Consider the following 288358-nt stretch of genomic DNA (forward strand, 5'->3'; position numbering starts at 1 on the left):
AGGAACAGAGGATTCCTGACAGATCCAAAACAGCACACAGGAAGCCTCCTGTTAAATGCTTCCTGACACATCTGTACCATTTTTCTAGATTTCACATATATGCATTAATACGTTTTTCTCTTTCTGACTTACTTCACTCTGTATGACAGTCTCTAAGTCCATCCACATCTCTGCTTCACCTCTTTCATTCCAAATGGTACAGCTTCATTCCTAGAAGCATTCTTGAAATCTCTGAAATTTCAAAAGGGATACATCTGCAACTTGCAACACTGTGATTGGGCAACTCAACATTTCATCATGAAGAATGAAAATTCCCAGGGCAATGCCTAATGATGTGTGACAAGGAAGGGCCAGCACCTCTGTGTGTCACTGCCATGGGGAAGGGGAAGCCAAGTGAACTTAGGATTCTCACTGAATCTCAGCTGAGTCCTTAGGCTATCAGACTACATTGCCTTTGAGAAAATAAGCCCTGCGAGTAGGTTGTACAACTGTCAGGTAGAATTCTCCAATTGGAAATGTTCTGAGAAAGACTAGGTAAAATTGCCAAGCAATAGAAATTTGTAGAAATTAAATTTTCCTTTGAATTCCAAATTTTATTTGAGACTATAATGTTTAATATAAAATGCCAGTTACAGGGGCTTCCCTGGTGGCTCAGACAGTAAACAGTCTGCCTGCAGTGCAGGATACCCAGGTTCAACCCCTGGGTTGGGAAGATCCCTGGAGAAGGAAACAGCAACCCACTTCAGTATTCTTACCTGTAAAATCCCATGGATGGAGGAGCCTGGCAGTCCATGGGGTCGAAAAGGGTCGGACATGGCTGAGTGACTTTCACTTTCAGAAACAAAATAGTTTGTATGGGAAAGAGAAAAAAAGGGAAAGAAGCAAGGATGGAGGGAGAGCTTGAGGGGAAGAAGAGAGGAAAAGAGAAGGAGGAAGGGAGGGAGAGTGAAAAAGAAAATTGATTTTGAGATAGATAAAATTAATTCTCTCTATTGAGACTGTCAATTTCTTTTCTATTTGCTTATATTTTGAATATCTTATAACCAAAACAGTTCTATTTTATGAAAATTTTTATTTAGAAATGTCCACAGTGCCAGACATTTCATTACCTATTTTGCCAGATAACCAAGACTTCCATCTGTTTTACTTGTTCAAAACAATAGTTCTTGATTTCTTTAGTTTTTTTCATGAAAAAGTGAATCAAAAATAAATCTGAATTTTACTCTTTTACACTATTTATTGTTTTAATATCTCCAAATGCTTCAGCCTTACATATCAGATATAAATCTATGTTTCACCTGTTCTTCAGTTATTAAAAGAATAAAGGAATTCTTTCTTTTTAGGAAAGTTCAGCTCATGATGGCTTCCAAAAGTCAGGTAAAAGATGAAACACCAGCGTAATAGTCATGCTAGTCTTCTGTTGCTTACCTCACTCTTTCAGTTCTCAACTAAAATGTTAATACTGGAAAAAATCATCATGACTTAAGAATAAAGGTAGTGTAAAATAAAGAGAACCAGATATATTGTTCTTGGGAAATTTGGCTTCTGCTCTTGGATCTCCCAGCTCTATCATCCAATCCTGCCTGTTGTCTCTATTTCCCCAAAAGTACAATAGAAATGAGAGCTACACTTTCTACTGCTCAGCAATCTAATAAAAGGATGGTGGATAAGTAAGCATAAGTCCTATACATTTTTAGCAAGCTATATTATTACCACATTTTTTTTAACCTCCAATGATCAGTTTGTGCCAGGCCCTATGCTAGGGACATTATATACAAAATGTGTGTGTGTGTGTGTGTTTGAGTCTCTCAGTAGTATCTGCTTCTTTGTGACCCCCATGGACTGTATCCAGCCAGGCTCCTCTGTCCATGGGATTTCCCAAGCAAGAATACTGTGGGTGGGTTGCAGAAACAGACCATCCTAAAATCTCAGTTCCTTAAAATAGCTTTTTTCATCTTCAGACAGTTCTCCAGAGTAGCTAATAATCCAAGTGGTGACTAAGGAATCCCAGTTGCTTCAGTCCGGTGGCTCAGCCACCTCAACTCACTGCCTCGCCCTTAGACAATGAAGGGAGAGAGAGTGTGTGTGATAGAAAAGCCATGCACATGTTCACTGCCTGACATCAGAAGAGACACACAGGACTTTTTGTTTCACTCAACTGCAAGAAGGCTGGAAAGGTAGTATTCAGTGGTCTTTGGAAGAGAAGAGAAATTCATATTCAAAAACACTGGTAATGTCTAATCTATTCTAATTTGCACATATGAAGTAGCTACTGATTGTCAACATTTTGTGTGGCAAAAAATTGTGTATAGGGATAAAATAAAATCAAAACCTGAAATGTTTATTGGAGTTTACTGATGCTACTTAACCCAGCAATCTAGCACAGAAGTCAGTTACTCAATTCCCATTTTTACTCAATTTCCAAAGTCACTTGGGCAAGCCATATCTACTCAAGGGCCTTGGTTCATTAAACTATAAACAAGACCCTGAAGTAGTCACCACTGATGTGTCCCTTCCAGATCTCCATTTCATAATATTTGCCTTGATTGCACTGTGGACTACAGAAGTCCTACAGAAGAAATGGTCCAAGGAGTTTTGGTTGGACCTCTACTGCCATCTCGCAGTCAGTTCTGCAGGCACTGCAAGTGCAGTTTGAACTGTAAGATCCTGCTGATTCCTATTTCAAGACTGAGGATGCTGAGGTCCCACCTGCGTGAGTTTCTCGCTGTGCTACCGTAAGTGATTGAATGTCAGAGAAAAAGTTAGTACATGACTCCTAACACTGAAAATGGCACACTAAATTTTGTCATTTTTCCCACTGTTTTATTATCCTTACCTGTTGAGAGAAAAGTGATTAAGCAGTGAGTGTTAGTTTTACTTGCAGAGTGAGAATAAACAGTGCATGCGGGTGGAACAACTCCTGCTCTATGATTAGCTAATGAAGCAGAGGGGGGAGTGAATGAGAAGAAATAATAGCAGCAGTCCAAGCCAGGGTGTATTTTGGCCACCTGATGTGAAGAACTAACTCATTGGAAAAGATCCTAATGCTGGGGAAGATCGAAGGCAGGAGGAGAAGGGGTGACAGAGGATGAGATGGTTGGATGGCATCCAATTCAATGGACATGAGTTTGAGCAACCTCTGGGAGTTGGTGATGGACAGGGAAGCCTGGCATGCTGCAGTCCATGGGGAGGCAAAGAGTCAGACACAACTGAGTTGACTGAACTGAACTGAAGCCAGGGTGTAGGGGAACTAGCACATTTCCATTGGGATAGAAACCAGACTGACTTACTGTAAGGAGTTTCATAAAATACACGTGGTTTTCATTTTTTATTTTTTATTGTCCCCCAATCCTTGAATTCAAGAGAATCATTACGCCATTGGTCCAAACCTTACACCATGAAACACAAATATACATAGTTAGAACATGGCCGTTCAGCATATAGTCTCCATCTGATTCTTAGTATTAGTGTTACAAATGGTATTCACTGCAGTACTTAAATATATATAATGTCTGGAGAAGGAAATGGCAACCCACTCCAGTATCCTTGCCTAGAGAATTCCATGGACAGAGGAGCCTAGCAGGCTATCGCCCGTGGGGTTGAAAAGAGTCCTGTATGACTGAGTAACTAATACACACATATATGTGTAGTAGTTTGCTTCTTTAACTCCTCACTCTTATCTTGCCCCACCCCTCTCTCCCTGCAATGGAAGCCACTAGTTTGTTCTCTATATCTGCGAGTCTGCTTCTCTTTTGATACATTCACTGCTTTGGTTCATTTTTCATATTCCGTGGATGAGTGATAGCATACTGTATTTGCCTTTCTCTGTCTGGCATTTCACTAAGCACCATAGCCTCCAAGTCCATCCACTGCAGCATTTATTAATAGTGCATTTAGTCCCATTGTTCTGTGCATATGCTTTTCTAAGCAAATTAAATAGAATCGATTCCTCTTGTCTACATGCCTGCATTTCAGACCACACAACATTAATGTGGTCAAAGTAGAATTAGCCAACCTGGGTAATATTAGAGCAAAAGCAAACCTATTCTAAATAAGTATTACATTATGTTCTGAGTTCAGCAGTTGTGGTTTTTGTGGAGTGAGTGGCACAGTAGAATAAAAGAGATTCAATATCACACACAAGTTAGTTGTTGTGATGGGCTACAAGGAGGAAGGAAAATGAAAGAGATCTTTGAAAGCTGTAAGGGAAGGTGTTTGGCAGATCAAGCAGGGGAAACACTCTAGACACAGGAGGTAAGGGCAAAAAAGGAGTCCAATTAGAAGAAAATTGAGGTGTCTCCAGAATGAAGGAGAGCAGAAACTGAAGGAAGGATGAAAAACTGAATTGAATGGTAAGAACGTTAGTATGGGAGGAGAGAGAAGAATGGATGAGGGTGCCAAGAATAACTAGAATGAATGAAAGAAGTTGAGTTTTATTGCTTTGCTCACACCACCTATTCGTATGGTGCTGTTTCCTTGAGTGCATAATTGGAACTACTGATTCTCCAATTTCTTATCTTCTTCAAACTTCTTGACAGTTATGAGCACAGTACACACACTATGACTAGTGTTTTTCTTGTTTGAACTTTTGATTCAGCTCAAAAATTTGCCAAGAAGTCCTCAACTTTAGAGGAATTCACAATAGTCTGGGAGAGACAGCTTACCTGCTTAACCTGTTCATTTGAGGATCATTTATTGAGCTACTGTATTTGATTAACTGCCCGAGTCTATTTGAATCTTTGTCATTTAGTCACAAATTCAAGAATATGATTGGCTTTGTTTTTTACGTTCAAAGAGACCTGGGTTTTTGACAAGATCTTAAGATCTGAACAAACATTAAAATTACAAAAGTTAATGACGTGTATAACCAGTCCAATTCAGAAATTACGGTCAAGGATGTGGGATACTATTCATGAAAATTTCTACTTAAAAAAGTATATATTAATGAAGAGAAACTTAGCCTCAACTTCCCTTTGCTTCTCCAGGACATACAATTAGAGATACAATCCTGTGAATCTCATTCCCACTCATCTGTCTTCCACCCAATATCTAAACCACTTTAACCTTTCAAGACTGAAGTTCTCTCCTCTGCAACCTTTTACCACTGGAATAAGAACTACACACAAGGCTCTACGAACACCTGTGGTTAGTCATTCCTCGCTTCAGAAACATACAAAGTCCTTCCTAAAATAAAATACAAACTTTTCTTACAGCGTCCTAAATCCCCCACAATTTGTCTTCAGAGTATTTTCCAACAGCATCATCCCCCTCTTCTATTCACATTCCACATTGCTTATAATCTTCCTGTGGCTTAGTTTCTACATCTTTTTCCTGGATAATAATGGTGCCTCCCTTACAGCAATACTGAAGGAGTAAATAAGTGTCCAGCACATAATTAGCCTTATCTGCAATAAAGCTCTAAATATTTTTATTTGTAATACTAATGTGGGGGCTTCCCAGGTGGCACAGTGGTAAAGAATCTGCATGCCAGTGCAGGAAACACAGGAGATGGGAGTTCGATCCCTGGGCCGCGAAGATCCCTTGGGGGAGAAAATGGCAACCCATTCAGTATTCTTGCTGGGAAATGCTATGGACAGAAGAGCCTGGAGGGTTACAGTCCCTAGTGTCACAAAGAGTGGGACATGACTGAACGACTGAGGATGCACAAACAGTGCGATGTAAGCCCAACTTTGAATATTTGAATGTAAGAGTATATATTTCCCAATTCTCAATTATATGTTCTGCTAATATAATGAGTTTTATTTGCTGAGATGTCCCCCATGATCAGGCCCTGGGTTAGGCACTGTCACACTGTTATTTCATTTAATCTTTGGAAGAAAAGTTATGACCAACCTAGATAGCATATTCAAAAGCAGAGACATTACTTTGCCAACTGAGGTCCATCTAGTCAAGGCTATGGTTTTTCCAGTAGTCATGTATGGATGTGAGAGTTGGACTGTGAAGAAGGCTGAGTGCTGAAGAATTGATGCTTTTGAACTGTGGTGTTGGAGAAGAGTCTTGAGAGTCCCTTGGACTGCAAGGAGATCCAACCAGTCCATTCTGAAGGAGATCAACCCTGGGATTTCTTTGGAAGGAATGATGCTAAAGCTGAAACTCCAGTACTTTGGCCACCTCATGTGAAGAGTTGACTCACTGGAAAAGGCTTTGATGCTGGGAGGGATTGGGGGCAGGAGGAGAAGGGGACGACAGAGAATGAGACGGCTGGATGGCATCACTGACTCAATGGACGCGAGTCTGAGTGAACTCCGGGAGTTGGTGATGGACAGGGAGGCCTGGCGTGCTGTGATTCATGGGGTTGCAAAGAGTCAGACACGACTGAGCGACTGAACTGAACTGAACTGAATTTATATGATCATACATAAGAGCCTTGAGAGAAAACTTAATTTTCATACCCCAGAGAGTTCTTTTGGTGGTGAGAATAACTTGCTCCATTGCTTGATCTTGTAACAAATCAAGTCCCAGGTGTAAGTGGACTCTGTAACATGACAGGACCATTTCAGTATAGAGCATGAGAGCTGGTTTCATCAAGCTGCTGCTGCGGCTGCTAAGTCACTTCAGCTGTGTTCAACTCTGTGCGACCCCATAGACAGCAGCCCACCAGGCTCCCCCGTCCCTGGGATTCTCCAGGCAAGAACAGTGGAGTGGTTGCCATTTCCTTCTCCAGTGCATGAAAGTGAAAAGTAAACGTGAAGTCGCTCAGTCGTGTCTGCATTGATCACTGAGGAAGGCTTTCCTATCTTTCCTTGTTATTCTTTGGACCTCTGAATTCAAATGGGTATATCTTTTCTTTTCTCCTTTGCCTTTTGCATCTTTTCTCTTCTCAGCTATAAGTGATCTCAGCTGCTACATAACCATGCAAAGTCATTGTTTGCAGGTTTGAGGTAAGAGGGTGTGAAAACGTGGGGCAAGAGGGTCTGACTGATGCCATCTTGGCTATGTGCTATTTCCCATACTCATTTAAGATCTTTCTATATCTGAACCTCTTTATCTACATTTTTAAACTTAAAAAATCCTAATTTTTATACTTAACTCTTTTATGTTCAGGCTTTTGTTTTGTTTGTTTTGTGCATGTCACCCCAGATGAGATGCTATCCATTTTTCCCCTAAAGGTAAAAATATTTCTTACAATTTTTTGATTTTTTCCTTTTTCACATTAAAGTACTATATAGACCAAGAGTCTGCTTTAGGAAAAACTCTTTCAATTGGTCTCTGAGTCTATTTTATATCATTTGTAGATAGGTTAGGTAAAAGTTTAATTAAATAATTGATATTTTATAATAAATGGGGAATTAAACATGGAACAACAGTCCAGAGAACTTTTGAAAATTATGGTAAAATAACATGACACATATTTTATCATTTTCACCATTTTGAAGTATACAGTTCAGTGGCATTAAGTAGATTCACATTGTTGAACAATCATTACCACCATCCATCTCCAGAACTTTTCTCATCTTCCAAAACTGAAAATAAGGGGCGTCCCTGGTAGCTCAGTGGTAAAGAATCCATCTGTCAATGCACCAGACATGGGTTCTATCCATGGGTCAAGAAGATCTCACATGAAGTGGAGCAACTAAGCTCATGGGCTATAACTGTTAGCCTGTGCTCTAGAGCCAGGGAGCCACAATTATTGAGCCCATGTGCCAGAACTACTTAAGCCTGTGCACCCTAGAGCCCATTCTCTGCAACAAATGTGGCCGTTGCAATGAGAAGCCCATGTGCCACAACTGGAGAGTAGCCCCCTCTTGCTGCAACTAGAGAAAAGCCTGAGCAGCAACAAAGACCCAGCACAGCCAAAATAAAAAAAAAAAATTTTTTAACCTGAAAATAAGAGAGAAGCCTTTTTTTTTTTTTTTGCTTTTCCTTTAATATTTTATCATAGTGCCACATTATTCTTCAAATATGCTCACTGGCATGTATGACTGCCAACCACTATCATTTGCCTTTCTAGAAGCCATTTCTTGAGCTCCTCAATTGGTGGGCAGGTTGATACAAATAATTCCTAGCCCAGATCCCAGTGATAACATGTATTCTTGAGAAACAACTCTCCTGACTGGGGCAAGATTAGGCAATACCAGGACTTTTGTTGTTTCAGCTTGGTGCATGCATGCCTGCTAAGTCACTTCAGTTGTGTTCAACTCTGTGACCCCATGGACTGTAGCCCACCAGGCTTCTCTGTCCATGGGATTCTCCAGGCAAGAATATTGGAGTGGGTTGCCATGCCCTCCTCCAGGAGATCTTCCTGATCCACGGATCGAACCCATGTCTCTTACATCTCCCACCACCTAGGAGGCCAGTGCAATTCATGAAAAATAACTGCTTCCAGGATGTACTGATATGGTTCTTCCTGACTCTGGCTATAAAAAGTGCATGATTTATGTACATATGCATTGTACCTCCCAGAATGCAATGTACTCGTCATTTTAATATTCTCTTTGCTATTTGCTTTCTTTGATGGATTTGGAAAGAGAAACAATTGTGCATTTAGCTCTCAAGCCACATCCAAAAGCAACGCCCAAATAGTATACGATAAGCTGTTCTGAGTGGTTCTGAGTGGTTTCAGTTCAGTTCAGTCGCTTAGTCATGTCCGACTCTTTGTGACCCCATGAATCGCAGCATGCCAGGCCTCCCTGTCCATCACCAAATCCCGGAGTTCACTCAAACTCACGTCCATCGAGTCAGTGATGCCATCCAGCCATCTCATCCTCTGGCATCCCCTTTTCCTCCTCCCCTCAATCCCTCCCAGCATCAGAGTCTTTTCCAATGAGTCAACTCTTCGCATGAGGTGGCCAAAGTACTGGAGTTTCAGCTTTAGCATCATTCCTTCCAAAGAACACGGATGCATATTTAAGGAGTATCAACTTTCCATTATTGCTTTATATACTCACGCCCATTCTAAAATAATTTCAGACTTGAGATTTCCCAATAAAAGCTTGAGGTTCAAACCTACATTAAGAGCAAACTTGCAGGCATACATTCTGGCATACGTTCTAAGGAGAGGTCCCTGGGCATTGCCTCTGATGCCTGTCCTCAGTGTACCATGACAACTGAATGGCCCAGGTTCAGTACTAGCCCTTGTTTTAAGCATTCAGCTTGGATTAGTTTATCTCTATAGATTCTTTCTCTCAGTTTTTTGCTTTACTTTCTGGCTAGCTCATTCATGTATTTTAAAATATTTTGTTTAATGTTTTGAACTATGTTCAGTGAGAGAATATCTAGACCTCCACTGCCAGAAACCAGTTTATTAATATATATGTTCCATATATGGGCATCCTCAATTTCTCAACTGGTATAGAATCTGCCTACAATTCAGGAGACACAGGAAACACAGTTCAATCCCTGGATTGGGAAGATCCCTTAGAGGAAGAAATGGCAACCCACTCCAGTATTCTTGCCAGAAAAAAATCTCCATGGACAGAGGGTCTGGGAGGCTACAGTCCAAAGGTTTGCAAAGAGTTGGACATGACTGAGTGAATAAGTACGCATGTTCCTTATATACAAATATTTAATGTGTGTTCGGTTTGCATCAAGAACTCTGCTAGAAACTCGGATGCCAGGAAGGAAGGGTAGGCAAGCTACGTGCTCTAATGGAAATTATATTCTATTGGAGTTAAAAATCACAAATAAGAAATACAGATATTAAAGTGTTTAATTTTCACTTATATGAAACAAAATCCCTGGCACAGATAATAGTAGGTTGGAAGGTTCATTAAACTGTAGATCATGGTGTCTGGAAGTCAGAGAACCTTCTGAAGTAGGATGGTGGGCAGGATTTAGGGTGAGGCAGCATTCTGGGCTAGGGATGAGACACTGAGTAACTTAATTAGAAACTAGTGGGAGGCAGGCACGGAGCTCACGTCAACAGTTTGTCTGGGGCGAGTGGGGTCAGATCATGAGACTTTTGAATGTTAACCCTCAAATTTTATTTTGCTGTCACTGGGAAGTAAAGGAAGTGGGTTCTATCCACGTCAGCTGAAGGTGCAAAGAGAGCAATAAATGGACCTCTCTGGAGCAAGAGGGAATTTTTCAGCCTAATGACCTTCTGACTTAAAGTGCAGCATCAGCTTTCCCCTGGGTCTCCTGGTTGCCTGCCCACCCTGTTGATTCTGGATTTTCCAGCCTCCACAACCACATGAGCTAATCCTTAAAATAAATCTCTTCCTATGTATATTATATACACATCCTATTGGTTCTATTTCTCTGGAGAGGCTTGCCTAATACAACAAATATCAAAGCATTCATTTTAGTTAGAAAAAAATCTTTCCTTACCTGGACAGTTTGTTTAGGGAAAAGTATACACGGGTTTTCTGATAATCAAAAGCTCAACTCTATGATAAAACAGTCATCTCTAAGATTTAGTGGGTGTTAAAAATCCTCAAGGATATTCTATGTCATTTCAAACATCTCCTTTCATTTCATGAAAGTCTTCCTTACACAATTCTGTTAAAAGCTGGGTCGAGCAACATTTACAGTGCATCAACTTGTTACCGCTAAATATTCCTACTTGTACTGCCAAGCAATATTATATTTTAATATCAATTGCATTTTCAGGAAGAAAAGAGCTTGAACTCAATGAAACAGATTGCATTCTTGAAACTTCCAAACTTCCATCAAACTCCTCTCAGCTATTTTATTTTTCTTCAGCATACATTCTCACTTTTCTGCTTTCATTGGCACCATTTGTATATTAGTCAATGTATGTTGAGGTGATGATAATTAAATTTCACTTGAAGTTAAGAGACGGAGTGATTAAATTTGAACTTAAATCTTTCTGAAATAGGTAGCTCTCTTGTATTTCACAGAGGGAAAATTCTACTTGAATATTGGGAAGAATATAATTATCTTGTTCAAGATGCTAGGTCTTTCAAGAAACAATATGGTATTATCTTGGGTAGAAAGAGGATAATCAGAAATTCAAAGGAGGTTTTCTGTAGTTATTTTACATTTTCATGAAGAAATTGTACTTCCCTCTTACCCAGACATTTGCCACAAAAGATAAGAGAAATGCCAAGGAAGGCTCTGCTTGCTTCCCCAAGTGTAAAAGAAAAAAAGGAGAACATGTGATGTCTCTGTGTGGCAGGTGGAAAGATAAGGAAGCAATCTATGCAGCAAAAGCTGCCCCAGCGATGGCCACGATTCACTTTCTTCGGAAGCTGCAAGCAACAGCAAAGGCTGACAGCAGAGTTCCCCAGTGGCACTGGGCCCTCTGGGGCTCTAGTCACGTGCAATTGGGTCAGGCTGCAGGGAGAGGAAGATCTACCCAGAACTGGGCCTGGTAGATAAGGATACCTGGATTGTACAATTCAGCTTTGCCTATCAGAAATCTAGTTCACCTCCTAAATAGAAGGGCTAGTCAGTTTCCTATTGCACTGGGACTTTAATTCAGCAATTTCCCTTATCCTACATCCCGCACTGATTGAGGAATCTGAATGCAAAAGTCAAAGTTGCATTACAAGCTCAGGCTGTACTTCAGTACTGGATTGACAATCATCCCTATTCTCGGTGTGAACTGGGAGCAAGCACTAATTAAAATTATAAGCTAGAAAGAACATGCATTGAAAAAAAGAAGCCATCCCTAACCAATAATTCCAGGGATAAATCACACTTGATTTGCTAACTTACAGAAGTGTCCAGGAACTATGATCTACAAATGTCTTGAATATGATTCTAATCAACCTGCCGAACAACAATCAAGGAGGCATATAATTAGAACAGGTTCACCCAACCAGCAGCACATAAATTGTCTCACCTTGAAACAGTGCATCCTGTCTCAAAAGTAAGAACTCCCAAATAGAGGCAGTATTCTCCTTTGAAACACACCCAGACAGACTCCTAGCAATTTGGGGCTTCAGCCCTATCCTGGTAAAGATTCACTGGGCCTCCTGCTCTTTCTGTCCTCCTCTCCTTTCTTTCTGACCCCTGTCACATCTGCTACCTGAACTTGGAAAGGATTCTGAACTGAGATGCCCTTTGTGATGATGCAAATCCCAGTTGGTGCTTTGCAATCAGTAATGACAAAGAGCAGGCAGGAAATTCCTAGAAACTATGAGTCAGTCACATTCTTTCACAAGCTATTGACACATCCAACAGTTCTTGGTTGCACATCACTTTAGGCATAGAAATGGCTGTTCTTGTTGTCCTGGGAGAGCAAGGACAAGAAAAAACAAAGTTTTGAACACTTACTACTTGTCTTGTCAGACTTCTGTGGTAGAAGCCTGCTGGCTGCAATGGACCACTCAGAAGCGTGGCCAAGAGGAGCTACCCCTTGCCCAAGTTCGGGGCGGTGGCCGAAAGGAGCTACCCCACGACCAAGGTCAGGGGCAGAGGCTGGGAGGAGCTACCCCACAACCGAGGTCAGGGGCGGCGGCCAAGAGGAGCACCCCATGTCCAAGGAGTGGTGGCTGCGTGGGCACAGCCGGGCCAGAGGAGATACTCCACGTCCAAGGTCAGGAAGGTCGGCCTAAGGAGATACCCCTTGTCCAACACAAGGAGCAGCGGCTGCGCTTTGCTGGAGCAGCCGTGAACAGATACCAAACGTCCAAGGTAAGAGAAACCCAAGTAAGATGGTAGGTGTTGCGAGAGGCAGCAGATGGCAGATGCACAAACCATAATCACAGAAAACTAGCCAATCTAATCACACGGACCACAGCCTTGTCTAACTCAGTGAAACTAAGCCATACCGTGTGGGGCCACCCAAGATGGGTGGGTCATGGTGGAGAGGTCTGACAGAATATGGTCCACTGGAGAAGGGAATGGCAAACCACTTTAGTATTCTTGCCTTGAGAACCCCATGAACAGTATGAAAAGGCAAAATGATAGGATACTGAAAGAGGAACTCCCCAGGTCGGTAGGTGCCCAATATGCTACTGGAGATCAGTGGAGAAATAACTCCAGAAAGAATGAAGGGATGGAGCCAAAGCAAAAACAATACCCAGTTGTGAATATGACTGGTGATAGAAGCAAGGTCCGTTGCTGTAAAGACCAATATTGCATAGGAACCTGGAATGCCAGGTCCATGAATCAAGGCAAATTGGAAGTGGTCAAACAGGAGATGGCAAGAGTGAACGTCAACATTCTAGGAATCAGCGAACTAAAATGGACTGGAAAGGGTGAATTTAACTCAGATGACCATTATATCTACTGCTGCGGGCAGGAATCCCTTAGAAGAAATGGAGTAGCCATCATGGTCAACAAAAGAATCCGAAATGCAGTACTTGGATGCAGTCTCAAAAACGACAGAATGATCTCTTCATTTCCAAGGCAAACCATTCAATATCACTGTAATCTAAACCTATGCAGCAACCAGTAACGCTGAAGAAGCTGAAGTTGAACGGTTCTATGAAGACCTACAAGACCTTTTAGAACTAACACCCCCAAAAGATGTCTTTTTCATTATAGGGGACTGGAATGTGAAAGTAGGAAGTCAAGAAACACCTGGAGTAACAGGCAAATTTGGCCTTGGAGTATGGAATGAAGCAGGGCAAAGGCTAATAGAATTTTGCCAAGAGAACGCACTGGTCATAGGAAACACCCTCTTCCAACAACACGAGAGAAGACTCTACACATGGACATCACCAGATGGTCAACACTGAAATCAGATTGATTATATTCTTTGCAGCCAAAGATGGAGAAGCTCTATACAGTCAGCAAAAACAAGACCGGGAGTCGACTGTGGCTCAGATTATGAACTCCTTATTGCCAAATTCAGACTGAAATTGAAGAAAATGGGGAAAACCAATAGACCATCCTGGTATGACCTAAATCAAATCTGTTATGCTTATACAGTGGAAATGAGAAGTAGATTTAAGGGACTAGATCTGATAGAGTGCCTGATGAACTAGGGATGGAGGTTGGTAACACTGTACAGGAGACAGGAATCAAGATCATCCCCTTGGAAAAGAAATGCAAAAAAGCAAAATGGCTGTCTGGGGAGGCCTTACAAATAGCTGTGAAAAGAAGAGAAACCAAAAGCAAAGAAGAAAAGGAAAGATACAAGCATCTGAATGCAGAGTTACAAAGATGAGCAAGGAGAGGTAAGAAAGCCTTCCTCAGTGATCAATGTAAAGTAATAGAGGAAAAACAACAGAATGGGAAAGACTGGAGATCTCTTCAAGAAAATTAGAGATACCAAGGGAACATTTCATGCAAAGATAGGCTCGATAAAGGACAGTAATGGTGTGGACCTAACAGAAGCACAAGATAATTAAGAAGAGGTGGCAAACACAGAAGAGCCATACAAAAAGGATCTTCTCTACCAAGATAATCAGGATGGCGTGATCACTCACCTAGAGCCAGACATCCTGGAATGTGAAGTCAAGAGGGCCTTAGAAAGCATTACTACAAACAAAGCTGGTGGAGGTGATGGAATTCCAGTTGAGCTATTTCAAATCCTGAAAGATGATGCTGTGAAAGTTCTACACTCAATATGTGAGCAAATTTGGAAAACTCAGCAGTGGCCATAGGACTGGAAAAGGTCAGTTTTGATTCCAATCCCAAAAAGGCAATGCCAAAGAATTCTCAAACTACCACACAATTGCACTCATCTCACATGCTAGTAAAAGTAATGTTCAAAATTCTCCAAGCCAGGCTTCAGCAATACACGAACCGTGAACTTCCAGATGTTCAAGCTGGTTTTCGAAAAGGCAGAGGAACCAGAGATCAAATTGCCAACATCCTCTGGATCATCGAAAAAGCAAGAGAGTTCCAGAAAAACATCCATTTCTGCTTTATTGACTATGCCAAAGCCTTTAACTGTGTGGGTCACAATAAACTGTGGAAAATTCTGAAAGAGATAGGAATACCAGATCACCTGACTTGCCTCTTGAGAAACCTATATGCAGGTCAGGAAGCAACAGTTAGAACTTGACATGGAACAACAGACCGGTTTCAAATAGGAAAAGGAGTACGTCAAGCCTGTATATTGTCCCCTTGCTTATTTAACTTATGTGCAGAGTACATCATGAGAAACGCTGGGCTGGTAGAAGCACAAGCTGGAATCAAGATTGCCAGAAGAAATATCAATCACCTCAGATATGCAGATGATACCACCCTTATGGGAGAACGTGAAGAGGAACTAAAAAGCCTCTTGATGAAAGTGAAAGAGGAGAGTGAAAAAGTTGGCTTAAAGCTCAACATTCAGAAAACGAAGATCATGGCATCTGGTCCCATCACTTCATGGGAAATAGATGGGAAAACAGTGGAAACAGTGTCAGACTTTATTTTTGGGGGCTCCATAATCACTGCAGATGGTGACAGCAGCCATGAAATTAAAAGATGCTTCCTCCTTGGAAGAATAGTTATGACCAACCTAGATAGCATATTCAAAAGCAGAGACATTACTTTGCCAACAAAGGTCCATCTAGTCAAGTCTATGGTTTTTCCAGTGGTAATGTATGGATGTAAGAGTTGGACCGTGAAGAAATCTGAGTGCCAAAGAATTGATGCTTTTGAACTGTGGTGTTGGAGAAGACTCTTGAGAGTCCCTTGGACTGCAAGGAGATCCACCCAGTCCAACCTAAAGGAGATCAGTCCTGGGTGTTCTTTGGAAGGACTGATGCTAAAACTGAAACTCCAATACTTTGACCACCTCATGCGAAGAGTTGACTCATTGGAAAAGACTCTGAGGCTGGGAGGGATTGGAGTTAGGAGGAGAAGGGGACGACAGAGGATGAGATGGCTGGATGGCATCACCAACTAGATGAATATGAGTTTGAGTGAACTCCGGTAGTTGATGATGGACAGGGAAGCCGGGGGTGCTCCAATTCTTGGGGTCACAAAGAGTCAGACATGACTGAGCGACTGAACTGAACTCACTACATTTATTCTTCAGAAGAGACCAGTGCAGTTGATTAGGAAACAGCAACACAGAAAAACAACACCTAGAAAAATGTGAACGTGGTATTTCAACCCACGTCTCTATAGTTCCCAGCCTGGAATTGGCCAGGATCTCAGTTCCCTTCATTTTCCTCGTTTTTGAACTTAAACACTCCAAGCTCATCCCTCATTCAGAACCCTTTGACTTCTGCTCCTTATGTGTGAGATCATCTCTCAAACATCACATCAAGATCTTCAACCAAATACCTTCTTCTCACCAGCCAGATCTTCATATTGGGAGGGCCTTCACAGGCAGGCTTTCCCAGCACCCTCCCTCTCCCTGCCTTCTTGCTGTAGAGTTCTCTGTCATTCATCCTTCAGATCACTGTGTTATATGCACAAGCCCCGGAGCCAAACTGTCTGGATTTGAACCCTGATTCCTCTGTTTACTAACTTGGGGTACAGGCAGGGTACTTGGGCTCTCCATGCTTCAGCATTGTTGTTGTTTAGTTGCTAAGTCATGTCTGACCTTTTTGTGACCCCATGGACTATAGCCTACCAGGCTTCTTTGTCCATGGGATTTCCCAGACAAGAATACTGGAATGGGTTGCCATGCCCTTCTGCAGGGGATTTTCCCGACCCAGAGATGGAACTCACGTCTCCTGTACTGACAGGAGGATTCTTTACTACAGAGCCACTGGGAAGCCCATGCTTCAGTATCCTCATCTGTAAAATTAGGGTCATGAGAACACCTATGGTACCTATCTCTTGAATGTGTTTTGAAATTGCATGAAGTAATACAGACAAAATGCCTAGAACAGGGACTGCTATACAGACACTCAGCATTCTATATTTGTTTATCTTCTTCATAGTACTTTTTGGTGGCTGATGTTATCTTCTGCTCTAAAAGTTTATTAGGATGGAGTCTGCTCTGTTCCTTACTATGCCCTCAACAACTAGAAAAGCATCTGAAAATGATAAATTATTGTGTAATGCACTCAATCAATTATTGTCGCCTAGAGTTTGGATGTTTCAAATTCCGTATTTTATTGCCCTTTGGGCTTTAGAATAAGATGATACTGGATCCAATTCTTAGTTCTGGCTCTCTGTAGCTCTGTGACTTAAAACTCATTACTTAACTTTCCAAGTTTAATCATTTGTGAAAGACAGATAAAAATAACTACTCTTAAGCTGGACGAATAATTTATGATATAGTCATCAAGGGAACATTATGCAGCAATGAAAAGGAATGGACTACAGCTGCATGAATGTACTTCACAAGCATTGTGTTGAACAAAGGAAACCACATAAAATATTATATATTGCAATATTCCACTTTATAACATTTAAAAACTGTCAAGGTTAATCGATGGTGTGAGAAGTCAGGTAGCATTACTCTTGGGGGTTTAATGCCTGGAAGAGGAAACAAGGCAGCTTTTGCTCTTCCATACTGTTTTCTGTTCTGGGTATTAATTACATTGGTGTGCTCATTTTGTCAAAATTTGGAAAGAGCTACCATTGTAATTTGTATATTTTAAGTAAAGATGATGATGGTAACAATGGACTACTTCCTTGTATGATTGTGAAAATTAAGTGAAATACTGTATAATAAATAAGGCATGAATAATATAAATAAAGCACATGAGAACTCACTGTACACTAGTACTAATTCCCTTTCTTTCTTTCAACATGGGCATAAAATAGCAGACATCAGGTTCAGCACCCACAGGGTATTCCAGGCCCCTCTCAATCTGGCCTTAATCTATCATCCCAGACTTTTGGTATACAACGTTATACTTTTCCAGCCTCATTGAACTTCTCACTCAAATCATCTTCTGCCTTTTCAAACCTGTTTGCCTTTCACACAATTTTCCATCCATCTGGAACACTTTCTACTATGTTCTCTTAGCAAACTCTACTTATCCTTCTAAACACACCTCCAGTACTAGCTCTTCAACAAAGATTTTTTCAAAGTACACAATAGTTATATTTTTATCTTATTGTGTTGTAATTATCCTTTTAAATATCTCTTTAATTTTCAAGCATGTTACTTCATTATACTAGGCCTCACTTTACTCACTTATAAAATGTAGACAAAAAAAAATGTAGACAATAATAGTTTTTATGCCATGGAATTATTATAAAAATTATAATTGAAATAATATTCATGAAGGGTTTAAATTCAGAACTTTGCAAACAGTAGGTACAGATCAATATATACTAGTTATCAACATCATTAATTTAAGGGCAGGGACATCCTTCACTTCTGTGTTCTACCACTTTTATGCATGAACATGTAGTAAATACTTAATCAGTATTTATTAAGGAAAAGCAAGAGACTTGTCTATTACTTTGTAAGAAAGAATGACAAGGCAAAAGAGAAAGTGGAAAAGTAGAAAAACCGAATGATAAACTTCTTTGCATAAGATAAATATTTCTTAATTAAGTAAAATATAATAATATTCCAAGAGACCCATTCCCTTGGCTCTCATCAACCTGGATCCCTGCAGCCCGAGTGCTCCTTAGTCATTCATCCCCTAGAGCAGGAAGCCTGGTGGCTGTACCTGCATTGTTCATGAAAGTGTTAACTGATATAGCCTGTCCACATGGCTTGAGGCAGATAATGACAATCCAGTTGAAGTCCTGATGACTGATTACTTTTATAAAACTCAAAGTCATGAGATGTTTATGCTACTCAGAGTATCTTCTGAAAGAAAAAAAAAAAAAAGCTACTGAGTGCCTATCACACGCCAGGAGCTGTGCTAAGGCACTTTACATATATTACTTCTAATCCGCACAGCAACCCTTGGCAAGGTAGGCTGATTTCAATTTTACGGAGGAGGAAACAGTGTGAGAGAGGTTAAGTAACTTGCCCAAGAGAGAGCAAAGGCTTAAACCTATGTCTATGTGAATCCAAAGTTTCCATAACCGTTAATACCTCTACTTCATTAAATTATATGAATATCTTACCATATAAAATGAACACTAAAATTGGGATAAATATATAAGAATAACAAGTAAGACTGAAATACTGGAGACTTTTTCAATGCTACTATCTTTGCGGTTATAACTCTTGCTAACTATTAAAAAAGAAAAAAGGAAAGAAAGAAAAATTAAAAAGAAATAGGGATTTTCAAAATTTTTAAAGAATGTGAAGTGTAAGAGGAAAACTAGAAGGAAACTGAAAAGTAAAATTGAGGAGAAATTTGAAGGTAAACAACCTTATATTCCAATAAAGAGTAATGGTTAAGACTAAAAAATAATATAAAACATATGGGATATTTTTAAAAAGCCAGATTTTTAAAAGAACCAGAAGCCAATGTGATGAAAGAGGAAATCCAGACTAGAATACATTCTAGTAAGAAAAAAGGCTAAAAACAAAAAACTTGAAGAGGAGAGAAGGAAATAAAGGGGGACAGGAAGGAGCCAGGGACAGCATTAAGGCCCAGCCAGGCTGTGCAGACAGACAGTCCTCAGCTGCAGCGGCTAGGGCAAGGGGTAGGAACCCACCGCACAAGGTCTCCTGTCCCCCGTGCTGCCTCCCTTCTCACCATCCCCCAGAGCCAGCTAGGTAATGAGCAGTTCCTGAGAAAGTGGGAACACACATCTTTGCGTGGAGAGCCCGACTGTTGGAGAGCCCCAGGGAACTTGGGTGAGCCAGGCGCTCCCCAGAGGCAGAATCCAGAGGAGCCTGGCTTGGGCACCCAGTGAAGGTCCAGTTCTCACCCACAGCTGTGCAGTCGGTTAAGGTGACGTACGTAGGGGCTCAGCTTCCTCACTTGTAAAAACACTTACCCTCCATAGCTGTGAGAACAAATGCAACAAATCATAAAGCTCAGTATAATGCCTGTGGTCAAAGGACAGGCAACAACTTAACTCACAGAGAATCCCTAATCTGCTTGTCCTGAGCTCGACACACTTAATTCCAAGGCTCTGCAGAACATTTTTTTGGAAAAAAAAAAAAAAAAAAAAATATATATATATATATATATATATATACTATTTTAGTCCAAACACTTCACTGTTCACAGGAAAGGTTTCTGGCCAAATGTTAAAGATAAAGTTAGACTATGAACTTGAAATGTCCTGTTTGAAATGCACACATATGCACCCCCTCTCTCTCAAACACACACACTATTTAACACAACTATTAATTTTTAAAAGAACTGAAGAGAAATCAAATATTGTGATTTTTCACAAGCCTTTTCCATTATAGTTATGGCTCAGTTGTGAAATAAAAAAGCACGTACATGAATAAATTGTTTCTCATTTTTTGTGGTTATTGATCAGATTGACTGGGTAAACCAGTGTTATTTTATTGATCAGGTAAGGATTAAAAATGTAACATCCTGACTCAAAATCTTGTGATTTTTTTTTTTTTCCTACTACAACTGCTTCATGACTGTCTTTTTAGTTCCACAGGGAGCGAATCAGTAACTAATAAACTACATCTGACTACCACCCAGCTAACAGCCCCACTTCTAAAATCTGAGGTAAATAATTATATTTTAGCAGGGCTATCTTCCTCTGAAACTCTTTGACCTATTTAAATTGACTTTTTTTTTTTTTTTTTACTGCATTTCTTTTATAACTCTATGGATTCAAAACAAACAAACTTCTCTAACTACCAGCAGAGAAATAGTCCACGAGGTACAAGAAATATGCTTGGGACCTTGAGTGAAACCAGAGGTGGTACATGTTGGTTAAACGCTCAAATTCTAGAGCCAAACAGATGCTTGTGCAGGTCGGCCATCACCAGCCGAGAGGCCTTGAGCAAATTACTTTTCTTCTTTTGCAAAAGTGGATAATAAGCACCCTTCTCAGAGGATTGTTAAGAGGATTAAGTGCAATAAAGTATTTAGTTTTTAAAGTAAGTAGTTCAGAGTATGGCATGTATGAAGCATTTATTAAATGGTAGGTGCTAGTACTTTTAATCTTGTTGCAATATTATGGGAGTATTATGGGAGTATGCAGTATTAAATGGGACAAAATCATTTAGTCTGAGATATCTTTAAAAATTAGGCAGCAATTTTGTTTTGTAGCTTCTTTATTATAGTGTTAAAAGGCTTTACTATGTACTACTGCTATGTTTTGGTTAAAAGCCATCTGTTTATTAAGATTGATATTTCAGGAGAGAAACATAAATGAGTCTTTCATCTAATCAATATCTCTGATACCTATCATTGTTCCTAGATGTTCTATATAGTAGCTGTCAGTTTTCTAAGAAAAGAACAAAAGATTAGTCATTTTTTGCCTAATACTATCAAACAAAAAAGCCATGTTGCTGTGACTGCCAAAACGCTTTTTAAAAGCTTAGTTCCGACATACAATTTAAAAATGCTTATGAAAAATATATTCAGTAAACCACTCAAAAATTGATCATTCATCACTAGTCTCTTATTCTCACCCAACATTGGTTTACTTAAGATTAACTATGCCTTTTAAACATTTCTAAGAGCTTTAATAAACACGTAGTAGAAAAACGTGTGAAAGACTCATGGGGCAATTTTTTTTTCCATAGTAAAGGGTTTGGTTAGCTCTGTTATATTGAGTTACCTGTTTTGTTGTTTCTTATTTCATAGAGTGATTTATAATGTTAGTACCAGCATACCTAACAGCATTTCACAATGCATGAATTCAGAAAAAAATATACAAGTTAAAACAATAGGCTTTAAAAGTCAAAAGACGTCTGAAGGCTTCTTTCTGAGAAACTTCACACTCAGTGAACAGTAACGCCACCAGGAGAGAGATGGAGACTCAAAGAAAAAAAGCCTTATTAAGAGATGAGGGGTGGTCAATTGCCAACATTTGAAAAACACAGTGTATTTAATTAGTCTAATTACATGGTGCACTTACAGCTTCTTATTAATGCCCTCTGATAGAGATATGTGGTCTTAAAAGCTCAGTGACCACAGTGCCTTGGAATGAACTTGGATAATGTCCAGGAATTTCCATTAGTCCCCATACATTTTGGAACAAAGTACTAGTAAAGTGCACAAAATACATGGTGGTTAAAAAATGTGGTATCTTTAAACATTCAAGTTTTTCTGTTTGGTGCATTTAGCTAACATAATGTGTCTACAATCGTTTGGAGAAAGACTCAGAGTGACACGACAGAAAATTTGCACCTTACACCTTTCAAATGATAATTAGGATTGTCATAAGTTAACCTCCAAACCCACTAGTATTCACTCATCATTGAGCACTAATGCTCCAGGCTGCCAACACATGCTACTGAAGGACTATTCACAAGCAACGTGGTACTCACTAGCAGGAAGCATATGACTTTCACCCAAAAGCATACTAATTGTATTACCCAGTGAAGCCATGTTCATCTATATTCAACTTTCCACACTGTTTGAGATTTAACACAACAATTTCATGGAAAGAGAAATATGTGGAACGCAGAACCATGTGAAATCTTGGTACTAAGTTTTATTTTTAAAACACTGCAGGGATTATTGCCTTTAAAGAAAATTTCAGTATCAATAAAATATGAAGAGCTGTTTCATTTCAGAAATTCAACTTGTATGCATTCTTTTAAGTTTTTCTACTTAGAAGGGTATAACTGCAGTAAAAATTTTACTAAGTTGAAGTTTTTTTACAAAACACTGTATCCCACGAGAACATCTTACAGGTCAGCCTTAAGTGTGAGGTTCAAAATTGAATTGATGGAAAATTACATTTTTTCATTTATCATTTAAATACATACATAAATCAGGCATCCTGAATACACCCATATAACAAGTGCACACAAATTTTTCTCTTAATATTGGGCAGTGAACTTGTGTCTGATGCTTCTTCCAAGGGGAAAGCATAGTGACGGTGACTTTCTGTCAAATAATTACTGCTGTTGTTTTTTTGGTTAATATATATAATTATGCTCAAATGAATGTGGATGAGTTGAGCTGCTGACATATTTAACTAATTTATGGACTTTAAGGAATTGTCTTCCACATAAATAATTTTGAAAGCCTACAAGATGAATATATACAGATGTAAAAGCAATAATTTTTTTCTATTGGTGAAGAGAACAAACACAAGCCTATAGTTTAAAATAAGTGATCAATCTGGACTAACATTTATCAAGCCAAATCTAAAATAAATAAAAACCATTCCTTATTATTAACAGGCCAGTTGAGTAACTGTCCCTGAGTTAAGGTATAATAATGTGACTTTATAAAAATTCACGGTTTTTACTACCACAAAGAGAAACAATTAAGAATGTGTAAATTGTATATCCAGGTGAAGTCTGGACAGACCCAAAGAAACTACTGGGTTGATAACACATCAGTAAATAGATTAATAATTTTAAACCTAAGAAATTAATCTGTACTAGAGGGAATCCTGGATAGAATCTAAGGCAACATTTATATATTTTTAAAAGAAAATTCATTTTAAAGAGATTCTTTCAGCAGCAAAAATGAATGATAGCTTCCAAATTGTATTCTCTAATATGAAGACTTGTAAATTATCTATGCTGAAGAGAACATTAACCATTTAGGTACCAAGTACTTCTGCACTAGTTCACATCATACAAGTTTTAGAACAGCCTCAAGAGAAATACTATGAATTGAATGATCAGTGCTGCCTTTTTTGGCAACTCATCACTGAACTAACCTAACCATAGCTGGCCTGTATACTAGGAAGTACAGATCATATTAACTGTAAAATTTCATGCTTGCACAGGATAATATATAACAAAGCAGAAAATTAAAATGCTTGATTATATAATGTCCTCTTCTAGCAGATAAGGTTTATAAATTCCTGCAGAATTTTACCCAATGAACTATGAATACCCTTCTCAGAGAACTGTTAAATCTGTTTAAATATTAATATAATTTTTATGATCAATTTCCAACTTGTTAGGAATTAACCATATGTGAATACACTCCTCCATTGTGACCCTACGAAATATTGATAATATTTTATTACATAGTATCTACCTTACTACATTCACATTTAAATAAGTATACTTTAAAATGTTTTTCTTATTACTCTTTTTAAATAGGCATGACTAAGCGTGTCCACATGAAATAAAGTGATTTCTAACTTGGTGGAAGCACTTGAGAGAACCAATAAGCTTTAGAAGAATTTGGTATAAATGCTGATGATGTAGACAGGAAAAATCTATTTGATGAGATTCAATTATATGATTTTTGAACCCTTCCATGATAAAAAACATCATCATCCATAGCTGCCTATAGCAATGCTTATCATCTTCAAACTCTAAAAGTACATTTTAGAATTTTCTTCTCAATACTGCTGAAAAGTTTTTTTTTTTTAAAGATTTGGAGAATTTCCAGTGCATCTTTTTTCATTTTTACTTGTTTTGGCTCTGTTGCATTGCAGCAAACATAAGTACTTTCAGTACTTCCCTATTGAAACTTATCTGCCAGATTTTGTGCATTGGTAATTGGCAATTAGAATACAAATATATTCTTTTCAGCATATAGAGCCATGAGGCAGCTGAAGTGTATTCTTTTGCATATTCGTGGGTTATACTGTGAAAGGACCTAGTATACCCAAGGTGAGCTGGGTGGCAAAGTATTCATATATTAAAGCCAATTATATGTCATACATAAAAGGGCACATTAGCTACTTGAAAAAATTCACATTTATTTACTGTCAAACCGTGTTAAACTTTACACTGGATATTAGTGATGGGCTCATTATTAACAGGTTTACACAAAGGGATGAAAAGAAAGGCAGAATTTTGCTGAAACAATTTACATTTCATTAGAACTTTATCATAAAATAAATTAATTACTAAATATAGGCAGAAGGAATATGGAAGAGTAATATTTATGTTTTATTTCATTTTTTAAAAAAGAATAGGCACCTTTTGTTCACTAGAAAGTTTGTGAGAAGTGCCCAGTGCCCTCGCTGGCCCCTGTTCAAGAACAAACAGAGGGGTGACACACAACCTTTTCTAGATTTCATCACATTTGTGCAAGGCATGGCATAACTGGCTTCAAAGAGTTTTTTCCCCCATAAAACACGCTCTTTTGGCAATAAGAAATTTAAATGTAAGAATAAGGACTAACATGTCAAAGCAGAATACTGTATACAGTGGAAAATAAGTGAAAATGGGTAGAACTTACCATGACAAAGTGTAAGAAAAAACATTTTATAACATATGTGCAACCAAGAGCTTTTCACAATATTTTCTTCAAACTCTTTAAAATTATTTTTAATGACAATTCTATTTCAGTTGGACACAAATGTATTTATTTTACCCTAGCAATAGAACAAAATATAATTTCTTTAGCCATTTTTGAAGAGTTCATTGTACAGTTGAGGAAACATATGAAATAAGGCCTGTGGCTTGATTGCTAGTGGTTAAACATGTTTTCAATCTTTGCCTTAATGTAAAAGGTTTGCAGTCAACTGCAAACTGCTGCAGAATATCTCTCCTGCTTTTCCAAGTCTTGTCAGGAACAGTAAGGTACAGTAAATTTGTCCCACAGGATTTTAAAGCCTACGTCTTGTATATAATACAATGTAGGCCTACAAAAATGGTGCAGCCATATTTACAAATTTAGTTCACAAACTGCTGCAGTAAAATGGCTGGAAAGTTCTGTTTTGCTTGTTTCACAATTTCTCTAAACAGCAGCAGAATCTTAAAATACCTGGTTGGCATCTCTTTTCTTTGTAACAAATAATTCATTTTAGTATACTCTGTGTATATACAAAGTTTTTTTATGTTTTATAAAAATTCACAGAACTGCAAGGTTCAGTCATCTTTTTTTTTTTTTTTACACTGGAGAACCACAGGTCAACAGGGCCATCGCTTCAAGCGGAGTTTGAGGGAGCTGCATAGGGCCAATGGAGTCTGTCGGTATTCACTCCTTGCATGTGGCCTCTGGAATTCCTTAGTGGCACTGTTAGAGACTTGTCACCAGCTGCATTTGTCCTTCTCTGACGTCTCCTTCTGGAATACACCCTTCTTTGTTAATGGGGATTATGTAACCATCACTATTGCCCCTGCTGATCTGGTAGCACATCTGAAGCTGGTGGCCAGCTCCAAGGTTTGGCATGCTCTTATAGTAGATGTCCTCGTTCTCACTCCTCCGGGATGGAGACAGGTCTTCTTCCATGTCGGGGCTGCTCTCCTGATAGGGAGAGTCCCTAAGGTTGGGCATGCTTGTGTACAGAGAGTCTCTGTTGGGGGACTGGAGATGGTCCTCGGCCTCGGCCGTCAGCTGGGATACGTAGCTGTCAGTCCCCTCGGGCTTCGCTTTCTTCTGGGGTTGGTACAGAAGGGAGTGAGTCCTCTGAGGGATGAGTGGGGCCTCGAGTTCTTTGTGATGGAGCTCCAGTCCAGGATTGTCGCCATGCATTAGAGATGAAGCATCTGCCACAATAGCATCGTCTTCGCTGCTGCTCCCTCCAATCACAGGCTTGACTGGTAGTGTGAGCTCGAGGTTGTGAGCCTTGCTGCTGCCCCGTAGGTTGTTGTGCACTAATTCTGAAATGATCATCTTCTCAAAAGCGGTATCATTCAGACTTAGTCCACAGTCCACAACCTGCACGCTGTCGTTATAGTCCCCCTTGCGCAGTGAGTAGCTGTTGTTAAAATTACCATTTAGCGGTAGAGTATCCATGGCACTTGTGTCCCTGGCATTGTTCAGTGAATGTCCTGAAACAGAAAAGGGAGGGGTCCCATTACTGTCTCTGTTCCTGATGAGAGGATCGTTACTTCTTTAGAACAAAACTTTTTAATGTCGTTCAGGACAAAGTTGTATTCGAAAGCTAACACTTGGAAAGTGTCAGGCTTTCCCGCGTTCCCAACTGTAAACAGTTGCAACCCCTTAGATAACAGGAACAAGTGTGAAAAAATAATACTGTTTTCTGGGGAGGGAAGAGGGCATACAGAATGTTGATTTAACAATTTTGAGGAGACAGTATTTATCAATTGAATTTTGGTCAAATCTCTGACACTCTTACAAAGACGACTTCACTCCATGCCCTTGCATAGTTAATGCAAAGCAATTCATTAGTGACATTTACATTTTAAAGTACGAGACTATGGTTTATAAAAATAAAATTAACAGAATTTGTCCTAAACAACACTAAATTAAAAGGGAATAAGTCACATACAAAAACTGAAGGCAAATGTACAACATAAACCCACAAAACTGGCAAGCAACTCTTTAAACAACATTCTAACATTTCCTTTTTCTGAAGATGAAGTAAAAAAAAAATAATGAAAAAATGGACAGACACAAAGATTTCATGTTAAACAAAGATAGCCATCTCTCACACTGACTGGACCAGGGGCCCACAAGCACCATCCAACAACACGATAGACAGCAGGTGGAATGACTCACTTTGGACAACTCACATCATGTCTGTCTGCTCAGGCTATCTGGCCTAAGAGTAGCTGATATACAAAAAAAAGTAAAATGATTTATTGTAACATGATGAAGAATTTCTAAGCTTCTCAGCAACTTATTCAGAGCAAGGGTTCAACAAATTAGATTACCAGCAATAGCAGCCTTTTGCTTTTTCATTGAATATCTCTTATGAATTTGAGCTTTTGTTTTGATACTAATACTCTAATAGCAATGGCCCCAGGCTTCTAATGGTCAAAGTTTGCCTGCAGCCCTGCAGTCTGCATCAGTCACAGTGACAGCTTCTAATGAACCAGCAGAATCTACTATACGAGACTGGCCCACAGACACCATGGGCATGGAGGTTAAACGCAGAAATGTTAGGAGATTTCTTAAATATGGGTCACAGAAATTAAACCAAGAATAAGTATTAACTGTGGAATGGGAAAAGGGTGTCAGCCTTGGCTAATATATTTTTATCTCTAAAGGAATGAAAGATTGGATACATCTGTTGAAGATATGAAAAGAGGTTTAGGAGGAAAAAATGATAACATGCTCTCTTTGTATTTTTCTAGACACATAAACATGTAAACTAAGACATCACAGTACTTCTCAGGCAGATGAAAAAAAAGTTTAAGAGAAAATTAAATGGTCTGTACCATGGAAAGTTAGGTTATTCATTCTCAAAATCCTAGAGAAAAAAAATCACTTGTCTACAGATAGGTCTGAAAAAAAAAAAAAGAATGAAATGATGTTATTGAAATGAAACTGACCACTGTGAGGCTGCTGCATTGTATGCAAGGCTTGGAGGAGTTTAGGAAAAAAAATAATTCTTGGAAAAAATAGGAAATTTCCCTTTTTAGTGCTCACTCCACTTATAAAGCTGCAGATTATCCTAGAAAACTCATTGTCACAACCAATAAATAACTCATAATTGCTCAATTATCATTAGTAGAAAATAAGAAAATAGGAGGGATCATATTGTTGACTTATGCTATTTTAAAAATTCTGATCCAACTTCTACATTTGAAAAATTGACAGTTTGGTTTGTATTATGCTCCGTGGCACATATAACAAAATGAAGTAATGACAGTTCTTTTCAAGGCTTCCTTCAGCCTGGTTGACATGATTCACTAGCTTTATAAATTCATATATGTGTCACAAATTTTAGAAGATCTATTACTAGGAAACATCTGATGTTTTAAATTACAAGTGACACAAGGATCGGTTACTAGCATTTGTTTCCTCCATAGAGGTATGATCTTGTCATTTTTCTTTCTTTGTATTGTTGTTTAATAAATATAAGAATATATACTGGATAATCCAAAAAGTGTTTTCTATGATATACTGCAGATCTAAGCACATCTTTGGCTGGTTTTGAAGAGGCAACTTTTTCTGCCCAAGTTCAGGTAATTCACTGGAAGACTTTCCACAGCCTGTAGCAAGATTACTGTGGGAATGCAGAAATGATAAGTCAATTATTCAGCATTCGGGTTGACAGTACCTCAGGCTTTAAGAAGCAAATTATTTCAGCATTGCATGTACTTAAGTATGAACAGCATTTGCTACAGACCTCTATTACTGACAAAAGGCAGTACATGTAAATGTACTGTTTGAATTTGGAAACATGTGAGTTGCAAATTGTGAACCACTTGCCCGCTGAGTCTACTTCATGACTGCTACTTATGTTTTAATTGTGCCGGTTAAAAATCATGCTGAAAAAATTTACATTTGATAGGCAAAGTTAAGTTTTACTCCCATACTTGTCTCTCTGTAGGTTGCTAGAGGAAAGCATAAGGAAAGTAAGAAAAACAAGAGAATGAAAAGAGAAGCTGCAGTTACGTTAAAAAAGAATTTCAAGGAAAAGATGGAAACGAAGTTCTGTGTTTAATTTAGCGACAAATATCAATTACAAATAAAGATTTTATGCTAATAGTAATTATGTAATAACTTTCACCAAAATCTTGCAAATTCTGTTAATATTAAATATATTTTTAAAATAAATAAGCTATTAGAAAACATAATAAAATACAGGATGGGTTAGTGACAATCTCTCCTCCTCCCCCCAAAATAACTACAGATAGAAACTAACTAATATTAACTTTATTCTCAAAGTTTTTTAAGAAAAAAAGACAAACTACCATAAAGCTGCACTATACTATAGTTTGGTTAGATTCATAATGCTGGATGCAGTTTTCTATACCTAGGCATCCAAATTATCTTTATTAGCTAAGTCATGCCAGAAACAAACTCTCTCAGCAAGCTTTAGAGTCAACTGAATAGTATATATTACATAGATAGGATACCTCTAAATGATATAAATCTTGAAGATGGGCTCTCGGACCATGTGATGTCAGTCCTGTAATAATATATTAAGATTTATGCCACCTGTGTCAAAAACATGGATAATTATTTGTAAATACTATCACGACTGAATTTTTACTATAATATAGTGCAGTTTTAGAAGCCTGGCATGGGCAATACCATAATTCTTTTTAACTGAGAAATTAAGGATATAATAATAAATATATGGCAACTTGAGTATTCTAGGAAAAGGGTAAAGATAAGAGCTCTGTTTAGCAGCAAAGAAAGGTAGTTGTATTCGTAAGTATAAGCACACCTGGTGAGTTAAACACAGGAGCTGAAGGGGCATTACATACAACTGTTTCAGCGAGCAATGTGTTATAGGGGTTGTTAGTGCCGTGGGGTCGAAGAAGAGGGTTTGTTAGTAGGTAATTGCCAGTCATTCCTAAAGCAAAGAAACAGAAAAAAATACATCAGTTCTCTTGTTTTAGTGTTACAGTTGCAGTAAAGTACTTTTTGTATTCATCAAGGGTAGTGGATAAGTTGGCAAAGGAAAATCTGCTGAAATTCTCTGACTGTATTTGAACTACTAATTTGAAGGAGAAAGGGGAGAGGAAAGTTAAATTTCAGTAATTCACAGGTGCTTTGTAAGTCCCTCAAGTAAACACCTGCTGAGGATGACATTTACTAATTTATACAAAATCACTGTTAAACAAAAATGGCAATTAAATGCACAGAGATCAACATTATGTTTCGAGATGTTACTGCTTAATATTAAAAACCTAACCACTGAAGCCCAGAAAAGGGAATCTCAGACTTTCAGGATTTACAGGTGTGGGATTATCCCTCATGAAAACATCTGTGTTAATACCAACTTTGACACAAGCAGGAGGAAAAACAACTTTCACAAACACGTAAAAAGTATGACGCATTGCACCAAGCTTCTCTTAGTAAAGGCAAGAGCACACATGCTGAGGGGAAAAAAAGAGACTGCGTATAATGAATTATTAGACCGTTCACCGATTCTATGTAACAAGACTTTTCCTTCTATGATCTTATTTGCCAGGTTTCAAAAATGAATCATTGAATAATTCATTTCCTTTTTGATAGTCATCTTAACAGAATTAGGTAAAACATCAGAGCAATGGAATAAACACACATTTCACTCATTCTAATTGACAAATTACAAACCTTTTAATACCTATCAAACATATGTTTTGCATAGCTAATGTAATTTAGCTAAAAATATTTTAAAATTCAAGTTGGTTTTGATGCCATACATATGCTTTTTTCATTTTAAAACAATCTCATCAGAACAATACCAACAATGAAAAACGTCTTTAATATTTCATTGTGAAAAAATATATTACATTATAACAGTACATCAAAACTGTAATTACTTGATAAATTACCTCTCTAAGAAAATATAAAATATGATTTTTTCATAATATATTGAAATTTACTAAGCTTGTACTCAGGAATATGTGTCTGTAGATGCACTTGTGTCCTTATCTTGCCAAGTTATTTTATTTGCCACATTAATTTAAGTTAGAATTATACTGATTATGTGATAAGGGTATAATTGTAGACACATTAAAAATAACAATTCAAATGTAAAAATTACTTCATAAGTTCTCATGTATTTTAATTATTTATGAAGAATTACTATGTTTTTAACATTTGCTTTTTGAAAGAAACATAAAAAGAGAAGAATTTTACAAATAAGATTTTTTACTACAAAACTGGCACTGTTTAATGTGAGCAGTAGTTACTCTAATTATATTTTTTAAGAAGAAAATTTTCATAAATGTACATTTAGAAAGGAATAATTTGTATCCCTAGGAACATATTTTAATCTGTGGCAAAGTATGTTCTCAGAAATTACATTTTCCAGCCTTACTCTATTAATGTGGAGTTTGAAACTCTACTTTTTGCATTACATTATTGAATAAAAAGAATTTATATGTACTTTAATAAAGGATAAAAGACGACTCAACAGGTTTAAGAAAGAGCTTATGATATAAATTTGTTTGAGAGAAAAAGTCAGTGTTTCCTCTAGAATTATTGTAAATTGGCAAAAGGCACAAAATTTATATAGTAAACTCAAATTTTCCTAGTAACTGACCTTGATTAAGTGTTGAAGTGCTATTGATGTCACCTGAGATAAAAGAAGATTCAGATTGTTTTCTCACAGTGTCATTCCACATCCTTCTTATACGACTCTATTAACATAAAATAGCAAGACACGTTATGTTAGCTTTCCCAAGCTTACCTTACATTAAAGAAACACAAAGATTTACCTTAAACAATCTGTGCAGGATTATCTTTTGACTTAAAAAAAAAAATGTGTATTGACTCTGTTCTTAAACCAAGGAAGTCTATACTGCTGTGTTTCTTCTTTATTAAGGAGTATTTAATCTTCTAATTTTAAAGAAATTTTCAATTATCGTCTTTGTTTAAAGTGGAGATGATGGTTGACTAACAAATGTTTATTGAATGCTCCCTGAGTCCTGTATTACGTGAGCTTAGGATATCAAATTATCGTGACGTACTTCTTAAAGAAGTATACCTCTCGAAAAAGGATGTTTATTCCTGAAGAAACACCTTGCAGAAATACTTAAGAAGATATTAAAACCAAAAAACTAAGAGGGCAAGTATCTGCTACCTAGATATTATACTGAGAAGACAATTAGTGCATCCGAACAGAACATGTCTCAGAAGGCATTCTATAAAGAAGGTTAATTAAAGATGCTGTCAAAGTCTTTGTTACCTGTGTGCCAGAGGAATAGCGAGCACTGGTTCTGGTGGTGGATGCCTTCACTGAACTGTGGGGACTCTCAGTCGGGAGGCCACCGCAGCAATATGAATGTCTGAAGCACTTGCCATATTCTTTTCGTACCTGCATGGAATTACCGCGAGACCAAGGGATTAATATAAACATACCTGCTCCTCTTGCTCTCTAATTAAATGAGCAGAGGAGATGAAAAGTTCCACTAACCCTTTTCCGTGGAGATTACAAAATCAAATTCAATTGAATTGGTAATCGGAAAAACACCTCTGTCCACTAGACAGCCCAGGAGGATTTTAAAGTGTGATATAATATGTAGAAATATGCTTTCTACCCTGTTATTATATTGCAAATGTTATTAATTAATACAATGGTAATATTTTAAAAGCCTTATTCTAGCAATAGCCTTAGTCAACCCAATTTTCTATCTCATGCCAAGAAAATAGGATAAAAATTTAGTATTTTCCTTGCTTAATTACATTTAACCACTTGTAATTCAGTCATTTAAGTTTCATACGCTTTATGTCCTCTTAGGTAGGTCAATACATAAACTTCTTTAACTGGATTGCACAGTGTTGTGGGTAACTTCTTTATAATGAAAGACTACATTGGCACAAGAATAAAGGGGAAATAATGTCCTTTGATACATATGCCATTAATTAGGATGGAATGTTTTCTTCATTTTCTGATATGTCTAGCTCTAACACTTAGTGTAGAGAGTCTAAGATGCTCATTCACTTCATTAGCACATAAGGGAACTATTTATGCAATTTCCATTCACATTAATGAGTTACCCACGTAATTTCCCTTTTCCCTTGAAGCTTGGATATATGAATAGATAGAAAAGTTCTTAGGCCTAAATGAAAGATTACACTTTAAAAAGTGGAGTCCAAGCAATGCTAAATAATAGGGCCCCAATTAGGTGGTCAAGAATTGGGAGGAGTGGGGGATATTTCTGGATTCTGTGCAGCTATATTTTGGCATACAAATATGCTTCATGTAGCTAAGAGCCAGACTTTGAAATTATAAGAAGGAAGGATGAAAGGCTGCACATGAAATTATTTTTTTCTAGTAGGTTTCAAAAAACACTCAAAGCCCCCTGACAACCTTCCACACCCCCTCCCTGCAGATCATAGTTCTATGAGCACTATCACTGCAAAGACCAAAACTCTTGACACTTATTACTTGGGAAATTAGAGAATTAAAGTCACTAATGACCTTTTAAATCTAAGTGCACTTGCATTTTCATTATCTTAGCTTTATTTAATTATAGCTATTAGAACAAATAACAATGTGGTTGAACTTTCAAAGTATTTCCTTTGTCTAAATATACACTCAAGCAGTTAGAACCATGATTTTAACTAAATCATCTCATATTATGTTCTAACAACTCATCATGGCAATATCCAATACAACGTATCCAAGACTAAGTAGAACTTGTTCAAATGAAGTGTAAACAATAACTTAAAGAGATAATTGTTAATTAACAAGCACAGCAAAATCTCTGCAAAATTAATATGCAAACCCTATGAGGAAATAATGACAATATCATTCTTTTTCTGCTAAGTTTATGCTTTATCAAAAACATCTGACAGAAGTTATGAATATGTGATCATCTGCATGTATATAACCTGCTCATCTAGGTAGAAAATATATAAAAGCCAAAGTAATTACAAGGTCATACCTGTATAATGTTTAGCAAGTTAAAGTTCAGTGTTATTAAATAAGACATGATACATCAAAAAATTTTTGCACATTTAATGGCTATTAACTGCTCTGAAATGCTATATAACCAAGACAATGGCAATCACAATGGTATTTTATCCAAATAATACCCTCTGGTGCTGGTTTTGCCTAATGCCTATATTGCTATGAATGTATATTATCTGTCAGTATTGCACATTCCACTGTCATTATCTCAAAATTATAGCTTATTCAGAACTGATGGAAGTAACAACACTATCATCTTGTCAGGACTGAAAACTTAATAGTTTTCACTTTCACAATTCTATTTCTCTGTTCAATTTAGTGACCAACTAATAATAACAGAATAAAAAGACTACATTAGATATGCAGATGGGGAAAGGATGATACCTAGTGAAAGGCATGGAAATTTTAAACTTAAATGGCAGCTAGTTTATTCTTTTAGATTTACATTACAATAGATTAAAATTTTTCACCTGCAACTTTAATTTTTGAATCACTTTTGAGGATTCCACTTAATTAAATCAGGACAAAATAATAAGATGTGAAATATGAAATTATTGGGTTTTAAATTCTTTTAAAATTACTCAAAAGGCAACATTAATATTCATATTTATATATCTTATGCTTTTAAAATTTACACCATTTAACCTTATAATCAATTTTTGTTTTGAACTACTGCATTCTTTATATTGAGAAAGAACAAGATTGTTTAATTTTTTCTTTATCTTGTATACCCTCTGCACAAAGCATTTTTCTATACTTCAAAGAAAAAATCTTACAAGTGTCTAGTTTATAATATTGCCCAATTGAGATTCAAGAGATGACTGGTGTTGACATATTTTATACGTGAAGCCTGAACCTCCTGACTTGCATTACAATTAATTTATGAGTAAAATATGATGCTATTAATAATATGCCAGTGGTAACTTAAAATCTCTATTAAATGTATTATTTTCAAATCAAAGAACAAGCAAGCAGAACCTCCAAGTATTTTCACTTACTTTCTTTTGGAGAGCACAGTGAAAGATGAAAATGAACACTCCCTGGAAAGCATTAAAGATGGTGAAGAGATATGCCATCACAATAGTCTCCTCATTAATAAAAAGCAACCCGAATGACCAGGTTAGGCCAAGAAGACATAGAAGAGCAAACGCGCCAAGCACCCAAGACCTGAAAAAATAAAGTGAATTTTATTAACCGATTCAATGAGAGAACAACACATATCACACTTAAATATTAGCATATCATTAGTAGCAGTTGACTTTCTCTATGTTCATATTCAAATTCAACAGCATTTTGGCTTTAACCTTTCATTGATTAAAGAAAGAACAATAGCATTTAGTACTGCAGTCTCCAGTGAAAACAGCAACAGCAGGTATGACCTTTTCTTATTCAGAATAAATAAGTATGAAAACTATATTAAAATACAAGGTATAAATTAACCCCCATGACTTTACTGTCTTGTATGTGCATTGTGATAAAAGAAATTAAGGAGTCCTTAATTGGTTTGCCCCTATATTTTTATTCCTGTGGTGCACTCATGACCCTGAATAATGTGATACACACAGGAAGGTCAAATGGCAGATAATCACTTAACACCTGAACTTCGGATTCTAGGAAACTAATCTTAGGTGAACCTAAGGTTTCATAACTAAAGCATGAAGAAGCCTAGCTGAAATGGGACAAAAACATGAGAACAACTTCAAAATAAAATAATTTTGGAGAGATTTCATCATGAATAGCTTAAGGAGAAAAGAACTGTAGAAAACTAGGACGGAATGAGAGGATTTAAAGTCAGTGCATTCCATGTCTAACTAATGATCTTACTTGATAAATGGCTTATTATCTTCATAGCTAGAAAGCATTATAAGCAGAAAAGAGAAACAAAATTATTAGACAGAATTAAAATAGAAAGTAATAAGAAAGCATTTATATATTTTATAAAATTAGTCAAAATTAAGAAAGTCAAAATGCAGAGGCAAGCAATTAAAAAATAAAGGCATATTATAGTTTAAAATACTCTAGCAAATAAGATATTCCAAAATAATTATAAAAATTAAGGGCAATTCATGATATTGACGGATTTGTAAAATATAAATCATGCCATAAATTTGTTAATGTAGGATTCTACCTTACCCAGGTAAGTCCGTATTATAGTAGCCATCACAAACACGGTAATTACTGGTGTAGATGAGAAGACAGAAAGAGGAAAAGGAAGAAAAGAGAGAGATGCTAAAGATTAGCTCTCTCTCTGACCATGCAACATGCAATGAAGCTGGCACTAACCTATCTAAAACATCTAATAAAAAAAATTACCTTTACTATAAGATCTGCCATTTTTAACATTTAAAATATTTTCTACATCCCACTGTAACCAACTTGAACAATATCACCTCAGATTTTAAATTAACTCATATTTTAAAATATAGCTGAAAATGCTATCAATTTTTTTAACAGCTATTGACTTTTTCTCATTAGATAGCACTTTTCCCACTGATATTTCCGTTTTTTCAACCCTGAATTAAAGTAAACATTTATTTAATTATCATGAAAGCAACAGATAATCTCCAAGTTAACAATAGTAATGGAGAAAATTCTCTTAGGAAAACAGGATTAGAAGTAGAAACTGCTCAGAACCCTTAAATCAAAAAGTCATTTAACAAAACAAACAATATAATCATATCAGTCATGCAAACAGGAACATCATTTTGAACTGCATTTTAAATTTAAATGAGATTGCTAGTTTATGGAATTTCCATAAAGGTACTGAAACAGTTTTTTGGCTCTAGATCATGACAGAAATTATTATCTAATTTCTGACCAATGCCTGTGACATGGTAACAGTGAGGTTCAACCTTGATCAGTAAAATTTCATTCTGAATAATTTCTACAGTTCAAAGGTGGTATTTATGAATTTGCTGTGGGGAATATCTTTCACTCAGTTTGTCAAGCACTAAAATTAAAATACAAAATACTTACTTAATGTTTTCCAACCTGCTAGAATCTGGTTTTAATGTGTTCGAGTGCTTCACCATTTTGCATAATGTGATCACCAGAAAGATAATGTTTAGCTGTTACAACAAGGAAAGAAAGAATTAGATAACTATGAGAAAAAGTTAAATACATCATTACAATATACTTAATGGGTTAATGCAGTTAAATATCAATAACATGAATACATGGTAGAAACTGACTCAATTTTAGTTTACTTATCATTACTTATGCAATGATCAAGTTGAGCCTACATGAAAAATTCTCTGGCCATGTATGACTGATTTTTTAATAGATCATTTGACATGAAATTGCAACCTCATTAAATAAGTATCATGTGGTGATGAGTAAATAAATTAGAAAGCCTAGTGTCTTTAGCTAGAGGTACCCCAGGGCCTACAAACCATCTAATGAAAATATGAGTGAGTTCTTTAGAAGGCACATTTATATTATGCAGTTTATAATGGAAATATCTCTGAATTTGGGACCCTAAATCTTAGCTGAGAGTCTAGTTCTTGATTTTGACTGATTAAATGAGGAAAATAACATTTGAACAATCCTTTTGTAAGGTAATGGTTAAGGATCAAATGAGATAACATATGGAATATGGTCCCTGGTTATATAAACTAAGATAGACTTTTAAAAAATATAAATGTATTTGCTATTTTAGTGTTAAGGGACATCATTTCTTTTTTCTTGATGTCTCTACTCTGAATGGAAGTAGGTAAATTCTAAAGAAAGGCTGTTTTCGAGTCCCTCTAAACACTCAGTTCTGCAACGAATACTAACTAGGGAAGATGGAACCTGACGTGGAAGAACAGTCTGGGGAATCAACTTGAATGAACTTCAGAAGAAGGGGTGTGTTTTGACTGAGAAGAGTTAGGGATGTGTAATTTGCATTTGCTTCTATAGAAGCCTGGCAGAATCTACATGGAGTGAAGGCAGTTCCATTTTTATGCTCCAAAAATAAAACTATGCTAAATTGCTATTGGATTTTTTTTTGACCTTTTATTTACTTCAGAATACTACTTTAAAAAAGACAAAATGAAGTTATTTTGTGAGCATTGTGATTAAGTACAAGCACAAATGGTGTATTTAGAAATATGTAAAGACAAAAGCAATTCCTTAGTGGTAAATAATCCACATAACTTTGTTACAGCAACAATTTTTACTGAGTGACAAAACCATCTGATAAAATGATAAGACTATTTTACTCATACATCACTACTTCCGATTTTATAATTAGGAAAAATTATGTAAGGCGATAAAGAAAATTTCCAAGTCCTTCCTAATGAATTTAGGAACAGAGCAAAAGCTTTAATCTAAGCTGCATATCAGTCATTTTGTCTACTGTGCCTTGTTATTTCTCTTAGATGTAGAATTTCCTCTTAAGGACTAAAATGAGGTTAATGGGAATAATTTGCAAGTGCTGGCAGACTGCATTCCATTGTTTGATGTTAATTACTTGAAGACAAAAGAAGCTCTTTGTTTAAAAAAGCACTTAAAAATTAATTTCTTAAAATATTGGTCTAGAGAAAAAGTAAATAATTTTGTAAAGAAAAAAAAAAATTCCAGCTTTGTATTCTGGAGGTTATAAAGTCCAGTTAGTCATATATAAATAAAAGCTTACATTTTCAGGGATATTACAGTATCATGTATTTCATTCAACTAATATTTATTGACCTTACTGCTCTACACAAGAACGTGCTTATTGTATTGTGGGTAAGACACAATTTTTTGCCTTTGAGAAATTAGGGAGATCATTCTGATAGTACAATAAATATTTAATTTAGTTTTTAAAGAATCATGGTACAGTTTACCTCTATAATTTTTGTAAAGGCAAAATCAGCAATGTTTTTATTTTTTATTTTATGTAACAGTAAGCCTTAACCAGGGCAATTTAGGAATGATTAAAAACAAGTACTCTACATATCCTAAAAACAAACAAACCAAAACCCATTTAAGAAACAGATTACAGCTCCTAGGTAAGAATGGCTGCCTTAACAGCTTCAAAGTTAAAATCATTTAAACGTTTTGACCCTTCTTTTTGAAGGTCCTGATGAAACCATTTATTTATTACAAACTTCCAGACTTAGGGTTGCCCCTCCACTCTAACACTTTTTCTTAAATAATTTTCCAAAGCACAAAGGGCAACAGTTTGGAGCTAATTATTTTCTAAGCATATTAATTATCCCCTCAGAAATAAAATAGTAGTACATTTAAGGAAAGAAAAGATATTATCTGCTGTCATGTCAAAACTATTAATACAAGGAAAGAAAAGAATGTGAATGTGAAAAAATATGGATGTATCAAGTATTATGCCATAAAAAGAAAATGAGTAGAAAATGTGAAATTGTGGGGGTGAATCCATCCAAACATATTTTTCAATGAAAACAAAACAAGCAAAAAAATCAGTTACTTAAGAACTAGCTCATTTTCTAATAAAATTGAAATAAAAATGAAGTGTACCTACGTAAAAATAGAGCTTAAGTATGATACAAAGAAATTTTTTTCTTGTTAAGATAGAACTAAACAATTTGGAACTGCCACAGAAAACATATTTCATTTAATCCTTAATAAACATCTCTCTTTCTTTTCCCCTTACCCTGCTGAGGGTTTCTTAATGTATATGCTGCAAACATGCACAAGACATAAAGTTCAGACAATATAGAAAATTACACGGAAAAAGAAACAGCACCAAAAACCCATAATCCTATTCCAGAAGTGCGTGCGTGATAAGTTGTTTTAGTTGTGTCCACCTCTGTGAGACCCTATGGACTGTAGCCCACCAGGCTCCTCAGTCTATGGGATTCTCCAAACAAGAATATTGGAGTGGATTGCCATGCCCTCCTCCAGGGGATCTTCCTGACCCAAAGATTGAACCTGCATCTCTTAGGTCTCCTGCACTGGCAGCTGGGTTCTTTACCACTAGTGCCACCTGGGAGACCCATTGAATTAATTATTTTACAAATTTGTGATGTTGAATACATCACCTAAGACTACTTAGCTGCTATTAATATAGTGTCAGTGCTGAGATTCAATATACTATCTTCTAGCTCCATGGCCCAATCTTGTCAATAAAATAAACCAGTTTATTCTGGTTGAGAAAATTAGGAATCTCTAGCAAAACAAAGATAAACTATACAAAGAATTTTGTAAATTTTTTTAAAAGGTTCCACTTCTCTATAGAGTAATCTAATTTATAAATCAATAAGAGATGATAAATGAAGTACATAAAATCCTGTATGAATGACATAAGAAGGTGTGCTCTTCAAATGATTCCCACTTGATGGACTTGCCTTAATAACCAATTCTCCATTCCCTTTGCAAAACACAACAATCCATAATCAGCAAATGGCTAAAATGCCCACACACTATTCCTACTAGCCAAACTGTACATTGAATAGTTAGTTTTGTTTTCTTAAACCTGATTGTGCTAGTTATATGCACACACACATAAATATTACATAAACCAATAAAATCCTAGTGGGGAAAATAGCTGTTGTTTCTAACTTATTTAAAATTGCTTCCAAAAGGTGTTTTTAAAGTGAGTCTATTTAAAAAAGAAAATCTAAAATCCTAGAAAAATAATCATAAAATCACAGTAGAATTCTTGTATCAGATTCTTTCACAAGTGCCTATGAATTCTCCAATTTACAGAAACTGAAAATAAACATTTAGCCAAGGCACTAGCAGTCAGATTGCTAAGAAATTTAGTTAAATCTGACACTAATTTAGTCTTTGAATTATGATGATACACAATTAATGAGACAATGGTATCTTTAATAGGATATAATATCATTATTTTAAGACAAATTATGGAAAAAGACATGCAAGACTTACTGTAAATCATAAAAGTAAAAATGCTAAGTGTGAAATATTTTTCTTCAACACCACATTAAAAATCACTAATATATATTATTTCTGAAAAAATGTCTCCTGTCTAAGAATTGAACATTTTAATACATTATCACTAAAATATATGAGTGAAATGTTTTCTGAAATTAAACAAAATATTTACTGAAATATAACCAAATTTTTTAAATTTTGGTTTAAAGTTCTCGTATTTTCTCCAGTGTCTATAACTGCAAATGTTAATTTTTAGTGTCATTGATAAAAATTGTTCCTATGATCTTTCTCAAGAGGCAATGCATTCAAATAAGTCATAATTTTGTATAATAAGACATTTCAATAGATTTTTTTCCTTTTCTACTCTTGTTCTTTTAAAATATAACTATGCGAATCAAAACAAGAAACAGAGCGGCAAAAAGAAACATCTTTGACAAAATCTATTGTTCAAAATAGTCACTTGAAGACTGATAACCTTAGTTTCAAATGACATAGTGAGTGTTTTCGTCTTAGCATTTTCCCTATGACATAAATGCTCTTTCCAGCCATATACCTTTGTGCCTTTTATTTTTCTGTCTAGAGTAAGTGATTTCTTTCTCCTCGCTTTTTTCTTTCTGATTTATTTTCCTGCCTTTCGTATGCATTTAACAAATAAAAGAAATCACAACATCAATGAGGATTTCTCCACTGGAAGGCAGGCAAAAAGGATGAGAAGAATTGTCTTCACCATCCAACCACTATTCTTAACCCTTGAAGTCCAATGAAACCATTTTTTGACCTCATGTTCTTTTTCTTTCCAACATAAATGCTACTAAGTTTAAACATAGTATTTTGGGATAAGTTGAAAGGTGTTATGCATCAGTGAGAAACGAAAAAGATGGAGTTACAGCTATGTACATAAAGATTTGTCTACAGCTGGTATATGCTGGTATATATGTCACTAATCATTCATGTAGAAGCCTCTAGTAAGTACAGAGTAAAAGAGTTGTGTTACATGTTTTATGTTAATTCACTAGCCTAAATGTCCATAATGAAGATTAAGTTTGGAGATGAAGCAACTCATCCAGGCATTAATCAGATTTTAATTCTGCTCCCTTTATGTGTGTGTACACAGGTAAATAGATAGGTATCTCTTAATAGAATTCTATGTGAAAGAGTGAAAGCAAATTGAAAAGAATTTCAGCTAAAAAGTGTTAAATCACTAAACAGGGCATTTTCTCTTCTAATACCAAATAATACTCTCCTCCCTATCCCCCCAAAATATTTCATAAATTACTGCTGAAACACTCTGCCAGTGTAATTTGCTGATAAGATGCATCACTACTTGATACGGCCTAGCTAATTCTCACTCACATTGATGATTATGAAAATACAAAGAAGTTTAAAAAAAGAAAAAGGTACCATAGATTACAGAAGTGCACGGTTTGTTTTATAGCCATCCACCTGCTCAACTGAATCATATCCGTCTGAGCTTAGCAGCTTAAAATTCATTCCACAGCTTGCAGTGCTGACATGGATATGATAAGACAGAAGAAGAGAAACACCACTCTGAAGTAACCTAACTGAACTGCACATGTTCTGACCCTTTTTGTCCTCCCTAGAGCTTTTGCTACCTAGCAAATGCAACTCTAAAACTGCACTTGTATCTCCAGATCTTTGCTGTTAGCCAAGCAGAAACCTATTTCTCCCTGGGACTAGCAGCCAGAGAGGTGTTCTCAGAGGAAGACTTCTAAATGAGTGTGTGAGCTGAACTCTTACTGAACTGAATTAATTATTAATGATGCAGATGGAGCTGTCCAAATGATAAGAACAGCTCCTGACGTGTCATGATCCAAGCTTTCATTAAACTATTTCAGGCATACTAATGGTTTCCCACTGCTCATTACTTACAAGCACTTTTCTCATAGATATAATAACTCTAGTGCCTGTAGGCAAGACATCCTATAGAAAGACAGAAGTAAGGAATTTTATCTCCTATAACATGTTTTTTTTCCCCTTCATTGAAAATGATTAAAAATGTACACTTATTTAATACTACTAAAGTTACATGATTTCAATTCAGAAAGCTGGAAATACAAAACCTTGCTTTCTAGGAATATCAATAGGTAATTTTTGTTACTCCTTAAAAGGGTAGTATACAATATAATTTATTTTGTGTAATTTGCTAAACTGTGTCTGAACTGATTTTCTAATGACCTGTATCACCATAAGGACATATATATATAAATACATTAATACTAAACAAACATGTGCTGAGAAATCATATATCTCACTTCAGGTTACATTTGAGATAATGTTTTACACTTCAATACAATCCTTTGTCTTTCTATGTTGGGACGATTAGAGGGCAAAGCAATTGAAGGAAAATTACTCCAAGGATCTGTACTGTGATTGCAACCTGCTGTTTTGTTTTGTTTTTTAAGTTGAGAACACTGTTCCCCAAAGCCCTTCACATCTCAATATAAATGATTTGGTAGAAGATAATAAGGACAAGGCTATAAAATAATAGTAGGCTCTCACTATACATGGGCAACATAATAAAACATCCTTTACTTCTTTTCTTGCTGGAAGCTGAGGATAAATGAACATTAACTCCTTTTGCCAAGTGAAAGGTTTTTTTTTTAACGTTCTAAAGTCAGTATTTATCTTCTGATATTAAAAAAAAAGAAAAATAAAGAAAAAACTGAAGTAAGACAGACATATAGATCAAATATCCCTACAATGGTCTTTACAATTTTCAAAGTATCAATGTTTGGCCGATAGTTCAAGGGAAAAAGAAGGCTGTGTCTTTGAGAACCATGCCTTTTCAACTCAGCTGTTTGTCATTTAAATCAAGATAGGCTCAAGGCTGTGTTAAGTAAACCAAGAACAAACACTGGGGCAATCATCTCGACTTAATAACTCTGATGAGAAATCAACTTTCCAAGGAACACTTAGGAGTGTTTTACTGGTGCGCTTCCTATAGGCATTCATCTTAAATTTTCATTTTACTTTTATAATTAACTATGTAAAATAATTCATTTTAATGACAAAAGTATATACACTTGAGATAGTTTTAAGTGTCCTTGAACTACTAAAATTTTTTCTTAATTTTATTAAAATACTAGTAACTATAATTATAATACTGCTAACCATAGGAAATATCTTAATAAGCTTACTATGTCACTTTAATAGAAAAAACAATCTTAATAGAAATAAAAAGACATAGGTGATATATAAAGTTGATTATGCTTCATTTTCAATCTTACAATAGTCAGAAACCATCATTTGTAACAGCATGATGTTAAAACTGAGTGAACAGCTTTTAAATGCTGAAATCCAAATATTTTAGCTTTTATAAAAATTTCAACTGCATTTCAAATATTTGATTAGTGATAATTTAAGAAACCTTAATGTCTTTTACTTAAGTTGTATTAAGTTTATTTTAAAACAAAATTTCTTAGAAACCAATATGTGCATTTGGTATTTTAAGTTTCAGAAAAATGATTTTATTTCTAATGAATTTAAAATTTATTTAATATTATTTTATTACTCTAAGCTTAAAAAAAAAGTTTCATCCCTTAAAAAGAATCTGGGTGTGGAATTTTTTTTTAAGTGCTAAATTACTATGTAGAAATTATGATAATAAACATTAACCTAATTTTCTTTTACTTCTATAAAACACTTAGTTAATTCATAAATGCTATACAGGCTTGGTGCAGAGCTAATACTATAGATTCTAAAGACGTAACTACCTAAACTAAACCTCTTAGTAAAAACTCCACTAGTCAAAAACAGAATATGCTGCACATATTATCCCTTTCTAATTCTCAAACTACTTTCAAGTCATACAATCTTAACATGGCTTTTATATATATACTTACATATATACATATATTAGATTATGACATCACATTTCTGCAAACTAAATTACAAATGAGGATAAAAGTACTTCTTAAAAGAAAGAGGGTTTTCAGAAATAGTACTAATTAGCACATATATAAACTCTTAATAACTATATCATAGGTAAAATACACTACATTATTTTATTTTGTAAGCTAGACATGTTGATAAAATCTTTGCATGTATAGACAAATAAACAGTAAAACAAATTATCCCTACTTCCACTGTACAGCTAAAAATGCAAGAATAAAAAGGAAAGCAAAGCAGAGTCTGCTTACCAGAATAATGAAGGTAACAGGTCCAATGAAACTCCATATAAAATAGTTATCAACATGAAGCCAGCAACTATTATGAAAAGAAAAGAACATTAAGTGGATCCTCAAATCACAAGTAAGATAGAATTTTAAATATCTAACAAGCAAAACTATCTTTACAGTTGCCTTTGAAAATTAATTTATCATGGACGAGAACAATTTTAATAATTGAGTTGGCTCTTACTTAAAGAGTAGTAATCATTTACCTCAAAATACTGTTCTTCATTTCAGGTTTTAAATTTGATAAAGACATACATAATTGTGTTGGGAAAACAATAACTCCCACCCCAATCCTGAAATGTTAAAACCTCTAATTTTATTAAGAAAAACTTGAAACTCAGCATTCCAAATTCTCTCATTGTTCTAAAGTTCTTATCTTCAAAATTTGCCTTCCGGATCTACATCTGAGCTAAAATGTTTCACCCTATGGCACACAAAGGATAAAAAAAATAATAATAAGTGTTCAGATGTAATGTTTGTTGTAAAACAGTATATCACAAATATAACACCTCAATTGGGAATGGATGAATACTAGGGGAAAAAAATCTAAGCACAGAATTCATACATCATTAGAGTAAATGATGCATAAACTTATTAAGACAGATTTTACTTAGTAGTTCATTCTTCATATAACATTGAATCCCCAACGAATTTCTTTTGTCTTTCATCATCTGTGTAGTCAAAAAGCTTTTTTTAGTCCAAAGAATCTTTATATAACTAATTTTATCAAAGGAAAAAATAAACAGAATTGGAAGGCAAATTCATGCCTCTAGCAAACAAAATCCTTAGAAACATGGCTATGTCTACCTTCTGTCACTTTCCATAAATATCTGTATTTTTTTTTATAAATGAATGACAGTCACTTATTTTAATCCTTTCAAACTGCCTGATAAAATATTATCAAAGTAGAACATATGGGATGGAATGTGGTACTGTCACAATTCAAAACGAGAGTTAGCTAGAGGGTCGGCTGCACAAAGAGAGCTAATGAAGCATTAGCTTAAAAACTGAGTAGTTAAACCTGTCAGATGCTTTAAGTTCACAAGAATTTTTTGCTTAATATCTTTCTAAGGCTAAAAAGTTATTTACTTTTTCAATTTGTTTCAGGTCAATCTTTTGTGTTAAAAAGAAAGTCCATAATTTAGAATCTGCCTCACCAGAGTACAAATCCTCTGAACCTAGAAAATTACAAAAGACTTGATTGTAATTTGTGCACGGCATGTCCATTCTCTTACCAATAAAGCTTTCAGATGCTATTTTAGTCTGTCAGGGACCCTCACTGACAGCTAACAGGCTTTAAAAAAATTATTCACTTGAAAAACACTCAGGTCACTTGCAATTACTTACGCTTTTTCTGTTCCATAGCTCTTATAGTCAATAGCAGCTGAAACTCCAACCACTGTGGCAGGAAACAAGTAACCAGCAACATAGTAGTATTTCTTTCTTGAATATTCACTTTCAAAGACTTCAACTAACATTAGATAGAGCTGTACACCTTCTAGACACATCCAAGCAAAAGCAGCCAAAAAGAAAAAGTGTAATAGTCCTGCAAATATTGGGCATGCAATCTATAAAGGAAAGAAGCAAAAACCCAAAAGGGAACATGTGAATATAAACAGCCCACTCTAAAACTATACAGTTTTCACTGACAGTGTCTTTAAGATACATTATTATTTAAATGACTGCTTTTTAAAAACCTTTTAATAAGTGAAAATACTGCTAAATATGACTCAATGCTTATGAAGTGTAATGCTAGGTGTGCTAAAAATATCATCACTATTAGACATTTATATTTTTAGTAAAACTAAACGCAAATAAGAAAACATTAATTTCTCTTCTAGAATTACATATTTTAAAATCTGAATATTCTATTTGTAGATAATTTGTTTTAAAAATCTTTAGAAAAACTGTTTCCAAAACTATAAGTTCTATTTTTTTCTATTACAGAATTTTAAAAATTTTGCTTTAATGGTAAATATACTAGCTCTAATTAGTTAACATCATTTTCCTGTCATATGTGGAGCATTCTCAAATTCATTCTATAGTATAAAGCATTAACTAAGTTATCTTTCTTACATTGGGACCTCATGATAAAGAATAAATTGCTCAGATTATGGTCAGAATGACAAAACAAAATGAAAATTTAATATTATCTTTACATTTTAGTGTCCCCAGCATTCTTCTACTCAAATTACGTTTTATTAAAACCCAGAAAAATGCAACTGTACCTTAATATAAAAAATGAATTAACCCACAATATTTCTTAATGATTGGGTTGTCTTTTATTACAAATTATCCTTTAGTATTACCATGCCAACTATATTAAGTTATAAGGTCAAATATTAATAGCAGGATATGTGGATAACTTGTTATAATAATAATTTTCAGAGATCCAAGGTCAACAAATGGAAGGGGTACTTACCATGTATTTTGTCTTATCAATGCCTATTAGGAAAATAAATTCAGCAATAAAAAGGTTGATACAAAGGTTCTTGTGAATGGTATTACGGTCACTCTGTAGACCACGGAAAAAGCAGAAAGTGAAGATGCAGATAGCCAGACAAACAAGAGAAATGACAATTCCCACCCAGGTGATGACTGTAAGGAGTAATTCGTGAACTCCATCTTTGTACTGAAAATAAAAAAAATAAATATGAGGGACTTTAGTATTCCTATGTTACATTAAATAAATATAAGATAAGTTACACATGTGACAGTTCATCTTTTAAATCTAAACTCTGAATATTCATGTGTGTTCAAATGGGGCTCAATGCTAAAACAAATTTTTTTTCCATCATGTAATAGTTCAATATTATCTTATTGATTTTTATATTCAAAGAATGATCTATAAAAGTAGAAGATTCTACTTAGAAAATGACTGAAATTATTACTTACATAAACACAGAAAACATTTTATAATAAAGACTACTTATTTAAAAATAATTGGCATTTTACTGAATTTCCAGACTAACAACTCAAATTTTAAGTTTTAATTTTCTCCTTGAGATTTTATATACTAAGAGTTAAGTACATAGTAGATTGGAGAGTTTTCATGCTGTAGTTCTTAAAATATTTTTATCTTCTGGCTATTGTTCTCTTAATCAGAAGAAGAAATCAATTCTAAAATATCGCAGAAATCTTTCTGATCTTTTGAAATCTGCAGTCTTATAGAGTGTGCAAAGTGCTTGGCAACTTATAGAAAAGTTTTGAAATGAGATTCAAACATTTAAGATGTGGAGGGCATGTTACTATTTAGAACCCTGTCTCTTTTATATAATCTATTGTTGCTGTTAGCTTTTTAAATCCCTGACGTCTCTGCTTAACACCTGACCACAGGAGAAAAACTTAGAACAAGTCTACTCAGTACATGATTTTGAGAAGTAACAATACAGTGTCGAAACTGCCTAAAATATATGGACGGTGTAGAAACAATTAGAAATCCACATTACTTTGTTTGCTTTTTAGTTACGATAAGCACCCAAAGAAGGGACAATTACACAAGCTGTTTTGAATCTCTGAGGTTTTTCTCTGCTACTAATTAGAAGTGCAAATACTTACTGCAATTTCCCTGTGGGCCATGAGAATTGCAAAATTGGTTAGGTGGCTGCATGCACACGTCGTACGAGTTTTATTAGTGTCAACCAGCTTGCAGCCCTGGGTAGACCAATATCCCATCATAGTTCTCTCTGAGTAGTTCCAGAAGGAGCAGTTTGCATTGAAATAATTGTCAGGCTGGGAAATAAAATGACAAGATAAAATTAGGATTTTATACTCTAAGATAGCAATAGCAATTGTTTAATATGTGTAAAAGGTAATTTAGATTAAACTTTGCATGTTTCGGACTATAAAGTTTTTCATCAGCAAAATTGTAGACTATGTTATACAAGGCAGATACCTAACCTAAAAGGGGCTTTATAGTCCGAAACACTCTAAAGTATACTCTAAATTACCAAAGACCCATTTTACACAATTACAATTTCCATCTTCTGATTTTATATACTGATGGTAATCAGAATCATTTTTTCTTTTCTGACAAAAATTGCTCTGATAAATTCTATAAGGACCAAGTGTTAAATCCATCCTGTTTTGGGCCCATTTTTGTTCTAAGGGACACAATAGAGATGACTCAAATCCTATAGTTAGTATGTCAAGGCGCTAAAGAGAGTGAGGCAAACTACAGAAAATATGAGAAGAAAATAGCCACACAAATGTATTGTTCTTTGCCAGTTCTGGAGATTTACATGTCTATCTATGCCACTTATTCACTCTACTATAACTACAGCCAAATTCTGCAGACAATCTTCCAACACAGTGCAATTATTTAACTACTAACTTGCATTCTAAGGTATAGCAGAGGAATCACATCTCTTCAATTCTATATTGTTAAAAACACAGTGCTTGATAATGATTGTTAATATGATCAGTAAAACAAACCAAAAAGATCTGCCACATGAAAAAGGCAGAGTCCTAGAACTCTGTTATCATGCTGGTAAGGTAAGGGTTAATTTTCATTCTAAAACAAATTACAGGCATTTACATTTTCCTGTTGATTACTGAATTAGCTTTCATTAAGAATACACTTAAATTCTAATAATCACTGAACCAGGCTCATTTAATTTTATGTTCGCAGACTTAAATAAACTTGTGTCTCTGACCTGTCCAACATTTGAAATTCAAATAGAAAGTCTTTTCTTTCCTCTCTGCCACTTCTCCATTCCCCTTGTCTCAATCCACAGCATGTCAGTTTTGCTTCCCTTCCTCACTGGTTTTATAACCTTCCACTACTTCATTAGCATACATAACTTACATCAATGTGTGGTAGGGTAAAAAGCACAGGATCTGTCAAGTATACTCGGCTGGATTCTTTATTGATTGAAACTGAAATGACGTGAGAATTCACTGCAATGGTGCTATTTCGACCAATAAAGTCAGCACCCAGTTTTATGGTTGCGTTTTCGGTACTAAGGAACTGTCCCAGACTCCGGTAAATGATGAACACCAACTTTGCAAGACCTAGGAAGGTAAAAACAGTCATATGTCTTTAAAGAAAATATGCTTATGAATAAGATAAGACACAGTAATAACAAAATGAAATCCTTATGAAATCTTTATTCAGATTAAGTTTACTGGGAAAGAGTAGATGTTATTTTAAATCTGCTTTTAAATGTTAAGCCGTATTTGTTATATTAAGAGTCAAATACTCAGCACTTTAGAATTAACAGGTTTAACTGAACAAAAAAACCTATCAATTTTTAAAAACCTTTGCTCCATCTTACCATTCCTGCTGTTCTGTTTAACAGTATTTGCAGAGAGTTGGATTGAGCTGCCTGCTCCTTTGATGCCAAGAGGAAATTTAAAGTCTTGGACCTGTCCTTCTGTACTGAGTACCGCAACTTCCAGAACTGGATGAGTTAAAAGATAAAGGAGGGGAACAAAAGGGCATTCTTTATATTCACCGACAAAAAGGCAAACTGCACAGAAACCATTATTCTCCTAGTTTACTATTCTAAAAACTTTAGTGTTCAATTATAACAAAATTATAAACAAATAACTAAATTATTCTAAGAGGTCTTAAACTTTACTACTTTAAAAATTTTGGTGTAATCGTTTTAAAATTTTCTTTAGAGTTTTACATATACTTTGTTAACTAATTCTAGTCTTTTGGCCTATGAATACGAAGTGTCTAATTTATAGCACACAACTATCAAAATTTCTATTACAGCAATGAAATTAAAAGACGCTTATTCCTTGGAAGGAAAGTTAGCTAGACAGCATATTAAAAAGCAGAGACATTACTTTATCAACAAAGGTCCGTCTAGTCAAGGCTATGGTTTTTCCAGTGGTCATGTATGGATGTGAGAGTTGGACTATAAAGAAAGCTGAGCGCCAAAGAATTGATGCTTTTGAACTGTGGTGTTGGAGAAGACTCTTGAGAGTCCCTTCGTTTGCAAGGAGATCCACTCAGTCCATCCTAAAGGAGATCTGTCCTGCCTGTTCACTGGAAGGACTGATGTTGAGGCTGAAACTCCAATACTTTGGGCACCTGATGCAAAGAACAGACTCATTGGAAAAGAATCTGATGCTGGGAAGGACTGAGGCCAGGAGGAGAAGGGGGACGACAAAGGATGAGATGGTTGGATGGCATCATCAACTTGATGGACATGAGTCTGAGTGAACTCTGGGAGGTGGTGATGGACAGGGAGGCCTTGTGTGCTGCGGTTCATGGGGTCGCAAAGAGTCAGACACAACTGTGCAACTAAACTGAACTAAACTGAACTGATCAAAGTTTCACTGAAATCATGTTAAACAAAAATATTTCAAAATCATTTTTTGACTCTATGTTAAAGTAATTTTCAATGGCCATTACTTGGTAATGGGGTAAAACACAATATGAAGTATAAAATTTGAATACTTCTACTGCATGTAAATATCTATTTCTATGTATTGCTACATAATATATTTCAATACATAAAGATTACATAGGTCAATTTTGCAGTAATTTTCGATAATTTTGCAGTAATTTTCAATAATTTCTAAAAGTAGTTGCCCAGCATAGCATTATTTATGAGAAAATGTCTACATCTGGCATTATGTTCACACTTCCCATTAATTCTCATTAGTACTGATCAATTTTTACATACTCAAGTTGGGCAATCTGGTCTGCCACTTGTTTGGGTAAATATTTTACTGGGACACAGCCTCGATTATCTATTAACATATTGTCTAAGGCAGTTAAGTATTTGCAGCTTAGGCCACATGGCCTGCAAAGCTTAAAATGTGTACTACTTGGATTTTTATAGAAAACATTTGCAAACCATTGCAGTATGATCCAAAGTTCAAAAATTCTAATGAGGTAGGAACATTAGGAAACAGGAAATGAAGTCAAGTCAATAAAGAAACATTAAGAACATTTATATGATCAGCAAGACTCTGTTTAAAAAATACTACTCAATTCTGTTTAAAAAATAATATAGTAATATTCTCAACAAAAATGTTGTCTACCATAATTCCAATAAAGATTATAATACTTTATATCAGCATACATTTATTTAAAAAGAATGAAAAAATATTGTTGCTACTAAACTATTTCATATTAATAATTAGAATGTGCCATTTACTGATGAAATGAGAGGAACTGGATGGAAAAATTTTCATTTCAGATATTTGAATTTTTAAAAGTAACACATAATTCAATAAATACAGTCCACATACTTTTATCTAAATTTTACCCTCTCTGATGGCATATATCCTTCAATAGCTACTTCTGTATTTAGATAACACGTATACATATGCTTGTATGTGTATACACATGCACATACACACAGAGTCCACGTGTGTATGAATGTGAGTAATGAGTTCACTCTTTGCCTTTCAGGAAAACGAACTCATACCATTAGAGGGTAACTCTTGGATGCTATTTTTAAAATCTTTCTCAACTTTCTTTTGTAAAATACTTACAGATTCAACTATAAATATGAAATCATAACATTACAGAGATTTTTATAAGCTATGAGGCCACATGTCAAGCACCTGAAATATAAGTTTATAATGACAGACCTATAACTTAGAATTCTACCTGCTGCAGAAGCTAGTTGAGATACTTTGCTTAGAAAGATTAAGCAGGTGGGTATGTAGACAATCACTTCCATGTGCGTGGGTAATAATTTGAAGGAGACAAAATGAATGATAAAAAAATACATCGAAAATATACCTCCCTCTTCTTCACACTGAAGGGGGTTCTCAATTATTAATTATTCTTAAAACAAGACAAGACAGAGTAGAAGGAAATCTTTTAAGCTTTCATGAAGTATCCCAAATATATATGAACAAAGAGTTAATTTCATTTAACATATAATAATGCTTAAAATAATGTCGACAGTAAAAATAATTTGTTTGAATTTTCAAAAACAGGATCATTATTATAGATCTTAGTAGAGATGAAATAATCAACTTTATACTACAAATAAAGATAGACAAAGGGAAAATTTCCTAGAAACAAAACTGACTAAAACAAAAATTCAACCGTTTATGATCACTTAAGAAAATGAACTCATGGCTAAATATATACTGAATCTTTGACAGATTGATCCAGTAAGTGTTAAAAAAAATGTTTTTCAACTCATTTCATAAGATATATATATAATCTTGATGCATAAAACAGTAAAAAATTACAGAATATTTTCACTTATTTAAAGTATGTAAAATATTTAATTATATATACATGTTGCTGCTGCTGCCGCTAAGTCGCTTCAGTCATGTCCAACTCTGTGCAACCCCATAGACGGCAGCCCACCTGGTTCCCCCGTCCCTGGGATTCTCCAGGCAAGAACACTGGAGTGGGTTGCCATTTCCTTCTCCAATGCATGAAAGTGAAAAGTGAAAGTGAAGTCGCTTAGTCGTGCCCAACTCTTAGCGACCCCATGGACTACAGCCTACCAGGCTCCCTCATCCATGGGATTTTCCTGGCAAGAGTACTGGAGTGGGTTGCCATTGCCTTTTCCGATATATACAGGTTAAGTATATCCTAAAAAAATTGAGTTTAACTGAAAAGGCATACATAAATTAATGTATTACTGCTAAGTCACTTCAGTCACATTAGAAAACACATTAATGTCTTTAGCCAAATTAAGAAACAAGAAAAATATTAAGAGAAAGAATTCAACAAATTTCAACATTCATGTAGTATAAAAAATCTTTATAAACAAGAAGGATAAAACAAAAATTCCTTGCCCAGATAAAGGCTTTTTTATCAGTTAAGGGTTACTATCCAAACCTATAGAAAAAAATGATAAAAAACTAGAAGCATATTTTTAAAAGTCAGGTTGATCCCTATCACTAAGTTTTATTTAGCACTGTATAAAAGACCTAGCTAAGACAGTAATTCAAGAATAACAGAAACATACAAAGACTAGTAGGAAAAAGCAATTTGTTAATCATTTACAGAAAATATAGTCAACTACATAGTAATGTGAGGAAGACTATACCATCAGAAGGAACATAATTTAGCAAGCTGCAATCAGCAAAATCAACTGTATACTAATAAACAATCAGAACATATAACTTTTTAAAATACTATTTACAACAGAAATAGTGTACATTTCCTAGAAATAAGCCTAGATGTCCCAAGACATTTTTGGGAGAAATATATAACTTTCCTAGGAAACTTAGCAACAGATGGAGAATTCTATCCTTCTCCAATCTGAGAGAACTCAACAGATAAATCTGTGACACTTCTTTCAAAGTCTATCTACAAACTCACTATAATTCTAATAAAAACTCCAACAAAAATTTTTTTTTGTATGTGGAACTTGACAGGCTGATTTTAAAATGCACATGGAAGAAACATGCCAAAAAGCAGCTAAGAGGAATTCGATTCCTCAAGGAGCAGGGTTGAAAGAACTCACCAGATATTAATATTACTAAAAAAAAAAAAAGCAACAATGTAAAACAGACACTCCCAACATGCACAGAAACTTGATATATGACAGAGATATCTTGACAAACCATTGGGTAAAGGAATGGGTTATGTTTTGGAAGTGCTAAAACAACTGATTATCCATATGGAAAAAAACTAAAATTAGTTCCCTCACTAATATCATAAATAAAATAAACCAGGTTGGATTAAAAACATAAATGCAAAAAGGCAAAGCTTTTTCATTTCTAAATAAAGTATAAAATCTTTATCACTACAAAGCAGAGAAAAATTTCTTGGTCAAGGGACCAAAAGAAAAAACACACTGTATTTTTGAGTAAGATTTCAAAAGTATCAATCTTAAAAGAAGAGACTCATAATTTGATTTTATTATTCTGTAAAACAAAATATTAATATACAAAGTAAAAAAGAGAAGACACAGAATAAACACTTGCAAACTATGTAATCTTCAAAGAATTAGTTTCCAGAATGTTCCAGAATGTATTAGCTACAGAGAAAGAGATAAACAGGAAAAAATGTGGATAACATATTCACAAGAGAGAAAATTAAAATACTCAATAAATGCATTAAGTAATCAGGGAACTGCAAATTAAAATATGTGATCAATTCAGGTCTATTAGAATGACAAAATTTACATCAATAATAGAACTTTGGCAAAGAGAGTGATAGGGAACTGTGATGATATTACTGGTAAGAGTGTAAAATTGGTAAAGCAATAGAAAGCAATTTGGCAGTATTTAGTAAAGTTAGACATGGGCATGCTCTATCACTCCAAAACTATTTCCAGGTTTGTGTGTGTGCCTGTGTGTGTGTGTGTGTGTGCATATGTGTCTAGAAAGGTATAGAGGATGAGTAAGAGACATAAAAAAACCTTCCCCTCAGTTTTTCTATCATCAATAAAGCATAAGCTACTAAAATATCTATCACAGGCATAGTTAAATAACTGTGCATTCTTAGGACAAATGAATGAACAAGAGATGCACATATCAATGGGCATAAATATGAAAAATGTACAGTTATATTTATGGTGTGAAATCATTCATGTTAAAATATGAAAGTGAAGTGAAAGTCACTCAGTTGTGTCTGACTCTGCGACCCCTTGGCATTCTCCAGGCCAGAATACTGGAGTGGGTAGCCTTTCCCTTCTCCAGGGGATCTTCCCAACTCAGGAATTAAACCAAGGTCTACTGCATTACAGGTGGATTCTTTACCAACGGAGCTATCAGGGAAGCCCTAAAATATGAAAGGTAGTTGCTAAACACACATACCTGTAGAGCAAAAGTAAATAAATAAAAACTTACTAATGCTTACAAGTAACGTAAGAATGGTGGCTACCCCCTTCTTAATCTGATCCGGAAGGAGGGGCCCAGAGGATTTCTAGATTATATATACCTATTTCTTTCCCCCAAACTTGAAGTAAATGTGGTGAAATGCTATGATGTAGCTCAGTGGATGACTGGTACACAGATGTTTATGATTTTCTCTATACTCTTGTATACTTCAAACAATGCTTTGTTCAACATATTTCCTAAAAGTGAATATACTTGATCTGCAGGAGAACCACCTGGAGCCTCACTCATAGCCAGTGCTGTTGATGGGATTTTAATATAGTTATTTCTCCTTATGTTTGTCAAATTCATTTCTGTGTAGTGGCTGCAGTGAGTGGAAAGGGGAAGAAAAATAAGAGAGTGTATAGGAAAACCTAGGACCTCTGGCAGCCGACCAGCATTGTACCATGTTCCACTAGCTTGAGTCCCAGGGTAAAAACAACCAGAGTAGATGGTACAGAGCAGAGCAAAGTCGAGACTCAGGTGACATGGAGTTAAGGAGTCATAAACTTTATTGTTTAGAGCTGCTGTGACTCTGGGGTTTTTGCTACCACAACATAACTAAGCTTAAATTGATATATACAATCAAGTTGGCTGCTAAGCACATTGGGAAAATAAACTATAGGGAATTCTATAATGCTGGAGTAGGCTGATAATAACTAAACCACCTAATCAATCTTAAGATCATAAAGAAAGACAATCAAATATGTGTTTCTTTTCATAAGATGCAAAAGAAAATTATTGGGGGGGGGGGCCAGGTAGAGTGGAATTTAAACTGGAGGTTATTAGACAAGCCAAAGAACCTAGAAGGTAGAAGGAAAATTTTTTCTCTCCTGTACGAGCAATGCATCAGTCAGATCTAGATGAATTTGTTTGTGTACTGGTTAAACAAACTGCTGCTGCTGCTGCTGCTGCTGCTGCTGCTGCTAAGTCACTTCAGTCATGTCTGATTCTGTGCGCTCCCATAGACAACAGCCTACCAGGCTCCCCTGTCCCTGGGATTCTCCAGGCAAGAACACTGGAGTGGGTGGCCATTTCCTTCTCCAATGCATGAAAGTGAAAAGTGAAAGGGAATTCACTTAGTCGTTTCCGACTCTTAGCGACCCCATGGACTGCAGCCTACCAGGCTCTGCCGCCCATGGGATTTTCCAGGCGAGAGTACTAGAGTGGGGTGCCATTGCCTTCTCAGTAAACAAACTAGGTACTAACAAATTTCCAAAAATTAAATAATTGAAATCTCCTCTTTATCATGTGAACTGATTTTTTTTTAATTTTTTAAAGTATGGCAATGGCTTGTGTTCTTTTTTCTTAAAGTCTAAGGTGAAGGTGAAGTCGCTCAGTTGTGTCCTACTCTTTGCAACCCCGTGGACTGTAACCTACTAAGCTTCTCCGTCCATGGGATTCTCCAGGCAAGAATACTGGAGTGGACTGCCATTTCCTTCTCCAGGGGATCTTCCTGACCCAGGGATCAAACCTGGGTCTCCTGCATTGCAGGCAGACGCTTTAACCTCTGAGCCACCAGGGAAGCCCTTAAAGTCTAAGATACATATTAAATACTTTATAGTAATAATGTAATGTTAGGGTTTGCTTTAATAATACAATGGTGAGAGGAATAAGTGAAACCATATTAGCTAGATGTTGTTGAAGCTGGGTAATGAGGACTTTTTATCAAAATTAAAAACTTTTCCTTCTCTCAGGATATCATTAAGAAAATAGAACGGAGAGTCACATACTAAGGGAACTCACTCAGAATATACATAGATTTGACAAAAGATTCATATCAGAAATATAAAAACAATCCTAACAGTAAAGCATCTGCCTACAATGCAGGAGAACTGGGTTCGATCCCTGGGTTGGGAAGATCCCCTGGGGAAAGAAATGGCAACCCACTCCAGTACTCTTGCCTGGAAAATCTCATGGATGGAGGATCCTGGTAGGCTATAGTCCGTGGGTTGCACACAACTGAGCAACTTCACTTTCTTTCATTTTCACTTTCTATAATCCAATAATAAGACAAATAACTAAAATGGGCAAAATATATAAGCAGATACTTTACAAAAAGATATATGAATAGCCAAAAAGCACATGAAAAGTTGGAACAGTTTTCAGCAAAATATAACTTAACAACCATACAAATGAAAAGTAAAACCAAAATGAGATTCCATTACAAACCACTAAAATGAAAAAGACATTTGAAAACACAATTGTAAATGCTGGTGAGAATGTGAAGCAACTAAAACTCTAATTTTTGTTAGGAATATAAAAGGGTACAACCATTTGGGAAAATAAGAACTTGACTAGTAATAGTCAAAAATTGAGAACAACCAACCAAGTGAGTAGATACAAAAATATGGTTGTGTCCTTAAAATGGAAATTCAGCAATAAGAATGATTTAATTACTGATGCTGGCACCAAAAGAGATGAATCTCAATAACATTATACTGTGTAAAAGAAGCAAGATCAAAAAGAGCACATAGTTTATGATTCCATCAACTGAAGGACTAGAAAAAGCAAAATTATAGTGACATAAAACAGATCAGTGGTTGCTTGGGGCTGGGAATATGAAAAAAAAAAAACTGTCAAAGATTATAAAAGACCCTTTTGAGGTAGGGTCTTGACCAAGCAGTTGGTTAAACGGGTGTACATTTGTCAACACTCATCAAAAAGTACACTTTAAAACAGTTGCTTTTATTGTATATAAAGTATACCTCAAAGCTGATTTTAAAAAGCTATACTCAGATATAATTATAACATATAATTTTACCATTATATGAGGTCCTGATTAAGGGTATCAAGTGAAAATAGGGATTCAAGGAGAAACCACTAAGGAGGAAAATCAAATTGTCTTAATAAACAAAGATACTGTAGCCATATTCTAACTTTAGATAAGAACATAGAATGAAGACATAAAAGGATAATGGGGTATTTTAGTCCTCATATCTGAAAAGAGAACAACTCCTAGGAAAAAGTTGAATCTTGAGTGTCATTAAATTATGGATGATATTTTTCACAAAATTGTGAAATAAAAGATTGGAATATGTAAAATGATCTTCATAGCATTAATTCTTGGGTAATCAATACATGAATACATTAAGATCAGGACCTTATTTTTTTGTACTGAGGTATAGCTGATTAACAACGTTGTGATGGTTTTGGGTGAGCAGAGAAGGGACTCAGTCATACACATCCATGCATCTATTTCACCTAACTCAAATCCCTTATAACTATACAGTGGAAGTGAGAAACAGATTTAAGGAACTAGATCTGATAGACAGTACCTGAGGAACTATGGATGGAGGTTCATGACACTGTACAGGAGACAGGAATCAAGACCATCCCTAAGAAAAAGAAATGCAAAAAAAGCAAAATGGCTGTTTGAAGACACCTTACAAATAGCTGTGAAAAGAAGACAAGTGAAAAGCAAAGGAGAAAAGGAAAGATATACCCATTTGAATGGGGAGTTCCAAAGAATAGCAAGGAGAGATAAGAAAGCCTTCCTCAGCAATCAATGCAAAGAAATAGAGGAAAACAATAGAATGGGAAGGATTAGAGAACTCGTCAAGAAAATCAGATACCAAGGGAACATTTCATGCAAAGATGGGCGCAATAAAGGACAGAAATGGTAGGGACCTAACAGAAGCAGAAGAGGTGGCAAGAATACAAAGAATAACTGTACAGAAATGATCTTTACAACCCAAATAATCACAATGGTGTGATCACTCACACTCACCTAAAGCCAGAGATCCTGGAATGTGAAATCAAGTGGGCCTTAGGAAGCATCACTACCAACAAAGCTAGTAGGGGGTGATGGAATTCCAGTTGAGCTGTTTCAAATCCTAAAAGATGATGAGCTAAAAGTGCTGCATTCAATATGCCAGCAAATTTGGAAAACTCAGTAGTGACCACAGGCATGGAAAAGGTCAGTTTTCTTTCCAATCCCAAAGAAAGGCAATGCCAAAGAATGCTCAAACTACCACACAATTGCACTCACCTCACATGCTAGTAAAGTAATGCTCAAAATTCTCCAAGCCAGGCTTCAGCAATACGTGAACCGAGAACTTCCACATGTTCAAGTTGGTTTTAGAAAAGACAGAGGAACCAGAGATCAAATTGCCAACACCCGGTGGATCATCGAAAAATCAAGAGAGTTCCAGAAAAACATCCATTTCTGCTTTATTGACTATACCAAAGCTTTTGACTGTGTGGATCACAATAAACTGTGGAAAATTCTGAAAGAGATGGGAATACCAGACCACCTGACTTGCCTCTTGAGAAACCTGTATGCAGGTCAGGAAGCAACAGTTAGAACTGGACATGGAACAACAGACTGTTTCCAAATAGGAAAAGGAGTACGTCAAGGCTGTATATTGTCACCCTGCTTATTTAACTTATGTGCAGAGTACACCATGAGAAATGCTGGGCTGGTAGAAGCACAAGCTGGAATCAAGATTGCCAGGAGAAATATTAATCACCTCAGATATGCAGATAACACCACCCTTATGGGAGAAAGTGAAGAGGAACTAAAAAGCCTCTTGATGAGAGTGAAAGAGGAGAGTGAAAAAGTTGGCTTAAAGCTCAACATTCAGAAAACGAAGATCATGGCATCTGGTCCCATCACATCATGGGAAATAGATGTGGAAACAGTGTCAGACTTTATTTTGGGGGGCTCCAAAATCACTGCAGATGGTGACAGCAGCCATGAAATTAAAAGACGCTTACTCCTTGGAAGGAAAGTTATGACCAACCTAGATAGCATATTCAAAAGCAGAGACATTACTTTTCCAACAAAGGTCTGTCTAGTCAAAGCTATGGTTTTTCCAGTGGTCATGTATGGATGTGAGAGTTGGACTGTGAAGAAAGCTGAGTGCATAAGAATTGATGCTTTTGAACTGTGGTGTTGGAGAAGACTCTTGAGAGTCCTTTGGACTGCAAGGAGATTCAACCAGTCCATTCTGAAGGAGATCAACCCTGGGATTTCTTTGGAGGGAATGATGCTGAACCTAAAACTCCAGTACTTTGGCCACCTCATGGGAAGAGTTGACTCACTGGAAAAGATTCTGATGCTGGGAGGGATTGGGGGCAGGAGGAGAAGGGGACAACAGAGGATGAGATGGCTGGATGGCATCACTGACTTGATGGACATGAGTCTGAGTGGACTCCGGGAGTTGGTGATGGACAGGGAGGCCTGGCGTGCTGCAGTTCATGGGGTCACAAAGAGTCAGACACGACTGCAACTGAACTGAACTGATTTTACCTCAAAATTCCCTCCTACAGCATTATTTTTCAGAAGTCAGTAAAACATGTACTATATATACTATGAGAAATCTACACATAATGTTCTTTAATTAAAAAATAATTAAAAACCAGTGTAAAGGATAATCATGTAGAATTCCAAAAAATACAACTATTAGGAAAAAAAAAAATTCCTGACCATTCTCAAACTAAGATAAAAATGTCTCCGACATATAACAATATGTATGTTCTACATATTTGAAGTTGATGGGACCAGACAGACAATGTCAACCTGGCCTATTAAAATTTCTTGCACTCTTAGAAGGAGCTTAAGTGGGAAATTTTAGGGTTTTTTTTTTTTTTTTTTTGGAGTGGGGGGCATTGCTTTTAAAATAGTCTTCAAATTAAAAAACAAATGGAGGTCTCAACACAACACTTCACATACTTTTTATGATTTATCTTCTGAGATTATCAAGTCTACACTCCTTTAACCTTATAGGCACATCCCTGAAAACATCTGGGAAGAACTGTTTAATGTGTATCTTAGGAAATTTATTAGACTACCAAATAAATTAAACTCAGAAATAACAACAGCTCTAGACAGAAAAGAGAGTCTTTATTTTCTATTTCTACTAGCAATGGTGGATTATCACTTTCCTGTGACTGCTTTCCCAAAGCAGGCCATATTATTTTGACTTAAAATGAAGTTATTTATCACTTCAAACCTCATAAAGTAAATAAAAATATGATTTTAATAATACCCTCTTTCTAAAAACTCAGTTATTTAAAATTTTGTATCTAAATCCAGGTATCATAATTAGATTTATCTCTATTTTTCCCATACAATTTGCTTTTCTGCATTTTTAAATATAAAGTCCCACGTTTCAGTAGGCACAAAAAGGCAATAAGATATGGCATCCTAGACAGCAGAACTTCATTCAATATCTGCTGCTCCGATACATTCTTTCAATGACAGAGTAGTCTGTGTTCCCTTTTGGTTTGTTTTCACATTTATGCTTTGGAAATTTCTTTCCTTTACTAAGGGATACTATAAACTTCATCTGAGCCCAACCCCACTGAATAACAATTCTAAATCAGTCAAGCCTATACTGACTGACAAGTCAATTCTATACTGATTATAGTATAATCCTTATATATTTAGTATATATACATTATAGATTATAGTATAATCAATATAGAATTATACTAATTCATTAGTATAATTTCACTAAACTTATGGTACTTTTTTCAAATATCATCAAAAGTGAATTCTTGCCTCTCACTGCCAGCATTTAAATTCTAAACAATCCTCCAAAACTATCTGCAGCTATTTTGCAATCTATAAAGCATGAATATTCTGCTGTATGGGGGATGTACATCACTGACCACATTTTCACCTGAAAGCAGTTGTGTTTAATATCAACATTTGGCTCACATATCTGTGTGCCTAAAATATTTGACTGGGAGAACACATTCCAGAAAGTAATTTAAATTCATTAGGAACATATCATATAAATGGAAAAGCATTTGCCCTAGTTCCATAGCAAGCATTATCACTACTTAAGCAATCCATATTCTGGCATTTAAGTACTCTAAACCCTTCTTTCCTTTAATGATTTTTTTTTAGTTGGGAAAATGTACATCAAACCAACTTTCATAAGACATAGATTTTGGCTTTTGCATTAATTTTATGAGTGTGATCAGTTATATTTCTTATTAAGGGACAAACATAATTTGACAGAAGAAAAGCTTAGCACTTGGAAATAACTCAAAAGATTCACAATGGAATCATAATTCTCTTAAACATCTATCTTCTAAATAAAAATTAAACTTGACAATAGATTCACTCACCAATATTTTCTGTGGGCATTGACACCCTGGTTGGCTCTACAAGATTGTCAGCCAGGACAAACGCTCCTTCTTCCAATGTATCCAGCAACATCGTTGCAGTATGTGCTTGTTCAGAAGAATTCATGTGTTTCCATGATTCTAAAGCTTCAGGTCTCAGAAGATTGTCCACTGTATCAACAATTGCCTGCATCCATTAGAAGACCATCTTTAGTACTGACTGCTTCTAATACGAAGGCGATTTTCAATCACTGACTACTGAAATTGTAGTATTTATCTATCTTGTAAAATTTATCATATTACACGTACTTTATTATATCAAGATAAAAATATGATGATTTACTCTTATGGAAGAATACCTGGACAACACATTATCTGGCCAACTTGATGTCTGACCCTTTCAAAATAGAACTAACTGAAGATTAGTAGACTAGTATTTAATTATAAAGACTGAGTATAAAGAGACAGCTCATTTCTGTTTATCTAATCATATCTCCATCATTGAAAAGAAAGAAAACCAGTGTCAGCTCTTAAATGCATGGTCACTCCTACATACAATCTCAAGGCTTAAATGTTCTAAATAGAAAACACTGGTATCTCTAGAGTAGCCTAATATATTTGCTTGAAAATTAAATCATGTTGGTTTTGGGAACCTGAACTAAAACAGTATCCAAAATTGTGCCTTATAACATTGCCTACTATTATCATTGGGAAAAAAACCAGGATGACTTCAGTTTATAAATTATTTGTGAACATTTCCACTCTTCTATTCCCTGGCTAGCTAAAAACACTAGAGAGTATACCATCATTATCTGATTTTAAGGGGATCAGGAAAACAGTCAAAATATAATAATTTAATTAAAACAGACTGACTAATAATTTAATAAAAACAGAAAGGCAAAATAAAATCTTTATAAATATACATGTTATAAATATTCATATATATAGGTTTAGTGTATTACCGTGCAAAACAATATAAAATAAAAATGTAACCCGGTCAGTTATGCAATTGAAAGTTGGCTTTTGCACTGCTACTTACTGTAGTTGTACACTGACTATGGCTTAATAACTGAAATCACTAAGTTATTCTCCCATGTACCTAGTCATAGTGCATCATTAAGCCCAAATATAAATTGCTCTGATCTACTGGCAATCATTGAGAAAAAAGAACATACATTGTACAAACACAACAAAAATGGCCTGTTTGAGGTATTGTATTGAAATGAGCTGGTGGAAAAGTTGTTTGAGTCTACTGTCAGAGTGAGATTAATTAGCTTAATCCATCTTAATATCCTTGTTTTGTCTGCCATGTGAGTCACCAAGACCTTCCTGGCAGGTAGAAGATACTTGCAAGCTGGGGCAAAGGCTTTTCTCTCTACTGGGAGATACAATAGTCAAAATGCTCACATTGATATTGGTGCATCCATTAACTGGAGTGGAACAGAAAGTGGTCTGCTGAGGCCAGATTCAATAGTTACCAAGAAATACAGAATGGAGCCTCTAATATAAGCTACAAATGAATCCTTTGTCACAGAGCAGGTATTTGTTTCATTTGCATAGTGTAAGTCAGCTTCTAATTTGTAATTTAAGGTGTTTTCTTAGTCTTATCTGAACAGAGAAGCTCATTTGAGACATACTTAACGACACTGGTCAGAAATTAAGGTCATGATGAAATTTACTACCTATACACATAACTCGCTGATGGCATGCTTTCATTAATTTGAATCTCTCCTTATTTATTATCATTTGTATTTTTCTAGTGGAATCAAAATGATCATTACACTAATCATATTCCTGAAGTAGTCTCCCTGCCAAAGAAAAAAAGCTGTACTACTCCCACTGAGATATACATCCTGGGCGACATACCAATTATTACATTTCACACATTAACTAATACCTTAAAGGTGAGTTGAAAATTTCAGTATGACAAATTCTATAAATTTCAGCATGTAATTCTTTGACCCCATTCAACAGTCTAATAAGGGACTTTCAAAATATTAATACCTAAAAAAAGACTTTCCCACTGCTTTTTCTTTTAAAGTTCTCAGATCCAACAATGTCTATTACTAGCTAGTGAAATGTTATTATTTCTCCAGATCTTGCCAACCAAAATTGGTGAAGTCATAGCTTCTGACTAATCTCTATGTTACAAAATTTACAAAGTTCTTTTGTTTTGTTTTCATATGTATATAAACGAGTTCTTCAAAGTTTGATTGACTAGGAATATGGTCCCCAGATGAGTAAAGTTAGAAAGTAACTATACCCAGCAAAATGAACTTCTAAACTTCACAGAATAAAACAAAATGTAATGTAGTCTTATTATTTTGATCTATCACACAGTTAGCTTGGCATAATTCTATGGTCAGCCTCACCACATTTCCTATTTTACTTGCATATACCAGTGAGGAAAATTGGCTTCAGTAGAAAAAGATTCTGAGGCAAACAGTGACTTTCTGTTTCTATTATCCTTCACAAAAACATATATATCTACAGTACAGTCACATTACTTATATTTCATTCCTAGTAACCCCTCCCAATATCAACCTGATTCTAGTAATGACATCTAAAATTTTCAAAACAAAGCCTATTTTATTTAAGAGTACACCACAGAGATAAGAAAGCAGTGACTTTTTCATGCACATACGTTATGACTATACAGTCTTTGATATGATAAACTGCCAAGAATATATCATAGCTGTTTTACTGAAGTTGTTTTTAATCCACAAAGATGACAACAGGGGATAACAAGACTTTATGATTACTTTCCAATTCAGAGGATATTTCATTTAAATTCCTGTATGTTTGGATGAATGCAAAAACAGCAAAAAATATAAAAATAAGCTATTTGCTTATTCTGAGAGTAATATACCTGGGAAAAGAAACATTTGTACAGCTGATATGGGGCACATTATATAATTATCAAAGACTGAAACACATTGGTTCATGCAGCAAGATGATAAAGCGTAGCAGGAAGCTGAAGAAGGGAGAAAGCAGGGTGACAGCACAGGAGAGATACCTTAAGGTAAGCCCTGCATGTCTTCTCTCGTTTTTGGAGCTTTTTAGTAAAAGAAAAGAAAATCAGAGGTTAGATTTGTATCTGTTGCATATGGGGGAAATAAGAAGAAATCCTACAAAAATTAAATTGGCGGTCCTGAGCTCAGTGTTTATTATGTACTGTCGTCCTCTGGACTTCTGTGAGTGTATACTGACTGCCAAGACTGTGTATTCACAGCTTTTAGCTTTATTTTACTAAATATAATAATGCAAAGTATCTTGATAAAACTAGAGACAAAATATGTGATAAAAAGCAAGAAAAAACCTATAAAGTCATTTTAGCCACAGATTTCAGATTCATATGAATTTCATATAAACACTTTATAGTATGGTTAAAATAACTATCAAATTTTTGTCAAGGTGAGAAAAATTAGTAGCACTAACACACTATACTTCTACCAAAAATAACTTGTCCTTCTCCCCAAACCTAATATTGAAAACAACTTTTTAGTATCTAACACTCCTATAACAATTTTGTTATAATCACATGAGTTGCCTGTATTAGTATATGAGTTGTTTAACATAATCTCTCCAATTGCAGATAATGCCTTCCAAAGTAAGAGCACTGACAACAACCAAGCAGATGAAGTTTACCACCGACTAATTTTCCCTCAGGTAATTAGCATCATCTGGGGGGCAGCGAGGGGAGTGCATGTTCCTTCTTTCGCAACTACAATTATTTCTTGAGATATGAACCAAATTAGAAGTTTTGTTTCTATTCATATGTCATGGGGACCAAAAGTTAGGCAGTCAACTGCTGAAGAATCCAGAGCAGATATACAAAACATCTAACTGAAAATAAAAAGTTTCTACCTACCTTGTTATAACTCCGTCCAGCTGAATCCTTTTCACTAGGTTTCAGTTCCTGCAGCTGTGCATCAAGAATGTCCACCAACTGCTCCATCAATCTCACTGAAGAACTCACATCACCAGCAAACACTGGCCCTTTGGTATGTTTAGCCAGTTCATTGGCAAGGCTAGCAGCATTTTCTCCGCTTCTAATCTGAAATGAGAGTTTATATTATCTCAGTAAAGATTTCTTGTTGTTTGTGGCTTCTTGTTCTTTTCCCAAGGATCTTTGTTGTGGTGAGAAAAATATACACAAACATGTCAAAATCTGCAACTAACTGAGACCAATAACTTTCTCTTTATTTCAGATGATTAAAGGTTCTTAGATCCTCAAAGAGAAATTCTTAGGCAGGCATTTAATGGAAACAAAAGAGAAAAAAAGTCCTTTTAAAATTTTTTGAGACAACTCTCTCATTTCACTGCAATCATTTTAAACTGCTGCTTAAAAATCTTATTAATTTATTCCAATGATCCAGAAATTTAAGTCAGAATGTAATCAGTATAACACTGAGGGTATTGCTTGCCTTTCAGAAAGGTGGTAAAACTAAAATGTCACTACATTACACTGTATTAAAGTTACTAATGCCTTTAAAGTCATTTTTACTTATTCTGTCATAATCATCTGTGATATGAACATCTGCTTGCATTCTGTGGATTCAGTTGCAAACTTAATGATATTTGATTTATTAGGCCAGTGCACTATTTGTCTTACGAACATCAAAAGAAACAGAACAAACTAAATATGAATGAAATTAAGCAAGTATGTATTCATTAAAAAGCTTCACATAGAAAACAGCATGCCCTGAAACATATGTAACCTTGAATAAATAGTTTACAGACAAAACTATGCATAATTTTTTACTTTCATACTGAACAAAGAACAACGAAGCTGGTCTTAACATACAAAGCTAAATTATTTATGTTAGAAGTTAAAGCCCTTAATCACCAATGTGTATCATATTAAAAGGTTCCAACCAACCTTCTGAGCCAGCTGATTTACCCAGTGTGAGGTACAGTTGCTAAGATCAGGGCCCTTAGGGTTCCATGTTCCAGTGGAAAGCACGCAGAGATACGAGGCAGTTCCTACAACAGATGTAGAAAACAACAGTGAAATTGAAACCATTTTTCCTGCATGCATTCGGGAAATCCACTATGATGATCCTACTCCATGTGTTAAATTTTGAATAAACGCTAATGGAAGTAGTTGACAATAACTGACAAAAAGCAGAATATAAACAGTAAATATAAAGTCTGCACAGAAATATCAGACATTTACAGCAAACAAACAAAAAGCCCTTTTTCTTGGGACTCATCCAAAATGATACTTTGTAATGAGAAACACAGCTGTTAGGCAGTCTCACTAGAGAATCCATGGGCCTAAATCTCAGGCTTGACCTAGGACTTGAAGAAGGAGTGGGAATTCAAAGCCTGATCCTAAAAGAGTTTTAGGATCAAAATCAAACTTTTAGTTTCAAAATCTTTAAGTTGTCTACAGGTGCTCTATTACCAAAGTAACAAAATAACAATTAAGTTAGCTATTGTAAATATCTCTTTCCTCAAATAAAATCATTTCAGTGTAATTCAGAACCTACCTAAAGTTTTAATAGTATATGTAGTATCAATATTTGACAGGAAATACCTCTCGTTCCCTTGGGACACGGTCGTTCAACCATCATTCCCCTTTGTGTCTGAGGCCACCTTATCCCCCTCGCGTCTAATGCTTCGCAGAATCTCTCTGGCAGGGGAAAAATATTTGTTACAGGAGGAATTTTGGTTGTAGAAACTGCTGGAGGTGCTTTTGTCCCTTTGCTTCCTTCCTGCGATCCAGCTACAGTTGTGCTCATGGGGCCTTTCTGTGAAGTAGTGCTTGTGGTTGATACTGTGGTTTTGAACATCTCAGCTGAAGAAGTTACTGTCACAGCTGTGGTAGGCACTATGGAAAAGAGATGAGTATGTTAATCTCAAACACACATCACATTCATATGTGAACGTCTGCACAGGCGCGTACACACACACACATACACGTACACACACAAAAAAACACAATCATCCCAAACCAACAAAATGGGGATCACTGAGAATATCCACAGGTTAGGAAGAAGAATGAATCTCTTCATTTATTTCAAGTTATTCATATGGTTGGCTAAGTGACTGGCAGTTTGGGTTTTACCCTAGATTTTGCTGACTGTGTTTTAGGCTTACTTCTCAATGAAATATTTGATAATACAGTTTATGTACAATTTCAATATATATTATCTAACAGGAAATGAAGGATAGTTTAATATAAAGTTTCAATGTACATATCAAGTATGGTGTCATATCAGATACATAATTTAGAAAAAGCCATTTCTTATATAAGTTCATACTCTGAAACAATAAAATTCAAAGTATCAACAAAAGTCTGACCATTACATAATAATTAGGACAATATAAAATTTTAAGTCACCCACTCTACATCTTACAGGGAAACAAATACTGTGACATCTTTCCACCCAGCAGCCATTCTTGCTTGAAAGATTTTTGAGCATGGCTGATTAGATCCAAACAGAAGATAAGCTTGGCATGCTTGTTCTGTTTTAGTAAGGAAACATCTGAGGCTTTGACATCTTTCTTTTTGAAAAGATAGGTATAAAAAGAAACTAGTTCTGATCAGAGGTTATATATAATCTCATCAAGATAACAAGTTGGACCAAATTTTGCCTAATTCAAAACCAACTCTACATATTAACAGAGAGTTTAAAAGGACCTACAGTTAACTCACTTAAAAGCAGAAATTTAAAAAGAAAAAAAAAATTTAAGGTTATTCTGGACTTCCAACATTATTTTTAAACTGTTAAATCCATTAGGTTAAAGTAATAATGGAGTTTAATGTTTTCATTCATTAATGACCACTTAGTTTAAAAAACAAAAAAATTCTGTCAGTAAAACTTTAATGGCATCATTTAAAATCTATTAGGTGATCACAGTAAAGTTTTATCAACATTTAGATTACTGAATCTTAAGACTTTATAATTTTCAGGCTTTAAATTTAAATAAAGCAGAACAAATTAAAAATAACTATTTTTAATGATAATCTTTTTTTTAATTTATTTTTTATTTTACTTTACAATTCTGTATTGGTTTATAAAACATTAAGTTATTTTATGGTTTTGCTACACATAAGGACCAGAATAGAACATTAAAACTTCTTGGAAAACAAGTTCATATTATCACTGACATAATTAGTATTTTAAGCTCTGGTCCCTAGATAGTTTGCATAATTCTGACTCTATGACAGAGTATGCTAAGTTTATCAGAAAAAGCAGTGTACACTATTTCTAGTTCTTTAGTAGTGATAAACTCCTTGTTACCAGTAAGTGCAAGATACACTTTTGACAGTCTGTTTTCATCCTATCACTAGAAAAACTTCTTAACCAACTGGTTTATTTCCAGGGCATTGGTTACTAATCATATGAGAGAATCCTGTGTACATTAGTCAAGCATCATGCCTAGCCAGCTGTTGCAGAAACCTATTCAAACCTGTTTATCTTTTTTTGGTAAAGCACTTGCCTGACATCTTGTTAAACCTCATAATTTTCTCTTGATTACAATGCAGACAAGCTTTCAGTGCGTTCTCAATTAACATTTGTCAAAAGCATCACAATCTTTTGAAGAAGTGTTAAATGAATGTTGTTGAATCAAATCGTAAAAGGGCTGGGAAATCAGAGCAAAGAGAAAAGGGCAGAGCAGAATGGCTTAGTGCTACCCCATCTGATGTATCCCTTGACACTGTACTAATTAGTACATATTTAATGACTGAAATATGTATTAACAATACACAATTAGTGATCTGTTAGTAAGCATCAGTAAAGATTCAAATAAATGAGTGAAGGTAGGCAATAAAATGACCTCTATTAAATGCACAAAACTTCCTGAAATATTCTGTAGCCCATTTCCATGTGTCACTGATGATACATATTCATATATTTTATCTTTTGTTCATTAAAAGAAGTTAAACTTCTTTAAGCAACACATTCTTCACTTGTGAATCAATGAAATATCGGGGTATCATGAAAATAAACATGAACATCAATGTTAAGTGGCAAAATTTAACCCTTTAGGAGGACAACTACAAAATTGTTCAAGGACAAGATTTAGGAACTTCAAGAAAAAGCAATTTTCTAATACTGAAGCTAGAGATGAGGAAGTATTTATAAAAATTAATGTTTCTTTCCTTAGATGAAGACAGGTCACAACAGGGCACCCCATGATGATAAAAGCTTACATTTACTCAGCATTTATGTACCAGATGCTGTGCTAATCATCACTCATGGATCATCAGATGATCTTATTTAATCCTTACCACAACCCCATGAAGTAGGCACTATGATTATCTTTCTTTTACAGAACAGAAAACTAAGCCTTGGAGGAGGTTAAGCAGTTTGTTCAAGGTCACTTGTCCATAATGCTCTTAAATGTTATGATCTTACTTTTCTAGACAAAAGATTTTCATAGACTCTGAGAAAGTATGACACCCCACAAACAATATGTCCTTATTTTGGAGCATTTAACTGACACTATGCTCTGTGTAAATCTCTAAAAGAAGGAAAAATGTGGGAATATAAGGTACTAAAACAGTAATAATAAAAAGTTTCACAATGAAATGTTTGTGGCAAACGGCTCAAAACTCAAGAACTTCCTATAAATGGTAACAGGAAACATGACAAGTCACAATAGAATTATATTGTAAATCTAAACCCTACTGTTCACAGCCTTCCCAGTTATCAGATGCCATACCAACACACAGATTAAATGACTTAGCATTCTACCTACCGTATATCATTTAAGTACAGAGACCTAGAAACACTGACATTAATGCTAATAAACATATATATTAATAAGTACCCATGAAAACCTCAACAAACACAATCAGCCTGGTTCAACTTACTATGCCAGTATTTATTACAAACTTGCTAATTATTATCAGCTTTTTCCTATGTGAAAACATTTTAAGGATAATATGTATTTATGATAAATGAGAGGGTAGTTATTTCCCTCTTTCAAGTCCCCAAATTCATCCATTATTCACTGAATGAACACAAGCTAGAGTGAGAATATAGTCTAGTAAGGCAAAAACTGCAGCAGATTTATTAAATTTACCCTTATTCAATATCTAAAAACACCAATCATCTTTTAATTACCATTCATTATCAGCGGGAAGATGTCTTAAGAAATATTCTGTATTAAACACTTCTTAAATAATAAATCTAACTGGCTCTCTTAAAAAAATGTCCCTCATGTTGTTTGCCATGCTTCATTATTACTCTAAGTCAGATATTCAGAAACCATCAGAACTCAAGACAATATTTTTCAATAATGTTTGGGATATCAAATCTGCAGACAGATTAAGTAAATATAAGTCAATTCAGATTAAGACATAGAAAACAGTTAAAGTATGACCAAAATGGCTATTTTTTCCCTAAGCCAACATTACAGGGGAAGAAAGCAAAAGAGAAAAAACAGATCTAGTTTAGGATAATGGAGCAAATTAACTAAGCAGAGAACACAGAAAGCTAAACATTTAAAGAAAATAGGAAGATGTATTTGAAAGCATTATGAAGGCAAAGTAATAACATACTTGTGCTGTTAGGAATGGAAGGCATGAATTTATATAGGGAAAAATACTACAGCTAATACAGTGTGAAACAGTCCATAATTAAAATTATCAGTTTTACAACACAATATGTATCTTGGCTACATACATGATAGCAAAGCCAGTACATAGACTTGCTAGCAGTGCTTATTGGTTTGACCTAAATGTATGGGCCAGAATAGTTCTGCAAGGCCCCATTTACACGCAGTTAGATATCAGCACACATCTTGGACGAGTGAGGCAGGAGTCTCTCTAAAAGCATTTGAAGATGAGTTATAAAGAGCAAGCAAATAAGAGAATATGCTTCAAACATCAGCAAGAAAAATTTAGGTCAGATAAAACTTTTTACCACTAAGGGTTTAATAAGAAGTCAGCCCAGACTTTCACCTTCTGAGAATACATGAGAATGGCTATTTTGGATAACACAACACTGCTGTAGGAATAAAGCTACCACATATGGCAAAGTTTCTCATTTTCAAAGCTAGTAACTGCTTTTTCCAAAAAGCACCCAAATTATCAAAGATTCTTTCATCTGAAATGGGTCAAATTATTTATTAGAACATATGCCACATGTAGAAAGTGACATTATTACTCATCTTGTATTCCAAGAATTGCTCTGTTACAAGGAGGTGGGCAATGATTCCTTGTTGAGCTCAATCAACCTGTACTCAACTTTAGGAGTTATTTAACTATAATTGGCATTAAAAAAATTTTTTTTTACTTTTTTTTCCTAATGGAGGGGAAGAGATTTACTGCTACCCAAGAAACATTTAACAACTGTGAGAGCAATACAGGTTACAAAAAAAGATTAATACATATTCTCCAGGCAAGAATCCTGGAGTGGGTTGCCATTTCCTTCTCCAGGGGATCTTCCAGACCCAGGGATTGAACCTAGGATTCCAACATTGCAGGGAAACTCTTTACTGATTTGGCCACCAGGGAAGACCCTTTTACAATGTCAAGTTCTGTCAATTACTGAACTTTGCCTTTTACAAAACTATAGGATAAGAGAGAACCATCATACTAACTTTTAGGAAAACAACTGAGATGTAGGAACTATCCCAAATTGCTGGCCTCAAGAGAAAAAAATATGTCTGAATTTAAAGATAATGAATACTAAGATAATATCAATAAAGATTTTCATGACCTAATGGAAGATTTCATTGTTGAAAGTTTATCAATGGTACACTACTACAATTTTAAGCCAACAAATTCTAGATATACATGAATTAAAGAAAAAGAGGGCTTGCACCGATGGCTCAGACGATAAAGAATCTGCTTGCCGTGTGGGAGACCTGGGTGTGATCCCTGGGTTGAGAAGATTCCTTGGAAGGGGGCATGTCAACCCACTCCAGTATTCTTGCCTAGAGAGTCGCCATAGACAGAGGAGCCTGGTGGGCTATACAGTCTATGGGGTCACAAAGAGTCGAACATGAGTGAGTGACTAAGCACAGCATAGCACAGCACTAAGGCATGTCATTATTGCCCTTATAGTGTATGAAGAAAAATCACACATTTCATATTCTATACCTCAAATTAGAATTCAACTCCTAAGGCTCATGCTTTTGCAGTCCTAACCCATGACAATATTTAGGACTTAGTGACTTACTAAGTCACTTACTTATTAACTGACTTAATGAGTTACATTATTCCTTAAAATATGTATAAGTATATGTAGCTGTGTTTAAGCATGTGGTTGTATACTGCTTTAACAGAGGAAAAAGATATTAATTCCTGTTCCACCTTGTTGAAGAGATTGATTTAGTTACTCCAAAGAACATTCTGGCTCCTACAATTCAGAAGTAACTCAATAATGTGAAAATTTCAATTAACTCAGAAAACTGAAAAAATAATTCAGATCTTTTAAACACAAATATTATTGTTCAAGTAGAAAAGACTTATAATTAGGCAAACTTCATAATAATATATTAAGAGATCATTCTTTTATCATGAATATGAGGTAATCTTATTTTAATGAAAATTCGAAACTTAATTTACCCTCAAAACTTGTTTACTGCAGAACTGAAATAACTTGACAAACTAAAATATATTTCCAAAGATTTATAAAATAATGATCCTTTGTAAAGATACTTAAAGAGAACACAAATTTTAAAAATGCTAGCAGAACTATCTTCATAAGCAATACTTGGGATCATCTAGTGCTTCGTCTGTGGGTAACAGTTAAAAGTCCAGAAATGTTGACCTAATACCATCACAAATTTATTGGGAAATAAAAACGTGTAATTTTACATGATGATCTAGAGACAGCAGACACCAAAACTTTAGAACGCTTATGCCTGGCACTGTACATCAAGCCTAGCAATTCTCCTGGGACTTCCTAAGACACATTTCCTTTAACCACTGGCGCCAAGAAGTTAAGAGGTCTGCACACAGATTATAATCAATTCAGAAGTCAGGTAGGAAAAAACACACAAAGCTAACAGGTTTGTAGTTGGCAATACCTTTTTAGCAATGGAAATCTAAACTGACAAAGGATGCGACAATTTTTTGAAACCAACATTTAAATGAAATTCAGAAAAAGAAAATGGACCAAAATAAGGCTAAAATGTAAATACTATATGACAATTTGAAATGCCACAATATTATCACTTGCCCTTTATGAAAAGAGGAAAAAAATAAAGAGGGATAAATTAAGTCAAAAATAAACTGCTTAAAAAAGATATAAGCATTAGCAAGTAAAATTCTTACCTTGGGCAGGATCAGGTGGACCAAACTCCAGAGAATATCGTAAAATGAAGTTATTGTTCCACACATAGAGTTGGTTATCTCTTGGATTGTAATCCACTGCAGCAATATACTGGTACTGGTTGGGGAAGGGAACATCTACATATTCTCCTCGGTTTAATCGGGTATTGTAAATATAATCAATTGCATTCTTGCCTGTTTCACTCTCATTGTCTTGATAAACTGACCTGACCACATAAAGGACTCCACAGATCATAAAAGCATTTGAGGCAGCTCGTTTGTCATACACAGTCTCCCACGTTGCTTCAAATCGAAGAGTGTATGGATTCAGTTGGCTAATGACTATCATTCCATTGTTCTGCTCAGTGGCATAAATGACCCATAAGCCATTTTCATCAACTGCTAGGTCAATATCAGTTTTTCCTCCCCATCTATATGGTGAAGTATCATGATAGTTAGCATAGTTAATTATGGCCTCTCCACTCTTAATTCTAGTCCTCAAGTCAAATTTCACAATATTCCTTGTTCTTTCTTTGTTAAAGAAGACAGCACCATCATATACCACAAATCCAGTACCATCTACTCGATTTGGAAGTTTATAGGTTGTTGTTTGGCGACTGTTTTGGAAATCTTCTAAAGATGCATATTCTATTAAAGTATCAGTACGATAGGGAGTCCAGGGCATGAAATAAATTTTATCTGCAGCCTGAAGAGGGTCCTTGCACCAAGCACCTGCCTTTTGTTCAGCTTCATATATACATGGTGAGTCCACAATTGCTTTCAAGGTCCCAGGGCACACAAAAACTAACATTCACAGAGAAAAAACAAGAATTAAGCAAAGTTAAAAGATTATACAAGCAAGCATAAATTTCAATGATTATAGACCAAAAAAGAAAAATTCACCTTATTAATATTTAATTTTACCAAAATGTATACTTCAGACAAATACTACCTTTCTTTCCTCAAGTTGCCATAATCAATGCACAAGTTTATTTTCACAAATACAAACCAAAGTAAAGATCATTCATAATCAAGCTAACAATTTATGCTTTTGCTATGTGTTTTATCTTACAGTTCTTTTATGCTTTAAAACTGTGCTTTGTGCATAAAAGTGAACAAAGTACTTTTAGACCAAACTTTGTACCCTCCCTCCCTTAGCCCACTTATAACCCCCAAAAGCAAAACACCAAAATAAAGCAAATAAAACAAAAACTCCAGTGTGAAGGCTTATTTAGAACTTCTATGGAAGTTAGACTGAAAACAAAAGTACTTCAGTTGAAGGAACATAAATATTCAGAAAATGCAATTAGAAGCAGAGAAAAGTAAATACAAGGAAAGCAGTGATGAAACGACCAGGAGACCCTGTAACCATGGCATGCTATGGAGAGGGTTCTGGAAGCCAGGCAAGATGACACTTTAATAATAAAATATCCAAGGGGGTCAGAAAAAGAGGTAAAGGGTAAAAAGAAACAGAGAAAGGACAGCTCCCCCTCGCCGACTTCAGAAATTTTACCCCATCACCAGATTTAGTAGTCATATAATTTCAATGTAAACAGTCGACTTCTTTATGAGGTGCATTTATGAGATCCTGCTGATTGTATTTTAATGTCAGGAATGTTGTGGGGGAAGGGAAGGGAGGAGGTAACATCCATAAGGCACATAACAAGGAGCTGGGGTTCAAACTGTATACGTTATTTACCTTTTTGCTCCACTTCTATTTTAAGCATCGGAAGAAAAAAAAAAGTGCAAGGGAAAAAGAAAAAAGATTAAAATAAATTGACTATTAGTCTAAGACTGCATTTGTAATAGATGCTAAATATAGGAAGAATAAGAGCTGCACTACTTTGGATAAAGAGAAACACACAACAGGAAAACCTAGCAGGAGAAAGATACTAAAGTTACATAAAAGAACATGGATCAATCATTTTAGTAGATTAAGGAGGCAATACAAATATGTTGGCATGTTGTTTCACTTAGTGTACCTGAATAAATAATGAAACTCTTCACTAATGTGTGGTATACAGACTTGCCTTTCCAAAGTCACTCAGCATTCTTACTAAGTTTTATTTTAAATAGGTATGCTACAGACAACTGCATGCATAGGTGTGTTATTTCCATTTATCTTATCACGTGAACTCATTATTAAGCTGACTAAAATTAGGTAAACATAACAACAAGGATATATGTTTATAAAATGGCAATTTAATTTTGAAGCTCAGGTCAAATGTAATGAATACTGTTATTTTTACATTTTTCAAAGTTACATATGTAAGAAGAAATATATAATTATGCAGCTCAGTATGTTTCAATTTTTTCTATTAAATTTTCTGCTTCTAGAAAAAAACCATCGTAACTATAAAAAATTAGCCTCCTTTTCAGGAATATGTAAGCCTCCCCCTTTATCCCAATAGTTATATTGAAGGGTGGGGAAAGATAATATACTTTTCCTCCCCACTATAATTAGTAACTTTACTTATTTACACATATATTTACTTTATATTATAAAATTCTCATTAAATTCTCTACATCACATTTCCCAAACGTGTAATACAAAATCTATTTTTAAAAAAAGTAAGCAAAATACATACAAGGAAAAAGCAAGCACAGTAGGCAAGGAGAAAAAGGGAGAAAGAATTATGGTTAGCTTATTATGACATTGTCTACCATCATCAATTTACACAAAAGCAAGCCAGCATGCAGCAATCATACTGAGCATTCAAAGCAAATACCTTGATTTCCACAGACCCTATGAAAGGTAAATGCTTTCATAAAACAAACCTGATTAGTAGAGTTACAGGAGAAAAAAAATCCTCCCTTCAAGATATTTAAAGAAATAGATTATGCAGTTAGGAAGTATGCTATAGAATATCCTTGCTGGTAAACAATATTTAAATAATTATGAACTATAAAATATTAGTTTAGACTGCATGTAGGCTTTGAAGTATGTTGCCTGAATTTCATAAAGTGATCAGATTAATGTATGTGATTCCCCCCTTGCCTTATTAAAATGCATTAGGGTGTGCCAATACTATAACTCCAAATGGGTACTCAAAGATACTGTAGTTGCACATTTCATTAAGATCCCTTAGCTTGATTAATTTTTCTTAAATTGCAATAATTCATCAAGATTAAATACTGACCTCCTGAAATACTTAGGGAAAAATGAGTTTTGTCACAGGAAACCTTCCACATTAAGAGACCCTGCCCCAATCCAACTTGGTCTATTTAACCAATTTCAGGAAACATACTTGCTTTATTAATGAGTAAATCTGACTACATCCAGTAAAAACGAAATTCAGTGTTACTGACGTGGAACAATTCTTTTCTTTATTAACCACTAGTCCTAAAATTACTGCTCAGTGAAGAGCAATATTATACCTGCTTAGAATCAATAATGGAAGGGGCGTGGTGGGAAAATAAGGATAAAAGAAATCATTAGTGGTGAGTCTGCTCAGACTAACTCTCTATACAGCTATATTCTTTCCTTTTAGGAAAGGATGATTTTACTCAAATAAATCAATTAAATGCAAAGAATGGAAATAATAAATTAAAAAATATGCATTTAAAACAGAAATTAAAACAAGTTCAATAAAGGATGTAGAAAGTATATTTTGTTTTCTATTAATTGAAAATGGCTGAGTTAGTTTTATTACTTGATACACTAAATCGACAGTACAGTTACTATGCAAAATATTAAATAGGTAAGACTTCATTTATGATTTAACTGGTACCATTTATATAAAAAATAAAATGGATATATATTAGATATAAAACCTACAATTTTAATGAAAACTGAGAAGTAACATCCAAATGTAAAAAATAAATTAAAACTTTTGATGATTGATAAAGTGCAAAAAATATGGATATTTAAAACAACAGGCCTCACATTATGATTTTTATGATAACCTAAAGGATATATAGCTCTGTCAAATTAATCAAAATTTCATCAACCCATAAAAATACAATAAAATTAATGAAATTAGTATTTTTATCACAAATATATACTGTAACTTGTCTTAAGAGGCTGTATGAATTAATTCATAACAATACATTTACTATGCTATAGAACAAACATAAACACATGACTCACTAACATCAGTGGAGGACATAGTTTTGAAGACAAGAAGTTGACCCAAACAAAACCTACATACTCTGTATCCGAAGTGACACACTATTTTATTCTGAATAATCTTATGTTTATTCATTAATAATGACACATCAATAGTAAAGGTTTTTTACTCATCAAATAAAACAAAGCTAAATTTATGGTATAATTTTTAAAACTTACTGATAATTTGAAATAAGAGGGTTCAAAAATCAAAACCAAATCATGCCTATGGGACATGGAAATTCTGATTTGATTATTCTCCTTTATCCATAGGATCCTTATGACTTGTTTTAAACACATATTCATTCAATTACTAATCAAATAAAATGCATGTGTCTGTCTATAAACAAACAAAGTAAAACAAACTACAGCATGTATAATGGACTCTGTTGCATAAATTTATTATAAAATTTTCAGAGATCATGGAAATTTTCTGAATTTTTGTTTTTAAACTAAGAGAAAATAGTTTGGGATGGATATGTTCCTGAGGCATTTGCTCAGGACAGACAGTGGCATAAAGCCAGATGATAACAGACACATAAAAAATGCTATTTGTTGGTGACAGTTTTTATCAACTAAGCAAAGGGTAAAAGGAGTATGCAAACATTACAACATACTAAAACACTATGAAAACAAGGGAAAAGTGAAAGCTAGGAGATTAAAATAAAAGCAAGTATGAGAGATGACTACAACAAACAGAAGCATGAGGAAATAAAGGAGAGGAAAATGGGGAAAAGAGATTGAGGAGATAACACAGACCCAAAATAAGATCAAAACTATCTAAAAAGATCATTGGCAGTGAAAGTCCTGGAATTTATAGTGTGTCACCACTGTACGGTATATAGGAAGTAGAATTACTTCTATTTTTTAGCAAGGAGTAGTTTCTCCAAAGCCATAGACTTATTTCTGCTTCATGCAAATATCTAGAAAGGTAACAGCAAATTGATTACTGTCTTTTTTTTTTTTTTTTTTTTTTTAAGGACAAACACTAAAAAGAACAAATACTTCTCTTGAGAATAGCTATTTGCAAGTTTGGTGCACAATGTACAACACTTCTGGAGAACTGAAAAAGTAAAATTTTGAAAGTTAGATGTTCCAGAAGATATCCACACTTTCCTTTCTTAAAAAGCACAGGAAATAACTTAAAAGTCTGAAAATAATATTTTCTTAACACTGTTCTTGATCTATAGACTAGGTTACAGGAACTGGCTCCAGAGAGACAATTCTTGGCAGTTCTGACTGATTCCACTGTGTGGGAATGGATGCTGTACTCCTTTTCTAACTTGAGGACAAAGACCACGCTAAATTCACACGAAAGTGACTTTACAGAACAAAATTTTGGTTAGCTCCAAAGAATACAATGTTCCTCTAGTGGCACAGGAGAATGATTATGTGAGCCACCAACACTACACACAAGAGAAATGATATAAAGATCAGTGCACTCAGTAGGCTTCCAATCCTACAAATGGTATAGAAAATACTGAAAACATAAAAAGCATCCATTTCACGGTAACACAGGAACACAGAGCAGGAATGAAAAGAAAAGATAATCTGTGTTTGGCCTTTAACTGATTCTCCACACAAAGGCAATTTATCAAAACTGCGGGCAGAGAAGAGAGACAGCGCCTTCACAGGATGTGTAAGAAGGTATCACTACCATATTGCACATACTATAGTTATCTAAAATTGGCCCTTTGTTTTCAGAAATATTGATAGTTTAAGCATAGAAATCTAGTTTTTAAGGTTTTGGAAAAAGCAATTTAACTATTAGAGTCCATCGTTTTTTTAAGAAGGGAAGTCCTCCTAGAGTAAATCAATCAAATTTCTGCTAAAGAATTCTTAACTCAAATGCCTATGATTAAGGTGACATGACACACATATATATATTTTAATTTAAAAAGTAAAGGTGATAAGAACAATACAAACAAAATATATTTAATCTTTTTAATCATCTAAAGTGCTTTTTCCTACTGAAAATGCAGAATACAATTTCTAAGTATGAATTCTGAGGTTAGGAGGAAAACTACACAAAATTACACTATTAGCTGAAGCCTACTTATGAAGTTTCCAATTAAATTTTAAATATCCTGCTAAAGGATATTACTAAAAATGGATGTTGAGAAATTAAAAATATGTGTTACATACTTGTTACATCTATTTTTTTTTTCTTCTTGGTTAAGATTTTATCACCGAATCTGGTAAAGGACTGCTCCCTTAAGAACAAGGGACAAAAAGGAAAGCACTTGCTTCAGTTAACTGCAGTGGTAGCTTTTACCAGGCCTTAAAGTTACAACAGCAGGTAGCCATTCAAGTAGCTTACTATTAAAACTGAAGTCAGTTCCTTCTTTAGAAAACTGTGAGCCAAACCAATTTGTCAGCAACTGGTATTGGGCAAAAGTACAGATTTCTATCAGCCCTATTGAATAGCTAATTCAAGTTTGTTTTCTGGAAAAACACTAGCCTTAAAAGCCAAACACTTAAGAACACAGACAGACACTTGGCCAGCTTCACACTATGGCTTCCTTCCACACTTCATGAAGCTAATTGGAGGCCCAAGTCTGTTAGTGCTCTGCATGCATAATAGTTTTGTAGGCCATAAACATATGCTTCTTTCACATGGGTCCTCTTTCAGCGTCAATGAGAAATGCTGTAGAAAGTGAAAAATATAAACTTCATACTTACTGTAAGGGACACATTCATATTGGACCTCAAGATATTTGTATGTTCCGGGACATGGATCAGGAAATACATCTGACCCAGTAACTACTATACACTGTGTTCGATTGTTGCACCTGGAAAACAAAACAAATCAAACTTGTGTAACAATAATGTATTTGTTTACTCTTAATAAAAAATATAATAGAGAGCTGATCCATATTGTCTTTAGGCAACTAGTACCATAACTTTTAAAAATTCAACTGATAATAGCTTACTGTAAAGAGTTACAAAAAGTCCTATTTTATTTATGCTGTCATACCTCTGTATCATGAGTCACAATGAATTTTAACTAGAAATAAAAAGAAAATCACTGATAGTTTTGTTATTTTACTATACATTTTAATTGAAGTTTCTGACATGTTCAACATGTACTGGAAATAAAACTTACTTGGTTTCCTACTATATTTAAGAATTAAAATTGCACTTAAAAACGATATTGAACTAGAAGAATGGAACTGAACAAAACATGGAGTCATAAATTGAACAATGTGGAAATAAATTTTGAAAACATATTAAAACAAAGGAAGAGCCAGGTTTTTAAGTTTATTCTCTAAATCAGGTTTCTGTGTTGTGTTCTATTACAGATACTTATATACTCTTGAATATCAGATACCAAGCCAATAGATTATACCTTCCATGCTTTTGGCCTACCTATATGATAGAATGCATTGAAGGCATTTAGCATAGTGCCTGGTACATACTGAGTGTGGCTCAGACGGTAAAGAGTCTGCCTGCAATGCGGGAGACCCGGGTTCGAATCCTCAGTGGGGAAGTCCCGTGGAGAAGGAAATGGCAATCCACTCCAGCACTCTTGCCTGGAAAATCCCATGGACAGAGGAGCCTGATAGGCTATAGTTCATGGGGTCTCAAAGAGTCGGACATGACTGAGAGACTTCACTTTCACTTTCAAGCATTGTGTTACACTCACTATTTTCACAGATCAGTATACTTATATTTTCAACATATGACTATACAGTCACTTTTTCTATATTAGTACTCACTGAAATACAACATTAAAAAGAAGGTCACTAACATGAGGCCTGGAATGCTCTATTTATTCCTATTGGCAGTATTTTTTTATTTTGTGTTGTCAATGATTCATTGTCATTGAGACTATTAGAATTAAGTTAGAATTCTAGGCAAGATGATTATTTATTTAAGTTCTATGAATTTGTCCCAATGATCTTGTTATAAGCTATATAAAGGTAAGAACTATTTCTTTTAAATTTAATTTAAATTTAATTTCTTTTAAATTTGACTTGATTACAACCCAATGAAATGTTTGCAGGGTTCTTACCTTCTTGCCAGATTTTCTGTCAGTATATAAATTAGGAAGACAAAGCAAGCAGAACAATAGCATTTTAACAAAATTTACTTAATAAGTTGAGTGTGAGACATTCCATAGTGCATTACTAGACTATAGAATTGGAGAAGGCAATGGCACCCCACTCCAGTACTCTTGCCTGGCAAATCCCATGGATGGAGGAGCCTGGTGGGCTATAGTCCATGGGGTCGCTAAGAGTCAGACACAACTGAGCAACTTCCCTTTCACTTTTCACTTTCATGCACTGGAGAAGGAAATGGCAACCCACTCCAGTGTTCTTGCCTGGAGAATCCCAGGGACGGGGGAGCCTGGTGGGCTGCCGTCTATGGGGTCACACAGAGTCAGACACGACTGAAGTGACTTAGCAGCAGCAGACTATAGAATGGCAAATGAAGAATGAAAGCCTGGATTTTAGCACAACTAATTCAAGTAAAGGGAAGGAGTACTGTGTCATAGAGGAGTAGGTATCTAAGTCATGAACCTTAGAGCTACTTCAGCTCAAACCAGGTTGATTTTCCCTGCAAAGCAGCAAGACCTGAAAACTTCTATAGGATCAATTATGCAAATTGTATAGGTCAAGGTATAATAAAATGAACTTCAAGTGGATGCTTTAACTACTAAGTAAATTATAACTAAAATCGCTTATACAAATATTAAACTAATGCACAAATCCCTTTATTCAGTACTTCTCTTAAATGGCTCAATCATTTAAAGAAACTTGCCAGTGCTTCTCCATTTAGTGTAACTGAATTATTTTAACATGACTCATGGAAAATTTTGATATCCTAAAATTTTAAATCACAAATGGATTTTAAGATTTCTCAAAAGATCAATGTCTATTATTTCAACTGGTTCATTTTCTTCTTAATTTCATAAGTGTTCATCACTTCTTTTAAAGTTTCTTGATCTCAGGAATTCTCAACCACTAACCTAGTCCCCATCAAAAATAAAAATCTTTAATTTCCTTGCTTGTACTTATTCATACCAACAAAGATCCTCCCTTTATCTCACCCTCAAACTTCTCAAAAACAAAGAAATCTAAACTCCTGTGGGTTAGATACCCCTTTTATATACCCCATCTATATACATGTTATAGCCACTCAACAAAGCTCTGCCATGTTTTAATATTTATAAAAATGGTCTTAATATTTATTCAAAATATATTCATGATAGAAATCTGATAAAATAACAATCAATGTCACAATATGTTTGCAGGAAGTATATAAGAGATAAGTAGTCTTGCTTCCATTAATTTGTTTAAAAGATGATAAATACCATAAAATGAAAAATAATTGCTCATATTTACTTTTTCTGAATAACACTGCATTAGTCATTTGACCACAAAGTTCAAATTAATGTCACAAGCAATTATAATAATTTATATCAATCACATAATTTTTATTTTGCTTAATAATCACATTGCACAAGAGAGCAAAAAGTACTAATTTTAGGGCTAAGTGTTTAAGTAAAATTGAAAAGGTTAAGAAACTTAATGGAGTTTCTACAAATACAGTTATATAGATTTCTAGAATTCACAGCCTCCTAAGATGTCAAAAAGGTTTGTTTTACATATCAGAAGTGCACGAAAATAATCTTGAGGAAAAAAAAAAAAGGAATATGGGTACTAAAATAGTAAAGGGTCAGCAAGAAGAGGAACTCAAAGGTGCAAGAATATCAGATTTGCATATTAGTATCTTGATTGATGAGAAAGAAAACCTAAAATCTTAAGAGGACCAAATGATGGAAATAAAAATACAGACTATGTACATTCTTTTATGAATGAAGCAAGTAGTCTTAAGTTTCCAAATACAAAAAGTATAAGGGAACAAGGGAAAAAGAAATACCCTATGTGAGCTGTTAGTACTAAGAAAAATCCAAAAATCCCTTCACCATTATGCTATTAGTAAGGCTGTAAAATTACAAACTGCTATTATTTAAGAAGACAGGGGAAAAGAAAGCAATTAGTTAGCCACAGAGGCAAAGTAAATTCCCACCAACTGCTCAGCTTCAAGTTTTCATTCTAATGAAAATAAAAAGTCACAACTAAGCCCAGAAAGGAAAGGCATTCAGCTGTTTGCATTCTCAGCCCTAAGAACATTTCCAGGCTTGAGTTTCTCTCTCTTCCTCCAGAGGAAAAGATTTATCATAAAGGTACAGCTATATGAACAATGAAAGTATCAGTATATTTAGTAATACCATGGGGACTCATTCTGTTAAAAATTTATACTTTTCTTAAATGTGAAACATAAAAATTCAGTATGAATAAGAACAAGACAGAAGAAGATAAACTGGGTTTTTTAATAGACGGACTTTAATTATGACTCGAAGGAAATGGAAATACTGTTCTCATTAAGAAACACTTCAGCTTATAAATAATCGAACTTATTTTATTAGATGTTTGTAAGGATACACAATGAGTTAGGAGAGTTAAAGTACTGGTTCTCAAAATGTGGTTGTTAGACAAGGAGCATCAACTGGGATCTTGTTAGAAATTCATTCTCAGGTCCCACTAAAGACTAACAGGCTCAGAAACTCTTGAGGCTAGTACCCAGCAATCTGCTTTAACTAGCTCCACTGATGATTCTGATTTATGGAGACCACTGGGTTAGAGGCAGGTTTAGGTATCTTAGCAAAGACTAGATTATATATGGAAACACATGCTTTTGCTCTATAAATCTTAATAAAATACAAGTGACACAGAAAAGCCTTTAGTGATGAATATGATTTATGCAGCAAGTACATGGTACAGTTTACAATGTTAACATATCTTCTGTTGCTAATTTTGATCATAAGAATCAAGGATACCTTGATTCCTAACCTGAGAGGTCTCAGTAAGTACAAATTCGAGGTACATGTATATATCACATGCTGAGCCCATTTTCAACAACAGAGGGAAAATGTAATTTTTTCCTAGCTAATGAAAATATATAACACTAAATACACCTAGAAATAAAATTTTTGGTAATCTGTAAAAATATGCTATGTTTCCTAGACACAAGATGTCATTAAAAGTAACAAATCAAATCAAAACCCAATGAAACCACTGCAAATTTTTCTATATTTAACCTCTGACTTATCTATTCAAACACATTTTCATAAAGTAGCTCAACTATGGGAAAACATACTATTTACGGTTTTTAGAAAGAACTCAAGGGACATAAAGGCAGTCCTTACAAAAATTTGCCTTTAAGCAACTTCTTGGATATAATATATGATTTAATATCCTCAATCTCAAATTCTAAGCATATAATCATGTTTAATGTTCTAATGGCATTCCAAAAACTTCCCAAAGTTGGCATGTATAGGTAAAAGGCTACACACATCATTGGTTTAAAAGCACCATTTAAAAAATCACCTATGTATTATTTCTATACATTATTTTAGGTTACAACTTTCTATCATATTAAATATTTCTTCCTCTAATTTTCAAACCTAAAATATATAAATAATGTAACACTCATCCTTAGAATTCCATATGTAAGTAAAATAAATCTAATAATAAATACTTGGTAACAAGACCAAGTTGAGATAGCAGAATATAACTATTTCTGATACTAATATTCATAAAATTTACATTTTAATCATAAAACCCACCACACAGAAAATCCAAAATCCTGCTTTAAAGGCCATAGAGCTGCTTTAAATGGAGCAAAAACATCTGAATTTTAAACATTATTTAGAAAATCATTCCTGTCTTCCTACTCTATTGGGAAAAATTATATTCGAAAAATAAAGCTAAATGTATATCTCAAAAGCTGAAGAAAATAAAACAAAAACTTTTAGAGCTTAATGGTCTATTAGAATTTACTTTCCATGTACAATGGAGTACCAGTATACCTGCTTATTAGCAAAACTTAAGTGTATGATATTTAAAGTCACTGATATTGTCTAGGTTTGTGCACAGTATGTAAGAGAAAAATACTTTCAGAAATATCTAGAGTATCTTTTAACCATCACAATTAGCAGATGATACGAAGTTCTAAGTATTAAAAGTCTTTTATTTTTTAGAGGTAGTCAATGTTCTTAGGTTTCAAAATTAAATTCTAAGATAGCTATAGTATTTTTTGAAATTAAGATAAATGTTGCCAAGAAAAATGTATAATTGATAAAAATGTCTTTTATAAATATGTATTATCATTAATTTACATACTAGTATATGGAAATTACTTAGAAATTACCAGCACAGATTAACAGTGGTATTTTGAAGAAACATTACCTTTTTATTTTGCAGACAGTAATGCTTCATCTCTAATGAAACATCAATAATACAAACAAACTATTAATATGCTGCTTTCCTTAATCTTTTAAAACTGTAAATGAAAGAAGGAACAGTACACACATTATGTATTATAACCTGAGAATAAAGTATATAAAAATCATCAGCATACCATATCATTTGACTCTGTTCAGAAGCAAAATTATTTGCTAATTGGGGAGATTAGTGCTTAAAAACAGAAGCTTTAGAATAAAATAGAATTGAGGTTTTAGTTTCAGCCCTGCTGCTTACTTAACTGTGAGTCCATAAGCAATGTACTAAGCCTTTCAACCTTAGATTTCTATCTGTAAACCATAATACCTCCTTTAGAAGTTTGTCATTAAGGTTAAATAGGATAATGTAAGCAAACCCTCTGCAGAATCCCTCAACAAATATGAATTACCAATAATAACAAAAATATCAATAATAAGACTAAGTACTCCTTTATATAAACTGGACATAGATTTGCAAACCTTAAAGGTATAGAACATCTTTTGTTCTTCCAGAGCATTCCCTGTATTTCCCATATGACTTCCTGTGTATGGCTTTAAAAACAGGCTGAAGTAGTCAGCAAATTTGTTTCCTTTCCAACTCTAATTGTGAACTGTACAATGCCCAACAAATTGCTTTTACTCTTCTTTTGATTATCTTCTGATCATTATTACACTTTGCCAAGTGCAAAGTATGGAGATGAGATTCCATGTGTAACCTATTGTGAGAGGTGTTTTAATCAATAGTCTTGTTCTGCTGATTAAGCAGGGGCTTCTGTTTTGGCAAGATAACATTAGTCTCTCCAGTCATGCTCCAAAAACCATTGGGAATCTTCCCCAGATCATTAGATATGCTACAATAAAGCTTTGGTACACTCTCTCTTCTTCCTTAAATTACTTCTTCACTGCCCCATCACTCCCGTTTCGATGGCACTGCATTATTACTGCATCTCCCCTGAAACTTGCTCTAGAGCTATGTCTCCAAGCCATACGATGCCATTTTCCAATGAAGCTTCTGCTTGAAAATATAAATTAAGAAAATTTCATTATCTCCTGCCAGGGGCTATTATTCACCACAGTTCTAAGGAAGATTAAAAAATGCAAAATCTACCAACTTGAACAAATACTCCAGCATTCAATAGAAAAGCTCAGTGTATCATGACAGAAACTAAAAATTAGTGTTTGCTGAAATTTGGAGTCACCCTCTAGAATTAGACCAATTCTTTAGTGAGAATGTATGTGTAGTGTAGATTGCTCCAATAATTTCAGTCTCTTAGTAGCATCTGTTATTTTTTAAATTCAATTATAAAATACAAGTAATAACAAGTCTATTTCTTTCTTGAGATACCTTCTGGAGATGAAATAAATGCTTTCAAGGTACAAGGGTAACATGTGATGATATTTCTTTTCAAAGAGCCAAATGTAAACACCACATTCACAGGGGTACTTTGGAAGAGTTCAAACCACATCCAAATGGGGAATTCTGCACTTTTCTAACTGGACAGAATGCCTACAGGTGATACTATAAACCCATTCCCTAATTAACAGACTAGAAATGATATTCATTCTTGAGTCTCAATTACCAAAAAAATTATCATATGTCAATAAGTAAATTTTATTATCTTCAAGCACACAAATTTTTAAAATTTACAAACGTTACTAGAGAGGACAGAAAAGTAAAATGAAAATAAAGAAAAAAGGCCACTGTCAAGCTATACATTTTTACTGGAGGTGATTATATGCCTGGCACATAATAACAATTCAGTAGTTGCTTTTGAATGAATAATGATGAATGGTTAATCAGACTACTGCTGCTTGTAAATAAAGCTATTAGAAAATAAATATCAAACATCTAATTCTGCTTCAATCAGCTGTACTTGCTTCTCAGAGAATTCTGTCAATTTGGATAGAGTTTTGTATCACAAAAGCCAATAATACAACACTAAGGAGACAGATCTAATTTAAAGGGTGGAGGAAAAAGTACCTTTTATCTTCCAAATAACTTTTGCAAGCATTAACAATTCCAAATGATCAAGGAATGCAGTACTCTAGGCACTAGGACCCTGTCTTTCTGAGTCCATGTTTACAGTATATTTTTTACACACATAGCAGATAACCTTAAAACATGAATAGTTAAGTTCCCAAATAAGTTTTCTCAAACAATGCAATCAAATAAAGTGAGGGGATAAAAAGGTTATGATCCAAAATATAAGATTACAATGATGCTCACAGATAAAAGAGGGAAACTGAGTTGAATGTTAAATCAAGCCTTTTTTTTTTAACTGTATAATGAAATGCTCTTTTATCACCTAAACTTCCATTCTGAGCAGCTAAGCAAAGTGGGTCCTGCTTTCTTTAAATATTTATTAATGATGATTTGTGAGCCTAACTAATTGCTATATAAACATAACATTAGGAAGCTAAATGATGTGTAATTAATATGATAAAAAAGAAGTCTTCTAAAGTAATGTTCCCATTTGTCACATAACTATGTTCTCATAATTTATTTAATAATTTGTATATTATAGAAGATTTCTATCCATATAGTATTTAATTCTTTAGGCATGTTAGGATGTTACACTCAAAGAATTATATATTGTGCTTTCTAAAGTGTTCTAAAATCTTTGAAATGAAACTGAATTATTGAAATGAAGTTGCTACCCTAATCTCTAGGAAAATATATTTGAATACTGATACTTGCATGGATACATAATTTGGAAAAATAATATAATTTTATTCTATTCCTTTTCCCATATACTGGTATTTTCAAAAACTTGAAATATAGTCCTAATTTTTTAAAAATTGTGACTATGATTCAACCTTTGCCACTGTATTTGAAAAAAAGTATAGAAAAAGTCAATTTATTATTTAAATAACTATATGCAAAACTACAAATTATTTTTCTGGCCTATCAATTTTAAATATAAACCTATTTGAAAAAGTTTATCATATGTAACAAATATGTAATAATAGAAAATGAAAACAGTATCAGGTAACCTACAGAAAATCAACAAAAGCTTGGTATAAAATCCTGTGTAGGCTTATATCCAGAAGGTTGTCATTCTAGTTTTTACTGTGTTGAAAACAGGGATAACATGAAACTGATACCTTCCATAATCATTCTGTATTAGGAATTAAAACCACAAAGTATGCATTCTTTAATATTTATAGTTAAATTTGCATCTCAGAAACTCAAAAACAACCCCTCAAAAATTCCACATTAATTACTAAAATAAGGTTTTTGAAATGGCAATGCTGATTTTCTAAAAACAACTCTCTATGTTTTAGGAACCTTTGAAATTCCTTGCAGTTTTTACTGGACCTTGGGGTCAGTTTAATGCAAATTAGCTGGATTCAGAGCCTTATTAATCCAGTACAAAATCTCTTGTTTGTAGAAATGCACATTCAACAAAAATGCACTTGCTTTTAATAGCAAAATAAGAAATATTTATTTACAAAGCATGCCACTGAGACTGGTTCATTCACAGGGTCACCAGGTCTAACTACTTAATGAAAAGAACAAGATAATTTAAGTGAGGATAAAAACTATAAATATTTGAAGTACTTTAAAAATACTGCTTCTGAGTCCAAATTTTCAAGACCTCTGCTTTTAATAATTTAAAAAATTATTATGACCTGTATCAATTAAGAGCAATTATTTATAAAAATGTTAACCTACTATAGTTTGTACTTGCAGAAACTATCACATTTTTTTAACAAGGGAAATGGGAAATCACTATGGGATGACCTAGTTAGATTAAATTAGCAAGAAACTTGTTACCAGACCATAGAAAAGACACAGCATAATAAGACATGACCTTGTAGAGCCTTGGAGCCAATCTATGATGTTTTCCTTTCTATAACCCTTGCTAATTATCTGCAAAGTTACAGATCCTTTTGTCATGGGTTATTTTTCCTCAAATTGTGAGGGGATTTTTGGTTTCTAAATATTTAATTAGTCTTGTTATGATATGAGAATTGTACATTTCAAGCATTTTGATTTTCATACTCTATTCCTTCTAATTATCCTCAGATTTAGATTGGTCATCCAAAATCTTTGCCTTTTGTAATTATTTACTTCTTAAAGATCATTCCGTGAAGAAATATTTTCACCCTTACGGCTCTTCTTTTCCACAAATGGCTTTTCTGGTCTGTTAATTGCCCGCTCAGAGGATTAGAGTTTGAAATAATGCAAAAGAACATGCAACTAAAAGGAGTTTTAGAGGGCAAAAATGAGTAAACCAGATTTTTGTTGTTGCTATTTTAAATTCACCTTAAGGATAACACCCTTGGTTTAGATGTGATTTTGACAAACAGGAAAATTATGCCATAAATATTTTTTCTGCCTCCTAAGATGTTTCATGAGATGTCATTTATTCAATATTATAACTCTGCATATAAAAGAAATTCATCCATAGTCTAATTGACAGCTAATAAATTTCTTCTTTTACAGACCTCACTTTGATTACAGCACAGCAGCTAATGTTCACAGAACTTCCTATGTAATCAAATGAAAGCACAGAAGCAAATTCATAAGACTTTTGGTGGTGTGGCTTTTAAAAATGTACTATCTATGCAAAAGTTAGGTCAAAAAATACATCTTTTTGTTAAAGTATTTAAAATTGACTCAGGAATTTTTTTTCATTTTTTATTAAAATGACTACATTCTGTATGTATACATCTTGTGATATATATATCACAAGATGCAAGAAAGCACTGCTGTTCTTTACCCAAAATGAATTCTTTCAGTAAGAAATCTTTCACAACTTTTAGTACATTCTTTCCTCATCAAATTTGTTTTTCAGTTAAATGCACTTTTTATTACTTTTATTTTACACTAATTTATTTTCCTCATGCAACTTATAAAGTTTATAAACAAGTATATAGAAATGTTTTGTGTAAAAGGGGGATGAAAAAGCAAAAGTGAGCAGTATCTTAATAATATGAACTGAACTGATACATTAATGCTAGAGGACAGGGAAATACATAGTGTTAATGGTCAACAAAGGGATAACTCTCGGAAAACAAAATGCTATGCAATTATTCTGCAAGTCATGAATCTTTTTTATTAATTATGTGGTCTAACTTCGTGCCTCATAAAAACCATAATCTTGTTATCTTTATGTTATTCTAATTCAAAAAGATGCATCTGAACTGAATTCTCACAGAAAACACTGTTTATACACTTTTTGAGCTATTTTTCCCTTATGGAAGAACCATTTGAAGAATCTTTTCTCTGAGGGTAGAGCATTTTTTGAACTAAGGACAACAGACTAACATTCTGAGCAACTCCTATATTCCAACTCACAGTGATGCCCTTAATGCAAGCCATAGAAGAAACACACATTTGCAAGAAGCATCTGCTAAGGAAGAGGAAGAGAAGGCTAGCACACAAACTATTCTGGCCAAACAGTATTCAATTCTTCCCCATTTACGCGAACGTGAAGTGATCTTTCTCTCCTTTCCCTATGGCAGTAACTGTCTATATAATTAATTTGGCAATTAATCATATTCTGTTTTGTGGCTCTATTCTATATTTTGCATAAAATTGTTATTTAACTCACCAGTATTTTCCATGTTTAAAATTAAGCTGTAAACTCCTTATGTTTTTGTTTATATTCTTTTTCAAACACCCCCAAAGAGTGTTAGGCACTTCATTGTATCAGTTCTCATACCATGAATGCCTTCAGCTGTTTCTAGGACCCTAGTCTTATCTCCTCAGTTAGATGTTGTTAGGCTTCTTTTAAATTCCTTGGAATGCCTAGTCCTATTTAGGGCAAAAAGTGCTCACTCAATAACTACTTCCTAAATTGGAATTCTCATTCCTCTATGTTTTACTGAGGGTTTTTTAATTGAAGGAACAACTAAAAATCTCCTGTTGGTACATACTAATATCATTTACCTTAATAAAAACTGCAGAAATTTTGGAGAGATGTTTACCTAAGTATTCTGTAAGACAAGAGATGAAAAACAATAAAAATAAAAGCCTGGAACCACAGACTCATGGGATACTCAGCAGTAGAGCAGGTGCAGAAGGCCAAAAACAATCCTTAATACCCATAATCTGAATATAAATAATCAATTCATCAGAGAATTATAAAGAGGTGGATACTCTGTGGTTCATACACTCTCAAAATTAATGGAGTCTCACCTAACTGATAAATATATGGCAAATTTCACTGGCTTACTTCTGATAAATCAGAACTAATCTTTAATCATGACAAAATATTCATAATCTAATCCTTTTATCAAATTGACTATCACTGCAGGAGTCTCCTGTGTTTGCACAATTAAAAACCCCATGTTAGCTGTATATAATAAGGCATTACATTTGATGCAAATCCTTTTCTATTGAAAGAAGTGCCAAGCTGACAGCAGGAAGTAGCTGATAAGAAAGCAACAAGGCATTGCTGATGGCATTCTCGATAACTGAACACCTACCCATAAGCATTCAGTGTATTACCAAAAGTGCTCATTTTTCTAAAAAAAGCACAGATCAAGGCAAGTGCCCTCTGCTACATCTCAGTCACAAAGGCAAAAAATTATCTAAAATCAGATATATAAATGATAGATACCTAAACTGATAGAAAGGAAGAAAGGATTGAAGGAAGAAAAAGAAATTTTATATCCATTGGTGATTCCAGTACTAGAAACAGTGATACAATTCATTATCTGCTGCTATACCCTAGTTACAGAATTACCTACAATTTTGAAAGCACAGTTATATTATACCACATCCAAACAATATCTAAGCAGCAGAAAATAAACATATGGATATGAAATTATGTTTTACCATTCTCTGTAAGTGAAACTTCGTTGTTCTCAGAGTCAGTATCAAGGGCTTAAAATCCTAGTGCTATTTTCTATATTACAGTTTAAAACATAATATTTTATTTAACTATTTCTTAATTTTGAGAAATATATAAAGAACCCAATCTTTGAAAAATCCTTTCCTCTGTAGTCTAAGTGCAAGAAGAGAATTCAGAATACCTCAAAGGAAGGAGAACATTAATAAGATGCGGTGTGGTCTCGAAAATTTAAAAAAGTGAGGACAGAAGTTGCATAACTCCTTTAATAGACCTACTCAGTCCTCCGTCAACATTTTCCTGCCTCACTACATTGCACGTCACTTTCCTTTCTCTATCAGTTTTTAGAAATCTACTGTGCTATCTGAGAGATCTGGTATCAGAGTTATTTCTGTATGTATCTCATCTTCTTTACAGATGATAATATCCTGGAAGGGGGAGCATCTGCTTTAAGCATCTTTGAACCACATGGGTAGTACTGTGCTTTATTCTAAAATGTATTGACTTCATAAACGCCAGTGTGTACACTTAAAAATATATATTCTTACCAATTGTTCCCAAATATCTTAAGAGTGTTTGACACATTAGTTTGCCCACCACACAACTCAGTAATTATTTGGAAACATAAATCAATGAATGAAAGATAATTTTCAGAAGCGAAGCATAGTTCTATAACCATGTAAAACTCTGATTTACGTGGTTTGCCTAAGTTTCTAACAGTTGAAGGCAGAAGGCTTCCATTCCATGTAACATTCCTAGCCTAAATTAGCTTCATATCAGTAACTAAGCTCAGTTCATCGTGAAAGCTCAGTTCATCATGACCTATAAAATGTTAGACTCAAGAGTTTTAAATACCACTAACACCATGTAGAGGCTTTGGGAGTACAGGGCTGTGTGCTGTGAAACAGCAACACAGCTCTTCTGAAAGCTAACATGCCTTCTTAGGCCACAGATATAAATAGGGTAAGCATATTCAATAATGAATGACTAGGAAAACATCTTTATCACTGCAGATTAAAGATATAATGTCTACCTAATTATATTGTACACATTAAAATCTACTGCTATTTTAAGATTTTAATGTCTTACAAAAAATACAGCTAAATACAAGATTATCTGTTAATCTGTATCTGAAGTTGCACATTTTATAGCCAGAGTTTTAGAATTATTTTTATTTACAAAAAGTAGCCTAATACTTAAAATAGTATGCTCACACATAACATTACATATTTTGTTAGAAATAGTAGTTTATTAAATATACTTGATGTCATTATTATGAAAAAGAAACACTGAAAGATCTTGCTACTGCTCTTATCTCTGACCCTTTAGCTCTTCCATTTTAGCACCTTCATTAATGTCAAGATGCCATTAGAATGTCTGCCCACTTTTACATCTCTACATCCTGGACAAGAAAAAAATCTTCTGGGTTCAATCAGTAATGCTTTCCTTTTGTATTCAACTAAAAGGCAGAATAGCATCACACAGGTCAGAATATTACCTTTATTAAAGAAAAAGGATAAGATGACAGAAGATAAACTTTAGAATGTAAAATGCCATGTTTTAGACCTGAATTGGGCATTTTTAAAATGTGCTTTAAACTATTTTAGTTTTTAATTGTCAGACTTCTTTAATATCTGTAACCAATACCACTGATAGGACTTGTTTTTATAATTAATATTACTACCTTTCTTAGGTTGGGTAACACGGGAAGCAGAATTTGAGCCACAGTCTCTGAGATCTTATAATGCCCTTAGAACTATCAGTGAATCCTTAAGTGAAGTAGGATTAGGTAGTCTGAGAAGTATAATTTGGCTGCAAATAAAGGCCTAGCAAATTCCGCGGGGTGGGAGCTCTGAGGTTGGCAGAGCTCTTCAGAAACGTGTTAAAAGGCAGCAAAAATCAGGAGGCCAATTGGCACTCTGGCATTCAGTGGGCTTCCTCCAGGGAGAAGGATTTATGATCCTTTTAGCCCATGGCAGTTCCTGGGCAGGGACTCACTTTGAGCCCCTCCGCAGGCAACTCCCTTGGCAGCTGAGGGGGAAAATGGCCTGGTCTGAAGTGGGAATCTGGAGGGCATACCATAATATCCACTGCGATCCTATAATTGTAGAGTTTAATGAACTGTTTGCAAAACGGTTCTTTTACTACCACTTCTCATTTTCATGGTTTTTATTGTATTTTATCTTCTTGTACACACTGATATGTCAATCCTGTTTACTAAGCGATATTCAATGGGTTTCCTATGGAGCCATGAACCTTAACAGGCAGTTTTTAATTGTCCCACATAGGAAACCACATTACTATTAATTCCACAGCTACAGCATAAAATAAAACCATTGCTTCTCAAAGTCTAGAGCAATTAGACCTCTCGGCTATTTGGCTAACTCTGCTTCATGATACCCAATGCAGTTAATTATATTTTTTGATGTTAATAGTCTCTGTCAGTCTCAAGCATAACTTCTCTTTGATGAATATTTAAATTATATTTGAATAAAAATAATCTTCGTTACATTTCATATTCAGTAATCATCACAGCTTAATAAAGGTCTACTTGTCAAGGGTTGAAAGAAACAGAAATGCACATATAAAGGGTCTAAACCAACGCATCAGATAATATATTTGCAACGACCATAATCTATATCTCGACCCAACATACCTGACTATATACAGTTTTAAAAGGTATAGACTCACCCACAGAATAACTTGCAGCTAGACTTTAAAAGTTACTTATAAACTGTCTTTCAGATTATATACACAGAATTCCATTAATTAACAATGATAACATCTTAGGACTGTTTCGTAAGATAATTTAATGTGTGGAATAAAATGAGAAAATTTTTAAATGTGATAGAAAATTTAGAATTCATTCTCTTCCATCCTCTTGCTGTATTGTTTTGAAAAATTCTGAGAGTAAAACTAAAAACAAACCTTTGATTTATAAAAAGATTTTTGATGATGTTCTAGAAATCCACTAAAATCATTATTAATCACTTAATGATTACTAGGAAATCATGATAATTTAAAAATAGTGTTTTCTGTTACATAAAGGTTTTAATAGGAGTCAGAAGTGGGGGTGAAGGAAATTTCCAAAGCTGCGAGACTGGGACAGCGGAAGGAAAATATAAAAACAAAGCCCATTAGTATACTTTCTTGAGTACTTGTTTAAACCTTATATAGCTTAAAACTCCCTTAGTTTATAATAGAAATGCTTCAAACCAAGTATTTAACAAAAAATGTAAAAATGTTAATGTTTTCCTATCTCAGCCCTTTTATTGAGTGAATAAATATTTTGTTATCTAGTTAATTAAATTAATAAACTGATTTGTTAAAATTTTAACTTTTCAATTTCTTCTTTCAAATCCTAAATCTTTGGAATATAAAGGAGACTAAATAAAATACAATTAAAAAGAAACAAATATCCTGAAATGCACACATTAACTTAAGACTGTACAGTGGAAAAGTGTGCCAATTTCTAGTAACACATTATAAATAAAATAGTAGGAGTGGACTCTTATTTATATATCAGGTCTACAACTTATAAAATAGGGTTACCACTTTAAGAAAAAAATTACAAGTAGAAAATACAGTACCAAAGTGAATAATTATTTAGGAAAAAAAGGGAAAGCACAACAAACATCAATAATTTTTAAAACCCTACAAGTATCACAGTAACAAACCACAGAAAACTAAAATAACATTTTAATAATGTAATTGCTTTCCATTCATTTACAATACTTTCCTTAATATTTTTTTCATCAAATATCTCAAGAATGTCTCTTCACAATTTGATAGTATTACTTTCTATAATTTTGCTTTTCCACCTAAACTGCTGATCAAAATTTATTTTTCATTATTAATGGTTTGGATACATTAAATAAACACATAAATGTGCTAATATTCATTGAAATGCTATACTCTGTGCTCCACAAACACAGGTATTCTGATAGATTTTGTTTTATATGATACTCATTAAAAAAGAAAAGTATGGTGCATTTATAATTGTACGTATTACCTTTGATCTGTTCTCTATGTTCTGTATATAACCCACCAAGAATATACAGGAAAGAACTTCAGTTTTGATTAGTTATCAATAAGAACCAAATCTCTCGCTTGCCGTTTTACACATTAAATGACTAAAAGAATTTTACAGTCTAACTTTTGATTCCATACATTTTAAACATTATTCCTCTGCTGCTGCTAAGTCGCTTCAGTCGTGTCCGACTCTGTGCGACCCCATAGACGGCAGCCCACCAGGCTCCCCCGTCCCTGGGTTCTCCAGGCAAGAACACACCTGACATATATTACAGGTCCCATAGGACACATTCAAATTGTAATATGATATCTGACCTTCTACCTTTGGCAAAGAAGAACCAAAGAGCCTCTTGATGAAAGTGAAAGAGGAGAGTGAAAAACTTGACTTAAAACTCAACACTCAGAAAACTAAGATCACGGCATCCGGTTCTATCACTTCATGATAAACCGATAGGCAAACAATGGAAACAGTGACAGACTTTATCTTTTTGGGCTCCAATCACTCCAGATGGTGGCTGCAGCCATGAAATTAAGATGCTTGCTCCCTGGAAGAAAAGACATTACTTTACCGACAAAGGTCCATCTAGCCAAAGCTATGGTTTTTCCAGTAGTCATGTATGGATGTGAGAGCTGGACTACATACACAGATGAGAGCCAAAGAACTTCTGAACTGTGGTGTTGGAGAAGATACTTGAGAGTCCTTTGGACTGCAATGAGATCCAGCCAGTCAATCCTGAAGAAAATCAGTCCTGAATATTCTTTGCAAGGACTGATGCTGAAGGTGAAACTTCAATACTTTGGCCACCTGATGCAAAGAACTGGCTCACTGGGAAAGACTCTGATGCTGGGAAAGATTGAAGGCAGAAGGAGAAGGGGATGACAGTGACAGAGGATGAGATGGTTGGGTGGCATCACCAACGTGATGGACATGAGTTTGAGTAGGCTCTGGGTGTTGGTGATGGACAGGGAAGCCTGGTGTGCTGCAGTCCATGGGGTCACAAAGAGTCAGACATGACTGAGTAACTGAACTGAACTGATCCAACCTTTCACATTTATGTCACAATCAGTGGACAGTATAATGAGTAGCAGGAGTATCTGTAGAGGCCAGTTCTTCACCAGCACAGCTAGCAAAAACTAAACTGTACACAAGGGTTGGGAAGATACCTAGAGATGGAAATTGCAACCAACTCCAGTATTCTTGCCTATAAAATCCCATGGACAGAGGAGCCTGGCAGGCTACAGTCCATGGTGTCATAAAGAGTTAGACATGACTGAGCAACTGAGCATGAGCACGAGTGTCCAGAAAACAACATAAAAATAACCCCATTAAACTCAAACTGAATTTATCACCAACGGAACCTACACTTAACAGGATCCCCCTAAGCAACCATAAATGAGAGGAATTACAACAGAGGAGTCAGAGAATGAAATCAAAACCATAAAAGATTGTGTTTAAATACCATACTTCAGCAAAATTTTCAAAAACGTGCCCCTGTGAGTATGTTGCTTGGGACTCTGAGAATGTTGTGGAAGAGGTCTATGAAAGTAAAGCACTCTTACATTTAAGATTCATTAAGAGATTGATGGAAAAATCTACCTTTAGAAACAGTACTATTTTCAGAAATTACAGGTGACTTCATTAAGAAGTCTGAAAAAACAGAAAGGTGTCTTGAAATTGACAACTTATATAGAGGGACTCTCATTTCAGACATTCTCTTCAAGGCCAAGGCGCATTCTGAAACCATGTCTTTATTGGTTGAAGAAAACCATGTCTTTATTCTGAAAACCATGTCTTTATGCCAAAAAAATATTGAGAGAACTACAACACATATTAGCTACCCCATACACTTGACTGGTTTAGAGGAAATAAATATTAAGATTACAGAATTGCTCACTTCTTTGTATTTCTTAAAAACTAGATTTTATCTAGAAACATCTGAGAGATACTACTTTTCATCTTAATTGTGAAATAACAGCACTAAAAATCCTAACTAAACTGCTAAAAAGATATCTGAAGAAAATAATAAAAAAGATTTAAGACTCTAAAATATGTAAGACATAAATATTAGTAAAATGCTTTTAGAAATCTAATTACCCACAGTAAATTTCCTTAGGAAATATACAAACTAAATATCCATTCTGGTGTTTCCTGTTACTATTAATATAGTATAGGTTATGCAATCTCATTATATAACATATGGAAAAATTAATGGGGCCATAATAAAGGCTAGTTTAGCTGTTTTTAAACAATTGAACAACTGAATGATAATGACTCACAATTGCTATGTTTTTGATGTGGCAAAGTCAAGCAGTTAAACTGCTAGTAAGAAAATAAAACAAGGATTTATAGTAAACAAGCAATTAAAAATATTTCTCTACCAAATAACATATAGGCAACTTTTTTAACTTAATTAGAAACTTCAGTAAAATAAAAAGAAACTATAAAAATGGAAAATTCTCAACTTTACTCAAAATTGTTTTCTTATTATGACATAATAAAATATATAAAATAATAAATAGCATTATTTTCATACAGTGGAACTACCCCAAAGCTTCAATGAATATATAAATTTATTAATAAGAAAAATATGAACGGTATAAAATAAATAATTCTAAATTCTTAAGTGAACCTGCAATCATAATTTTTCATTTTTTAAACTGGTAGAAAATATGCAATATATCACAGTTCAGTAGCATTTATTTATGAGTTTTTCATAGAAGAAATAGGAAAAAAAGCCCATAATTTAAAAAATCAGTGGCTATATTTTATTTGAAATTTTAAAGTAAAATTTTATTTTCTTTATGCTGCTGCTGCTTCACTCGTGTCCGACTCTGTGTGACTCCATAGATGGAAAGCCCACCAGGCTCCAACATCTCTAGGATTCTCCAGAAAAGAACACTGGAGTGGGTCTCCATTTCCTTCTCCAATGCATGAAAGTGAAAAGTGAAAGTAAAGTCGCTCAGTCGTGCCTGACTCTTAGCGACCCCATGGACTGCAGCCCACCAGCCTCCTCCGTCGATGGGATTTTCCAGGGAAGAATACTGGAGTGGTATTTTCTTTATAACTGTGATTAAGTATCAATTTTTATTTGCTCAAACTAAACTATTTTTATGTTATACTTTTTTATGGATCAACTCAGCAGTGGCCACAGAACTGGAAAAAGTCAGTTTTCATTCCAATCCCAAAGAAAGCCATTGCCAATTGCACTCATCTCACATGCTAGTAAAGTAATGCTCAAAATTCTCCAAGCCAGGCTTCAGCAATACATGAACTGTGAACTCCCTGATGTTCAAGCTGGTTTTAGAAAAGGCAGAGGAACCAGAGATCATATTGCCAACATCTGCTGGATCATGGAAAAAGCAAGAGAGTTCCAGAAAAACATCATTTTCTGCTTTATTGACTATGCCAAAGCCTTTGACTGTGTGGATCACAATAAACTGGAAAATTCTGAGAGAGATGGGAATACCAGACCACCTGACCTGCCTCTTGAGAAATCTGTATGCAGGTCAGGAAGCAACAGTTAGAACTGGACATGGAACAACAGACTGGTTCCATATAGGAAAAGGAGTACGTCAAGGCTGTATATTGTCACCCTGCTTATTTAACTTATATGCAGAGTACATCATGAGAAACACTGGACTGGAAAAAACACAAGCTGGAATCAAGATTGCCGGGAGAAATATCAATAACCTCAGATATGCAGATGACACCACCCTTATGGCAGAAAGTGAAGAGGAGCTGAAAAGTCTCTTGATGAAAGTGAAAGTGGAGGGTGAAAAAGTTGGCTTAAAGCTCAACATTCTGAAAACAAAGATCATGGCATCTGGTCCCATCACTTCATGGGAAATAGATGGGGAAACAGTGGAAACAGTGTCAGACTTTAATTTCTGGGCTCCAAAATCACTGGAGATGGTGACTGCAGCCATGAAATTAAAAGACGCTTACTCCTTGGAAGAAAAGTTATGACCAACCTAGATAGCATATTCAAAAGCAGAGACATTACTTTGCCGACTAAGGTCTGTCTAGTCAAGGCTATGGTTTTTCCCATGGTCATGTATCGATGTGAGAGTTGGACTGTGAAGAAGGCTGAGCGCCGAAGAATTGATGCTTTTGAACAGTGGTGTTGGAGAAGACTCTTGAGAGTCCCTTGGACTGTGAGGAGATCCAACCAGTCCATTCTGAAGGAGATCAGCCCTGGGATTTCTTTGGAGGGAATGATGCTAAAGCTGAAACTCCAGTACTTTGGCCACCTCATGCGAAGAGTTGACTCACTGGAAAAGGCTTTGATGCTGGGAGGGATTGGGGGCAAGAGGAGAAGAGGACTACAGAGGATGAGATGGCTTGATGGCATCACTGACTCGATGGACATGAATCTGAGTGAACTCAGGGAGTTGGTGATGGACAGGGAGGCCTGGCGTGCTGCGATTCATGGGGTCGCAAAGAGTCAGACACAACTGAGCGACTGACTGAACTGAACTGGTAATCCATATTTATACACTGATGCTAGAAGTATGACTTCAGAAACCAGGTACACAATAAAAAGAAATCATACTTTTACAAAACTACTCAAATCGGTATTTGAAAATAAGTCTTATGTAAGCAGATTTAGTATGCATTCATCTAGTTACTAAACATTTCATTGGCCAGAACATTTTAGCAACATAATGCTGAATTACACTTGGTTTTGGTCAATTAATAAATTAGTTTCTTTAAATTTCCTTTTTAAATAGAAACCAATGTTTAGTGTATGAGAGAATGCTCTAAAAGAGTAAAAATCTACAAGATATATGACAATACATGTAGTACTGAAATGCCACTATCATTTCATCCATAAACTAATCTTTCAAATGAGAAAGCTAGAATAAATAATAACTAAGATTATGAAAAGATTATTATAAATAGAATCTATATCAAATGGATGTTCACACTTACTTTTATTTATTCACCTCTCCACTTTAGTTTCAAAAATAAAAACGCCAGAGATTAAATGAGATATGTCGTTACTTTTAAAAACTATCATCCCTATCTTTCATCTGACTAGTATCTGTCCAAAAATCAAATCAAACTCGAATTCTTATGGTATTATTTAAGGCTCTTAATTTCACTGAATAATCCCTAGGAAATTCTGAAAATCAGTAATGTAGTGTCCGTAGAGAAAATGATTCTGGCTTCCTTGACCAACAATACATAAGGGTAAAATCCATATATTACTCGTGTGTGTGCATGTGCATGTGTGTGTGTGCGTGCGTGCGTGCGTGCATGTGTGTGTGTGTTTGTGTGTGTTAGTCACTCAGTCATGTCTGACTCTTTTGAGAACCCATGGACTGTAGCCTGCCAGGCTTCTATGTCCATGGGATTCTCCAGACAAGAATACTGAAGTGGATTGCCACTCCCTACCCCAGAGGAACTTCCCAATCCAGGGATCAAACCCTGGTCTCCTGCATTGCAGGTAAATTCTTTACCATTTGAGCTACAGGGAAGTAGTACCAGTAAAACCAGAAGTTCACACTTTTACTCTCAGTCTTCATCCAGGAGAAGGAGATGGCACCCCACTCCAGTACTCTTGCCTGGAAAATCCCATGGATGGAGGAGCCTGGTGGGCTGCAGTCCATAAGAATTATTTTACAATTTTCATCTTAAAAGAAGAAACAGAGGACTCTGTAGGGCAGAATCTTAGATGTGACATTGTTCCTTTCACCTACATTTTATAAGCAAGGTCATAAGGGATATTTAGATGATTTGTCTTCTAAGCCATTTTATTAGTCTTTTTTGCACACTAAATGTGAATGTTTAATATGGTTCAAGTTTATTATTGCCAATAGTCTTTCCTTTCTATAATGAGTTCTTTGGTTTAAATGCCCATCAGTAAGTGACATGCAAAGTATGTGTCCAATTAGATATATCAGTAACAGCTTTAATGGTTATTTACTGTACTAAGGTTCAAGAGTCTGTACTGTAACGTCCCAAACCTTGGATAAAGAGAGGTGTTTGTAATTCCAGTTAGTTGTCTAAAAACAAATTAAGCCAAGAGAGAAAGAATTAGCGCAAATCCATCACTCAACAGAAAATAACCTAAATACATCACATAGATGATGAGTTAGTAGTATTTATTTATTTTTCCCCAGATGCATTTTATCTTAATGGACAAATGGTTGATAAACCTGACACCACAGATAGATAAAAACACTTGGGATAAACAGCATAAAGGTAAGACTGCAGTTTCTCAGAAATGCAGGCTTAAACCCTATGAGAATGAATAGGTGCACTGAATAAATATACTAAGCAAGAGAAGGGTACCCTGACTAGCAAGTATGGATAATAATACAAAAATAAAATATGCCAACCCCTAAATTATTATAAAACATCTAATTAGATAAGGCAGATATAGCTAATTTTCCCCACTAAAAATTAATATGAAAGGGATATGAATATCTTAGATGGGTTTTAAGTTTATTGATACCTATAAAGAGATCAGGGAACAAAGAATTGAATAAAACCTCCTTCATGTAGCTCTGACTTGGATATAAAGTTTCTTTATAAAGACTGAACCATCAGTATAAAATTGGAAAAGGTTTTATGTCAAGGAGAGCATGCCTACACTGAAGTTAGCCAGAGAACACTTGTAGAATTGCAGCTGGAATTTAATGAATTTTCTTGCTTAACTTCTAAGGATCTTCTAACATCCATCAGTTGTCATACGAGGGTTTTGTGTAGATCTATGCATGCATTTAAGTATCACCTTTCTTTAAATATTTTATACATACTTAGTATCTGTTAGTATACTTGAAAATAATATAAGTATATATACAAAACCTAGATAACAGAATTATTTTAAAATGATTATTAAATATTATTTAAAATCAATCTTCATGCAACTTATAGATACTTTGAGGTTTCAGCCTCTGAGATGAATAATTCAACCTTTTTCAAGGCTCACAAAATAAAAAGAAGGTATTATATTGCCCATTTCTTCCCAAAGATATTTTTAAAATAAGTGAGGAGAATATATGTGCTACAAATGTGAATGAGTGCTTTGACTACAATGACAGTTGACTTTTCAGTGTAAAATGAGAGAACTACAGTATGATGAGTCCCAAATTTCTCAGCAGTTCCAACAATCTGTTATTCCATAACTCTCTTAAAAAGGAAGCAATGGCCTATGTTTTTTCCTTCATAAAATGGGTCCCTAGTTGTGTGTCCTGCTTCGTAGCAAGAAGAGAGGTGAAAGAGTCAATGTGTGCATCTTTTCAGTCTCATTCTACGACCTACTGTAACAAAGAATCATGGAACAGAAAACAAAAAAGGAATGAACATATATATAAAATAACACCTTTTATCAAATGCTCAGGCACACAAGAAATCTTTACCACTTGAATTGCTATTGTATTAACAATGTTAAAATGTAATTATCATATTTAAAGATAATAGGTTGGGGCATTGAAAAGTTTAGAAGAAGAAAATTCAAGGATACAGAAGTTACTGAATGGGGTACAGGATGGGAATACATTAATTTGGTCCCTACTCATCAAGCTTACTTTCATCATCCCAAACTTTTTAGACAAGATCTAGGCTCTGAAATCAGTTTTGTCTCTTACTTATTTATTAAATTGTTCCCATGTTCAAAAAGCTAGACTTTTTTCCCTTAAGTTAAAAATCTCTGAACTGTACTCCTACTTCATTAATCTAGTGTTTATTCCTTTCTTGGATGTCTGTGACTGTAGAGTAGTACCTACATCTTCTGGTCTATGCAAGGCTGAATGCTGCTTTGTTGATTTCCATCCTGAAACTCTCCCATCCTGAAAATCCTAATATGTTCTTTTATTTAAACTAAGTAGAATAAAATTCTTCATCATTAATAAGGGAAAAAATGAATCTCTCTTACACTTTAGTGTAAAAAAAAAGAAAAAACTGGCTTCCGTGGTGGCTCAGAGGATAAAGCATCTGCCTGCAATGTAGGAGACCCAGGTTCGATCCCTGGGTTGGGAAGATCCCCTGGAGAAGGAAATGGCAACCCACTCCAGTATTCTTGTCTGGAGAATCCCATGGACAGAGGAGCCTTGTAGGCTACAGTCCACGGGGTCACAAAGAGTCAGACACGACTGAGAGACTTCACTTTCACTTTCACACTTTAGTGCTGCCTTGTGGCTCAGATGGTAAAGCATCTGCCTGCAATGCAGGAGACCTGGATTCGATCCCTGGGTCAGGGAGATTCCCTAGAGAAGGAAATGGCAACTCACTCCAGTACTCTTGCCTGAAAAACTCCATGGACTGTCGCCTGAGGAGCCTGGTAGGCGACAGTCCATGGAGTCGCAAAGAGTCAGACACGGCTGAGCAACTTCACTTCACTTCACTATGAGACATTACCCTCCTGTTTTCATTCTGGTTTCCTAGATGGTACCTTTACCTTTTCACCTTAAGTGTAGGGGTTCTCTAGAGCTTTTGCACATACCAACTGCATAACCCCTGTAACATCATCTATTCGCCTAAAACTACCAACCTTACATTTATGTTTGCTTCATCTGTATGTTTTTCTTTCAATACTCTTTTGAGTGCCAGATCTGTATTAACAATGGATAGCTTAACTACTTATTTATATTCTACCAGGTTTCCCAACTTGGAAGAATTTAAATTGGTAGTTTAACCACCAAAAATATAATCAATTTTATTTAATAAGAAACCTACTGTAGTTGTTCTAAGAGGTTCTATCCAGTTGGTATCCATAAGTAGGCTTAAAAAAATTGGCTAAAATCTTAAAAAGAATCAGGCTAGTTCCCTAAGCTTGGGCACTATTTTATTTTCCTCGGGCAATTTCCACACAATCAAAAGGACTTATCTTGGAATCAGTTACCCAAAATACACCTTTCCCACCATAGGGAAAAACTGAGGAATATTTTTACCATCTTCTCGAGGGCAGTACAGATTACTTTTAGAACTTCTCTGCAATGAGAAAGTTACACTGATGTACATCTAATAGTATAAGTTCAGACTCTGAAAAACTGAACCTACCTATGCCCATTAACCCAATATTTATTATTATTTTTTTTAATGCAGTAAACATTTACCTGCTTTCTCACTTTCAGATCTCTTGACCAGTGCTATAACAAATGTTAAGGGCAACTGCAAACCATAATCTAAGGCAACAGACTACTTGGATGAGAACTGGCAAATTCTTAGAGTGAAGAAATGAAGAGACAGTTATAAACAGTAACAGAAGAGTAACTTAGAAACAAATTTAGCACATCACTGTAACTAGATTGTACCCAATGTTACAAACACTATTTTTTAGCAAAATTCTAATTTATTCACCAAATACTTCAGAGTATTTGATGAGAATAGGGTTTTTTTTAATTTGCCTTAATGAATTCAAAGTGTTGAAACTATTTCATATTTAAGTGAACTCACAATTATCTTCAAAGAGTGCTAAAAATTATCTCTAATGGTGATTATTTTATAGAGTATTAAAACACTTATCATTTAGGAAAGAGTTTTATTTCTTACTTTTCAGGATGAGCTATTCAATATACTTAAAAGATAATAGAACCAGTTACTAAAAAAGCCTTGGTTGCATAGTTTTAAATAAGCAGGAAATATAAAATGGATAATAAATAATGATTATTAATACTTTTACCACAAAGAATAACAAGTGTTTTCACTTAGTTGACTCTTAACTGGTGAAGTGATGACAGTGAGGAAGGCAGGTAAAAAAGCCTTGAAGTAAAATATAAACATATTTTAATGGCATTGAAATTTCTGTGTTATCTATTACTATATGCAAAAAGTGGGGAATTTCAACTATAATAGAAAAAAAAAATCTTTCCAAACAGGAATTTCCTACATTAAAGAAAAAAAGTCTGATTTTAAAAATTATTAACATATCTTTTGATTATAAATGGAAAAATTTTGCCAAATTATTAGGATTTGGTGAAAAAGCTCTTACTTTATTTGTAAATACTGAAAGAGTATATTTAAAAAGGGACAAGTATTCTACATAGTCAATAATTATTCTGTAATATTTCAGTTGCAAAAATATTGTCTACCTATTTTTCTTACAGTTATTTGAAACTATGTAACAGTCAGATATGGTAGACTTCCTTTAGGGTTTTTAATCTAACATGCACAGAATGGAGTACTGATAAATTACCACTGTGAAACTCATTATTTAGGTCATCTTAACACTGTATTCCTTGTCAATAAAATGTTAACATTTTAATCGTCACTGTGTTGATTACATAATTATAAAGCCACTAATATAATAAAACAATTTAAAAATAGAGTTTCTATAGGCAGTGTTAGAACTCTTTATTTTCACTAACATACCATAAATTGATTAGAAATTTTCATAACAAGGAAACAGCAGTTTGCTTTCATAGGATTTAAATATGCACAAATTTTAGTTTCTTTAAAATGTGTCATCAAGGGTTTCCCTGGTGGTTTAGTGGTAAACAATTTGCCTGCTAATGCAGGAGACATGGGTTAGATCTCTGTTCCAGGGAGATTCCACAGGCCATGGGGCAACTAAATCCATGTGCCACAACTACTGAGCCCATGCTCTAGAGCCTGTTTTCTGCAACAAGAGAAGCCACTGAAATGAGAGGCCCATGCACTGCAACTAAAGAGTAGCTCCTGCTTGCCACAACCAGGGAAAAAAGCTCAACCAGCAACGAAGACCCAGCCCAGTGAAAATTAAAAAAAAAAAAGTATTGTAAAAAAGTAGCCCTACTTTCATAATATAATAAAACAATGAAAATTACTTGCTATCTTATTTTGTACATTTACTATAACATGTCATTATATTTATATTTAGAAGTAGGATAAGGCTTATGTGTTGTGCTAGATACTCAACCACGTATTTAAATATATAAACTCATAAACAAAAGTTAGCTACAATGTACAAATCTTCAGAGCCAGGTCTTTCAGATTCTCTTTATACTAATTCTCACTGCTTTTTGCCTGTCAGTCTAATAAAAACAGGTAATTATACATAATCATTTTTCACTTCCTATTTCTCTCTGGCATAATTTTAGATATTCATCTCATATCACTACCACTGAACAGTAGGATCAACATGTAAATGTCCACCTAATATAGGCAGTTCCCAATTTTTGCAATACTATGTGCAAATTGTTCTATTACTATCTTATTGGAGCACAGAATTCATTCCTCCAAAGAAGGTAAATTATGTTTTGCAGTTTGTTTCACAAGCTAGATTTCAAGTCTATAAAGGACTTTTGTGCAAAAAAAAAAAAAAAGAAGCAACATTTACCCAGTGCCATTTGTGGAAATAAGATTTTACCTTTTTTTAATAACTACCCTTTTCAAACTAAACATAAAAACATTTTGATGGAAATATTTTAAAAGTATTACATATTCTCTTATTTATTAAAAATATCTTGATCAGTATCAACATTAACAAAAAACCTACTTAACTATAATGTGCTATCAATAAAAATATGTTAATATGTATTCTGTATGAAATTAGAGATTTTACAGCAATTTGTACCCATATTCTTAGGGACTGAATTTTTTTCAAAATAGTTTTTCCATTATTTCCTTTGTTGCTCTTATCACATTTGGATGTTTTCATTGTGCCTACACTGATCAGATCCCAAAGATGTACTGTTTTACTTGAACGTAGACTACGGCAACCTACTCCAGTACTCTTGCCTGGAAAATCCCATGAGCGAAGGAGCCTGGTAGGCTGCAGTCCATAGGGTCGCGAAGAGTCGAACACAACTGAGCGACTTAGCAGCAAGAGCATATAAGCTACAAAACTGGACAAAAGATTGCTTTCAGTGGAGGAAAAGAATCAGGAGAGAGTAAAGGCTTTGAACAGAAAGATAAAGCGTTTTCCTAGTATTTTTTCTTAAAAAATCCAAAATCAGTAATGTATAACAAACTCTGTCAAACTTGTTTTCCATCAGAGTTTTTATGTTCTGCTGCTGCTGCTAAGTCGCTTTAGTCATGTCCAACTCTGTGCAACCCCACAGACAGCAGCCCACCAGGCTCCCCCGTCCCTGGGATCCTCCAGGCAAGAATACTGGAGTGGGTTGCCATTTCCTTCTCCAATGCATGAAAGTGAAAAGTGAAAGTGAAGTCACTCAGTCGTGTCCAACTCCTAGCGACCCCATGGACTGCAGCCCATCAGGCTCCTCTGTACATGGAATTCACCAGGGAAGGGCACTGGAGTGGGTTGCCACTACCTTCTCCTTTTATGTTCTAAATAACAGAAAATGCTGGATATTACTGTCTTAGTTGGAGAAGGCAGTGGCACCCCACTCCAGTACTCTTGCCTAGAAAATCCCATGGACAGAGGAGCCTGGTGGGCTGCAGTCCATAGGGTCACTAAGAGTCAGACACAACTGAGCAACTTCACTTTCACTTTTCACTTTCATGCATTGGAGAAGGAAATGGCAACCCACTCCAGTGTTCTTGCCTGGAGAATCCCAGGGATGGTGGGAGCCTGGTGGGCTGCCGTCTATGGGGTCGCCCAGAGTCAGACACGACTAAAGCGACTTAGCAGCGGCAGCAACTGTCTTAGTTCAATCATAAGTAAATCTTCTTTTAATATCTTACATATAAGAAAACTCTAATTAACATGCCACGAGTACTAAACTTAACAAAACAAAAAAAAAGATGCCAAGAATTAGGTAATCTGTGTTATGGCAGAGAAAGTCCATAAACATTGGCAGCAGTTTTTCATATTCTATTTACTTGTAGGAAGGTCAACTCTCCAGTTAAGAGATACCATTCATGTTTTATAGTTTATAATACTTTCTAGTACCTCAATCTTAAAATACAAAATTAACCAATTGTTTATTACCCAAATATCTTTCTGTCTTCTTTCCTTTTTTCTTTCCATCTATCTTCCTTCCTTCTTTCCATTCTCTCTCTCTCTCTCTCTCTCTCTCTCTCTCTCTCTCTCTCTCTCTATTTTCTCTCTTGGCTTTCCTGGTGGCCCAGTCAGTACAGAATTCACCTGCAACATACAAGACCCAGGATCAATCCATGGGTCAGGAAGATCCCCTGGACAAAGAAATGGCTACTCACTCCCGTATTCTTGCCTGGGACAGAGGGGCTTAGCAGGCTATAGTCCATGGAGTCACAAAGAGCCAGATAAGACTTGACGACTAAACTATCACCATTTTCTATCTATCTATCTAACCATCAAGAAAGAGAGACAATGAGCACTACTAAGTTTTCTTAGCTTTCATAATGTGTTGTTTTTATCTTGTTTGCTTTTTTTTAAAACTGAGCACTAATACAGTCATCGATTGAGAGGAAATATTTGCAAAAGACATATGTAATAAAGGATTCTTATCTAAAATATACTTATTAAAAAAAAAACTCTTAAAAGGAATTCTCTGCTGGTCCAGGGTTTGGCACTCCATGCTTCCAGAGCAGAATGCATGGATTCAATTCCTGGTTGGGGAACTGTGGTCCTGCAGGCCTTGCGGCACAGCCAAAAAAAATTAAAAGTAAAATAAAAAATCTCTTAAAGCTAAACAGTAAGAAAACAACCCAATTAAAAAAGGGGAAAGGACCAGAACAGACACTTCACTAATAAGCATAAATAAATGGCCAGTACGTCTATTCAGGGATGTTCAACATGATATGTCATTGCAGGCATGTGTGCTAAGTGGCTTCACTTATGCCTGACTCTTTGCGACCCCACGGGCTACAGCCTGCTAGGCTCATCTGTCCATGGAATATCACGCAAGAATACCAAGAGTGACTTGCCACTTCTTCCTCCAGATTATCTTCCTGACCCAGGCAGAGAACCTGTGTCTCCTGTGTCTCTGACACTGGCAGGTGTATTCTTTACTGCTGACCCACCTGGGAAGCACTCACTGCATGCAAAGCATTAACAACAGTCAGTGTTGGTGAAGGTATGGTGCACCCTTCATTCACTGTCAATGGGAATGAAAAATGGTACGGCGACTTTGAAAGACATTTTGGCAGTTTCATACAAAACTAATTACACTCCTACCATAAGATCCAACAAATGATGCTTCTTCGTACTTGCCCAAATGAGCTGAAAACTTATGTCCACGCAAAAACCTAAACAGATGTTCACAGAAGCTTTATTCATAATTGCCAAAACTTGGAAGCAATCAACAAGTCCTTCAGTTGGTGAATGGATAAACTGCAGTACATCCAGACTATGGAATATTATTTAACACTTTTAAAAAATGAGTTTTTAAGCCATGAAAAGATATGGAGGAAACTTAAGTGCATATTACTATGTGAAAGAAACCAATCTGAAAAGGTTACATACTGCATGATTCCAACTATATGACATTTTGCTGCTGCTGCAAAATGAAAGTGAAGTCACTCAGTCGTCTCCGACTCTTAGCAACCCCTACCAGGCTCCTCTGTCCATGGTTATTTTCTAGGCAAGAGTACTGGAGTGGGGTGCCATTGCCTTCTCCAATATGACATTCTAGAAGAGGCAAAACTGTAAGAAAATAGTAAGATCAGTGGTTGCTAGGGGTCTGATGGAGGGAGGAAGGAGTAGGTGGGACACAGGATTTTTAGATCAAAATGTTCTGTATGATATTGTAGTGGTAGATAAGGGTCATTATAAATTTTTCAAAACCCACAGAATGTACAACAGCAAGAGTGAACCCTAATGCAAAGGGAGGATTTTGGGTGATAATGATGTGAGCTCAATGTGAGCTCATGTATTATAACAAATGTAACACTGTGGTAAGGGATGTCGGAATGTCAATGGTTAAGGAAGTTGAACATGTGTGCAAACGGAATGTGATAATTCTATGTACATTCTGCTAATTTTTGCTGAAAAATGAAGTTTACTCATTAAAAAAATTAAGAAGCAATTACTGCTAAAGACTGAGACACTGAAACATTCTTGATATTATAAAATATTTCAAAATTTTGAAGACTTAAAAAACAAGACTATATATTGATTACTCTTTATTATATGATATATAAAAAATGTATAATAATTCAGTCTATGTCATTATCTATGTCAATGTATAAATATGTCGATCTATATAAAATGGAAATCAACATTAGTAGGGAAACCCTAACTCAGTTTAATGAATAGGCTGAGATATGGACAGTATCCATCCAGTATGGAATTATGATAACACTTTCACTAATTTAGATGTTGTAGCTAAAATTGGATATTAACACATGAAGGTTTACCTTTGAGTCATAATTTTGAAGGCATCTGGGAGGTAGCAGTCTGTATTCTCCATCTGAAATGGGTCAGCATCACAAATCTTGTCATCTGTCCGACCATAATTAGCGCTCTCAATCATGATAACATCACTGCCCGGACATCGCAGATCTATAGAATAACCTTCACAGGATAATTCTCGACGAACTAACCCAAATGGTAAAGCTGCTCTGCTGAAACCTTAAAAAAGAAGAAAAACAGTTAAAATGAACTAATGTATGAAGTATATTATTTTAATAAATTATTTTCAAGAAATATTAGTCACATCTATATCTGAGAGGTATCAAACAAAGTATGTTTTTCAAACCATCCATTCATAATTTATTAATTAATTGCCAGGATCTTGACTATGAATCAGCAATTTATTACTAGATTTTTAAAATATATTTTTACCAGGAGTATTCATCTTTAAAAGAATTTTAAATTACTTTAATAAAGTATTTTCTGTGTAGACTAGTCACATTCGGAAACTAAGTGGCTCTTTTTGAGGAAATCCGAAGAAAAGCAACATATTTGATCAATCAATTTAAAAAGAATGACAAGATTAACAAATAGAGAATGCAACATTTAATAAGGGAACACTTAGATTTATAAATGAAATCAAAGCTGTGTTACACAGGACAATGGTGTATATTATGTCACTTAATGTAGACATATTAATTGCTGTTATGTTGATTATTAAAATATATTTGTCTTCAGTTCAGTTCAGTCGCTCAGTCATGCACGCCAGGCCTCCCTGTCCATCACCAACTCCTGGAGTTAACCCAAATTCCTGTCCTTTGAGTCGGTGATACCATCTAACCATCTCATTCTCTGTCGTTCCCTTCTCCTCCTGCCTTCAATCTTTCCCAACATCAGGGTCTTTTCAAATGAGTCAGCTCTTCACATCAGGTGGCCAAAATATTGGAGTTTCAGCTTCAACATCAGTCCTTCCAATGAACACCCAGGACTGGTTTCCTTTAGGATGGACTAGTTGGATCTCCTTGCAGTCCAAGGGACTCTCAAGAGTCTTCTCCAACACCACAGTTCAAAAGCATCAATTCTTCGGTGCTCAGCTTTCTTTGTAATCCAACTCTCACATCCGTACATGACTACTGGAAAAACCATAGCCTTGACTAGATGGACCTTTATTGACAAAGTAATGTCTCTGCTTTTTAATATGCTGTCTAGGATGGTCATAACTTTCCTTCCAAGGAGTAAGTGTCTTTTAATTTCATGGCTGCAATCACCATCTGCAGTGATTTTGGAGCCCAGAAAAATAAAGTCAGCCACTGTTTCCCCATGTATTTGCCATGAAGTAATGGGACCAGATGCCATGATCTTAGATTTCTGAATGTTGAGCTTTAAGCCAACTTTTTCACTCTCCTCTTTCACTTTCATCAAGAGGCTGTTTAGTTCTTCACTTTCTGCCATAAGGGTGGTTTCGTCTGCATACCTGAGGTGATTGATATTTCTCCCGGCAATCTTGATTCCAGCTTGTGCTTCTTCCAGCCCAGCGTTTCTCATGATGTATTCCACATATAAGTTAAATAAGCAGGGTGACGATATACAGCCTTGATGTACTCCTTTTCCCATTTGGAACCAGTCTGTTGTTCCATGTCCAGTTGTGTTGCTTCCTGACCTGCATACAGGTTTCTCAAGAGGCAGGTCAGGTGGTCTGGTATGCTCATCTCTTTCAGAATTTTCCACAGTTTATTGTGATCCACACAAAGGCTTTAGCATAGTCAATGAAGCAGAAGTAGCTGTTTTGCTGGAACTCTCTTGCTTTTTTGATGATCTAGCGGATGCTGGCAATTTGATCTCCGGTTCCTCTGCCTTTTCTAAAACCAGCTTGAACATCAGGAAGTTCATGGTTCATGTATTGCTGAAGCCTGGCTTGGAGAATTTTGAGCATTACTTTACTAGTATGTGAGATGAGTGCAATTGTGTGATAGTTTGAGCATTCTTTGGCATTGCCTTTCTTTGGGATTGGAATGAAAACTGACCTTTTCCAGTCCTGTGGCCACTGCTGAGTTTTCCAAATTTGCTGGCATATTGAGTGCAGCACTTTCACAGCATCATCTTTCAGGATTTGAAATAGCTCCACTGGAGTTCCATCACCTCCACTAGCTTTGTTCATAGTGATGCTTCCTAAGGCCCACTTGATTTCACATTCCAGGATGTCTGGCTCTAGGTGAGTGATCACACCATTGTACATTTGTCTTAGTATCTCCTAAAATAACTAAGACACTGTGATAGTATCACCCTTATGGAACAATGTGTGTGTGCTGTGCTCAGTTGCTCAGTCATGTCTGACTCTTTACAACACCATGGACTGTAGTCCACCAGGAACTTTTCAGGCAAGAATACCAAAGTGGATTGCCATTTCCTACTCCAGGGTATCTTCCTGACTTAGGGATCTAACCTGCATCTCTTGTGACTCTGGCATTAACAGGCAGAATTTTTATCACTAGCACCACCTGGGAAGCCCCTTATGTCATACTAACGTGTTTCAATTTGTAGAGCCTTTAGTGAAAACTGACATAAGTGAAGGGAGTGAGACATAAGTAAAAGGATTGAGCAGATGGGTATTCACAGGACCTAGCACTGCTCCAATATAGTCCAAAAAGTTGAAAATTCCCAAAGGAGCAAAACTTCTGAGATTCAGTTTTGTCATTTAGAAAATGGAGGTGAAACATCTATGTAACACCTATGATGTTACTTTTCCTACGTGTGACTCAAAAATGAGATATGTGCAGAAAAGCACTTAATTGAAAGTGCTACATGAACTTATGTATGGTGTATCAGGCTGAATGAAGGTAATCACTGTTCATGAATGTGATAAAAAACAATTTAGAATAGAATAAAAAATTAGAATTTTAGGGTTTAAAATTTTCAACCAGGGGTGCTCTAAACTAATAATAGAACAGAAACAAAGGTAAAAATCAAGAAAGCCAAGAACAGCCAAGAAGCGCTATGTGTAGACACAGCACATCTACGTGTGCTGGTTGCTACCTATGGGATACCGACCACATCAAAAACTTCTACATTGACCCAATTTCTTATTTCAGATCTCTGACTTGTTGCCATCTATAGCATTCCTGTTATAAAAGATGAGCATTAATTTTAGTATTTTTTCTTATCTCTATAAATTATTTTACATCACCTAAGCCTTCCCTCATATCCCTTTTTATTGGAAAAAAAATTTTAATGATATTAAGAAGTAAACTGTTCTAAGACATAAACTTCCAAGTTGAAAAACTAGGTTCTGCCCAGGTCAATCCAATGCAAAAATATGTTCACTTTAACTATTGTACAATGCCTCTCACTAAATGAACAAAACTAAAAGTGTCCTGGATAAACATGCATCTTCTTTGTAAGATGCAAATAATCCTGCAAAAGGATTACTGGGTCACGCATTGGTATCATTTAGGAAATGAGCAATTCTGAAACATGGCTGAGTTCTCAGTTCTAATGAGAAAACAAAATGTAATTGAAATGGAGAGACATGAAAAGGACACAGTTTAGAGCACAAAAGTCTTCAGAGGATTGATGCAAAAGGTTGGTTTTTACTAAGAATATTTATGGTCTTATGAGATTTCTAGAAGAGAAGTACACTATCAGTGAACAAGGAATACAGAAAGGAAGAAGGGCAATATCAAAACAAACAGTAAAGGGGTCAACCTTTCCACCTTTTCCTAAGTTCATAAACAAATGTTTACATATGTTATTACCTTCTTTCATTTGCTGATACTGTAGTGCTTATATAAACAATGCACCTTAAACTATTATATTTGTTTTAATTGATTTATTTAATATTATAATGTTCGTCGCCTTAAATCATAAGTGTTCTCTTTCCTAAAGTCTTGCTCAAAATCAGGTGGGAGATCAAGAATTTGGGAAAGCGAACACTTATGATTTAAGACAATGAACATCATAGTATTAAACACTATGAAGAAGCTGACAGAAGCTGACACTTATTTGTGTGACGAAAAATGCTGTGTGAAAATTCAAACAAGTACCGTCATATAAAATTTGGGAGAAGAGCATATTTTAAAAGCAAAGATGATTTGCAATTGTAATTCCTTATAGATCATATTATTAGAGAATATTACAAATGAGAACACATTATTGTAAGAACATGTTATTCTGGCTTGGAGTCAAAATTCATAAGTTGTAGTATTTGTCAAAAATATAGAACTCGTTCTGAAGCACTGTAGTTCAGCTTTAATTTTTGTTGGTGATAGTTTGCAGGATTATAGTCATGATTCTAAGTGAATTTTCTTCTGCTTTTGAAAGATATTTGAAAAATGGCAGAAGTCTGGCTGTTAGTTCAGATAAAAGATTTTTAAGCCTTAATGTTAGTCATCCAAAAAGGTAAAGTATGAAAAAGAAAAGGAAAAAAATAGAAAGATGTAAACAATTTACTAATGTAGATTTCCAATACAGAGTCTTCTGAAAAAAAAGATAACAGTACTTATACTTTCACTGCATAGAACGGAATGAATTCTTCATGGTGAATGTTGATTTATTTAATACTACAATGTTCATTGTCTTAAATCGTTAAGTGTTCTCTTTCCTAAAATCTTGCTCAAAAACAGGTGAACAATGATTTAAGACATCATAATATTAAATGCTTGTTATTTAGTTACTTGTTATTAAAATAGTATTAACATAACATGTTATTAGCATTATAGTATTAAACACTTTTTACATGGTGCTGTTATTACATTCATTTTTAATGTATGTCTTCCTTGCTAGACTGTGATGATAGTTATAATTCCAGTGCCTAGATTGGTACATGATACATAATTCCAATAAATTATGTCAAAACAAACTGCTAAACTTAACAACTAGTATTTGTCTAAAACAATATAAATTACAATGTGCTTTCTATTTTTTAAATTACACTGTGTAATCTATTTTCTTTGGCAGTGAAAACAGAATGTGCATTGAAAAAAGATAAACTATAATCAATAAAATTATGTGTATACTCAAAACAAGAAAAATATTTAAATTCTGTCAATTTATTACTTTCTAGGTACTACTGGGGTTCATTAATATTTCTGAAAAGAGAGATGTCTATGAACATTATCTTATTTAACTTGATTTAAATCCTATGGATAAACATTTATATTCATAAAAAACAAATCTGAAGAAATATATTTAATGGCTAACATTTATATAGCAATTACAATTTTTAGATACTGCCCTAAATGCTTTTTATGGATCACCCTTTTTTATGCTCACCAACATCATCAACAATTACAACAAGAAAAGAAATGGAGTAGTTACTATAATAATACCAATTTACAGAGTATGAAATTAAGGCATCAAATAGGAGGTCATTCAAGGTTTCAAGGATTTACTGTGAGTTAGATTTTAACATAGGTGAGGTTCTCAGATTCCAGAGCCCATGCTCTTAGTAACAGCCATGAACAGAAAGGAATTCTGTGACTTTTCAAGCCTCCATGTCGATAATATAAACAAGATTTATTTTTTAATTTTTGATACCATCTGAAATTCATCAAAAATGTTAGTGAATTGACAGGGAACAATTATTTTAAAGGTTCACACAACATATAGATAATGATGAAAACTATATTTATGGAAATGCAGTGATGTGTGCCTTAAACTTATCAAGAGAGCAAAATCTACATTGCTCACGTATAGACATATATAGAGTTCATTGCTCACGTATAGACATATATAGAGTTCAGTTCAGTTCAGTCATTCAGGTGCATCTGACTCGGCAACAACACCAACTGCAGCACACCAGGCTTCCCTGTCCATCACCAGCACCCGAAGCCTGCTCAAACTCATGTCCATTGAGTTGGTGATGGCGTCTAACCTTCTCATCTTCCATCGTCCCTTCTCCTCCACCTTCAATCTTTCCCAGTATCAGAGTTTTCAAATGAGTCAGTTCTTCATATCCAGTGGCCAAAGTATTAAAGTTTCAGCTTCAACATCAGTCCTTTCAAGGAATATTCAGGACTGATTTCCTTTAGGATGGACTGGTTCGATCTCTTTGCAGTCCAAGGCACTGTTAAGAGTCTTCTCCAATATCACTGTTCAAAAGCATCAATTCTTTGGCGCTCAGCTTTCTTTATAGTCCAACTGTCATATTCATACATGACTACTGGAATGTGTGTCTGGGTCAGCCTTGTGAACCTGGCTGAATCATTTTATTTTTCTGGGTTTTAATTTCTTTTTCTGAAGAATGAAAGTCATTTCAAAGACCTATCAAATTTCACCAATCTATGATTCAAAACAAGCAAACACCTTTTAATCACGTATACATGCTAATGAATAAATTTGTTGCTCATAAACATATATGAGAATGTTAGCAAGGATGGACGATGGCAAATAATGTAGATTGTATGTACTGCCACGAAAATTCTCAAAAGCTCCTAAGATGAATTAGCCAAGGTAACTTAAATGCTAAAGAATCTGCCTGCAATGTGGGAAGACACAGATTCAGTTTCTGGGTTGGGAAGATCCCCTGGAGAAGGAAATGGCAACCCACTTCAGCATTCTTGCTTGGAGAATTCCTTGGAGATAGGAGCCTGGCTGGTCCCAGTCCATGGAGTCACCAAGAGTCAGACACGAATGTGCAACTAACACACACACACACACACACACACACACACACACACACACACACACACACCACAAGCAGAGATCTTTCTGGATTAACTATTTTAATCAAAAATTTATTGGAAGAGAGAAAATAAACATGGCCAATTATGAAATCAAAAGAAAACGTACACAAATTTTTGGAAGGGGTCCTAAATTTTATTCAGGAACTCATAAAAATATTCCAGATAACTGTTAATTCTCATCTTCCTCCTCTTCATCTTAATTAATCTAAAAGTAATGCAATTCATAACTTTGTTGTTAACAACTATGCAGAACCAAAAGGCACCTTGGAAGTTACAGTGAACTTGCTTTCCTTTTTTCTATTGTTATAATACCTCCACCAAGATTCCCAGCTTTTCCATTCACTTTGATTCTCTCCTGAAGAAATTGCTCAAAATTGGCAGCATCCATGCTTCCATCTTCTATAAGATGGGTACAGTCAAGAATAAACTTCAAGACCTGCTTCCTGCTTCACCACATGCTTTTGCATAGGCACCATGGTGGCAGAGGATGGCAGAAAGCATGTATTTTTTAAGAAAAATGTAAATTGTTACTCTTTCTTTGGCCTTTTCTCCCTATTTTCCCATACACTTCAAGGAGTATGGCTTAAAACTTAAAACTCTTTCAACCAGCAAAGAACTTCAAAGAAGTTTGGAAAGTCTTAAATAAAACTACTGCAATTAACATTAATTTTTAAAATTCAGTATTTTCACTTGTGAAAAGGCAGAACAAAACTTACAACTAAAAACATGTAGCTATATTGCTATTTATAATCACATGAATGACTTAGTGGGGCACTTCCCTCATAGCTTAGTTGGTAAAGAATCTGCCTGCAAGCAGGAGACCCTGGTTTGATTCCTAGGCCAGGAAGATCTCCTGGTGAAGGAATAGGCTACCCACTCCAGTATTCTTGGGCTTCCCTTGTGGCTCAGCTGGTAAAGAATCTGCCTGCAATGCGGGAGACCTGGGTTCAATCCCTGAGTGGGGAAAATCCCCCAGAGAAGGCAAAGGCTACCCACTCCAGTATTCTGGCCTGGAGAATTCCATGGACAGTATAGTCCATGGGGTTGCAAAGAATCACACATGACTGAGTGACTTTCACTCTCTAAAGACTTAGTGAGTCAAAAGAATAAATCACCGGAGTTGTAACCACCTTATCTTAATTGCACCTTCTTCCTTCTGAGTTCAGAGTTGTTTTGGAGCCTCCTTGGTGCCTCAAATGGTAAAGAATCTATCTGCTTGCAATGCAGAAGACCTGGGTTTGATCCCCAAGTTGGTAAGGTCCCCTTTGAGATGGGAATGGCTACCTACTCCAGTATTCTTGCAGAATTCCATAGGCAGAGGAGCCTGGCAGGCTACAGTCCATGGGTTGCAAAGAACTGGACATGACTGAGCCACTAATACTTTCTTTTACTTTTTTATATTGAGCATTTTTCAGAACAATTTTTAAAGTAACTGGCTAGGAGTATATGACTGACTCCCAAATATGAATTTGCATCAGAGTCATCTGGAAAGTTTTTTTTTTTTTAAAGACAGATCTTCAAGGCCTAATCCAGTCCTACTGAATCAGAATCTTTAGGTTCAGATGAAGACAGGATATCTGTATTTGGTGAAAACGTCTTTATTTGCAACACACTAATATAATAACTAAGATGTGCTAAGAATTTCTCCAAGGCTCTTTAAAACTAGGTTTTATTACATATTTGTTAGGTCATCTTCATATTTCCTCTTAATTCTCTAATATATTTTTCCTTTGATATGTGAAAATATTCATAATAGCCACTATGAAATGTTTATCTTCTAAATCTAACGTGTGGGGCCACATCAGAGGTAGTAGTTTCTAGTGAATGTTTTTTCTCCGCAGTATGGGTCAACTTCCCTGTTTCTCCTGTCTTGTAAATTTTGTTGGATTTTTTGAAAACTAAACATTTTAAATAATATACTGCTCATTTCAGTTCAGTTCAGTCACTCAGTCATGTCTGACTCTTTGTGACCCCATGAATCGCAGCACGCCAGGCCTCCCTGTCCATCATCAACTCCTGGAGTTCCCTCAGATTCACGTCCATTGAGTCAGTGATGCCATCCAGCCATCTCATCCTCTGTCGTCCTCTTCTCCTCCTGCCCCCAATCCCTCCCAGCATCAAAACCTTTTCCAGTGAGTCAACCCTTCGCATGAGGTGGCCAAAGTACTGGAGTTTCAGCTTTAGCATCATTCCCTCCAAAGAAATCCCAGGGCTGATCTCCTTCAGAATGGACTGGTTGGATCTCCTTACAGTCCAAGGGACCCTCAAGAGTCTTCTCCAACACCACTGTTCAAACGCATCAATTCTTCGGTGCTCAGCCTTCTTCACAGTTCAATTCTCACATCCATACATGACCACAGGAAAAACCATAGCTTTGACTAGACGGACCTTAGTCGGCAAAGTAATGTCTCTGCTTTTGAATATGCTATCTAGGTTGTTCATAACTTTTCTTCCAAGGAGTTAAGTGTCTTTTAATTTCATGGCTACAGTCACCATCTACAGTGATTTTGGAACCCAGAAAAATAAAGTCTGACATTGTTTCCACTGTTTCCCCATCTATATCCCGTGAAGTGATGGGACCGGATGCCATGATCTTCGTTTTCTGAATTTTGAGCTTTATGCCAACTTTTTCACTCTCCTCTTTCATTTTCATCAAGAGGCTTTTGAGTTCCTCTTCACTTTCTGCCATACGGGTGGTGTCATCTGCACATCTGAGATGACTGATATTTCTCCCAGCAGTCTTGATTCCAGCTTGTGTTTCTTCCAGTCCAGCGTTTCTCATGACGTACTCTGCATAGAAGTTAAATAAGCAGGGTGACAATATACAGCCTTGATGTACTCCTTTTCCTATTTGGAACCAGTCTGTTGTTCCATGTCCAGTTCTAACTGTTGCTTCCTGACCTGCATACAGATTTCTCCAGAGGCAGGTCAGGTGATCTGGTATTCCCATCTCTCTCAGAATTTTCCACAGTTTATTGTGATCCACATAGTCAAAGGCTTTGGCATAGTCAATAAAGCAGAAAATGATGTTTTTCTGGAACTCTCTTGCTTTTTCCATGATCCAGCGGATGCTGGCAATTTTATATCTGGTTCCTCTGCCTTTTCTAAAACCAGCTTGAACATCAGGAAGTTCACAGTTCATGTATTGCTTAAGCCTGGCTTGGAGAATTTTGAGCATTACTAGCATGTGAAATGAGTGCAATTTGCGGTAGTTTGAGCATTCTTTGGTATTGCCTTTCTTTGGGACTGGAATGAAAACTTACCTTTTCCAGGCCTGTGGCCACTGCTGAGTTTTCCGAATTTGCTAGCATACTGAGTGCAGCACTTTCACAGCATCATCTTTCAGGATTTGAAATAGCTCAACTGGAATTCCATCATCTCCACTAGCTTTGTTCGTAGTGATGCTTTCTAAGGCCCACTTGACTTCACATTCCAGTATGTCTGGCTCTAGATGAGTGATCATACCATCGTGGTTATCCAGGTCATGAAGATCTTTTTTGTACAGTTCTTCTGTGTATTCTTGCCACTTCTTCTTAATATCATCTGCTTCTGTTAGCAACTCTAAATTTATTTCCCCTGAGAACTGATGTTGTTAATGCTATTTTCCTTTTAGCATTCTGATTGAATAATCTGCTATCTTCTCCTGTCTTCTCAGTGACTCAGCAGTAAAGACCCACCTGCCAATGCAGTAAACAGAGATTTGATCCCCTTCAATCTCCAAGCTGGAAGATATTCTGGAGGAGGGCACGGCAACCCACTACAGTTTTCTTGCCTGGAGAATCCCATGGTGGGCTATAGTCCATAAAGTAGCAAAGAGTTGGACATGACTCAAGTGATTGAGCACACATGCATACACACTTCTCCTGTAGCTAGAAGGTGCTATGTCTATGTTCATTGTTGTTGTTATCATTGTTATTTTAACTTATTTTTATTTTCTAGCCTGTGTTCCTATGGATTACACCTATCCCTGCATAGCTTAGTGATCAGACAATGATTGAGCAAAGACTTCCGCACATAATTGATGAACCCATAATAAGGTCGCCACCCTCTGATGATTGATCTGTGTGTTAGGGACTGTGTTCAAAGTTCAAGCAGTTTTCAAGTCAGCCTTGGTTCTTTCCTTTCTGCAACATCCCCTCACATCTCCTCTGCTATGTGTCAGTCAATAATGCACAGAAAATGTTTGGCTCTTTCATTTCCATGCTTTCCTGGTTATACTTCAGACTGACCCTCAGTTTCCCCAAAGGGGACCCCAACCTCAGGTTAGCAGAGCTAGGGGGTTTCCCTGTTTTCTACAGTGTTCTCTACTTTTACTCCTAGGCATGGGTTTCCACCCTCTACTCTAATCAAGCCAACTCTTCCAGACAGTTCAGTCATAGATTTTCAAGATCCACCTTGCTCAGATGAAACTAACCACAATGAGGTAGCCAAAGAATGTGGCAGGGGGTGGGAGGGGGAAAGGGTTTAAGGACAGCCCAAGGCTAGAAGGCTTTAAACTTCAATGGTAGGTACTGCAAGTTCCATCAGCTTTTCATAAAAAAATCCTTCCTGATTTCTTATTTGGCTCTGGTTAATTTCTAAAGCCCCAAAATGCAGTTGTTGACAATTCTGTTCAGTTTTATCCTTGTTTGCAGGAAGAGGAACTGCTACTCTCTTCATCCCATCATCACTAGAAGTCCCTTTAAGGACTTTACAAATATTTACTGACTACAAATCCTCAAAAACACCAAACGAGATAGGTATTATTATTACTATTTTACAAAGGATGAAACTATGGCACCGAAAAATGATGTTTTCCAAAATTATACATCAGTAAGAATGAAATCAAGGTTTGAAACCCCAGTACTCCAGCTCCCAAATTCATGTTCTTCAATGTAATTTTAATGAGCATCCAAATGATAATGGCAATTAGCAGCAGGCTTGGGGCCCACCATTGGAAAGAACATAGTTAGGATGTGCTGGGTGCCTCTAGTCCTAGTGCAAGAAGGGCAACAAAGGAAATAGTTCTCTGATGGTCAAGTAGTCAACGAATTTGCTTAATCAACATCAACAGCATAAAGAAACATCCAAATTAAAGCTCTTTAATCACACTATGACATTTATTCTAAGCTGTATTTCAATCTACTTCTATTTCAAAAAAGAAAAAAGTAAGCATCCCAACAAACAAAATATAATCCAATCCATCTTACAATTCTGACAACTGAAGAAAAAACTTATGGGAGGCCCTGTGAACAAAAAATCAATATTGCTGCTCTGTGCTGTGCAAATGTGAACAGTGGCAAGTAGTGGTACTTGGAGTAAAATAAACTGTTTTGCTCCATTTTCTCTACTATAAACAAATGATTTTGAAACGACAGTTTCCCCTCCCCCAAGCTATAAAATGTCAAGCAATAACTCTCTGTGCTTTAGGCCAATGATTGGAATAAATACCTCCTAGCAACAGGTGCAGTGACTTAGGAGTTACATTCCGGGGAAACTCTAATAAACAGATGTACTGCTATGAGATGGGAATTTGTAAGACCAGAATTGGAATTCTAACACTGGATTTCACATCATTTATGAGCATTTTTGCACGAAAAATATGTTACTGTGGCAATAAATAGTATGTTGTGATCAGCTTGGACTTCAAACTCTTGATTAGAAACATTTTGCTTTTCTAACATTGTCCCCATCAGTCTGGTCTTTGGACATTTCTGTAAAATCATACATTTCTTCAGAAGCTATAAAACCGAAACTTCAACTTTGCTGGTTTTACTTTGAACTAAACCCTGTCATGGATGCTCCTTTCATGGCAGCTAGGGTCCCCTGTTCAGTTCCGACTCTTTGTGACCCCATGGACTGTAGCACGCCAGGACTCCCTGTCCATCACCAACTCCCAGAGTTTACCCAAACTCATGTCCATTGAGTTGGTGATGCCATCTAACTATCTTATCCTCTGTTGTCCCCTTCTCTGCCCACCTTCAATCATTCCCTGTAAGCACCACTTATTTGATTATCAGGGTCTTCTACGGGACTGAGGCTGTGACTTCAAGCCCTACAGAAATTAATGCGGACCACAGTCTATTACCAGTATTGCCATATGAAATCCTTGATTATTCTGTTTATATATGTTAATGAGTTTCATTCCTAAAATGGAAGTAAGAAAAATATTTGAAGAGGGTGCATGATTTCTACCAGGCTAAACTCTAGTTTAGAAGCTTCCAGAAAACTTATTTCCATTTCATTTTAATTTGGTGAAAAGAGAATTGAACGTAAACCTACAAGGTACATTATTTCACTTTGCTCAACTTTTTCGTTTATCACCGCATATTAATGAGATTATTATAAGTAAATTTTAAAAATAAAGAATTTGTAATAAAACCTGGCTTTGTATGAAAATATTTCAAATTGCCAACATCTGTTGGATCATCGAGAAAGCAAGAGGGTTCTGGAAAAAAATCTACTTCTGCTTTATTGACTATGCCAGAGCCTTTGTGTGGATCACAAAAAACTGCAGAAAATTCTTAAAGAGATGGGAATACCAGACCACCTGACTGACCTGCTTCTTGAGAAATCTGTGTGCAGGTCAGAAGCAACAGTTAGAACTGGACATGGAACGACAGACTTGTTCCCAATCGGGAAAGGAACATGTCAAGGCTGTATATTGTCACCCTGTGTATTTACTTGTATGCAGAGTACATCACGCCAAATGCCAGGCTGGATGAAGCACAAGCTTGAATCAAGATTGCCAGGAGAAATATCAATAACCTCAGATATGCAGATGACACCACCCTTATGGCAGAAATCAAGATGAACTAAAGAGCCTTTTGATAAAAGTGAAAGAGGAGACTGAAAAAGTTGGCTTAAAGCTCTACATTCAGAAAACGAAGAACCTGGCATCCGGTCCCATCACTTAATGGGAAATAGATGGGGAAACAGTGGAAAGAGTGACAGACTTTATCTTTTGGGCTCCAAAATCACTGAAGATGGTGACAGCAGCCATGAAATTAAAAGACACTTGCTCTTGGGAAGAAAAACGTTGACCAACCTAGACAGCTTATTAAAAAGCAGAGACATTCCTTTACTGACAAAGGTCAGTCTAGTCAAAGCTATGGTTTTTCCAGTAGTCATGTATGCATCTGAGATCTGGACTATAAAGAAAGCTGAGCACCGAAGAATTGATGCTTTTGAACTCTGGTGTTAGATAAGACTCTGGAGATTCCCTTGGATAGCAAGGAGATCCAATCAGTCAATCCTAAAGGAATCAGTCCTGGATATTCACTGGAAGGACTGATGCTGAAGCTGAAGCTCCAATAATTTGGTCCCCTGATGTGGAGCACTGACTCTCCAGAAAAGACCCTGATGCTGGAAAAGTTGAAGACAGGAGAATGGAATGACAGAGAATGAGAAGGTTGGATGGCACACCGACTCAACAGCCATGAGTTTGAGCAGGCTTCGGGAGTTGGTGATGAACAGGGAAGTCTGGCATGCTGCAGTCCATGGGGTCACAAAGAGTCGGACACGACTAACTGACTAAACTGAACTGAACTGAATCTTTGTATACTAAAGGCAGTATGTTAAAAACTCATTCCATGTAAGTTTGCATAATGTCACTCTATTATTTTACTCTGTTAGTTCAATTTAACAAATAACTTTTATCAATAAAACCCTAAAATAACTGATGCTGTGAAAGTGCTGCACTCAGTATGCCAGCAAATTTGGAAAACTCAGCAGTGGCCACAGGCCTGGAAAAGGTAAGTTTTCATTCCAGTCCCAAAGAAAGGCAATACCAAAGAATGCTCAAACTACCGCAAATTGCACTCATTTCACATGCTAGTAATGCTCAAAATTCTCCAAGCCAGGCTTAAGCAATACATGAACTGTGAACTTCCTGATGTTCGAGCTGGTTTTAGAAAAGGCAGAGGAACCAGATATAAAATTGCCAGCATCCGCTGGATCATGGAAAAAGCAAGAGAGTTCCAGAAAAACATCATTTTCTGCTTTATTGACTATGCCAAAGCCTTTGACTATGTGGATCACAATAAGCTGTGGAAAATTCTGAGAGAGATGGGAATACCAGATCACCTGACCTGCCTCTGGAGAAATCTGTATGCAGGTCAGGAAGCAACAGTTAGAACTGGACATGGAACAACAGACTGGTTCCAAATAGGAAAAGGAGTACGTCAAGGCTGTATATTGTCACCCTGCTTATTTAACTTCTATGCAGAGTACATCATGAGAAACGCTGGACTGGAAGAAGCACAAGCTGGAATCAAAATTGCCGGGAGAAATATCAATAACCTCAGATATGCAGATGACACCACCATTATGGCAGAAAGTGAAGAGGAGCTAAAAAGCCTCTTGATGAAAGTGAAAGAGGAGAGCGAAAAAGTTGGCATAAAGCTCAAAATTCAGAAAACGAAGATCATGGCATCCGGTCCCACCACTTCATGGGAAATAGATGGGGAAACAGTGGAAACAGTTCCAGACTTTATTTTTGGGGGCTCCTATGGTTTTTCCTGTGGTCATGTATGGATATGAGAGTTAGACTGTGAAGAAAGGTGAGCACCGAAGAATTGATGCTTTTGAACTGTGGTGTTGGAGAAGACTCTTGAGAGTCCCTTGGACTGCAAGGAGATCCAACCAGTCCATTCTGAAGGAGATCAACCCTGGGACTTCTTTGGAAGGAATGATGCTAAAGCTGAAGCTCCAGTACTTTGGCCACCTCATGTGAAGAGTTGACTCATTGGAAAAGACTCTGATGCTGGGAGGGATTGGGGGCAGGAGGAGAAGGGGACGACAAAGGATGAGATGGCTGGATGGCATCACAGACTCGATGGACGTTGAGTCTGAGTAAACTCTGGGAGATGGTGATGGACAGGGCGGCCTGGCATGCTGCGATTCATGGGGTTGCAAAGAGGCAGACACGACTGAGCGACTGAACTGAACTGTGTTCATTAAGATGTAGTTCTTTAACCTGTTACTATTATGTGAAGAGTCTAAACCATAATTTTTGTAGAATTTAAAACAATAACAAAAACTACTTTCACCTCTGAACTTGTGTTCATGCCAAGAATAGAGAAGATAAAGTAATGCAATGTCTTTTTCAGCATCCTGGCCTTATAAATGTTGCAATTTGTGTGTTAATAAACTTAGTTAGCATGAAACACTAATCCTTACAAATATTTAAATTTCTTATAAAACAAAGGGTTCATAATATTTAAGATCATGAAACCACAAAACTGGGCTTCCCCGGTGGCTGAGACAGTAAAGAATCTTCCTGCAATTCAGGAGACCTGGGTTCAATTCCTGGGTGGGGACGATTCCCTCCACTCCAGTATTCTTTGATGGGAAATCCCATGGATAGATGAGCCTGGTGAGCTACAGTTCAACGGGTCACAGAGTCAGACATGACTGAGCAACTTTCACTCACTCAACCACAAAATAATCAACTCACTATATATAAGCAATATGATTTAACTTCTTGTGTTGTTCTGGCTTCCAATCGTTTTGGATATATTTTAAATTATGAGGTACTTTGAACAAGGATTTTTTAAGATGAATGTTTACAGTTTCAAGTAAGACCAATTTATACACAAAATAGTAAGATTTACAAAGGAATACACAAACATCCCTAATAAACATATGATAAAAAATAATGCACAATTAACTCCAATTACATAAATAGCAAGAAAAAAACTTTGTGTGATTTGCTAAAATAACAAAATTCTGGACACTGCGGACACTCAAAAGGTAAAAATATACTGTCAGATGCTATCAGTTTCTAGGTTCAAATATGACTACTCCAGAAAAGGCTTCCAATATTTTAAGGGGAAAGTATGCATTATAAGTCTTTGAAAACATTTGAACATTAAATTCCTTACTAGAAAGAAATCAATCTCTCCCACTTAAAAACTTGTAAATTATCCAGCATTGATTAATAATTCACAAGTGCTATTAATACACAGCAATTTAAAAGTTATAAAATACTATCAGTTTAATACTGAGCTTTAAAAGAAAAATCCCTTATAAGTATGTCTAATAAGAATAATATATGCTACAGATAGATGCTTTTAATAGTATCAGCATACACTGATAGCTACAACTTCTGGAAAGTTCATAAACATACAATACTTTCATTCTGATCTACTCTGAAATAATAGTAAATATGTATTAAGCCTCAATATTATCTTTACCACCTAGGGCCTAAGCCCTCTGCACAGGATGTTCTAGTCATTTTTCTCTTAGGAAACAATTACTCTCCAAAATTCCTAAACAATAGGGAAAGAAGAACCTGAGCTCAGGTTTAGGTCATCTGTTTTCTTTCTTCCAATAAATATTTATGAACACCTAGTCTGTGCCTAAGCACTCTTACAAACACTTGGGATACAAAAGTGAAAAAAATGACAATGATCCCTGTGTCTGGGCAGCTTCCATAAAGAGTGAGTTCTCCTTTAGGAGTTATATATTTGGTTCGCCATTACAATGCCAAGCCTAAAAAAGAGTCAGCTTACAGTGGTCTCTTTATAGTGATATAAAATAAAGACATGTTAAACAATTAAATAGGTGTAGGAATGAAATGAGGGAATGAAAAATTATAAGCTCCGCTGTCAGAGCAGTCAACATGTTCTTTACTTTAATTCCTCTCCTGCTAAACTCTGAGCTGATGAATAGAAAAAAGTGAAGCCTATTTATTTTTGTATCCTTAGTTTCCAACACAGTGCATGGCACATAATACTCAACTTTCGCTTAATTTTATTTTATGCATTATTTCATTCATAATTTAAAAAAATTAAACATACTTTAATTTCTTGTACAGTTTAATATGTCAAATGTAGCAAAGAATATAAAATGAAGATGTTTTTATAGAGGGGGAGAAAACACAAAAACCACAATTGTGTCTTTTTATATATGTTTAAGTTCCTAGTTTGGAAGTTTAAGCTAAGTACATTATCAGAAAATGTTTTATTTAAAAATCCAGATGTCAGGAAATAAATATATATATATATATATAAATGTAACTAAGATGACATCCTCACCAGAGTCTCCAAATTATGGGACTCAACTATGAAATGCACCCTTACATGACTGACCACCTGCTAGAGTTCAAAATCACCCAAGAGTTGTGGTCACTAGTCATGTAAAATCATCAAAGAAACCAGAAGAACAACTTTACTACTCCCTCTTTTCTTCCCTCAGTAAACAATGTTCACATTTATTATCTTTATAACTACTAGTTAAAATCAGTTTAACATTAAAAAGTTACTATAAGAAATGCAATTTCTCAAGTAGAATGACTAGAACTATCAAATCAAAATTCGTAAGTAATTCTGTATAAATTAGTCACTGACAACAACAGCAAAAAAAACTAGAGAATAATCACAGAAAGAAAATAACAATTTTTATCATCTCTTTTGATACAACTTATTTCTACTTTCACATTGATTATTTACTAAAAGTTTTCTTACAGTTCTATTATTTTTTGTTACCCTTCCTATTATCAGAAATTCCTTTAGCTTGCCTCACCCCATCCAACTTCAGAATATACATTCTTAAAAGCACTTAAACAAAGCAAAAATATGAGTCTTGTTCCTTCATCCAGTGACTCACCCCAAGCCAACCAGCTAAAGGACTCTATTCCTTTCCTGTTACTGTATTAGTCTGATGAATACAACTACCAAGGGGTGAAGACTTTAAGTATTCCCCAGGAAGTTCTCCCATATCAGAGAATCAAAAATCAGATTTTAAGTCTTTTTGTTAATATCTTCTATTTAAACAAACAATATTTAAAAGCCCCACACCAACAAAAAACTATTAACTGTAATTTCATTTTTGAAAAGGTACACTTTAGTTGAATCACAAGAAGGACAACAATGTGTATAAGACTTTCATGTCAAATAACTTTTATTTGGTAACAATAAACTCTAAAGCTATAAAGAAGTTGCCAGCGTCACAACTGGCTTCCTCACTAAAGGCATCTATAATGGGGGCAATTAATACCAATTCTGAGTTAACTACGCTGAAACTGTACTGAAACCACCCACTCATCTCTCTCTCTCTCAAACAGGGATTCAAAAGTAATCACATTCACTACTGCTGACTCAAACATATCCTAGAAGGGAAAGGCATTGTATCTCTACAAACATTCCTATGAGGTATTTATTTCTCACTTCATGTAGGAAAGATAACACAGCCTGAAACTAGTCTGAACTTATCTTGACTTTTTCACAAATTGTTAGCCACACTAACACTTTGATCATTAAAAAAAAAAAAGAAAAGAAAAGTGTCAAGCATTTAACCTTTTCCTCACTGAAGAAGGGAGAAATTTTGTCTTTCTTCCAACATGCCATAAAAGACTCTTTCCCTAAAACCTATTTAATAAAAAGAAACCTCATAAGATCAAAGTTGACTTAATTTCCTCCCCTTTCCCCAAAACAATGCTTTAAATTTTATTATGAATTATACTTCAGGGCTTCCCTGGTGGTACAGTGGTTAGAATCCACCTGCCAACGCAGGGGACATAGGTTGCATCTCAGGTCTGCTTGAGATGTGTGCTCAGGCACTTCCATTCAGTTCAGTCCAGTCCTCAGTTGTGTCCGACTCTCTGCGACCCCATGAATCGCAGCACGCCAGGTCTCCCTGTCCATCACCAACTCCCAGAGTTCACTCAGACTCACATCCATAGAGTCCATGATGCCATCCAGCCATCTCATCCTCGGTCATCCCCTTCTCCTCCTGCCCCAAGCCCTCCCAGCATCAGAGTCTTTTCCAATGAGTCAACTCTTCGCATGAGGTGGCCAAAGTACTGGAGTTTCAGCTTTAGCATCATTCCTTCCAAAGAAATCCCAGGGCTGATCTCCTTCAGAATGGACTGGTTGGATCTCCTTGCAGTCCAAGGGACTCTCAAGAGTCTTCTCCAACACCACAGTTCAAAAACATCAATTCTTCGGCGTTCAGCTTTCTTCACAGTCCAATTCTCACATCCATACATGACCACAGGAAAAACCATAGCCTTGACTAGATGGACCTTTGTTGGAAAAGTAATGTCTCTGCTTTTGAATATGCTATCTAGGTTGGTCATAACTTTTCTTCCAAGGAGTAAGCGTCTTTTAATTTCATGGCTTCAGTCACCATCTGCAGTGATTTTAGAGCCCAAAAAAATAAAGTCACTTCAGCCATGTCCAACTCACTTTATGACCCTATGGACTGTAGCCTGCCAGGCTTCTCTGTCCATGGAATTCTCCAGACAAGAATATTGGAGTGGGTTGCCATGACCTCCTGCAGGGGACCTTCTTGACCCAGGGATCAAACCCATGTTGCCTTCATCTCCTGCACTGCAGGTAGTCTCTACTGCTGAGTGGCCTGAAAATATCTCAAATGCCAAAATGCCAAGAGGCAATAAAGCCCATGCTCCAGGGAAGCAACCACAATGAGCAGCCCTTGAAACACAATGAAGAGTAGCCCTTGCTCGCTGCAATTAGAGAAAGCCTGCACACAGCAATGAAGACCCAGGGCAGTCAAACAAAAAATCTTCCATGTCTTTAAAAATAAATACATAAATAAGTTACAGTACATATATGGAACTTCTTAAATCCCAAACTAGACAGTTACTACTAACAGTTATAAACAAAAGCTATATTTTATCTCATGAACAACTTGTAAAGTTAAATTTATGAAAGATATACAGAGCAACTGGAATAACTAACCAAGTTTATAGAAAATATATAGAACAAAACTTTTTTAAAAAGTTAACCCAGTGAACATTGTAGTAGTGTGCCATTATATTTTTCAATGCTCCTGGACCAGTTAAAAGCTGTAAAATGAATGAAACCAAATCTAGTCCTCAGCCCATTTTGTGAACTTCATTTGAAAATGCAAACTCAAATAATCAAAGCCACCTCCAAATGGGAATCAGTATTTCTGAAGTTATCCTTTACTAACATCTTTGGCACCTCCACCTAAACACATTTATTGCTCAGTCATTCAATCACATGTATTTGTGTTGTCAGCATGGTCTAATTTCTCCACCAGACTATTCTTCTGATATGAGCAACAGAAAATAACAAAAAACAAAAGCCAAAAAAAAAAAAAAAAAGGAAAGAAGAAACAAAATTCTCAAGTTGGAGTCAACTCCACCACTTCCACAAACCACACAAAGCCCATGCAGCGATACAATTTATCTCTGACAAAGAGACAACTTACACAAGTATTCCACTGTGCTACTCTTAGTGAAAATAGAAACCACTTCCCAAAATGAAGGTATGAAGCTTATCATATAATTCCTTAATTGACAATATAATGACTTTGATTTCACGGCTGGTTTCGGTGTTACTACTTACATTGTGATGTTAAGGTCTGTTTAATTTTTAACGGAAAGATGAGGTTTTAACGAACACACTCAAACTATTCTCAAATCTGTGTCACCAAAGCAGTCAGGGAGAGAGGAGGGGATGGGAAGAATAAATTTAAACTGACATCGTACAGTGAAAATGCTGCCTTAAAAAACAAATACTACTACTTTTCTGCAGTTAAAATTATATCTTTTCTTGTATTTAACTGCCAAACTGAACATAAAGAGAATAAGAAAAAGCACGGTAGCAGATCCAACAGTGTACAGACTCTACCCTTACATACACAGCCTGGTGTAATCTTTCACACTTGTGACCTATATGAACCAATAGCACAGAGGCAATATAGCAGTTCCAACTTCTGTATTCAGACATTTTAATGAATTAAAAGGAATTGTAGGGGGGAAAGGCTCTTAGGAATCCTGTTTCAGTCCATATTGCTGTGACTCGGTGAATTATTCTAATGTCCCTTCCCTGGTAGTTTAAATGTTCCCTTTAAAACTTTGAATACTTTTAAATTTCACCCTTATGAAGCTGAATATTGCCAGATAAAAAAAGCTCCCTTACTATTAAAAAAAATAAAAAGAAGAAAGGCTTGATAAAATGTCCTAGAAACAAGCACTTCTTATCAGAAAATGAGAGCAAGTTTGGGTGAATCTGATTTATAATGACAATAGGCATGTTTTAGAAAATTACAACTCCCAAGATAAACTGTCTAAACAAATACCACAAGGTTTAAATACTTTATATAAGAAGTGCTTACAAATCATGAGAATCAATTTAAAAGCAGGTGAAAGAAAACAAAGAAAAATGAAATAAACATAAGTTACAAATAAACATATACAATGCTCAATTTAACTGGTAAGAACAAGGAGGCAAAAAATTAAAACCTGATGAAATCTTCTATCAAATTACCAAAGATCTATTTGTTTGAGTATTGTAAAACATATAGCCTCATGTATTTCTGAGATTACAAACTGATACAATCTTTCTGAAAACAGTCTCATGGAATTTCTTTTGCGAAAAATACGTTCTGAAAACAACCCAAAATTTGACACTGATTTGGATAAAAAGATGCTCATAACAATGAAAAGTTAGGCAAACTAAGGAATCAAAATAGTAAAATGGCTCAAAAGTACACTGATAAAATAGAATGATGCAATCCTAATAAACAATTTTATAATTAATAAGTGATAATAAATACTACAAATAATAATTTAATAAACAATATTTACTGATTTCAGAATGTGTTCTCAGAGAATTATGCAAAATAATATACACATAAATATTTAGGAACAAAAAGAAACCTAGGAAGCAGACATCCTTTTTTGGGATAAGAATGACCAACTATTCAAGACCAACTGGGCTCAGCTGTCAAGGAGGTGATGAAAACTGACCAACAAACCAGAAGTGCCAAGAAGCAGAACTTGGGTTAAAGTGAATGGGTGAACAAAATGGCACTGTGCCAAGTAGGATAATGAAAATCCTGTTCCCCTTCTGAAAATATACCATCTCTCACCCTGAGAATTAAAGTGTTTCCAAGACCTTTCTTGTTCTTAGCTACCAGACTTTGTACACCAGATCCCTATACAGACAAGGTGGTTTTTTCCAAAGACTGGATATGCCCCTGCTCCTTACATCATAATTCCCTCACTGCATCAGATATACATTTTTCTTGGGTTGTCTGTGCCCAAACATATTGATTCAATAAGGAAAGAAGTATTTTGCTAAAGGAAGGCCTGCCTCCTATAGATTACATGAGTTTTTCCTACTTCCCACCCCTTCCAGCTCATAATGACCCTCTTGTTTATTTCCAATTTCCCCAACCCAATCTAGGCTTCTTCCCAGTACATACCCTGGATGCCACTTTGTTATTGTTCATGTTAACCGTTACATGCAGAAAGGTGAGTGAGTGATGTATTTTTACGTAATTAACTATTATATAAAAGAAAGAAGAAAATGATACCCGTGGCACAAAGGTGTTACATTAAAAGTCCAGTAATTTATTTTTTCACACAATTTATTAGAATGTAGTTAACCTACTTGCATATGGTACTGACTCAATAATTTATTCATAATCTAAAAACATAGTTTGTGTATGACTGCTTTTGTAAGTTTCTGCGTACAGAATTTTCTACTGCATGTATGTTAATTTTCCAGGCTTCTCTCTTATTTAAGGGCTCAAAATCTCCCTTCTCTTAAAGCTCTCCTTAGCAGAAGACATAGCATACAATTATCATGAAACCAACAAAAAATCAGAGACAGAATGATATTTTTGAACTTACAAAAATTATGTGCACAAGACTCTCCAAGTCATCTTAACAAATGTTTATAGGTTTTTCAAAGAGAGGTAAGGTATTCATAAAGGAAAAGAGCAGTAAAGGAAGGTTCCCTGGCTATCGTAGTGCCCTGCATGTACCATTCTTCTACTCTGAGTACTCCTGAAAAGGCAAACAGTAAGAGCCAGCACATCCAGATTCCTCAGGATGCTGCAAGAATGCAGAGACAAAGAACCACTCCTGCCCTTTAGTGAGAGGCTCTTTCCATCTCCCTGGTGATGTGGACTTCTGACATCCAGTGTCTGCTCTGCTCTGCAACAGTATTCTATAAGCTTGTCAATCACAATCACTTGTAGAAAAGGATCCACTTACATCGCATAAGCTGGCTAATTGCTTCCTTCCTGTACGCTTTAAAGCCTAGTTTTTGGCTCCACGTATATCTAAGTCTTAATATTCCAGAAAGAGAAGATTTATTTCTAGGAACTTTTAAACTATATTCGATTATGTGTATGTACACTGTTTAGCACAGAACATCTAGATCTGAACCTAGCTCCTGTTTACTAGATGTGTGATATTGCTCAGAAGTAAACATCTGTACTTCAGATTTCCTTCTCTATAAAATTGGGATAATAATTCCTAAAGGAAATCAAACTGATTATTCACTGGAAGGACTGATGCTGAAGCTGAAGCTCTAATACTTTGTCCACTTTATGCGAAGAGCCAACTTACTGGAAAAAACCCCGATTCTAGGAAAAACTGAGAAAAGGAGAAGAAGCGGGTGAGAGAGGATGAGATGATTGGATGATATCACTGACTCAATGGACATGAGTTTGAGCAAATTCCAGGAGACAGTGAAGTACAGGGAAGCCTGGCATGCTGCAGTCCATGGGGGTTGCCAAGAGCCGGACATGACTGTGACTGGGTAACAACAAGAAACAGTTCTACATCTCATAGGGTTTTGTGAGGATTAAATAAGTAACTATATGTAAAGTATTCAAAAGAATGTTTGACAAATATAAAGTACTCAATTCAGTCAACATACTTTCCTTAAAAAGTGGTGCACTTGAAACCTGGTATAAGCTCTCAGTTTCATCTCCAGTAAACTAAGGAAACAGCCTAATTGGTTAAATTATAAACCAGATAAAACTGAATAACTCATTCTATGTAGATAATTTGCAGATTATGAAATCATAATTGCAGGTAATGAGAAATAAGGCAGTCCCTGTTGTTTCCATCTGTCTCTCATATACTTTCTTTAAGGGCAGAAAGTTCATTTGCCAACTGTGTGTGTGTGTGTGTATGCATGTGCATGTGCAAGCATAGTGCACTAGCAGATACGTAAGGAAAAGGGGTTATGAGACACAAAGATTTAGAATATTCTAGACAGTGCACATTATCTTACCGAATTATCAGTATGACCTGGCTGAATCCACAGAATTCTGGCTTTTAAAGATTCTTACTCATCCTTTTTTAAGATTAGAAACAGGATGAGTTTTCTCTGACCATACACCTAAGCTATCCCACCTCACTCCCTAAACTATGTCATAATGTTGACAATACATCAGTGGACACTCTCTGCACTATCATAAGGCTTTACACTTATCTATTTATGCCTCTCCTTTTAAAACTAAAAATTCCTTGAAGACAGAAATGTATACTTATTCCTGTTTTTATCCCAAACATCTATCACAGTGTCTGGTTATATTATTAATAATAGTAAGCACTTAGTACACATGTGACCTTCCCTGGTGGCTCAGAGGTTGAAGCGTCTGCCTCCAATGTGGGAGACCCGGGTTCGATCCCTGGGTCGGGAAGATCCCCTGGAGAAGGAAATGGCAACCCACTCCAGTATTCTTGCCTGGAGAATCCCATGGACTGAGGAGCCTGGTGGGCTGCAGTCCAAGGGGTCACAAAGAGTCGAACACGACTTTACTTACTTACTTACACATGTGACATTAATTTTACAGCTCAGAAAATGGAGGTTTTGGGTTATTATCCAAGGTCAACTTACTACAGAAGGAATGTGAAGACTGGCTGTATTGCGCCTCTAATTAGACCATGGTACGTTGTAAAGTAGTGGTTATTTTTGAGCTTTGAGGCCACTTCACATCAGCACCTGGACAGCCAATTTTACCATGGACATCATTGCAATTCTAAGAAGTCCCTCAAAACTTTTCCTAGGCATTTAAAATACACCCATCAGATGCACATTAAAATGAAACATAATAAATTTTTCATAGACTTTCCAGAGGTTACATTAAGCTTGTTTTGTAAACTATATGTTTGAGTATATAATTTTCTTACCTAGTAACATTTTTGTGTGATAATACAAGCCAAAATTTTATTTGGAAATTTGATAAGCAAAATTTCAAAGTCATTCAGAGGTTAGCAACAAAGATTTTAATGATGAAAACTTAATTACATGTAACATTATTATAATTTTTTCTGAGCATTCAGAAGCCAACATCTTTTATTATCCAAACTAAATGATCAAACACTATTTAAAAAAAAAAAAAAAAACCTCTGCAGGATTCAAAAGAAATAGACTAAAAAGGTTCTATATTCTGCTCTATTGCCTTGTTCACCTTTGTTTTCCGTGTCCAGCCCAAAGTCAGCTTGTTGAATAAATTAACCTCTTAATAAAATTTAATTTCATTATGTCTGAGAAACATGCTGGCCCACACATCCTTTTGTTAAGTGTCTATTGGAAATTTGTATGGGTATGCCCTCTGGAAATTGTAAAGAAAGAGATCATTCTACATGGGGAACTAAAATTGTTTCCTTAAGCGATACAGCTCACACAGACTGTGATTCCTGGAGCTGGAAAACTATTGCTTATATTTTTAGGTAGGGTTGTCATCTTTCCTAGACCCCTATATCTTAACCTCCTATATTTCACTAACAATTTCATCAAGACCAAAATAATCACATATTACCCACTGTTGCCAAATATTCTTATCATTCACTTTTTCTCATTTGATATGTGTTAAACGTCATATGATCTGCAAGAATGAGAGATACCATGATGTAAAAAATCTAATGCTAGTAACTTCAGTAACAGAAATTGCATAACTAACAGCAACTCCACTACCTTTTTACCTAGAGCCAGACATCCTGGAGTGTGAAGTTAAGTGGGCCTTAGGAAGAATCGCTAGTGGAGGTGATGGAACTCCAGCTGAGCTATTTTAAATCCTAAAAGATGATGCTGTGAAAGTCCTACACTCAATATGCCGGCAAATCCAGAAAATTCAGCAGTGGCCACAGACCTGGAAAAGGTCAGTTTTCATTCCAACCCTCCAAAGAAGGGAAATGCCAAAGAATGTTCAAACTACCACACAATTGTACTTATTTTCATATGCTAGCAAAGTAATGCTAAAAATCCTTCAACACAGGCTTCACCAGTATGCGAACCAAGAACCAATGCTGAAGCTGGATTAAGAAAAGGCAGAAGAACCAGAGATCAAACTGCCAACATCTGCTGGATCATACAAAAAGCAAGAGAACTCTAGAAAAACATCTACTTTAGCTTCATTGACTATGCTAAAGCCTTTGACTTTACAGATCACAACAAACTGTGGAAATTTCTTAAAGAGATGGGAATACCAGACCATCTTACCTGCCTACTGTGAAACCTGTATGCAGATCAAGAAGCAACAGTTAGAACCAGACACAAAAACAGACTAGTTCACAATTGGGAAAGGAGTACATCAAGGCTTTATATTGTCACCCTGTTTATTTAACTTATACGCAAAGTACATCATGCAAAATGCCAGGTTGGATGAATCAAAAGCTAGAATCAAGATTTCAGGGAGAAACATCAATAACCCCAGATATGCAGATGACAGCACCCTTATGGCAGAAAGCGAAGAGGAATTAAAGAGGCTCTTGATGAATGTGAAAGAGGAGAGTGAAAACGTTGGCTTAAAACTCAACATTCAAAAAACAAAGATCATGGCATCCAGTCCCATCACTACCTGCCAAATAGATGGGGAAACAATAGCAACAGTGACAGATTTTATTTTGTTGGGCTACAGAATCACTGTGGATGGTGACTGCAACCATGAAAGAAAAAGACACTGGCTCCTTGGAAGAAAAACAATGACAAACCTAGACAGCATATTAAAAAACAGAGACATTACTTTGCCAACAAAGGTCCATCTAGTCAAAGCTATGGCTTTTCCTGTAGTCGTGTATCGATGTGAGTGCAGGACAATAAACAGTGCTGAGCACCAAAGAACTGATGGTTCTGAACTGTGTTGCTGGAGAAGGCTCTTGAGAGTCACGTAGACAGCAAGGAGATCAAACCTGTCAATACTAAAGCAAGTCAACCTTGAATATTCATTGGAAAGACTGATGCCAAAGCTGCAGCTCCAGTATTTTGGCTACCTGATAAGAAGAGCGGACTCACCAGAAAAGACTAATTCTGGGAAAGATTGAAGACAGCAGGAGAAGGGAACAACAGAGAATGAGATGGTTGGATAGCATCACTGACTCAATGGACATGAGTTTGAGCAAATGCCTGGAGATGGTGAAGGACAGGGAAACCTGGCATGCTGCAGTTCATGGGGGTCGCAAAGAGTCAGATAACGACTGAGCGACTGAACAACAACCACTACCTTTTTACTATAATTAGGAATTTCTTCATGATATCTTCCCAGCATCCATCATACTATAATTTGAATTCATATACTTTCAAGACTAAAGATGGAAAAGTCTGTATGATGGTATAGATTCTATTCTGTTCACAACATAATGACAGCACCCAACAAGGTGAGTACTTAATAAATATATATTAACATGCCAATATAACCTATCATATGTCTAAATGCTATTAGATCAAATTTTAATTTCTTGCGATAATTCCATTTTTAACCTTTTAAATTCCACTTTCTATGAATAGCCCTGTTCTTACTGTATATTTTGGTTTTTTGGTCATTTGGGCATCATTGAAACATTTATGAGTGAACATCATGTGCTAAATAAGCAAGAGGCAATATACTAAAAATAAATTTTTCAGTTTCTACCTTTAAACAGTTCAATCTTAAAAGTATGACACAGAGCACCTCATACAGTGAGAGACAGGTGGATGATAAAAAACTATGTCAACAGGAGAGTGTCCAGGAAGGTTCCTTAGGAAAGATAATGTTTTAAAATTGCCAGTATCAAGAAACAGGTAAGGCTCTGCTCATAAGTGAAATGATATAAAGACCACATCAAGGTCACTTATTAACCTATTACTATTTTTAATTGTAAGAACATTCATTAAAAAAAAAAAACTACAATATATGGAATGCATAGTTGAAAGTGTCCCATCAAAACATTTCTTCTCACTGTAGATTTTCTTTAATCAAGAAAGCTAGCCTCATTTCAGTGATTCAACATTTCATATATGTTTGTTTGGTTATTTTGAAAAGTTAGCAAATATTTCTTGGTATTTCTAAAATTTTAAAATAAAACTCAGTGTACTAAGAAACTCAATGAAATTCAATTAGTGTGTGTGTATAAAGACTGTAAAACTGATTCTTGTTTCACAAGGTATCAAGAGGTCTTTCTGACTGAATGTTTACAGCCCCACCCTCATCATTTCATGAATGGCTCCTCTGAAATTCTCTCATAACGCATCATCTCTGTGCTTTGAGTCATTCTCTACTTCAGTTCAACAACCACTCTGCGACCTTTATCCTTCTAAAAGCCAATCTAATTCCAGCAGGTTTAATAGATTTGACAGCGCTCCTGGGTCTTCTTGATAAACTCCAAAAGCCCAAGTATGGCATGCAAGACCTCTTGACTTTCCAGTCACATTCAAAGTATCTAGATCCCTTTCAGTTCATTACCCCAAATAAGTAAGATGGTATTCATCTTTCAATGACATACTCTAACATCACAGGGTATTTTCTGAACTTGACTATTTGAAATAATCACTTGCTCTGTATGCTGTCAGAGACTTTAGAAAGACCTAAATTATCACATTTAGTAATTAGGAATAATTATATTTTTTATAGGTACTATCTTAGAATATCAATTGTTGCATCTTCCTTATTTGTCTTTTTACTCCTAAAAGTATCTGCAAGTGATAAGTTCCATTTTTTAAAAAATTTCACTCTAAGAAAAATTTAAACATCTAAAATTTCATTTGGGGATGTTGGAACTGGGAGGGCCTTTTAGGATTATCCATGCAGTTATTTCTTTACACACACTCATACATAAACTATACCTACATGTATGATATTATATATCAAAACAATATTCTTATTGGGTTCACATATAATTAATACAAATTTCAAAAATGGACTCATTATAATATCCATTTGCTATTTTAAGTGCTGATCATAACCATCTAAATACTATCTTCACAATTGTTAATGGGTGGTGATGGTATTTTACAATTCAAAAAGCACCAATCTAGTCCAAATCCTTAAATAAAGAAATAAGATCCCAGGATCATTATGTGAATTCACAGAAACTCTGAACTAATGTTAGACACAATATTCTAAGACACTGGTTACACTACCTAGGCAACTGTCCTGCACATTTTCAATATGTACTTTGTGTTTTATCAATTGGTTCGGTAAGAAACCTAAAGCTTCCAATGGACATTCAAAGTTTTATTCTAGATAAAGTAATGATCCTCTTCACATCACATTTAGTATCTATTTGAATATACACTTAATAATCCCTATTAAACATACAAAACATATGATCCGAATGTCTATCTTTGGTTAATTACACTAGGGGGCACTTTTCAACATCTCTAGACTTCAGGACTAAGTGCATCTTTCTGAGAAAGTATGTCACATTCCTGGAATTTCAGAGCTATGGTCTTTTAATCCATTACCAGTTTTCTATCAAGGGATTACTGTCTTGTTTTTCTTACATTAATTATATATAGATTCCTCAGGCAGAAATTCTGACAGAAAGAATGTAAACGAGCTAAGCAGATGCCATTTTAATTAAAAAGAATACATACAAATATTTCATTTTGAATAGGAATTCAATAAAGGTTTAAAACTATCCTTATTTGGCAGGTTTTGTTGTTTAAATAAGAACACATTTAAAAGCTTATCACATTGATTATTAATAATGCAGAATAACTAGTCAACTTAGAGCTTCGTTGGCAAAGGCAGTGAATATCTGAGGAATACACAGGAAGAGAAGACAGAGGAAACACAAAAGTTGATGTTTAACTTGCTCTAAGAATCTGAACTTTCACTTTCTAGCAAAGAATTATCTGATTACTACCAGATTTAAAAGTCTATAGTTTGGGCAATATGCAAGGTATGCAATTATGCAAGTAACTACAAAGAAATAACATGTATATTTTACATCTTAAAATGATACACGAAATACAAATCATGTACAAACTATTTTAAACTGACTGCTTTCAACAAAAAAAAGGTAAATTTACTTGTTGCAAACATGCTTCTTTGAAGATCCCACAGGCATTGTTAAATATTAAGTTTTTAATTAGTGTTGATTAACAAACATTCCAACATAAGATCCTTTTAGTTTTAGGTAACTGCTATCTAAGCGACCTGCCTAGAAATTCACAAAGTAACAGGGCATGCTTAATTTGTCCCTGTCTTCAAGTAACATCAGTTCCGGACTGTTTCAGTGTACACTTTTACAATAGTAATAGGGTATTCAAATTAGGGGGGACAGGGGGCAGAATTTATGGAAATTCCAATGCTTAACTAAATCACAGAATGAGGTTTTGAAATAGTAAATAATAAATCACAATGAGTCCTCAATCTGGTTGTCAAGGAAACTACTTTGCCTTTGCCATAATTGCTGCGATCCCCATCTTGCCCCCTTTGACATCAATCCTTATCATACATTCTGGTCAGAGACTGAGAAAGTAGCTTTTTCTATTCCTCTCAGGCAATCATGTAACATGCATTGAGCTTGACTGAACAGGGCCATGCGACCATACAAACGCTGAATTCAAGGCCTTTGCTTTTCTACATACAGTAATTAACTAGTAAGCAGCAGCATATTTCTATCAAGCTACAGATAACAATAACATGTCTCCATGGCATGTTTTAGTAGCTATGTGTATAGTTTGTATTAACTGACTTATTGTCACAAGATCTGTTTGTGAACCAGCAATCATAAATGTCTTAGAGGTAAACATAAATTTTTTAATTCCTTTGAAAATAAAAATCGAATATTACATTTAATAACACAAATATTTACATTTAAACATTAATATTTATAAACCAAATATTATAAATAAAACAGTAAAAGCAGTGCCAAATATGTATTATCAGCTCAAATGGGTTACTTAACTTTCTCCTCCTTACATCTATTTTCATATATCGGTCCTTTTTAGTAACTATTATAAAATAAAATCCTGAAGTAAATGGGCAGTTTTATGTCTCTAATTCTATATGCTGCTTCTATTGCTTTCTATTAATTATTTTGATTTCCTTAACTGTATTTTATTAAAACCATTTGTTTTCTAATATAATTCTCATGTGCTTTCAAATGTATTTCTTGAATTCAAATTGCTATGTATTCTGGAATGCTCAATTAGATCATTCAATTTTGAAGCTTTCTCTACTCATTTCAACCATTAAATGGTATAAAAGTCAGATTACCTGTGTACTTTTTAATGCTATCAGTCTACACTGAAATGAAAATTATCTTCCTTATCAGCAGGAAAACTTCCAAAATTCAATGTACACATTCATTCTTTTCTCTTTTATTTATTTAAACTCAATTTTGGCTCACACACAAACCATGTTTCTCTAAAGCTTGTCACACTTAATAGCAATAAAGATAATAACACTGACTATACAGTATTATATGAAAGAATGCATACATAATGTTTAGCTCTGATCAATAACTGTTTACTCAGAAAGCATTTAATTAAATTTTAGCTTTCAACAATATTAACAATTTTTCCATTTTCCATTTAAAATTAAAATACCAGGCAGGTAAACTGTACAATTTGGAAGAACAGGTCAGAATGTTTGCTAAAACATTAAGGAAAATTCTGTAGTAGCCTTTACGAAACTATATTCTCTCAACATATAGTGCCAGAAAGAAAAAGGTGTCGGGATTCTTTAACAAATCATTCACAAACACAGGGTTGCTTAATTCCGATAAGGGATGGAGAAAATCGTTTCATTTGAAACCAGACAAAAAGTGTAACAATCAAAACACTAATGAGTACGAAAAAATAGCAACTAAAGACTTTTTCTTTTAATCTTTGTACTGTGTCACTGCTACTGTGGTTATAATTTTTATCTCAAAAATACCATGTACCTAAGTTTTTAAAAAACAAAACCATCTTGAATAAGCAGCTAAGCAAAGAAAGTAACTAGTTTAAACTAATGAAAAAAAAGTATAATAATTATGGAAATTCAGGTAGAGTATTAGAAATGGAAAAATAATGAAACTAAACTGTTTGACACCTGGAAAAGGAAGATCTAGGATCAAAGTTTTTGGTACAAATATCAGTAGAAAACCAGTAAGTTGTCAGGACATATTAATCTTATACTAGGAAATTTATTAAAAGTTTTGTACAAGTATTAGTAGAAAACCAGTAAGTTGCCAGGACATATTAATCTTATACTATGAAATTTATTACTTAAATATTTTCTCTCCATTTCTTATCTTGTTTCAACTAAAGGGACTTTTTTTTTTTTTTTTTACAATTAATTACTACAAACTATCCTTGAAAATAGAGGGAGGGGGGGTATTTGTTTCTTCGAAAACTTCCATCAAAGCCATATAGTCAAACCTTAATTATTAATGCAAATAGATGTGAAAAGAACATGTCCCCAGATGTTCCAACGGGCTCTACAGTTAATCTGATATTTGAATACTGGTATCTGATTTTCTTGATTGAGCTGTTAACTTAAAAACAAAATTAAAGTACTTTTGTAGTATACTTTAGTACTCAGGTTATATCAGAATGTTATACATTTTTTAAAATTTTCTGCTTAAGCTCTCTTCTGATAAAATTCATTATGCTGAAAATAAACCGCATAACTTCTCAGACTAAAGCAGCATGCCCCATAAAAGCCTTACTCTCCAATGAAACACACCATACCTTAACTGGGGAAGTTAATTATGTGCTTTGGTTTCACAAACCAACTGCTGTTGCCAGCTGCATTCTAAATAAAAGTAAACAGAGACAGTTTGAGCTGCCAACAAAAGACATAATTAAGTAGAAAAAATGCTGTCAATAAAACATGGCTACAACATTTTAAACTTTGAAAACAACTAGGGCCAACCAAATTTGCACTATATTGTATAGTCAATACATCTTAACCACTAACCATTTGGGTCAAATAATAATGTAGAAGGGGAAAGCTCACAAAAATATATTTGTGGGGAAATAAAGTTTTATATAAATGAAAGTTAAATCAGATGGTTATTTATTTGTTTATTATTTTAGCTTTTCTCAAGAATTCCACAAAAGAATAAAGCTCATAAAATGATACAGGGTCTATTTTTCTAACACTGCTCTTCTAGCTACATTGGAGAGAAACTGATTCATTACGTTCCATGGATATGTAAGGTCTAAATTATCCCCTGGAACTAGCTGAAAGGGGCTAGTAAAGCATCTTATGAGAACTGGCTTCAGTTTAAAAGATGTCATGAACACAAATGGCATTTAATGTCTCCCTCAGGGTTATCTTCTAACCAGAAAGTTAACTTGTATATTTACAATGTTTCTAAGTTTTCAAAGTGCTTTCACATTTGCTATGTCATTATCCACATAAACAGCTCTGGTTGTTTGGACATACTTTGCAGAAAGCATGACTTTTTTTTTTTTTTTTTTACTGCAAAATAAAAAAGGGATTTTGTGTTTTTTTAACTGTAATTTTTGAGATAAAAATGACTTTTACCCTGATGAATACCAAAAGAGCTCAGAATCTATGAGTAATTATGAGCAGTACATTTAGATGATAAAGTCCTTGAATAAGTTTGCTAGAAAGCAGTGTCTCAGTGATAATAGAAATCAGTGCCTCTTAGTGATAACAGAAATCAGTAAACCTTGCAAGCCACAAGGATTATGTGAAAAAACCACCTCTGACTATTGAGCACCAACCTGATGTTTGGATGTTTAACCAACTTTCCCATGTCTAGCTCAAATGTCTAGATCAAATGTCATGAATCATCATTTCTCTTATCTTCCCAATTCTCCCCAGATACCTAAAATCAGAAAATAAATTGTGCAAATTGTATATCAATCTAAAGGTTTCCAAAGTACATCTATGTTGGCATAGCAGAAAATCAGGGAGATCAGATGAAATGGTGGACCCAGCAAAATGGCAGTGTAGATCACCAGGAAATTTTCACCCTCAATGAAAGAAAATGGAGAGAGAGAAGAAAGAACAAACTGATGAATCAATCAATATTCACCAACCACCACTTGGTGCTTTAACATAGTCCAATGCAGCTTTGGCTCAGACGGTAAAGTGTCTGTCTACAATGCAGGAGACCTGGGTTCAATACCTAGGTTGGGAAGATCTGCTGGAGAAGGAAATGGCAATCCACTCCAGTGCTATTGCCTGGAAAATCCCATGGACAGAGGAGCCTGGTAGGCTACAGTCCATGGGGTCGCAAAGAGTTGGACACGGCTGAGTGACTTCACTCACTTCACAAGGCAGCTTTACGGCAAGATGAAAACAATCTCTTGTGTCTGCATAAACAACTCCATCCAAGGAAATATATATAAGTAAATAATCAGGGGGCACAAACTGTGTGGTGTAAAAACTGGGATAAAGGCAGATTCATAAGAACTGGAACTGGGAAAGATGATGTTATGTAGGAGATTTCAGCTTAACCCTGAAGGATGAACAAGATAGATAACAAAGGAAGATGGACAACCAGGAGGAAAAGAAATTGCAAAGATGGCTGGCTCACTTGCTTATTACTAAGTGCTATTTGTAACACTTCAAAATAACAGAAGTAATTTGAGAAAGAACTATAAACATTAACATGGGGTTATTATTTAAGCAAAGCACACAGGAATTAAGGCCTTACATCCCCCACCCAAAGTTGTACTACATCATTTTGTGGCCTGGATCCATTAATCTCCATACCATTTCATAATGACATATAGTTTCACAGTAGCATGTAAACCTATGTATCCATAATATGCAGTTTGAGTATATTTCACACAAATATAGAAAGAAATGAGGTTGGTTCCCAGGGGTAAGAAACGCCAACACAATGTTAAAGACTGAGAGATGCTCTTGTAATTAAAGGCAGAATTTGAAGAGGCAGGGCTAAGAGATTTTAAACTTTCCAGAGAAACCGCTATTAAGAACTTATGCTGACTTAATCGTGCATCTCTGTAAAAATCAGATTAGGTTGTTTCATCTCTTTCACTTTTCAGGAGACAAAGAACATCCAACTACTTGAGAAATAAATCCTCCAACATTATCTAAGGCTCAAGTAAAATGCTAGAAAGCATACCAACAAGGGCACTTATAAGGATATACATATAGTCACTTTTGGAAAAAGGCAAAACATCAGGATATCTCTTCAGACACAGTGAAGAACTCAAAGTATTATAATTACCACTGTTCATATGAGAGACCAAATCTAAACATATTTAAAGGACGTGTTTTGATCTGTGTTAGTAATTAGAGCCCCAATCAAATTTATTTGTTCAATGTTTTACTTTCTGTAACAGTTGGTTTTCTTTTACTAGAGGTATGAAGAACAGTCATTGTAAGAAATTTACATTTCATTACAGATATACCTGGCTCACTTGTCAAATGCATTTCAAAAATTTCATTCTTAATTGACCAATTCATCTCCCATCAATTAGTTACAAAGCTTAAAAAATGGCCTTAAGATTTGTCTAATCCAATTGGCTAATGTACCAGATGAAGAAATGATAGCCCAGTTCCAAGTCTCTTGCCCTCAGATACATATTTAGTGGCCATTTAGTGGCAGAGAAAAGTCAAAGCAAAAGATTTACCTGCAACTGTAATGAGTCTAGTTGTTCAAACATTTACTCCTAAGTATCCTTAATTCTCCCAAGTTTTTTCAATAATGACTCTGTGTTTTAAGAATGGTGCATTTTCTCCAGGAGTTTCCTAATCATACTGACTCCAAATCTATTCATCTATATGTTGAACTTCTAACCCTACAATGCTATCTCCAGTCCGGTACTACACTGGGGATAATTCAAGTCTCAAAGCCAATCAGAGGTAGAGATCACATCTTGAGTGGGTTGAGGCTGTGTAACAGGAAGAGGCAGGTAAGTTATTTATTATATGGGATTTCATTGATTCGATTTAATTAAATGGTTTTAGGGAGAGGTTCCTTCTTTCAGAATGTATTAAGCTTTAAAACTGCAAACTTTTGATATGAATTAATTGTACCAGAATCCAGTAGAACCAAAACACACATAGTATATGATGTGTATCCTTTTAAGAAAATCATAATCTCTAGTGTGTTCAAGAATAAGACAATAAGTGGAAAAGAATGACCCTCAATTTAAAAGGGACACATTATAACATTTCTCTCTGGTATGGTACTATTTTAATTCCCTTTGTGAAGACATTCAAATTAGAAAATAACCATCTGTAATGCAGTTGCATTATTTGGACAAAGTAATGAATAAATGTCCTCCTTCACTCCAAGAAGGAGACCATTAAATGACAGAAATTCAGAAAAAGAAAAATGAATCAGATTGATTCAGCGCCATGAAAAAAAGCATTCTTCATTTATTATTTACAACCTTTCAAACAAAAGAATAATCTTTAAACACATGCTTTTTTAAAAGTATAAATAAATTTTCTAAAATCTAGATTTTACACTAAGTCAAGAACTATGTTAGCAGACAAAACAAACAACTAGAATTCAAACTTCCTATCTATTCTTCTTGTGATGTCTTCAAATTTATTCATACATATAGACAGGCTATGTCCCAAACATTAATATCTTATAAATGTATAATTTAAAAAACATATACACAGTAACTTAAATTTCATAGATTGTTAAATTTTCATCTATTTTGAAACATTTTCCAAAAATATAAGTTGTCAGTATTCACTGAGTTGGGAAAAGAGATAAATGTTTATTTTTTAAAAATTATTATAAGAATGTCAAATCAAATAATAGATTTCTGAACTATACTATTAGTAATTATTAAAGTAATTTCTATATATGTGTAATACAGAACCTATAGCAAGTGCTTAAACTGTGTACACCTAGTGAGAAACCATCATCCTAGGTTATGTTACAGAAGAATGCAAAGAAGGCCACCATGATAGTCTTCTAGTCTTCCTGCAAGTAAAGGATGGGCTTTGAACAGACAAGATTTATTCACATGGAAAACTACGGCTTCCCTGAATCCCTTGACGTTTACCAAAGAAGAATAAAACTCCCCTCCAAATTATAGTACAATTTTAGAACCAGGAACTATAAATGCCTATTCATTGAAATTACACAGTATTTTAATACAGTAAACAATGGAAAACTATATTTCTTATAAATATTCCTGCTGTTGCTGCTGCTAAGTCACTTTAGTCATGTCCGACTCTGTGTGACCCCATAGACTGCAGCCCACCAGGCTCCCCCGTCCCTGGGATTCTCCAGGCAAAAACACTGGAGTGGGTTGCCATTTCCTTCTCCAATGCATGAAAGGAAAAGTGAAAGTGAAGTAGCTCAGTCATGTCCAACTATAGTCTGTTTTTAAATCTGTACACATGATTTACAGGATTTTTTTTTCTTTCAAACACAGTTAAACTACCTTTGTCAAGCCTGACTCATGACTAACACCTGGCAAAAAATTTAAAGAGTTTTTGATTAATACTAAGCAGATAAGCCAGCCATACACAACAACCTTTAAGGACAAGGTTGCTGGTTTGGGATCCTCCTAGAAATACTACTATAACCTGCTTGAGAGCATAGGGGCCAGAGTGGTTGAGTATGAATTCTCAACCTGTTCAGCCTTTAATAGGAGTGCTCAACTGTTGGTGACTTTGGCCACTTAACCTCTTTTGCATCGTTTTACTTATAAGTGGCCAAAGTCACCAACAGTTGAGCACTCCTATTAAAGGATGAACAGGTTGAGAATTCATACTCAACCACTCTGGCCCCTATGCTCTCAAGCACTAAGGCATGTCATCTTAGGCATGTCAACTGCAGCAAGCCATTTTGATGCAGAGATAAAAACAAAAATTTTTTAGTTTGTAAGTAAATGCTGAGAACCATCCCATTTTATGTCATCTTAACGTGAGAATACCTATCTTAACAAAACACTGTTACTTCACTGGTACTCAAAAAATTATTATAAAGGGTGATGATTAGGGAGACAGAAATAGGAATTAAGACTCAACATTATAGGATGAGGTGTCGAACAGGAGTGGCTAAGATGAGGACCCAGAGAATGCTGTCTCGGGAAAAGAATCAATTCCACTTTTGACTCTGCTACATAAGAGACTGACTGTGGTAATACATATCCCACTTGTCCATAGCTTGGAAACTATAGCTGAGAATTTATCAATCAGTGAAAAGTAGATTAGCTGTATAAACCAAGGTCAGGAAGTAACACTGAAAGTCCAGAATTTTTAACAACTTTTCTTTCAGTTTGACTTATCTTGATTCTGCCACTAACTTACTATGTTAACCCGAATAAACATCAAGTAATGAACCGTTCTTCAAACCAAAAATGAAGGGGCTGGATTAAATTATCTCCAAAGTCCCTTTTAAACTTCTATAGACTTTAACTTAGTCACTCAAGGTAAACAAGAATTTACTGACAGCCAAGTAACTCTACTTGTTATTATTACATAAAAAGCTCTGTTAAGAATAAATCAGGGATTTCTCTCATGATGTAAAATAGCCTAAGCAATGGAAAAAGTAATTTTATGCACTTTGAATGAGTGTAAAAGATCACATATTGCCCACTTTAGTATTATTAAGAGCTTTATAAGAAAATAAGTACAGCCTTAAAAATAGGTTGAGGTTTTTAAATATTTCACAGTAGACTACATACAATGTTCTGATAGAAGTAAATGAGGTAAGAGATCAATATACAAGTATCTGCATCAAAAAATATTTCAGGAATATATTCAAAGCATATGATAAAATCAACTTGAAGTCCACTTTAAGCAAGCACTAAAACCTTTTCATATTTGTGAATGCAGTTATATAAAGTCACATGTGGAAAGCATTTTGATAGGCTTTTCTCAATATTCTAAAAATTAGCTCAAATATACTAATTTTTTTAGAAATGTCCATTTTGTGAAGTACCTTAACCATTCCTCGAAGATATAAAAATGTGAAAATTCTCAAGGTCTAGATTCTTACTCAAATGAATAAGGGTTTATTCCACAAGCACTTGATATACAATTTTCTCCTTTATGCACTTTAAAAAGTTGAACTACTACAGCAAATGAATAATTGATTTATGGGGGAAAAAGTTCAAGTGAAGGACATATTATTAACTGTGCAATAAAGAGGCTGGTTGGGAGAAAATGTACCTCTCGAACATTTTAAAAGCAATATTTAAAATATGCAGATGCCAGATAAGGGCAATGTTCTTCATTTCACATCAGCACGTAAGTCACATAGTAAACCCTAAGTCCCCCTCCAAAAACAATAACTAAAGGGCAGATTACACATCAAGCTAAAAATAAAATGCAAATCTTTTCCATGTGAACACGTAAAGAGAGTATTGCACTCAATTACTATTTTAAAGAAGAAGATTTAACTGTTATTCCAAATTTCCCAAAGTACATCAATAATCTAATCAAAATATGGTACACATACTACCTAAGAGTGAGTAGTGTAATTAAAAGTCTATAGGAAGTAATGTTATTCATAATGTTTTGGTTACTCAAAAGCTAGGTGCTTTAATTTTACTTGGGCATCCCCTGTGGCTCAGTGGGTAACGAAACAGCCTGCAATAGGGGAAACCTGGGTTCAATCCCTGGGTTGGGAAGATGCCCTGGAGAAGGGATATTCTGGCCTCGGGAATTCCATGGACTGTATAGTCCATGGGGTCAAAAAGAGTCAGACATGACTGAGTGACTTTCATTTTCACTTAATTTTACTTACTAATTCTGTAATTTTAATGATAAAAATGTATCTTTATTTTTTATACAATTTTGCCCATATCCTGAGAAATACCTACTCTAGTCAGTCAATCTTTCAACAGCAGAAGAGAAGTATTATTAGGGAAGTGGGCTGGCAGCTGGACAGTTGTTCACTCTGCCCACCATATTCCATTAATGAAACTCTGATTTGCTTTTGTTCTGACAGTAGCAAACAGCTGCTAGTAAATAAGCCACCTTTCCATTAGTCCCCACTTCTTATTTGACAAGGTCACTTGCTGCAGAGATTTGTAGAAGAAAGTGTGTGCAGCCCATAGAATTAAGACTTTAGAACACAGGCAAGCAAGCATTTTTCTTTTGGTAGCTTGAGCAAATCAAGACTGAAAGTTTTCTCTCAGTACCTTAAACATTTTTCCTTTAACACTAACTGGCAAATGACTTTTCCACTGAATCTTCTTTCCTTTACATCTACATTACATAGTATAAAATATAGATTTAATCAGAAAATGGTATTTACAAGCACATATTAATAAATACTAGGGCTTCCCAGGTGGCTCAGATGGCAAAGAATCCTCCTGCAATATGGGAGACCTGGGTTCAATCCTTGGGTTGGGGAGATCCCCTGGAGGAGGGCATGGCAACCCACTCCAGTATTCTTGACTGGAGAATCACCATGGACAGAGGAACCTGAAGGGCTATAGTCCATGGAGTCTCAAAGAGTAGAACATGACTGAGCAACTAAGCACATTAATTAATTCTAAGATGTTGCTTCTCTGTTGTTTCACAATGAGAAACTTCAGATCTAATTGACACTATAAAGCAAGGTGCACCTTTAATTTTCAGCTTGACCTATGATCTTCAGAAGGGCTTAAGCTACATTATGACAATATCATACAATTAGGTTGTTTCCAAACAGAGCATGCAGAAAGGGTGGAATGGCCAGTTTTCAATGCCACAGATGAAAACAAAGAAGGCATGTTGGAACAGTCGTCATACAAGATGAATCATGACTTTGTGGTTTTGAAAGTTTATGAGTAGGAAAAGATCTAGAAAACTCCTTATACATTCTTAAGATTAAACAACTCAAACATCTAATAACAGTACTTTGGAATTAAATAAGTATTCAAATATAATTTTCACTATCGTACCTTTGTAGTCATATTTAAAATTACAGAGTTTTACAGTCCATGGGGTCGCAAAGAGTCGGAAACGACTGAGCTCACTTCACTTCACTATCTTGACATACAACCATTACAAGGAAAGTGAACCTATAGTGAACTTTATTAAAGGATAACTAAAACAAAACTGAAGTTCTTTTTAATAACACTGGAACTTTGGATGTGAACACTGTTGAGAATTAGATATTGCCGTTTTGAGGGGGACACTAAGAATCATGTGACAACCTCTAGTTCCCTCATTCTCTACTCAGAGATTACAATACCATCCACAGAATATATAATCCATGTTTTTAAACATTTCCAGCTTCCTGCTATATAATTACACTTGGCAAGTTTTACCAGTATTAAGTCATGTGGAAGGCATCTGAATTCTAAAAATGCTTTTACTACTTTACCTAAGTTGACTTTCTACTTAAAGGCTACTCCATTTTCTTTCTAATATTTAGTCATAACCTTGATCTATTATTTATAATTTTCAAATAAAATAGGTTTTTCTACATTTCAATCAGTATGTGTCAAAGCATTTTCACCACTATTAATTATCGAGAAATATTAATGATTATATAAGTATTTATTTTAATGGAATTATATTTAATCATCTAGTATTAAGAAGTATTCACATAATAAATAATTAAAATACACTAATAGTAATCCCTTAAAACAGCCTTTACTTTTTGCACAAAGGTTTGAACACTCTAGTAGTTCACTATTAAGAGCACAGGACAGATTTTCAGCTTCATTTATATTCAGAGGCAGGCAAATCACTAAAACTCATTTACATCCCTTCATTTTCCTTAAAGCATGTTAACAGCAGGTGTCTATCCATCCCACCTTTGAAATAGGTAGGTGGCTGAAAATGCCTCTACTTTTCAGTCAAGACCCTGAATTAAAAATAAACTTGAGCTCTAACTTCATCATTTTCTCTACAAGATGCGGTAATACAGAATAAATATAGTACTTAGTTTGTTCTTATTTTAATCCATACTCCACATACTGTTTTAACACCACAAATTTGCTTATTTTAAACCTGCATGTTCTCTGAAAACTTGAGCATTCAAGCTAATAAAGCTGACAAATGATCTAGCAAGAAACTATAAATGTTCCTTATAGTCTTATTTTATTTTATTTATCTTTGCGTATCATAGACTTGTCAGCATTCCTTTACACTAATGCTAAAATATTTTTTAAACCATCACAATGGGAAAGTCATTATTATATTAGCTGTATACTAGCCCTACATTGTACAAAATAATCTATGTAGATATACGTATAAAAATATCTTCGCATCTTCTGTTGGCAATTTTCCAGAAATAAAAATACTTAATATTTAATATAATTTCCAGAGACATATACCTCCTTCAACCTAACCTGACATGAGTTTTGCAAGAACCAGACTGAAACACAAAACTCAGTCAGAACGAATACTTAATACAGTGTGAATAAATTAAGTTTTTGTTGAGAGTCTTTGTCAATAGAAAAGATTACAGAAAATATTCAAATCAACAGCATCACAAGCATTTTCAAAATAAAAATACTAAACAGTAAACTAATATATTTTATAACTTGATAAAAATCTTTTCAGGGAGAGGAGGTGATTCTATCACTTGAAAATTTTCAGACTAAATCAGCCTTTTAAAAAACACTGTCTCCATATCCATGAAAACCTAAAATTCAGAAGGGTGTGATCTAACTTAAGTTTTTCTTTACCACTGTGGCCACCTGCATTTCCTCTGAAGTTACAAAACAAACAGGAAGGACACAAACCAATCTACATTCTAATCTTAAAAATAGATGTTACATATCTAAAGAATTCTAACTTCTCTAGGTATTAATGTCCAGGGACAAATAAATATTTAAAGTTAATGGAAAATAAAGTAAGATATATTGAAATGTAACTTGAAAAGTACAGTTTTATTTATTTTTCAATCTCTATCAACAACATACTCATTTGTTATTTATCATTCACCTGATCAGACAATAAAAATAATGCCTTCTAAAAAGGTTAAGAAGATCATCATTTACTAATGCTCTAACTAGTTAAGGAGTTACAAAGTTTTTTGAAAGGTAGTTTTACATAAATGCCAACCAATATAAACATATAAATTTTCATGAATAGAAAAAGGAAAAACAACACCTCCCCAAATTTAAGTATGTTTTTGGTTGTTTTACCTCTGCTAACAAGGAAAGGGCAACCCACTCCAGTATTTTTGCCTGAGAAATTCCATGGACAGAGGAATCTGGTGGGCTACAATCCATGGAGTCTCAAAAGAGTCCAACATGATTTAGCAACTAAACCACCACCACTACCACCACCACCACAACAACAAAAAAAGTAAAACCCCAAACCTTGATCATTTAATAACATTATTTGTCTGCATATACAAGCAAAAATGTCTTCATTGGAACTAGTCCTGGCAACTTAAAATGCAGTTTATATTCTTGTATCTTGAAAATAACCTCATAGTCCATAATTTTCAAATATGCTAAAATTAGATTATCATTATGGTACTTTCTAAAATACAAAACTAATATTTGAAATGACTAAGAAAAACCCATTTGCACCTTTCTTTTACTTGAAAACTGATTCTTACAATTAGAAATATTATTTTATAAAGTCACTTGTTCATATATTAAAATGTTTCAAGAAAGGATAAATAGGAGTGTTCAGTTTCTCTCTTAGAACATTTCAAGTACAAATGGAAAAGGAACACTAGTTATTCCTTGTTTTAGGATTAAGTAGGTATGCTAAAAAAGATCTAAGGAATCCAAGTACTCCAAATTTAGATAATTAGGAGTAAATATAAGTTTTTGTACAAGCCTTCAGTTTGAACAACTGTTAGGTTACCAAAATGTATTTTTAATAAATTAACCTCATTTTATTCTCCTCTTATAAAAACTTTCATGAATGTAGATAAAAAGTTTTATGTGGAGATACACACACCAATATGTATGAAATCAACTCTGAATAATTGTCTGGCACAGCCAAGTTGTTAATTTCATACAAATCTCATAATGAACACCACAAATTTTTTTGCTATCATTTCAAAAGAAAAATATACATTTCCTACTTGTCCAATTCGGATATGGTAGAGTCATTATATATAGATATCTAATATTAATAATAGGGGTAGCCAACCATAATTGGATTTTGTTAAGAAAGAAATAGCAAGATTAGTCTCCATTAAAAAAAAAAAAAACTGATCTGTGTATCTTTATGTTATATTTTAAAGTAATGTAGCTCAAAGATATCTAGGGTTTTAATTGGGCAGGTAATTTCTCTGAAATAAGAACATTTAAACTTTAAAACAGAAGGAAAGAAAAAAAGGATGTGAGGAAGGGAGAGGCAAATGATTCAGACTAAATAAACTACAGTGTAAAAGCTCTCAGGTGTTCACAGAAACTATATGAAGTCTAGCATGCCTGAAGTCAGGAACCCTACTGAATACTGGCTCCATGCCAGTTGGAGACAGAATCATAAGTTAGATCACTTAGGGGTTTATACTAATTGAGGCCACCAAAGCTTCCTTAATAGAGAAAGAAAAGGACCCAATTTACTTTTTACTGAGCTCACTTTTGCCAAACTGTGGAGAATAAATGAAGAAAGTGGGGGACAAGGATAGAAGTGCATGATCACTGCACCAAGAACCATAACTGTAAACTACCCCATTTATCATTTTTTCAGTTAATGCAGGTCTCCCCTACATTTTAACTAAGTGCAAATTAAAACTTGTCTGGTTTTTCTTCAACAATATCACCAGTTTAAAATATTTTTTAAGGAAGAATAAGTTCATATTTTGCTTATGGTTTCTAGGGCAATAAAGGGGGCTCACACTAAACAATTTCTTTATGCTAGGCTGGGTGCTTTAAGAATAGCTATATTTAATGTTTCATTAACCCCCCATGGTAGATATTATTACTCTGATTTTGCAGATGCAGAAATTGAACCTCAGTGAGAGTGACTTGTCCTAGGTTATAACACTGAGATCTGAGATTTCATTTTAGCATTTTCTGATTTCTGGCTCTTGATCCTTTTTAAAAACTTAACTGTGCTATTCTCATTTTTTTATGCAACAGTTGAGAGTAAGTTGCAGACTTGAATAAATAATTTTGTGCGTTTTCTACAAACAAGGATGTTCTCCAACATAAGAACAGTACAATTCTAAGAGAAGGAGAAAAACAAATGTGGTAAAATGTTGACAATTGAGAAGTCTTGGTTAAGGCTATAAGGGAAATATTTGTACTATTCTGCAACTTTTCTGTACACCTGAAATTATTTCCACATAAAAGTTTACTAAAATAAAAAAATTAAATTATGAAAAAGAAAATCACCAGTTTCTCAGATATAGCAGTGGCAGAGATGAATATTACCAAGGAAACCCTGAAAGAGTCAAACAAAGAAGTTGGCAATTTTTATAACACACACATACTGACACTCCTATCCAAAGCCAAACTTTATCAAGTAGATTTCACAAGTACACTTTGTGTCTATGTAAACCTTCACATTTATCTGGGACTTGTTGCCCAGCTTTTACCAGGTTCTCTACGAAGTCTCCAAGCTCCAAAATTTTAAAAACCACTAAAGCCTCCATCTCACAATAAATCTAGAAAGTGGGATGTCACAAAACATAGAGAGATAACAATCTAAAATAAACAGTAAATGAAATAGAATTTTGGTTCTTTATAGATAAATTAATTCCCTGACATTCACTCAAATGAAGGGCAAATATCATATGGATTAAAAATTTAAAAAAACATTGCTTATTCTTTACTTTTCAATTAAATATTTGAACTTTATAACTGTATTTCATTTGAATACTTAGTATTCTAGTTCCAGTTCCAGTTCAGTCGCTCAGTTCTGTCTGAGTCTTTGCAATCCCATGAACTGCAGCACTACAGGCCTCCCTGTCCACCACCAACTCCTGGAGTCCACCCAGACCTATGTCCATTGTGTCCATGATGCCATCCAGCCATCTCATCCTCTGTTGTCCCCTTCTCCTCCTGCCCCCAGTCTTTCCCAGCATCAGAGTCTTTTCCAATGAGTCAACTCTTCCCAGGAGGTGGCGAAAGTATGAGTTTCAGCTTCAACATCAGTCCCTCCAATGAACACCCACGACTGATCTCCTTCAGAATGGACTGGTTGGATCTCCTTGCAGTCCAAGGGACCCTCAAGAGTCTTCTCCAACACCACAGTTCAAAATCATCAATTCTTTGGTGCTCAGCTTTCTTTATAGCCCAACTCTCACATCCATCCATACATGACCACTGGAAAAACCATAGCCTTGACTAGACGGACCTTTGTTGGATATTAGCAATTCCAAATAAGGAAAAGCAGAGTACAATCATACCTTTCAAAAAGTGTCTGTGGATAAAAATTAATCTGTCAGAAAGTTTTTACAAACTAGTTACTTTCAAATGTACATTTTTTTTCTCTCTTATACATGAATAGAACTGCCTCTGCCTCTGCCTCTGACTTTTTTTAATACAGATCTAAAAAGGGATACATGGCACTGGCCCACTTGCACAGAGAAAAGGAAGTCAGAACCCCCAGGGAAGAAGTTTGGTTTGTATTTAGAGACACCCAAAACAGAGTTCCCCTCTTCCCAAGGGCTCAGCAACAATGCTACCCTGTCCACTATTAAAACAAAACACTATTACAACCAGGCTATTTTTTGTTATTTTTAGAAAGCAGACATTTTAAAACACTTGTGGTTTTAGTAATCATCAAACACTAATAATAATATTTATTGCAAAAAAGCAGAATCAATTGGCTACTATTAGATCACTAGAAGTATTTTACTAGGTTTATTTTCTCTCATCTAACCTTTCTAACAATAGAGTCTAAAAGGGAGAAAGTTCCCACTTAAACTTACTTAAAAACTACTTAAATTAGTGGAATATTTCCCTGCTTCTCAAAGTTTAAAATGTAATCACTATTTTATATAAAATAGATCTCAAATTCTTCTATCTGGAAGCATAATTCAGTTCTTAAATAACTTTGTATAATTTATTTATAGCCACAGATAGCATTTTGTATTCTAGCAATGAAAGCATTTTGTTGCCACAAACAATTCTGTACTTTAACTTCACTCTTGGTTAATGCTAAGACATGTACTATTCCAATGCATTCTATACACAGTCCTCAGAACATATTTCATGCAAAAACTAAAATCATATAAATCCTCCAAATCAGTGAGAGATTACCATGTTTTTGGGTAAGGTACAATGTACTTAATAATTCAATCATTAAGATATGCTTGCAAAAGTGGTTCTTGTGTGGGAAATGAATGTAAGAATTACAGAAATGACTAGTATCAGTAAACCAGTTTCAATTAAGAATTCCCAATGATTTTCATGGAAATTTATATATAACTTATTATTTCTTTAAAATAACTTTTGACTGCCACTGTAACAACTGGAAATTAAACTTAAGTGCAGTTTTAATTATTTCTTTAAGAAAATTTTTGAGGAAATAGTACTTGTTAAGTTTATGTCTAGATATTTACAAGGAAGCCAAATACATAAAGAGTTGTATTTATTCAGTAAACAAACAGCTATTAATTATGCCAACGTGTGTCCAGTACTGATCTGTAAAACAGAATTTCGGGAAACAAAACACACAAATAAAGTATTTACAGATACTAGAACTATTAAGAAAGAAAATAAATAGGATGATGTAACTTGGAAGCTGCTTCCCATAAAATGACTATGAAAAGCCTCTCCCAGGGTTGACATTAATTAGAACCAAGGCCTGAAGAATGAGAAAATACTCAATAATGTGACAAGCTGAGGAATGACTTTCAAGCAAAAGAGAAAGTCTAGTATGTTCCATGTTCTTCTCTAGAAAGAAGGCAAATACATGCAATGTTAACATTTCTTTCCTATTTCTCTAAGATTAGCATGACTTAGTAAGAACATGGACTCTGCAAAAAAATGTTTAGATCTGAATCATGGCTGTACTAATTTAATAACTGTATGCTCTTGGACAGTAAATTACTGAATCATTTTAATCCCTTTTCCCTAATCCACATGTTGTAGAAAATAAGATCCATACTTTGACTCTAGACAAAAGTATCTTCAATAAACAAATAACACTCAATAAATTTTCCTTGTTTCTTCTAAAATTGATGTCCCTTTCACCTTTTTTGAACTTTAAATAAATACCATTTTCACTTGAAATTCTACAATCTATGTAGAACATTTTAAATAAAATTATTTCAAATGTCCCTTAAAACAAAATTTTCAGTGTTCCTTAACATAATCAAGATTTCATGGTTAGTGATGATGTAAGCCCTCTCTCCCCTTCCCTTAGGGTGATGAATTGTCACTCTGGGAATTCTTTTCTCAGTACTGTCTGTGGGGCATATAACAGAGGTTACTTAGATAATATAAAGGCTTCTTGACACTTGTGGGTATCTCTCAGGAGAAATGAATCATTAGTTCAAGATTAGTAGCAAAAACTACTAATCTCACATTTGAAAAAAATGTAAGAAATTAGGAAGAATCAGAGATTAATTCCTAGAACAAGTAGCTTCTAAATAATCGTGCTCAGAGGAAAGTGATCTCTTCATATAGGAAGGAAAAGTATGAAGGAAAGACTCTTGAGAGTTCCCTCAACTGCAAGGAGATCAAACCAGTCACTCCTAAAGAAGATCAATTGTGAATATTCATTGGAAGGACTGATGTTGAACCTGAAGCTCCAATACTTTTATCTGATACAGAGAGCTGATTTATTGGAAAAGACTCTGATGCTGGGAAACATTGAAGGCACAAGGAGAAGGGGTGGCAGAGGATGAAATGATTAGATAGCATCACAGACTCAATGGACATGAATCTGAGCAAACTCTGGGAGACAGTGGAGGACAGAGGAGCCTGGAGAGCTACATTCCATAAGGTCACAAAGAGGTGAACACAACTTAGCGACTATAACAACAATGACTCATACACGACTCTCACCAATTCTCAATATTTCAACATATTTCAGGTAGTAAAGCATCAGAACTGAATGATGGCATGGAAGGAAAAAATTTTGGTAAGTGTCACAACTTTTTTTTATTTAAAATTACATTAAATTTTAGAAAACCATTAATTCAAGGTTATAGTTTCAGAACTATAGACAGGAAATTGAAAGAAAGAGCACTTTAGTGAACTTAATGTCTCTCTTAAATACATTTGTTTAGAACGAAGAGTGAACAGAGAAAGGTGGTAGAGATGCTAACATATGGAGAATCAGCCACATGTAAAGAAGTATGTGGGAGTTCTCACATGTTTTAGAAATAAAGTAAAATAGACAATCAAATCCAAGGAGATACAAAATTCTCATTTTTCTACTTCTCTATACATTTATAGTATTTTAAAATTTCATTTTAACAAAGATGTAAATAAAGCTAAATGTAAAATTAAACAGGAACAGTGTAATAATCATACAACTTTATTTTTTTTAAGTTTACCCTTAATAGAGAAGCTACAGGTCAATTCATTTGTCTATGCATTCTCTGGTGCAATATCCTACATATGTCAATGACCACTATTTGGAGAAAAAAGAAAAAGAATTATTTTATGCCCTTTATCAGTATAATAGGAATCATATCCAATTTCCTCTGAATCAGGTCCTCACTAAATACGTACACATCTGCCAAATGATATGCTGCCTTCAAACACATTACTTAGCAATTAATTTTGCATGCAACAAAGCCTTCATGCTTGACAGTTCTTGGGCTCACACTTTGTTGTTAGAAGTATATACGAAATTAAACCATGAAATATATTCAATAACTTACTATTTAGGAAGTTTATGATTGCTGTCAAATTACCACTGACCTCTGTGTATGATAAATAAATACATAGTAAAATATAATATTAAAAGATCTGAAATGCTGAAAATGTAACACTGTTTTCATAGTTTTAGTAACATGATACAGAAAAATTGAATTCTAGCATTTTTAGCTCTTCCTCCACAACAGACTGCTACTTCTATCAGAAAATTGTAATTATTTTTAGGTTGTTCTTATAAATACTTAAAATCATTGAAAAACAAAATATCTGCTGCTATTCAGATAAATTTAATTCCTTGTACTAAGGAACTACAAGAGTCTAGAGGTGATTTAACACTTGTGACATGTAATTCAGTAAGTTTAGGTTATATGTATGACTTCTAATCTTTTCAGACAACTTCATTATTTTTTTTTTTGCAACTAATGTATATAACTCAACTACTAATCTTTTGGTATGGGAAAACATGCTCCTTTATCCTCTTATAGGCTCTCAACATATGATATCTGGTTTCCTGGGGTTTCCCCATTAATTAGTCCTAATATAAACAATTAAATCTCACTTTACACTAAATCAAACTTAAATAACAGCAAAGGACTGAGGCATTCCTCCTCATCTTGCCATCTCTTCATCTACTCACAACCCATTCACAGCAACCTGAAAATCATCACAGGAGAGAGTCACTGGTGTTTACAGCAAAATGTCACATTCCTCACACTGTAGGATTCGGGAAAGGAGGGCACACATACTTTCAGATTCTTTATCCTTATGACTTCGAGCTTAGTTGCACAGGTTATTACAAAATACTAGGTATACTTCCGGGTGCTATACAGTAGGGAGTTGTTGATTATCTATTTTATATGTAGTAGTGTGTGTATGTTAATCCCAAATTCATATTCTGACAGAGCTAACCCTACCTGTGGATCATAAATAAATCATCTAAATTCACTGCTAGACTCTCCATAAAATGAAGAAACTCCAGACTCTCTAAAACCTATTCTCTATATGAGAAAGTACATGACATTAAAAATCATATAGCCATCCTTCCAGTGTTTGCACATTTTACTTTGGGATTTAAGTATTTAGAAACAAGCATGGTTTTTATGCTATTTGGTTTCATGGGAACTTTTGTTTTGTTTTCTAAACAAGGTTTAGTAATTTCTTTACAATAATTATCAATATAAAAAGGATCATTTGTATATTCACTTCTCCAACAAATATCTATTTAGCATTTCCTCTGGGCAACATCCACTGGATCATAGAAAAAGCAAGAGAATTCCAGAAAAATATCTACTTCTGCTTCACTGACTACGCTAAAGCCTTTGACTGTGTGGATCACAACAAACTGCGGAAAGTTCTTGAAGAGATGGGAATAACAGAACACCTAACCTGCCTCCAGAGAAACCTGTATGCAGATCAACAACAGTTAGAACTAAACATGAAACAACTGACTGGTTCAGTATTGGGAAAGGAGTATGTCAAGGCTGTATACTGTCACCCTGCTTATTTAACTTAAGCAGGGTGCTGGGCTGGATGAATCATGTAAAATGCCAGGCAGCAAAATCATGCAAAATGCCGGGCTGGATGAATCAGAAACTGGAATCAAGACTGCCCAGAGAAATATCAATAATCTCAGATATGCACATGAGAGCACACTTACGGCAGAAAGTGAAGAGGAACTAAAGAAACTCTTGATGAAGGTGAAAGAGGAGAGTGGAAAAGCTTGCCTAAAACCCAATATTTAGAAAACTAAGATCATGGCATCTGGTCCCAACACTTCATGGCAAATAGATGGGAAAACAATGGAAACAGTGGCAGACTTCATTTTCTTGAGCTCCAAAAGCACAGGGACAGTGACCGCAGCCATGAAATTAAAAGACACTTGCTCCTTGGAAACTTCCCTGGTGGCTCAAATGGTAAAGCGTCTGTCTGCAGTGCGAGAGGCCTGGGTTCAATCTCTGGGTCGGCAAGATTCCCCTGGAGGAGGAAATGGCAACTCCCTCCAGTATTCTTGCCTGGAATATCCCCATGGACAGAGGAGCTTGGTTGGGCTACAGTCCATGGTTTGGCAAAGAGTCAGACGTGACCGAGCAACTTCACTTTCTTCATTTCTTTCTTTCTTTACTCCTTGGAAAAAAAGCTATGACAAAGCTAAACAGTGTATTAAAAAGCAGAGACATTACTTTGTCTACAAAGGTCCGTCTAGTCAGAGCTATGGTTTTTCCAGTAGTCATATATGGATGTGAGAGTTGGACTATAAAGAAAGCTGAGCACCGAAGATTTGATGCTTTTGAACTGTGGTGTTGGAGAAGACTGTTGAGAGTCCCTTGGACTGCAGGAGATCAAAACAGCTAATCCTAAAGGAAATCAACCCTGAATATTCATTGAGAAGACTCATGCTAAAGGTCCAATACTTGGGCCATCTGATGTGAAGACCTGACTCATTAGAAAAGACCTGATGTTGGGAAAGATTGAAGGCAGGAGGAGAAGGGGACGACAGAGGATGAGATGGTTGGATGGCATCACTAACGCAATGGACATGAGTTTGTGTAGGCTCTGGGGGTTGGTGATGGACAGGGAAGCCTGGCGTGCTGCAGTCCACGGGGTCGCAAAGAGTCAGACACAACTGAACAACAACAACTATGTATACATAGTTCTGCTTGCATTGGAGACATCAACAGAAGGAAGAAGAAACAGGTGAACCTGGTTGGTCAAAAATAAAAACTGCTATGAAAAATTTAATATTTCTCTTCTTTCTACAGATTTATAAAAAACAAATCCAGCTTTGTATAAACGGCTTACTCGTGTTCTATTAATATAGCCATCTACCGGAAAATTCATTTATTCATTAATCTATCCATTCATCAAATATTTATTCATTTAAAAATATGTCCTGTGTCTTGCATTTTACTTAATTCTAGGAATACAAACTACCAGGAGGTATGGTCCCTCCCCTTGGGAAGCTACAATAAACACTCAAAAAACTAGTGTTGAATCAAAATCTATTTTGTACATGAAAAGAGTAGTTATCTAGTAACTGTCAGATAAGAATAGTGAAGTCTACAGGAAGACAAAGAGTCTAAAAGATAGCTCAAGAATTAATGACAGCAGACTAAAAAGGAAACAAAAGTTGCTAAAAGGAGTATTAATTAACTCATTATTAGTCAGTTGATTTTTTTTTCTGGCAAATTTACCAATAGGGATAATGTGAAAATATCATGACTAATCTATTTCTTTTTTAAATACTTACTTTTCAAACTTTAAAAAGTTTTTTCTCTCATCCATTTCTGTTTCCTTATTAAATTTAAATTTCTTGGTATTTAACATAATATGATCAATACACATAATTAATTTTCTTTTCTCTTAATGTACAAACTTTGCTAGTTTTTAACTTTAGCGTGTGAAATAAAATTCCAGCTTAAAAATAAACTTTTCTATAAATTACTTCCTCCGATACTCTATGACAAAGGTTTTAACTTTAGCCATGTGAAATAAAAGTACAGCTTAAATATAAAATTTCTTCTATAAATTACTTCCTGCTATATTCTATGACATAAGACTGATGTAGGGCAAAAACACTAAGTCCAAATTCTTTTATAACAAAATAACTCATGATAGAAAATCCTTAAGATGTAAGCAAAATATTCATTTATTTGATTAAAAAATATAAAATGCTAAAACACAGTTTAAAATATTGACAGAATTAATAAAATGCAAATTTTGCTGGGTATAACACTGCACAGCAACACCTTTAGTCAAACATGTGGAACGTGTCATGACATTCTGACATCTCTTATCAAGTAGCAGATGAATTTTTTAACTGATTGAATATTACTGAAAACATTAAATTCTATGCAAAACTAGCTACGGTAAAATACTTTGATACTTTATCATCCGATTAAAATGTCAGTGAAATGTGCATATGTTCTAAAATTAATGAAGGCAACTGGAAGTTGCTTTCAACTGGAGAGCAATCATGCATTTAACAATCACATGTTGAAAGCAGGACTGTTAAGACAAAATTTAAAAAAAGAATAAGAAATACACTAAAGGCAAGCAGACTTTTTAAGTTACAAACATATACTTTGTTCCAAGTAAGCAACTTTATTTCACAGTTTAGATTCAACACGGATATTCAGCTCCTTCCATCTAACAATTTCCTAATTTATTAAGATAAGGAAATTGAACCAGGGAAATTAACTAATAGACAACTGATTCAAGATCAAAAATCTTGGATTCCTAGAAATCACTGTTGATGACAGACACAAAGTACCTCTTCTGTCATGTTACCATAGAACATTTTTTCATATATAGATCCTAGCAATTAAAGCCATACAATATATGATTATAAAACGTGCCAGATATATTGCACATTTAACACTTTTTACTTAGAGAAAGAATTCAGAGTAATGCCATATCATTTGCTCTTTAAAATACATAAAACCAACTATTTTTTTTATTTTATAAAAAAAAGAAAAATAAGTAAGAGATATTCCAAGAACATGTTAGCTTATGGATGTCAAGATTTCAAATCCTTTTTATTTTTTCTTTATTGTATTATGTTTGAATTTCTTAGAATCGCATAAAGCCATTAAACTACTTTTATATTTTTAAAAGCTTCTCACAGTATTACAGACCAAAAACCAACTACCAAAAAAATTAACATTAATTAAATACTATTAAGTGTTGTTTATGCTATCACTTTTACTAATAAGAGAATTTCTAATCACATAAGAGTAGAAAGATGAAATACTTCAAAAATTCTGTACAACAGAAACAAAAAAAAATACTGTTCAGTGGACACAAATGATTAAAACACAGTATCTTTTCATAAAAATAAAAGAACTGTTATATACAATATTGTCAGAATTGAAGTAGCAAATGTTAATAATTTGATGCTTGAATTATTAAAATATCCTAAAACTAAGTCATTATATTTTACTTCATTTTATTAAACTGTGTCCATTATTTACAGTTCTATTGGTAACCTCATCTCTGTTCTTACTAACTTCCAAAATGTGAACGTTCAAATATAATTAACAAACCCTAGACAATTAATTTCATAGAGGTGTGTATCAAAACTATATTCCAACATGTAGAAAATAATGGCATGAATATGTGACTATAAATTGTATGTCATATTAAAATAAAAGCTTCATTGCAGACTGAAAATAAGTCATATCCAATTAAAGAGTAAGCACTCTTATTCAGGGAAAAATGTTAAATGTGTCTACAGTTTATTTCTTCTTTTTGTTGTTAAATTTTGTAAATGATTTTTTTTCCAGATCTTTGTACACTTGCTATCATTTTTAAAGGTACTAAAATCTCACTGGCCCTGATGTAAGTAATCATCCCCAATTCTGACAATTTTCAGAAATAGAACACTAAGTCAAATATTGGCCTTGAATCAATCTACTGAAGCTGAATCTCAAAAGGCATGAGGATGCACCATGCTTTGAAAGGCAGCAAAGATAAGATTAAGGACTATATAGCCTTTAAGTCTTATCTCTAAGTATTTTTATAATATATTTGTTCTTGCCCTAAGAGGACATTTATAAAAACAGGAAAAATGATGTTTATTCTTAGCTTCAGTTCCACACACCAACTACAAAAGTACATTGCACATAGTAAGAACTTAATAAATACAAAATTTGCTGAAAGAAATAACAAATGATTTTATGAATAAATCAAGTCAAGGAGTAGTAGTACTATTATTAGCTCAACGGTGTTTGTTATATGTCCTAAGAAAGGTCGGTCTAGTCAAAGCTATGTTTTTTCTAGTAGTCACGTATGGATGTGAGAGTTGGACTATACAGAAAACACCGCTGAAGAACTGATACTTCCGAACTGTGGCATTGGAGAAGACTCTTGAGAGTTCCTTTGGACTGCAAGGAGATCCAACCAGTCCATCCTAAAGGAAATCAGTCCCAAATATTCATTGGAAGGACTGATGCTGAAGCTGAAACTCCAATACTTTGGCCACCTGATGCAAAGAACTGACTCATTGGAAAAGGTCCTGATGCTGAGAAAGATTGAAGGTGGGAAGAGAAGGGGGACATCAGAGGATGAGATGGTTGGATGGCAACACCGACTGAATGGCCATGAGTTTAAGGAAACTCCAGGAGCTGGTGATGGACAGGAAGACCTGGCATGCTGTAGTACATGGGGTTGCAAAGAATCAGACACAACTGAGTGAGTGAACTGAACTGAACTTAACTGAAGTATAACTAGGTCTGGTTTTCTCCATTCTGACATGTCATATATAGAATTTAAAAATGCTTATATGCAGCCTCATTTAAACCAACATTGCTATTATCTGAGTAGAATAATAAGTTTCAGTGGCTAGAATAACTGCTTATACCTCAGAGAGTTAGAGTATTAGAATATTCAACTTCCATCCTTCCTGATTTCCAGTTTCATCTCCTTAAGTCTAAACATAGTCATCTTGATCATCACATTTCCTTATTTCCCTCTTCCAAACTAACCATTAATTTTACCATTCCAATGCATTATCAACGATCAGTCTCAAAATGCCAATGCAACAGTAAAGATTTAGAAAACAGCAGTGAGACTGGAAAAGATTGATTGCTGTATAAACATAAGAAAAGTCCTCCTAAGGGGTCCACAGATGGTTATACCAATGGCATATTTGGCCATTGATATTCTCTCTAAATAAGTCACAAAATGGGTTAATTTTTATCTCTTTATTCAATAACTTTAAATATACTCATATATCCAGAGGACAAATATTGAAATTTAAAAATAGCAGTATATTCCACTCAAATATAATCTTTCAGTTTCTATTTATTGATTAGGAACAAAAGCACAGTGCAGAAGCTGTCAATAGATAGTGAATTTGAGTTAAGAAAGTTGCCACCAGAAGGAACCATCTGTGGGCTGATAGAGGCTTTTCTATTGACATAATGCCTAAATATGCAGTCAACGCAGTGAAAAAATAGAGCTCAAAATATGTCTGGCACAAGAGACAAAAAGCATATGGTGAATGCCAACATCATCCACATTCTCAATAGACTGTCAGGCATCAAAACACACACAGCCTGAGTGTGAACAGTGCGTGTTCATTTATAAACCTTTTTAAAAGCCATTTCCTTTTTATACATATTGCACTGCTTAAATTATGGATGGCTAAATTGTGGGCACCATTCTACATACATCTAGAAATATTCCAAAACTGCACTTTATCCTCTGGAGGAGAAAATGGCAACCCACTCCAGTATTCTTGCCTGGGAAATTCCATAACTAAAGTCCATGGGGTTTCAAGAGTCAGACATGACACTGTGACTTAACAAGAAGTGAATTTTCATTATTACACAAATTAAAGAACATCAAGAATGTTCTATCAGTTATTGGGATGAATGAATCTCATCTCCACCTTTATTACTGATTTAATGCTATTGACTTAATACACATAAGTTTCCTCAGGTACAAAATTGAGAAAATAATACTAACTCCACACAGCTGCTCTAAGTATTACCCAGGACAATGATGAGAAAATATCTAGCACAGTCCTTGATATCTAGTACAGGTCCAACAAAGGGCAACCATTTATTTTAGTTTTAAGTTACAAGTACAAGTTAAGGAGAGAAATTCAATACTTATCTGTCTGTATATCTATAAAAATAGCTTTCCAAACTTTATCCATGTCTTCAGTTCAGTTCAGTCACTCAGTCATGTCCAACTCTTTGCGACCCCATGAACTGCAGCACGCCAGACCTCCCTACCCATCACCAACTCCCAGAGTCCACCCAAACCCATGTCCATTGTGTTGGTGATGCCATCCAACCATCTCATCCTCTGTTGTCCCCTTCTCCTCCTGCCGTCAATCTTTCTCACCATCAGGGTCTTTTCAAATGAGTCAGCTCTTTGCATCAGGTGGCCAAAGTATTGGAGTTTCAGCTTCAGCATCAGTCCTGCCAATGAACACCAGGATCGATCTCCTTTAGGATGGACTGGGTGAATATCCTTGTAGTCCAAGGGACTCTCAAGAGTCTTCTCCAACACCACAGTTCAAGAGCATCAATTCTTCGGTGCTTAGCTTTCTTTATAGTTCAACTCTCACATCCATACATGACCACTGGAAAAACCATAGCCTTGACTAGACAGACCTTTGTTGACAAAGTAATGTCTCTGCTTTTTAATATGCTGTCTACGTTGGTCTTAACTTTCCTTCCAAGGAATAAACGTCTTTTAATTTCATGGCTGAAATCACCATCTGCAGTAAATTTTGGAGCCCAAAAAAGTAAAGTCAGCCACTGTTTCCACTGTTTCCCCATCTATTTGCCATGAAGTGATGAGACCAGATGCCATGATCTTAGTTTTCTGAATGTCGAACTTTAAGCCAGCTTCTTCACTCTTCTCTTTCATTTTCATCAAGAGGCTCTTTAGTTCTTCTTCACTTTCTGCTGTAAGGGTGGTGTCATCTGCACATATGAGGTGACTGATATTTCTCCCAGCAGTCTTGATTCCAGCTTGTGCTTCCTCCAGCCCAGCGTTTCTCATAATATATTCTGCATATAAGTTAAATAAGCAGGATGACAATATACATCCTTGATGTACTCCTTTTCCTATTTGGAACCAGTCTGTTGTTCCATGTCCAGTTCTAACTGTGGCTTCCTGACCTGCATACAGGTTTCTCAAGAGGCAGGTCAGGTGGTCTGGTATGCCCATCTCTTTCAGAATTTTCCACAGTTTATTGTGATCCACACAGTCAAAGACTTTGGCATAGTCAATAAAGCAGAAATAGATGTGTTGCTGGAACTCTCTTGCTTTTTTGATGATCCAGCGGATGTTGGCAATCCAATGTCTGGTTCCTCTGCCTTTTCTAAAACCAGCTTGAACACCTGGAAGTTCACGGTTCACGTATTGCTGAAGCCTGGCTTGCAGAATTTTCAGCATTACTTTACTAGCATCTGAGATGAGTGCAACTGTGTGGTAGTTTGAGCATTCTTTGGCATTGCCTTTCCTTCGGATTGGAATGAAAACTGACCTTTTCCAGTCCTGTGGCCACTGCTGAGTTCTCCAAATTTGCTGGCATATTGAGTGCAGCACTTTCACAGCATCATCTTTCAGGATTTGAAATAGCTCCACTGGAATTCCATCACCTCCACCAGCCTTGTTCGTAGTGATGCTTCCTAAGGCCCACTTGACTTCACATTCCAGGATGTCTGGCTGTAGATGAGTGATCATACCATTGTGATTATCTGGGTCGTGAAGATCTTTTTTGTACAGTTCTTCTGTGTATTCTTGCTACCTCTTCTTAATACCTTCTGCTTCTGTTAGGTTCATATCATTTCTGTCCTTTATTGAGCCCATCTTTGCATGAAATGTTCCCTTGGTATCTCTAAGTTTCTTGAAGAGATCTCTAGTCGTTCCCATTCTTTTGTTTTCCTCTATTTCATTGCATTGATTGCTAAGGAAGGCTTTCTTATCTCTCCTTGCTATTCTTTGTAACTCTGCATTCATACAGGTATATCTTTCCTTTTGTCCTTTGCTTTTCGCTTCTCTTCTTTTCACAGCTATTTAAGGCCTCCTCAGACAGCCATGTTGCTTTTTCGCATTTCTTTTTCTTGGGGACAGTCTTGATTACTGTCTCCTGCACAGTATCATGAACCTCCATCCATAGTTCATCAGGCACTCTGTCTATCAGATCTAGTTCCTTAAACTGATTTCTCACTTCCACTGTATAGTCATAAGGGATTTGAGTTAGGTCATACCTGAATGGTCTAGTGGTTTTCCCTACTTTCTTCAATTTCAGTCTGAATTTGGCAATAAAGAGTTCATGATCTGAGCCACAGTCAGCTCCTGGTCTTGTTTTTGCTGACTGTATAGAGCTTCTCCATCTTTGGCTGCAAAGAATATAATCAATCTGATTTTAGTGATGACCATCTGGGGATGTCCATGTGTAGAGTCTTCTCTAGTGTTGTTGGAAGAGGGTGTTTGCTATGACCAGTGTGTTCTCTTGGCAGAACTCTATTAGCCTTTGCCCAAGGCCAAACCTGCCTGTTATCCAGGTGTTTCTTGACTTCCTACTTTTGTATTCCAGTCCCCTATAATGAAGAGGACATCTTATTTGGGTGTTAGTTCTAGAAGGTCTTGTAGGTTTTCATAGAACCATTAACTTCAGCTTCTTCAGCATTACTGGTCGGGGCTTAGATTATCCATGTTTATTATTTTATAATTAAAACAAGCTTCATATAGTAGCCATATGGAATATTAAGACCACATGTGTGTTTAGTAGCTAAGTTGTGTCCAACTCTTTGTGACCCCATGGACTACAGCCCACCAGGCCCCTTAGCCCATGAGATTCCCAAGGCAAGAATACTGGAGTGGGCTGCCATTTCCTTCTCCAGGGGATCTTCTCAATCCAGAGACCAAACCTACCTCTCCTGCATTGTAGGTGGATTCTTTACCACTGGGTTACCAGGAAAGCCCATTATCAAGACCACTGTTGATCAGTCGCTCAGTCATGTCCAACTCTTTGTGATACCATAGACTGTAGCAGGCCAGGCTTCCCTCTCCTTCACCATCTCCCGGAGTTTGCTCAAATTTATGTCCATTGAGTCCATGATGCCATCTAAACATCTCATCCTCTGTCATCCCCTTCTCTTCCTGCCTCCAATCTTTCCCAGCATCAAGTTCTTTTCTAATGAGTCAGCTCTTTTCATCAGGTGACCAAAGTACTGATGTGAAGAGCTGACTCATAAGACCATATGAAAGGTTAACTGTAAATTTCTAAATCTTTTATTTTTTAAATTCTGTATTTATGCCCCATTGATATGTTTGTCAAGGTCTGAGCCCACTATTATTGCTTACATTTTTAATGGTGGTAACGTCATTAAACTGACTATACAGATTGTCCATCAAATCTATTTCTCTTTATATATTTCCTATCTTGACGAATTCTGGAAGAAACTAGACTCCCCACATTTATCTCTCATCATTACTTAATATAAACAGCTATTTCTATGAGCACTGAGTTTGGTCTAACTGAAAACAGTCTGGTGCATAGGCACTGGTGAGAAGACAAACCAACCCAACTATGAGATCGTATCAACAACCTGAAACAACTGATCAAGATGTGACCTTCAGTTCAAGGGCAGCCAGACATGATCCCAAGAACAGTGTACGATACGGCTCCATCAACAGATAGGAGTGAGGCCGATGAGTTTCCCTCTTTTTCAAGAATTTCCCAATTTCGAATTGTGAAACAAGAGGCAATTTCTGGATTAAAGAAAAAGCTGAAGATGCATGATGGATCAAGGCTGAATGGATTACACAAGATACCATCCTCAGAAAAAATGTGAGGGAATAGAAACTATGTGTAAGGCAAAGAGAAAAAAAGATAAGGAAAAGAAAGAGCAGAGGGAAAGAAATCCTGTGGTAGTTATGAGAGGAGCAGGCAGATACAAAGGAAACCTATCGCAAATGAGCAGAGTCCCACAGACTCGTACTACACCACATCTTGGAACTGTGCTGGATATGATGACCAGTTTTCTTCCATCTTCTAAATCCCACAGGGCAAGCCAACCAGGCAGTCTCCCTGAATTCAGTCCAGTTTATTTTATTCCCACACACCCATTATTGTCCACTCTTTACTACCAGCAAACCTGAAGAGAGAACTCTTTTCCTCATCAGTGATTTACCAAATCTCATCAATTCCCCTTCTGAAATCTCATCAACTCATTCCTTTTTATCTAATTCCACTGGAAATTTTGCCACTGTCTCATACTTTCTCACCTACATCACAGTCATCATAAGAAAAAGCATAGAAATGGGCAGACCATAGGATGAATCTAGTTCTCAGGTACATTTCATTTACCCTCTCAGTGTTTGAATTAACTGTCAACAATTCAAAGTTGTATTGCCAATAATACATCAATACATAGATGTAACATTTAAAACCAACCTGCGTTTTCTTCAGGGAAAAAAAAAAAGATCAACTGACATACTCACTTTGACAAAATACCAAAAAATAACAAAATTATCACCTGAAGCTGAGTAGCCTGTCTACTTTAGACAATTATGCATTTTCCAGTTTTATTTCATTTGTTTATACTCTACCTACTTCACTTTTCAAGTTAACTGCATGACTCTACAGGAACTTACTCAAAGTTCTCTCTGCTTTTTAGCAGTCAACCCATTCAACTTAATACCTCTAAAACAAAAATCTATTACCTTTCAAATTATCTGTTACCTATATGACAAAATCACCTTTGAAATTATCTGTTATCTATCTGATAAAATCCTAACTTTTTCACATGATCTGACCCATATCCCATATCCCATATTCTTCATCCAATGCTATCTCCTGTCACCTCTCACCTTGGAAACACACTGAACCACCTGCAATTCACATTTTTCAGTGGCAATGTTTTACACATGCTAGTCCCTCTCCCAGAATGCTTCATTCTTCAGCAGGTCAGTTCTTATGTGTTCAAGTGTCTCTGCCAGAAAACCTTTAGTTCTCTCTCATTCCCTTGTAGGTATCATAAGGTACCACAGTTCTTTTTAAGGTTTATTAAAGGCAAGAGGCATGCCTCACATAGCACAGTCCTGGCATGTGGCAGGTGTTCAATAGTCACTAATGAATACAGGATTTTTAACCATCGCTTTTGTAAGTGTCAACATTTATAAAAAGCAGGTATTTCTCTAATTTTATGATTAACGAAAATGTAAACTCAAGAGAAATAATTCACACAAATTCACATAGCTAATAAAAGTCAGAATTTGAACAAATGACGAAAATTTTCTGCCTTTGAATATATACCCTTTCTCACTTCTATGAGTAACTCTGGTATAAATGTAATTTCACTATGGGATATGTTAGTGAAAGGAAAAACAGAGACCAAATCAATACAAAAGATAATAATGTCTAATCCTAAATCAAAGCTGACAGGATAAATCCTGTGAACTGTTCAGCAGTATCACTGAAATGTGACTGGCTGTCAAAAAGCCATGATAACTTTCACAGTTCTAGGCAAACTAGAAGAAATTTCATAAAAATCTTCACATTTTGCGTACTTAGTACTTCATTATCTTACCATAATGGGAAAATAATTAGAAAAAAGAAAATGAAAAAGCAATCAATCTACAATGGAAAATGTATTAAGAAAATTCAATGCCCAAAGGACAGATAGATCATAAACTCTTTTTAGAAAATTATTTATGACAATCAAAAACACAATTAACAGAACAAATTTAAGAATAATTTTGTGATCCAAGTTATTGAATTTCAAGAAAAGTAACACTATTGTAAATGCTTCAAGCACAAATTAATTTGAGCAGTACTTAGCAATAGTTTATGATATAAATTTATAAAACATGAAAAATTCTCTATTTTGCTTTCAACATTAGAGTACTATACAAGACTTTTTCTAAATAAATAAAATAAAACAAGTATTATATCATATAATAGTAAATCTTCCAGTAAGATCAAAACATCTGAAGAAGCAAAAATATTTTTAATATTTCTTTAACACTTGATTTTATTTCATTTTTTTACAATCTTGGAAAACTTCACTGTTTAGTTATTTTCAGAGACTCAAACACAAAGTCTCATTAAATGTTTTAACCTAAAACAACTCCCAGTTTTTTGCCCTCACCAGTATCTCCGGGCCAACAAAATACTGACAAGTATTGTTTTCATTGCTTTAGGGAGTAAAACCCTGGACAGCAATAATCGTCTTCACAGACGCGGATATAGATGTTTTCAGTGTTCTGTAAGGCATCTCCTTGCCACATAAGCACCTGCAGCCTTGCATTGTCCTGCTAGGCATTCCTAAAACACCTGGGCAAGCTGTTTATCAAAAACATGAGACACTGGAAGAGATGAAGGATAATTAGCAAATAAAACTATTCCTGGCACTCCCTCGACATGAGTGTAGAACTGAGCTCCAAGTCGGCACCTGGTGAAGGGAACTGCTATATGTGATAATTCCAATTTACACATTCAGCACAACATTCTGTCTGCCTGTCAGTTTGAAACAGTTTCCTATTCAGTGATAACAGATACCCCAAAAGAATGCAGTGTCGAAATGCTGACATGAATTTTTTATGCACCAACTAGACCCTCTTTCCTCCGGACCAGCTACATCTGATTTCCTCAAATGTGCAATAGACTGACAGTTGGGCACTTTTTTAAACTCCACCAACAGAAAAACTGAAGCAAGTAGTAGATCTTCCTGCAGAACAAACACCAATAAAGTTTTCTTATGTACCACTAAGAAAAGTAATTTAATGAAGTAGTTAAAAGAAACAAAAATTCACTGTGTCGGTGTATCTTAATGTATATAGTGTGTTATTTTTCAGCTGGAAAATCATAAAACTACACCTTTCTACAATATATAGAAATTACTAACTTTTTCTCTAAATTGACAGATAGAAAGCAAAAGACAGGGAGAGAGACACAGAGACAGCAGAGTAAGCCTGCAAATGCTAAATGAAAAAGAAAGAGAAATTTAACTTAAATCTAGGCAAGTTTATTTTCCAGATGCTTTCATACGACCATATTTTGATGAACTATTGATAATATACATGGGCAATTAAGTTAAATGTTATATTTTAATTACCTTCATATTTAAATAAGAAATATATGAACTGTGCTTATGAAGTACTATTGTTTTGTGGTGTTTTTTTTTTCCTCCTACATATATACTAGGTTATATACATAAGTATCTCTCCCCTTAACAATCTATACCTTTTTCCTTCCAGGTCATCACTAGGATGATTAACCACCTGTCCCAGTAATGAAGCCATGGTACAGCTCAACCATTTCTGGAACTCTCCTATTACATCTACCATTGAAACAGCAACAAAATTCTTTAAAAAAAAAAAAAAATTCTGAACTTACATCTTAAGAATGGAGTGACTTACTAATTAATATAAATATAAATCAATCAGGAATAACGTTGATAAAATAATGTTTCAGTTCAAGAGACATCTTTATCATTATAAAACAAGAGGTGATAATCAACTACTAGATGTGAGCCTCAGAAACTAACATTTCTGAAACCAGAAATGAATGCTGAAAATATCAATGAAAATTCCTTAATTTTCTGAGCAAATCTTTTAATTACAAAGTCTTTACAGCTACACCATTTAGCATAACTTCAGTGTTTTATAACTCCCAAGTCTAAGCCAAATGGTTTCTTTTCCAAAATTAATGAGTAGAGAAAACACTTTCAGTACTCTGTATGTTTACCGCAATTTCTACTAAACAAAGATTTTGTCTTTTATTTTCCCCCTATGTTAGAGACAGACACAGACACCATGTTAAAACATATTTATTTGGTTACCAGAAGAAGAAATGCACAAGCCAAACTCACCAGAATGTTCTAAATGATGAGAGATATTCATTACTCATCACTTTTTAACTGATGCCTTCACAATTGTTGTTGTTGTTGAGTTGCTAAGTCATGCCCAACTCTTTTGTCACCCTATGGACTGCAGTACACCAAGGCTCCTCTGTCCATAGAAGTTCCCAAGCCTTGGGAACTTCCTAAAAGATGATGCAGTGAAAGTGCTGCACTCAGTATGCCAGCAAATGTGGAAAACTCAGCAGTGGCCACAGGACTGGAAAAGGTCAGTTTTCATTCCAGTCCCAAAGAAAGGCAATGCCAAAGAATGCTCAAACTACCGCACAACTGCACTCATCTCACACACTAGTAACGTAATGCTCAAAATTCTCCAAGCCAGGCTTCAGCAATACGTGAACCGTGAACTTCCAGATGTTCAAGCTGGTTTTAGAAAAGGCAGAGGATCAAACTGCCAACATCTGCTGGATCATCGAAAAAGCAAGAGAGTTCCAGAAAGACATCTATTTCTGCTTTATTGACTATGCCAAAGCTTTTGACTGTGAGGATCACAATAAACTGTGGAAAATTCTTAAGAGATGGGAATACCAAACCACCTGACCTGCCTCTTGAGAAATCTGTATGCAGGTCAGGAAGCAACGGTTAGAACTGGACATGAAAACCGACTGGATCCAAATAAAAAAAGAAGTACGTCAAGGCTCTATATTTTCACCCTGCTTATTTAACTTATATGCAGAGTAGATCATGAGAAATGCTGGGCTGGATGAAACACAAGCTGGAATCAAAATTGCTGGAAGAAATAATAATAACCTCAGATATGCAGATAACACCACTCTTATGGCATAAAGCAAAGAAGAACTAAAGAGCCTCTTGATGAAAGTGAACAAGGAGAGTAAAAAGCTGGCTGAAAGCTCAACATTCAGAAAACAAAGATCATGGCATCTGGTTCCATCACTTCATGGCAAATAGATGGGGAAACAGTGTCAGACTTTATTTTTCTGGGCTCCAAAATCACTGCAGATGGTGATTGCAGCCATGAAATTAAAAGACACTTACTCCTTGGAAGGAAAGTTATGACCAACCTAGACAGCATATTAAGAAGCAGAGACATTATTTTGCCAACAAAGGTCTGTCTAGTCAAGGCTGTGGTTTTTCCAGTAGTCATGTATGGATGTGAGAGTTGGAACTATAAAGAAAGCTGAGTGCTAAAGAATTGAGGCTTCTGAACTGTGATGTTGGAGAAAACTCTTGACAGTCCCTTGGACTGCAAGGAGATCCAACCAGTCCATCCTAAAGGAGATCAGTCCTGGCTATTCATTGGAAGGACTGATGTTGAAGCTGAAACTCCAATACTTGGGCCACCTGATGCAAAGAACTGACTCATTGGAAAATGTCCTAATTCTGGGAAAGATTGAAGATGGGAAGAGAAGGGGACGACAGAGGACGAGATGGTTGGATGGCATCTCTGACTCAACGGACATGAGTAGAGTAAACTCTGGGAGCTGGTGATGCACACAGAGGCTGGTGTACTATAGTCCATGGGGTCACAAAGAGTTGTACATGACTGAGCAACTGAACTGAACTGAAAGCTCTCAAACCATAGAGAGCAAATGGCAATATTAGCTGGGTTCATCACTGGATTTTGAGAAGTGAAAGTGAAAAGTGAAAGTGAAGTCGTCAGTAATGTCCAACTCTGCGACCCCATGGTATGTGGCCTACCAGGCTCTACCGTCCACAGGATCTTCTAGGCAAGAATACTGGAGTGGGTTGCCATTTCCTTCTCCAGGGGATCTTCCTGACCCAGGGATCAAACCTGGGTCTCCAACATTGCAAGCAAACTTCACCCTCTGAGCTGTCAAGGAACCCTCAGATTTTGAGAGGGATGCTCCATTTAGAGAAGAGAGGCCACCATGAGCTGACTTAGATGAAAGTTATTACTTTCCAGATAATTTAAGAAGTATCAAAATCATCTAACAACTGAGGGTTCTGTCAGCAACTAGGGTTTATACTCAGCTGTCAATCCCAAAAATTCCATTCGTACAAGCCACATACTATGGGTACAGCTACATAATTCTTTCCCATATTCACAAACTCACTATATTGGTTTCAGTGATAAATAGTAAAACTGTTATACCATGCATGAAGTATGTTTTTTAAATACTGCTTTGGTACTAACACTCCCTGACTACTTCCCAACTAGTTGAAATATTTTTCCACTATAGAAAATAAATAATATATAGGTAAAACATTGTCCCTAACTTCAAGGAGTTTCTCCAAAACATAAAAAGATATAAGAAATGACCCCTCCCCCCCACCAAAAAAAAACCCGTATGTGAACAAAGAAAAGAACTATTAACTGTTATGTGCAGTATAGTAGCCACTAGCCACTTGGGGCTATTTTAAATTAACAAACATTTAAATAAAATAAAAATGTATCTTTCCAGACACATTATTCATATTAATCATTCAGGGGCTCAATAACGACTTGTAACTAGTGACTTAGTCTATTGAACTGTGCTGCTACATAAATTCAGAGAATTCCTGTTTAAATTAGAAGAAGTTTCCTTTTAAAGGTACTGGCTTCCAAAAGTTCCCTAAAGAACAAATGAAAATGACTAGGCAGGAGGCTGGAATATCTTGACATTGTTTTTAAGGAATTATTAGTAATATAGATTGGCTGAAGCTACAGGAGGAAAACTGCACTCTGAAGTCAAAGTCTAAATTATATGCTACACTTTTTAGATCTTAACTCTGTGAAAAACTGGTCATAGAATTGACAACTGAATAATACACATACAGCATGCAAAGACAATGACTAACATAGATGTTCAAAAACTGAAAGTGTTAATTGCTCAGTTGTGTCCAAATCTGCAACCCTATGAACTGCAGCGGGCCAGGCTGCTCTATCCAGGGAATTCTTCAGGACAATAGTACTTCATATGCACAGTCCATATATTTCTTATGTAAATATGAAGGTAATAAGAATATAACATTTAACTTAACTGCCTATATATAGTATCAATAGTTCTTCAAATAGTTCTTCAAAATATGGTCATATAAAAGTATATGGAAAATAAACCTGCCTAGATTAAAGTTAAATTTCTTTCTTTTTTATTTAGCATTTGCCAGTTTACTCTGCTATCTCTGTGTGTCTCCCTCCCTCTCTTTCCTTTGCTTTCTCTTGTCAATTTAGAAAAACAAGTGAGTAAACTCTCTATATAGTAGAAATGTGTGCTTTTACGGTTTTGGCAGCTGAAAAGTATAACACTATATACATTAAGATACACTGACATTGTGTGTGTGTGTGGTGTTTTTTTTTTTTTATGGCAGCGGGTGCCATAAATTGAAAAAAAGGGTAAAGAAGGGGAGGAGAGACAGGATAAAGAGTTGAGGGCTTGGAGGATAGATGACATAGAGAAACTGAGAAGATAGAATGAGAACAGAGCTGCTGGTTCTAAACTCTCTTCAGTATGCTAGACTAACATTAAACAGCTGAGACTAATGAAATGTTAATTGTTAAGCTTCAAAATTATCTTATTGATGCCAACAAACACTTTCTTAATACTTTGCTCTATATCACAGATTAGTAAGGATCCAAAGTAGCATCTAGCATTAACAGTCATAAAGTGGTTTCAGTCTGGAAAAAGTGCTCAAAATTACTGTGAGCTCTGCAGTAGAGAATGTATTTAAAAAGAAAAGTTAAATATGGGTTGTATCTATGACTGCAGCACAATGTCAATTATCCCTGAATCCTTGCACTTCTTGTATATAGCATTTCAAATTTATAAATGAATCTCTGATCTGAAATGCATCTTGAAATGCATTCCAAGATACAGAAGAGGTACTGGTCATTTAAGTTATTTATTTGTATTTTTCTTCTAAATCTATTTATTTCAAGCTGTCAAACTACATGTCAAGAATTATAAAGCAAATAAACATTACTCAGGAATATTTCCATTGACATATCTGTCCATGTCTTCAATTCACTACTTCATAAAACATGTAATCTTAAGACACATCAGTGTCTATCTATATATTTTACAATGAAGTCTATCTTCCCAAAAGACCAAAATATTATTTAAAATTAAAATTAGTTATTTTTTTTAACAAAATTTCTAGAAACACTTGTTTGGACCTTGTCAGAAGGGTTTCAATTTTACATCATTACATTTTAACTTTCCTAATCAGTCGAACAAAAGTACTTATGTAAAATGATTCTTTTAGTTGCCTTAGCTACAAATCCCTACAGGATATTATAATTGAAATCTACTCACGTGTAAGTTAGGAATAATTATGGCCCCAAATTAAGACAAACACAAATTCACTAATTCAAATAGTCAGCTGCTGCCATTTAAATGGTTATGTAGTTTTATCGTTGCTTAACATTTCTGAATGCTTTTAAATGTACTTTGTTCTTTTAGTCTGTATTTAGTATTTTAGTACAAATAGAAATGGGATCAAGAAGCAAAGATTCACCAGCCTTTAGACTAGAGTCACACCTATATCCAATCTTTTGTCACTGAAGGTTTTCCACTCAATCTTTGCTATCAGTCAATTAACAACACAATTGAAAGAATGATGCGGCAGCTCTCAAAGGTAAGCTTTCTGGTAAATAAAGCAGGATCACAGAATCTACACTGAGTGCCATTATTGCAACAAAAGTAAGAGCTTTTGAAAGCTAACAGGGATAGTCTCTATTTGCCTAAACTCTAAAACAAAGCTAAGGATTAAATGAGCTTCCTGTCCTAAGGAAACAAAAGGGAAAAGATAAGGTCTAAAACCCATACCTGAAGGAGGGGCTGCAAAGGCATGCCTCAGCTTTCCTAATGACTGCTCATCAGTGTCAAGTGATAAATACAGTGAAAGTTTAAATTATTACCCTGCTTTTTCAGTTTTTCAGAGTTCTGGGTAGTTAATCATTCTTAATAATCGTTTGTACTTTTAAAGAGAAATAATGACATTTTTATAAGAAAGGTATACCCGTGGCTATATAACTTCTGAAGATTATCTGAAAGTTGCAGAGTTAGCAAGATTGGTCCTTCTCTAATACATTATTTATATTTCAAACTAAAGTCAATCAGTACAGTTTTTAATGTTCAATAGTATCAATTTGAAGAGCTCTGAAATAAGTGATTTTTTTTTATCTTCATCAAGTTAAACAATGTTAGGCAATATACTTTCAAGTATTTCTGAAATATTCTAAATGACAACCTCATGAGTTAAAAACATACACCAATGATCTGAGGCTAAATATCAAGTTCCACAAAAAGAAAAATGGACTGGCAATAACTAGAGTTTGGCAAAAGAATAATCTTGGCAGGACTGTTTCTTCATTATCACACTGAAAACTTTTACACTACTAACTAATCTCCAAGTTGTGATTTTAAGTCTAAAATTCCTCAATTCCACCAAAAAATTTTTGTAAAACTATTTTGATCTCTAAAATCCTATATAGAATTCTCTTTGTTTAAAATTTGCTGTGCACTTACCTTTTATCTGGCTTTAGAAAGCTTATGAACCTAATGAACTTCATGAATAAATAAATGTAATTTGTGATCTGTATTATCATAAAGCCAAAATAAATTAGATGAGTAACTTTATCTCTGACAGGAAAAGAAAAAATCATTAGATGATCTTAAGTAGAGCTGTTTTTGATAACAGGTTTACATTCAATACTCTTTTCAATAGGTTTACATCCTTACTTTTATGATATTAACATGTCAAGGTAATACTGAAGTGAAAATGACAATTCTTAGTTTTTGAAACACATTGACTTTGAAAAGTTAGTAAAGTATAAACTTTTCCTAAATGAATTAATAATATACACTTTGTAATACATGACTTTATAATGTACTTTAAGTAATAACAGTTATAGTAAAATGCTATTAAAATGATGTTTCCAAGTAACAGAATGAAAGTAGGCCAGATCAATGGGGAATAGAGGAAAATATGAGGGACAAAGGGTCAAGCTGCATTGCTACTCAGGGATTTTTCAATACAAATCATCAGATAAAAGGTCAGTAGAAAGCATACAAAATAGGTCTAAAAGTGTAACAAAACGCAGAAAAATTCAGTAGAAAGTTCCAAGGTAGCTTAGTTCCTTTTTTAAATAAAATGAATTACAAAATTGAAAGTGATAATATTTTTATATTTCAATTGTGCTGTTAAGTAAGGTGTAAGACACAAACTTCAATTTGCAAAAGTAGAAATCACTGTCATGCATAACCTGATTCTCTAGACTAAATATTTTAATACCTAAAACTCCTTGATCCAGATGTCCTCTCACAGATCAGCAGCCTCAGGATCACCTCGGAGGTTATTAGAAATGCAGATTCTCAAGGACCATTCCAGATTCCAGAATCATAATCTACATATTAACAGCTTCTCCAAGTAAATTAAGGAATTTCCTGCTGGCTCAATGGTAAAGAATCAGCCTGCAATGTGGGAGGACTTGGGTTCAACCCCTGGGTTGGAAAGATCCCCTAGAGGAGGGCATGGCAACCCACTCTATTATTCTTGCCTGGAGAATCCCCAGGGACAGAGGAGCCTAGCGGGCTATAGTTCATGGGGTGGTAAAGAGTTGGACACAACTGAGCAACTAAGACATCACACATAAAGAATCAGACACAACTGATCAACTAAACAACAAAGTGAATTATATGTAGATTTAAATTTTGAGGAGCACTGGTATAGATAAAGAAGATTAAAAACATCCAGCAAGACCTCCCGGACATTTCTTCTCTTGTACACATCCCTTCCTGAACCTTCCTCTCCCTGTATCAAAATACACATTCTGCTTTCCTAGATGAGTCTTCCTGTCCTAGCACTGGATCCCATTTCCCTTCTTTCTGCTAGGGAGACCTGGGTTCGAGCCCTGGGTTGGGAAGATCCCCTTAAGAAGAGAAAGGCTACCCAACTCCAGGATTCTAGCCTAGAGAATTCCATGGACTGTATAGTCCTTGGGGTTGCAAAGAGTCAGACACAATTGAGTGAATTTCACTTTCACTACAAAGAATCAAAAAAGAAAATTATAAAAAGTACTTTCTTTAAACAACAGAATGCACTTAACCTGCACCACCTCTCTTTCACTTTACTTACAACTTTTGAATCAATCTGCCACCATCAACCACCTCACCACAGCATTCTGACATATAAAAGTGGGTCGTTTAAAATCCAACAGAGCTTTCTCCCCACTACCAACATCAACGCCTCATCAACCCTTTTTACTGTGTTTGACTAAGTTACTAAGTCCCGGACACTCTTACTAACATATTATATTGATTCTAACAAAACCTAAATTTAGTATCAGGCATATGTACTGCCTGGTTTAGGTTTTAGTACTACAAAGAGAAAAAGAAAAATCAGTAAGTGGAGAGATAACTAATGATTAATACAAACAGACTCACACACACATACACACACACTAGATAGGTATAAAGCAATATAAGAAATACTCTATAAATAGCCAGCAAAATAAAAGAATTTTACTTAATCTTTTTTGATTAAATCCTTATATGCAAAACAAAACTCTACTTTATCTGAATCCCTCTATTGTTTCCACAAAATTGTTGTGTTTCTTGATATTCTAAAATTCTCAAAATAAAGATATTCACTACAGGATATTCAAAAAGTATTTTAATCACTAATGTCCTAATTTTTGCTTGCCAGTCTCTTTCTCTCTCTTTCACAGCAAAAATTCCTTAAAAACTAACTTTATTAAACAGACTATGCAAAAACAAATCATTTCAGTAGCATTATAATTGGAATCAGAACAGTAACATTTTCATCCATAGTTCAATTTGTATAAATACAAATTATGTTTTTCCCTCCTTTTTTTAAAAACTATTTTCCATTACCATTTTTTAATTTGGGTATGTCCCAAATTCATCTACTTTCTTAGTTAAAATCTGATTCATTTCAAATGATTTAATATCAGTCTATTCCCTTTAAAATTAACTGAAACCTTAGCTCTCACCTTATAACAAAGTTATTTCCTAATGATTAAAATTTTAAATAAAAGCATTTAATAAACACAGGGAGATGCAAGTGAATAAACATTTAATCTCAAGATTTTTAAGTGGAAAAACAATGGAAGACTTCAGAGAAGAAAAGAGCAAAACATCAAAAAGTAAGAAAAGGGGAAAAGAGAATAAATAAAGCAAATCAAGTAAAATATTGATAACTGTTAAATCTGTGGCTAGTGTTATTTTATAAAATTCTATTTGAAATTTTCTTTTAAAATTAAGCAATATGAATTAAAAGGCAAATACAATTTTTATAATAAAAATGACAAAATGATATCATCAAAGAATTTTAAAAATAAGAATAGCTATAACAACAAACAGAAAAATTGGGAAAGGTAATGAACAAAAAGTTCACATCAAAATTACAATTGGTCAATAAGTAAATCCAAATAAAATGGAAAAAAAATGTAAAATGTTTTTGTCCTCACAATTATCTCTCAAATTGCAAATTTAATTTACAATAAGATATTTCTTTTTTTTTACATGACTGTTAATTCTTTTAAAAATGTGAAATCAATGCCAGTAAAGCACATAAACTGATATTTTACAGATTAGTAATCAAAGTGAACATGGGTATAACCTTTCCAAAAACTAGTTTGGAATATATACACATGCCTGATATAATAATCAGAGTTCTAGAAATTTACTCCCAGAAAATGAGCAAATATGAAAAAATTTATATAGATATTTAATTTACTTAAAAGAAATTTCATTCAAATGGCCAACAGATAGAGAGGAAATATTAAATCAGTTTTGACATATACATGATAAATTACAACACAGCTGTTAAAATCTTTAATCTATAGACAATGACAAGGTAATATAAATTATGATAATAAAGTAGAAAATCAGTATATGGAAAGGAAGAACCTCATTTTGTTTTATACATTGTAATTTTGTTTTATCATGTGTTTTGGGGGAAACAAAGGGAACTGTATGGTGGTTAGTTATATTTAGGTCCTAGAATTATGAACAGTTTTAAATTCTTAACTTTCTTATTTTCTGTCCTTTCTCAATGAGAATGTATTCAGGTGAAGGGGAAAACTTTTAAGAAAAATAAACCTTCAAAGCAAGAACAATGGTGAACATAAAAGTCAAATTCAGTAGAGTCCCATGCTGCTAAGGAAGGATTATAAATGTTGTTTTGGTTCCTAAAGCTCTAAAGCTCTGATATGAAATTCCCTTCTCAGCCTTACATTTTAGCCAAAAGATCCCAGGACCAAGGCTAGGTATTCTCCTGGAATCACTTCTCTCAAGTTGACAAAGGAGTTCAAGAAAAGGGTTGAAATATGTCATGAGATATTCACTAATCCACATTGATGTCTAATAAATGTAGACTGCACGGCTGTCATATGTCATTCTCTGTCATTGTAGGAGAGGAAAAGAAAATAAAGAGTACCATAGGGTACCAAGCATATGTTTCAGTAAGACACTCCCTTAGTAACGTGTCAGATAAATAGTTCTTAGAGAAATAGCAGCTCTACATTAATACTCATATGTGCTCAATCATTTATATTATCTTATTCTCTAATACCACAGTACATAAAAACGTGAAAAGGTGTATTAATTCCAAAAATGAGGCAAGAGATTCATCAAAACTGAAACTACTTCAAAGTAATGAACACAATTACCATTCAGCAAAATTAAGGTGCTCTACATGCCTCCTATGCTTTTAATTAAGCCACCTTTAATATACTATTGATTATTTCAAACTATAACAATAACTGTGATAAATGTCTAATGTGACTATAAAATCAATATTTCAAAAATTCACTTTTGTATGGACAAATTTATGACCACTTTACTTTAGCAAATTACTTCATAATACACTTATTAAATAAATAAATTAAAGATTTATTAAATAAATTTAAAGATTTATTAAATAAATTAAACAAATAAATCTTTGATGCAGTCTTTCCAGTCAGAACACAAAAGTTTGCAAAAATTAAACAGCCAAGCAATAGAGTGTTATAGAGGTATGTTGCGTGGCTGTTGTGTGTAACACACTGATTTATAACACTTTTCCACCAGCAATAGACTTATTAGTGAATCAACAGAGATCATGGACAAATTAACCTTTTCCAAATACTGGAAAAAGAAGCAAGAGAAGATTAATTTTAGAGTGGAAAAAGAGAAGAAAAAGTAAGAAGAAAAAAAATCAACAACCAAGCACTAGAACTTAATCTCCATGTATATTAAATATGCATATTTGGACCCTGAATATTGGTATCTAAAATCACCAAAGTATATTCCAAATTAACTTTCTTAAAGATGCTACTGTTTCCAACAAATAGTAATCTTTTTTTTTTTTTAATTTTGAGTCATAATCAGAATTGGTAAAATCCTAGTAGGAGTACTCTGCAGCATTTGGTTTTTAAAAGATCAGAAGCAATTTAATATAATGTGTGAGTGGCATTAATATTTATATTTTTGATACAAATTATATCACTACTTATGTAGAAGAAATCTGCTGCAAATAAATTAACCCTGCACACATATAACACAATAAAGAATATTTAAAGTGTCCTAAAGAGTCGGACACGACTGAGTGACTGAACTGAACTGAACTGAAGAGCAATATAGCTAGATACTTTCTTAAGGAATAAAATCACATTCATCTGCACTAAAAATATAAATAAAATCATTTAAAAAATGCTTTGTTTCAAATCAGTGTTAATTTACATAATTCACAAATTTTAAAAATAAGATGATATTCGCCATGCAGTGAACACAGATATGCTGTACAATTCCTATTAATTTAATGGGAGTTAGTTTAATAGAAGTGATACAGCCAAATCCCCATGTACCTTGTTGAAAATTTATCTCCTAGCTTTCAACTAATCACATATTCTGAAATGAACGAAAGTAGTCAATTTTGCTAGACTGGGAAATCTAAAGTCCCTGCAGTAAGTCAATTCAGTATTATCATGGCAATGGCTATGTAGTGAATCCCAACAACAACAAAAAAGAAAAAAGTTCTAACAATGAGAAGAGACAAACTGAAGCAAGGGGTTAGAAGTATTGAAAATATAACATTCACCCTCAACAGAAAATATGTTCTCTTTTTTTCAATCTCAAGTCAATTTCCCACTTGTTTTCTTTCTCAGTACAAAGTTTAAGAAGAGGGAAAAAAAAAAAAAAATCCCCTTTTGAAGCCTAAAATTATGCCCAAGGAGCCTGATCAGAGGGATAAAGAATCATATGAAAATGTATAGATAACTGGCTACCACTTCTGAATCACAGTGAATTAAATCATAACTCTTTCTGAAAAAACCTTTTAAAGTCAGTTTATATCCAGACCCATGTTGCCATATACCTTACCTCAACCACCCATACACATATACTATCACAGTGGTTCTTAACTGTGATGCTGAGCAACATCAGCCTCATTCCAGAAATTTGTCAGAAATGCAAATATGTGCACCCTCCTCCCAAGAACTTCTAGGTGATTCATCTGCTCCTCAAGTTTAAGAACCACTGCAGTACTTTATTGCACATCCATGCTATTCTCTATGTTGTTTTTTTCTCTACTACCATGGTCATGATTGTCTTTACCAAGCTTGTTCAGCCCATATTGAGGTTCAGTTCGAGAATCAACATCACCTCAGGCCAGAAGCATTTCCAGACATATACATACCCACTCAACTACCCTTTATCCCAATGCTTCTGAAATATCACCATCATGGCACTTTTCACTCTGTTATTACAACTGTTTAAAGCTTTCAACTAATGAGACTATGACCCTCTTTAAAGATTTATGCTATTCATGTGATAGATATAGAGCGCTTTCCATAAGTCAGGCATTGTTCTAGTCACTTGCATGTCGATGAATAACAAAAAAGATCCTTGCCCTTGTGAAGGTGACTTTCTGTGTATGTATAAATATAAATTCTGAACAGCTCATTATATGTATGTACCAATAAAAGAATGAAAGATTAAAAGGAATAAATAGAGGTCTGAAAAAATATTTATGGGCCAAAACAGGTTTTTATAATTCGTATGTGACCCCTAGAGATCAACTTTTTTCCTGCCGCCTAACTAGATCCTACAGCCAAACATTTTTTACTGAGACATCATTAACACAAAATTCACTGTAAAATGTTATTAGGAAATTTAAAATATAAAAGCTGCTAAGATACTACTTCTACAGCTATGTTCTTAAATTTTCTTAATGTGTGTGTGTGTGTGTGTATATATATATATATATGTATGTATATAAATATTTGAAGCTCTATCTGGCATATCTGGCATTTATACCTGGCATAATAGTTTCTTTGAAATAAAGATAAGCAACAATATAATCTGAGTTCATTAACTAAAATTTCAACTAATAAAATCTAATTACATACTCACTGCATAAAGAACTCAACCTGATATCCATATTGCCTACTTTGCTGAAGAACTGCTATTATTTGTAACTTGTCACTTTGGCAAGCCTTCATATATCTTGACTTATACTTGCTAGGGCTCCATTATATAGCATAATTTAATTCTCCAGGACACAAAAATTCAATTTACTTTCCTACTTTCTGATACATGATTCCACAGTGGGTTACTAGTCTTATAAAAACTGGCCAAAAGAACCAAAGCACAACAAAACGTATTTTTGAAAGGTTTGAGGTTAGTTCTCTGGGAGTAAAATAAATTCTTTAAAAAACTTCAGAGTATTTTCTGGTTTTTTATAATAATTTTTCTTGAAAATTTTAAACATAACTTTCAAAAATACACAGGAAAGACTTGCAAGGATAAACAATAAAATACTGTTCCTACTTTGCAAAAATCAGTAAATTTTAATGGATGAAACTTTATTAAACAATGGCTGATAAAAAAAATGGAGACAGATAGCAATATAAGATAAGCTAATGCTAACAATTAAACCTTTATACAATTAGCTTTTACCATGGTAAAACACACAAAAATAAACTTAGTGATTTGCTCTTTAACATGTACACAAAACATGACATAACTATAATATATGCCTGGACTGAGAACAAATATGTAATTCCTTCTTGCATATTTCACATACAGACATTATATGAATTAACCTTTCACATACAGACATGTAAAACAAATCTAAAAGTATGTTAAGTCTTTAAAATCAAATACTAAGGTAAAACACTTCTGTAAACAGAAGAAAAGAAAGCCTTGAAAAGGAAGGCAGGGTCCCTGGCTGAACACAATACACAGGCATTTTGTTTGTTTGTTTGTTTAGTCTAAATTAGTTGCTACTACTTAAAAATCTAATGTCTGGTTTCTATTGAAAAATCCGAAGATTGGCAAAAGCAGGCTAAATACTGGACAGGCAATCATGGGTCCCCGGGCAAGCATTTTCCTGCCTGCTGCAGACCTCCAGTAGTTATTTGAGGTTTAGACCTTCGCACAAGACCATGAACTCCTCAAGAGAAGGGACCATGCCTTACACATGTCTGAACCCTAAACAACTGGCTCAATTTAGTCACACAATGAGGAAAGAGGAAAGAAACCACCTAAAAGCCTTATCTGAGTTTATCAGCAAAGATTCAGGAGCTGACACAAAAAGTGCTCCTTTCTGTAAGATCTAAAAAGGTAACAATCACGTAAGGGACCCAAAGAAACTCAATGGCTAAAAGGTTAATTTTATATCTTCTTTCCTGTGCTCTCATACCTAACTTTGATAGGTTTTCTCTATAGGTGTTCATAGAGCATTATCTGCTGGCTGGCAATAAAGGTCTATCATGTCACATAAAACTTTTTCTAAGACAAAACCATGTGACACCTGAACAATGTTGTTAACAGTGCAGTGCGCAGTAACTGTGTGTCCTCTCACAGCTAGCAGTGTGGGTTCCTCCCAGGTTTTTTTACCTGTAGGAGGGAACTGCTTCAAAAGTAACACCCCCTGGCCTCATGTACCAAAAAATAAAATTCTCTTAACAGCAGATATGAATCCTGACCTAACAGGTGACACTAGAAATAAAACTGCAGTATCTCATGATAAAGTTGCTTGTTTGCTAGCCCCCTGCTAAGTTAAGCGACTGTGTCAGTAAAGTGGTCTCTATCTTGATTGGAAATTTTTTTATTATGTGGACTAATGAGCCATTGATCCACACCTAGAATCTTTTTAAATGTATAAAAACATTCAAACATAACAGCACGAATTCAGTTAGTTTCCTCCCGCCCCCAAAAAGACAGATGCAAAATTATACACGAAACACAAGATTTTCATAATTTCAAGCCAGAGATTGATATTATTAACTCAGTTTCTGCTCATTGTTTATCATTACAGTACTATTCATTCAGACACTACATTTTAATGTTAGATTTGATGTATCTTTCAATTCTGAGGTAAAGAGCAATATCTTCTGAAAATAAAATACTAACCCACCATTTGCAACTTTCATGTGTGACATAAACCTAGGTGAGCATTATTTACTTCCTGAACACAAAAGTTCTTATTTTAAAATTTTTCTCAACTTGTTATTTATCTAAATTATATTATTAAGTTATATCAATATACTGAAAGTAGGGGCTAGAACAGAAAAAATGGTAACATTTTGAAGCTTATAACAAAGACACTGGAATAATAATCTACTATCTATTAGTTGATAGTATGCCTCTTTTTTTCCCACCTACTATTTTGTTAATAGGCATAAATGGGATGGGACCATTTAAAAGTAGAACAATTTTAAAATTCTAAGACATTTTCTTCAAGAATACTTAATTGTGACAAAAAATCCATTACATTTTACATGCATTTCTCAGAGATTGTACATTTCTTTCACAGATTTTACATATTGAATACAGTGACTACCACTACCAACTAGCCATAAAATTAACATATTTTAGCGCTACATTAACTTCTGACCTACTCTGTAAAAAAGCACCTGAAAGAATGTCATTTTCACATGCAAATAATATGTAAGATTAAAAAAATAATGGATACCAGGAAATCCATATAGTAATTATGCTTTCAATTAGTTCATTAACCCTCTAAGTGTTTTCTTTACTTCAAAAATCAACTCTGTCTTCAAAAAGATAATATGAGAAAGGAAGCACTAATAGAAAACAACTTTTTCCAGAAAGTTAAAAAAAAAAGTTATTTATAAGTTTTAGAACAATGACCACACACTTAAGAAGCAGACAAAACTAAAGACGAAAGAGTTATCATGAAATATTTTCAATTTTACTGGAAAAATTTAGTCAATAAATATAAAATATATACCAAAGCAAAGCTTTTGGTTAGTTCTCTCAGGATTATTTATAATGATTATATTTATAAATATATATAAAATATAAATTTAGACTTCTAGCGCTTTCTATAATACCCAGCTATGTAAAAAAATAATTCAATCATCAAAAAAGAATTATGATATTCAGGAAATCTATTTAATGCTTAATTCTAAAATAATAAAAAATATTCATTCTAGTCACTCCTATATATAAAAAAGAAGACTGAATATTTTAAGTTCTCCTGAACTTAAAAAATAAAAATTTAAACTGTATCTTACCTTCTGTATTCGGTAAGAAGCTGATTATAATGATAAACCACAGACTTCGCATTCTGCAACCAGAAGACACCATTATTGATCCCTTTAAATATTTTCTTTGTATTCCTTAATGAATCTAGTTATAAATGCCCAGCTTCATCGAACCCAGCAGTCTGCATCATTGATCCTCATATCTGAAAAACAAACAAATCCATCATTTACTCTATGGTCCTGCAATGTCACAAAAAATGAAAAAACAATAGCAACAACTCCCCTCTTTCCAACCTTTCTTCCCCTCCTTCTCCGAAGCATTAAAAAAGGCATATATTTTGATTCTATATTCAACAGGAAACTGCTCCTACACACTAGATATCTGAGCCTTACATTCTGAAAACAAAGCCCCCCAAATTAAAGGTAATCGGAACATATGAATGCACATAGTAGTTATATAATTTCCCAAAGATGAACTTTTTTTGTAAAGATTAAAGTTATTCCAGAATAAATAACTGTCTTTCAATGACACATTGTAGTCATTTTACCAGCTTTAATATATTAATACAATACCTACAACAAAATTTCATAAATACATATACCTTGCTTCAAGTGATGGTAACAGCAGTATTATCTACTATTTTATCCTATTATCTGGTAAAGTAGATTACAGATATAATGAAACAGTTTATTTTTCTACTCAAGGGTGTACAATTTTTAATATATGGTCGTAGCTTATATAATTATGGCATTCCAAACACTACACTGCAAACTGTTATTTATCTGACTGCTAGTTATTCATAGAAATCATTTAATAATGTGATTGTCTCTTAAATATTTAAAGTTTAGATTTTCATATATCAGTTTTTCTTACAGCAAAACTTAGTAAGGTCAAACCCATGTCCTTGAGTAGTTTAAGCCATCCACTGGACCCAAATAAAAACCTAGACCATAATGGTTATATATCTCCAAATTTGCATCACCATCACTAAAATGAAGAGCCAAGTCTAATTCTGACTAGCCTTTAAAAGCCCAGTTCTTCAACTGAAGAGGAAAAAAACAACTCAGGTGTGATTTAATCAGCATGTCTAACTTCCCAGGGTCACATGAAACCAGATTATTTGCTAGGTTCTACTGCAGTGTTTTACTCCTTTCTAGCATAGCATGACGAGTCAGAGTAAATACCATAAATACCAGCTTTACAATATACACACTATGAAGGCAGTTCCCAAACACAGCCAGCCTCCTCATCTAGAGTCTAAGTGGAAAGAAATTACAAATTCTTCCTGTAAAATTTTCCCAAGCTCTCCTTAACCTTCTGCAAATAGTTTTCTAAACTGAAGCAGTGATGGGTATACCTACCCACATTATGAGGTTGTGTTCATAACTCAAAATGAACTCTTACATAATTTAGATGCTATCTCTAAAGCATAAAGAAAACTTTAAAAACCAAATTTCCCCTAGATAATGTTGAACTTTTTATTTCACAGTAGTTAAGGTATTCTGAATTTGCTACATGCTTAATGCATCATGCTGCTGTGCTTAGTCGCTCAGTTGTGTCCAACTCTTTGCAACCCCAAGGACTGCAGTCCTCCAGGCTCCTCTGGCCATGGGGATTCTCCAGGCAAGAATACTCAGTGGGTTGCCATGTCCTCCTCCAGGGTATCTTTCCAACCCAGGGATCTAACCCAGTTCTCCCACATTACAGGTGGATTCTTTACCACCTGAGCCACCAGGGAAGCCCAAGAATACTGGAGTGGGTTGCCTATCCCTTCTCCAAAGGAACTTCCCCACCCAGGAATCAAACCAGGGTCTCCTGAATTGCAGGGAGATTCTTTACCAGCAGAGCTACCTGGGAAACACTTTAATGCACCATATGTGATTCTATTATAGCAGGTCACTATATTCTATTATCAGTTCCCTACAATGTAACTTCAATGGAAAGCCTCAGACTCTAAATGGTTTGGAACACTGATCAAGCTATAAAGTCACTATCTTGCTTTGCCAACAAACATACCAGAAAGAACATAAAAAAATTAATCTGAAGCTATTATCTAGTGTTTATATATGAAGATTCATAGACCTACAAAAGGAATTAGCAAGACAGTCTATAATGAGTTTACTTTATCATGCCTATAGTTTGAGATAAAGCTGTTTCCCTATATACACTCCATGATCCATAACCAACCTAGTTTTTTCAGCCCTCTCTAAAACCAGTGAAGAGAAAATTAGGCATCATAATAAGAGGAATCAGAACTGGCTTACCTAGTTCTAAGAACACCTCAGATGTTCTTAGAAATAAAACAATAACAAAAGGAAAAGCAAGCTTCCTCCTCAATATGCCAAAAATACACAAAGAAAAAAGATATATCAAAAATTAATCTGATAGAGAACACATGGAATACAACCCTGCAAAACTGGCTGGCTCTCTATTCATTTTTCACTGTGAGCTCCCAAAGAATATTCAAAAGACAAAACCGAAAGTAAATATTTGTTTCGTTTACAACTGCTGTACAAAGTACCTGCCTTAAAACTGCAAGCTATTTTAAAGCACAAACAGAAGTCATTAGATAATTTCATGGCCTGTCACATGTAAAAGGCCAATCATGAACAGTTTATTAAATCCCACAGACTGGTCAATGATTGCATCAAGCAATTAGAATAATTTTAATATGTGGAAGAGGTGCATTAATGTTACTCACAGTAATTAAGTCAGCCTTTGGAATGCTCCCAGTTCAAGCAAAGAATCCTGACTATCCAGATTTGGGTTATAATAGGTACTTTTATCTCAATGAACTAATGCATTTGGGCTGCTTGCCTACATGCACAACTCTTGAACACATTTCCACTTTCTTCAAGCAACTCAAGATCAGTCTGTCTTTGGTCACTGGCTATTTGAAAGAGTCCTTGTTTGTGGAAAGAAATAGAAGGAAGAAATCAGGGACTGATGACTGCCTTGTAGGAAACAGCTGCCAAGATAGGAAAACCTCTGTTAGTTAAGGGAAAAGGAGGAGGAAACCACACAAGCCAGACCTCTTTTGTGGTCTCTGGCCAGGATAGAACATTTTATGAACTGATTTAACTATACTAAAATTTCAGTGTATTCTTGAGGTTTAAATGTGAAACACAATTTTAAAAATACACTCCAGTCAATTATAAGACTTAGTATAAATGACTGTTTCTAACAGAAAGAGATTCCAAAATGTAACAAATTCATTGCTTTTTTTTCCCACACAAATAAAGCTTAAGTCCATCCATCTGTCTGTTCAATGAGTAAAAGAATATCAAATTGATTATTCTCATTCTATTACGTGGAGCCAATCACTTTCACATCAAATAAAATTATTTTCAAAAGTTCAAGCTTTAAATGCAATTTTGAAAACAATCAAAAGATTTTACTGCTGTGATTCAAATGAAAAACAACCTTCCATTTTAAAATGTTAATGAAAATTGAAATACTTAACAGACCATAATTGGCTAAGGACAGAATGAATAAATAATCAAAACATTAGTCATATAATGTTTGTCAAATAATCAAACATAGTGAAATCAGTCCCAAGAAAACACTGCTCCTAAATCAAACTGGAGCCACAAGATTCTCACTGGCATAGATGGAGCCAACAGACTTGTCCTTCAAACTCTATAATTACCTGCAAAAGGCAGCTCAGTAAGTGCCCCACAACGCAAAACAAAAACAAGGAACAAAACCAGGAAAAGGCTATTACACTTTCTTTGAACAAACAGAAAAGATTAAGGGATTCCTCATATTAAAAAAAAATTTTTTTCTTACCCTTCCCAAGAATTTCAGGGAAAAAATGGGAGTATGAGGGCATAGCACACAGATGAAACCCCTCATAATGCTAAGCAGCAGTACATTTCTTAATAAAAACTGAAACAGAACATTGCTACTTAAATTATGAATGACTCTTTTCTTATCCTTATCCTTTCAAATTCAGATTCAAACAATTTCATCCTAACTCTGTTTCTATAACTACATGACACTGTCGACCAAACTTCTGTCAAGACTTTTTTTATAAGTAAGTACCCTATTTCTCTGTCATGTAAAAAGTCAATTAATGCATCATTACTACTAAACCTTCCAAAGCTCAACAACAACTTCCAGGAGCATGCCTCAGCACTGTTTATATCTCAACAGTCCTCAATGTTTTATACACTACTTACAATGTATAGTTAGCCATAGCCATTCAGACAGTAACCTGCTTATATTTATTAGCTGCATTAAACATCTCATGCCTTAAATTGTCAGCAAATTTAAGAAATACTACTAATCAGTTTTAGTATCTCTGTATTTATGTTACTTTACTAAAAAAATCATACTTAATTTTATATATGTTGACATCTATTTAGCAAAAATAGAACAAATAAAACCCATGACAGAAGCAGGACACAGCGCACTTCAAATCAATGGGGAAAAAAAAAAGATAATTTAAAGTTTTCTAAAAATGGTTAACTGAGATTGATATCCTATTAAGTGCACAGCCACTATAAAGATTCATATTTAAAGCTTTATCTTTGATTTCTTCTCATGGACACTGAACTACTGTGAACACTGGATATTAAGCCCAAACAACCAAAAGCATGATAACAGGAAAAAGAGCCATCTAAGCGGGAGACCTAACAAAGTTACCCATCCTTGATATCATGTACTAATGCTGTGTAAAATGAAACATTAATGCTTTGAGTAAGCATAAAATTCTAAGCACTAAATGTATGTCAACTCTAAATGAGAGCTAAAGATTTCTGCACAAAATCAGTCTTTCTGATCTAATTTGTGCTATAAAATTATAATCACTATGGGACAGAATTTACTAGCAAATAAAAGCTGCTCTTCTAAAAGCTATAGTTACCAAAACAACAGGATGATACCAACCCCACTCTGCCCCCACTGAAAAGATTTAGAAAATGAAAAAGAAATTACAAAAACTCCTCTTCTTTTGAATAGAGGAGAAAACATGGACATCCTTGGGAGTTTTCTTTCGGTAAGCTGTCAAAGTAAACCCCTGTTATCACTAATCAGAAAGCCTTTTTTTAACTACAGACCTTTGATGTTCTTTTCCATTTGAGTTTATTTTCTTTCCCTTCCCAAGGATAGGGCTGGGCTGGAAATGCTAACAGGGATTTTAAAACCATGTGGCCAATCACTAGTTGCCACTTTCTTTCTCTGATTCATTTCTGCACACATTGGTATCAAATATACAGTACTTGCATTAAACTATTTATTTTAAAGTCCCCTTAACATACATTTTTGGTCTTTATTGATTCTTCGGCATTGTGAAGACACAGATTCTCCTATGAGAGGACTCAGAGGAGCAGAAAAGAGTTCAGGAACACTCCAGTACATTACACCTGCTATCTGCTATAATATCTAGGAGTCATGCTGAGCAGGCAAAAGAGGCTTGTACCTGAGGACACTTGGGAGGCATGGACCAGGGCAGTCTGCCATTCTCATTAAAATGATTCCAGTTGAAATAATAAAAACAAATGGCTGTCATTTTCAAACCAATGCAGGGGACATTTTATGACTGAACATAAAGTTGCAAATGAAGTTTCAAAAGAAGAGGGAAAAAAATGAAGCTACAAACCCAGTTCAAAATATTACCTTATATAACATGAAAGTTGATGGCTTTCCCCACCGAAGAAAAAAAAACATAAATCCATTTGTTTAAAATATTTTGTATTTATTGTTAAATTATAGTATACCTACAATGTAGAATTTAGTGTTTTCCCAATCTGGGGGAATGGGAAAGCTATTTTTAAACAGCAGTCCTCTCCAAAATTGACATTTTATTTCTTAACTTTCTAATTATCTAGAAATTTCATGCAACTTTTTTGAATTAAATATAAATTATAGGTACTATGGACAGAAATATTCTGTGCACACCTACTATGCTCATATGCAAAAGAAATACTGTATCAGACACATATCACTAACCCTTACATAAAGGTCAATATTTAAAGGTCAGAGTCAGAAGTCTGAGGCTCAGAAAAGAAACTCCATTACTGCAAGTCACTCAGCTAGCAGGGAGCAGCGCCTGAATTCCAATCAAGGCTAATTACAAAGACATTTTTCCTTAGGTGCTAAACTATTCATTCAGCAAACATTAACAGGATATACCACATGATAAGTGCTAAGAAATAAAAGAGAGACAAAATTCCTAACCCTAAGGGAGATTATATTTTAGCTCAAAAATAACCTTTTCTAAATAAAATGCTACAATTACCTGGCACATGGCTAGGTTCCTCCAAAATGACAGTTAAGACTACACAGATAAACTAAATAGTTTACTTATATTATTTCATGAAATCTTCACAACATCCTGAGGAAATACAAAGTATCATCCCCAATTTCCCTTAAAATGAGAATACTTAACCTGTTCAAGGACAGTAAACAGTAACGGGACTGGGATATAAGACCATGGTCTACAATCACTACTGTCACTAATTAAGCAGTTCAGATAAACCTACTCACTCTGTGTGTTTCATTATCTTTCCCTTTGGAATCAAAAACAGAAATAGAACAAAGTCATTTTAGGATTATGAAAGTGAAGAAATACCAAAAGAATAATGAGTTGATTTTCAAAATGTTTACGTAAGTAAAACTAACATCCCTCAGGTAATGATAGCTGAATGTTAATTTTTAGTATTTCCAGTGAGCCATCATAATTTTATTCATTTTTAGTGCTAATTAAAGTACTCACAATATATGTTATAAATTAACAAATTATTCTGGACAGATGAATCTTATGAACCAAAATACCTGAGAAATTGGTTATGAGTCAAATTACAAACCTAAGTATTTCATCAAATAGAATTAACAATGAATCATAATAATCACAGAAAGAACGTTTTAATGTTAGCATCTATGATATTATGGTCTCATCACTGTTCATGTAAACAGAAAATAAAAAATTCAATGTTGCTCATGAGATGCAATCTTATACTCAGCTAACTACACTGGATCCTTTGTTCGTAAGTCATTGTTACTAGCCATTCTCTGAATCAATATTCCGATTCCCTCTTGGTCTATATATATAACCACTAAATGAAATAATAATGACCCAGGATCTGCCATATATTAGATCATCAATATCACCATCAGGCGTTTCTTAAATGTAATGAGGTAATCTGAGTAAAGTATGTCAAATGAACTTAAAAATGAAAAATTAACTACAGAGAATATGTGATGAGAAGCTGATGAAAATTTTGTGAAGTATATAGCACATTGCCTTTTGTAATCAATAAATGATAAAACTCAGCTGCAAGCTATGTCAGTATATATAGTGTCATCTCAACTTGCAAGTCTAAAATAAAATAAATAATGTTAACAATAAAATTGCATGTATGTCAGTTTAAGCCAATGATTATCTAGTGATTACATTCTAGATATTTTTGATACTGAAATGAGTGTTACTTATTCATTATTATATTTATGTATTGGTCCTGTGTTAGGTTCTAAAAGGATTATGAAACAGATGAAGTTATGACTGCCACTTTCAAAGAATCAATAGTCTTCTAAGGATAATTAGATACATTAGAAAATGATTAAGACCCCAAATATGCATTAATAACTGCTAAACTCCCCAAAATTTAATGGTAATAAAGATACTTTATACTAAAATTATGAAAGAGAAGAGAAATAAAATTTATGAACCTGTGTTTCCCTTGAAAACCTTGTGTATTTTGAATACTTGGGTCAACCAGTATCATTGCCTTTGCGGGAAAACTACACACGATCAAACATCAAGATGACATAAGGGACTTCTTCCAAAAGAGGCAAATTCCTGTGCCTTAACCAAGGTCATTCTTCATGAAACCTTACTCTATGTTCTGTGTCTACCAGCAAAACTCAAAATAACAGTATTTTATTGAGCAGTAGAAAAAAGAATCCATCACTACTTTTGAAAACTAACTTCATTAACAACATTAAAAATAAAGCTGTAGCTTAAGAGAATGAACAGAACAGACTCTTACTTCCAGTGTTAGACTGACATTCTATGTGATCTACAGATCTGATTCTCTTAAGACCATTCAAAGACTTGTAGGGGAAGGCAAGAAAAATATTTATAGACACGATTAAGAAACAGCATGGACTAAATTATTTTGAATGATTGTTAAGTATTTTTAAAAATTAAAAACAAAAACTGTAGTTCATTATAAAATTAAAATACAACTTTATGTTTCAGTGCTTCTTAATTACTAAACTCATGGAGTGAGGGAGGTATGTGGGTTTTAGAAGAGGGATTTTCAACTTTAAAATATAATTTTATAATCTCTATTAAAATTTCAGGTAACATTAAAGTAGGAATAAAACAGTGTTTAATAAAAAGAAATATTGCTTATAAAAGGCTGAGAAAAACTGACTAGAAGCTTGAATTACCTGTCAAGACTCTTATCTGGTAAAACATGTATTTCTGCAGCATTTCAGCAATTTTTCAATAAATCTTCCTAATTAGAATACTGATATTTGCGAAAAATATACCCCCGTCACTCTTCCACATAAAAAGCAAAACACTGTGCTTAATAATTACCAAAGATAACCAGTAATTTTTCAAATCTCTTAATCTAAAAATTATCAATAATATCCCATTATGTTTAGAAAGATTAGAAGCAAGAAATTATGTAGACTGATAGTATAAAGTAGAGATCAGGAAAAGTTTTTCTGTAGAGGAATAGATAAGTAAATATTTTAGGCTTTAAGGACCACAGCATCTCCATCACAACTATACAGTTCTGCCTCTATAGCACAAAGCCTGCCATAGACAATGTGTAATGAATGGGCATGGCTGAGTGCCAATAAACTTTACTATAAAAACTGCCAGCCAGTTTACCAACTCTTGCTCCCATACAAGATGGGGATAACTGAATGCAGTTCAGTCAAATAATGAACTGATCAATATCAATGTCTACCAAAATATTCAAACTGACTTCAGTCTATTATTTTAAGAAATATTTAAATGTTAATATAAAGATAAATTAACCGTGTTGGAACAAGAAAAACAAAATAAAGCAGCATTATACTGACCATAACAAATTAGTGTTTCAGTGTGTGTGTAACAGAGCCAGATGGACAGCATACAGTGATTGGGGAGAAGCTCCAGAAAAAAAAATAAAAGATATTACCACAGCAAACTATATCTTACTACTTTGGCAGGGTAGAAGGTAAAACCAATCAAAACAGTAAGTAATGGGAGGCTGAAAAATAATGAGGTTTAGATAAGGACCCTTGAGGTATTCTACCACTAGTATGATGGTTTCAAATAGCTGTCAGTAAAAGTGGCTTCAAACTTGTGAAATTTCTGTCAACACTGTTATTCACTCATATAAAATACTGGATATATCTCAGTCCCATACTGTATTCAAAAGGAAACTACTAAATTCTAGTTTCTTCAATTTCTGCTATAAAGCTAAAAATTCTACAAAACCAAAATCACCAATCTTACTCCAAAAAATTATGATGTCACAATAAATACATACATTTCTTTCAGAACAAAAGTAGTTTTAGAATTTTCCAATTCTCTATATATAGTCTCTTCCCAGTCAATATTTGACTGCTACTATTATAGTAAATACTTTTATTTTCTGCAATCTAATATTTCTTGAAATTGAACAGTCACACTGTAACATACCACAAGAATAATATTTCTAAGCTACAATTAATAGGTATCACATTTAAAATACACGAAGGCTAAACTTTTCTATCAATATTATATATAAGACAAAAGAGCGGAGAAGGTTACAAATTTTTAATAAGAGCATTATATTATGGTAGTAATAATCTAGGTGTTTTACTGGAAGTGAAGTGGATTACTGTAAATGAAATTTCAAAATGTCCTTTCAGTTTTACAGATAACACAAAATGACTTTTTTTCATGTCTCTAGCGATAAGGATAAATTTGCCACACATTTAAATGGTGCCTTCACACTTCCCACCCTGACTCATGAATTAATAATTTAGTGACATTAATACAAGAAGATAAATGATAAAAAGGTTAAGGCTCATGGGTCAACTATATATCATACTTCTTTTAGCACAGCTAATACTTCTCTGCCAATTATAGCTAAAACTTTTTAACAGTTTTCAATAGCATTTTTACAATCTAAGTAGCAGCTTATGCACACACAATTTCACACAATTCAAGCTTAATAAATCTCCTGCTGGTACCAAACAATCATTCTAGGGGATTAAAGTGCAACATCTGTTAACATTAATAATGTTTTGTATAGTCACATGTATTAAAGAAGACTCTACACCATTATTAGTCTCCTAAAAATCCTTCTAGACCAATATACTGATTTAGCATGAATTATGCATTTATGCTTCACAGTAACAAAGAAACACATTAATGTGAAATGGTAAAATTAAAAAAAAAAAAAATCACACCCACTATGGAGTAGCAGATTTCCTTTGACCTAAGCTTACTAAGTATACCAGTACATGCACAGATACAGACACACACAAAATTAGCACAGTCTCTAAAAGTTTTTAAAACCAAAAAAATCCTCTGCAGAATTCACTGTAAGTCAGGATACAATATGGTGCTGTGAAGCGGAAAGTTACTTCATTTCCAGGTAGTGCTCATTTGCTCACAGGTTTATTGATTCTTTCCCTGAGATGTCTTAATCCCTTTTCATTCCTTTCATTCCTTCTGCCCTTCTTTCTTTCTCAACTTGCATAAAAATTTCTTGGCTAATTTCTGGCCCTCCAACCAACCTGCCTACTTCCATTAGATTAATCTTCCTAATTTCACTCTAAACCATAAAAATGTGTAAAACTGGAACTAATCCTAGTAACCACTTTATATATAAGACAAAAAAACGCTTGGGGTTGTGACTTAACAATGGCAGATCTCAGAAGTGGTGATTTGCAAATTTTCTCTTAAGTACATATATTATTATCTCACTGTAATTTAATTATCACAACAAACCTAGTATCTCAGTTTTAACAATAGAGGGACTGGAGGGGCAGTGGTAAAAGGAAAATGTTTTTTTAAAAATTAGCAAAATGTAAAAAACAGGAATAGAGCCCAAAGTGATCTAACTTCAAAAATGATTCAACCTTCTATTTCTGTTGAACTTACTTGATTTTGAATATGCCCTTTAAATTCAAGATTTATTTTCACCCATATAGAAAACGTTCCCCTTCTTTCCACCTAAGGAAATCTTTGAAGACTTCCACCTATGCCATAAAGCCAACAAGATCCCTTCCAACTGAAAAAAAAAAAAAAAAAACCTCTTTCCTAAAATTCCTTCAATCACTATGTGTACCATTTGTATAACAGTGATTGGGTTGGTTAGCTTATAACTTCTCTTCAATTAAGCTTTTAAACTGTCATAAAAACCTCTTTTGTAAACATTTTCAATATTTATTTTTCTTCAATGTAAGTCTCTTAAAACCAAACCCAAAAGAAAGAAAAATGTCCAGGATACATACTCTGTCCAAGGCACTTAATCTGGTTACTGTACAATACAATGATGTGGAAGATTATTATAACTTTTAATGGACTTCTTTTAGGCTAACAACTACACCTAAAAACGAACACCCTTTATTTCCTACTCTTCCTCTTTAACAATTAAAGTAATTCAATTTTTGGAGCATGGGAGGCTTATCCTCTCCTCTGCACCTTTCTTAGCATATTTCTGCTATTCCCTCTGCCTAGAATCCCTTCTGCTAACTGCTCTTCACCTTCCAAGACTCATTTTAGGCCGATCACTTAACTATCTTACTCTGTCCTTTCCTCAGCCTCCATGTCACACACCAGAGGAATATGGCCATTTGTGTGCAAAATACAATATGCCTACCACTATCACAAGATTCTGAAGTATTAGAATCGTGCATTAAATGAAAACAGAACACACAGCTTTCACATCTATAACCTCAGTTCGGGTAACCTTGAGTAATGCCTGGCAAATAGCATATAATAAATATTTTCAACAAAAAAGAAGGGAAGAAATTAGGTAAATAGAAAGGAGAGAGGAAGGAAGGAGTGAATGAATAAACTGAATGTTCAGGAATCAATTTGAGAAAGATAAAGAATAGGAAATGAACTCAGAAACTGAAGTATAAAGTTGAAACACAACATTTTTAAATGAGAAACAAATTTAGAGATCTCCTAAAATTGGGAATTTTAAGCATTTTTTGAAATACTTTAATTAAATAGTGAAGAACTGCCAATTTAAGATACAAAAAAATAAAAATAGCTTTTTTTCAGAAGTTGAATTTATCACTGTTTGGCATAAAATAAGTTTATGTTATCATTTATAGAAATCAAATAAACTCCCTCAAGGAAGTTTTAAAAACCACCAAGCCTCCTCACTGTAAGTAAGAGTGAGGAAACGAAAAGGTCCACTATTAGTCGGGAAACTAAACTTACAGCTTAGGCCCAACCAAACTCAAGTAGAATAATCCCCTGATGAAGTTTTTCTTTAAAACTTCAGATTTGCTTCAACTTATGATGGGGTTAATTAAATCTTTATAAACACATATGAGTTGAAAATATCTAAGTCAAAAATACATTTAATGCATCTAACCTACCAAGCATCATATATTAGCCTAGTCTCGCATGATAAAGAGCTTCCTTGGTAGCTCGCAAGGTCTGCACTGCAGAAGACCTGGGGTTCAGTGCCTGGATCAGGAAGATCCTCTGGAGAAGGGAACGGCTACCCACTTGAGTATTCTTGTTTGAAGAATTCAAACTACTATAGACAGAGTCCAGTAGTCTTGCCTGGGAAATCCCATGGACAGAGGTGCCTGGCAGGCTACACGACTGAGTGACTAACACACAAAAACCTAGCTTTTCTAAAATGTGCTCAGAACACTCACAGTAGCCCACAGTTGGGCAAAATCATGTAACACAAATTCTATTTCATAATAAAACCTCGAATATCTCATATAATTTATTAAATACTGTACTGAAGGTGAAAAAACAGAATGATTGCATAGGAACAGATATTTGTCATTGTGGTTAAGAGCTGCAAATCACTGCCATGGCCCAGCATCAAGAGAATATTGTAAGGAGTATAGCTAGCCAGAAAAGAGTCACAATTCAAAAATCTGAAGTAGGGCTTCTGGTGAACACATACCACTTTCATACCATGATAAAGTCAAAAAATCTTAAGTCAAACCATCGTAAAGGTAAAGTCAAAAAATCTTAAGTTAAACCACTGTAAATCAAGGACCATCTGTATTTGAAAATTCAGTAATTAAAACACTGAAAATAACTTAAAACTTTAAAAAGTACTACAAAATGTGCAATTACATAAAACTATATTAAGTATATCTGAGAAATATGCTTTTAAATAGAACAGTACAGGGTAAATAAACAAATCTGATATTTATTTTCAAAGTACGCTTAAAAACAGGCAAGATAATTTTCTCTTGCAAAAATTTTTTGACAAAATGGGCTTCCACATCTACATATTCTCCCAGCAATGTTTTGAATTTGAGAAAACACCGTTTCCAAAGTGAAATCCTCTTACAAGTCCATTTTTTAAAATAAAGATCAATATAAACGTACAATAATATACTTAATCACCATTCAGAACAAAGAATGAAAAAATTAAAAGCCACACCTCTTTTCTGCTCCAAAATTACAGGACTAATATTAGCATTCTAATTCAACACCAATCTTGGGCTTATATCTCACCTCTATATGAAAAAAAACGTAAATTTCACACTGGGAATTAAACTTCAGCCTTAGTTTGCAATTAAGGTATCTGACATTGCCTATAATGCACACAGGTCGGCACTGCAGATCTCTTTCTTTTTAGTATTTTTGATTTACTGCAGCTGTTGAAAAACCATGGCTACTTCTAAATCCTAACTTTCCACCCTTCCTCAGACCAGCATTTGCAATTAAATTGACTAATACACAAGTCAGACAACGTTGACAATAAATCTAAGCAGCTCATTTGCAGAAAGATGTCTGAATGTCAAATATGAAATTTAACAAGTTTTAATAATTAGACTCTGTAAATGGTACAATATATATGTCTGTCCTAATTTGGGAAGATGAGCTTCTCACATAATACTAATCACACTAAATATAAAAACACGTTCTGGCATTTCACTAACTTAAAATCTTGAAACCCTACAGCTACAATTTACAAATTTAATCTTATTAATATTTTTAATCAAACCATAGTTATTATTTAGTTTCATATAATGCAATCTAGAGTAGTTTTCTGCTGTGAATACCAGAACACAATGAGATTTTAATCAGATTTTAGTATTAGTCACTAGAAAACATTTTGGAAAGCAAACGACTACCACCACCCCCTAAAAAACTATCATTTCAAATTAAAGGTAAAGATAATCCATCTGATATCTAATTACCCACTGAAGAAAGAAACTGTGGAAGAATGACTCTTTGAATAATACAAAATATCTGACACCAAAATTTGGGCCACCTCTGCTAAAAGATTATGTAAAATATTAAATGCTATTGTTCACAGGTTGCTAAGTGAGTAGATGGTTACACCATGGATTTGTTAGAATATTTTGTTAAAATATCTTACATATCTTATGACTATAAAAAATGTCTTTTAGAAAAATTTTAAAAAGATGTCTTTTTAAACATTTCTATTTTATCTTAAAATTCACAAGACAGTATCAATAACCACATTTAGTTAACCTCCCTTTATTTCAGGTTGATTACCTTAATGTGAATCTGTTTGCAGCATAACTGATCCAGCAGTAGAAAAAGGGTGAGAAGCCAGCCTTCATACCAGGATACAATTCTGACAAATACCCTCCACTGACTTCCTTTTAAAACTGTGAATACATGGGAGGAACCTAATCTTTAGGATGATTTGGGGGCAGGGATTTTGAAGCTATGATTACAGGTCAGGAAGAACTACCAAAAAAAAACCTTACTTGGGATGGTTTTCATATGGTAATTCAGTCAGGCATATTTACTGTAAGAGTAAAATGAGAAAGACAATTTATATTCACAGGTGGACGGATGGGTATACATCAATACTTCCTGTTTTCAGTATGAGAACATCAATTTTGATAAAAGTCAGGTCAGTTAGTGATACACCAGATTCAGGAAGATAGCAATAATAATACCAATCATAAAAAATATTCAAAACCTCTGGGCAGATTTAAGAAAAACAGTAAGAGAGAACATACCAAAGAAAAGTGAGAGAAAAAATAAAATTTAAAGAATGAAAATAGATGTCAAAAGACCAAGCCTATACTTATTACACTTATTGTTATCCTTATAATTCCTATATTTAAAAGGAATCAGAAACTGGTTAAGTTCTAGTGCAATTTATTGTGATCTTCATTATCATCCATGATAAATGTTTATTCAAAAATATATTGAACGCTACTCCAAGTTAATTGCTAATAATTGGGGCTGATAGGTGCTTCTGGTTGTTGTTCAGCCTTGTCACCCATAATTAACAAGATACAAAAGATCAGCTATAAAACCTGAATGTTACTGCTGGGTCTAAATAACAGAAAAGCTACACTGAGGAAATGATTTCATTCTTCTTATAATGAACAAGACGTAGCTGGGAAATTTCCTATGTACCAACAGAATAAATATCTAAGTTCATGATTTCGAAAAAGAGAAAGCTAAAATAAAGATAAATTGCAATGAATTAAAAAGGCAGAGGGGCAGGCTGATAGCTAAGGAAACTTAAGAGTATCAAATTAGTTGGTTAAGGAGCTACTAAGAATATTACTAAAATGCAATGAAACAAGAGTATCTCAACAAGTCTAATCATGACAAAAGAGCTCTTTCACTACTAAATAAAGATTTCTCCCTAACCAAATTATAACTGCTGAAGTTTATAATCTTAACTATCTTGAAGGCACCTCATAAAAACACAATATACACCTAAACTAATATGACATTGTTAATCAACTATACTCCAATATAAAACAAAAAATAATTTTTAAAAAAATCTGAAGGAAACTACAAACTAAATAAAACACAAATTAACCAAAAACCTAAACCAATAGTTTCAAATCCACAAGTTCTCACTTTAATCAGCACTTGAAAAAACATGAATATATCTTAAAGATATGCAGGTATATACTCAAGAATATTTTTAGAGATATCTAAAGGAAGCAAAATAATAATATTTCACAAGTCACATTAAAAATATACATATCAACTTGAAGCAATTTTTGCACAGCTTATATTCTTTAGGCATAATACACACACCTCAAAATGTCAGAAAAACAGGTTCGTTCCTCCTCCCTTGCTCTCAATAGGCTAATGGCAGGAATGAATGACTCATACAGAACCTAGGTTTTGATTCCTAGCTCTACCTCTACCCAGAATTCAACCAGTGGCCAAATTCTATCCCATCATTTACAAAACTTTTCCAGTTTGTCTATTGCCATTGCCTCTCATCTGGACTGTCATCTACACCTTCTAAGTAGGTTTCTGTTTACTCCAGTATTTCTGTACTCTAGTTCATTAGTACACCACAATGACAGCAATTAAATATAACACTTGCTTAACTGAAAATATTAACAGCTTTTTATGGCCTTCATGATAATGTCTAACCTTAGCATATAAGACTCTTTTTAAATATGCCCCTAACTAAGATCCCAGTGTCATCTCCCTCTACTTCCTGGGCAATCCATATCTTCCATATCTCCTCAAGGTACCTTAAGGTACCATCTGCCTTTTTTTTTTTTTCCCGATTTTTGTCTCTGACTTCTCCTCCTCCTCAAAAAGCCTCATCTGCTAAAACCCTCCCTGTCTTCAGATCTGTTTAAATGGATTCTCTTTTTTCTGTGTTATTCATTTTAAATTCACTCCTGCTACCCTGTATTTCCACAGCCCTTCCTCTACACTTCACGTTGGAATATTACAGTATAATTATATTATAATTATTTGCAGAAATATCTGTTTCTCTGATGAGATTTTAAGCACCTAGAGAGCACAGTCCTTATACAGTACATTTCTTCAGGCAGGGCCTCAATAAATGGCTATTGGTTTAATATGAAAAGAATTAAAGCTCTGAAGTTAATAGATAACTAGATGAAATGTGCTAATAGATAAAACTGCACTTGTAAATAGTAAAACACAATATTTTAAAATATAGACTTTAAGACCAATGAAAGTGTATACTTTGGTCTGGCAATTTTGACAAATTCGATACTGTAAGTACAGTCACATTTTTAAAACCACATGTGCTGCCATAATAACCTCTGTGGCAATTGTAGGAAACCAAAAATAACACCCTCAAAGTAAAATCCAAAGCATTATAAATACTGTGAATTATTAAAATAAATCCAAGTCCTTAACTGTCATTTATACATATACAACATTGCCAGGAAAGGTTACCGTGAACTACAGAAGAGTAATTGTACTTTGAGAACATACCTGCATATGAAATATCCTATTTTTCAAAAGACAATTTAGGTAAGACTTTTATTTAATTACACTCTCAAAAATTATTTATTATAGTAAAAACTGGCCACTACTGTATATCGTAATACAGTTTAACTTATCAAAATTGGGAGTAAGTTGTAAGATAATGGCCAAAGATGGATCACACTGGATTAGTGACATCTTCTGACTTTGAGAAACCTATAAATTGCACAACACACAATGGTGACAAAGTTGACCTAAAAATTAAGATTTACTTCTTTCAAATTTACCTTTATGATCTTATTTGTATCCTATAAAAGTCCCTTTACATTAAAAGTTCGTTTAAGAAGTTTTAATTAGATTAACAGTCTGGAATATAAGCTAATTCCAAAAATGGAAACATCAGCCTTTCAGCTAAATAACCAAATACACCATTAGGTATTTGTATCATATGGTGAAAGACAAAGATAAATTTATGATTATTATGTCACAAACAGGTACACACACACAATAGAACAATTGTCAACTTTTTTACAATTTCTAATATATACACATTAAACCAAAAGCTCTGCTGTTCTAGATTTATTATTATGCAACTTCTTCACCTGTTGTGCTTGCACAGAATCAATAAAACTCAAAGTACATATAAAGGAATTTCACTACTGAAGATAGGGAGCTTCTAATTTCCACTGAATTGTTTGTAAAAATAATTTTCAACTATTCATAATTGTTGCAATAGAGGCAAAAAGTCAACAATTTCTATACCATCATAATAGGTGATTTTAACCTAGATGTCAAACACTTAAATTTCATCAATTTTTTATTGTATGTTAAAATGATGTAAAATATTAAAGCTTTAATAAGGGTTCAGCATTAAAAAGTCAATTTGATAAGTAAGGAATGAATGTTCAAACAGATAATTGGAGCTTTAAAAATTCTGAATGGTCTAGTTGTGATACTGTCCAAAAGTTAATCTTCATTAGAAGTGTTAATGAAAAATTTAACTACGTAGCTAAAACTACATACTGTTTCCTGGAATTCTAATAGTTTTAGTTTGATTTTCTAATTATTGACCCTGTTATAGCTCCCTATCTAAAAGCCTATCCTTATACAGGGCTGCATAAACTTTCTACTCTTTTCAGATCTCTTTCACCCAATAAATACAAATTAATGTCAACAAGCTAAAACAGTAAAAGAGCCACAAAGTTTAGCAAAGTCATAAATTCTAAGCGAAAAGATGAGAGAAAATCAGCAGAAACTTGTCTTATGCATAATGCAATAATTTATAAGTTTATATAATGGAGCCTAATTTTCAGCCAAAAAGTAAGATTAAGACAATGTTAAATCCTGGCAAAGATATGATATTATATAATACATACACTTTCCTTACCATATTTTGGCTGAAACAAATCTAAATAAAGTAGAATGGCAGGCCAATCAAAGGCACCAACTGTGCCCATATCAATCCGTTTTATACACAAACTACTTTTTTTTCTTTTAAACAATTTTATTCATAACACAAATTTAATTATAGGATGGCAGTACATATGCACTCCTCAAACAGTCATTTACGATGCTTCAATGAAAAACTTATTTTCCATGAGAAAAAAATATATGAAACAGCTTTTATTTTGTAGGTTGAATAAAAGTATGCAAAGTATAAAAAGATCCCTCTTATGTTACAATGAATTGTCAGAACTAACATTAAAAGAATATTTTATAAGAGTTGAATGACAAGCATGAAAGTATAACAAATTATGGGGACTCAATATATATTAAGTCATATGGAAAAACTTTGAAGGCCACCAACAAATAATGAGATTTCATATTAAATAAAACAAAAACTATTTCACATTAAATAAAACAAAAAACATTGATTACTAATCACTCAACTTTTATCTTAGCTCTCTTTAGGAGGTCAAACTACAGCTTCCTTGGGAAGTCAAATGAAAACCATGATTTAATTTTTTTAAAGGAGAAATAAGGCCCTCAGCCATAAATTCAGAAATGAATGACTTCAAATTCTATTGAAAAAATGCCTGAAGAAAACACTCTATCAGAGGGAATGCCAAAAATACAAAAGCAATACACAAAATACCAAAATGACATTCTTAAGGAGAATGCAAGAAATACCTGACATTATCATCAATTTTATAAATATAAATAAGATCTGTGATAACTTACTTTTTAAAAAACAGGCAAAATAGGCTTTAATAAAGTAAGATAACAAATTAAAACTATATTTTAGCTTATTTCCAATTAAAATTTAACGTCTTGGTGAGCTAACTGCAACCCTCTTGATAGGCTCTTCTTGGTTTTCACAGAATTAACAGGCAATATAGAGAAAGACGTTATTAGTGTATGATTCTCAATATTCTTAAAATACTTAAGCAATAGTTGTAGTATAGAGTTTTCAATTTAGTACTGTTCTAAAGAGCTCTAATTCTTATTCTCTAATTTCTTTATAGGATATTCTCATACTATTAAAAAACAATTCTAAATGTTTTTGAAAAATTCAACTCTAGAAAATGTGAATTTGAAGATACTAAAGATTTGTTCTTGTGTTTTTTAATCATATATTATTAACTGAATAATAACTGTCTTAAAAGATATCTATTCTAATCTAATGAAATCAATTATAGGTTTCCAGGCTAAAATGTCTAAAGAACTTAAGTACTTAATATATTAGTAACACAACACACAAAAAAAAGAAAATTGGAGACACGGCAGAGGGAGAGCATTATTAAAACAGCCAAGTAAAAAAGTTATGATTGACCATCAAGTTTATTATAATTCTACATCACCACCATTCTACAAAATATTTTATAAGCACTAGTCAACCATAAATTCCTATACAGATTATAAAGATAGAAAAGTGTTTTGAGAACTATGTTCTTAAATACATTAGTATGTTGCAGCTGTTAAGCGAATCCCACATAGCGAAGAGTTAAAACAAAGACTATTTTGAAGTGTAATTTAATTTCAAAGATCCAGTATTTATTTTTATATCTGGTATTGTGGACCTGATTAATTAATTACTCTAAGAGATAACAAAGCATTTGTTATGATGCTCTCAAGTAAAATGCATGGCTAAACCTTTTCCCTTCACCTAAATCAACTTTTTACTTAGGACCTCTCAAATGAGTAATAATAACTACCTTTCTGCTTTGACTTATATTTGGTCAAAACAAAAATGCCTTTTGAATCCATAAACTAGTTAAAAGAGCATTAAATTAAAAAGTTTTTTTTAACTACACAAAAATTCAATGATTCAATGAGTTTTCTTTTCCTTCTTATAACTGATTTCATTAAATGACAATAGATACCTTTTAAGACAGAAGATATCTTTTTAAAAAAACATATCTATTAAACAGAAATATAAATCTTAAAATATAAATCATTCATGATTAATGATCACATTTCCATTGAAATATGAAAACCAAATTTAAGAGACAAATTGTCCCTAAGTAAAAATCATCAGTATTTTTAAATTTCAGGTATTTGCTTAGGTGTTGGACGTTTATATGGTAATACAATTATGTCTAAATTATTGGTAATTTATAATATCTTCGTTGATAAAAATAGCATACTTTTATTAAAAATACCTAATATCTTATAATTTGTTTTTTAAAATGAATAGAAATTTGATGTTCTAAGGTCTTAAACATTTAATACAGCTTTGAATTAGCAATATTAGAATGTCACAAAATCATACCATAAAGAGTGTCCATAATAAAATGTAATCTTTTTAAACTTCTGTTAGACTTCAATTTGAATGCCTTTGAAACGTGAAGGCAAAAAGACACTGTTCATTTTTACAATTAAAATGAAAGGTGTAGTTTTTAAATTCTGGTAATAAGGCAATTTAAAATATATTTTTAAATTATTTTCTGATATAGTTATTAAAACATGCATTTCACACTTTTGCATTTCCAGACTGTTCAAATAGGTATATATAAAATTCTGAATAAATATTATTTAGAGTTTACTTTGAGTTTTATTATTTGATATAGCTTTATATAGCTAAAATATTTAGCTCTGAGTTCAAAAGTAAGAATTTCTATTTTTATTATTTCAAATATATATTTGAAACACTATTACCCTTGTCTGGAGAATTTTCTTCATGTTGTAGTCTACTCATAATAGCTTATTTAAAAAAGCAATCTGCTCATATAGATGCAGAAACAATTAATATATACTCAACATTAATACAAATGACATGATATCTTATCATAATTCATATTCTTTTTTATTGTTCATTCCTGAATGTTTAATAGAAATTTTTTTGGTTATTTACCAAGAATGCCAGGGTTATTTTAAATGGAAAAGCAGATGTCAATTAACTTTCTCATCATAAATAACCTCAATAAAATAATAATAATTTTTCTATAGAAATAATTTAACTTTTCACTAGCACATTTTCTTCACAATTAATTCAAATTTCATTATTATAAAAGTCACTCAGTAGTCTACCTTTAGATTAAAGACAAAACAGGTAGAACTTACCCTAGCTGTGCCTTTCAATAACCTCACAGAAGTTACGTACTCTGTGACAGTTACTGTTCCTCACGTAATAATTTTCCTGGAATGAATTCTCTCTAGTAACCCTTAGCTCACTGTGAAAAGAGGTGTGGCATTTAAGGAAAAAGAGTAATGAACTACAATATCAGATTCCATATTCCAATGCCTATCATATTTAGCACCAACTACGACATGGTATAATAAGAAATCTCTCTGCATATTATTTAAGGCAATGAAGCAAAAATGGCAGTACAGGATATCTATCCATAATTTTATGGAAAGGAGCATGTGGATATTTTTGTAAAACATAGCATGTAATCCTATTGAAACGTAATTGCTGTTGCTAATATTCTTACCCTGATATGAATATGTTCTGCATCAATGTAGCACAGACTTGTTAAGATAAAACATGACCATGCTGAGAAGGTAATACTTATACAAAAGCCCATGCCACTACCATAAATCTCCTTATTAGGCAACAGTTTTCATACTTAGAGAGGCATTCAGTGTAACAGTGAATAACTCAACTTTTCACATTAGCAAAGATTAGCTAATAATATAATAAACCCACAACAGTAAATTTCATCAAGAAGCAGTCTTTTAAAATACAAAATAAATATTTTTGTCATCTCATCCCTTGGTAACCTAAGGAAAAAATGAAATATTATATCTCTTTTCAAGTATTCTTAAATAGATAACCTTTCTTCCTAACAAGCAAATTCTTATAACGCTACCATACCAAAATGTAAAATTAAAATGATTCATCTGCTCACTAAAAATTTGATCCAAATGCTCCTACAGGCTTTACATTTAGATTATCAAAACACCTACTTGCAAAACTCTATTATTTCTGAGTATCTGGTTAATAATTGTTTAGAAATTTAGTTGACTCGGAGTTCACAAACAAAATTCTGTTTCTAATCAAAGCAGTCTTTCATATCTGCATTCATTTTTTTACCAAACTAGAGAGCAGTTTTCTAATCTACTTAATAAAAGGTCCTTATTAGTAGTTTAAAGTGTCACTGCACAAATCAATCCATCTTTACAAGTAAAAATCACTAATCCACATGATCGTTTTTGTTTTTAGAAAAGAACACATGCAACAAATCTAATCTACTAATTAAATGTAGAGGAATGCAATTTACTTATCATTAACTGATTGTTTTATATTTTGCATAATCTGGAAAATTATCTAAAATTTTTCAATCTCTTTTAACAATTAGGTATTAAAGCAGAAGATGTCTGTAGCCATCCTCCCAGAGCTTTGGCCAATCATTTAAAAAAAGCAGAATCTCAAGATGAACCTGATTCACTATCTTCATTGTCTTTCTAGGAAATCTTACTAATTAAGAAAAAGTAAAAAGTATATCTGTAATATGTAAATACAGAAAATTATAAAAACCTGGCATTTATTACTGTAAATTTCACTAGAATTTGCCTAATCTCAAAATGCTTTATTTTCCTTAGAATAATTTTTCTCAAACAAAAATAATGCTAATATCATTTTCAAAAGGGAAATGATCAATTTATACTGCCTTGATTATTTTATCTCATATGCAAGCTCCCTCTACAGGTAATAACAAAGGTTGGCAAAAATATTTGAAACATGTAGGCAATTGTGTGGTAAAGATGCAGAACATAATTGTATAAAAATACTATTATTTAGCATTGTTCCTCCTCCTTACCAATTACTTAATAAATAACTGCTCCTGAAAATCTGTGGTTCAGTATGATTACTCTTGCCCATCATCTTGTTTAAGAACACAGCTAGAGTAGTCAGGATACACAAACTTTTCATATTTCACCCAGAGTTACTCTCACAGTATATTTCAAGGAAAAGAAAGCATTACCTTGCTTACACAGCACCAGTGTGAAACTGGCAATTCACCCAAACCAAAGCTGCCCAAGACGTTTACCTGGTGCGTCTACTGAACACAAAGAAAGCAATCAAAAGTGGCTTCTTAGGACTGATTCACAGTCAAAGACAAAAAATCATATTTAAACAACTACAGTAACAACCACATTTTCTTTTTACTTAGAATAACTCATAAATTTAACCCAGAGAATATCTTCTTTTGGAAACTAAATGTATTTTCATTAATTCAATACAAATAAAGAAAAAGAAATTCAACTGCTTTCCAAAAATGTTCTTTATCTCTTCATAATATCTTTCTTAGAATCTGTTTTAGATTTCTGTTTACACATTCTCCTTTTTTGCCATGTTCCTATGCCCAGGTATACGAAGATAAGATTGATCCTTGTTAGTGAAGAAAAAAAAAAAGCCAGGTTAAAAACCATTTCAAATTCTTGGGGCAAGGTGTTGCCAAAAAAATGTTTCATTTTGATTCCTCTCTCCTTTAAGATTTTTGCCATATCCCACCTTTATAAGATATAAGCAGTGATTGTAAATTTGATGTAAATTGTTTGACTTACCTATAAATGAATTGACAAGCTTATCAAAAGTGATTTTTTTAAAAACTAAGATTATTAAACAAAATATTATGAAAGATATGCTAACTTTCATGCTAAAACATACAGAAATATACAGATATCAATTACATTTCTTTCTTCCAATTAAAAAAGAAAATAAGAATAATAGGAAGAGCAACTTATAATAAGCAGAGTTTTTAGTGAGATTTTTGCTTAACAGAAAGAAATAAAATTTTGTTTCACTTATATTTTCAAATATTCAGACTGCAGACCTAGTTTAAAATCAAAGGCAATATAAAAAGTGGGTTCCAAAGGCTATGGGTGACAAAGCATTTGCAGCAGAAAAAAACAAAGGGAGGGGCCTTCCCCATATTATACCTCATCGAGAGCACTATCAAGAGAAAGCACCTAAATAGTAAAAATCTTTCACACAGCAGGCAGAACTTGGAGAAGGACAACAACAACTGTGTCCTTAGTAAAGGTGAAAATATCAAGGATATTATAATTTTAGTATAATTTTTATTTGCTGATGCATGTGAAGCAAAATCAAGTGTTTTAGGATTACGCCCATCTTTTTCAAAATGGAACAAGAAGATATGTAAAATGGATCAATTCTTCATTCAATACATTACACCTTTATCAAATTCTATGAAAATATGTGCAATCACTGGGATATAGGTACATAAGCTTACCTCCTCAAAATTAATGATTCTCAAGCTGTCTTGAACATTTTAAACCATATAAAAGTCAAGAATTTTAAGATTTAAAATATACCATAAGCATCCTGAGATTAAAAAAATGAGTGAAGAAAATGCTATATAAAAAATGCGTTCTGTAAAACCTAATCAATAACAATAGTAAACAGTAAAAAATGGTAGGTTTTAAAGCACAGGAATAAAATTTCTGCATGGAAGGTACCAGTAGAATAAAAAAATAAAAATTCCAAGAAGAAATCCTTGCTTCTAAGTAAAGACACAGGGAAAATAGTTTTCAACATTATTTTTTTAATGTAGTAACTTGTAGTTGCCATTTAAGTAAATATAATCTACATAAAACAGAAATAATATATCAACTAAAGACCTTATCGAAAATCTTGTACACTTACCCATTACATGAAGAAATGATGTCACAGTATTTAATTTTAAGAATAAATGATTAAAATTAAAGATCATTTTATAAACAAACCAGAAAGAATTCTCTTTTTCCTCTCTCTACAGATAGACCCTACTTACTATCCTCTACTAGAGAAAGCATGAGTCAAGGTCACGTAGACCGCCCCCGACAGCCAAGAACCATCTTTGACAGTAATTGGGGTTAGATTATTCCCTCACCTAAATCCAGTGCAATAATCTGTTTGGGGTGTAGACTGATGTAAAAACACCTACAAAATGAGGCAAAGTGTGCACAGCACAAGAATTTAATGGTCCAAAGTCAGGAAATACCTTTGAGAACAAAACACAGATCAAGTAAGTCATATCATTTTCAAAGTCAGTTTAAAAACAGATCTCTCAAATCATTTTACATTTTAAACTTGCCTCTGTGCTGATTTTTAGCCAATAACCATCGATTAACACTGATGTATACAAAGAAACAAAATGGAAAATGTATGCTTATGTACCTACATGTTCGTATATATTTGACCAAGAAAGGATTTAGAGTATTATCTAGTAACTGAAAGAACAAAATTAAATCCTTCCTCTTTTATTATATATCTCACAATGCATTCTTCTTTGCTACTACAATGGCTAAAGTTTTTGTTTTTCATCCAGAAAAAGATACAGGGTTGTATCTGGTTTTGTTCTAACAAAGTAATATGTGACCGAGTTGATCTGAGTCTAAAGTTAACCATTTTTTCAACTTCTTCTCTTTCACATTCAAAACTGTTTTATCCGTGTTTCTTTTCACAGCTACCTGATAAAAAAAATTTCAAAGTTACTTTATGCATCTTGAAACAGAATTAAGATCTGATTATTTCAGGAAGTTAGCTTCTGTTCAACCTGCTTGCTTTTTAATTTGGCATTTCTATGTTTATAAAGTACTGAATCTATCCTTTAAAAAGTCTCCCAAAGAATTTTCAGCTTTAAGTAGGCTTCTTCTAAGGAACTCATTTTGAAATATTGAAATTCAAAGATTAAGGTGTAATCCCTGGGTGTGAATTTTAATGTTTATAATGGACTCCTCACAGATTGGGAAAAATCAATGGCCAGACCAACAGGGGCCCGTTTTGCTCAGCATACGTCTTCTTGTCAGGTCGTGATTAATGCTGTGCTCTGTAGAGGGAGACATTACATCCGGGCTGAAACAGTCCTAAATTTTACCCTCAGGCAGAAATCTGATTTAAACATCTCTATTTAAAGTGACATTTGTCCTCCCTTTTCAACTGGTTTCCCCAGAAATTCCAGGAAGTTGACTTTATGACCTAAAAACCACCGGGTGGCTGTGAAGAGCAGTTGTGCCTGTCCTTGCACTTCAGTAAATCTGGGCGCCAGAATGAATCCAGGTGGTAATAAAACAGGTGCCCAGCTACTGCTCAGATGAATCCCATGCCACTTTACTGCTATAAGAATTTAAGACTTAGAGTTCAGTGGAATTCTGGAGCCACTAAATATTTTGAATATGTGTTTCTTTGGCTGGTAACAACCTAGCTATTACTACTGATGGACTAGTGCCTTTTGATTCATAAAATTACATCTGATTTTTCACTACAATGATTTGAAATATCAACGGATTACAAATTCTAGAAATCCAGAAAAGCAACGTCATGGAATAGCTTCCATTTAAAAAAAAAAAAAACAAACAAAAAAGGAAAGCAAACAGAAAAAATGTTCCCATAACCAAAGTCCCCAAGTAAACAAGATGTATGTGTATATAAACAGGCGCCAATATTCTTACACTGTGAAACATGGTAACTTTTGATATTATTAAGCAATTTAGACACTGCTAGCAAGTTCCTACTAACCAAGGTAATCTAATTTCTGTTGCTTTTCAAAGTAAATTGATTTTTTTTTTCTTTTAGCCGTCTGGTAATTGAACAAATTTATACAACTGTGATGGGAGTTTACTTACCACCACACAATGCATAAAATCCTTTACAAAGACAAACTATATTACTTTATAAAATTGCATTTTTGTTGTAATTAAACAAATTGTATTTAAACTTGCTCTGTGTTTCCAAAGCAAGCAATAGCATTTTGCTATAAGCTACACTTTACTTGCAGGTGTTAAGAGGTTTCTTCATTTGCTCTACCTTTTTTGAAAGATAATTTTTATTTACAAAATCCAAGAATTTTTCTGGTAAAAATAGCTTTTAAAAAACTGTGGGTAAGAATCTATTGGAAAGCGTAAATTATTGCCTACATTTAGTACATCAGATAAATGACCTAAAATGTCTTTTTAATAATTTTTATCATTTAGGACTTTTTCTTACATTACACCAGGATCCACTTAAAAAATACCTACTTACATCAAAACAGCATTTAAGGGATTTTCATAATTTATGCGTGCGTGCCTACTCAGTTGCTCGTTTGTGTCTGACCCTGTGACCCCATGGGCACCCCATCAACTGTAACTCAGCAGGCTTCTCTGTCCACGGAATTCTCCAGCCAAGAATACTGGAGTGGGTAAGCTATGTCCTTCTCCACGGGATCTTCCCAACCCAGGGATGGAACTCAGGTTTCCTGCACTGCAGGTGGATTCTTTACCATCTGAACCATCAGGGAAGCCCTCATAATTCATCACATATAATTAACAAAACCTATATATTAAACTTAATAGACCACATTGAAGTCTTGAATAAAATTTAGGAATCAGATACTAGTTGTAGTTACTCCTTTAAAAGTTATCACATCAGTTCAAGAAAAATGATATTATTTTAATATTTAATTCCATAATTCTAGTAAGAATAACTATCTCTAAATTAATAAATGTCCTTAACTTTTTTCTGAAAGCATTAAAAAATAATAATAACCACTACTTCACCCATCTTAGGTAGCAAAAGATTTTAATAAGTTTCAATCTTTCTGATAACATTAAGTCTAATTATAGTAATCCAGATGATTAAATACTTTTCAACCTTTCAACCTTTCTTGATTCAAATAATTCAATCAATAATTATTTGAAGAGATGAGTATTTGGGTGGGCCTATAGACTATTTAGTGTTATATAAGAATTTAATGAAGCTACGATTTTAGTCTATCTTTAAAATAGAAATGCTTCCGTCTTTCTTGTAAACAGTTACAAAATCTGTATCTGTTAAGGTAATGTGAACTAATACTTAAACAAATTATCTTAGTAACTGATATGACCAAAACAGGATTTTAAGTCCTTTCCAGGTCTAGTAGCTAAAGTTATTGTTTTTAAATTACAATCCTATAGGACACTAAATTCTTCAAATTTCCAAAACTAAATCTATATGTAGTTACTCTGTGCAAGTGGTATGGATTCTATTAACATGAGAACAGATTTCTACCAGGTAGGGTTCGGTTCATTCCTTAAAAAATAGACTGTAAAACTCTCTTCATTTCATACTACACTTGTCAGTAAATTCAGTGTTATTGAGTATTTATTCACAAAAGTTAGGTCAAGTAAATATTTTGATAGAAAATAGAGCAATAACATTTTATCACTATGGTGTGCTTCTAGTGATCTTCTGACCTTTCCAACATTTGTCTTAACTTACATATTCCTATATTACTTAAGACATTAAAACATTATTTTAAAAATTTTAATAAAACAAAGCTCAAATAATGATCAAAGTTCTAACCCTAAGTAAACCTGGCTTTTAAAGAGATCCTCTTGCTAATTTTAAGAAAGGAAACGCCCAGAAGCTTGGTGTTAACGTTTCTGCTCATTGTGAAAAGTGTAGCAATAAAAACCCCAACTGTTTTTCTTAAATTAAGACTTAAAGAGTACTCCATGTGAGATCTGTATATTTATACTAGTTTTTACAACATCTGTAAGTTTTGTTGTCTGTTTTTGATATTAGTCCACTAATAAAGCATAGAATCAAAAGCCTGGAAAAATTATATTTATTGGAAATCTTCAAGTCCAAACCTCAAGTAATTGGTTTGTTCTACCCCACATGATTCAATATTTTGATTTCCCCAACTACCTGCTCCCAGAGCTATCTGCATTTCTAAATTTGTTTTCTGTTGCCAACACATAGGAACTCAGTGATTGAAAATGGCAGCTGAAGTGCTTCTACAACACATTAATTTTTCTCTAAGTAGTCCAATTTTGTCATCTAAATGTTGAAAACTCTTTTCACTGCATTTTACACCTTTAGAGATTTGTTGAATTCAGGCTCACCATCATATAAAATGAAGAGCAATGTTTTCAAGACAATTTTTAGATTATCACTAATAGCTTTAAAGGATAATGTGTTTTCTTTATAGCACTCTGCATTCAAAGCAGACTAGTTAACAGCAACTTAAGTGCAATAATAGCAATTACATCAATGTGGGCTTTTTTACCTCAAAAGTACTTCCCAGACAACTGAAGAGATCAGATAAGTAAACTATCATAAAATGATTTCAGGTTAATAATATACAATTTGAATGCCACTAAAAAAAATTTCATCGTAATCTGAAAAAAACTTATCCTATTTCACTGAAGACTTACAGTATTATTAGGTGATTAATAGTTATTTTTCTCTCCAAAACTTTTTATTAATTTTCACTTTTAAAAGGAAAATAAGGACTTCGAAATGTGTCCTTTTAAAAGAAAAAAAAGCCCCGTCTGATGAAGGGGTATCAGTTCATGTTCAAAATCAACCAACCATCAAAGGTAGAACTATAAGAGATATGTGCTTATAAATCTCCAAACCATCCCTAAGATTTATTTTCATCCTAAAACTAGGTTTTAGAAAATCTAAAGCTAAATAAATAAAACCAATATTTCCCCAGAAGTTGAAGATAATAGTTCTCCCTTGGCCCATCTGCTTGCCATAAAATAACCCAAATGACCTAAGTACCTGTTATTTATTTCTTTATTCACGGATATTGAGTTGTTTAAAAAAATCAGAGAACATATTTCTCTGCAAGTGCAAAAAAAGCCATTAGTATATGCTATATACATATGAAGAAAAATCTCTAAGCTGACTTCCAGAGTTTACTATTCAATAAAATACAAAAATTTGAAACAAAACAAATCAATATTTAAGCAATTATCTCCATATACAATTCATGAAAAATCTGAGTATCACTTCAAAATCTTTTTCAAACTTATACTTGCAACAGAAGTTGCATTAACCAAGTTTATGTTGCTTTTAATACTCAAAACTCTCCACGGACTTTTTTAACCTATAAATTTAGCAAGTGTATTAAAGTTTCCTGAGTATACAAATGAATGTCCTTTCATCACAGGGTTCTATTGCTTTATACATTAATTAAAAGACTTTCTCAGCCATTTTGCTAATATAACAAAGTGCAGACCTTAGAAAAGTATTAAGTTAACAGGAAAAGCTTTCTCACTCTCTCTTCCACTGAAGGGACCCCAAAAGACAGGCAACAGTGACTCTCATAAAATAAAAGGTCACTCTTTTTCTAGGAACAAACCATTTATCAATAGAAAATAATTGTCTTTCCATTTGCAAGGGCTCCACAGCAACAGACAATGTTTTTAGCTCACATAATTACAAAACAGTAAAAGTTCAGAAACACAGCCTGAATCCACCTCCCTATTTTTACCCTTTACAATTCTCATTGCCCTTTGGGCCTCCACTTGGAAGCAAATGGAAGACAGGCTGAAGTTTTCTCAATTGAGCTGAAGCTAAGAAACCTTTGATATGCTAATAGTCCCCTTCAAACGGTAAGAATTCACACTTGCATTAATTCAAACAATTTGTGCAGAATGATGTGAAATGGCACCTCTTTTAGAAGCAAGCAACAAAAGGAGAGAATCGGAATGTCTGAAGAAACTAAACAACAGAACATTTGTTCTGCAGCATTCTATCACGAATAAACGTGCTAGAGGATGGAGCCGAGGGACCACAAAAAGTTCCACAACACACCTGAACAGAAGTATATTTTCTTACAAAGGGTTTCTCAAGTATTACAAAGATACTAAATTTAAGTTACAAAGTTACCCTTTACCTAGGTCAAGAGTCCCATCACAACTGGGAATGTTGCCAAAGACACCAACACAAACCATTCGATTTTTCTGCTATGGAGGCAAGATTGCCTCCTTGGTGCCCATCTTTTAAGGTCTGCCCAAGATCAAACTTGATTTAATAAATGACATCCCAACAGGCAATTATTTACCAAACGGATGTGACTTTTCCTCATTGTGTAACTCTTGAGTTGAGCAAAGACCAAACTCGGTGGGGCCCGTTCCAGACACAAACATTGACAGGAAAATGAATGGACCAACCATGTCCGTTAAATATACGCCTCTGAAAGAGAGAAGTACACATCGTGTAAAGAATGCAGAAGAAAATTTAAGAATTGGGGGCGGGGCGCGGAGGAGAGTGCCTAAGAACCTGGCCTTTGTAACGGGAACCATATGGTTGGTGGCTGCGGCTCAGACGCTCCCAGGCTGCTTGGAGAAGCTGCTAAGCAGCCTGACACCTTTCAAGAAACAGGAGGAAAACATTTCCTCGGTCTGAATCTGAGACAAAACAGTTTGCATCGGGAAGAACGGAATGAGGGGGGCCAGCGAAGGGGGAAAGGATGGGTGGGGGTAGGCGGGGGAGGAGTCCATAGAAGGTGGGGAAAGGAGATGGACACCGCAGGACTTGTCCCTCCAACTATGCTTTCAGAGGACAGATTGAGCAGGGGATAAAAAAAAAAAGATATTTAGGGATAAAGAAAACCGTGCCTTAGCAGCCGCTCATTGCCGCCTTGACACAGAATAAAGCTTCCAACGATTTCTCCTAATCCAAGCCCCGTAGTTTGGCGAAAGGAACAAACTTTCTAGATTCCTAGCGAAGGAGTCTTGCAGGAGTGCCTCCCCACTGCTGAGGCGCTTCTGTCGCTCCCCTCGCCCTCGCCTCTCCACAGGAGAGCCGGGTGGCCCCAGCCAAGCAAGGAGCCCACGCTCGTTTAAGGGAGCGGGGAGTGGGGGACGGGGGGGGGGTCTCCCTTGCCTCGCGCCCCTCCCACGCCTTTCCCCCCTCAGCTCCCCACCCGGCACCCTGGTCCCACAAGCCAGGCTTCCAGAAGTTCGCAGCTCCAGCGCCAAGCCCAGAAGCCCACACCCCGTAACTTCGCCCTCAGGCCCAGCGCAGCCCGCTGCTGCCCTCTCACTGCGGGTGCGGGAGGCACTTGGCCTTCTGGGGCCCGTTGGGTTCTCGGCCCCGCCGCCCGCCCGGCCCCGCCGCCCTTAATCGTTGCCAGCCCCGTGCCGGCCTGGCCACATCTGGCTGAGCTTTGCTGTCATCCTCGCCTCTCCACACCACCTAACCACCGACAAAAAGAAACAACCACCCACAACAACTCATCCCATCGGCCCCTCACCGCCCCCCCCCCCCCCCCCTTGCCCCAAACTCGCTCCCAGCGTTCGGCCTCCCGGCTCCACTCACAGCCCCGGACGGATCTGCAAGTAGAAGGGGCGGGGGGGAGAGGGGCGAGCTCCCCGCCGGGGCCTCCCGGGTCCACTCACAGCCCCGGACGGATCTGCAAGTAGGAGGAGCGGGGGAGGGGGGGACAGGGACGAGCTCCCCGCCGGGCCTCCGGCGGGGGCGCGCCCCACTTTCTGCCTTCCCAGACAGGCTGTGAAAGAGCGAACGGCACCTTCTCACCAAGGCTCTCAGTAAATCAAAAAACACTCCTCTATCCCCCCCGGAGTCCCCTGCAACTAGGCTGTAACCAAGAGGACTTCACACTGGCAGGGCGAAGCAGCAGCAGGCTGGACAGGAAGGGGAGTTCTGCGGATCGATTTCCGAGGAGGGGGAGGTGGAGGTGGGGGCGAGTAGCCCGAGCCCGCGCTGTTCTCCCTCTTGGCCCCGCCGAACTTTAATAGCGGAGCCCCAACTCACCCTCGAATCCCTACACCTCCAGCATCCACCCCTGTGCGGGAGGCGCAAAGCAAACAGGTCTCCGAAGCACAGAGGCACATTGTTCGCTCCCGCGGCTCTTACCTCGGTCTGCGAGCGCGCCCCGGGGGCGGGCCGTCTGGCGCAGGGGCCGCACGGGGAGAGGCGCAGAGGGCTGCGGCCCCCGGGCCGGCGAGGGCCGAGGCCGGCCGCCGAGTCCGCGCGGGAGGCAGCGCCGCGACTCGCCGGCCGGACACAGCGCCGCGGCTCGGCTCGTCCTCCTGCTTGGCCGCCGCCGCCGCCTCCTCCTCCTCCAGCCAAGCAGCCAGCGCCGGGCGGCTCCTGGGGTTAGGTCAACATTTTCCTGCAGTTTCCCACACACCGCTCCGCGAGAGGGGTCTTTGGCACACGCGCGCGCGCGCCCCCAGACTGCACGCTCCTTCAGAAAGATCAGAAATTCGGGAAGCGGAGCAAAAGGGGTGACGGAGGAAAGAACCCAACAGAGGTGCGCAGACTTGAGTGTCCCCCTCCGAGCGGCAGACGCGGGAGGGGCGAGCGGACGCCGGCGGCGCGAGGCCAACTCAGTTCGTCAGGCGAAACCACTCAGCCCGCCGTCCGCGCCGGCCGGGCCGGCATCCTCGAGCCGACCCTGCGGCCTGGGGAGGGAGACGGCAGCGGCCCCTCTTCACATGTCGGGTCCCTGGGCCGAGGTGGAACGGTGACCGCTGCACCCCCCGCCAAGACTGGCTGAAGGCGAGGACTGGGGCTTGGGGAAGCGGGGAGGTGTAGGGACGAGTCACGCCAGCAACGGAGGGGAGGTTTCCCCCCGCCTCCCGATTCCGACGATCCCGAGGAATTCTCCGGTAAGCTCCCGATTTCGCTCCGGTACCTCTGCGTGTGTGTGTGTGAGAGAGAAGAGAGAGAGGGAGAGAGAGGGAGCGAGACGGGGGAGCGCGAAGTCCTGACACAGACTCTCCGCGAGGTCTGAACTGGAGTCACCTCCAGCCTCCTCCTCCTCCTCCTCGGCCTCCTCCTCCTCCACCCCAAATCCCCACCTCCCCAGCCCCGCGAGTTCGGCTAATCATATAAACATATTAGCGTGTACAACGACAAAGGATAAATCTCTCCCTCCTGATTTTTCCAGCAAAGGGCTCAGGCAAACTCAAAAGATTACAGGCTGCTAAGTGCAAAACGTGGAGCAGATAATCTATAACTCATTGCCGCCCAATAGCCATTTTCCACTCCATTTGAGCAGCTGCGGCGGTGGTGCACCCGAGCAAGGGGGAGGGGAGCGAAAGGGGACACTTACGGGCTCGAGAGGTTCGGGTGGCGGCGGCGGTGGCCCAGCAGCCGCCCGAGAACTGCCCGGCCCCTGCTCCGCCGGCCCGGCGGCCGCAGGGCTGTCCGGGCGGCGGCGGCGGCGAGGGACGCGCGCGCACGGACGCGGAACGCGCCCCGGAGGCGGCCAGTGGTGGCTAGCGCCCCTCCTTTCCCCTCCCCGTCGACTCGCCCTCCCCTCGGTCCCCGGACTCCGCATTCAGTCCACCCCCCACCGCCCCTCCGCATCCACACACCCATTCCATGCCGATCCCCCACCTACCCAAACTCCACTCACTGCGCGCTCGATCCTCCGCGCGCTCCTGCAGCGCGCGCTGTCCATCCTGTCTACACACACGCACTTTAAAAACATTTATTTTATTTCTGGAACGGGGTGAAAGGTATTTGGGAGACCGCGAAACTCCGGCCTCCGAGGCGGGGCGCTGGGGGCTGGCCTGCAGCTCGGGGGTCCCCTCCCCTCTTCCCTCCAGGCTCGGGAGCTCTCTCCTTGCCTGCACTTCTGAGAGGCGCCCAGGATGCGTCTTTTACCCACCCCGTCTCCAGGTTTTCTCTTTTCTCCGCGCAGCGAGCCGGAGGCCCCGAAACTTTTAGTTTCCGCGGCCCTCCTTTTGTGTGACTGTTCGGAGGAGAAAGAACGTCTGTTCGCCTCGGCTGCCTCCGTCCGGCTGCGGCGCGCGGGGGACGCTCCAGGGTTAATGCGTCTTTGATACCTGAGATTTCCGGCGGGCTTGTTAATGAAAGTTACATTTTTTTTAATTGCGATGACTTTTTCTTTGTAGTTACAGAGAGCTAGCCAAACTTTGACTTTATTGACTGTATTTCACAAGAGCGTTCTGTTTGTTTTTGATTAAACCCACCAGGATAAGCAAAGGAAGGAAAGGAGACTACAAGGCTCGTTTCTCGCAAGTGCATTCATCGCGCTATTTAGGTCTGTTTCCCTCATTTCCTTACATTGAAACTGCGTTTGCTCTTGTCCTCTGACCACGCTTCCTTGCACCTCTCTGCTGGTAGTGTCAGCAAACAGCCAGGCAGCGCCTACGATGGACCCAAACTGAAGAGAACAGACCACGACGGAGAATTATCGTACTTGAAAAATGTTTGAAACCCACTTGTGTCCTTTGCATACGAATAAAAACAAACCTGGATTTTTTTTTTTAATTACGAAATTTCTGAACTGAAAGTGACTACATTTTCAGATGTATTTCGAAATCACTGTTTATGCTAATGAATGCAGACATCAATTAAAGGAGCATGTTTGCATTGGTTTTCAGGAAAAACTGATATTCCAAGATTTAAAACCTCTAGAAAATAGAATGAAACTTGAGATTCTTTGCTTTTAGAAACAATATATACTGTGTGTTGCTGTGGGTATGCTGCAGTCATACTTCAGAAATCATTTCAAATAACAGTGTTATTAAAATGTCAACAGCAGATTTTTCGAAAGACATGAAGACTCTAAATACCTATATTTTGTCACAAAGCCAGATATTTGTAGTACTAAAGTAAATACAACTATTGGTCAAGTTTTCTCTCAACTTGTAAAAAATCAAGTTAAAAATACATATGTGTAAATAACAGAAACATGCTCTTTTGGTTGATTCATTTTCATTTTCTCAGATTCAAACAAGAATCCTTGATGATCATTTTTTTTCTACTCATGTTTTAATATTCTCACCAATATTAAAGATAAGAGGAGCCACTTAGAGCATTGGTGCTTTAAACTACATAAACACTTCTATTTGCATAATTCAAATACTATTGATGCAGGATATAAATTAAGGCGAGGAACAAAACACAGTTATGCAGAACTAGTGTGAAACCTTATTTCATTTTTACATCTGTCAGAATTTAGTCAAAAAGGTAAACTTACAGAACTCTCAGACCTGAGGTCATTTATATCATGGTCTCCTTTTTAAATTATTTTATTCATGATTATAAACCAAAATATTTTAAACAGATAAAAATTTGCATTTACTGAAAAATTTTAGCCCTTTCTTTTGTTCATCTTTGAAGATTTTTCATTTATCCAGGCATGATTCCCAGTGAATGCATAGATCAGTCTAATCCTATTTTCTTTGGGGAGGCAAAACTTGGGCTGAAGTTTTTATTTAGTAATTTAGTTAGTAATCAGTAGAAAATGTTGCCTGATTTAAGCTGCCCATATGTTTGCCCATTTACTTATTTATTTAACTCTCTCAGAAAGAATCTCAGGAAGAACTCACTGTCTACATTTCTTAGGTCTGAGGTACTTTGATGTTCAGGACGTAAGTGAGTCACTCTCCACTCTGTTCCTGAAAAGACTATAAGAAAAGGAGGATGCATGGGAGGGGGAAGACATTGTCAGAAGTGGGTTAAAACTATAGGGAGTGGGAAATGCCTCATACAGGTTTTTAATTTTAATGCAATAGGATATGTATTTTATAGAGTTCAAAGGGTTCAGTGCCTTTTTTCCTAAGAATATAATAAGCTTGGTATTGTAAAAATTATATCTAAATGTATTCATTCTCTAGGAGGTAATGTTTTAAATATTAAGGAATTTTTAATTCTTTCCTTACATTTTACACATAATAATGCTTCATCCTTCTCTGTATTCACAAAGGACTGAAACAGCTTTTTAATTGCATTGATATATTCAAGATTAAGCTGTTAGCCACAAACCTGCATTACAAAGGAAAACTTAAATAACACACACACATATCCAGACAACATAATTTGCCTGACACTTCATGACAATTCAAAACATAATTTATAACAATACAGGTGTTATGGTAGGAAAAAAAATGAAATGAGAAGCCTAATAATGTCTGCAGATGTTAGCAAGCTAAGGAGAGTTGGAGTATGTTATGCATTCTCTGCAATCCAATCAATTTAACTACTCAGTCTATATTATTCTTTAAGTAATGGCAAAATCATTGACTTATTCATAATACTTGCTAATTGTTTTTAAAAATAAATCCTACAAAGGACAAAGGAAACACCCATTTCCATTTGTTTTATGTTAAATCAACATCTAACCACTCATGGTGATTTCATTCAAAGAAAACAGAAGGAACTCATTAGTTTATGTGGTTTGAGAGATTGATGGGCTTCAAACATTTTAACCATACATGTTTTTTCCAACTGTAGAAACTCGTGTTTTTAATTTAAACATCTTTAGGAAACTAAAGATTATTTTATTCAATGGGTTCACATATTTCTGATACAGAAATTATGCTAACTTTTAAAGCTATTTACCATCCAGGCATCTTTCTTTAGAGCAAAGTGATAAGGTACATGTCAAAATACAAGTGTGAATACCAATAGTATAGGTACCAATTTAAAGACTCTGAAAAAGTATGAAAATGGGCAGGGTTGCAAAATATTGTGGTTAGTCTAAGCCAGCAGAACACTGGGAGTAACCTGTTCAATGCCCAAATCCAGCAAAATTGGAAATAGGTAAGCCAATTCTAAAAGGGGACACAGAGGAAGACTAGGGTGGTACAGCGAAAAGATCCAGATCTTGATAGTGAAAAATTATATGAAGTTTGAGCTACACTCTGTAGAGACCAATGAGACTAGATTGTATTCATTATTTTTGTCTGTGATGAGAAAGCTCTGTGAGAGTTCAAAAATTAAGCAAAAAACAGGTGAAACTGGTCTAGTTTCTAACACAGAAATAGAAATAAAATTAGCTAGATTTCATCCTAAACTCTGTGTTCCCTTTTCTTCATTGTCACTGCTCAATGATGCTTAGTGCTGAAACTAGTTTTCCCTACTCTAGAAAATAAATCTTTTAAAGCTCTAGAGCAAATCAAAGCAATATATAAATACCCAAACTAAACTAGAGCTGGTTGAAAGTTCCTAGCTTTGTTTTTCATCTTAACTTTGCCATGCATGTAGGCTGAAAAGAAATCAAAACTCATTTTCCATGAAAGCAGAAACATATGAAAGCACTTGCCAAAGCCAATGAGCTTTTAACTCTTCTCCCGGTTCTCTCCAGGCTGAGTAAATCTTGGTCCAAGAAGGACAAACCCTATCTAAAATGTAGAGATGCAGTCTCCAAAACTTATGATAGTTTCAACTGTATTATAGATCTGATTCTGGTGTCTGTGTTTAATGATATTATTTAGAAGTATATAATCACATCCATTATTAAATACATATCATTTTGTAGTAGTTGTTGCTTAATTGCTGAGTGGTGTCTGACTCTGCTACCCCCTGAACTGTAGCCCTCCAAGTTCTGTTCATGAGATTTCCCAGGCAAGAATCCTGGAGTGGATTACCGTTTCCTTTTCCAGGGGATCTTCCTGACCCAAGTATCGAACCCATGTCTCCTGCATTGCCAGGTAGATTCTTTACCACTGAGCCACCAGGGAAACCCCATCTTTAAATATCTACCAAAATAACTGGTAGCTTGACTCTTTCTGTGCACCTAAAGTATTTATATACATCTAACTGTGTATAAAAGATTATACCTTTTTTTTTACCATTATGATACTCAAAAGTAAGCAAGTTAAAAAAGATACCCCTCATAATCATTGCTCCACTGAGGCTTACAAAACTCAAAGTTAATCTTTCTTTCCATAGATTTATTCTCATAACTATTGGGTAATTTCCGCACCTTGAGGATTTTTTATAATCGTCCTATAGATCTATAAATGTGTCTATCGAACCAGGAAGTGTAAGTATAAGAACACTCCCTTTATAGAAAGCTTATAATAATTTTTTATATTTTTTATCATAAATTCTCATCCCTTTTCTATATATGCAAACCTCTGTCAACAATAGAGATGAAACTTCTTTAAGTTTTTTGAAAAATTCTAAAACTAAAAGTAACCTAAAATCACAACTCTGTTTTAAATATAAAGCCTATAAAGTGGGCAGTTCTTAGTAAAGCAGTATGCATCAGATGAGAACAATAGCAAGGCGGTGGTTAATAGTAGAGGCAACTCCACTTTGATTGAATCTAAACCCTCAAAGATAACCAAATAGCAATTCACAGAAGTCTAAATTGAATTTTTAGTGCCTCTGAGAATATGACTTTGATTATTCATGTCATAGTTCATTATATTGTAGTATGGCAAAACTTGCAAAATGCTTTTAAGAGTCAGGAAACAAACTCACAAATGCCCTCTTTGCATTTCAGAGAGTGAGTCAAAAGTATAATTATATAAAACATAATATTTCATATTAGAAAACATTAAAGTTATCTTAATGATACAGTATAAAATAATAATTGAAATATGTCACTTTGGTATTTTTTAAACACAAAATTATTTTGGTTTTGAAAATATTTGATCATCTACAATTATGTAACAGGAAATGTTTGACCTGGACTTTTTGATTTTTCTGATCATATATAAGCTGGTACTAACATTGTTCATTATTTTGTTCTCTAATTAATATGGTGGTTATTTTTTTAACATCTTTTTTATTTTAAAAAGACCTTTATTTGTTGTATATATTTTAATGAAAATAAGTTTGTTTCAGCATATGGAAACTAGAACAGCAATTTGCAAAGGTTTTTCTTCTCAACCTAGTTCTCATCATAGTTTCTTGATAAGATAATACAATGTTGCCATCTCTATTTTCAAGAATAATTTAAATCTTTATAATTAGGTTTTCAACTTATTGTAACTCTTTACAATGCATTCTTAAAGTCACTATGAAATCCATCACTTAGGTCCTAGACCAAACAATGAGGTAATAGGCATATGTTTTTGTGATAAGTGCATTAGAAAAGAATCTTTTTTTTAAATCAGTATCCAAATTTAGAATCACATTAAAATGTAGTCTGCATTTCAAAGGACTGAAATGATTTGGTAATGATAAGGTTTTGTTGCGTGATATTTAATGAAGAAATTTTGGTTTAGGTGAAACAATAAAAACAAATAAATAATCTCTCCAGCTGTTCTACATTAAAAAGTTGTCAAACCATCAGGTGGATAATATATTATCTGAATGATTTTGATTCAGTGATAGGGATGTGCTGTACTGAACACATCTCTTATCTGAATGTACTGGTTACCAAAAATCACATATCTACAATATAACTTAAGAGGAGTATTATTGCATTAAAAGAGTGTTCCCCCTCATTATGGGAATGTAATTTATGACACCAATTTAATTAGTATTATGCCTTTACTACCTGAATTTAATGACCCAAATTCAAACCACATATATTTCTTGTTCAGACAATGTGGAATACACTGCAAGAAAAGTTAATTTCCTGTTTATTATCTAATGATAATTGAAATGCAATAATTCATGCAAATATGCTGTTACTGCTATTTATGAAGTGGCATATCTCAAGGAAGATGTCATGGAAATAACATGAAAAATATTTACAGTTTGTTAAAATCAGAGAAAATAATTGAATTTGTTAAAATAAAATCAGAGAAAAGACTTCCAGCTATAAAATGTAAATATTCCAGAAATCAAAGAATGTAAACTATTTGTAAATAATATGGATCCCCAGAAGAATATCATTTATCATGTTAAAATAAACTTATGGATAATCAAATAAGGAATCTGAAAAATATTTTTTTAAATGAATTTTGACATTTCACATAATTGCTCAATATTAGCTTTCTCTCCGGTGCCCTATTACAAAATGATTTTAAATATGATTTATATAAATCAAAACAATTTATGCAGATGTAGATTTGAGATGATAATGCTGACCAGTTTGTTTATGTTGAATAGTTCTATACAGGAGGAAATCATGTGATGTCAAAATAGATACTAAATTCAATCTTTAGAGAACTCTTTAACTATTTAGGTAAATTTATAGCTTATCAAAATTTGGAGGTAACTTGTTATACCTTATCACTGAGGGAAATCTATCTTTGACTCAATTTTCCAGTTAATGAAAGAAGTGTTTAAATACTCTGTAGTTAGATTATTAACTTCTACAAAACTGAAACAGATGTGTGTCTTAGTATGCCATTAAATTTATGATTTACATAGAACCCTTACATAGAGCTGAGCGGAGGCCAGTGATTCTAATTTGCTCTAGATTTACAATAACCTGATCTGGTTTTTGTAAGTACTGAAACACTTTAAACAAAATTAGAAAGCAGTTGTGCTTTGTGTGATTAAAGATGCAATTCCCCTTGGAATAATGAGAAAAGTTAGAACATGTTTCTTTCTTTATGGATGTTTCTATTATAAACACGAGTGCTATACATTATATATTTTTGTTACTATGATTTCCTTGTTTTTAATTATAAAATAAACCAATTGAAGTTCATTGGAGTCTCAATTGAAACTATGCCAAAATTTAGCTGAAGAATGTGTACTGAGATTCATAAAAATCCTTAAAAATTTTCCCAGGGTCTTAAGGTCTTGTTGTACAAATACTAGTTCACCATAACTTTCTAGAGCAAAATATATTTCTGATTAAGACCCACACAGCAAAATGACTTGAGTGCCAAACACATTTCAAGCCCTAGAAAATGGCATATATAAAATTGCTCAAGACAAATGATTACTGGATTCATTTGGTTACAAATAGAAAGAGGTTTATCTCATTACACCAATAATAACATGTATAACACTGTTATTTAAATCTCCTTCTACTTTGTTTTGTGAATTATAATCCAGCAGCTTCTAAAAATCAAATCTATAAAAATACATTATTTTTAACACTGTGGATACTGGTTCCTTAAAAATCAGTCAAAAAGGTTGATATATCATTGTAAGCATTTGTGTGTATATTTATGTTTATAGAAAATAACTACATGCAAGAATATTAATTCATTAAAAGTTTATCTCTCATAAAACCTTTATTAGCCCTCGAAGTCTTTGCCACTTCATATAAAATGATTTATCTTTTGAATAAGAAGGTCCCATTAATCTGTTTGACAAAAGAATTTTTAAATCATTTAAATAATTTATTTGAGTGAATTATTTAAATTCTGTAATATATATATATATATATGAGTGCATATATGTATATATCTGTGTCTATATATTTGTGTTCCGCCACAACATCACAGAAGAAATACAAAATAGAATTCAGAATACATTGTCCTTGACACCACCAATGTCACTTAGTGTAGCTGCCCATGTGTTCTTTGATCACCCACTATTTGCACAGGACATCCCCCTGCCCTGCCCTTAAAGAGCCATTTGTGCTACATTTGGTACAAAAGGGTGATTTAATGTCAGAGAAACATGCATGTTATTTTCTACATTCATTTTCAATTTTGCATTTTTACTGCGATATTAGGCTGACATATTTTTCAACCTGTAAGGATAATAAAAGCAATTATTCAACGCTAAGAAAATCTGCTTTCCTCCATTCGGTGCTCTAGGTGCTACTATACTCCCTCCCCAGAGAAATATATCATCTGTGGAAACAAAGGGCAAATACACATGGAAAATAAATAAGAATATACATAAAAATTTATAAGCAAATACACAAAACTAATTAGGACATAAAGATTTAAATGATATGTTTAATATGCATGGCATTCAGGAACTTTAACTATATACTATTTCTTCAGACTGGAACTTCACAACATTTTCTCTCAAATAGATCTTATTATTCTTTTTTCTTCCTTTGAATGTGCATTTTTACTTATAAAAAATAATGAAACCATTGGATTTCCCCCCAACTTTAGGTAAGTTATGAAATAAATTTGCCACAAGTTATCTTCAGTTTTATTTTTAAACATGCCAGAAAATAAGTTTCAGTTGCTTATCTCCTGCACACAACAGAACAAGTTTTCTATCATATATATATGTTGTTTTTAATCTAAGTCAACTTTTTATTGGAAAATTCATCCAGTTTATTCTTTGCAGCACTGTTCTCCTCTCTGTTAGGTTTTGGTGGGTTCATTTGGGTTTTATTTTAATTTTGTGACCCATCTTTTCAACAAATTTCTTATAACTTTAATTTACCAGGACGGTACTAACTTTACACAAATGAAAATCTCAATCTGTGCTCGTGACATGTAGTAAAATTTAAAGCCTTGGTTTTCTCCGGATTCTCCCGCTTGTCCAGCCATCCATACATATCACCATATCATCGTGTACCCGTGGAATTCTCTAGGCCAGAATACTGGAGTGCATAGCCTATCGCTTCTCCAGCGGATCTTCCCAACCCAGGAACTGAACCAGTGTCTCCTGCCTTGCAGGTGAATTCTTTACCAACTGAGCAATCAGGGAAACCCATTGTATACTCATCACTCACAATACTCAAACCTTAGTAAGGAGGAAAGAATCCTTCAGCACCCTCATACAACTTTTAAAGTCCCTGATATACCAAAGTAGCACCATGAACTCTGGGGGAGACAGTAGTCTTTTAAATGTTCATTAGATGTGTGAAACTGAACTTCTCTGGAAGCACCTTCCTCCCTACCCATGTTCTTGTATCTAGAAAATGTAAATATTCCCCCAAATACCTCCAAGTTGTAGGATTCAGTAAGTAATATCACACTGCTTAGAAGTGTATGTACCAATCGAAGCAATTTTTTTTTTAAATCATTTCTCCAACTCTCAATTTTTTAAGAATAGTGTCTTTTTTACTGTTTAACAAAGAGCCTGAGCTATAATTGGTTGTTGGAAAGCATTTATGGAATAAATGAGTTAGAATCCTATCATCATAAATACTGTTATAATATTTAGTTTAATAAGGCAGCTGCTTGTTGTACAAACATTAAAGCACTGCTTTGCTGATACAGATATTGTAAGTCAAACAACCTAGAAATCTTGTACAAATGTACTTATCACAAGTGTACATATAAACAATATGCACATAAATCTTAACAAATTTGTTTAGCCAATTTATTGAAATATTTTTATAGATCATATGTAAATACTTTAATATCTACAGAAATTAGTGATTAAAATGAAATTTAAATATTTTCCAAAAATTAATTTGATAATAATGTTTGTGTGTATGTGTGCTTTTAAGTAAAGAGAAACACAAATATAGATTAAGTGTTCAAGGAGTTTCTAGCACTATTAAATATCTTTGTGTGTGTTTGTGTCTGTGTATATTGGGGAGATAGGAAGTATATCAAGGAAGACAGAAAAATAATTATTGCATTTGAGTTTTTAAATTCAGAGAAGTTGTAAAGTTGATTGTTACATTTTACGTAGAACACTACTTCTCCCTTCAAATGCTTCTGTCTCAACAACTTATATAAGATAAAGATGTTTCTAGGGAACCTCAGAAATTTGAATCAACAGGCTTACATGGAACTTTTCAAGGGTTATATTTTACACCCTGGCACTTTGGTCTTATTTAAGAGCAAAATCCCTGACATCTTCTACATTATGGTAAAAGGTACCATACTTCCGTTTTAGTTCACTTATGATTCACTAAGCAAAGACTGGAACCCTACATTCAAGAGCCAAAAAGAATTTTTATCAATTTTTTCCTTCCAAATCACGAGCAATGTTATTATCTTACAGTATATTAATTAATCAAAATTATCAAAGAAGATGTTCTGACTTCCTGCTGCTATTTTAAATATTATTTCTTTTTGTTTACATTCTATTTTCTTTTTTAATCTTTCCAAAATATATTAGGATAGTACTTTTTATCTTAGAAAATCATATTGAATATTATTCTATCTTTCTTTGATGACATAGAATTTTTCAATGTTGAAGGACCATCAATTGACCATTGATTATCATAGCACTTATTACACACATCACTGTATTTATTGATTTATTCCTCCCCTACTAAATAGTAAGCTCCTTAAAATCACACTAAAATTTATATGCCCAGCTCTTAGCACAGCACATAATAGAGGTCATATATTATATAAAATCTTTTAAATAAATCTATTTATATAACAGATTTTATGTAAAATCTAACCACAAAAGTAATTTATTAGTCCCATAGGTGTTGGGCCACACAGTGTTTTATTTTTAATCTACTTTTTGTCAACTTTTAAAAATTGAAAGGCTTCAGTTAGAGTTGGATTTTCAGCTTGTGTGGGCTGGGGGAGGGTGGTTGGGAAGGGCGTGAAGGGAGCAGAAGTAGGTCCAGCAACCTTGACAGAATTGTTCAGTCACTCAGTTGTGTCAGCTCTTTGCGACTCCGTGGACTGCAGCACATCAGGTTTCCCAGACCTTCACCATCTCCTGGAGTTTGCTCAAGCTCAGGTCCATTGAGTTGGTGATGCCATCTAGCCATCTCCTCCTCTATCATCCCCTTCTCCTCCTGCCTTCAGCCTTTCCCAGCATCGTCTTTTCCAATGAGTCGGCTCTTGCCATCAGGTGGCAAAGTATTGGAGCTTCAGCGTCAGCATCAGTCCTTCCAATGAGTATTCAGGGTTAATTTCCTTTCGGATGGACTGGTTGGATCTCCTTGCAGTCCAAGGGACTCTCAAGAGTCTTCTCCAACACCACAGTTTGCATCAGTTCTTTGGTGTTCATCCTTCTTTATAGTCCGACTCTCACATCTGTACATGACTACTGGAAAAACCATAGCTTTGACTAGACGGACCTTTGTCAGCAAAGTAATGTCTCTGCTTTTTCACATGCTGTTGAGGTTTGTCATAGCTTTCCTTGCAAGGAGAAAGCGTCTTTTAATTTCATGGCTGCAGTCACCATCCACTGTGATTTTGGAGCCTAAGAAAATAAAGTCTTTCACTGTTTTCATTGTTTTCCCATCTATTTACCATGATGTGATGGGGCCATATGCCATGATCGTAGTTGTTTGAATGTTGAGTTTTAAGCGAGTTTTTTACTCTCCTCTTGATGTAGAATACCTCATAGCAACCCTCGGCAGGAGAAGCTTTCTCTTTCAAACAAAAGGTTCACTCTTGGACTCACCACACTCTCCACCATTCCTTATTACCTTCTTAGAACCAAGGCAGTATCTTGTGCCATGAGTCAACCAATTGGTGATTTTTTGTTTGTTTTATGTTCTCCTTTAAGAGTGGCATTCAAAAAAGTGAAATGTATCTTCACCTATTATCTCTGTAAAGTGGGAAATGGAATGATAGATGAAGAGGACTATATATTTCACCGAACTGCCCTTCACTTGCTAACATTTTTTTTATTGACTCACATTAAATTTTTTAGTTTTTGAGCTGCAGTGACCAGTAATTTATATGTAAACAAATGTGTGATATGCATATCCTGTTAATATGCATCTTAAGTTATGAGGAAATGTATTAAATAGTAGTCATAGTCTTTTTTTGTTAGGCTTTGCATGTACACTAACTCATCTGTGTACTTACTACATAGCTCAATAATAAAGTTATAGTGCCCTCCTTATTCTTACTGATTGGCTTAATCCTCTCTACTTATGTTTACATGTAATAATTTTCTCTTTACTCATCACTTGAAGCCACTTTCCACCACTCTTCCACTGATGTTTACTCTTGCATTTTATTTTCTTTCTGAGACCAGTCTAGTTTCCCTACATGAGACAAAACCTGGGCATTACCAAATGATGGTTTTGATTCTTCTGTATTACCTAATATCCCATAAGTATAGTTCACCAACGGACAAAAAAATGAAAGGAACCAGTCTTTTTCAACCAAAAAAATGAAAATAAACACCCTTTTAAGGGTTAATACATATAGTTCAGAAGACTTGCTAGCTAAACAAATAAATAAGACATGCTAATTTAGCAGAAACCATTAAGTACAAAATGTTTTAAAGCAAACAAGATAAGCTTTTACTAAAAATTATTAAAAGTAATTGATGGTCTCAGATATATTAAAAAAATATTCTTCCTTAAAGTTATATTTTTCAAAGGAGACTATTTTTTTAGAATTGAGATTATCTATTGAACCTGAGATTGGGATCTCTTTTTTTTTTACTATTGCAAATGTGTGTTTCTTATTTTTAGTATATCATTATTATTAATTTATTTTATTTTGTATTTTTATATATGAATTATGATTATAGGTCAAAACATTTTCCCATGAAATATAACTCTATTTTATATAAGTATGCAAACTAGAAAATGTGATCATAATAAATTATTCCACAAAGTAAAAATCACTTTCATTAAACATGCTTGTATTTAAAAATTCCTAGAAATTATATTATTTGCATAATATCCTTTGTATCAGTTAAAAATCACAAGTAATATATCCACTCTAAAAAGACTTTTGTGCTCATGTCATAACAGCTTTATAAAATTTTTAACTAACTGTTCTTTTCTTTTTTTTTCTTTTTATTTATTTATTTTATTTTATTTTTTTATTTTACTTTGCAATTCTGTATTGGTTTTTAAAGTACACAAACACCTTCCTAACATTTTATTTTATTAAAGAACTATCTAGGCAGCTTCACCATTAAGACTATTAGAACAGTTAGATTTATCAGTTGTTAGAATAGACACGATTTAAAAGAAAATTATCACAAATCATTTCCTGTACCTAGAAACAGATATTGGCAAATATGATTGAATCTCCTTCATATTAGAAGTGTTTGTTTGTTTTTCACTACACAAGGTGCTTCTAAATGATGAAAAGAAAATAGAGTTTCCATTAATTTCAGCATTTCTTTTTTAAAAAAATTTTATCTTTCCTTCCTTTTCACTTTTCCTGCCAAATTGTAAAATAAAAGATATATTTAATTCATAAAATTGAATAATTAATTTGGCCAATTAATTTAGTCTGTGTCCATGTTAAAAAGTACGAAATAATTTTACTGTTATTTTTGACTCAATAACATACATACATTAAGAAGTGGGATTTCTTTTCTGGATGCTTAATAAGCATCACATGAGGCTATTCCTAGGTGAAATTATTTATATTCACTTCTCACTTAAAATTCTACAGGTTGGTATAGTCAAGTATTTGGTATATACCATTTTAAATCACTTTGCTTTGCAAAAGTTTTTGAAACGTCGCCACTGAAGTGCTTGACATATCCTTTCAAAAAAAGCCACAGATGTAACTTTTGAAAAATAAGACTGTATTGGAGATTAACCTTTTCTTCTCCCTCACCTTGAAAAAGATCAGCTGAAAAAAATGTGAAAATGGCCTCATAAGGTTTAAATTCCATTAACTTTAAGTTCAGTTCAATTCAGTTGCTCAGTCATGTCTGACTCTTTGCGACCCCATAAACTGCAGCACTCCTGTCCATCACCAACTCCCAGAGTCCAGCCAAACTCATGTCCACTGAGTCAGTGATACCATCCAACCATCTCATTCTCGGTCGTCCCCTTCTCCTCCTGCCCTCAGTCTTTCCCTGCATCAGAGTCTTTTCCAATGAGTCAACTCTTCACATGAGGTGGCCAAATACTGGAGTTTCAGCTTTAGCATCATTCCTTCCAAAGAAATCCCAGGGCTGATCTCCTTCCGAATGGACTGGTTGGATCTTCGGCAGTCCAAGGGACTCTCAAGAGTCTTCTCCAACACCACAGTTCAAAAGCATCAATTCTTTGGCACTCAGCTTTCTTCACAGTGCAACTCTCACATCCATACATGACCACTGGAAAAACCATAGCCTTGACTAGACGGACCTTAGTTGGCAAAGTAATGTCTCTGCTTTTGAATATGCTATCTAGGTTGGTCATAACTTTCCTTCCAAGGAGTAACTGTCTTTTAATTTCATGGCTGCAATCACCATCTGCAGTGATTTTGGGGCCCAAAAATAAAGTCAGCCACTGTTTCCACTGTTTCCCCATCTATTTGCCATGAAGTGATGGGACCAGAGGCCATGATCTTAGTTTTCTGAATGTTGAGCTTTAAGCCAACTTTTTCACTCTCCTCTTTCACTTTCATCAAGAGGCTTTTTAGTTCTTCCTCACTTTCTGCCATAAGGGTGGTATCATCTACATATCTTGAGGTTATTGATATTTCTCCTGGCAATCTTGATTCCAGCTTGTGCTTCTTCCAGCCCAGCATTTCTCATGATGTACTCTGCATAGAAGTTAAATAAGCACAGTGGCAATATACAGCCTTGACGTACTCCTTTTCCTATTTGGAACCAGTCTGTTGTTCCATGTCCAGTTTTAACTGTTAACTTTGGTTAATGCTAATTTTAAGATGGTCTTTAAAAAAAGTTTTTGTTTTTGTTTTGTTTTGTTTTGTTTTCACAAAAGCAATGTAACTTAAAAGTTTAGAATTTGGACCAGGCCACCTGGGTTCATATCCCAGCTCTACCACTTTCAAGCTATGTATCCTTGCATAAGTTATAGAAGCTCATCTTTAACCATTATTTTCTTTTCTTATTTACAAAATGGGAATAAAATAACATGTACTTTGTAGTGTTGTTGTGTTATATGAATTAATACAGGCAGTACCTGGCACATAGTAAGTCCTTAAATATTTGCTATTATTTTGGTATAATCAATACCATAAGACATTTGACAATTATTCAAAATGCTGCTACATCAATGCCTAAAATTGTATGAACTGATGAGGAACAATTTTGAACATTCTTACATCTTTTTCCACTTGGGTTATATTAAAGCAAAGAATTTCAGAAGTATATTTTGAAATATACAGCTTTATATTGACTACATAGAAATTTATTATGATATGTATGTCAGTGTTCTTGTTGGTACTTTGGTTTATTTTGTTAGCAATTTGAAGAGTCCATTTGCTCTTTTGTTATGTTCATAGCTTACGATTTTCATTCTTTTTTTTGTTATTAGTGTAAATGGTTTGTTTTTCCTTAAATCCATAAGAAGATAATCTGGTTAAACTTATAGTTTTAAGAGTTAAATACAATTAAAGATAGTTGTCTTATAAACATCCTAATTCATTTTTGTTGACTTATAACCCTTCATAGTCCAAAAATAATTTACAAAGATTTATAGGCAAATAATAACTATAACTAAGGCCATGATATGGAAGCAACCTAAGTGTCCAACAGCTGAACTGATAAAGAAGATATGGGAAATATATACAATAGAATACTCTTCAGGCATAAAAAAGAATAACATTTTGCCATTTGTAACAGTATGGATAGACTTAGAGTTTATTATGCTAAAGTGAAACCAGTCAGACAAAGACAAATACTGTATGATACCACATATACGTGGAATCTAAAAAATAAAACAAGTTACTTACTTATATTAACTCAATATAACAAAAAAGAAAAAGACACACATAAAGAACAAACTAGTAGTTACCAATGAGGAGAGGGAAAAAGGGAGAGACAAGATAGGGGTAAGGGATTAAGAGATACAAACTACTATGTATAAATAAGCCATGAGGATACATTGTACAACACAGAATATAAAAAATATTTTAGAACTACACATGGAATATAACCTTTAAAAATTGTGAATCAGTATGTTACACACATGAAGCATATATAATATTTACATCAACTATACCTCCATTAGGGCTTCCCTTGTGGCTCAACTGGTAAAGAACCACCTGAAATGTGGGAGACCTGGGTCCGATCCCTGTGTTGGGAAGATCCCCTGGAGAAAGGAAAGGCTACTCACTCCAGTATTCTGGCCGGGAGAATTCCATGGACTGTATAGCCCATGGGATCTCAAAGAGTCAGACACAACTGAGTTACTTTCACTTTCCACTTTCATACCTCCATTAAAATAAAGAGTAACTAAGAATGGTAAGGCAAAGAGAAAATAAGGATTGGAAAGTAAAAGAGCAGGAAAAGTCAATACGGGAAACATGCCTTTATGTATGATAATCTTAGAGTTGGGCTTCCCAGATGGTGCAGCAGTGAAGAATCCACTTGCCAGTGCAGGAGATGCAGAGACATGGGTTCGATCCCTGGGTTGGCAAGATCCCCTGGAGTAGGAAATAGCAACCTACTCCTGTATTTTTGCCTGAAAAATCCCATAGACAGAGGAGCCTGGTGGGCTGCAATCCATGAGGTTGCAGAGTTGGACATGACTGAGCACCTCCACCACTTAAATTTGTGTTTAGTCTTTTTAGCAGCCCCATAAAGAGAGGAGCTGCTATAAGATTCCCAATGCTAAGCAAATGCTTGACCTGATGAGGAGACTAGAGAGAAGCCTGACTAAATTGGGAAGTTGGTCAATTACCTGTCCTTCCATCTCTTCTCTACTTCTGGTCCATGCCCCCTCCACCCTGTCTTCTCCACTGTTGAGCTGATACAGTTCATCTGCTCCATAGATGTCTTCTTTCTTTCCTCTTTTGTTCTAACAACAATAAGACATCTCCACCCCCCTACCTCTACCCTGCAAAGGTTAGTTTTACTTTTTCCTGAGCCAAGTTACCTAGTGTATTGTATACACACTTCCAAAGGCTCATTCTGGCAGATTCTGGCAGAAGAAAGGCACCAAAATCTTGGAAGGACTTGAGGGAGTGGAGAAAAAGGTTCAAGTGGCTTTGGGAAGGTGTTCCCCATTTCTACTGCCAACCCTGGGAAACATTGCCTTAAAGCAACTGACAGAATATAACTAAATTAAATAAATTAACTCTTCCTAGCAGGGAAAGTGATAAACTCAGAAGAGCAATAATGGCCCCACTGGGTATAACTAAGATATACTATAGTATTATTTGACATGTGGGTTCTGATTCAGGGAATAGTTTACAATTAATTTTTAAATATACCTATTTTACTGTAGACCACAGAGTGAATTTCAGTGTTAGAAATTATCCCCTTATTCATATATTGTACTACTAAGATAATAAGCTAGACTTCTTGGGTTATTTGGGGATATGTCTTCTTGGATTTACCATTTTGTTTAAATTTTACTGGATTTTGTTCAAGAGACAAGGGGAGCAGGATAGGAAATGAACATTAATCAAGAACCATCTTTGTGTCAGATATCATGAAGACATTTTAATATTGCTTCATTTTAGGTCTCTCATTCAGCTGGCAAGACTTGGCAAGGCTTGCTGGTGGTTTATGGCCAGCATCTGTTCTGATCTATAGGTTCCCAAGCCCTGCCATTTACACATTACTAAATATTATAGTTTTACCCCTACTTTATTTAATTTTCCAAGTGAACTTCCAGGGAGATGTGAACACTGAAGCTGGAGGCAGATATACTATTCAGGGACTGCCAGTTCCTCCCCATTCTGCCTACAGGAGGTTTTCTTGCTTGTGCTAGTTTGGTTATAGAACTGGGAGAGCGTGATGTTTAAAAGCATTTTCGCACATAGAAGTACCCAGGCCATAAGTATAAATTCTTCTAGAGTGGCCAGTTTGAGTTTTAGAAAACTGTGGTTTTCAACCCAGCAACAATGTCCTTGGCAGTGGTGTGGTTCACAGGGAAACCAAAGAAGAGAGAAGCCAAGCCACGGTACGCAGTGCCTGCATGCACCTGCTCCTGATACAAGCGGTCACCTGGAACCAGGTAGAACCACTTTGGTTTGGTTTGTTTTGGTTTTGGCTGCACCGTGCGGCTCATGCGATCTTAGTTCTCCCACTAAGGATTGAACCTGGACCCAGGCAGTGAGTGCATGGAATCAGAATCACTGGGAGGCAGGGGAATTCCTTAGTTTGGTATTCTTGGCTGAATACATTGGGAAATAGCTGTTATGCATATGATATCTTCCTGCCCATCTATAACCAGCCTGAAATGCTGTAAGTCCTATGATAAATGAGGAAATTGTGACGAAGAAAGGTTAACTTGCCTAAGGTGTCTAATGGTAAAAGAAGTATTAGGAGATGTGATTTTTAAGACTCTAAAGCCTTGCTTCAATTTTCTTTTAGCTGAAAAACCTTTTCCTCTGAAAACAATCTTACATCGCAGCCCAATATATTAATAAGAAACAAATATTTCTGTTCTGATTAAAGCAAGATAAAAGCCAACGGTTCACTCTCAGTTATGCTCTCATTACTAATTTTAGCAGCTCCTGAGGTACCTCTACAAAACTCAATGTTGTGCTGTTTAGAGTTGGAAAAACACTGACTTACAAAATGCTGCTACCCTCAGACCCAGTCTGTGTTGTTCACCTTGGTAAATAATTCATTTAACAAACATACTGTGTAGCTCCTGAGTGCAAAACCATAGGAATACAAGGATAAATAAATTGTGTGTGCCATCGAGAAGCTCAAAATCTGAGGAATAAGGGGAAAAAACAAACAGGAAAAAAAAAAAAATTACCAGTGATATTGAGGCTTTTTGTATCAATTTTCATAACAATAAAAGATAGGAATGTGTCACCTTTAACAGGTGAGAAAACTAAAAGAAGTTAAAAGGATGCATTGTCCTGTATCCCTTGAATAAGGAAATAAAAATTACCTTCTTGGTCTCGGGGATGCCAGAACTCAGGCTCTTTCTTCTGTGGGATGCAGCCTACAATTTGGTGTGAATCTTCAACAAAGTAAGCACATTTCACCACAGATTTAAATTTAAAAATGCAAATCACTTAAGAAGGGAAAAAAAGCCCCAGAGAAACCTACAGATTAAACCATTAAAATCATTATCATCATAATACCACCTTAGACAGCCACTATTATTACACACCTATTTTCTCCTTCCCTTCTCACAACAAGGTGTGAGGTAGAAAGGGTGGCAGATATTATTATTTGGATTTCACAGAAGGAGAATAAGCCTCTGGGCTATAAATGGAAGCTAACATAGTAGGGGTGAAATTCACTGACTTAACGAAGAAATCACCTTTTCTCACAGTAACTATCCCTAACAAAACTGTGAGACTGTGGAAAAGTCAACTAACTTTTTATGCTACAATTGGTTCATCGTAAAAGCAGAGGGTCTAGATCTTTCATCTTTAAGTGAACGGCCCTTGATTCTGACATGTGATGAATCTGTTAGGGGAAGCACACTGATTGAAACAATTCATTTCCAAGTGTTAGACAAGAGCCCAGTTTCCGGCCTCGGAAGGGGTCTCCCTTCCTGCAACAAATGGCAACTCTGGTGGGACTCTTCTTTGCTACAACTGACATCCTGACCACTCGGGGTACTCAGTGAAGTACCTGCCAATGGATCAGACCCAGTGACCGCAACTGGGACCTTTTTGTGCCTGGTCTCTCCTGACGTGGACAACTGGCCAGAGTGCCCCGACCGGTAAGGAACAAGAGATTTTATTGACTTCCCTCCCCTTCCCTCTCTCTTCCCTCTCCTTAACCATTCCTATCCTTCCCCCTTTTTTCTAGTCCCCTGGTCCTGGACGCAGGAATCTGGTCGAAGGGCCTCAGCCTAAGCTGAGGATTGGAGACTGATCACCTCCTCTTGGCAGAGAACTCAAATTCTGATTCTGTTCTGGTCTGATTTCTGGTAGGGCTGAGTTCCAGTCCTCCCTACTCCAGAGGCCCAGGGTAAAGTCCCATAACACCTGGGTATCGGCAGGTGGCAAGAGACGTCTGTAAGGCTACCCCTTTCACCCCCTCTCCCGCCTCCTCCCCCTTCTTTCAACTTGGCTTCCTTTCCTCCCTTTGAAATTTTTTTAGACCTGAGATATTTTCGTTTACACTGTTAGTACTTGGATCTGAAGTTCTGTGTCTTTATAGGAGGTTTTCTGAGAGACCGTGTTCTTGTATTTAAGGGAGTGTCTGATGAGGACTGCCAGGTCTATATGTGTGTTTTAACTCTGTGTTCTGTGTTGTGATTTTTGATGGCCATTTTGCTTTGTCTGGCCACCATTTGGTTTAGACTTGCCGCCATTTTGTTAGAACTTGATTTTCTTTCCCTGTGCCTTGAGACCAGGGCTCTCAGGAACATTTATATAAACCATCTCTAACACCTGAGACTGAGGGAAAATAGGGAAAAGCCTTTCAATTTTTTATTTATTCCAACTGTTTTTTATAAACTAGTAGATTTTATATTGTAATATCTAATTCATGACTAAGCTTAGAAAATGAAGCTAGATCTTGCATTGTGTCTGTCTAAATATGTCTTGATATGCCTTTGTCTCTGGGTAATATTTTTGAGATTAATTTGTAAATGAGCTTCATTTAATTGGCTTAAAAAAGGTAAGTGCTTACAAATCAAATAATTGTAAATTAAACAATAAATTCCAGGTTCATGTGAACTGGTAAATATTCAGTATTAAATGCCTGATATTAATGTTTGTCTGTTAACCTATCTAATATAGACATGTCTTAGAGTAATTAATATTAAATAAAATATTTTCGTTGTACCTAGGTTTAATATAAGTCAAATATTATCATATCTGTTAAAAGTTTGTCAACAAGGAAATTACCTGGAGTGAAGAAACTTCTAAAAAAAAAGTAAATGAGATATGAGCTTTTAGATAAGCTCTATTACAAATAATTATGCTTTAGAAATATCTGTCTAAAATAGTCTTTCCAGATTGGCGTAACTTGAATTTCTAAGAGTTGTGCTAAACTAAATATTGGAAGTCTATTGAATAATTAGGTCATTTCCAAATAAATAAGATTTTGAAACATTTACTACTAAACACTGATTTCCTTTTACAGAAAAACTAAAGAGATTTGGGACTATAAATGAATAATGTTTGGTGCCATCTTAAAATGTTTTAAGAAAGCAAAGGTTTTAGAAATTATCACTGGTACTTATGCTCACCAATCTATAAAGTGCTAATATAAAAGTTAGCTCTTGGTTGCTAAAGAAAAGCAGGAAGTGTGCTTTCAGTTAAAAAAAAAAAAAAGGTATGAAAAAAATACAAAAAGAGTTATGCATGATCAGGATTTTCTAAAATTGGATTACAATTAGTTAGATAAATGGATTTTGTTAGGAACGACACAGCCATAAGAAACCTGGTTAGAGCCAACTAGGTCCAAGATGGTGGAGCTGACTTTCACTAGACCTTGAGCCTTGGTATTTACACCCATTGTGACACATCAACAAGCTGAAAGATACACCCATCAACATTGACTAAATCTGATCAAATGTTCTAAATGCTTTTAATTGAGCTTTTAAATAACACTTCCTAAACTAAATTCTTTTGAAGTTTTTTTGACCTCTAGCTAACTTTGGGGTGCTTCGGAGGGCCCCTGAAACATCCCAAAGAGAGGTATTAAACTGTGTTTATTTGGTTGGTTAAATTACATTAAAAATTATCATATGAGTAATAAATCTGCTCATTATAATGTATGGTAAAATTATTATATTTTATACATCTGTATATTATTATTCTACAGATATCCTATAAATTTTATGGAGTTCTTAACATTCTGATATGTCCTGGTTCAGTTCAGTTCAGTCGCTCAGTTGTGTCTAACTCTTTGCGACCCCATGAATTGCAGTACACCAGGCCTCCCTGTCCATATGTCCTGGTATTCTAATGGAAAACCTGATGACTTTACAAAAGTTAACAGAAGGACTGAATGAACCAGCAAATATGCTTATAACTTTTATGGTTTCTATCTGAAAAATTACAGGTTTGAATCTTATGTTTTCTGGGAGTAGGGAAAACCTTCCTCTCAAACTAATTATGACAATACAGTGGAAACAGTGTCAGACTTTATTTTTGGGGGCTCCAAAATCACTGCAGATAGTGATTGCAGCCATGAAATTAAAAGATGCTTACTCCTTGGAAGGAAAGTTATGACCAACCTAGATAGCATATTCAAAAGCAGAGACATTACTTTTCCAACAAGGTCCATCTAGTCAAGGCTATGGTTTTTCCAGTGGTCATGTATGGATGTGAGAGTTGGACTGTGAAGAAAGCTGAGCACCAAAGAATTGATGCTTTTGAACTGTGGTGTTGGAGAAGACTCTTGAGAGTCCCTTGGGCTGCAAGGAAATCCAACCAGTCCATTCTAAAGGAGATCAGTCCTGGGTGTTCTTTGGAAGGAATGATGCTAAAGCTGAAACTCCAGTACTTTGGCCACCTCATGCGAAGAGTTGACTCATTGGAAAAGACTCTGATGCTGGCAGGGATTGGGGGCAGGAGGAGAAGGGGACAACAGAGGATGAGATGGCTGAATGGCATCACCGACTCGATGGACATGAGTTTGAGTGAACTCCAGGAGTTGGTGATGGACAGGGCGGCCGGGCGTGCTGCAATTCATGGGTTCACAAAGAGTCGGACACGACTGAGTGACTTAACTGAACTGAACTGAACTTGGTAAAATTATATGTTATAAACAAAAAATTATATTTTCTCTCTATCTGACTCCAGAAATTGGAAATTCTTGGGTTTCCAGTAAGTTTATCAAATGAGTTAAGAAGGCTATCTCACTAACAGGTACAAAAATCTCAAGGAATTTTTGAGACCTTAAAAAGGAAAGAATTCACCTAGATTTGTAAGGCAAAATCTGTGATAAGCCTTTGGTATGAGTTTCCCAGCCCTGTTTTATTTTAAAAGTTCAATCTGAGACTCTATAAATGTTTCAGCAAGATAAAAAGTCTATAATCAATTATGGTTATATAAATCATCAGACCAAAATTAGTGAGAACAGACATATTTTACAAACAAACTAGCCTTAATTTGGTTATATTTGATAAAAGTGAGGGTAACTTTAGGGAGAAAAAGATATTTCAAAAAATGTTAAATCCCAGTTTGTTAATGGAGGTCTGCATCTAGTAAGACTCATTTCTTGGATAGTTCTTTGCTGTTATGTGATATTAATGTAAAATTTAATTGAATTCTTAAAGAACACCCTAAGTTTGTTTCTGAAGCTTATCTCAGTAATCTATCTTTGGATGAAGATCCGATGCCTCATGACTGGAAAAAAGACATAATTTAAGGGACTATCTCCAACCTGGATGAAAGGACTTTTTTATCAGGTACTCTTAACTAGCTCATGCACGAAACTGAAGGGAAATTAACTTTTAGATTAATTCTCACATCCAAAGGCCCCTATACTGGATTGGTCTATAGAGAAGACAGCTGACCTGACCTCACCTTAAAATGATGCTCAAACAGAGGAGAAACTACACTACACCAGGATGAGAAGATGACAACATCAGAGGTAGAAAGCTTGCCCAAGATACTGAACCTGATTCGTATGATCATTTATAATGTTTTCTTGACTTCTTAGACTTTGGCATATAAATCAAATGCTTTTCTATCATAGGCCTGATCCAATGCTAATTTTAGAAATCAATCCAATTGTTGGGTTTGTGGCCAGTTAGCTGTGTCTAGTTCTGGGTTAGCTTGGTAAATTTCTCTACTACAAGGTTCTAACTGGTTGGCCCTGAGAGAATTTACTTAAAAAAAAAAAAAATTATATTCAGGTCGCTGTGATATTACTAGATGGGATCCCCTCACCAGGCCAGTTAATAATGCCTGCTCTGACTCTGGCCATAAATTTGAACTTTCTTCTATTACTCAAGCTCAATCAGAGGAACAAGCAAAGTTTCAACAAAAGAGAAAAAAATCTCCCACAATTATGAGATGGATTTATACAGATAACACCAGGCTATGGTAATTTAGGTTTGAAGTCTCCTCAATGTTGGAAACAATTAAATCATACTAAGGATAATCAGTCTAGTAACACTAAAAAATTGGGCTATGTGCCCTATAGACATTGCCAATAAATAATTTCCCTGGAAGATAAAGATTTGTACAGAGTAGACTAAGCAGCTGACCTGGGATATACCGGGCTACATCTGATGAAAGTGCTTAAGTCTTACTTGTGACTTTACTAATACTGCTGGCTATGTTATTTGTATTTCACCTGTTTTACAAAATTGCTGTTTCTTACACTGCCAAATGTGTGACTGAGGCCTCTGATAGGATAATATATAGTCCCATATGAGATCGATGATGGTAACAGTGTAACTCTAGATATGGGAAGAAGCAACAAGAGGGAATGTTTTCCTGGACCAAGAGGCTAGTAAGACCGGTGGTCCAGAGAATTTTGGATACTGTTTTATGGCCTAGTCCAGTAACAGCACATTGAGTGGCCTGTGAACAAAATCTTTGCCAAATCTAAGAATGGACATTCTCAGCACTATGGGATAAAATGGTCATGAAATACCCACCTCAGAATCATGGTCAAGTTTATGAGCCAAAAAGCGCTCTGCCAACTGAAGACTGACACTTGCCATCTACATCTACAAAGATTAAATCATGACCACTGCAACTGCTGACCTTCAACTCCCCTGAAAGGAGTTCAGGGCGAAAATCAGGAATGAGGCACTCTGTGCTCTAGGAAAAAAAAAAAAAACCTGGCAGAACAGGCCTTCAGATAGTTATATCTTTTCAGGAGAAGATTTTATGAGTCAGAATTCTTGCATGTTCTCATACCTAGAGAAACACTGACATCATTAACAGTGAAATCTGCTTTGGCTACTAAGCAAAAGTTTACAATTAAAAGTCAAAATAGAGTAGCTATGGTTCAGACATCCTGAGAAATAACTAGGTGATGCTATGGGTGTACTTTCAGATTAGACCTTGTATTGCTAAACACTTGAGTTTTCTGAGTCGTGTCAGGCTTGGATGCCACCATTCTCAAAACAATGTCTGCTGGAAGCTAGTAACTGCAACCTTACTTTTTATAAAACTAGGCAACTGGGTACCTGGCTACAAGTCTCCCTGAAGTGCCAGGTCCAGACTGGGTTTCAGGCCTATTCTTCCAAAAAGAAATGAGATTTATTTTGTCTACTAAGTTCCAGTTATTACTCCTCCAACTACTTTTAATTGGGTCTGTTACATCAAAATGGCAGACCAAGGGATTGAGATTTTAATCATACAAGACTCAGATCTAGAACTTAAAACTCAAGAATACTTCCAGTTCAGTGTCTATACTCCAAGCTGAGGCAGTGCTATGCTCCATTTTGACAGGAAGTTATCAAGTCATAGTTGCCTAGTTTCCTAAATTAAAACTGAGTAGAACTCTGTGGGGCTCTGGAATAGAGATCTGTTCTGTGTTCTCCATTTCTCGTCTGTAAGATATAGGCTTCAATCAGCCTCCTTGACCTTCCCTGAGTTCCAAAGGGTGGATTCAAACAATGGCTAATCAGGGAAGAGAGAGGATACAGAAACAAGAGAAACGCTCAAATGGTAGTACAGCCTCCAGACAAGGTCCTGGTTCCTACTCAAAGAAATATGCATAACAATGTCTTTGAGCCCCCACCCAGGTGGAGGATGATAACTTCAGACTAAACACAAGATTCCTGGAGCAGAGCTCTGTTGCCTCACCACCAACCACAAAAAAAAAAAAAAAAAAGTCACAGACCCTGCAGCCCTCACCCCAAATGTTGCCTCCTGTTTCTGGGGACCAGTGATGACCATTCTGTAGGTTTCCTGTTTGGCCCCTGGCTATTTCATCTCTGAGAGGAGCCAACAGTTTCAAACTAAATTGCTGTTATTACAAGGGTGAATGCTGGTTTCAGACAAAAAATACATTGACTTATATCAGGTAGAGAAAGACTTCTGCTCTTCTAGGTAGGCCTACGCCCATGCACAGCAGGAAGAAGTTACAGAAGAAAGAGACCTCTGCCCCAATTCCCAAGAAGTATCTTGAGTATGAAGTCTCTCAGGGGGGAGCTGTTAGGGGAAGCACTGATTGAAACCTTCCACCCTGGCCAGGCACCATAGTAACCATTTGCATAAGTTGTTTTATGACAGGAGATCCTAGTAAGGAACATGAAACTAATAAGCCTCCACCAACTGGAACAGTTCAGGAAAGGTCAAAAGAAGACACCACAGGTCCAACCACCTCCCAGACTCCTCCTCTCTGGCATCCATCTTGGCTGAACAAGGCATGTACCACCAGGAAGGACTCTGAGTCAGAATGATTGGCTAAAAACAACCAGGAAACTAATCCCATCACCATAACCCATGTGGCAGAGCAGTTCTCCTGGGTTCCTTTACCCTACTGGTCTCCACCCGGGTGCCCTTTCCCAATAAAATCTCTTGCTTTGTCAGCACATGTGTCTCCTCGGACAATTCATTTCTGAGTGTTAGACAAGAGCCGGTTTCGGGCCCTAGAAGGGGTTCCCTTTCCTGCAACAAATCTGCAAGCTAGTGTATGGCTTCATTAGAATAGAATCTACTTTCTATTCCAAAGTTTTCTAGGATTTCACTCTGCTTGTTAATATAACACAGTATGAAAACTTCCTGGTTTCCTGGGTATAAAGTTTGGTCACATAAACCAGGGATCCCCAGGCCTCCGGGCCTCATACTGGCACCTTCCATGGGATCAGTGGCAGCAACAGATTAGAAATAAAGTGTACAATAAATGTAATGCTCTTGAATTATCCTCCCCACTCCCAGTTCTGGAAAAATCGTTTTCCATGAAATTGGTCCCTGGTACTACAAAGGTTGGGGATATAAACAAGTTAATCTTTAATCCAGTTTATTTTAAATTAGATCATGCTGTTTAAAATGTAGGTGAATAATCTTTGCTGGTGAGAACCAAGGAACCTACATGTAAATTCAAGTGGGTAGAGGAACACTGGAGAAAAATCTAGATGAACATAAAATGAGGAGACACAGAGAAGAGATAGCATTACATGACTGTGTTACAGACTTCTCAGCCAGAAAGATGCTTTTCTAGTACAGACCAGAAAATTATCAGGGCAGCAACACATCTTAGTGTTAGGGATATTAGTCTCAAAGTATCTACAGAAACCTTCATTCCTCTGAAGGTAAAACACTGACAATTTCTTGACCAGCCTTGCTGATAATTTCATTTCCCAGAAGGCAGAGTAAGTAGTAAGGGGAACTCTACTCTGGACCCAATTCTGGCAGAAACTAGTAGGTAAAAATGGAAAAGATTGGGACCTTGGGAAAAAGCAGCCATGCGCTCTTGATGTTTGATGTAAGCAGTGTTCTGCATATACAAACACAAATGATTCTAATGAGCAAGAAAATGAGGAGGAAACTAGAGAAACCAGTGTGCTGCACAGGGATCTACTGTCAGGCTCTGAATTTCAAACAGCATGTGCAAAAGGTGGTAAAAAGGGACATGAAATCAAGCACAGATATTAGAGAGTAGCATAGATCCATAAAAATAACATCAGCAAGACTAAAGCACAAAATAAACTGGGGCTTGTGAAAAAGGCTAGAGAGAACCAAAAATGATCTCCTTAGCATGAAATGAGGTATAATATTCGTACAGGAGCAGAGCTATTTTCTAAAGTTGAAAAAGTAAAAATCATTCATGAACTAGAGAAAGCAAAATGTCTTTACCCCTTTGTGTTTCTTCCCTGCTGGTTCATTCATATCTCTGCTTGTATGTCACCTCTTCAGAGAGGACCCAGACCATGCTTCCTAAAATAATTCCCTCTAACATTCTCTAACCCTTAAAATTTTCATTCCTCTAATCACTGGCCACCATTATTTTACGTATTTCAGCTACTTCTTTCTCCTGTATTGGGATGTAAGCTCTATGAGTGCAAGGACTTTGATTTGTTCAGTACAGTATATCCAGGCCTTGTATGAGCCAAGCCCTATTCAATAAATATTTTTTGAATGAATAAAATCTGACCACTAGACACTGGCTAAAACTGGAAAAACACAATAAGTAAAGGGATTATAACACAGGCAACATTTATTGAGTGCTTAATAGATACCATGCACTCAGTATTTATATACATTCACTCATTTAATCATCATAGCAACTCTATAAAGCATGTGTTATATCAGGTTGAATAATCTGATACAACTAGAGAAGTATTGAGCTAGGATTTGAGGCAAAATATCAATAGTTAAGACTACAGTTTAAGTACCTCACCTTTATGTTCTACTGGGAGATCCTGACTAGTCTAGCTGATCATATGCCTCTTGGCCTCTATGAATTTCTACCAGAGACTTCTAAATGAGATGGAATATTTAGTTAATTACCTTTGACAAAATACAGTAGAGGGGATAAGCAGAATGCTTTATATTCAAAAATGGCAGAGTCTGCCAACTTCAGATCCATGCAACTGATGTTGCATGGGGGAGAATTGCCTAGATCATACTTAGACAATTTTGTGAGCATTTTAAAAAAGTGGTTATTAGGAAAAAGTGTAAATTCAGCAAGAATAAGTTATTCAGCCCAATTTTATATGTTCTGTTCTATAAAGTTAATAGACTAGCATATCAATGTACTAGATATCTGGTAATATTATATGTTTTCATATCTGGCTGAATGATTGCACCCAATGCAGTTTTAATGAACCTATGTCACTCTGGAGGAGGGTTTGTCCAGAGATATACCACTGGCCTCTGTCTCTGGCCTTGTCTGATGAGAACATATTTATCAATGACTGAGGTAAAACTCTAAGACATTTCTATCAAAAATCAGCTTCATGAGATAAGGAAGGTGAATAAATACACTGGATTAGAAGATTAAGGAAGTTCTTAACAACTAGAAGATGAACAAAATCTAACAATGTGCAACTTGGTTGGAATAATTGTGAAGTCCTGTCTTGGGACCAAAACACCAACTGCCTAAATTTGATCTGAGGGATATGTGACTTAAGTGAAGTGAAGTGAAGTTGCTCAGTCGTGTCCGACTCTTTGCAACCCCATGGACTGTAGCACACTAGGCTCCTTGGTCCATGGGATTTTCCAGGCATGAATACTGGAGTGGGTTGCCATTTCCTTCTCCAAGGGATCGTCCCAACCCAGGGATCGAACCCAGGTCTCCTGCATTGTAGGCAGATGCTTTACTGTCTGAGCTACCGGGAAAGCCCAAGTGACTTAGTACTCAGGGGAAAACAGAGGAACATTTTTGGCAATGAATCAATGGTATAATATGATTACAAGAAGGACGAGGAGGAGGGAGAGGAAAAGGAGGAAAGGAAGAAGAATAAAGAGAGAAGAAAAAGATGAAAAAGAACAAATTTGGCTACATTAATTTATGATCTGCATAGTATAATGGAGGACATAATCTGACTAATTTCAAGCTGTTCAGATCACCATGCTCAATTCTGAGAGCAAGATTTTCAGGAAGATATGAATGAAAAGATGAGACAACTTCTAACAGGCTGTGTGGCAAAGGGACTTCCCTGATAGCTCAGTTGGTAAAGAATCTGCCTGCAATTCAGGAGACCCTGGTTCAATTCCTGGGTCAGGAAGACCCCCTGTAGAAGGAGTAGGCTACCCACTCCAGTATTCTCGCCTGAAGAATTCCAAGGACTGCATAGGCCATGGGGTCACCAAGAGTCCAACACAACTGAGCAACTTTCACTTTCATAGGAAAAAGGTTAGAAGAACTGAGGAACTTTCATATAGAAAGTTGTTATACTTGATAGCTACATCAGAATACTATAAAGAAACTAATAATAATTTGAATCATTATTCATCATTTTTTATTCACTAGGCATGGAGCTAATCATTTTATATTAATTAATGCTACCTACAACCCGAATAATGGGTTCTGTTTATAGATTAGAAAACAGAAACTGAGAGAGATTGAGTAACATATCCAAGGCCATAAATGCTAGTGAATGATAATGCTTCAATTTGCACCCGTCTATCTCCAGTATTGCCCACTTATCCTCTATAACAGACTCCTTCCAATAGATGGAAACTAAAATAAATTATGTATGTGTGTATATGTTCACATATGATAAAATTATGTGAAATAAGTGAAATAACAGAGAATCAAAACTATTTATAGTATAGAAAACCTAGAAATAAATATATCAAAATTTTTAATATGATTGTTTTCAGTACTAGCAAGATAGCTAATTCCTCCTTTCAATTTTCCATATCTTCTTTACTAAACCTATCCTAATTTTATAAAAATATCACCTATATTTTTTAATTAAAAAAGTATTGAAAGAAGGTTTAGCTTTATTCTGAATGGCCCAAAGAGACAAAATTAAGAAGCTGCAAGATATAATGAGGCCTATTTCAAAATAAAAACAGAACCTCTTTTAGTCAGACGTTTTCAAAGATATAGCTTGATAGAGAAGATACTGATTTTCCTATCTGTGGAGATGCTAACCCAAGTCTGAAATGACTAAAATGTTATTGTTCTGTGTGGTTAAGATGATAATCTGAAGGATCCATGATATTAGATACATAGTTCAGTTCAGTCGCTCAGTTGTGTCCAACTATTTGCGACCCCATGGACTGCAGCATGCCAGGCTTTCCTGTCCATCACCAACTCCCAGAGTGTACTCAACTTCATGTCTATTGCATCGGTGATGCCATCCAACCATCTCATCCTCTATAGTCCCCTTCTCCTGCCCTCAATCTTTCCCAGCATCAGGGTCTTTTCCAATGAGTCAGTACTTTGCACCAGGTGGCCAAAGTATTGGAGTTTCAGCTTCAGCATCATTCCTTCCAGTGAATATTCAGGACTGATTTGCTTTAGGATGAACTGCTTGGATCTCTGCAGTCCAAGGGACTCTCAAGAGTCTTCTCCAACACCACAGTTCAAAAGCATCAATTCTTCAGCACTCAGCTTTCTTTATAGTCCAACTCTCACATCCATACATGACTGCTGGAAAAACCATAGCTTTGACTAGACAGACCTTTGTTGGTAAAGTAATGTCTCTGCTTTTTAATATGTTGTCTATATTGGTCATAGCTTTTCTTCCAAGGAGCAAGTGTCTTTTAATTTCATGGCTGCAGTCATCACCATTTGTGGTGATTTTGGAGACCCCCAAAATAAAATCTCTCACTTTCCATTGTTTCCTCATCTATTTGCCATGAAGTGATGGGACCAGATGCCATGATCTTAGTTTTCTGAATGTTGAGCTTTAAGCCAACTATTTCACTCTCCTCTTTCACTTTCAACAAGAGGCTCCTTAGTTCTTCTTTGCTTTATGCAATAAGGGTGGTGTCATCTGCATATCTGAGGTTATTGATATTTTTCCCGGCAATCTTGATTACAGCTTGTGCTTCAGCTAGCGTGGCATGGCCTATGATGTACTCTGCATAGAAGTTAAATAAGCAGGGTGACAATATACAGCCTTGATGTACTCCTTTTCCTATTTGGAACCAGTCTGTTGTTCCATGTCCAGTTCTAACTGTTGCTTCTTGACCTGCATACAGATTTCTCAGGAGACAGGTCAGGTGTTCTGGTATCTCTTGAAGAATTTTCCAGTTTGTTGTGATTCACACAGTCAAAGACTTTGGTGTAGTCAATAAAGCAGAAGTAGATGTTTTTCTGGAACTCTCTGGCTTTTTTGATGATCTAGCGGATGTTAGCAATTTGATCTCTGGTTCCTCTGCCTTTTCTAAAACCAGCTTGAACAGCTGGAAGTTCACGGTTCATGTATTGTTGAAGCCTGGCTTGGAGAATTTCGAGCATTATTTTGCTAGTGTGTAAGATGAGTGCAAATGTGCAATAGTTTGAACATTCTTTGGCATTGCCTTTCTTAGGGATTGGAATGAAAACTGACCTTTTCCAGTCCTGTGGCCACTGCTGGATTTCCAGATTTGCTGGCTCTTTGAGTGCAGTACCTTCACAACATCATCTTTTAGAATTTGAAATTAAAAAAAAAAAAAAAAGAATTTGAAATAGCTCAACTTGAATTCCATCACCTCCACTAGCTTTGTTCATAGTGATGCTTCCTAAGGCCCACTTGTCCTCTCATTCTAGGATGTCTTGCTCTAGTCCAGCGATCACACCATCATGGGTATCTGGGTCATGAAGATCTTTTTTGTGTAATTCTTCTGTGTATACTCGCCACCTCTTCTTAATATCTTCTGCTTCTGTTAGGTCCATACCATTTTTGTCCTTTATTGTGCTCTTCTTTGCATGAAATGTTCCCTTGTTATCTCTAATTTTCTTGAAGAGATCTCTAGTCTTTCCCATTCTATTTTTCCCTCTATTTCTTTGCATTGATCACTGAGGAAGGCTTTCTTATCTTTCCTTGCTATTTTTTGGAACTGTACATTCAAATGGTTATATCTTTCCTTTTCTCCTTTGCCTTTAGCTTCTCTTCTTTTCTCAGCTATTTGTAAGGCCTCCTCAGACAGCCATTTTGCCTTTCTTTTTTGGGGGAGATGGTCTTGATCCCTTCCTGCTGTACATGTCGTGAACCTCCATCCATAGTTTTTCATGCACTCTGTCTATCAGATCTGACCCCTTGAACCTATTTGTCACTTCCACTGTATAATTGTGAGGGATTTGATTTAGGTCATACCTGAATGGTCTAGTGGTTTTCCCTACTTTCTTCAGTTTAAGTCTGAATTTGGCAATAAAGAGTTCATGATCTCAGCCACAGTCAGCTCCCAGTCTTATTTTTGCTGACTGTATAGAGCTTCTACCTCTTTGACTGCAAAGAATATAATCAATCTGATTTTGGTATTGACCATCTGGTGATGTTCATGTGTAGAGTTAGACACATAAACCAGGAAAAAATAAGTCAAGGACTAGGTAGTTAGTTAATATATTACTTCATACTGAGGTCTTTAAGTCTGCTTAAATGGTCTAATTTTATAAATACTTTAAATAAAATATTTGTGTAATGAATACACAAATTATATATTTAGAACAGGAAAAGTAGACCACGGATAATATTAATTTTTGTACCAAGCTTTTTGCAAAGTATACACAGGTTGCAAAGACTCTACTGAAAAAGGTCATGCTCATTTGTTTGTTCAAGTTCCAAGATACTCCTGGCTGTTGACATCTGAACAGAAAATAAGTGGTCCCTCTAGGAAGTTTGGTTTGGGCATGGTCTCTTCTCATACACTTTACCTCGCTGACTCCATTCCAGGTTCCTATAAGTATCTCTCTTTTTTTTTTTCTTTTAAACCAGTACTTCTATTAACTGAAAACTTCACAAAGTCAGGAATCATGTCTGTTTTAATCTACTTATATGATGGTTGATATAATAGACACAAAACAAACATCAGTAGAATTAATCATTTTGGCTGATATATTCAGCAAGCTTTTCTTTTGTTGTCTAAGGATGGTTAGAAAGAGTGCCTTTGATATTAAGTATAGACTAATAGCAGAGTTTGTCTCTAAGTATTGCCATCATTTGTTATCTTTTTCTAGATTCATGTTTTCTGTCTGTAAGTAGATACAAAGAGCCACTGCTTTAGGTCTTGAAGCTGTTCTTTTTCTTTAAGTAAGAAAAACCAAAAATAAAATAAAAAAAGAAAAACAGTAGATTTTTCCATTCAGAATACAAAGTTGTCAAGTTTTTCCATATGATATGTGCTATGAACTAAATCACTTCAGATTTTGTGTGATCCTACGGACTGTAGCCTGCCAGGCTCCTCTGTCCATGGAATTCTCCAGACAAGAATACTGGAGTAGGTTACCATTTCCTTCTCTAGGAGATCTTTCCTGCCCAGGGATCAAACCAGCATCTATTAGGTTTCCTGCATTGGCTAGTTCTTTACCACTAGCACAGCACTTGCAGAGCCCTTCTGTATGATGGTGTATAAATGAAGCTTACAGTATGGAGAACTAGGGGCTTTCCCAGGCGGTGCTAGTGGTAAAGAACCATGCCAATGTAAGAGACACAGTTTCCATACCTGAGTCAGGAAAATCCCCAGGAGGCAGACAGGGCAACCCACTTCAGTATTGTTGCCTGGAGAATCTCATGGACAGAGAAACCCGGTGAGCTACAGTCCACGGGGTTGCAGAGTCAGACACGACTGAAGCAACTGAGCACGCGTGGAGGACTAGAAAAGCACTTGAGACATTACTTCTTCCTCCTTTCCCACGGTGAACTCTAAACCCACTTTTCCTCTGTGTTCCTATCACACAATTTGTATCAATATGAACAGAGCCAGGCCACAAAATACAAAAGAAGTCAGCGTTTCTGCCAACTCTTTCATATAGTTGGAGGCAGTATTGAAGGGAACATCCTAGGGTTAAGACCTACTTAAATCAGTTTCACAGTGAACAGATTAGATAGGCTTCATTTATTTTTATTGTTATACATATTAAAGTATTTTCCTCACTTTTTTTTATAGCTTCTCAGGATATGGACATAACATATGATAGATATAGGCCTTCAACAAGAAAATTCTTGAAATTCATTGTCAATGTAAAAGAATAACCAGTTTACTTTTAAAAAGTGTAAGTAGATTTATTATTCAAAACACATCTTGATAATGGAAGGCACAGTGAGAAATATAGGAAAAAGGTCAAGGTAGAAAGTTTTGAGGAAGCTGTTATATGACTGTTAGTAAAAAGGGTGAATAAAAGTAATAATTGCCCATTTCTTACATGATCAACTTAGGAACACAAAAAATACCAATTTCTAGCCCACAAGCCTGTAGATTCTGATTCAACAGATACAGTCTGAGACCCTAGACTATTAAAAAATGCCACCCAAGTTCTGATGCACAGCCGGGTTTAGGAACCATAAATTATATACAGCAGATAAGAAAAAAGTACAGAGCAGACTTCATTCACAACAAATCCACAATCTAGTGTCTTTGCTAGCATGACTATGAATGTTTGAATTAGAAGATGAAGATGAGGAACTGATAGTTATTTGAATATTTCAAATAAGAAAAACACAGTTTTAAGGTGGTAATAATGAAAACAAAGAGTAGAGCAGACATTTGAAAGAAATTTTATGGGTAGATTTGAGAGACAGGGTTATTTCTTCTGAGAGCTCTCCCGGGTTTGTAGATGGCCATCCTCTCTCTGTGTCTTCATGTCATTTTCCTCTGTGTGTCTGGAACTTAATCTCTTCTTAAAAGGACAGCAGTCTTATTAGTTTAGGGCTCACTCCCAATGATCTCATTTAACCTTAATAACTTATTTAAAGACTATCTGCAAATATATTCATGTTTTGAATTCCAGGGAGTTTGAACTTCAACACATGAATTTTGGGGGGACACATTGCAGCCCTTAACAACTAAAAATAAAACACACCAGCCAGGTCCTTAACTCAGCATAAAATGCTCAGTAATTGTTATACTCATCCCTTAAATTTCAGTCCTTTCCTCTTCCATTCAGGCCATGTAAAATCTCAGGTAGAAAGTAACTGGAAAGTAATATTACAACCAGAAATGACTTCCTGATGGAAGCCCTCTAGATTCCAGAAGTTTGTCTATATAGTAGTGGTCCCTAAACCTTGTCATAAGAAATAATCTTAAAGGAGATCCATCCTGGGTGTTCATTGGAAGGACTGATGCTAAAGCTGAAACTCCAATACTTTGGCCACCAGAAGTGAAGAGTTGACTCATTGAAAAGGACCCTGATGCTGGGAGGGATTGGGGGCAGGAGGAAAAGGGGACAACAGAGGATGAGATGGCTGGATGGCATCAACGATTCTATGGACATGAGTTTGAGTGAACTCCGGAGTTGGTGATGGACAGGGAGGCCTGGCGTGCTGTGATTCATGGGGTCGAAAAGAGTCAGACACAGCTGAGTGACTGAACTGATCTTTACTTTGACCTGTGTTGGAATAAGTCAGAGGGGAGAGGTATGTTCTGATCCAGGTAGGGCTTCAAAAAAACTCTCTTAGGAACTCTTCCCAATTCCTTTCTCTTATGGTGAAAAAGGTGTTAAAAGTATTATTCAATCATTGCCTCCTATGACTATCAGCATGCAGGAAAACCATATCAGAATTTAATTTTCTTTATATAAGGATATTAGGACTGTTTTGGTTGCAAGTTACAGAAACAACTCAAGCTTCAGCAAAGGTAATTTACTGGTTCATAAATCCCTAGAAAGTTTAATAACGGAATTAAGGTGCAGAATCAGTCTTCCCTGGGATTCATCAAGTGATATATTCTCTCTTTGCCCAGGAGTCTGTTTTGTGATTTCAGTTCATAAAATTACAAGGACAGACAATGATTGGCTCAGCTTTGGCCAACCGCCCAGCATGAGACCAATCAGTGGTGCAAGGTTAAGTGAGAAAACAAATCCTTTGTTAAAAATTTCAAAACACAAATGTAAAGATAGTTGAAGGTTGTTAAAAAAGAACCACTATACTTGGGAATTCTTTGGTGGGCCAGTACTTGGGAATCAGTGCTTTCACTGCAAAAGGCCCAGGTTCAATCCCTCATCAGGGAGCTAAGATTCTGCTAGCCTCATGGTGTTGTGGAAATATGCTGCACAAATAAAAGTTTATATAATCTATCTATCAGTTTGAGTATTTAGCTAAAGGAAATCTATTTAAAAAACCAAAGACTGAAAAAATTTCTATATTATAGCTAGCAATATATTATTTTAACCTACTGCAGTATTTACAATGATACTTGTTCATTTGACTAAAATATTCTCATTTTTACTCTTATATATTGATTTATTCACAACAGTTCTTATAGTTTGAAACATGAATGTTAAGACCAAATTCCATCTCAGTACAATTAGGTTTAGCTTAACAAGTTTAATGATATTATTAATTTCTAACTTTATAGGAGGGTGTACATGTTATTTTGCAGAAATTAAATTCTAAAAAATTTTAATTTTTGGAGGTAGTTTTATAGGCAACAGTAATGGGAATAAAAGAACAGGACAAGAAAGAATGAAAATGGTAATTTCAGTACTTGAAGTCTTTGTGGGTCTGATTCTGCTTTTTATCTTTTTTTTTTTTTTAACCTGATTCCTTTTTGTTTATCTTTCACTGCTTTTGATTTTGGCTTTGATTTTGTTTGTTTTACAGTGTCTTTGTGATTTCTTTTTGTGAGTTTGTACATAAGGAATTTTTTTCTGTAAAAATTCTTAGCAGCATGGAGTAAAGTTAGGCTTTCCAGAGGAGATTTGATTCTGATGGGCACAAAAGGCATAACTAGGGACAAGTTTCAACTTAATTTCTTATCTTTGAGTCTTTAGACAATTGAGATTATAAAATTCTTACTGAAAACACAGTAATGTTGGTTTCTGATTATAAATTTTCAAGGGAGAATTCTTTTTTTTTTTTTTTAATGCATTTAAGACTTGCAGTTTTCCTTGCAGCCCTCCATGGGATGGTTTTATTTGTAGATCAGGTTACTGATGAGGATGTATCTATATTGCATTCTAGCACTGAATGCTAGGTTTCATCACTTTTCCCTTGTGCCAGAAAGGACATGAAATTCATGTTCACCTCACTCACCAAACAATCTTAGGGTGAGAGATATTTCAGGTCTCAGCAACCATTTGTAATAAAACTCATATTTGCCTCTAAATTAATGTAAGAAATAACACTTGATAAAATTAAACATCTTCAAAGATTTTTTAAAAAGGAAATTAAGAATAAAATTTCTTAACTTGATAGAGGATAACTATAAAAACCCTACAATTTAATGTTGAAATGTTCAAAGTAGTCAAGGAATTGAAAGTGGTAGTAGTGGTTTAGTCACTAAGTCATGTCCAACTCTTGCGACCCCATGGATTGTACCTTGCCAGACTCCTCTGTCCATGGGATTCTCCAGGCAAGAATACTGGAGTGGATTGCCATTTCCTTCTCCAGGAATTGAAAGTATGAGAATTTTTTATCTTTCCTTCACAAAAATCAATAAAATTTTTAAGTATCTGACTATATTAAGTGTTAAAAGGCAGATATTTTGGAACATTGATCTTTATATTCTTGGTAGGAGTATAAAACTGTTACTTTGAACAACAGTTAGCAATTATCTAATAAATATGAAATTTTCCATACTCTATGACTCAGCAATTTCATTTTCAAGAATATATTCTAGAGAAAAGTTTCTCAATCTTGTACTACTGGCATTTTAGTTCAGATAATTCTTTGTTGTGGGGGCTGTCTTGCACCTTATAGGATATTTAGAGCATCCTTGGTCTCGACCTACTAAAAAACAGTAGTATACCCCAAGTTCAGTCACTAAGTTGTCTGACTCTTTGTGGCCCTGTGGACTGCAGCATGCCTGGCTCCTCTGTCCTCCACTATCTCCCAGAGTTTGCTCAAACTCATATCCCTTGAGTCAACGATGCCATCCAACCATCTCATCCTTTGTTTCTCCCTTCTCCTCCTGCCCTCAATCTTTCCCAGTATCAGGGTCTTTTCCAATGAGTTGGCTTTTCTTATCAGGTGGCCAAAGTAGAGGAGCTTCAGCTTCATCATTAGTCCTTCCAATAGGTATTCAGGGTTGATTTCCTTTAGGATTGACTGGTTTGATCTCCTTGCTGTCCAAGGGACTCTTAAGAGTTTTCCAGCACCACAGCTCAAAAGCATCAATTATTCCATGCTCAGCCTTCTTTATGGTCCAACTCTCACATCCATACATGACTACTGGAAAAACCATAGCTTTGACCATATGGACTTGGTCAACAAAGTGCTGTCTCTGCTTTGTAGTGTGCTGTCACAGTTTTTCTTTCCAGGAGCAAGTGTCTTTTAATTTCATGGCTCCAGTCACTGTTCACAGTAGTTTTGGAGTCCAAGAAAATAAAATCTGTCTCTACTTCCACTATTTCCCCTTCGAATTGCCATGAAATGATGGGACCAGATGCCATGATCTTAGTTTGAATGTTGAGTTTCAAGCCAGCTTGTTCATTCTCCTCAACAAGAGGCTGTTTTATTCCTCTTCTTCACTTTCTGCCATTAGAGTGGTATCATCTATGGAGATGATGGTTGTTGATATTTCTGAGGTTGTCGATATTTCTCTTAGCAGTCTTGATTCCAGCTTATGATTCATCCAGCCCAGTATTTCACATGATGTACTCTGCATATAAGTTCAATAAGCAGGGTGAAAATATACAGCCTTGTCATACTCCTTTCCCAATCTGGAACAAGTCAGTTGTTTCATGTCTAGATCTAACTGTTGCTTTTTGATCTGCATACAGATTTCTCAGGAGATAGGTAAGATGATCTGGTACTCCTATCTCATTAAGAATTTCCCACAGTTTGTTATGATCCATACCGTCAAAGGCTTTCACGTATTCAATGAAGCAGAAGTAGATCCTTTTCTGGAATTCCCTTGCTTTCTTCATGATCCAACAAATGTTGGCAATTAGACCTCTGTTTCCTCTGCCGCTTCAAAACCCGGCTTGTACATCTGGAACTTCTTGGCTCATGTACTGCTGAAAACTAGCTTGAAGATTTTGAACATAAACTTGCTAGAATGTGAAATGAGCACAATTGTATGATAGTTTGAACATTCTTTGGTATTGTCCTACTTTGGGATTGGAATGAAAATTGACCTTTACTAATCCTGTGGCCACTGCAGGGTTTTCCAAATCTCAGGCAAGAATACTGAGGTGGTTTGCCATTTCGTTCTCCAGGGGATCTTCCTGGACCAGGGATTGAACCCATGTCTCCTGCATTGGCAGGTGGATTCTTTACCACTTAGTCACCTAGGCAGCCCATACCTCAAGTTATGATAAGCCAGAATGTTCCCACACATTGCCAAATATTCCCTTGGGGCAAAACCACTCCAGGTTGAGAACTATTTGACCTAGAGAAATTTTTGTACCTTTCCATCTATGCATGGTGAAGAATGTTCATAGTGGCACTATGTATGATAGTAAAAAGCAAAAGCGAAGAACTGAAGCAATCCCACAATTCATCAGCATTAAAAAGGACAAATAAATTATGTCATAGAGTGGATACTATACGACAGTCTAAACTAATAAATTATGTGTAATAAATGGTTGAATCTCAAGACTTGCTTTTGAATGGAAAAGTCACTTTCATTTACATATTATTCAGTTCAGTTCAGTTCAGTCACTCAGCTATGTCCGACACTTTGCAAACCCATGAATCGCAGCATGCCAGGCCTCCCTGTCCATCATCAACTCCCGGAGTTCACTAAAACTCATGTCCATTGAGTTGGTGATGCCATCCAGCCATCTCATCCTCTGTCATCCCCTTCTCCTCCTGCCCCCAATCCTTCCCAGCATCAGAGTCTTTTCCAATGAGTCAACTCTTTGCATGAGGTGGCCAAAGTATTGGAGTTTAGCATCATTCCTTCCAAAGAATACCCAGGACTGATCTCCTTTAGAATGGACTGGTTGGATCTCCTTGCAGTCCAAAGGACCCTCAGGAGTCTTCTCCAACACCACAGTTCAAAAACATCAGTTCTTCAGCGCTCAGCTTTCTTCACATCCATACATGACTACTGGAAAAACCATAGCCTTGATTAGACAGACCTTAGTCGGCAAAGTAATGTCTTTGCTTTTGAATATGCTATCTAGGTTGGTCATAACTTTCCTTCCAAGGAGTAAGTGTCTTTTAATTTCATGACTGCAATCACCATCTGCAGTGATTTTGGAGCCCAGAAAAATAGAGTCTGACACTGTTTCTACTGTTTCTCCATCTATTTCCCCTGAAGTGATGGGACCAGATGCCATGATCTTAGTTTTCTGAATGTTGAGCTTTAAGACAACTTTTTCACTCTCCTCTTTCACTTTCAAGAGGCTTTTTAGCTCCTCTTCACTTTCTGCCATAAGGGTGGTATCATCTGCTTATCTGAGGTGATTGATACTTCTCCCGGCCATCTTTATTCCAGCTTGTGCTTCTTCCAGCCCAGTGTTTCTCATGATGTACTCTGCCTAGAAGTTAAATAAGCAGGGTGACAATATACAGCCTTGACGTACTCCTTTTCTTATTTGGAACCAGTCTGTTGTTCCATGTCCAGTTCTAACTGTTACTTCCTGACCTTCATATTGGTTTTTCAAGAGGCAGGTCAGGTGGTCTGGTATTCCAATCTCTTTCAGAATTTGCCACAGTTTATTGTGATCCACACAGTCAAAGGCTTTGGCATAGTCAATAAAGCAGAAATAGATGTTTTTTCTGGAACTCTCTTGCTTTTTCCATGATCCAGCGGATGTTGGCAATTTGATCTGTGGTTCCTCTGCCTTTTCTAAAACCAGCTTGAATATGTGGAAGTTCACAGTTCACATACTGCTGAAGCCTTGGAGAATTTTGAGCATTACTTTACTAGTGTGTGAGATGAGTGCAATTGTGCGGTATTTTGAGCATTCTTTGGCATTGCCGTTCTTTGGGACTGGAATGAAAACTGACCTTTTCCAGTCCTGTGGCATGTAAACCAAACAACGGTATGTTTAGGGATGCAAATACATGAGAGAAAATCGCAAGGAAAAAACAAGGGACAGAGAAAATTTTGAACAATGTTTAACCTTGAATTGACATTAAGTAATTGTAGAAAAGAAGCTGAGAGCTTGAAAGGTCACAGGCTACTCAAGTATTTGTGATTACTTCTCAAGTGTTTGTGTTACTTCTCATTATGTATTTGAAATTTTATTTTTTTAGTTACTAAATCAGTTTGGAATAGTGGTTAGGAAAATTTGGTGGTTAAAGCAAAATGGATTAACCATTCATCAAGAAAAACATTCTGTCTTCAAAGACAATGGCTACTAATAGATAACATATTCAACTATCTGCTTAAAAGAAGGGCTTTTCTTTCTCTTTAAACAGGATAACCTAGTGGTAGTAATCAGTGCACAGAGTGAACTCCCTCTTGTAAAAAGCCAACCAATTGTTTTTCCTAATTAAGATGAATATTATTCCTGTGAAATGAACCAAAAAGTTGTTTGAAACCGGAAATCCCAAAAGAGATCTATAGTCTTCAGGAATAATTGCATGCAATTTTAATTGAAAGAAAAGGAGAGGCCTATTTTCATCTTTCTCCTTTTAAAATGTTAAAAGTAATCAACCTGTTGGTCAATTAACAATGCTTTAATATAACTATCAATCTGACCTAAAAATTGACATTAGATATTTTGGAAACTGTTGTGGAATTAAAAAAAATAAATGGCAAAATGACTACTGGCTATAGTTAAATCCGTTATGGAACTTTTATCATTAATGTAATAAAGTTATGAATTTTTACTAATGTCCTTAGAAATATAGTATGTTTTATTGTTAATTGAAGATTAGATGCTGTGACTATTCACAGAAATATGCACTCAATCTTTGTTCATTGAGAATGAAAGAGGAGATCTATTTTTTTGAAATACAGATTAATTACACTGATAAATTTGCTTTAATAAATAGTTGGCATTTATCTCTAACCTATTAAAAATTTTTAATAACATTAAAGAGTTATTCTGTTTAAAGTTCAGTTTTAACAGATACATGTCAACAAAATATATGTTTACATTTCAAGTCATTTCATATAGTAATTCAGAACTTTGGCTGTTTAAACTTGCACACTTAGAAATACTTTGAATAAGCAGATGTATTTATTTAATGGTTTCTCACATTGACTCTACTCTTGATTATGGGCAAGAGGTTGATTTTATTTATCATCTTTCTAAAATGTCATGTTAGTTGTGCTAAAGATATTACAGAATGGATTAAAAAGATAAAATTATAAATTAAAATTTTTGATTCCCCCAGTATTTCAGGGCTTCCCAGGTGGCGCTAGTGGTAAAGAAGCTGCCTGCCAGTGCAGGAGACATAAGAGACGTGGGTTCTATCCCTGGGTTGAGAAGATTGCTCTGGAGAAGGAAATGGTAACCCACTCCAGTATTCTTGCCTGGAAAATCCCATGGACAGAGGAGCTTAGTGGGCTATATAGTCCATGGGTTTGCACAGAGTTAAACACAACAGAAGGGACTTAGCACCAGTATTTCAGATTAGCATTCGGGCAGCATAAATCTATAGAAATCTATATTTCAATATACAAATAGGTATGAATTTGGCCCTCCATTCTTTAGAAGAAGCTGATGTTAGATTTTCTCTCACCTATAATTCAAAGCAAAGTGAGAAAATTCAGGTTAAAATTTTAGATACATCTTAAAAATGGTATTATGGGAAGAATATCATCAAAATATTTAATCCCTCAATTACAGAATATAATTTAGATCAATATAAGTGAACTTTGCAGATGAATGAAATTTACTCTTTTAATCATTAAAACCTTTTTCTTTGTAACAACTTCAAAATCTCCCAGTATTATCTCATGTTCTGTGTAATAAGTTTAAGGATATACTATTTTGTTGCCAAATTCCAGGGCTGGAAAAGAATTTAGATTTTACTAAAATTCTTCCAGTATGACTCTTTTATTTAACAGATCAGGAGTTTTAAAACCAAGTTTATGGTATATCTTAATATCATACAACTAATCTTTGATTCCTCAACTCTTACTGGTGATGAATAGATTTGAAAGTTCTTCTCTGGCCCCTCCCAACTTTGATAGTATGCCTTCCAATTTGTGAGCTAGGCAATTAAAGAACTAGTTCTGTCATATTTTTATGTAAAATGATAGCAAGTAGGATGAATGTGAAGACCTGGGAAGTGTTAATGTGAACTCTACTAGATCTTTTCTGAAGTACCTCTCCCGCCCTCAACTGTCTTCTGAAATTATGGGCCTATTTCCAGATAAACTGTGAGAAATAACGACAATATTTTAATGCTGACTTTACAATGGATAATAAAATACCCTTGAGAAGAAATCTTTAATCTCAAAAATATTTGATTAGCTGCATTATTTACTATGTTTACTATTAACATATGGTTTATTAACATTATTTAAGGTTAAAAGCAACACTTTTTGCTAACATACTTTATTTTGTTTTAGTCTTGGACCTTAAAATAACTCTGCACTTACGTACAAAGACAATTGGTTATAGGTGGGTAAAATAAGTCGGCTGCTGCTAAGTCACTTCAGTCATGTCCGACTCTGTGTGACCCCATAGATGGCAGCCCACCAGGCTCCCCCGTCCCTGGGATCCTCTAGGCAAGAATACTGGAGTGGGTTGCCATTTCCTTCTCCAATGCATGAAAGTGAAAAGTGAAAGTGAAGTTCCTCAGTCGTGTCCAACTCTTAGCAACTCCATGCACTACAGCCTACCAGGCTCCTCCGTCCATGGGATTTTCCAGGCAAGAGTACTGGAGTGGGGTGCCATTGCCTTCTCCCAAATAAGTCTGCACTTATGTGCAAAGACAATTGGCTATAGGTGGGTAAATCACACTGTAGATTTTATATCAAGTTTTTTGCTAATATTAACCAGTATGATCTATGGATTTAAAGTATAAGTTTAAAGTTGTACCTTCATGTTTTGGTCTTTTCCTACCTTAATCTTTTCTTCTTCTGAAAAAAGTTCATAAAACACCAAATTCTTATATGCTAAAAACTAATGTGAATCTGCAGATCTTTATATTTCAGTTTGAAAATGACTATTTTTTTCATACATATGCCTGAATTCTAGTATTTCTGTATTAGAATAAAATTAAATGTAATAGCTTCAACCTTATTTTAAATATTTAATTATTTTATTGTACACATTTACCCAGTTAATCTTCATTTTATATTTTTACTTCCTTATGGGATTAAATGGAAGGTTTTTGTTTGTTTGTTTTTAATTGTATAAGATCATTTTGGCTATGAAGTTGATGCAGAGGTATTTCCTCAACTTTATGTATATACATTTAATTAATAATAGTATACTATTTTGAAAAGTCTGCTATTCAAATAATGCTGTTTTTCTGATAAGAATATCTATTTATTATAGGAAACTCAGAAAATAAAGAAGAAATGAAGACTACTAAACTACCCATATTCCCACTGTCTTGTGTACCTTTTGTGTTCTTTTTCTAAGCCTATATTATGATCCCAATTCTCTCTTCCCTCAATACATAAGCACAATATATAATGTATTTATAATGTGCTCTGCTTTTTCACTTAACATAGCACTTTTTGATGATTAGTTTATTTCAAGGTGTATTTTTCTACAGTGAGAAATTCCTTCTTTTTATAGGTAATATGCAAGAACCACTGGGGGAAGAACTTTATAGGAGACAGAAATAGCTTACTAAGAAATATCATTTTACATTGACCTTTCCCTTTTGATAAGATTTGTTTTTATTGTTATCTAAATTATAAAGAGGTTATGATTAAGACTAAAACTAAATATTACCATTTTAAGTCATTAAAAGAGAAAGACAACAAAACTATGTGTTTAAACAAAATCATATAGTAGCTAGCTTGCCTAGGAGAAGTTATGATATATGCTCTTAGAAAACAAACATTTTTAAATTCACAGATGCTGCAAAGCCCTGGTCAAACATAAATTACAATCAGTTTTTATGTAACAGTAAAAATTCCAAAGGACTCTTGCTCACCCACTCTCAATATGTGTCTTTCTTCTCACAGAATGTGAGCCACATTTATTTCTATATCTGTGTATATTTTAAAATAAATTACCCCAGAAAATAAACTATGGAATATACTATGTTCAAATGCAATCCAACAGAGAAAACAAAAACGTTAGATTCCCTCTGAAGAGCCCTGTAGCATATTTTGGTGAGTATTTTGGAGTGCTTATAGAATTTGAATGTGGTATCCATTTATTTGAGGAGTATACGCTACCTTATAATTGTCAGATAATTCAACACATTTAGCAAATGATACTCCACTTCTATTATAGCAATTCACTTTTTCTTGTTTGTGTTCAGTGCTATCAAATGTAGAAAGAGCTCTTTACTTACCATTCTGGGAAAGATGAAATTTATCATTGTGCCATAAATACCCTGAAAAGCAAAGAAATATTATTATTTATTATACCTCCATCCACAGGGATCCTAACTGCCAAATGCAATGCATCAGCAGCAAAATAAAATGAAGTAAATCTATTGCAGAAAACACAATTCAGTGTTCTCAGAATTTTAAAACATGTGTTACATGCCTTTGGACAGAACGGAGTGCTCAGTTGCTCAGTTGTGTCCACCTCTTTGTGACCCCATTGACTATAGCTCACCAGCCTCTTCTGTCTATGGAATTTCCAAGCAAGAATTCTGGAGCAGGTTGCCATTTCCTACTCCAGGGGATCTTCTTGGCCAAGGGATTGAACCAGCATCTCTTGAGGGATCGAACTTATGTTTCTTGTGTCTCCTGCATTGGCAGGTGAATTCCTTACCACTGTGCCACCTGGGAAGCCCCTTTGGATTAAGCAACTGTTGTGATAACTACTTTCAAAATCAGGGATAAAACACTTTATTTTTCGCAAACAAATATTCTTGGATTAAGGGAACATTGTCAAGCGTGGTGTTTTTTGTTGTTGTTGTTCTTTCTCCCCTTTGCTACTGCTAAGTCTCTTCAGTCGTGTCCGACTCTGTGTGACCCCATAGACAGCAGCCCACCAGGCTCCCCCGTCCCTGGGATTCTCCAGGCAAGAATACTGGAGTGGGTTGCCATTTCCTTCTCCAATGCATGAAAGTGAAAAGTGAAAGTGAAGTCGCTCAGTCATGCCCGACCCTCAGCGACCCCATGGACTGCAGCCTTCCAGGCTCCTCCATCCATGGGGTTTTCCAGGCAGGAATACTGCAGTGGGGTGCCATTGCCTTCTCCTTCTCCCCTTTAGCTCGATTGAATTTTTCATTGAAACAGATGGGACTTAAAACTCTTTAAGGAAAAACTGAGGAGCATTTTACATTCTTGAAGTCAGCATTAATGACTTAGATCTATTTATATGTAAATATATTTCTTGGTGGAATCTTGAACTGAAAATCTGATACAGAAGCTGAAAAACAAAATTAGGAGTCCATGCTCCTATTTTTACACACTAAGTGATAATAAAGAGATATATATTTTCTTATTGTTTTCTGTTCATTGAAAACAGGTTTTAATTGCATCACTTGGTAAAGAATTACAATAAATTTATATTATGAAGAAGCATATGTGTTCTTGAATTTATTGTGTCCTTTAAAATGTTTAAATTAACAGTGACTTTTACATTTAATAATTAACACAAAATAATCTTTCTCAATGTCAATAATACTAAGATAAAGGAACATGTCAGCTGTAAGAAAATATGCTTTTCTTATATCCTGATATATATAGTCATTATATATTTGTCATTTTCTCTTTTATGTATCATAAACTTAATCTAGAGAAAAACACACAATTCATCTCCCTCTGCCAAAATGATGATAGCTTAAGAAGTTTTTGGATAACATATGCAGAAAAGGGGTTTATTTGACTATTTGGATAATGACATTTCAGATCCTTCAATGTTATTTTTGAATAAAGTAATCCTGAATAAAAATTATACTGTGTTAGTGTAGCTTGAAATCATTATTTCCAAGAAAGATGATGTTTCAGTAAATGAAAACTAGTGAAAATTTCAAATGATAAATATTGACAAAATTAATGACTTTTTGCTGGAGTATAAAATTAAGATTCGAAAGGTGTCCTACTTAGTTTTTCACATTTTTAAAGATATTTTTAATATTAATGAAATATATGGCTTGTAATTATGGATATCTGACATTCTGGAATGATTGAGAAGTTCTCCCATGACCATAGTTTAAGAAAACTGCTTTACACATTAATCATAAATATCAATATTTTATTTTAATTTTTTGTATTTATTTATTTTAATGAAAGATTTTTATGCAAAATTTTGGACTGAGAAATACTTTATTTTGTGTAGTGCTTATTTCTAAAGAATCATTAATACAATTTTTGATGTTATAGCTTATATTTATAATTACTAAACTACTAAAAGATTCAAAGTATTTTTGAGCATCAGTTCCTGAAGAGGGCAGCACGTTCTAGATATTATTGAATTTCAAACTCAAATATGACAGCTTTGGCTTTAGTATACTTTTTTTAGGAACTAGAGGGAAAAAATGGATTTTTTTAAATAGATGTCTGCTCCCATGTTACAATAAACCAGCAGAAATTCTAGGTAACTGCAGACCAAGGTCAAAACTGTATTTGATTATTACAAGGGAACATTCAAATTAGACACCTAAAACAATGTATTTAGGAAGGGAACAACAAAATACTAGTAAGGAGACTTTCCATGAGGAATGTGTTTTATCTTAATACTGTAGATAACTTTTTCTATTGGCAGTGCATTGACTGTCAAAACTACTAAAGGGGTTAGATTTAATTATCTCACTTCTTGCACATTTCATCTCAATTGCTATGGCAACATTCAGTTGCCTCAGCAGCAATGCACACTTTAATCAGATATTTCCTCCTCATTTCTCTATGAGCCAAAACTGTATAGTCAAATTTACAACCAAGTCCTGATAAATCTGATAATACTTCCTACAATTTAATGGGCAACTTGCCTCCACCCACACATAAATATTTTCAGAGAGGTTTGTAACTATTGGACAAGTATAACACTTGATAAGAACATACACTTGGACATTCCTGTTTCATTGATTCTTCTTTGCTATTTCTATCACTATTCTTTATTAGAAGTTTTTCACAAATTCAAAACTCACTCCAGCAAGTCACTAACATGGGTCACCTAACCTCACTAGGAGAGCCGATGAGTAAAGGAAACAACTTCCAACATTCAAATGTCAACCCTTCTCAAAAGGCTATTGAATTATTTACCTTTTATCTGAACACACTTTGAATTGGCACATCAAAGAGGCTTTTTCTGTTTCTTGAAAGTAGGTTAAAGGAGGAAAGAAAATAATTCAAGACAAAGCAAAATTTGATATTGGAAGAAAACTGTAGGGTATCAGATTCAAATGGAAGGCCAAGCATGAAGAAAATTTGGTTAAGCTTCAGTAATAGAGCAATTCTAATGAGAAGTGAAAGCATGATGCATTGAAGTGCTGTTGTCACCTGCATGACTATTAACCATCTACATTGTTGGACAAATCACTTTAGCATTTTGCAAAAGACTAGAGAAAATTTTGTGGGGCGATAAGGAACTCAAGCTATCTTCAGGTCAAATTTAGAGTGCTAGCTTATGTTTTTATAAATAACTAAATAAATAATATTTATAAATAAGTGCAATTTTGCAAATAGTAACTATTTTAATTTTATAATGTGTAATAAAAATTGCTTTAAAACATAATTAAGGAGTAAAGTGATCTGAGGTCTTCCTAACAATTTTAGTGGCTGCTAAAATTTGTATTTAGATAACAAACATTTTATTCTGGTTGTGATAGTTTTCTGGTGAGAAATTTTACACCAGTAGCTGACAGTGATATTTCAGCATGATTTTTTTCAATCACCACTTAGTAGTGTCTAGTAAAAATTTCATTAATTGAGACAATCAAAAGATGCTATCAGTACCTGGGTCTACCAGTCTAACATTTCAATAGTAATGGCTAGACTGCACCTTATGTATTACAGCCCACTAAATATGGGGTTCAAACAAATCTTATATGTAAAAATATTCTGTAAAATACGTCTATATTTTGAACTTTGAGTTGATTATTGGCAGCTTATGTTCAAAATGTAGTTATTGAAAAGCTAATTTCCTATTAATGATGAAGTTTGGAAGCTATAGGTACAGGAATAGGAGATGTTTAATTGAAAAGAGAAATCTAAACAGGAAGGCAAGCATGGAACCTATCCTCAGATATTTGAAAGTTTTATATAAAGGGGACAGTGAGTGTCTGAAAAGACTAATGATACAAGTTCAGAGAAGCAGATTCCAGCTCTTTATAAAGAAAAATGTAAAAACAATTAGAATTACTTAAACAATAGCACAAGCTGTGAAGCAGCAAATGCGTTGTTTAAGCATATTTCATGTACTGTTTGCATATGAATTCTTTATTTTCTGTTGCTTGAATTCTGGAACAGCATTTTTAAAATGTGGTAGAACCACTCCAGAAATTTAGATCTGGGAGTTCAAATGACTCCCTTCTTAATGAATTTCTCAAGTACCAGTGCTTTAAATCCATATGGAAACCGAGCAATGGTCTGCAAACAGCACATTCAGCAGCAAGTTTGCAACTCTTGCCCTGGAAAAATGATCTAAATGAGATAAACAAACAGTTCTTACTGAAGAGTTATCTAAAATCTATAAGGAGACATATAAATTGGTCCTAATTGGCATTCCTTCAAGAACCTCAGTAGATACCAAGCAGTGACTAGAGGTGAAGGATGAGTTCCCTTTTCAGTCTTAACTTGGCTCTTCCACCTGAAGATGGGGTGTTGCCAGACAACGTTTACACCACTGCCTGTGTCAGACTTATTTCCTTGATGAAAGGAAGATTTGGCATTATCCTCAAACTCTATATTCACTAAGAAAATAATAATTGCTCAATTAAGTGTTCACAGCTTTTCTTCCATACCCAGAGAATTTAAAAAAAGAGAAAATTGCACACCATGTGGGAACGCTCATCTTTAGTAAAATTGTTGAATAATATAAAGGAAAGCTGAAACCAACTTGAAGGTTATAAATATAAGGAAACTGATGGTTCTTGAGTCAAAGTAATGTGTGTAATAGTTTTATTTCTGTGTAATACTAGGTTCTATATAGTTCTGGTTTATGTTAGTTGGAAATAGTCTTTTTACTTAGTTTGGTTTTGAAATTTCCTTGTGTGATCATACTTTTGAATCACATTGAAAAAACCAAGGGTCTCAGAAAGACCTTGCATAGTATTTAAACTTTATGTACTCTAGGGCTGTTGTTTGGAGCTTGAGATCTATTGAAGAACGGCTGTCTACCAGAAGCATATGTGTCTACCTAAAGAGCTTATGAGATGTTTTGCAACACCAAGAAATGCTAACTTGTATTTTTACTCTCAAAGAATATGGATACTATAAACTTTATCATGTCTTTTATCTCCTCTGCCCCTTTCAATTCAGTTCAGTAGCTCAGTCGTGTCCGATTCTTTGCAACCCCATAAATCGCAGCACGCCAGGCCTCCCTGTCCATCACCAACTCCCAGAGTTCACTCAGACTCATGTCCATCGAGTCGGTGATGCCATCCAGCCGTCTTATCCTCTGTCGTCCCCTTCTCCTCCTGCCCCCAATCCCTTCCAGCATCAGAGTCTTTTCCAGTGAGTCAACTCTTCGCATGAGGTGGCCAAAGTATTGGAGTTTCAGCTTGAGCATCATTCCCTCCAAAGAACACCTAGGACTGATCTCCTTTAGAATGGACTGGTTGGATCTCCTTGCAGTCCAAGGGACTCTCAAGAATATTCTCCAACACCACAGTTCAAAACCATCAATTCTTCAGTGCTCAGCTTTCTTCACAGTCCAACTCTCACATCCATACATGACTACTGGAAAAACCATAGCCTTGACTAGATGGACCTTTGTTGGCAAAGTAATGTCTCTGCTTTTGAATATGCTATCTAAGTTGGTCATAACTTTCCTTCCAAGGAGTAAGCATCTTTTAATTTCATGGCTGCAGTCACCATCTGCAGTGATTTTGGAGCCCCCCAAAATAAAGTCTGACACTGTTTCTACTGTTTCCCCATCTATTTGCCATGAAGTGATGGGACCAGAGGCCATGATCTTAGTTTTCTGAATGTTGAGCTTTAAGCCAACTTTTTCACTCTCCTCTTTCACTTTCATCAAGAGGGTTTTTAGTTCCTCTTCACTTTCTGCCATGAGGGTGGTGTCATCTGCCCCTTTAGGCCTCTGTAAATCAAATTTTACATTATGTTGTTTAAAATTCCACCTGCTGAGAGTTTGCTAGCAAATGGTCTTCAAACTTGTTTCCGAAATGCTCACCCACAAACACTTTTACTAGCCAATCCCATTTGGTTGGCTGTGCTCCAACAAATCTCTGGTGAACACAAGCATAAGTTACGAAGAAACAGAAATTTCCATGGCACTCTGGAGGAACGTTTTTGATCCTAAAGACACTAGTAATAAACTAAAATGTCATTGCAAATTCATGAGCATTTCCTTATGTCATGAGCAGCAGTAGGAGGAAGGGGCTGCATTTGTGCAATGGTTGTTCCGTGTGTGTAAACCTTGTCCCCAAGTTAAGATCAAAGACTGTCTTCAATCAACAAGTATTTATTTAGTGATTACCATGCCTGAAACTTAAGGAGACACAAAAGGGTAAATAGGAGCTGCTTTTAAATTCTGGGATTTGTTGAATGAATGAAGAAAAACACATGGCTGGCCCAAGAAACCTTATAATAATCTATAGGGCTATGGATTTAACACAAAACAAAGCCCAGTATCTGCTTTGTCTTTGTCAGTTAAGATATTCATCTATTTCATGACACAAAAGCTTTTAATACATGTCAACATTACTTCCTTCATTTAAGATAATTTAACCAAGAGAAAAAGAACAATCATGTCTGGTCCTGTACCCCTACATCCTCCAGCTGGTACTTCTTGCCTGTGGAATTTAAGGTATTTCTACTGAATCGTTATTGTTCTGATTGTGAGCTTAATGAGGGCAGGGAAAGTCTGAATCTTTGCATTCTGGCCAGTGCAAAAGTGCCTGGTAAACAACAATAAGCATTCAGAAAATGATTATTCAATGAATATTGTATGAATAGTAAGAGGGAATAAATGGTGTTGACTTAAATGCAAGAAGTATTCAGGAAAGTTAGTGTAGCTTAAAATGGTTTTGGTTTGCCAGAAGATATGAGATTTTTCCACTGGGCCTTCAGGAATGGATGAGATTTAAATAGTAGGTGGGAGGGAAATAAAGCATTTCTAGTGAAGTTAAGATGGAGAAGGCAATGGCACCCCACTCCAGTACTCTTGCCTGGAAAATCCCATGGACGGAGGAGCCTGGTGGGCTGCAGTCCATGGGGTCGCTAAGAGTCGGACATGACTGAGCGACGTCACTTTCACTTTCCCTTTCATGCATTGGAGAAGGAAATGGCAACCCACTCCAGTGTTCTTGCCTGGAGAATCCCAAGGACGGCGGAGCCTGGTGGGCTGCCGTCTATGGGATGGCACAGAGTCGGACACGACTGACACGAGTTAGCAGCAGCAGCAGCAGCAGTGGTGTTAAGAACATGAACAAAAAAATTGCTCTGGGGCTTCCCCAGTAGATCAGTGTATAGGAATCCACTTGCCAATGCCGGAGACCGGGGTTTGATCGCTGATCTGGGAATATCCTACATGCTGCAGAGCAACAAAGCCCGTGCGCCACAACTATTGAGTCTATGCCCTAGAGCCCAGGAGCCAAAATTACTGAATCCTGCATGATCTAGCATCTGTTCTCCACAAGAAGACAAACCACTGGGATGAGAAGCCTGAGTACCACAAACAGAGAAAAGACCGTACAGAAATGAAGACCCAGCACAGTCAAAATTAATTAATTAATTAATTAATTTACCAAAAATAATTGCATTGAAGGCAGAGATATTACAGAAAGGATTTAATTCTTCTTTATGGGACCATTGGTTATACTATGGGTAAGTGATTTTGTTCTTTTTAGATTAACAGGTATTATAGAGAAGTGCTTCTCAAATTTTAATTTCCATACATGGGGATCTTGGTTAAACTGCAGATTTTAATTTGGTAGGTCTAAATTGAGATATCAGATTATCTATTTCTAACAAATTCCCAGATGGTACTGGTGCTGGTGCTAGATCCTGAAGTACAAAGCTGTAGAGGATCCTTGAAGCCAGACAGAGTCATTTGTGCTGCATACAGAAGGCATTTGAGAATGACTCCATGCTTCCTAGCAGTGATGGCATGATGAAAAGTGTATTCAGAAAGATTAGTATGTCAACCTCATGAAAAGTATGCTAACGAAGAGAGAATGTGGATATAGGAAAACCAGCTGGAAGTCTGTCTTACACTTTATCTGCATATTTCACAGATTTGATGCTCAATTACCTGTTGATTGATTAGTTTCTGTGGACATGGTCAATTCAAAAGCATTTTCTCAGTGGAATAACTGTAGGCCCACTGACATTTTGAAAACAAATCAAATTTAGGTAAAAACACATGAGGAATCCATGAATGTTCTTCCTCTCCTCTCCATCTGGGAAAAAAAAAAAACTATTTATTCTTCAAAAGACTTGAAATATTAGCTCTTTTGTTCCTCTCATATTCTGCCCTCACATGTATCTCTCAAACTCTGATCTTATTATATCATAATGGTAATAATAATAATTAATAATAGTAGCACAACTAAGTTTTTTGAGTGCTTATTTATAGTGCCAGGCAACTTGCTAAGTTTTATAATTAAATCTGTGAGGAGTACTGATATTAACATTTCTAGTTTTACAAATTGGAAAAAAGTACTTGCATGCCATCATACAATGTCAGGTATGTAACAATAAATATATTTTTTCAGACAGTGATTGATCAAAATCTGTTCTAAGAAATCACTGAGGGATTGATTTTTTTATTTGACACTTCCAGGTCTTAGTTGCAGCATATGGAATTTAGATCCCTGACCAGGGATTGAATCTGGATCCCTTGCATAGGAGTATGGAGTTGTAGCCACTAAATCACCAGGGAAGTCCCAAGAAATCACTGATTTTTTAATGTAGCTTCTGTTTTTGCATGTTACCTTTGTCTTTGTTCCCTGATCTCCAATAATTATGATGATGGATAGAATTAGTAAATGTTTCCTATATTCCAGATACTGCTTTAAGCAATGAGATAACATGTGCTATCTCATTTAATGCTCATAATAATCCTATAACGTGGGTGTTAGTATTCTTATTTTACATATAAAGAAAATGAGGTATAAAGAGGTTAAATAATTTGTCTAAGTTTCCATAACTAAAGAGCAGATTCATGTTTTGAACCCACAATACTATGTTGTTGACTTTAGTCTAACTTGTCCTAGTAACATGGAATTCTGAGTGTTTTCTTAAATGAATACCATAAATTTTTTCAAATCACAATATTTGTGAAAAGTTAATTTTCTCACAAACTAAGAAAGAGTCCATGAAGTCCAAGAAGGCTTGTTATTATTTCTTGGCTTCTGTCAGCATACCACCATGCCTGACAAAAAGTGACTCCCTCAGGCTGGCAGCCTTTTAGACATAGGGCAAAATCTTTTGAATAAAATGGCATCAAGTCTCCTGGGGTCCACATACTTCCTACCTCTCTGGTCATATTTCAACCGCTTACACCACAGAATAAAGAGTAGTCCCCCTAAAAGGAAAAGCTTCCTAAAGGTAGTCTCCATTAAAAATTTTAACATTTGGGGAAAGTTAAACAACTTCTTGCTAGTAATAGGAATAATAATGACAATCTTCCAGATAGTTTAAGTGCGCCAGATATGGTAACAATTATTACTTGGCTGATGAACTAAACTAGAGATTAAACACAAGTAAATCATTTCATTTCATTCTATTACATGAGTGAAATATTCTAATCTAAATATTTAATGCTGATAAATTTGTTTGTCAATATTAAATTGTCAATTGACAAATTTGATATTATAATAACATCATTTTTGAAATTATGCACTTTTATATATTACTTTAAAGAAAAGTAGCCAATATTCCAGTAGTATCCTATCAGTTTGCACAATACTTGTTATGTTAATATTGAACCTATGTTTAAAGGGGTCATTGTAAAACTATTCTTTATTCCCTTTTTTAATGATTATATTATTACAGTTGACTGGTGACTGCAGCCATGAAATCAGAAGATGCTTGCCTCTTGGAAGAAAAGCTATGACAAACTTAGACAGTGTATTAAAAGGTAGAAACATAACTTTGCTGACAAAGGTCCATATAGTCCAAAGTATGGTTTTTCCATTAGTCATGTACAGATGTGAGAGTTGGACCATAAAGGAGGCTGAGCCTGGAAGAACTGATGCTTTTTAACTGTGGTGTTGAAGAAGACTCGAGAACAAGGAGATCAAACCAGTCAGTCTTAAAGGAAATCAACCCTCAATACTCATTGGAAGGACTGATGCTGAAGCTGAAGTCCCAGTACTTTGGCTATCTGATGCAAGGAGCTGATTCATTGGAAAAGACCCTAATGCTGGGAAAGACTGAAGACAAAAGGAGAAGAGGGCAGCAGAGGGTGAGATGGTTGGATAGCACCACCAATTCAATGGACATGAACTTGGGCACGCTCCAGGAGATAGTAAGGGATGGGGAAGCTTGGGGTGCTGCAGTCCATGGAGTTACAAAGAGTTGGGCATGACTTAGCAGCTAAAAGACAACAAATCCAATATCCCAGTAGTATCCTATCAAGTTGGCAAATTACTTGTTATGTTAATATTCATCTTATGGTTAAGGGGATCATTGTAAAATTGCTGTTTTCAAACCAAGGTCATTCATGAAGTCAATATGGGTTTTACTGTAATTCCTATGTCATTCTATATGTTATACTATATAATAATAAATGATATTCAGAACTATGATCCTAAAAAAAATATGAAGCTCAGTCATAATTGAAATATTACCATGGTCACTGCAGAGATTTTAGAAATATTTTAACAAATATTGTTAGTTTTATTCAGTTAACTACAAAATTATATTCCACAAAAACCAATTTCTAGTTTATTCACTCAAATATTTATGAAATATCTATATGTACCAGGCAGGTTATAAGAAAACAAAAATCTATCAAACTTTCTGTTCTCATGGAACTTACTATCTAGCGAAGGGAAAAGAGACACCAAGCCAACATACGAACATATGTGGTATGCAGATTATTATAAATGCTAAGAAGAAAAATAAAGATGAGAAAATAGAGTATGAGTGAGTGGAGGTAATGGCAGGTGGTTGTCTTAGACAATTGTCTTAGACAGATGGTTAGCTTTTTTGTCATCAGGTTGTCATTTTATCCAATGAGATTATCTTTCTCAGGATGAGAAATAAATTATTCTCATATTTGCCTGTTGCTTTTATGTTTGGGCCAAATTAATAGTGAATTCTTCAGTTCAGTTCAGTAGAACTGCTCAGTCATGTCTGACTCTTTGCAACCCCAAGGACTGCAGCACGCCAGGCTTCCCTGTCCGTTACCAACTCCCAGAGCCTACTCAAACTCATATCCATTGACTTGGTGATGCCATCCAATCAACTCATCCTCTGTCATCCTTCTCCCCCTGCCTTCAATCTTTCCCAGCATCAGGGTTTTTTCCAATGAGTCAGTTCTTCGCATCAGGTGGCCAAAGTATTGGAGTTTCAGCTTCAGCATTAGTCCTTCCAATGAATACCCAGGACTTATTTCCTTATGGATGGACTGGTTGGATCTCCTTGCAGTCCAAGAGACTTTCAAGAGTCTTCTCCAACACCACAGTTCAAAAGCATCAATTCTTTGGCGCTCAGCTTTCTTTACAGTTCAACTCTCACATCTGTACATGACTACTGGAAAAACCATAGCTTTGACTAGATGGACCTTTATTGGTAAAATAATACCTCTGCTTCTTAGTATGCTATCTAGGCTGGTCATAATTTTTCTCCAAAGGAGCAAGCATCTTTTAATTTCATGGCTGCAGTCACCATCTGCAGTGATTTTGGAACCCCCCAAAATAAAGTCTCTCACTGTTTCCATTGTTTCCCCATCTATTTGCCATTAAGTGATGGGACCAGATGCCATGATCTTTGTTTTCTGAATGTTGAGTTTTAAGCCAAATTTTTCACTCTCCTCTTTCACTTTCATCAAGAGATTCTTTAGTTCTTCTTTGCTTTCTGCCGTAAGGGTGGTGTCATCTGCATATCTGAAGTTATTGATGCTTCTCCTGGCAATCTTGATTCCAGCTTGTGCTTCTTCCAGCCCAGCATTTCTCATGATGTACTCTGCATATAAGTTAAATAGGCAGGGTGACAATATACAGCCTTGATGTACTCCTTTCCCGATTTGGAACCAGTCTGTTATTCCACGTCAAGTGCTAACTGTTGCTTCTTGAACTGCATACAGATTTCTCAGGAGACAGGTGGCCTGGTATTCCCATCTCTTGAAGAATTTTCCAGTTTGTGGTGATCCACACAGTCAAAGGTTTTGGCATAGTCAATGAAGCAAAAGTAGATGTTTTTCTGGAACTCTCTTGCTTTTTCTATGATCCAGCAGATGTTGGCAATTTGATCTCTGGTTCCTCTGCCTTTTCTAAATCCAGCTTGAACACCTGTAATTTCATGGGTCACATATTGGTGAAGCTTGGCTTGGAGAATTTTGAGCATTACTTTGCCTGCATGTGAAATGAGCGCAATTGTGCAGTTGTTTGTACTAAGTCTAAGGGCAAAGGAGAAGCCCCAGCAAGACAATAGGAGGGGCAAAATCGCATTTAGAATCAAACCCCATACCTGCCAGAGATGCTCAGAGGACTCAAACATACCTTGTGCACACCAAGACCCAGAGACCCCACAGAGACTGAGACATACCTGTGTTTGGGTATCTCCTGAGGAGGTGTGGGTAGGCAGTGGACCACTGCAGGGGCAGGGGCTCTGGATGCTGTAGAGCTGGGTATCGCATAAGCCCTCTTGGAGAAGTCGCCATTAACCCCACCATAGAGACACCAGAACTTACACAGGACTGCGGAAACAGACTCTTGGAGGGCACAAACAACCTTGTGCACACAAAGACCCAGGAGAAAGGAGAAGTGACCCCCACAAGAGACTGACCCAGACTTGCCCGTGAGTGTCCAGGAGCCTCCCGTCGAGGCTGTTGCTCCGTCAGTGCTGGCCTGCTGCAGGGTTGAGGGCACTGAGTGTGGCAGTGTGTGCAGTGCAGGGGACCTTTCAAAGTAGGTTGTCATTTTCTTTATTGCTCCCACCATAGTTTGGCCTCAGGTCAAATAACAGGCAAGGAACACAGTCCCACCATTCAACAGAAAATTGGATTAAAGATGTACAGAGCATGGCCCGGCCCATCAGAACAAGACCCAGTTTCCCCCTCAGTCAGTCTCTCCCATCAGGAAGCTTCCATAAGCCTTTGATCCTTCTCCATCAGAGGGCAGACAGACTGAAAACCACAATCAAAGAAAACTAACTGATCTGATCACATAGACCACAGTTTCGTCTAACTCAATGAAACTACACCCAAACTAGGGTGTAGGGCCACCCAAGATGGACATGTCATGGTGGAGAGTCTGACAAA

General features: G+C 35.3%; 1 protein-coding gene and 1 long non-coding RNA gene across 12 annotated transcripts; one reads left to right on the forward strand and one right to left on the reverse strand.

The window, feature by feature from the left end:
• Window positions 1-22254: 22254 nt before the first annotated feature.
• On the reverse strand, window positions 22255-229970 carry ADGRL2 (adhesion G protein-coupled receptor L2). Of its 11 annotated transcripts, none has more exons than XM_040232461.1 (22): window positions 229710-229970; window positions 194591-194763; window positions 113490-113703; window positions 81878-81987; window positions 75091-75891; window positions 68389-68682; window positions 67729-67832; window positions 66718-66903; window positions 65863-65901; window positions 62850-63033; window positions 50282-50407; window positions 49813-50018; window positions 48564-48737; window positions 47428-47637; window positions 46353-46573; window positions 44970-45036; window positions 36949-37040; window positions 34971-35139; window positions 32245-32373; window positions 31600-31696; window positions 29791-29919; window positions 22255-26476 (listed from the first exon to the last, which is right to left on the reverse strand). In XM_040232461.1, the coding sequence occupies exons 2-22, from the start codon at window positions 194661-194663 to the stop codon at window positions 25722-25724; spliced, it is 4380 nt and encodes a 1459-aa protein (XP_040088395.1). In that variant the 5' UTR covers window positions 194664-194763; window positions 229710-229970; the 3' UTR covers window positions 22255-25721. The 11 variants fall into 11 exon arrangements, with proteins under 11 accessions (XP_040088395.1, XP_040088402.1, XP_040088392.1 ...); XM_040232468.1 differs by lacking the exons at window positions 29791-29919; window positions 229710-229970 and adding exons at window positions 29477-29558; window positions 229440-229545; XM_040232458.1 differs by lacking the exon at window positions 229710-229970 and adding an exon at window positions 229440-229535.
• Window positions 228629-236408, forward strand: LOC120856957. Its single transcript, XR_005719530.1, has 2 exons — window positions 228629-228702; window positions 230038-236408. It is a non-coding gene; the product is annotated as an uncharacterized LOC120856957 (long non-coding RNA).
• The last annotated feature ends 51950 nt before the right edge of the window (window positions 236409-288358 follow it).

Source organism: Oryx dammah, unplaced genomic scaffold (genome assembly GCF_014754425.2).
Source record: "Oryx dammah isolate SB20612 unplaced genomic scaffold, SCBI_Odam_1.1 HiC_scaffold_28, whole genome shotgun sequence".
NCBI lineage: Eukaryota > Metazoa > Chordata > Mammalia > Artiodactyla > Bovidae > Oryx > Oryx dammah.

What these genes read in the sequence shown, in the direction of transcription:
- ADGRL2 (XM_040232461.1), bottom strand. Translation starts at nt 194,663, where the DNA reads ATGGTGTCTTCTGGTTGCAGAATGCGAAGTCTGTGGTTTATCATTATA. An exon ending in TTCAAAATTATGACTCAAAG is followed by an intron (nt 81,988 to 113,489) that starts GTAAACCTTCAT and finishes TTTGTTTTCCAG; the next exon opens with GTGCAACAATCGAACACAGT. An exon ending in CTGTTACCTTCATTATTCTG is followed by an intron (nt 37,041 to 44,969) that starts GTAAGCAGACTC and finishes TTGTTGTAACAG; the next exon opens with CTAAACATTATCTTTCTGGT.